This window comes from Eumetopias jubatus, unplaced genomic scaffold, assembly GCF_037043125.1.
Source record: "Eumetopias jubatus isolate StellerSeaLion01/CBP00866 unplaced genomic scaffold, mEumJub1_p1.0 scaffold_11, whole genome shotgun sequence".
In the NCBI taxonomy this organism is placed as follows: domain Eukaryota; kingdom Metazoa; phylum Chordata; class Mammalia; order Carnivora; family Otariidae; genus Eumetopias; species Eumetopias jubatus.
Genome location: NW_028274817.1, coordinates 110932570 through 111220927, shown reverse-complemented (window position 1 = coordinate 111220927; position 288358 = coordinate 110932570). Strand labels below are relative to the sequence as shown.

The window sequence follows — 288358 nt, the reverse complement described above, 5'->3', positions numbered from 1 at the left end:
GACATCACTCCTGTGGCCTCTGTATGACCTGACCCACTTATTTAAACTTGAGAAGCGTCAATTTCCCATACTTAAAAGGGATATGGAATGCTAGCTCTGGGAACTCACCCTCTTATAATACATCCCCACGCTATGACAAGGCCAAGTTAAACAGCAGGTCTCAGGGAAGGCTCCAACCAGCAGAGCCAAAAGCTACCACCAACCGCAGCCTCTGAGTGTGCCGTCTCGGCCCTCCAGCTGCCCCTCAGTAAAGATATCAAGTGAGAACCACCCAATCAACCCCAGGCAACACACAGAACCCTGAGAAAAAAGGCAACATTATAAACTGCTCAGTCTTGGTGTAGTTTGTTTCACAGCAATATAACCAGAAAACCAGTCCACCAATCAACCAAAAGCAAACAAGCAACTGTTTCTGATCACTCAGCCTATGGGACCCAGATTATGCACCACCCTAGACTCCTCAGCCTCATGGGCTCACCAACCCTGGACCTCAGCCACCTGTCACGCTTCTCAGGCAGAATTTAGTGACGGCCCATGTAGTTCCCTCACTCAACATGCCTGGAAGCAGCTCCTGCCACTGACTCCGACAGAAGAGCCCCCATACACGGAATCAGCTGAAAAGGAAGAACACTAGCGCCTTGACATTGACTAGGCCAATCCTGCAGAGGCCAGGAAACACGACCCAGAAGACAAAGCGGTTAAGGCCCTGTGGCATGCACTCTGAATGAGACAGGAAGGCAACAATGGATGAATTGTTTGCCCTTGTTTCTACCAGCGACTGCTCTGAGTCACTGGGATTCATAACCTCCCTGGACATGGCCTGTGGATCCAAGCATCACAAGCTGTGTTTGGTTGCAAGGCCTTGGTCAGCTTGATGATGCATCACCTTTTATTTCCTTTCCTTCCTTCCCTAGATCACATACCTTTCCCCTCACTCTTAGTTCCCAGGGAGCAGACCCCTCAATAAAGTGCTGGTAAGTATAAAAGAGGAGGAGAAACTGTACATGAATGTTCATAGCAGGATTATTCATAATAGCCACAAAGTATAAACAACCCAAATGTCCATCAACTATTGAATGGATAAATAAAACATGGTATGTCCATATAATGAAATATTATTCAGTCATAAAAAAAGGAATGAAAGGAATGATGGGCTGTTAATGGGTACAGGATTTCTTTTAGGGGTGATGGAAATAAATGTTCTGATGTAATGATGGTTGTACAACACTGTGAATGTACTAAAACCCACCAAAGTTTACACTTCAAAATGGTAACTGTTATGTGAATTATATTGCAATAATACAATTTTGCAGAAAGAAAATAAAACCATCTTATGGAGGGCTCCACAATGAGATTTAAAATCTACAACCGGGGCGCCTGGGTGGCTCAGTTGGTTAAGCATCTGCCTTCGGCTCAGGTCATGATTCCAGGGTCCTGGGATTGAGCCCCGCATCGGGCTCTCCACTCAGCAGGGAGTCTGCTTCTCTCTCTCCCTCTGCCCCTACCACCGCTCGTGCCCTTTCTCTCAAAATAAATAAAATCTTTAAAAAAAATAAAATAAAATCCAGAGCCTAATTAATCTCACCTGTGGCCTTCATCCAAGTCTCCCAAGTTACTGCTTTTACTTTTTCCTCTCAAATATCCAAACGATATATTTGGTTCCAACAAGCATTTTCCATACAATGAGAATAAATGTAGTTCATCTATGTAAAAATCATACGTATGTATATATGTATATATATATGTATATATACACACACATCTTTGTGAAGTATCTGCCACACAATCTCAAGATCTTTATTATATTTTATAAAACTGGGGAACAAAAACGAATGTTTGTAAGTTGAAAGAAAATGAAATATATCTGCTATTTGTTCAAAAAGGAAGAGGTGATGAAAAAATACCAATAAATGGTAAATGTGTTATGATCAACAGTTATGATTATATGAAGTGATGTATATGAAGAATTTTCCATTATGACAAATGCTCATTAAATACTAGTGGCTATTATTTTTACGGGAGGTTATATTTTGAGATTAAAGAAATGGAGACTCAAAAAGTCAAGTGACACACCCAATGTCATATTAAGTGGGAAGATTCTCATTACCTCTCTGACCCTCAATCCACTGTGATTTTTTCCTAGACTCTGCTGTAGGATCAGATTCAGATCAATGAAGGGCAGGAAGGTGAAAGTTCCAGGAAGGGGTAATGGTGTATGCAAAAATATGCTAGAAAATAATAGTTAAATCCTCAAATCTCATTGAACTTCAATCCTACCTGTCTAAACTGAAAATCAATTGATAGAATCTAGAACCTTTTTCATCTTTGCATGAGGGTATTGTTTTTGTCCAGAAAGCATGACATATTCCTGCCTTATATTTTTTCAATTAAAATCTCAAAAACAATTACAATCCCATATGGTCACTAAACTTTCTATTTAAATTTCTTTCAATATGGAACTAAATCTCAATTCTCAATAGGTCTTGTCAGCATCCATCCATACTTCAGGATGACTGCTTTAATGCAGTGGACTGTAATGAAAACCAACAGCACTAAGAGTTGAAGATTCTTGTCTGGCAACCTGAATTTTCTCCAAAATGAAATTCATATCCATTAAAGGCACTCTGAGAATAATAAATCAACCCTTACACTGTTAAAATCAGGGCTTAATCATACCAGTGTACAATGCACAAAAAAATCCCCGAAAAGTAAATTTAATAATGTACGATCGGCACTTTCAAGATCCCAAATCATGGAATTTCGGGTGAAAGAGCTCTCAGGGGCCCAATTCAACCCTCTACTTGCTGTGAGTGAATGAGCGAGCAAGCGGCAGAGATGAGGGGGTTTGGTCCCTTTCCTCCACCAGAAAAAGAACTATCTTTATCCTCCTTGCTTCCTTCATCTGCCCATCGGATATGCTGGATGAATTCTTGGGCTTTTGTTATACAAATGGATAATGCAGGTAAAAAGGGTTTCAGGACTGTAAGAAGTGAATCAGCTTTGATTAACAGACACTGGAAAGGGAAGCAAACCTTTTGTATGAGGGAACAAAAGAGAAAAAGAAGAGGTGGACATGGGAGTCAGAAGCCATGTTAAGGCTGCCTCTGGGTACAATTCTGCCTGGGAGCTGAACACAGGAAGGGTTTCAAGAAACTCCTGGAAGGTATGGTATGTATGTGTGTAATACCGGGAGCCAGAGGAATAGGCAAAGAGCTGCAGGTTAGAATTTAATCCTCTGACACTTTGCTAATCTCCTGTAAAGATCTGAATTGTTTTTAATCTCTTTTGGTTACTGAGTTCTATTTCTTTGGTTATCACATGAGCTTCTGATATTTATTTGGGATATTTATTTTAGAAACAAATACCTAGGGAGGAGCTAACCTCAGGAGAATCAAAGGTTACAGAGACCCTTTGGTGGCCATTAATTCCATTTTCTGTCTCTAATAAGAGCAGAACTGGGTGGCTTCAACTGCAATTTGTGTCTTAGAAAGATACCACTTCTCCCCATACCTTAATAACTTGCCGGAGAATTTTGGGGCAAACACTAATCCAGTGATTCTCAAGCTTTAGCACACATCAGAAGAATCCCCTAGAAGGCTTGTGAAAAACAAATTGTTGGGCCCCACCTCCAGAGCTTCTGATTCAGTAGGGCTGGCAGGGCCTGGGAATCTGCAGTTCTAACAAGTTCCCAGGTGATGCTAATGCTACTGGTTTGGGGACCTCACTTTAAGAACCACTGATCCAATCCATTTCTCAAATGCTACAATCTTCTGAACTGGTTTAAATTCTATTTTCAACGGTGAGAAAAAGTCACTATTACCACCCAGGTCACTGCTTTCAACATGTCTCTTTTTCAAGGATGATGTCATAATTTATACTTTTGAAGGAGGCAGGGCTGGAACTAGCTTTTATGTTCAACAGCCACTGACTTACTAGGATGAAGGTATAAACATCCAGGTATCAAAATAAATTTTTTAAAAATGCAGATACTAAAACATCCTTGAAAAGAAAGAAGTAGAGAAATAGGGAACGACATAAGAATGTACACAAATCTATGCTGTTATGTTTTTATAAAATACGCTCACTAAATTCCTATAGGTTTCCTTTAAAATAGCTAAATGAATTACATTTTCCAGAAAAATGCAGATGTGATAAGAGTATTCCCTAAATGATTCTTTTTTTTTTAAAGATTTTATTTATGAGAGAGAGAGAGAGAGAGAGAGAGAGAGAGAGCATGAGCAGGGGTGGGGGATGAGCAGAGGGAGAAGAAGCAAACTCCCTGCTGAGCAGGGAGCCCAAAATGGGGCTCAATCCCAGGACCCCGACTTCATGACCTGAGCTGAAGGCAGAGGCTTAACCAACTGAGCCACCCAAGTGCCCTTCTTAAATGATTTTCTTAAACAAGAATTGCACAACAGAGAGAATGAACAGTTGTGTTTTTTTAAGTGTAGAACTGGGTGAAGTTCAAACAAACATAAAGAGCAGAGCACTTTGACATTAAGGTTGAATGATGAGAATGAATCTCCTCCTCATCCTGGAGCCTGGCACATAGTCATCACCAATATGCCACAAAATTCTCTGCAGAGGGTTACTGGAAGAAGGCAGAAGGGTGAAGTCCTGTAGCAAGTGCTTTCAGATCCCTCTTCTAAACAATGGTGATAACAGTAGTCCCTATCTTACTCATAATGAGGGTTAAAGGGAAGATCACAGGCACTGCTTCACTGTGCCCAGCACATAGTGGGAGCTCAACAAATTGAACTATTCCTTGTTAGCCATTCCAGCCAGCCTGTTCCTGTTCAGTGCTCTTCTTTTTCCACTACTGAAGTCTTCTGAAAACCAATCCTGCTATCTTTCCTAATGGGGCAATTAGATAGAGTGCGTGCATGCAATAGCACCAGGCTAAAACCAGGGCAAGCTTTCTTCTTCCTTAAAAATTATAATATATATATAGATAGACAGATAGATAGATAGATAGATTTCTCATCTTCTGCCAAGAGTATTAGTTACCAATCATCATTTGTATCTACACACGTAGACACATGCCCCTTCTGGTAAATAAGTAGAAATGAGATCCTGTCTTTAGCAGCATAAGTAATTTCTTACCAGAAAAAGAATACGTAGACGATATCTCACAAACATTAATTGTGAAGTCTGTATGATGCTGACGCTGTTCTTCACTACTTCAACAGTAAATTTCCTAATTATATTCACATATACATAATCAGCTGTCCCAAGAATACCCACTCCAGCAACTCCAGTAAGCTCCCCAGAATCAAGTGAAAATGTGTCACATTATAAAATGCAACTGTGCCCAGTTTCGTGAACTGTACACATATTCATGAGCCAGACTGTTTTTTTCTAAAGGTACCGTTTATTAAGCACCTATTTCCTATCAGGCATTATACTCTCCAAATGTTATTTAATGCTCACAATAATCCTAGGAGGTGGAAGGTACCTTTATTTCACGGATGAAGAAACAGACTCAAAGTTAAGAAATCTGTCCAAAGTCACAGGTGCTATGTTGCAAAGCCTGGATTTGAGGCCAGTCCGGCTGACTCCCAAGCTGACAGGCACCAACTCAGGACTGACAGAAAAGGAAGGCCACCTGAAGGAAAGAATAGTGCCCTAGGAATCTAGATGTCCAGAAACTGGGAGCTATTCTTATTGGGATGCACAAAGGAGCATAAGAAAATGGGCTCACTCAAATCCCTGCTCAGCACACACTGACAGTGTGACTACTAAGGAAGCGTCTAAGCCTTAGTTTCCCCATCTGTTAAACAGGGATAATAGTACCTGTGTTGCAGAGTAATGTGAAGTCTGAAGTAGAATATATGTAAAGCTCTTAGCACATATTAAAAGCACATAATAAATATTAGCTAATGAGATCACCATCATCATCATTATTAGTTTAGATGTGGTCTTTAAATAAGAATGTAAATACAAGTACTTAGGACATATTAAGCTCTCAGACTGCATTCATATTCATCAATATCAATCATTATTATCACCCTTACCACCGCCACAATAGCTACTACTACTATAGTCTACAACTAGCCCCTGATCCCCCCCTCCTCATCTTTAAACCCTGCTTTCAAATCAGCGATGTCTTCAGCTCGCACCAGGCCTCCAATGGCCAACCCACCGGGCACCTCAGGAACTCTCGCCCCTGCCTGCCAAGGCCCTGACTGTTGGAGGATTACTATGCTAATGAGGGGGGCTTGGGTGAAGGCAATGTACACACTTGTCAAAAAAAATCACCTGATGGTACACTTCAAATGTATGCATTTTGTGTATGATACCTATTTGTTTTTCTTAAAAGATTTTATTTATTTGACAGAGACACAGTGAGAGAGAGAACACAAGCAGGGGGAGTGGGAGAGGGAGAAGTGGGCTTCCCGTGGAGCAGGGAGCCCGATGCGGGGCTTGATCCCAGGACCCTGGGATCATGACCTGAGCCGAAGGCAGACGCTTAACGACTGAGCCACCCAGGCGCCCCTGTACGATACCTATTTGTAACACTACAACAACTATGATAACAAACGGACAAGGCAAAATTTAGTGCTGGGTGACCTGCCATATGTCGTTAGTGCTCCCAGGCTGCCATGACTAACCCTGAATATCCCAGGCAACTACATTCTCACTGTGACCCTGTGAAGAAGTGTGCGGACTCAGACTCTTAAGGGCAGCATGGGAGACAAGAGGTACGCCTCACCAGGGCCAGTGTGGAAACGGAAGTCACTTGCAAAGGCTCAGGGAGGGTGACTCAAGCTGCAGGGCTCTTCAAAAATGCCTCATGATTCAGGAGATAAGGAGGTCTAACAAGCCAGCTCCTTGGTTCTGAACCCTGCCTTGAAAATCATCCTCTTTCAGGTTCATTATTAACCTTTACCTGTTTCCACACACACCAGATCCCAGCTACCAATGTCCAAATGGCCTGGCTCTTTTCTACAGCCACCAGGAACACTGTCTCTGTTGATCACTTCCCTATTCTTGTGTAAAGCCTGGCCCCGGGGGCTTCTTGGTTCCATCCATGCGGCCTGCCCAAAAGTACCCCAGTCAAAGGACCTTGAGTAAAATCTCCTCATATCTCAGAGCTTCCAGCTGCTCTTCTAAAAGCAGGAACATCACTACCTACTTCAGGGTTATGTAGGCTCTTGTGAAAACACCTGGCAGCAGGAGTAGTCACAGTTGGCCCCATTCCTCTGGTGATATATGAGAACACAGACCAAACAAGTTGTGGCAGACGCTCGCTGGGCCCAAGCCTGGGCCATGTAATCATAACCTCCACATTTCAGTCTTCCCAAGAGCCCCACAAAATTCCCCCAGGAAACCCCCACAACTTCCTAAGAAGTCACAGTTTCCATTCTAAGACTTGTTCTGCCTTGCTGATAATTCACTTAGAAAGTGAGAGGAACAAATTCAAAGGTTCCTAAAAGAAGACAGCAAACAGCTAAAAAATTCAACTTGATTAATTACGGAGCACTGTGATGCACAAACTTATCTCCCACCCTGGCTCTTGATCTGGGAGGCAGGAGTTATCTGGATTCCTGTGTTTCCACAATAAATTTAATATAAATATATATCATTTCAAAAGGACCCAATATGCACAGCATACTCTAGTCACAACATGATTTGCTAGTTAAATGAAACCTATATAATTTTCCCTCTACCATCCTGAGTTCTTGGCTGGGACCCCCTCTAATACAAAGAGAAGTTTAAAAACCATCTTCAGCTATAGACAAAAGAAAGATGTTGTTGGGGGGATGCAATTCATGGAAGGTGAGAGGAGGAAATATTAAACAAAAGTTGCCCTGCTGTGCAAGTATGTCTCTCAGGTGAAAAAGTTTGCTCTGGTAATAGCTCTCTTCCTGGTATAGGCCCCCTTTCTACTGCAAAAAATTTTTTAGATTTATTTATTTATTTTAGAGGGGGGAGGGGCAGAGGGAGATAATCTTCAAGCAGACTCCCTGCTGATGCAGGGCTCTAACCCACAACTCATGAGATCATGACCTGAGCCAAAACCAAGAGTCAGTTGCTCAACCAACTGAGCCACCCAGGCGCCCCCTCTTGCAAAAAAAAATTTGTTAATAAACATAGACTTCCCTTACAAAATAATCCTTATGTAAAAGAGGCATATTTTGGGTGGCATATTCTGCCACCCTTCAACAGCTAAGTACAAGGCTCACCAAGCAACTGGGTTGGTTCCATGCTGAAATCCACCTTCCCGGCCTTCTGTGCCATGTGGTGGCCAGACAATCACCTCTCGTCCACATCCATGCCCACTCCCCCATGTGTGTCTCTAGTTATCACAGAACTGTTTGCAGTCACAAGAATTTGGACTCCACCCATCCTGTCAAGCGTGATCACAAAAAAACAGAGAATTGGGAGCTGGCACCAGAAAAGGGAGTGAACATGGAAAGCAGAGCAAATATAGAGGTTTCTACCATGGACAGGGCACACAAGGCCAGGTGTCTGAAGTTGGCCTCAAGGTCCTTTACAGGTGGGGAGGCTCTGACACATGGGGCTTTGGTTTGAGTATCCAGAGGCTCACTTGATGCAGGGATCCAAGCAAGGGGTAAGCCTCTGATTTGCAGACCGAACGACCCTTGAATAGCCTTCCCATCCCCAGAAAGTATGGAGAAGGCAGCTGGCTACAGTGTCTGGGAGCAAGAGCTCAGGAGCCAGGTGGGCCTGGTTCCAAACCCACTGAGATCAAGGAGCATCAATGGAGAGGGAGAGGGAGGAGGAGAGGGGGAGGGGGAAAGAGGGAGGGAGAGAAGAAGAGGTGGGGAGGCTTTGAGTGAGTGAATAAATGTGTGTGTGCACGCATGTGTGTACTGCTCAGATAAATGTTAGGCATCGATATTTCTAAGCCTAAACCACCCAGGACTGTCCTTCAGGGGTGTGGCAGGGGCAGAGTTTGGGGTTGCACACCAGGACAAGTGGTTGTTTACAGTGAGGGTTATGTGTGAAAATGCAAGCCCCCAGCTCACCATCATCCTAGATAAGATTCAGAAAGGCCTTGAACATCTGTTAAAAGGGCTAAATACAGGGGAAAAGGATGATTCTTACTTGCTTTTTCAGCAACAAAGTATAAGAGATTTACAAATGTCTCTTTGAAACTGTGGACAGAATCCAGCAGGTAATAGCTAGTAAAGAGACATTAACTGTGACATTCCATTATTAGTACTGTCATTTGATGTTCTCTTCAGGGTGGTGTGTATGTTTGATGACCATGAAAGTGAAAGATGTGTCAAGGATCCCAGAGCATCACTGGAGGTCTTTCCGGCCAATCTTCATGCCACTCCCAACCTAGCTGCTCATAAGTCCCAGAGTCCCCATGGTGGGAAGAGCTCATGCCGTTGAGCATGAGCTAGGCAGGCCAGAGAGCTTCTTGTCCTGAGCCCCTTATTTTGTCCTTGTTTCCTCAGTGTTTCCACACAATGACATGCTCATAGGTACTTAAGGTCCCTCCATCCTCACATTACAGAGTTGGCAGGAGCCTTCAGACACTCTCCCTGTAGACAGCCCCTTGTTCCTAGACTGCCTGCTCCCCCTCTGCTGTCTCACTGGGCACTAGACCTGAACTTCGACCACAGCTGTACACTTCAACCATTCAAAGTGAACCCTCCCTGCTCCAAGCCCCTCTATTCCCAGTTTCAGTTCATGGTAATGCAACCCCACATCAGAGAAATCCCCAGTTACACCAGCACTTTGAGGGACCGCTGACAGGGCTTCGGAAACCCAATCCAAGTCATCAGTGTGGTTGTCAGACCTGCAGTTCGAAGAAGATTCCTGAATTTTAAAACAAAATACAAAGGGGAAATAAAGAGGCTAGGGAAAAGACTGTGTATTACAAAACCTTTGTATTACAAACAATTTAGAGACATATTAAAAATTTTCAAAGTCGGGGAGCTTGGGTGGTACAGTCAATTAAGTGTCTGACTCTTGGTTTTGGTTCAGGTCATGATCTCAGAGTCGTGAGACTGAGCCCCACAACGGGCTCTGTGCTCAGTGTGAAGTCTGCTTGTGACTCTCTCTCCTTCTCCCTCTGCCCTACTCTCCCCTTCAAATGAATAAATCTTCAAAAAAAAAAAAAGATTTTTCAAAGTTATAACCCCCTGTTCCTTTATTCCCTAAAAAGCACACCCAGGGGCTCCTGGGTGGCTCAGTCGGTTAAGCGTCTGCCCTCAGCTCAGGTCATGATCCCAGGGTCCTGGGATCGAGCCCCACATTGGGCTCCCTGCTCAGCGGGGAGCCTGCTTCTCCCTCTCCCTGCTGCGTCCCCGTTTGTGCTCTCTGACAAATAAATCTTTAAAAATAAATAAATAAGCAAGCAAGCAAATAAGGTTTCCTTTAAAAAAATAAAAAATAAAATAAAAAGCACACCCAACAGGGTTGCTCCACCCCCATCCCAATATACAAGCCTGGCATCTGACATTCACAGCTCAGCCACAATAGAATTCTTAAACAAGGACAGTTTTCAAGGACATTTTGAGACCTTGAGGCAGAAACAGCTTCCTGGCTCAAATAGATTGTTCTTAAACCACAGGAGCAGAGCAGAATGTGTGCCCTCACTCAGCGTCATTCCGAGCAATCTGATTTGTCTTTTTAAACAGGCTTGCAGGTATCTCCAGCTTGTTGGTTAAATTTACCCTACAGGGCGCCTGGGTGGCTCAGTCGTTAAGCGTGTGCCTTCAGCTCAGGTCATGATCCCAGGGTCCCGGGATCGAGCCCCACATCGGGCTCCCTGCTCTGCGGGACGCCTGCTTCTCCCTCTCCCACTCCCCCTGCTTGTGTTCCTTCTCTCGCTGTGTCTCTCTCTGTCAAATAAATAAATAAAATATTTAAAAAAATAAAAATAAAAAAGTAAATTTACCCTACACCTCATCCCCCTCCAACTGCCCCCCAATACCTCCTTGGAAAAACAAAAGGCACATGAATCTGAAAGTTCTACTTATTGCTGCCAGTGGTCAAAAGCTTTTTTTTTTTTTTTAAAGATTTTATTTATTTATTTATTTGACAAAGAGAGGGAGAGCGAGAGAGGGAACACAAGCAGGGGGAGTGGAAGAGGGAGAAGCAGGCTTCCCACTGACCAGGGAGCCTGATGCGGGATTCAATCCCAGGACGCTGAGATCATGACCTGAGCCGAAGGCAGACAGATGCTTAACGACTGAGCCACCCAGGCGCCCCAAAAGCTTATTTTGAAGACAGCCACATGCAGAAGAATGAAACTGGACCATTTCCTTACACCACACAAAAAAAAAGACTCAAAATGGATGAAAGACCTAAATGTGAGACAGGAGTCCATCAAAATCCTAAAGGAGAACACAGGCAGCAACCTCTTCGACTTCAGCCGCAGAAACTTCTTCCTAGAAACATCTCCAAAGGCAAGGGAAGCAAGGGCAAAAATCAACTATTGGGACTTCATCAAGATAAAAAGCTTTTGCACAGCAAAGGAAACAGTCAACAAAACCAAGACAACTGACAGAATGGGAGAAAATATTTGCAAATGACATATCAGATAAAGGGCTAGTATCCAATATCTATAAAGAACTTATCAAACTCAACACCCAAAGAACAAATAATCCAATCAAGAAATGGGCAGAAGACATGAACAGACATTTTTCCAAAGAAGACATCCAAATGGCCAACAGACACATGAAAAGATGCTCAACATCGCTCAGCATCAGGGAAATCCAAATCAAAAACATCAATGAGATACCACCTCACACCAGTCAGAATGTCTAAAATTAACAAGTCAGGAAATGACAGATGTTGTCTGGGATGTGGAGAAAGGGGAACCCTGCTACACTGTTGGTGGGAATGCAAGCTGGTGTAGCCACTCTGGCAAACAGTATGGAGGTTCCTCAAACAGTTGAAAATAGAGCTACCGCACGACCCAGCAATCGCACTACTGGGTATTTATCCCAAAGATACAAATGTAGGGATCCGAAGGGGTATGTGCACCCCAGTGTTTATAGCAGCAATGTCCACAATAGCCAAACTGTGGAAAGAGCCAAAATGTCCATCAATAGATGAATGGATAAAGAAGATGTGGTATATATATATATATATATATATATATACACACACACACACACACACACACACACACACAATGGAATATTATGCAGCCATCAAAAAAAAACTCCGAAATCTTGCCATTTGCAACAACGTGGATGGAACTAGAGGGTATTATGCTAAGCGAAATAAGTCAATCAGAGAAAGACATGTATCATATGATCTCAATGATATGAGGAATTCTTAATCTCAGGAAACAAACTGAGGGTTGCTGGAGTGGTGGGGGGGTGGGAGGGATGGGGTAGCTGGGTGATGGACATTGGGGAGGGTATGTGCTATGGTGAGCGCTGTGAATTGTGTAAGACTGATGAACCACAAACCGGTACCTCTGAAACAAATAATACATTACATGTTTAAAAAAAAAAAGAAGAAGAAGATAGTAGGAAGGGAAAAATGAAGGCGGGGAATCAGAGGGGGAGATGAACCATGAGAGACGATGGACTCTGAGAAACAAACTGAAGGTTCTAGAGGGGAGGGGCTGGGGGGATGGGTTAGCCTGGTGATGGGTATTAAAGAGGGCACGTATTGAATGGAGCACTGGGTGTTATACGCAAACAATGAATCATGGAACACTACATCAAAAACTAATGATGCAATGTATGGTGATTAACATAACAATGAAATAAAATTAAAAAATAAATAATATAAATAAATCTTAAAAAAAGAAAATAGATAACAGATGTGATAGTGACAAGAGAAAAAGTAAAATGTAAATCTTGGTATTTGTTTCTGGGCAAGATTTTTTTTAAAGATTTTATGTATTTGACAAAGACACAGCGAGAGAGGGAACAGAAGCAGGGGGAGTGGGGGAAGGAGAAGCAGTCTTCCCACGGAGCAGGGAGCCTGATGAGGGGCTGGATCGAGGACCCTGGGATCAGGACCTGAGCGGAAGTCAGACGCTTAACGACTGAGCCACCCAGGCGCCCCATGGGCAAGATTTCTGTGAAGTAAAACAAGGCCTTCAGAGAAGTGAAGTTACAAGGCATATGGACATGTAAAGGCTCCTCTTTGGCTGTTTCACAGAAAAAGCCCCTGCCATTCAAAACAACACATAAGAAACACCCTTTTGTGCACTACAGTTATATCGGAGCACAGCTGCCTTGCCTATGGTGGCTGTCACTGTTTCTTTCCTTTTCACTGCAGGAAGATAAAAACTGATGATGTACATATTTTAAAGATTTTATTTATTTGACGGAGAGAGACACAGTGAGAGAGGGAACACAAGCAGGGGGAGTGGGAGAGGGAGAAGCAGGCTTCCCGCCGAGCAGGGCGCCTGATGCGGGGCTCGATCCCAGGACCCTGGGGTCATGACCTGAGCCGAAGGCAGACATTTAACCGACTGAGCCACCCAGGCGCCCCTGTACATATTTTTAAATCGTGCATGTTGCCTTTCATCTGCAAAAACCGCAAACAGAGAACAACAATATACTGTTGCTATTTAAGCATGCTAACCCATCAGAGCAATCCAGTTTTGGATTCACCACGTTATTTTAAGTTAGCCAAAGTGTCACACTTAAAGGTCACTACACACATTTCTATTAAAGCTGACTCAAAACCAATGCTTAAATGACCACTGCTTTTAAAAACAGTATGCTACACAAACCTTATACTCTAATACAGAGGTTCTCAACCAGAGGTAATTGTGCCCCCAAGCAACAGTTGGCAATGTCTGAAGACATTTGGGGTTGTCACAACTAGGGTGGAGGGGGATGCTACTGGCATCTAGTGGGTTGAGGCCAGGGATGCTAACATCTCACAGTGGACACAGGCCGCCCCCCCCACACACACAGTGAATCTTCCAACCCTAAAAGTCAATAGTACCAAGGTTGAGAAACCCTGCTCTAGAAAGCTGTGCTACATGTGACAAGGACAAAGTCTTCCTTTCCACACTGTAGACACCTTGGTTCACGCTACAACAATACAGAGCAGTAAGAACAAAGCTAGAAAATGATAAATACAGAATAAATATTATTGTCATTTGGACAGCTTTGTTAAAAGCTGTAGCAATCCGTAGTAGTTTTAAAAATTCTTCTTCAAAAATAGAGAATCAATAAAATTCTTATTGGTGTTTGACAGCATCAATAGGCACAATTCGTTTCCTTAGGCAGGACTGTGACTAAATGCATTAGTAGTACTGTTAAGGGTTTTATAACATCCTTTATGGAACAAACTGCCCCAATGCCACTTTCCTGGATGACAGTGCAGTGAAACCATGGTGCGAATCTGCAACAGAGGCAAAGATAATGCCTGGGGACCTGGAGTGAGAAAGCTTACTTGGCCAGGTCACCCCCTCAACAGGCCACTCCAGGGAAGGCATACATATTCCCCCTGCCTTTATGTGGCCTTCACAGGCCCTGCTGGGCAAACGAATTCCCTCCTAAGACCATTAGTACAAATTATACCCTTTATTACAATCCCTGCTGATGGAAACAGTTCATTCGTGTCTTGCAACAATTATCCTGGGGGCACCAGGGAAGAGGGTGAGAAGAAAGATGGATGGGAGCAGCTTTGGCCCCTGTAAAATCCAACAGCATTTAAAAATTGGATTTACTTGGGCGTTCGGGTGGCTCAGTTGTTAAGCGTCTGCCTTCAGCTCAGGTCATGATCCTGGGGTCCTGGGATCAAGCCCCGCATCAGGCTCCCTGTTTGGCAGGAAGCCTGCTTCTCCCTCTCCCACTTCCCCTGCTTGTGTTCCCTCTCTTGCTGTCTCTCTGTCAAATAAATGAATAAAATCTTTAAAAATGGATTTACTTGATTTGATTGCACTAACAGGAAGTTTTATGTTTTTGATCAGAGTTATTAAAAAATATAGCGTTTCCCTATGGGCACTTTTTTTTTTTTTAACCACAAAGAATCAGTAAAATGTAGGTTGCCTCATGACTGCAGTCACTGTGTTCCTTTTTACAGTAACAGGAAGGATGTCTGTGTTCCCAAGGCAACCTGAGGTTTCACTCATCAATACAGCACTGGGTTTTTTCATCAAGCATAGTATCAATCTTCTGAGGTTTCAAAATTGGAGTTCTCTGCTCAGGACAGGGCATGGCGGTCCTATACATACCATAGCTAACATGGTCACCAAATGTCAGAAACAAAGATAAAGAGCAGGTATTAGGGTAAAACACTTTCTGAAGTTTTTCTCCAGGTGATCATTCAAGCTGATAACGAACGATTTATTTGATCTAAGAACTTTGTGCAAAGAGATGTCCATGAAGAACATGAAAGCTAAAGGCAATTCAAATACGGGGCGGGGGGGGGAGGCCTCTGAGGTGTGGCTTGGTCCTCCTCACAGCTCTCTCTCTACTTTCCTTTTCCCTGTCCCTCACACTGCCGAGGCCCACCCTGCACCCCATCCTGTCCTCCCAGCCCACCCAGGTGGGTCCAGGACCTGGCCCACAGAAACCCTGTCCTCCTATGTCAGCTCCACAGTGAATGAATAATCCAGATGAGAGTTTGTGAGGATTTAAACTGGAATGGAATGGAAAGGAAAGGATAAATTCTAGCACAGAGAGGTAGATGCTACACAAACAGGCAACTGAGTGGAGGTGGAAAGGAGAGAACCAAAGGCAAGCTGAGGTTCTGGGCCTAGGCAGCCTGGAGAAGAGTGGCCGACATCATTTACAAAAATAAGGAGAACTTGGGGGGAAGGTGATGAGCAATGAGTTAAGTTTGGTTGTTAAGGAATTTGGGGAGCCTAGAAAATAGCTAAATGGGAGATTTTGCCAATAACTAGTTTAGAGAATAAAGATAATAACAACAATGATGATAACGATAACCAACATTGATCATGGCAGGCCCAGTCCTAAATGCTTGACATGTCTACACTCACTAAATTTTCCCAACAAATCTATGAGGTAAGTACTAATATTGTCTCCATTTTCCAGGTGGGAAAACTGAGAGGTTAAACACTTGCCTGAGGGCACACAACTGGTAAACAGCAGAAGCTACATACAAGCTACATACAAACTCAGGTGTTCTGACTCTAGAACAATAGACTGGCAGGCGGCAGGGTGGGAACAGTTGCCTAGAGATGAAAGACAAGGCCTTGCCTTAAAGTCATTGCTTACAAAGGAAAATGTATTACACACTGACAACAGAAATCTACAATATGTACTCAACTGTGGGCTTCTAAATCATTTAAGGACTGGAGTTTTAGAACCTGTCGTGGACAATAAAACTTCACAAATCAAGCCCTCTATATTTTTGGAAATTGTATTATTTCAGACACATGTGACTGGCTACTGCTGAACAAAACAGCTGAAATCATTTCATCTCTTTGCAAACTGTTAGTCTAACTCACAACCAAACAACTAGATTCAAAAATATGTAGACATATCAACTCAAGGGTTTTAGATGGTCAAGATTCTTTTAACTTATAGATTCAGCAACTAATTTCTACATGTTTAAGTTCTTGTAAATATATGATGCATTGTTATGTGACAGAAATATACTACAAATAACTTTCTGTGTAAAAGTAGTTCTGTGCTTGGAAGTCATGTCACAGGCCATTGGCCCAGTTCAGAACTACTTTTAGCCGAATCTGAGCCTATAGTGCAATCTGGAGTTGGACTAGCTGCTATTATAGAGCTAGTCCAACTCCAGTCTAGGACTCTTTGCAAACTGTAGGTAGCTACCAGTATTTTAAATAAATAGTGTAGGATTGATTGTAAAAAGTCAGAAGGTAAAGTTTTGGGATGATGGAAGCATTCTAGAATTTGGCTGTGGAGTTAGCTGCACAGCTATATAAATTGAAACTGTTCACTGAGAATGGGTGAACTTTATAGTTTAACAGGAAGGAATAGGAAGGGAAGGAGGGAGGAATATGGTAGAAGAGAGGAAAGAAAAGGCAATAGAAAAGAAAGCAGAAATAAAGGAAGGGTAGTCACTGTTTTGTAAAAATCTGTTTCAGCTACATCGATAGGCACATCGTACTATGTGTTTCTAATTGTGGAGTTATTCATGATCCAAAAAGCTAGAAAGCTCTGTTTCAGGGGAATTACATCTAGGAGAGTGCTGTGCAACCCTGATGGGAATCAGCTGGGGATCTCATTATGAGTGCAAGTTCTAGTCACTAAGTCTGGGGAGAGGTGAGAATCTGCATTCTGAACAAGCTCCTGGATACCGCACTTTAAGCACCAAGGAGTTGGGGTACAAACTGAAGCTGAGCTGGCAGGAATACAGAGACTTAAGATTGTCATTATTGGAAGGATCCTTAGAAAACTCTAGTACAGTGTTTCCCAAATGGACATGATCATGAGAACCTTCTAGGAGTACTTACTAAAAATACAGATTCCTATAATCAAGATAGTATGGTATTGGTATAAAAACAGACACACAGAACAAGAGGACACAATGAAGAGTCCAGAAATGTAGCCACACATATATGAGCAGCTGACTCAACAAGGTGTCAAGGTAATGCAATGGGGAAAGAATGGTGCTGGAACAAGTGGCTATACATATGCAAAAAAAATGAACTTCAATCCGTACTTTGCATCATATATAAAAACTAACTCAAAACAGACCTATAAAACTTCTAGAAGAAAACCTAAGAGAACATCTTCATGACCTTGGAGTAGGCAAGGATTTCTTAGAACACAAGAAGCTCAAACTATAAAAGAAAAAACTGAAAAAAAATTGATAAGTCTCACTTCAACAAAATTTAAATCTTCTGCTCTTCAAAAAGGCATCAAGAAAATAAAAAGGCAAACCAGACAAGTAGAAAATATTCACAATACTGATGTCTGACAAAGAACTTGCATCCAGAATATAATAAAAACTTATAAAAGAAAAACACTTGAACCTAACATAAAAAAACTATTGACCAATCTTACCTGTGAATAAAGATGTAAAATTCTGAAATACAAGCAAATAAAAAATTCTTTCAGCTAAATAAGCAAACTCATTAAAAGAAAGGGCAAAATATGTGGACACTTCACATGCCAAGAAGCACCTGAAAAGATGCTCAGTATCTTTAATCATCAAGAAAATGGAAAGTAAAACCACAATGAGATTCCATTATACAACCACTAGAAAGAGAAAAAAAATTTTAAATCCCATAAAAATCTGACCATACTGAGTGCTGGAAAGGATACAAAGCAACTAGATCTCTCCTGAACTGCAGGTGAGAATGTAAGCTGGCACAACCACTTGGGAAAAGAGTTTGGCTGTTCCTTTCCCAGGTAAAGCATACATTTATCATGACCCAGCAGCCCCACTCTGAGGGATTTGCCCCAGAGAAATGCAAATGTATGTCCACAAAGCGGTTTTGCACGTGAGTGCTCGCAGTATCTATTGCCCCAAACTGGAAACAATCCAACTATCAGCAAGAGAATGGTTAAAACAGTAATGCAGCAGAAACACTGTCGTATATTCGTAGTACTCCTCAGCAAAAGGAATACACACACACAAACACACACACACACACACACACACAAAACATATGAATCTCAAACACAAGCCAGGAAAAAAGCCAGAGAGAAAAGGGTACATTCTGTAAGATTCCATTTATAGGAAATGTTAAAAATGGCAAAGTTGATCTATGGTAACAGAAAGCAGATCAATAATTGCCTAGGGCTGGGGGTGGGGAGTGTCTGCAAGGTGTTTGGACCGACTGGTCTGTATTTTGATTGTGGGAGTGATTTCTGGAATGTATACATTTGTCAGAGCACATCTATTGGTACATTTAAGATGGGTGCATTTTCAGGGCGCCTGGGTGGCTTAGTTGGTTGAGTGTCCGACTCTTGGTTTCGGCTCAGGTTGTGATCTCAGTCAGGGTCGTGGCATCAAGCCCGGCGTTGGGATCCACACTAGGTGTGGAGGCTACTTGAGATTTTTTCTCCCTCCCCCTGTGCTCCTTCCCCTGCTTGCTCTCTCTCGCTCTCTCTCAAATACTTAAAAAAAATAAAGTGGGTACATTTTTTGTATGTAAATTATATATACAAAAGTATGCCTGTACATAAATTATATACACACACACACACCCACCATAAAGTTAATTTAAAATGTACAAATTCCCAAACTTCTCAGACCTGGTGAAATGGCATCTCCCAAGAGGAGGCAGAGAATCTGAATTTCCAACAAGCAGACCAGATAGTTCTTAGGATAAGACAAGCGAGGGTAATACTATTTTAGTCCACTTCAAAGGAGCAGAAAAGGGAGGCCTAATGAGATGAAGTGGCTTTATGAAGGTCCCAAATAAACAGCAAGTGCCCCTGTTCACAGGAATGAGTACATATCATTATTTTACTCAACAGCAAAACGTAGAGGGAACAGGGCAGCACAGGAGGTGAGATCAAGGCAGTGTCCATGACATGCCTGTTTTGCCCAAGCAGCATTTAGCGGGCCTTAATAAAAAGCAGTAAATAAATTATTTCCATTTAAGACAATGAGAGCCCAGTTCACATTAATAAATCATTTAAATATCATTCTGTCTACATCTGAACCTGCTTCTCAGATGCATCCCTAGGTCTGAGAGCTTAAACAGAACCATTTCCCAGGGGACTCTGCCCTCCTGGCACACTAAGCTCTTGTCCCTTCTCTGAAGAAGCCAGAGTCTCTCTTACCTCTAGGCCTCTGCACAAGATGCAGCCCCTGCCTGAACACCCCAACCTGTACCCCAACACATATACTTTGAATACTCTTGGATAAGCAGCTACTTCCTCCCGGAAACATTCCATGCTCTACTTTGGTATCCCAGGAGGGAGCATTCTGTGTGTACCCACAGTCCCTATCTGTCCTCACCACTGCAGTTGTGATACTCGAGTTCCACCATGTCCTTTTACCTTGTCTCCCACTGTTCTCTCTGCACTCAGTCCAGAGTCCAGCCCTGAGTAGGTCCTCAGCAAGTATTTGCTGTCTGAACACCTCAGATATCTGTGAGACTTTTTAAGTCTGGTGTCTCCTCCATCACCCTCTACTTACTGGAGAATTCTTTTCCACAGGGGAAACAAATATCTATACCTGTCATATTCAAAGGACTTCTAGAGCTCCACTGGGAATGGCAGGATATGGGGGCTTAAGCTGGGCTCAGACAGGGGCTTGCAGACCCAGACACTGACACCCCCAAACCCAGGCAGGTTTGACTGGGGCCCCCTGGGAAAAGCATCATCAAACCAATTGAGCCAACAGATCCGCGTCACAGCCACTGGGGTAACTTGGCTGCCAGTGTTGACAAACCTGGTCCTCATCTTTACATAGAGAACTGATGGGTGAATGGCAGCTTTTTTCTTATCGACCCTGACGGCACCAATTTTAGGAAAGCTACAATGGCTTAAACAAGGCCCTGAAACTTGATTTTGCATCAGAATCACCTGGAAGGGTTGTAAAAGTACACTGCTGAGCTGGACAGCACAAAATTCTGATTCAGAAGGGCTGGGACAGAACCCATGAATTTCCATTTCTGACAGGTGCCCAGGTGACAATCATGATGCGAGGCTCTGAATCACACTTGGAGAAGCCCAGGACAAAGACATTTGTGATCTCATTCATCAAGAGGCATTTAGAAAAAGAGTCTTGGGGTTCCTTCAATGGTTGGAAGATGAAGGACTCAAGATCTGTTTGTTTTTCTACTCAGCCATCCTTCAGTGTATCTCCCCCTCATGACCACGAGATGGCTACCACAGCTCCAATATCATATTCTCACAGGAGACCAGATGAAGTGCAATGAAGAGGGTAGGCGCCAAAACAGGAAGGAAGGGGCTCTCTCCTCATGCTCATTTCTCTTTGATCCCAGAAAGACCTCTAGTCGTCTTCTCCTTAAGTCTTCTTGGCAGGTATTAGGTCACATGGCTATAAGGGAGACCAGGAGAGTGAATACATGTAAAGGAGAATGCAACCACCAAGAATGACTTGGGCTTGAAGTGACTCAGAGCATGGCCCCACTGCTGTCTACCCCAATACCTGAGCTCTGTAGGAAGGGAAGGATGGTTGTGAGGTAGGCAGTCAGTAGCCTGCCCCACCATTCATGCTCCTGTGTGGATGCCCCACTGCCAGCCAGTAAGAGGGTGTTCCTAAGCAAGGCCTTCACCAGCATGCTGCCAAAAAGCAATCTGGCTCCATGCAGTAGCTGTTTAACAAATCAACAGTTCTTTGAGTCTCCTTTCGCCCTGTAAAAGGAGGTTAGTTCTGCCTTTGCCCAGGGTGGAGGGGAGAACTAAACAAGAGAATAAATTTGTCCACTTTCTATCTTTACCAGATTGAGCTCTGGAAAGCTAAGGACTGTGCTGACTCTATCATGTAACACAGGTTGGCACATGTCAGGCACTCAATAAACATTTTCGGAATGGACCAAGCTTCATTTAAGTACCTGTCCTTAGACTCTGTCAAGGCTGTTAATAGAAATGTCTTCTGGACATTTTCATGCTAAAGGAGATGTTGCTGAAATAGAAGCTAGAAAGAAATGAGGACTAACAGAGATGACAAGCAGAAAAGACTAGCTGCTGTGGAAAAAGCAGAGAGTGTTACAGGGTTGTGATTCAGCCAGGCTCATGTTTAGACAGGATGTTCAAGAGACACTGCCATGGAAGAGTGGGGGTGCAGGTCAGCACCCTCACCCATACTACATGCTACAGGGGTGACAACCAGCCTGCGTCTCTCCTGCTGACCTTGACTGCCTGGCAGTGGCTCCCTGGAGCATGGTGTCAGAAGCATGTTGAGGCCACTTCCAGGTGATGACTTGAGTCTAGCATGGGATGGATGGGATAAAGGAGTGTCAATGTGTGTCACACACTTTTTGCTCCCCCTGGATAAAATAACTATTTTGTTTGTTTGTTTAAGTAGGTTCCACATGGACCTTGAACTCACAACTCGAAGGCCAAGACCTGAGCTGAGATTGAGTTGGATGCTCAACAGACTGAGCCACCCCGGCGCCCACTGAGGGATGTTTAATTGACCAAAAGAAACTGATTGGCCTGGTCTCTGTGCTCATTTGAAGGTGCCACAAAGCAAACTCACCATTCTTTTCCAAGCCTAGAAAGACTACTCAACAGGTCTAACCCCTGAAAGGCAGCATGCTGTGTGCTTTAGATGTATTTTTTCTAATCTTTAATACAACTGCAGGAAGTAATATCATTTTACTGATGGGAAAGTGAAGTCCTAAAAGATTTTTTTCCCAAGACAACACTGAGTTAAGGGGCTGAGGCTCTATCTAAAGATGCCTCTGGGAGACACTCTAATGCCCAGCCCCTGGCGCTATCCTCCTGTAGGTCAGAAGGCTTAGCCTGCACCAGACTGCAGCTGACTCTGACCATCTACAACCAGGTCAAACATGGTTCTCTCATGCTAAAACTGATACAGGACTTCTACCATTAGAATGCTCACCATTTTGTGTTTTAAGAAATAAAAACCCCAAAGTTCCTCCCCAAACAGAAGTTTATTCTATTTCTCTCAACCAAAGTAGACTCTGGAACACAAGAAAAGGCAGGACAGATCTTGTTCTAAGACTACACTGTGCTTCTCTCTCACGTGGCTCAGAAAATTCCACAGAAACAGCCTGCTGATACTCGTTCTGACAGCAGCAATACGGAGATGGAATAGAATAAGAGACATGTATACAGAGCATGCCTGGGAATGAACACTACTGATGTCTTTTTAACACAAAAAAAATTAGGATATTCATTAAGTAGGATCATGACTAAACCCAAGTTTGTTTGTTTTGACAAACATGGTTTGCTTTGATTATGGCTACCAGTGGCCAACAGTAAATGATAAAATGTTTTAATTTGCCCACAAGAAACGACAATATCTACCATTCCCAGGACAAACCTAACCTCAGCCGAATCTTCCCTGTGTTGATGTTTATAATCAACACTGTGTTTTATGAAAATTATTTAATAAAATTTATAGTTCTAATGAGACAAGTAAAATGTGGATGCCACCTAGCCTCTGCTTCCCCAGCATTAACCATCAAGCTCCAAGCACAACTATAACACCAAGAGGGCTTGAATTCCATTCATGAGACCCTGGTTTATTTCTTGTAGAACCCAACCTGGCACCTTGTATACAGCAGACATATAATAAATATGGCTCCTTAATACCAGCTAACATTTATTCAACTCTTACTCTCAGCCAGGCACTGTATTAAGTGCTTTGCTTGTATTATCCTATTTAAATCTCACAACAACCTCATGCAGTCAGATTTATTATTCTACCCTTCAGAGAGGAGAGGAGTCTTCCAAAAAGGTGAAGTGACTTGCTCAAGGTCACCTAGCTAAGAAAAGGAGCAGAACCAGGATTTAATCCCAGGGCATCTGACTACAAAAGTGAGAAAAACACTATACTAAATGAATAAACTATTTATGCTCAAGTGCACCAATCTTTTCTCATTGCCAGTAATAGTGACTGGCATGGTACAGACAGATACTTGCAGATTCTGAAGCTCCTCTACCATTAATGACTATTAAATATTGTTCCTGTTACAGAAGAAGTTACTGAATTTACACATTTGGAAACTGTGTATTTGATTTTGTCCTGGAACTTACATGGGATCAGGGATCAATCCCAGGGCAGCTTCTGGCCCAGCGGCCCTCACTGGCTTAGCTCTCAAGGTCCTGGCAGCCCACCCAGTGAAAAGAAAGCAGGCTTCAAAGTACAGAATAAAGGCAGGTGCCTTAAAAGGGTGTTCCAGGGCTCAGCAGAGGCTACCTGTCCATCCTTGCTGTTTTAGGATGAATTCCTGCAGCTGTGCCCCATCCACTTTGAAGGATTTATAGCTAACCTACTACTATCACAAGAGTTTAAAAAAAAAAAAAAACAGGCAAATGGCAAGAATGCAACAGGGAGGGAAAGATGGGTGGGTGGCTTATAGTACAATTTAGGGGAGAAAAAAATCACTGTTAAGGATGCAAAACAGCTTGCCCCAAACCTATAGAGACAGAGTAGATTAGTGACTGGGTTTCCTAGGGCTGGGTGTTGGGAGGAAAGCGGGAGTGACTGCTAAAGGGTATGAGATTTCTTTTTGAGGTGAAGAAAATTTTCTAGAATTGATTGTGGTAATGGTTGTACATTGCACAACTCTGAATATGCTAAAAACCACTTAATTATATACTCTGAGTGGGGGAACTATACTGTATAAAAAAAATGTAAAGAGGGGCGCCTGGGTGACTCAGTTAGTTAAGCATCCGACTCTTGGTCTCGGCTCAGATTATGATCTCATGGGTCATGAGACCAAGCCCTGCATCAGGCTCTGCGCTCAGCATGGAGTCTGAAGATTCTCTCCCTCTGCCCCTCCCCCCACTCACATGCACGCATGCTCTTTCTCTCTCAAATAAATGAATAAGTCTTTCAAAAAAAACAAAGTAAAGAAAGCTGGCCAATTATCAGAAGACCACATTAAAACCATCCCCAAACCATAAAATATTAAAACCACAACTACATGACAAGAACAAGCAAAAATCAGAGCACCCTGGTAATGTATGAATGGCATATACAGTTGGCCCTTGAACAACACAGGTTTGAACATGGGTTTAAATTATGTGGGTTCACATACATGAGGATTTTTTCTCAATAAAGTACACTACTGTAAATATATTTTCTCTTCCTAATGATTTTCTTAACACTTTCCTTTTCCTAGCTTACTCTATTGTAAGAATACAGTACATAATCCATATAACACAAAATATGTGTTAAGCGACTTCATATGTTATCAGTAAGGTTTCTGGTCAAGAGTAGGTTATCAGTAAATTATGGAGGAGTCAAAAATTATATACAGGTTTTCAACTGCACAGGGGGGTCAGGACCCCTAATCCCCGAGTTGTTCAATAACAAAAGTTATTATTAAAAGTTTTATTTGCTTCAAAGCAGAGCAATCTGAAATCTAAAAATCAATATTGAAGGTATTTTTTTAAAGATTTTTATTTATTTATTGAGAGAGAGAGAGAATGGTAGAGAGAGAGCATGAGAGGGAAGAAGGTCAGAGGGAGAGGCAGACTCCCTGCTGAGCAGGGAGCCCGATGCAGGACTCAATCCCGGGACTCCAGGATCATGACCTGAGCCGAAGGCAGTCGCTTAACCGACTGAGCCACCCAGGCACCCAATATTGAAGGTATTTACTGTAAACAATCTGACGTTTGGAAACCAAGTAGTTGCAGAATTTGGGATCAGCACCAGAGAAAGAATAGAATCACTTTCAAGCCAGGGAAGAATATCTGACAAAGCAAACACAGGGGGTGCAGTAAAGAAAGAAGCCACAGCTTCCAGAGCATTCCTGAGCAGTCTGACCCATTTGTGAGGTTATTCAACATCCCGTTCCATAAAACAAGGCCTCATAAGTAGCTGAAAATATGTCAGGTAGCAGGGGAGCCTTTCTGAATTTCAGTCTAAAAGCCTCACAGTGAGCAGAGTATTCTTGCTAAACAATGCAGAGCGTTCCAAGTATTTGGTAGAAATATCTTTTTTTTTTTAAAGTAATCTCTACCCCCAGCATGGGCCTTGAACTCATGACCCAAGATCAAGAGTCGCATGCTCCACCAACTGAGCCAGGCAGGTGACCCACAAATTACTTTTTTAAAGAGTCTTATACTAATCTTGAAAGCTCCCTTCCTTCCACTTAAGCTGCCTTCAAGATTGTCTCTCTCCCCAACTCTGGTTTCTAAGAGGCTATAAAACAAGTGGGGGTGATTGTAGAACCTTGTGAATATACTAAAAACCACTGAACTGTATACTTCACAAGGGTGACATTTATGTTATATGAATTATAGCTCAATAATAATTTTTAAACTGTTTCCAAAAAATCAGAGCCAAAGATAGAATTATCATATTACCCAGCAATTCCACTTCTGTGTATATATCCTAAAGAATTGGAAGCAGGGACTCCAACAGATACTTGGACACCCATGTACATAGCAGCACTGTTCACAAGAGCCAAAAGGTGGAAGCAACCCAATTGTTCGTCAACAGATGAATGGATAAACAAATGTGGTCTATCCATACAATGTAATATTATTCAGCCCTAAAAAGAAATGAAATTCTCATATATGCCACAACATGGACGAACCCTGAGGACATTATGCTAAGTGAAATAAGCCAGTCACAAAAGGATAAATGTTGTATGATTCCACTTATATGAGGTACCTAGAAGAAAGAGAAAATAGAATATTGGTTACCAGGGATTAGGGGGAGGGCATAATGCAGAGTTACTGTTTAATGGGTATAGTTTTTGTTTGAGATGATATAAAGTTCTGGAAAAGGATAGTGGTGAGGGTCACGTAACACTGTGAATGCACTTAATGCCACTGAATTGTACACTTTAAAATGGTTAAAATGATAAAGCTTATGTTATATATAATTTACAATAAAAAAGCAATTAAAAAAATCAGGGCTCTCTCATCTAAGAATCCACACTTGATAGCTGCTTCAGGGTAACATGGCAGTACAAAAAAGACTTCAGAAAGTGATTATCGTTTTTGCACTACACATTTGAAGTCAAAATACTTTACATGCATTAGTCAAGGTTCAGTTGATTAGGCAGTTACATTTAATGCTTATACATCCAACTCGGATCATTTGGAAGAAGGATCAAAACCATCACAGCATGGATAAACATCTATGTCTTCCTCTCTCTATTAAACAGCTTACAACTGTTAAGATAACCCTCTAAACCAGTGCTGTCCCATGGAACTTTATGCAATGAAAGGAATGTTCTGTATCTATGCTGTCCAATACAGTAGCCATTAGCCACATGGGACTACTGAGTACTTAAAATGTGACTAGTGCAACTGAGGAGCTAAATTTTGAATTTTATTTAATTTTAATTAATTTAAATAGCCACATGTGGCAACTGGCTACCATACTGGCCAGCACAGAGTCTAAAATTCTAAACTTACAGCACACCACTCAACTCTCTTATCTTGCCAAAAGCCATGACAGTTTCCACAGTTCCAGAAAGTTGAATGATGTCTTGATCTCCAGGCCAATTTATGGAGCAAAACATCTAGCAGTGGGTGTCAAAGAGGGATAGAGGACAAAAAAATAAGAATTTTCCTCTATTCTCCTGTGTCCCTTGTGGAAAAATGCTAACTACACAAAGTGAGAAGAGTAAGTTCACCTAGGACAATGAGAAACTGGACATAGGACAAGTCTCTGACATACTTACAGGAAGAGGAAAAGGAATGCCACTGGCTGAACAGGCTCCTGAATGGGGTACAACTGTATCCTTCAAGAATTTCAATATATAAATTGAGCCTGAGTGGGAGAAAAAGAACCACCATTCCTATGTAGAAAGTGGAGAGTCTGGCCAAAGACAGGCCTCCAGTAACAATTCGCTGAGTACTTGGCAGTGTTGTCCTGCTAACCACAGGACACTTAATGTAAGTGACTGGGAAGACTCACACATGCACAGACTGTCCCTGGGTCCTCTGCCAGAATTAACTGTGCTCATCTATGGCCTCATGGTCCATTTTTGTATTTCCATTTATGGTACTTTTCAGTGTTAGACTTGGATTATATTAAACTAGAGAAAGTTTATCTCACTAGGTCATTAGTTCCTTGGAAGGCAAAGCCAGGATACAAATATATCAATATAAGTACATTGATATAAATGTATGCTATATACAAATATATATGTATATATAGATTTTATAGATTTTATTTTTAAGTAATCTCTACCCCCAACATGGGGCTCGAACTTGAGATCAAGAGACATATGCTGTATGGACTAAGCCAGCCAGGCACCCTCAAAATATTTTTTATATTCATAGACATAAGGTCTGGGGTCTTAAACTCGATGCATAGATGATGATGGCCATACCACCTACCTCATGGAGCACCTATGTGCCAGACACTGTACTAAATACTTTACATGCATTACCTCATATCCTCCAGTCAATCCTGTGAGGAATTTCTGTTATTTCCCCATTTTATAAGTAAAGAAACTGAAGCTAAGAACAGACCAAGGAACTAGCCCACATCCTCATAGCTACTTTGTGGCTAAGATGGTAACTGATCAGATTAAAGTCTTAAATGGTAAATTCTTCTTAAATTTTTTGTATTTTTTTTTATTTTATTGTGGTAAGAACACTTAACATGATATCTACATTCTTTTTTTTTTTTTTTTTAAAGACTTTTATTTAGGGGCACCTGGGAGGCTCAGTCAGTTAAGCATCTGCCTTCGGCTTAGATCATGATGCCGGCGTCCTGGGATCGAGCCCCATGTTGGGCTCCCTGCTCAGCGGGGAGCCTGCTTCTCCTTCTCCCTCTGCAGCTTCCCCTGCTTGTACTCTCTCTATCACACTCAAAGTAAATATTTTTATTTATTTAGAGAGGGAGAGAGAGCGAGTGGGGAGAAGGGGAGAGGGAGGGAGAGAATCTCAAGCAGACTCCACATTGAGCACAGAGCCCGATGTGGGAATTGATCTCACGACTCTGAGATCGTGACCTGAGCCGAAATCAATGGCGGGACGCTTAACCGACTGAGACACCCAGGTGCCCCGAGAGATCTACATTCTTAATAAACTTATATTTTAAAGATTTTATTTGTGTGTGTGTGTGTGTGTGTGTGTGAGAGAGAGAGAGAGAGAGAGAGAGAAAGAGAGTACACAAGCAGGGGGAGTGGGAGAGGGAGAAGCAGGCTTCCCGCGGAGCAGGGAGCCTGATATGAGACTCGATCCCAAGACCCCAGGATCATGACCTGAGCCGAAGGCAGATGCTTAACTGACTGAGCCACCCAGGTGTCCCTCTTAATAAACTTTTAAACATACAATATTGTTGACTCCAGGTACAATGCCGTACAGCAGATCTCTAGAACTTACTCATCTTGTTTAACTGCAACTTTATGTCTTTTGATTAGTAACTCCCCATTCCCTGCTGCCCCTACCCCCTGGAAACCACCAATCTACTCTTTGATTCTGTGAATTTGTCTATTTTAGATGTTTCATATATGTGGAATATATGCATATAGTATTTGTCTTTCTATGACTGGCTTATTTCATAATGTCATCAAAGGTCCATCCATGCTGTCACATATTGCAGAATTTTCTTCCTTTTTAAGGCTAGATAATATTCCATTATATGTATATACCACATTTTCTTTATCCATTCATTTGTACATAGACATTTGTTAGGTTATTTCCACACGTTAGCCGTTGTGAACAGTGTTAATATCCCTGAGATCCTGATTTTAATTCTTTTGGATGTATACTCAGAAGTCGGATTGCTGGATCATATGGTATAATTCTATTTTTACGTGTTTTTTTTTTTTTTTTGAGGAAACTTCATACTGTTTTCCACAGCAGCTGCACCAGTTTGCATTCTCACTAACAGTGCACAAGGGTTCCAATTTCTCCACATCCTCACCAGCACTTGTTGTCTTTCATTTTTTGATAACAGCCATCCTAACAGATATGAGGTGATATCTCATCAGTAAATTCTTTTTTTAAAAAAGATTTTATTTATTTGAGAGAGAATGAGAGAGAGAGAGAGAGAGAGAGAGAGAGAGAGAGAGAGAGCGCGCGCGCACATGAGAGGGGGGAGGGTCAGAGGGAGAAGCAGACTCCCTGCCGAGCAGGAAGCCTGATGCGGGACTCGATCCAGGGACTCCAGGATCATGACCTGAGCCGGAGGCAGTTGCTTAACCAACTGAGCCACCCAGGCGCCCTCATCAGTAAATTCCTAACTGAAGAAAGAGGTAAAAAGGCTACACAATGGGTAATATGTGCAAAAAGTTAGATAAGGGAGACACCAATGTTACAGAAGTAAACACCAAACAAAAGTCATGTAAGGAAGGTTTAGGGAACTGGGCCCCACAGAAGGCCCCGGGTTTCTTATGGAGACTGGGAAGTTTTGTCAAAAGGATTCTGAGTGGTTGTTCTGCCTGTTCACAGAGGGCAAAGCAAGAGGAGAGGCATTTAGAGGAGAGATGTCTATATGAATATAAAAGACATCTTGACCTAGGAGGTAAGGGGTGCCCCTCCAGCCTCAGAGAATGTGAAGCAAAGATCCACTGTCTTGGAAAAAGTTAACATGCACCTGCTTACAGGGGCAGTACCCCATGTTTTCTCTCAAGATCCCCTCCAGACCTGGTGTCAACCGAGGGTAACTCCAAAAGACCAGGCCCTTGGTCAGAGTGTAGGAAGGTCAGTTCTCAGCAGGAATGCAGCCACATGACTTTTCCACAACTCAAATACACCAGGCAGAGAGGAGAGGACATCCAGGAAGTCACTGGGACTCCATAAACATAGCCATGGCTCTGTTCAGCCTATCCCAATCCTCCTGGTGTATGTGTCAGCCACATGACCCAAGGCCCAGGCATGCCTCCATTCTGGCATGGCTGGCTTGTTTGTAGATCATCCTGTGAATCACATGTGTACTTATTCAATATGTCTCAACTGGGACTAATAACCGCAGCATAGGCCCAACAAAGTAACTCCTACCCTGAGCTAGTATTTTTCTCAAAAGGCCAGCTCCTTTATGATCTAAATACTGACCAGTCAGGTCTTGTCAGTGACAGAGAGGTTTTCTGATGAGCGCCAAAGAAGTCCTATGCCACATCAGTGGCAACATTTCTCTCACACATGCCACACCCCACAGGGTCAAAGTAATGCCAGGCTGCAGGACCGCTGCCAACATGTCAGTGGCCTGGAAAGATGAGACTGAGGCCCTGAAACCTTATAGCCCTCATGAAACCAGGGGTGTGCCCAGCAAAGTAAACTGGGAACAAACAAGAACAAGAGAGTATTTACTCATATTAGAATCTTCCCAAAGGAAGCCACAATCTGGTCTACCTTTTGTCTAATACTAATTCTTCCTGCCAGGTTTATCTCCGTAGTGTCAAGACATTTGCACCCACCACTCTGTGTCCAGGGGCATAAGAAATTCTTTTCTACTCTGGCTTCACCTTCACCTCAGAAATTCCAGCCTCAAGTCTTCAAGGTGGTTTTAAGTCTACACACACTACATTCCTTGAGATCAAGAAACCCCACTCACCTTCCAGTCCTTCCTTCTGCAAGCCAGAGGCTGAAGTGTGTTGCTATACTGGAGCAGAATCCAGGAAAAAGGAAAACTTCAGACACTGCTAAGGTCCAAGATCAGACTCCCCAGAAGACTGCCTGCTGGAACTGTATTCCCCTTTCATTTACATATAAGGTGAAGTCATTTCCAACCAACGCCCTCAGGAGTTGAGGCCCACATCTCCTTCTACAGCATTACTCACTTACAGATTAACTATCTTGGGAAAGACAACAGCATGCAAAAGCTAGAAACCAGGTTCTTTGCTCTGGTCCTACTTTTTATTTGGGAGAAACCCTACTTCAAGCCAGAGATGGGACTGTAAGCACATGCTTTCATTTACATTTTTAGCTCTGCTCACTTCTCCATTAAAAAATGCCCTCAGTCATTACTTACCATCCAAGGAGCATTTACTGAACCAGCTACAACCTGCTCCATGAAGGATATATGGTTTGGCCAAGACAAAAGCATGTAAACAAATATTTCTAATACTGGTAAGTTGCAATAAAGCTGTATCAGAGCAAAGGAAGACATACTGTCTGGAGGTGGTAGCTGCAGATGTACCCCCACATTCCCATCAGAATGGCTAAAATTAAAAAGACTGACAATACCAACTGCTGACAAAGATGTGGAGGAACTGAAACTCTGATGCTTTCCTGATGGGAATGCAAAATGGTACAGCCAGGTGGTAGGTAGAATAATGTCCTCCCCTTCATCCCTGCCGAGATGTCCATGTCCTAATCCCTGGAATCTGTGAAAATGTTACCTTTTGTGACAAAAAGGCTTTTGCAGATGTGACTAAGTTAAAGTTGTTGAGATGGGAAGATTATCCAGGATTTCCCAAGTGGGCCCAATGCAATCACAGGGGAGGCAGGAGAGTGAGGGTGAGAGAGGAGACATGACAATGGAACCAGAAGTTGGAGAGAGAGATACTGGAAGATACTGCTATGCTGCCGGCCTTGACAACAGAGGAAGGAGTCATGAGCCAAAGAATGCAGGCAGCCTCTAGAAGCTGGATGGAGAAGTCAAGGAAATGGGTTCTCGCCTTGCAGCCTCCAGAAAGGTTCTACTGACACGTATTTTAGGACTTCTGACTTCCAGAATTATAAGATAATAAATTCATGTTGCTACAAGCCATTAAATTTGCAGTAATTTCTTATAACCACAATAGGAAACTGCTTCCAACTGTTTGGAAAACAGTTTGGCACTATCTGCTAAAGCTGAACATGTGCCTACCTTATGACCCAGCAATTCCACTTCGAGGCATATAAGCAATAGAGATGCATTTGTATGGGCACCAAGAGATGTGTACAAGCATGTTCATAGCAGTTTTAGTCAAAAGAATAAGAAGCTGGAAATAACCCATGTGTCCATTAGCAAAAGAATGGATGAAACAAACTATAGTAATAGTCACACAATGTAATACTGTTCAGAAATAAAAATAAGTGAACTACTGATATATACAACATGGGTGAATCTTACAGACATAATACTGAGTGAAAAAGTATATACTTGGGATGCCTGGGTGGCTCAGTTGGTGAGCATCTGCCTTTAGTTTGGGTCATGGTCCCAGGGTCCTGGGATAGAGCCCCGCATTGGGTTCCTTCTCAGTGGGGAGCCTACTTCTCCCTCTGCCCCTCCCCCTGCTGGTGTTCTCTCACTCTCTCTCAAATGAATGAATAAAATCTTTAAAAAACAAATGTATATACTCGATGAAAAAGTTCTGGAGATGGATGGCAGTGATGGATGCACAACAATGTGAATGTCCTTAATGCCACTGAACTTAAAAAACTGCTAAAATAGTTTTAGATTATGTATATTATACCATAATAAAAATGGGCATGCTATATGAATCCATTTTAATGAAGTTTAAAAACAAGCAAAACTAAACACAGTGAAAAGAGGTGGGGGGGCACCTGAGTGGCTCTGTCGGTTAAGCGTCCGACTCGTGATACTCATGATTTCGGCTCAGGTCATGACCTCCTGGGTGGTGAGATCAAGCCCTGCGTAGCACTGCGTGCTCAGCACCGAGTCCGCTTGAGTTTCTCTCTCCCTCTGCTCCTCCCCACCACACACATGTTCTCTCTCTCTCAAATAAATAAATCTTTAAAAAAAGAGGTGAGAACAATGGTTCCCTTTGGGGGCCACTGTCTAGGAGGGGGCATGAGGAAGCTTTCTAGGTGCTGGAAATGTTGGTTTTTGATCTGGGTGTTGGTTATATAGGTGTATAAATACACATTCATCACACTATATCCTTAAGATCTGTGTACTTTAGTTTCCAAATGCCAACCCCAAGTTTATTTGCACATGATCTGATTTACCTGCATTAACATTATCAACACCATAATGGAAATGGGGGAGAAAAGAAAAATCCACCAAAAGTGTATGGTCGGGGAAGGCTTTAGGGAAGAGGTGAGATGTGAGACTAGTACTAAAGGACGAACATGGCAGATACAGAGAGGAAGGGAATTCTGGGCACAGGGAAGAGCATGCCCACAAGCAGTGAGGTGTAAGCGGGTGCAGAGTGTGCGGGATGCTACAAGCTTCAAGGGGTCACTGGCCAGAGAGAGGGGGCTGGAAGGGTAAGTGGGAGCCCCATTTCAACACACCTGCCCTATCAGCAGTTTAGACTACACTCATGCTAGGCAAATGTCAGAGGTGGTTAGGTAAGCGAGTGATAAGATGGATCCATGACAGGAGGGTGACGTGGATGGAGGGACAGAAACCTCTAAGGCTCTTGTAATAATGGTCAGGCCCCAGATGACAGGTCTAACCCAGGCAAGAGGGATGGGGTCATAAAAGATAAAGGAGAAAGCAGAAGTCCCTGCTTGGTCGTAATGGGGGAGGTTAAGGGGAAAGTTGGTAAGTCTGTTGGCTCCAAGACTACTTGGCTGTGATCCCCGTAATAAAAGGGTGAAGAAAAACCCACCCTTTCCCTTGCCTCCTGAGCTGGCAGTGGAGGATCACAGTATCTCAAGAGTTGAAAAGCACCAGTCAGATTTCCTAGTGTACCATCTTACAGACAAGCAACTGAGTTCTTCTCATGGGCCAACACCTGTGGCCACAGTTTGTAAGGAACAAGCTGGAACAAGAGAGCTGAGGCTTATCTACTTAGGTGAGTACGTCCTAGAGAAGAGGGAACATGACTCATTCAGCTGTGCTGCCCAATGCCCCCAGATGCCCTCACCAACCTCACCTTCCACCATAGGGTTCTCTGGCCTAGGCCTATGGTCTCAGTCCCTGCCAGTCTTTCACTAGAAAAGTTCTCCCCACAGGCCATCCAAACCCTGTACAGCTCATGGTTTCATCTAATAATTTGGTAATGCCTTGTAAGTCAATCCAATTTATCCTCCAGCCAATTTGTAGAGCCAAAAATGAGGCAGGGACAGAAAGGAGTTGGCTGACCATGGGCACCCCAGGGCCACCAGGAGCCAGAAATAAGTCTTGGGTACTAGATTCCATCATGGCCCTACAGATCTGATATGAACCACAGGAGGTAACTTCTGGGTTCTGTACTTGATGGCCTGTGCACATGTGAGAATGGCTGAATAGATGAGTTTGAAGTAACTTGTTTAAGGCCTGAAACTTATTCATTTCAGATCCTCATCTGGCAAGGTTAGTCAACATTTAGTTAACTGCACAGTCCAATTCAGGAGCCACTACCACATGTGGCTATTTTAATTTAAATTATCTAAAATCAAATACAATTAAAAATTCAGTTCTTGGGGCGCCTAGGTGGCTCAGTCGGTTAGTGTCTGCCTTCGGCTCGGGTCATGATCCCAGGGTCCTGGAATCGAGTCCCGTGTTGGGCTCCCTGCTCAGTGGGGAGCCTGCTTCTCCCTCTCCCACTCCCCCTGCTTGTGTCCCCTCTCTCGCTGTGTCTCTCTCTGTCAAATAAATAAATCTTTAAAAATAAAATAAAATAAAATAAAATAAAATAAAAAACTCAGTTCTTCAGTGCTCCATAGCCACACGGTGGCTGGTGGCTACCATGTGGAACATAGAACATCTGCATCCTCACGGAAAGTTCTATTGGGCAGCCCGGATCCTTGCATGTGGTATCTCCTGCTTGAACTGGCCTGATTATAAGAGGCATTCACTCTAGAGGCGTCTGGGTGGCACAAGTGGTTAAGCACCTGACTCTTGGTTTTGGCTTGGGTTGTAATCTTGTGGTCGTGAGACTAAGCCTTGCGTCGGGCTCTCTCTCCCTCCCCCTCTGCCCCTCTCCCCCCAGCTCTCTCTAAGTAAATAAATCTTTAAAAGATTTCACTCTGAAATCTTCTTTACACACCAAAGTGGCAAGAATCCTTTTAATTTTTTAAGTTATTTTTTTAAAGATTTTATTCATTTATCAGAGAGAGTGAGCACACAAGCAGGGGGAGCCCAATGTGGGGCTTGGTCCCTGGACCCTGGGATCATGACCCGAGCCGAAGGCAGACGCCTAACCCACTGAGCCACCCAGGCGTCCCAAGGATCCTTTTAGTTTTTAACTAATAAAGATGAAATTATGTACCACAAAGGACATTCAGTACTCCTTAATAGAAAGGCCCAAAGTCTTTTGGGGTCCCTTAGTCAAAACTGAGAGAAAGTAAAAGACAACTAAGAGAAATTAAAGCTAACAGGGTAGAGTGAAACGGTCCACATTCTGCTTTCTTGACCGTTCTACTATAAAAAGAGCTAATCTCATCCCAGAAGATAAGGGATATGTTGAAACTAATGGACCATTAATAAGAAGCAATTATTCTTTAGAAATAATTTATGACTGACAAAAACAAAATCAAGTTAAGTGGAAATTTAGGTGGGTGAGGAGGGGAAAAAAGGGAAGCAGAAACACGTTTTGCAGTAAGAAAACTACAATTAGAATTAGTAATTTCTAAAAGAGAGCTTATAGTCTGAAGATGTAACTAAAACAGCTTAAATAATATTGGTTACCTAGCTAATGAAAATGATCACTTAAATTTTGTTCATAACATACATCTCCACTGGGGGAAAAGTTATCCAAGTGAAAGGAAAGCTTCCACTGAAGGCTATCATAGTATTTCACCACCAACTGTCACCCTTGACGAGTGCTCCAGAGAACCCAACACACACAATTAAGGTAGAAAAGAACAAAAACTCCTAAGAGGCAACACCACTCCCATGCACAAGGAGGGTTCCTTCTCTGGTAAGTGGAGAGCACACCCAGGTGCTCAGGGAAGGGGAAAGGAATCTTGCGGGGGGGGGGGGGGGGAGGGTGGTTAAAAAATAAGCTCAGCAGAATCCCCCATTTTGTCCAGTTTACAATTCAGATAGTTATTTCAAGTTAAGAGGACATTAAGGTGGTGTTTTGAAACAAGGACACAAAGCACTGTTTAATTAAGGGCTTTAGGTGCCTGGTAGGTAAAACACTAAAGCTACAGGGGCATTTCCTGCTCTGTATTTATTCATTTCAGGCATTCATTTATGCCCTCCTTCTGCTTATATAAAATAGAACAGAAATAAATAGAAAAATAGAGCTAAGGGGTGCCTGGGTGGCTCAGTCAGTTAAGTGTCTGCCTTCGGCTTAGGTCATGATCCCAGGGTCCTAGGATCGAGCCCCACATCGGGCTCAGTGGGGAGTCTGCTTCTCCCTCTGCCCCCCCATGCTCTCTCTCTCTCTAATAAATAAAATCTTTAAAAAAATAGAGCTAAGGGGCGCCTAGGTGGCTCAGATGGTTAAGTGTCTGCCTTCGGCTTGGGTCATGATCCCAGGGTCCTGGGATTGAGCCCCATGACCAGCTCCTGGCTCAGCAGGGAGCCTGCTTCTGCTTCTCCCTCTCCCTCTCCCCCGTTCATGCTCTCTCTCTGTATCTCAAATGAATAAAGAAATCTTTAAAAAAAATAAAAATTTAAAAAATTTAAAAAATAGAGCTAAGAAGGAAGTTAAGCCAAGATACCTATCACACTAACCCAGGTTCCACACTGGTGGAATTGTTAAGCCAATAGTTAATTCTTTTTTTTTTTAAGACTTATTTATTTATTAGAGAGGGAGAGGGATAGAGAATGAGAATGAAAGTGGGGGAAGGGGCAGAGGGAGAGAGAGAATCCTCAAGCAGACTTCCCACTGAGCAGGGAGCCTGATTCGGGGCTCGACCCCAGGACCCTGAGATCATGACCCGAGCCGAAATCCAGAGTAGGCCACTTAACTGACTGAGCCACCCAGACTCTCCAACCAGTAGTTAATTTCTAAGACTTAGGTGTCAAAGAGAGAGAAAGAGCAATGGCTCAGGAGGAAGACAACTTGGTCTGGGCAGGGACTTGTCCTGCAGGCCCTGAAAGTGAGTGCTGGCTAACCGGCCCTGCCCAACTAAGTCCCTTTCTAGCCAGTGCCAGCTCTCTCACATAATCAAACCCAGGACATGGGGGTGGGACCAGCCTGTGAATTCACTGGAACTGCCCAGTAATGTGGTCCCCAGAGTTTGTCCTGTCAACCAATAGGAACCTGCTGATCATAATGAGCAAGTAGCTTCTGTAAACAGGTACTAGGAAGACACAGTACCAACTCTGGGGGGAAATGACGAGACCTGACCTAACAGAGCCCATCCTAACCCAGAGGACTCCCCACAGGACCCTGACACTAAACTTGGGAGATCCTGAGCTGGTTAATACTGCTGTCTCCTCCCATCTTTCTATCAGTATTATACCATGCTTTCCACTGATAACAGCTTAACAATTACCACAAAGTCAAGCTTACCCTCTTTCCACAGCGTGTCAGGTCACCAAGACATTTTGTGTGAGGACCTTACCACTTGGCCATGCTGGAGAAAGCAAATGCTGCTTCTTCCTTCAAGCGCCTGGGGATTAAACCTGTTTTGCCTTATTGTAGGGGAGACCATTTTATCAAAGCATCTTTCCATTTCCATTATGCCTACCCACGTTGGACTGAATACCACAGCACACATTCATACCACTCTCGACAGCACTCAAAACCATTGTGCCCTATGTGACCATGGTGTCATTCCTACAGCAAAAGAACTTTCTGCCATGATAGAAATGGTCTAGATCAGTGAGTCCTGTCTAATATGATAGCCACTAGTCACAGTTGGCTCCTGAGCACTTGAAACGTGACCAGCCCAAATGGAGACATGCTAAAAGCATAAAATAGATACTGGTTTTGGAAGACTTAGTGCAAAGAATACATTGTGAGATCTCTTATTAATAATTCTTTATATTAATTACATGATGAAATGATAGTATTTTGGGTATACTGGGTTAAATAAATTTTTTAAAAGATTTTATTTATTTGACAGAGAGAGACAGCGAGAGAGGGAACACAAGCAGGCGGAGTGGGAGAGGGAGAAGCAGGCTTCCCGCCGAGCAGGGAGCCTGGTGCAGGGCTCGATCCCAGGACCCTGGGATCATGACCTGAGCCGAAGGCAGACGCTTAACCGACTGAGCCACCCTGATCATCCCTGAATAAATTGTATTATAATGACTTCACCTTTTTCTTTTTTACTTTTTCAAATGTAGCTGCTAGAAAATTTAGGATTATATATATGGCTAGCATTCTATGTGTATTATCCAGCACCAGCCTATACTATTATTATTTTTTCTTTAAACTGAGTTCTTTTCATTTTCTACTCATTCTGAAAATATTCATGAAATTACAGTTTGATGTTGTATTTTTATAATACAATTTAAAAATCCCACAACTATTCACCTAAAATTGAAAAGATAAATCTGTCCATATGTAACCTAAAACGCTCTTGTGTACCACACCCTTTGGGAAATGTTAGCCCAGGGCAGAGCTACTCAAGAGTGTGGCCCATCAATGGGTGCCAGTCTCCTTACTGTTCGTTATCACTCACAATAAGGACATAAATTGAGAGCATGCATTTAGAAACATTTATAGCAATTTGACAGACAATCTAATATCCACTGATGCCCTGGAATCTACTATCTAATATTTAAAAATCAGGAGTTATATTTTCCATGTCCTTTACATTTTATTTTTCTAGTAAGTCTTTTTTATTCTATTTTGCCAAGATACTGGTCAACAACAGATTAGAAATTAGAAACAAGAAACAAAAACCAAACTGGTCACCAGAATTAGTTTGAGACACACTGGCCTACAGTATAAGAGAATCTTCCATGGGCCTTCTGGAGTGATAACCCAAGAACTGCAATCCTTAGTCATACCCAACGGTGTCCTAAGACATAAAAGTGTACTAAGGAGATCTTCCAGAGACCAACAAGAAAGGCTGGCACAGAGAGAGCAGGAAGTTAATTCCTGGCAAACCAGAAATCCTGTTAAATGGAAATTTTCTTCCTCGAAGCATTTTAATTTATAAAATTTTTACTGTTATTCTAAGAAACGGGGTCCTCATTACCTTTGGGGAGAAAAACCGTATACTAAGGAAAAGGCACACAAAATCCTTATAAAATGTGGACCTAGAGTACTGAGCTAGATCTTGACAGGGGTACAGTTGTGTCAGCTGGAGTCGCAGTAAGCTGGGAGCTCACTTGGTGTGTGAGAGGAGTTTTTATAATCTATCTAGGAAGGCACATGTGGCATGAAGGTTAAAAATACTTAACTCTGGAGTCAAACACACTGGCTTGCCAGTTACTATATGACCTTGAGCAAATTATTTAACCTCTTTTAAATTCAACATACCTGTTGCAATAGAGAATCTCCAAAAAAGGAGATTCCTCCTCTACCCGTAGGTGCTTGCCACTCCTCACATCAGGAGGTAGAATCTAGCTCCCTCCCCTTGAATCTGGGCGGGCCTCGTGACTTGCTTTAGCCACTGAATGCAGGAAAAGTGACATTCTGGGACTTCCAAGCCCAGGCATTAAGAGAACTGGCAACTTCTGCTTCCTCACTCTTGAAGAACAGCTGCTATGCTGTAAGAAGTCCAGGACTGACTCCCTGTGATTAGATACCTGGCCCATGACAGGCCATGTTGGACATTACAAACCCAAGTGAGCTCCCAGCTGACTGCGACTCCAGCTGACACCACATGGAACAGAAAAACCAATCAACTGAGCCCAACGAACCCCCAGAATCGTGAGAAAGAGTAAGTTATGGTTTGCTACACAGCAATAGAGAATTGAAACATCTCTAAAATGAGGATAAAAACAGAAAAAAAAACAGTATAAAGAGTGGTTGTAAGGAATAAAGTAAAATAATGTATGACAAGTGCTTATAATGATGCTTGGCACATAAGTGCTCACAATTGGCAGCTGTTACCATTTGAGGAGCTAAAATGAACACATGTGCAGTGTGTAACTGCAGGCTGTCTGGGAGAGAGATTACATTCAGGGTCTGCTGCCTTGCAGGCGCTGAGCACCAGAAGGCACAGAAGGTGGCAAGGCAAGGCTTTGTGGTGAAACAAGTATTGCACCTGAAAGATGGAGACTGCAGAATGATGGTTTCTAAACCTCTGATACAAGGAGACCCACCCATGGACTGCTGGGCAAGAACAACATGTGTCTGCACCAAAGGCTGAGGACCGCCCGGCAGAACCCCAGAGGTCTCTACAGAGTAGATGGGTGGCTGCCTGCACCTGGGGGGGGAGGGTGGCGAGGGGGAATGGGGAATGACTGCTAATGGGTATGGGGTTTCTCTGGGAGTGATGAAAATGTTCTAAAACTGGTTGTGGTGATGGCTGTACAACTCTGTGAAAATACTGAAAATCATTGAATTGTGCAATTTAAAAGGGTGAAATGTATTGTATATAAAAAATGTCTCACTAAAGTTATTACTACACAGTAAAGAGAGTAAAAATGAAGAGGGTGGAGATGACAAAGGAGCAAGAAGCATTCCATAGGGTTGTTTGGGGCTAACAGATGCCAGCCTATTTGGCATCAGGAGGAAAAGCAGGTATTTTCAGATAGTGAATGAACCCAGTGCCAGCCAGGAGCTGCATACCCTGGAGAAACACCGTACTAGTCCCAAGGATCACGGGAATTTTGCATGATTATTTGACGGCTGTGTAGCTCACTCATACCTGTCTTCCTTTTGCTTAAGCCACAACCTGAACTCTGCTAATCACATGGCTTTTAAAAAGAGGAAAACTTCCTAGTCAAAAAGATAGCAAAAATGCTTCCTGATAGAAAAGCAGATAAAGGCCTACATTCAGACAGACCTCAGAGGTGGATGAGGGGGATTCCGAAGCTTAGCCTACCCCAGAGCCCCAGATGCCAACTCCACATTTGAAGGAGGTCACCTGAGATGTGAGATGGGCAGTGGGCAATCTCTTCCAGGCCACAGTCCCCCAAAAGCAGCTACCCCCAACCACAGCCACTTCCTGGGAAAGTTTTCAAATCCTTGGACTGCTGCCAGAGCCAATGCAGCACACCAATAGTCCCCCCAAACCAGGCAGTATCATCAGCAGCAGCATCCTGGGAGCTGAGTGCATTCCGAGTTATATCCTGTTAAATCCTCCCAACAAGGCCCACCAGACTGTACACGAACAACCCCAGAAATCCCCATCTCTTCCTGCTCAAATCAACCCTGCAAATCCTTGTTTTATAAGTCAATCCATATAAGAGGCTGGATGGTTAATGTAACAGGCAAAATAAGAGTGTTTTGCTGAAGGTGCCTCAGGCACAGACAGTAAGAAGTTCCTTAATTCTGACTGAGAGGAGCCTAGAGGAAGTGAACCCTGGAAAAGGAAAAGGGAAGAAGGGGGCATTTCAGGCTGAGGAGAGCACAGGATCTGTGTGACACTGAGGCAGTCTGACAGCTGACATCCGGTGATTCTATCTGCTGGCTAAAGGTATTTAAGCAGATCCAAGCAACAAGGGTTTGCTAGTCATTAGTTAAATGATGCATACAACAAAGCACTAGAAAGAACAGTAAATTTGCTAATTTCCATCCTGGGGGTAAATAAAAGGAAAGAAAAAAAGGACCACTGGTGGGTAATGGGAACGTGCACAGGATTTCAATATTGGAAGAACCTGTTGTTAAAGGAACCACCTGAGGTATTCCCTAGTCACCTCCTACAACAGTTCCTAGGAAAACCACTCACCAACTCACATCCCCCAGATGTGCAGGTTGAATCTCATTACGAATGGATCCCAAATAAGGCCTCTGGGCAACCAAGAAAAATCAGCATCCAGAATGGACTATAATAAAACCTCAATAATTCCTCAATAATAAAACCTCAATAAAACCTCAATAATTCAGATTTTACTGAGGATATTATTTTTCTAAGTATCTGGCCTCACTAGCCCTCAAAAGAACAAACCATGGTACTACCAGACCCCTAAATTGAACACTCCCGATTTCTCCACACCAACTGTAACGCATGTAAATGTAATATTTTAAACCTTCACCAAGCGTTTCTATGGTTCCAGTTTCAAATAAAGGAAAACAGCTTTAAGCTAATCTTAATATAAGTAGAGAATGCATTAAATGGCTCTACAATAAAGTTTCCTACTAGGGTTTAATAAGAATGCCCCCTTCTTAAGTTCCTTCAAAGAAATTTAAATTCCACAGATAAATTGCAAGCCCAACCAAAAATCCCCTCCCTGTCCTTAAAACGTGGAAATAACCTATTATTTAAACTCCCAAATAAAACTGCAAACTTCAACAACCTTTCCAATATTTTCTTCTGCTAGGTTTCCCTCCCCCAAAGCTGATTCTGACGGCTCGGTGGGTTGGTGGGTTCTGGGTTCTTCCCTAGCAGACACATCTGAGTTTCTCAAATTAAGCAAAAGAATGAAAATAGAAGTATACATATTTATAGTATTTATATCACTAACCTGTGGTATTTGTTAAATTCTGCCTTTAAAATGCATGATGAAAAAAACCAATGATGTAATGTATGGTGATTAACATAATAAAAAATTTAAAGAAAAAAATGCATGATGCAAAACGCAAATTGGTAAAGACTTAAGCCACCTCCTCCTATGAACGATGCAAATGAAGGCCCAATCAGAAAATACCTCCCACCCACCACGAAAAGCATGTTTTAAGTGACTAAAGAACATTTCCCTTGATTTCTTTCTCTTCCTTGGTTCACCTCATATAAAATACTCGTATCTTCACTGTGTGATAATCCTTCGAATCATATACTTAAGATCTGTGCGCTTTTGTGGTATGCACGTTATACTACAGTAAAAAATGTTTTAAAAATACGTCACATTAACTTAAAAAAAAATGTTGCCAGGAAAAACAGCAGGAAATCAGTTTCCTCGCTGCTTGCTCCCCCGCACTACCTGCAACCACTTTACAGAACGTCGAAGACATGAGACCTGCTTATCTAAAATTCTGCCATATGTCCTCAAAATCTCCCCCTGCTTCGCTCATTTTTGGGCAGCCCATTGGGGCACCAGCCCTCCATAGCTCCTAGCAGTTGCAGCCTCGCGGGCTGGGAGACGCAGTGGTCGCGCTGCCACTCGAGCGGGCCTGCGGCCCCGCCAGACCCCTAGGCAACACACCCGAGGCCTGTGGGAGCGCCTGCGGGTTGGCGGGGGAAGCCGGCCAGGGGCTCGCGCCCGGCCGCCCAGGCGGCACTCTGTCCCTGTCAATAGGTGATGTGCCGGATCTGCCCCCCAGGATGCCGCGAAGCATGAAGCCGGGCCACCTTCAGGGCCGGCTGCAGCTGCCGCTCGCGCGCATTTCCCAAGACGCAGAGTAGGCGAGCGCGCAGGCCCCGGCGACCCCCCGGAGCCCACTCAGCTTTCCCCAGTGCCCCCCACGCCGGCTGCTCCCTGAGAGGGGGCCGGTCCCCCGGGATCCCTGGGGCACCCAGCGTGGGCCCAGATTCCCCACACCAAACATACTTGCCACCCACCCTAAGCCACCCCCAACTGCACCCACTCAGGCCACCTGAGAGGGGCCCCTGCCACCGGCACCGCGAGCGTCACCACCCTGGATACCGCGCCCAGTCGACCGCGGGCCGGCAGAAGGGCATTTGGCCCAGCACCGCGCTGCGTCCCCGCCCCGCGCGCTCCAGAGCCGCTGCCCTGCGCGGCCCACGGTGGGTCCGCCCCGCCCCCCGGGGGGACCCGAAGCCCCCACGCGCCCGCCGCACCCCGGGGGCTCTACCTGAAGGTCGATGGTTGGGCGGGGAGGTCCGCACCGCGCCTGACTCGGCCATCTTCCCGGGGAGCGGGGGTCCCCGCGCAGCCCCCTCCGTCCCGCTTCCAGCCCCGCAACCGCCGCCGCGTTCCATCGGGGCGCGCGGGCCGCACAGGCGCACTGCCGGAGCCGCCGCGCCGCACCGGACCGGCGCGCACCCGCACGCGCACGCGTCCTCCTCACACAGCGTGCGCACAGGGCGTGCACGTGCGAAGTGCGCACCGGTTCTCACGCCGCGCACGCGCACCGCGTGCACATGCGGGGGGCACACCGGCCCTCACAGGGCGCATGCACGCGGCGGGTACGTGCAGCGTTAGCACTAGTTCTCACAGAACGCGCACAAACCCGCGCACTTTCGATGTGCACACTGGTCCTCACACAGCGCGCAAGCATACACGGCGTGTACATGGTTCCTCAGACACTGCTTACACGTAGTGTGTACACACCAGTGTAAACGCACCTCCCCGCAGGGTGCGCACACTCAAACCGTTGTACACATAAGATGCAGTTTCTGACATTATGCGCGCATCCTCACAGAGTTGTGAACACAGTGCACACATACCACGTGCACACGTGCTCACCCAGCATGCACGTGTTCTCACACACCGTGGACACACGTCCTCACACAGCATGCATACGTTCACACCCACTAGGCGTCTACACACATACATACTCAGTACTGCTGCTCTGGAAACAGTTCCTGGCTAGGGCCTCAGGCAGGTGCCACTGGTGCGGATGCCCGACGGACCCTCCCGCCAAGCGCATTAGGTTCCAGTTCTCAAGCTGGATGGGTGGCCTGTGCTAGGTTTTCCCTCAGCCCAGCCAAGACGTGCGGCGACCCAGGACAGGACTACAGTAAGCTCGCTGGTCAACCCTCAAGGCAGGGCGGGGGCATGTAGTCGTAGGGACCTACGCCCTCCAACCTGCCGCCTTCCAACCATGCCCTCACTCCCTGGCAGATTCCACCGACAGCTACTCTATGGTTCCTTTTTTCCGGGGGAGAAAATAATGCCTAGTCGAGAAATCTCTGCGAGGACGACACACAAGAAACTGTTAAACGTGTAGTAGCCTCAGGAGTAGAGGTCAGGGAAGGGTGTGTGTGTGTGTAGTGGTGATGATGGGGTTCTCCTGGACATCCTTTTCCCCCTATCATTTTTTCAAAAACATACATACTGAAAAAGATATCTTTGCATAGCACCAGTTCAAGCTTCCATGTGTTTACCCAGGTATATAGCCTGCCAAGTGATAACTGATCTCAGTGGGGCCCCAGGCTGCACATTTCTCTGTTGGACAGTGACCAGCCCTCTGAGGTTTTAACTCCCACCCTGGGGGAGAGATAAATGCCTGATTAAAAAACGGAATTAAGCTGAATAAGAGTACAAGATTTCTACTGGGGATGATAAAAAAACATTCTAGAATTTGATTATGTGACGTTTGGCTCCATAAGTATACTAAAAGCCATTGAATTGTACATTTTAAATGGGTGAACTTTATAGTATGTAAAGTATACGAATTTTTAAAAACCCACCAAACTCAAACCCTCAGGAAACGGCATCTGAATTAGTAGTGAAAAGCTTGGAGAGTCCCTTTGTGGCAGAAAAACATGATGAACGTGTTGGTGGCACTCCCAAAGGTGCACCGGGAATAGGGCGTGACCGTGGTGAGAAAGCCAGAAGGGGACTTTAGACACAAATGAGCAAGAAAGCGGGCAAGTGGGAGCTGGTCCCTTGGCTATAAAGAAAACAGCTTCTAACCCAAGAAAGATTGGGCCAAGTTAATTACGGCATGGGAGCCATCTTCACTCCCCCCACCCTCGTTTTTTCTTACAGACTTTGGGTAGTAGTTCATAATTCATCCAACTCTTGAGCTCTTGTCTTGCTGACATGCCAGAATAGCACCCCATCCTACTTTTATTCTATTTTTTCCCTATTTTTACTTTCTATTCCACTTCCATTCCTCCAGTCATAGGCACCTCACTATTTTATTTTTGTAGCTCCATTTTCCAAATATATAGTGTCGTGAAGATGTGCATGGTTTTAATTTATATAAATGATATTGCACAATAGCTATCACTGTTTTTCCTTGCTTGGAATCGTCAACATCTATTCATTGCAGCTGTATACAAATCAGAAATAGATCAGTCATTCATTCTGGTTTACTCTCTTTTTTTTTAAGATTTATTTATGAGAGAGAGAGAGAGAGAGAGCGCGAGCACGAGCGGGGGGAGGGGCAAACGGAGAGGGAGAGTCCTCAAGCTGACTCCCGGGGGAGGACGAGCCTGATGTGGGGCTCGATCGCAGGACCCTGAGATCATGACTTGAACCAAAATCCAGAGTAGGCAGCTTAACTGACTGAGCCACCCAAGTGCCCCTTGGTTTATTCTTCTTAAATTGCCTACTCAATCCTTGCCCATCTTTTTATTAGTCTACTTGTCTTTTTCCTGTTGATTTCCAGGAGTTTTTTTTAAGATTTTATTTATTTGACAGAGAGAGAGAGAGAGAGAGAGAGAGAGTGAGCGAGCACAAGCAGAGGGAGTGGCAGGCAGAGGGAGAGGGGAAAGCAGGCTCCCCGCAGAGTAGGGGGAGCCCGATGTGGGACTCCATCCCAGGACCCCGGGATCATGACCAGAGCCAAAGGCAGTTGCTTAACCAACTGAGCCATCCAGCCTCCCAATTTCCAGGAGTTTCTTGTATTCTAGATAATTCCTTGTAGGTTTAAATGTTGCAAATTCACGCTAGTCGATTAACCTTTTATTTTTTTAAAGATTTTATTTATTCATTTTGAGAGAGAGAGCACAAGCAGAGGGAGAGGGAGAAGCAGGCTTCCCGCTGAGCAGGGAGCCCGATGCAGGGCTCAATCCCAGGACCCTGGGATCATGACCTGAGCCGAAGGCAGCCACTTAATCAACTCAGAAGGCTGAGCCACCCAGGCGCCCCAACCTTTTCTAAGATTAGCAAAATTCCTTAATTTTTATGCCCAAATCCATCCATTTATAAAGCTTCTTATATGAAAATAACGTCAAACTTACAGAAATGTTGTCAGTTTACAAAGAACACTCATATACTAACTCGGATTCACCTATTGTTAACATTTTACCCCATTTATCATGTGATTTATCTTTTTATCCTCAACTGGTTTTGAGAGTAAATTGCATACATATGTATGGTCCTTTACCCCTTATTACTTCAAAGTGTATTGCCTAATAAGAATATTCTCTTATACAACCATACTAGTTGTCAACCTCAGTAAATATAACATGGATACAATAATTTTACCTAATTGGCTGCCACTTTAACCACTGTAGAGGTACTAATACGCAATCTGTGGAGAGGCACTGTAAAGCCATGCAAATATCCTAGTCCTTGTCAAAACTACCGCCTTTGGCTCAGGTCATGATCCCGGGGTCCTGGGATCGAGCCCTGCGTCGGGCTCCCTGCTCCGCGGGAGGCCCGCTTCTCCCTCTCCCACTCCCCCTGCTTGTGTTCCCTCTCTCGCTGTGTCTCTGTCAAATAAATAAAATCTTAAAAAAAACCAAAACTTCCTCCTAAGATTTAGCATCCATCCATAATTCTTGATCCTTGTCTTTCCCATCGTTAAAAAAAATTAATCAACTTTTCACCTTATGGTTTGTACTTTGAGGTATTTTTTTAAACGCAGTTATAAAAGGCCAAATTGTGGGATGTTTATTGCAGCCCTTCAATCCCAGCGGAGATGGGAGTCAAGGGGGAAAGGGATAAATTCAAACTGCAGTCCTCACATAGTTAGAAGGAAGTAACAAAGATCAAAGAGGTATTGTTTTATATTTCCCTGGCCCCGAGATATCTATACCTCTACTCTAAAGCAATTTACTTTCAGTCTATGGTGTGATAGGGATCTTTATTTACTTCTCTCTGTAAAGTGTAGTAGCTTCTCAGCACCATCCATTAAATAATCTATCCTTTTCCCCGTATTTTTTAAAAATTTTTTAAAGATTTTATTTATTCATTCGAGAGAGAGAGGATGAGAGATAGAGAGCACGAGAGGGGGGAGGGTCAGAGGGAGAAGCAGACTCCCTGCTGAAGCAGGGAGCCCGATGTGGGACTCGATCCCGGGACTCCAAGATCATGACCTGAGCCAAAGGCAGCCGCCCAACCAACTGAGCCACCCAGGCGCCCCTTTTCCCCGTATTTCAAAACCACTTTTATCATATATCAAATTATCATATATACACGGACTTGGTTCTGAGCTCTCTGTTGTTTTTGTTACTGCATCTATTTGTCACTATGGGGTGACTTGTTATTTGACCAAGAGGTCCTCTTTCCCATTTTTAGAATTCTTAGAAATTCACAACTTCCATATGAACTTATTTTAGAAACCGTTTTTTTTCTTTAAGATTTTATTTATTTATTTGACAGAGACAGAGACAGTGAGAGAGGGAACACAAGCAGGGGGAGTGGGAGAGGGAGAAGCAGGCTTCCCGCCGAGCAGGGAGCCCGATGCGGGGCTCGACCCCAGGACCCCGGGATCATGACCTGAGCCGAAGGCTGGCGCCCAACGACTGAGCCACCCAGGAGCCCCAAGAATCCGTTTTTCTACAACACACCCCCCATCATGATGGAATCTTAATCGGAATTATGTTGAAATCAGAGCTGCAGTTGGGTGACTCAATTGGTTAAGTGCCTGACTTCTGCTCAGGTCATGATCTCAGGGTCCTGGGATTGAGCCACGTGTCGGGCTCCTTGTTCGGCGGGGAGTCTGCTTCTGCCTCTGCCTCTGCCCCCCGCTCATGCTTGTTTTCTCTCTCCAATAAAGATCTTAAAAAGAAAGAAATCATAGATTACTTTGGGGAGAATTGGCATTTTTTTTTCAAAGAAAAATTTTTAATTAACATGTAATGTATTGTTTCAGGGGTACAGGTCTGTGATTCAACAGTCTTACACGGTTCACAGTGCTCACCACAACACATACCCTCCCTAGTGTCTATCACCCAGCCACCCCATCCCTCCCACCCCCCTCCACTTCCGCAACCCTGTTTGTTTCCTGAGATTGAGTCTCTTATGGTTTGTCTCCCTCTCTGATTTCGTCTTTTTTCCCTCCCTCCCCCTATGATCTCTGTCTTGTTTCTCAAATTCCTCATATCAGTGAAATCATATACTTGTCTTTCTCTGATCGACTTATTTCGTTTAGCATAATACCCTCTAGTTCCATCCACGTCATTGCAAATGGCAAGATTTCACTTTTGATAGCTGCATAATATTCCATTGTATATATATACCACATCTTCTTTATCCATCTGTTGATGGACATCTAGGCTCTTTCCATAGTTTGGCTATTGTGGACATTGCTGCTATAAACATTGGGGTGCACGTGCCCCTTCGGATCACTACATTTGTATCTTCGGGGTAAATACCCAGTAGTGCAATTGCTGGGTCGTACGGCAGCTCTATTTTCAACTTTTTGAGGAAACTCCATACTGTTTTCCAGAGTGGCTGCACCAGCTTGCATTCCCACCAACAGTGTAGGAGGGTTCCCCTTTCTCCGTATCCTCGCCAACACCTGTTGTTTCCTGACTTGTTCATTTTAGCCATTCTGACTGGTGTGAGGTGGTATCTCATCGAGGTTTTGATTTGGATTTCCCTGATGCCGAGTGATGTCGAGCACTTCTTCATGTGTCTGTTGGCCATTTGGATGTCTTCTTTGCAGAAATGTCTGTTCATGTCTTCTGCCCATTTCTTGATTGGATTATTTGCTCTTTGGGTGTTGAGTTTAAAGTTCTTTATAGATTTTGGATACTAGCCCTTTATCTGATATGTCATTTGCAAATACCTTCTCCCATTCTGTCAGTTGTATTTGGTTCTGTTTCCTTTGCTGTGCAAAAGCTTTTTATCTTGATGAAGTCCCAATAGTTCATTTTTGCCCTTGCTTCCCTTGCCTTTGGGCCATTTTTAAAAAAAAGATTTTATTTGAGAGAGGCAAAGATCACAAGCAGGGGGAGTGGCAGAGGGAGAGGGAGAGGCAGGGAGCCCGATGTGGGGCTCCATCCCAGGACCCTGGGATCATGACCTGAGCCAAAGGCAGCCACTTAAGCAAGCCACCCAGGCGCCCCAGAATTGGCATTTTTTATATTATGTCATATCATCTATGAATACAAAGACTTTCTATTTAAGCCATTATGTTAAAAGTATTAGTGTGCTGGGCTTTTTCCATTAGATTATCTTCCTAAAAATCTAGCTATACTTGAATGGTTATCTTCAAATCTATTATACCATCTAGGGGTACCTGGGTGGCTCAGTCGTTAAGCGTCTGCCTTTGGCTCAGGTCATCATCCCAGAGTCCTGGGATCGAGCCCCGCATCGGGCTCCCTGCTCGGCGGGAAGCCTGCTTCTCCCTCTCCCACTCCCCCTGCTTGTGTTCCCTCTCTCCCTCTCTGTCAAATAAATAAAAACCTTTAACAACAAAAAAAATCTCTTATACCATCTAGTTGTTAGTCTAGTGCAGTTCTCACATTTTTTGTCTGAGACCCTTACCAGCAGAGGTTGGCAAGCTATAGCCCATGCATGAATGAAATGTAGCCTGCCACCTATTTCTGTTCACATTTTATTGGAATATAGACACACTCATGTGTGTTGCTATAGCCGTTTTTGTGATACAATGGCAGAACTGAGTAGTTGTTATAGAGACCATACGGCCTACAAAACCTAAAATACTATCTGGTCCTTTAGAGAAGTTTGCCAACCCCTACCCTTACACCTAAAATGGAGACTCCCGAAGAACTTTTCTATCTGCTAATAGTGGTGGATGTTGTTTTCCAAAACTTTTAAAAAAGTAACCCAACCTGGGGCTTGAACTCATGACCCCAAGATCGAGTGGCATGCTCTACCGAGCCAGCCAGGCACCCCAAATTTTCCAAAACTTAAAATGTGTTAATCACATCATTAGTTTTTGATGCAGCATTCCATGATCCATTGCTTGCGTATAACACCCAGTGCTCCATGCAGAACATGCCCTCCTTAATACCCATCACCAGGCTAACCCATCCCCCCCACCCCCCCAAAACCTTAAATTTTTACTTGATAGTGCAAATGTAATATTGGCAACACACAGTTTTCTTTGAAAGGACAAGTTCACTTGTGAGTTATATCCATGAATATTGATGTATTAGAAATTTAAAATAATATTAATTCACTAAACCTGATGCTTTAATATAAAGTAACATACTTCTGGGGCACCTGGGTGGCTGTTGGTTAAGCGACTGCCTTCGGCTCGGGTCATGATCCCAAGGTCCTGGGATCAAGCCCCGCATCGGGCTCCCTGCTCGGTGGTAAGCCTGCTTCTCCCTCTCCCACTCCCTCTGCTTGTGTTCCCTCTCTTGCTGTCTGTCAAATAAAATCTTTGAAAAATAAATAAAAATAACATACTTCTAGTGAAAAGTATCCCCCCCCCAAAATAATATTAAGAGTGGCATTTTCACATTTTTGCAAATCTCTTTTCAGTTTGGCTTAATAGTAGAGTCTCAGATCTGCTTTTGTATTTAATGTGTTGTCATACGTTCTTTTGGTTAAAGCAATTAAGAAAATCTGGCCTCAGAGGCATGTAGTTGGAAAAGGGAAAAACATTCTTATAGCCCCTTCAGGTAACTGTGTTTTGATACTACACCCAATCTTGACTAATGGTAATTTCTTCAAGGTTAGCTGCAATGTGGAATCTAACACTGAATCAGTGACCTTTCCATCCTATTACATTAAAATCCATTCATCATTTAGAAAATACTGGTTGATTCAGCTATGAAGATCTTCCAAATGTCAACATTCAACAAAAAGTCACATTCATTAATACCATCACTAATTCCTTAAGTTTTTACTGTGAAGTTGTAAAAGTGATAGTTTTTCCAAACCTGTAATTTTTGCTTGAAAAACTTAAATCCTGTCAACACCAACAAATGCTGCCAGTTGTTTTCCTTGGGGCAACAGCCTCATCTCATTCATTTTTGAGAAAATGTTAACCACAAACCCAGGTTTGTCAATTCTAAGTAAAAAATAAGTGTTCCATGAAAAACAGTGGCCAATTCAGCTTGCAACTCAATCACACAAGGGTTTTTTCTCGAGACAACTGTTACTACTCACAGTATGCAGAAGTGCTTTATGTGGCACTTCCTACTTTGTCACATTCAATATTAAAAAGGTGTGAACTCAAGGGCTGGGTTTAATGAGATTAATAATTTTTATTGTTACTGAGGGGCATTCTTAAGTAAAATTGACCTAAAAAAAGATTTGAGAGCGCATACAAGCAAGCATGAGTGGGAGGGGCAGAGAGAGAGAGAGAGAATCTGAAGCAGATTCCTCACTGACTCCGGAGCCCAAAGGGGGGCTCGGGCTAACGACCCTGAGATCATGACCGGAGCCAATACCAAGATTCGGACATTTAACCAACTGTGCCACCCAGGCGCCCTGTAAAATTGGCTTTTTAAGATTGTTTCTGTATTTGCTTCTGATAGATAACTTTTTAAGTTAACAAAATTCCAATTATTCTTAGATTTCTAAGGTATTTAAAATCATAAATATGCATTGATTTTTATTAAATTTGCAAAAATCCAACTAATTCTATACCTGATACTCCAGCGGATCAAACCAGCAACGGAGTATCAGGTATAGGGGACTTAAAGTCAGATTCTGTCCCTACTTTTTGATCTGCTCATCATTAAGTTGTGAACTGAACAAAGCCCGGATTCAAACAGAAGAGATGTCTTTATTTATTTATTTGAGAGAGAGAGCATGAGCAGGGGGAGGCGCAAGGGGAGAGGGAGAAGCAGGCTCCTCACTGATCAGGGAGCCCCATGCAGGGCTCGATCCCAGGACCCCGGGATCATGACCTGAGCTGAAGGCAGACACTTAACTGAGCCACCCAGGCATCCTGAGAAGACGTTTTTAAAAAGTGAGCAGGTTGGGGGGGGGAAAAAAAAGGTAAGCAAGTTGGCCAGAGGATATCTGCTTCATCCATGGGTCTCTGCAGAGCACAAAATACGGTCCATTGAATGTGATTTGGGCAATTTGAGGTCATTATGGAGAACTGATCTACCATTAGGAAACGTCTTCTGCACAGGTTTGTAACAAACTCACTCACTCACAAAATGCAACCCCATATTTGGAGTCTGAATGTATTCATTCAAATCAAACAACCAAAAACACAAAAATAAAACACAAAGTATACATTTCCCCTCAATCACGACTGGTTTTCAGAAAAGAATCTTCATGAAGTTTAAATAGTTTAAAAAAAAAGTCAAACAGTGCAAAAAGAATCAACTGCATACGGTTAGAAGTTATTTCATATTTTATTTTCTAATTGTAATAGTTTGCATCCATTTTTTTTACATAAGTCCAAATCTTCAAATCAGTCAATACTAATTAGCTGTCATGAATCTATATAGTAAAAGGACTCATTAGACTTAAGAATGAAACATGACCAGAGCTATCAATATTAATAACTATAAACTTTCTCTAAAGAAATATAGCTGGTATTTTGCAAAACATCCATCTTTAAGCAATTTAGAGATTTGTTAGTCTTATGCTGAATTAAATGAGGGTGGTAACAATTATTTTATATATTGTGTCAACATGAATATATGAATATATATATTCTACAAGTTTCTTTCATTATAGGAACCAAAGACTGCAAGTGAAAGAAATGGTAAATAGAGAATATAAAAGATGCGCATATTTGATCTTACACAGTCCTGGATACCAAGTGAAAAGCGGCAGACACCGCTCTAGGTGCAATACACCTATGGAGACATAATTAATCCTCCTACCAATTCTGCAGGTACTATTCTCATCACCCCCATTCTTACAGGTAAGGAGCCTGAAACTCACACAAGTGAGAGAAGGTGCCCATGGTCACCTGGAGGTTAAGGGCAGAGTGGGGGTTGGGGCACAGGCCTCCTGACCCCAGGGCCCATGCTCCCTTCACTCTCTATCACACTGCCTCCTAAGTTCCCAGCAGCTGGGGGGAAGAGGATCCACTCCAATACTCTCCAAATTCCTTGGTTCACTCTGTACCTGAGAAGTTAAGTGTCTAAATACGGCTGTAGTAATAAGACTTATGATTTTGTTCTTTTCTGAGTAGGAAGAAATAAGCAAGGATAAAAAGAATGATAGTTTAAGGTAAATCAAAAACACAAAAGTAGTGTGTACAAGTTCATGGGAGTCCAAACAGTATAAATGAAACTTCCTCTGGCTAAGCAGGACAAAGATCTAAACATCTACCAATATGAATCTTAATTGTTACGACATAAAGAACTGCACTTTCATTCTGATACTTTAAGCATCAAGCTACAGTTAATACTGGATACTTTAAAATCTGTAAACAATACAAATAAAGTATAAATCCAGCTAGGTATTTTTATTTCAAACATGCTTTTACCTATTTGATTACTCTGTTGTTCTGAAGTCATTACTGACAGCAATTTATATGTACTAAAGATGTTATTCACCATCCTATAATTTAATATTTACACAAGATAGAGGAGATTAAGTTAAACTACAAGTCACAAGGAGTTTTGTAACCAACTATATTTACAGCCATGATTCTGTAGATGTGGTGAGTAAACCAATGGCCATTCCTTAATAAAATACACGAACTGTCATCATGCATAGTTTACAGGATCCTTAAGAGGATCTCTTAAGAGGTTGGATGTTCAAAAAAGATTCAACAGTCAAGCAATTAAATCTTGGCAAGTCTTTTTTCACAAAAATGCTTGGTTTGGTTCTTGAGCCACCTTAGTAATACAATTTATTTATACTCTAACTGGAAGTAGAATCAACACTGCATGAAAAATGCAAGCCCATCAAATTCATTAGTAATAATTATTATACCCGCTTAGCAGGAAGAACCATTATTGTTGGATTTCAAACATTTTATTTTCTCTCGGGGCATACCTTATAGCTCTGTTATGGGAATCAAAGAGTATAATCAAACAAATCCCAAAATCAAAACCAAAAAAACAAACAAAAAAATACCATACAAACCAAAAACCAACCAAAGAAACTCAACAAAACACCACACATACACACACCAAAAAAACAAAACAAAAAACACCAAGAACCACTTCCATTTCTCATTTAAAATATAATCAATAAAACTATACAAATTTCACATTAAATTTAATAAAACAATCCCTCCAAGTAGTGTTGCGTATGACCTAGACCTTTACCATTTTATAATCATTATGATTTGAGATTTTCCAGGATGCAATGGCACTAGATTGAGCTGTTACTACATAGGCAAGGAAAAAAAAATATCACTAACACACACATGAATGGGGACCATAGTTATAATTTAAGAATCTTTAGACGAACCATATTTGTTAGAGGAGGTAAGTAGAAAAGCTAATGTGTGAGTTGTACCATCCCTACCATGAACTGTACCACAGATGCAGAGTTACAACATTCTTGGTAAAACAACATGGAAAAAGGATCTATATATACACCACAAATTTAGCAAAACACTTTTTGTACAGAAGCCTAAATATCTTAAGTTTAGATTTTGATGAAGATAATCACTAGGTTAATTCTTCAAGGCTAGTTTCTTACAAGTCTTAAAAAAACCAGCTTATGGTCTTGGATGCATTCCATCTAGGGTAAGTGTTCAGAACTCCAGAGAATTAAGAAACATGAATTCCAACTGTCTACTCATTTCTATTCTTTGATTTAATAATGTTTTATAGTACCTCAGATTCTGATTCCAGAGTTTGCACACTTAGGAATAAGCAATGAGATTAGAGAAGATTTGCTTATTTTTTGAAGCCACATGAAGGTTTATTTCCCTTTGTAGTACTTTTCATCATTGAAAACACCCCTGGAGACCGGTAGAATAAAAGCTTCATTACCTTAATGATGGACCTCTTCTTTTAAAGTTGCATAAGATTTCAATGTGGCTAGTGAGGTCTAAATAGCCCAGCCATTAATTTCATCTTTGTAGAGTTGAAAACAAATACAAGCAAAACAAATCTTTACACACAATAAAATACATCCTAAACACAAAGTCAAGGTATAATATACTCTGCAGATGACATTGTCTTTATTATATTTCTCAGCTGTAGCTCTCCCATTTTAAAATGAGAAACCATCTTTTCAGTAAATTGTTATTCCCCTCCTCTTTTCCCAGCTTAGGGATAGTTTGAAAAAGGCTTAGTTTGTACAGTTGTTAGGAAATTAAGTTTTCATTTATACATAATTCAGGTGTTTATAAAGCACTCAAAATTATAGCTTATAGGTATATGACTTCTGAAATAAAATGACACTTTTAACAATATTTTTGTTCTTTAAAAATATTCTACATACATGCACATGATCAAAACAATCTTTTCTTGTTTGGGAAATTTCCTATGCACAGTAAGAAAAAAAATTGACAACTACAGCAACGTTTCAATGTTAAGATGACTGGGTGCCACCTACTGTTCAATTCCTGTAACTACTAACCTTACAAATTAAAAATTGCTATTAAAACCCAGGTTCTAAAACCTGCATTTTGGAAATACTTTTTTGCTGATAACATTTATAGTGGCAAAATAAGATCATGAAAAGAATGTATATGATATCAAAATTAGTACAAAAATAGCCACATGGTACTTAAATATGAAAAACAGACCTAATTATTTTTTACTTCAAATGCAGAGTTCTGCCTCCTTTAAACTGTATCAAAATCTCAAGGGAACATCAAAGTAACTGGAATATACAGTCAACAGGCTAGTCAAAGGTAGGGCTTACTCATAATCCATAATGAGTGCAGGGCAAATGGTTTATTCAGAACATTCATTTACTTACGGGAAGGGGTCAAAGTAGGAAAGGCAGTAATGCATTTCTCCCCTCTTTTTAAAAATAGTAGATGTGGTCTTTTACCCATAAGCTCCAATACATCAAAAGAACAAAGGGGGTTTAACTTTTCACTTAAGAGAATTCAGGATTACCAGTTTTTAAAGAAATACCTTAGAAACAAATCAGTCTGCTTTAACAAATTGCACTCATGCTAATGAAATTTTAATCTTCTTTAACAGGTCACAGCCAAAATCCAAATTGTTGGAACAATCCTCAGAGAAATTGGAATGTAAAATGTTGAATTCAATTTAGATCTGGAAGGGAAAAGAACATCAGATCAAATGAAAGAATTCTTATATTCCAGCAGTCTACCACATAAGGGAGGCTTGCACACCCTAAGGCTGTCTTTGAAGAGGAAATTCTATACACAGGGTTTTTCTCAATTACAGTTTGTTGCCAGTAAATCTTTACAACCTCTTTCAGAATGTCATGCTATGCAGAATATTCTTAATAAAGTTTACTGTCTCCCCCCTTTTGTGTTAGTGATGAGAGATTTTTTATTCTGGGGTGGGAGCAGACACAGGAGTATTATCTGAGAAAGGGACAAATCTGACAGTAACCAAATTCTCCTCTCAACCTGGGTACAGGAAAAAAGGCTAGCATACCTATAAACCATCTGGAGAAATGTCTTGGAAAAGTAGGGTTCTCTGGTGGTAACAAGGCAACCCTTGCAAAACGTTCAAGATAACTCAAATTCCTTTAGTATCCACCATCTTTTACCATCTCTTTCCCTGCCAGCTTACTGGGTCCAATTCCAAGGCATCACTGGCATAGATTTCAGAAGTTTTTTCCTTAGAAAATCTTAACCCTGTCTAGATCCTCAATTAGGAAAATAATACATTTTCCTAAACAAATACACCTCAGTGTATTCAAATTCATATTCAAAAGTGTTCTCTGATTAGGTTCTTAATTTCCAAAAGAGACCTACCCCAGCTCTAAAAATGTTTGGATTGCCCTTAATTTACAACACAATTCCATGTCAGGTTCTGGTCACAGAATATAATCAATAAATCTACTGTCAAAGTATCATTAACAATTCAGTCACAAGAATTCTGTGGCTCAGGGTCTCTAAATGGAAGTACATTAAAAAAAAGAATGATATATTTATGTAAAAATTTATAAACGCATATACACATGGAGGATATATACTCAAATCCTTAATTCACCCTGAGTATTCTAAATGGTCTGAAGATGCATCAAAATATAAGATGGATTGATGGATGAATAAAGATAGTTAGATATATATGATAAATCAGGTATAAAAATATTAATTATAGAATCCTGGTAGTGGGTTATCACTTCTGATGCCTAACTCAGACTTCCCGAAGATGAGCCTTAGTATTTCTGAAAGGCTCTGGTAATTGTGTTGCACAGTCTTAGGAACAACTGCCCCAGGTACACTAAAATTTCATCTTTGAATCAAACCAAACAAACATAAGCATAATTATTTTTAGATTTATATACACATGTGGGTTCTGAACTACATTTTTACTTTAAGAAGTTGAAAAAGAGCCCACACTGGAGTTAGGAATAACTTATAATACTACTACAATTATTTATATTGCCAGAAACTAAGTATGAATTTCATTTGAATACTGTTAACAGCAAAAGGGCATTTGCTCTTGTGAGCATCACTGCTTTACCTTTCAGAAAAATAATACATTTTCCTAAAACACACCAACTCCAAACCAAGAGTTTGGCAACAGGGCATATCCAACAGACTGTCATAAGTAATTGGCAAAAGGTCTCAACTTTTTAAAGATTTATTTATTTATTTTAGAAAGAGATCACACATTTGGGGGAGGGGCAGAGGGAGAGAGGCGCCCCTGGAATTACAACATATGTTAAAAGTCTTGTTAAATTTGAGACCTTTTGGGGTGTGTGGGTGGCTCAGCTGGTCAAGCGTCTGACTCTTGGTTTTGGCTCAGGCCATGATCTCAGGGTTGTGGGACAGAGCCCTGCGTTGGGATCCATGATCAGGGCAGAGTCTGCTCGGGATTCTCTCTCTCCCTCTGCCCACCTCCCATGTGCTCTCTCTAAAACAACTGAATAAAATCTTCTAAAAAAAAATGTTGTAATTCCAATGCTTCATATCAAGCTGTACAAACAAGATTCTTCTTTTAACATACTAGTATCTCTTTAGACACTTTTAAACAAGTTATGATTCCAATGCCTAGCATTCATATCGCCAAAACAAATACTCATCTTTTCTGGAAGAAATGTTGAAAAGATTTTTTTTTTAAAGATTTATTTATTTGACAGAGAGAGACATAGTGAGAGAGGGAACACAAGCAGGAGGAGTGGGAGAGGGAGAAGCAGGCTTCCCGCCGAGCAGCGAGCCCGACGTGGGGCTCGATCCCAACCTGAGCCGAAGGCAGATGCTTAGCGACTGAGCCACCCAGGCGCCCGAAATATTGAAAAGATTTTAAGAATTTTCAAAGTTTAACAGTTTGACTAGCTGTCTTCTTTCTATATTATACTATTTTAATTCATGGACAAGTCTTGAAATATACCCTAATTTAACTATTCAACATTTTTAGTTTAAAAGATAGGAGAAAAGGCTGGTTTCTCTGCGGATAATTCAGAAACAAAAGTTGGAAAATGCAAGATGCATCTACTCACATCATCGATGTCTTCATCATCATCTCCAATGTCATCAAACTGAATTTCATCATCATCTCCAGGACCAAATGTATCAGTTTCATTGATTTTAGCTAAAGAAACAATAAACACACTCATATAACCAAGATGATATTAAAATGAGTAACTGTGCACTAAAAGTGGTCTGATACTAAATGTTGAAGTATAAAGACTCTTGAGTCAAACATACCAATTCAAGTATAGTTGACATATATATTAATTTCAAGTGCACAACATAGTTGATTTGACAATTATATACACTACAATATGTTCACCAGAATAAACATAGTTACCATCTGTCACCAAAGTTATTACAATATTATTGACTATATTCCCCATGCTGCACTTTTCATCCCTGTGACTTATTTTAGTACTGGTAGTTTGTAACTTTTAATCCCCTTCACCGATTTCACCTACCCCCCCCAACCCCCCAGCAACCACTGGTTTATCTCCTCTAGATTTATGAGTCTATTTCTCTCTTTGCTGTTTGTTCATTTTTTTGTTTTTTTAGATTCCACATGTCTAACTGAAATCATATGGTATTTGTCTCTCTGATTTATTTCACCTGGCATAATACCCTCAAGGTCCAACCATGTTATTACAAATGGCAAGATTTCATTTGTTTTTATGTCTGAGTAATACTCCAGTGTATGTGTGTGTCAACCATATGTTCTTTATCCATTTATCTATCAGTGGACACTTGAGTTGCTTCCGTATCTTGGCTATTGTAAATAATGCTGCAATAAACACAAGGGTACACACATTTTTCCAAGTAAGTGCTTTCGTTTTCTGTGGGTAAATATCCAGTAGTGGAATTACTGAATTGAATGGTATTTTTATGTTTAACTTTTTGAGGAACCTCCATACTGTTTTCCACAGTAGCTGCACCAGTTTTCATTCCCACCAATGGTGCACGAGGGTTCCTTTTTCTCCCCATCTTCACCAACACTTGTTATTTGTCTTTTTGATACCAGATATTCTGACTGGGGCGAGGGGATGGTTTTGATTTGCATTTCCCTGATGATTAGTGATGCTAAGCTCTTTTCACAGGCCTATTGGCCTTCCTACGTCTTCTGTGTAAAGTGTCTATTCAGGTCCTCTGCCCACTTTTAACTGGATTATTTGGGAGGATTTTTAGGCATTCAGTTGTAGTTTTTTTTTTTTTTTTTTTAAAGATTTTATTTGGGGCATCTGGGTGGCTCAGTGATCTCCCCTCTGTGACCTCTCACTTTTGCTCTCAAATAAATAAAATCTTTTTTAATTTGAGCGAGCACGCACGCATGAGCAGGGGGAGGGGCAGAGGGAGAGGCAGACTCCCCTGCTGAGCAGGGAGCCCGATGTGGGGTTCGATCCCAGAACCCTGGGATAATGACCTGAGCCTAAGGCAGACGCTTAATCAACTGAGCCACCCAGGCGCCCCAAGTTGTAGGAGTTCTTTACATATTTTGGATATAAACCATTTATTAGATACATCATTTGCCAAGTATCTTCTCCTATTCAATAGGTTGCCACTTTGTTTTGTTGGTTTCTTTCACTGTGCAAAAGCTTTTTAGGGTGATGTAGTCCCAACTATTTCACAAAGATATTTTTAGTAAGGCAGGCTCCAGTTACACAAATTCTGAAACTATTACAACTTCCAGCTATGCCTAAAAAAATGGTTAGAGCACATGCTAACAACTTACCTACCCATCACCAGACAGACTCATCAATCAGAAACTTTAGTCAAATCATGATTACCCCTAAGCAATGAAAATGAACTGGGAGGTGCTGGTCCTAGTCCCCAATATACTAGCATTTCCTAGACTGAAAATGTCATGGAAATAATTTCAGTAGGCTTTTCATGCTTAAGTAAAATATTGTTTTCATAATAATATGCAAGAGAACCAAAACAAACAAAAAACACTACAAAACAAAAACATCAAATGAAAAAGGTAGGCTTACAAAGTAGTATGTAAAGGACATTTCCCCTTTGGTGAGGTTATGAGGGACTTATTTTTGTTTTATTTAAGTTTTCCGCATAACAATGCATAACTTTTGGGGTGCCTAGGTGGCTCAGTCAGTTAAGTGTCTGCCTTTGGCTCAGGTCATGATCCCAGACTCCTGGGATGGATCCCTTTATCAGGCTCTCTGCTCAGCAGGGAGTCTGCTTCTCCCCCTCCCCCTCCTCCCCCAACTCATGCTTGCTTGCGCTCTCTCTCTCTCACCCTCCCTCTCTGAAATGAATAAAATCTTAAAAAAAAAAAAGAATGCATAACTTTTGTATTGGTAACAGAGAAACAAAGAATGTTGGTTTTAAAAAATCCTATGGGATCTTATGATACTAGGGTAAGAACTGAAAACTTTATAAAAATCAACAAGAGTAACTACTATCCTTGCTTTACTTTTTTTTTTTTTTTTTTTGAGACGGAGAGAATGAGAGAGAGAGAGAGAGACAGAGAGCACATGAGAGGGGGGAGGGTCAGAGGGAGAAGCAGACTCTCTGCCGAGCAGGGAGCCCGATGTGGGACTCGATCCAGGGACTCCTGGATCATGACCTGAGCCGAAGGCAGTCGCTTAACCAACTGAGCCACCCAGGCGCCCTCCTTGCTTTACATTTAAAGTAGATGAACACTGACAATCTCTTGAGAAAGTTACTGTGAAATAAATACTGTAACGAAAGTATTCCTTTGATTGGTATTAGGCAGAAGTTCAGAGTTTATAAAGTGTAACTCCACACCAAAGAGTGTATTTATTAAGGACAGAATCCCAGTTACTTTTTTAAGGTATCCAGTATTATGAAGTATAAGCAGGCATACTTAAAATGAACCATGTAAGCACAAAAGTAAATATGCAAAATTCTACCAAAATTCCTTCACCTAAATAACACCAAGTACTAACACCATATGACAGGTCAATAAAATAACTTAGACATTACCATGCTCTGGAAGCTCGCCATATGCCTTCAGACTCCTAGCTTCATCTGCATTGTATTTTAAAATTACATCGGCTTTATTATCCTGAAAAAGACAATTAACTTTTAGAACAGATTATGCCAAAATATTATCCATTATTATCCCAAATCATTTTCAAACTGGATAAAAAAATTAAAAACGGTCGTTACAATCTTTTTTCACATTTTAAAGTTTTCTCCTACCCAGTGCACTTGCTGTCATGAGCACTGGGTCACTTTCCATATACACTATAATTTCCGTAATGTTGAATGACTATATTGTTAATTATACCAGAATTAAAGTTAAAAAAAATAAGTATTATGGGCACCTGGGTGGCTCAGTCGGTTAAGCATCTGATTTCAGCTTGGGTCATGATCTCGGGGTCCTGGGATGGGGCCCCTGCATCAGGCTCCCTGCTCAGCAGGGAGTCTGCTTGTTCCTCTCCTTCCCCATTTGCCTCTCACCCTGCTTGTGCTCTCTCTCTCTCAAAAGCTTAAAAAAAGAGAAGTATCGAAACAAACAACTTAAAAAATAAAGTTTTCTCCTATCTTCTAAAAAACATCCTTAGGATTATATAGTATGAAGCTGCTTACATGCATAAATGAATGACGATCAACAAGCTTAAGGAAGATATTTACAGATCTCACTTTAAAAAGAGCAGAACTGTGCAAACCCAATCTTTTCTAAGTTATTTACTATTATCCTTTGATTAGAAGTCTTTTTTTAAAGATTTTTATTTATTTGACAGAGAGAGACACAGCGAGAGAAGGAACACAAGCAGGGGGAGTGGAAGGGAGAAGCAGGCTTCTTGCCAAGCAGGGAGCCCGACATGGGGCTCGATCCCAGGACCCTGGGATCATGACCTAAGCCCAAGGCAGACGCTTAATGACTGAGCCACCCAGGCACCCTATAAGTCTTTTGAAATACAAAAATTCCCTGGGACCGTAATTTACAGGATTAAACAGTCTAAAAAATTGAGACTGCGTAATCACCTAAGGAAATTAATTTACCTTTCCATGAATCAGTGGTTCTTAGAATATGAACTGACTGGAATCTCCAGTGGAGCTTATTTCCTGAAGATAGATTAGTAGAGATGGAGTGAAGCTCATGAATCTGTATTTTTAAAAGCTCTTTTAAGTGGTTCTGATGCAAACGTCCCACTGAAAATTACTGCCATAGAATGTTCACACTTTCCCATTTGAAAAGAATCCAACTCAGTTAAGAGAAAGTATTGAAGTTGATTGTTTCAACTTCAAAAAGTTCTTTGGATCTAAAAGCAGGTCCTGATGGCTACAAAGAGGAACAGTGATGCAAAGGCAGTGTGATTCAAACCAGTACATCTTGAACTGTAATGTTTATAGAAGCTCAAAGGTAAATTGTTAAAATGCATATTCCAATTTAGGAGGACTGGGGTGGGGTCCAAAAACCTGCATTTCTGACAAGTTCCCAAAAGCCAGTGATGCCACTGGTCCCTGGATCACCCTTTAAGTGGCAAGGGTAGAGAAGGTGGTTTGTGGGAGATTTAAGAATCAGAAAGTTGATCTTGTCTGTCATTTTAGAGTCAGAATGGTACATGTTTTTGGGGCGCCTGGGTGGCTCAGTCGTTTGGCATCTGCCTTCAGCTCAGATCATGGTCCCAGGGTCCTGGGATTGAGCCCCGCATCAGGCTCCCTGCTCAGTGGGAAGCCTGCTTCTTCCTCTCCCACTCCCCATGCTTGTGTTCCGTCTCTCGCTGTGTCTCTGTCAAATAAATAAATCAAATCTTTAAAAAAAAAAAAAAAAAGAATGGTACCTGTTTTCACACCTTGGTTTCCTTATCTGTCAAACAGAACTAATTATCCTTCCTACTTCTGGGGCTATTTTTAAGATCAAAAGAAGAAATTGGACATCAGAATGGTATTTTGTTTGTTTTGTTAGAGAGAGAGTGCACCCCTGTCGGGGGTTGGGGGGCAGGGCAGGACGGACACAGGAGAGTGAGAATTTTTTTTTTTTTTAATTTTATTTATTTATTCATGAGAGACAGAGAGAGGCAGGCAGAGGGAGAAACAGGCTCCCAAGGAGCAGAGAGCCTGATGCAGGACTCGATCCCAGGACCCTGGGATCATGACCTGAGCCGAAGGCAGACGCTTAACCATCCGAGCCACCCAGGCGCCTGAGAATCTTAAGCAAGCTCCACACCCAGCAAGGAGCCCAATGCAGGGCTTGATCTCATGACCCTGGGATCACGCATGACCTGAGCTGAAATCAAGAGTCGGATGCTTACCTGAGCCACCCAGGCAACCCAAAATGGTATTAATTAAAGCAGGCTTTTTTTGCATTGTTCACATTTTGGGCTGGGTAATTCTTTGCTGTAGGGACTGTCCTGTGCAATGTAGGATATTTGGCATCACCCCTGGTCACTTTCCATTATATGCCAACAACACTGCCTCCCCCAGTTGTGACAACCAGAAATGTCTCCAGGCACTGCCAAATGGTCCCTGGAGGAAAAAATTCACTCATGGTTGAGAACCACTAATTTAAAATGAAGATTTTAATTCTTTATTCTGGAATATATATCTTAAAAAATCAAAGCAGGATCAAGGTTATAAAAACAGAAATGTCACTCACGATGTGATTAAACATATGGTGATGAGTTCCAATAGGTAGAAACCAAACGGACTACAGAGACCCACAATGAGTAGTCTCCAGGTTGAGATCATGAAGGGGAAGTACCATTTTTTCCTCTAAGTGCTCAAATTCTATCATGGTTTGTACTGTAATTACTTGTGTGCCTGTCTTATTTTTTTCACTACCAGGCCATAAACACTTTCTGGGATGGGAGCTTGACTCATTCAGGTGTATCCACTACAGTAAGTTTCCAGATTTTGATTTCAACACGTATAAATTAAAAAGAAAAGAAAAATTGCCATGGGAGGTCCAACGTAAGATTAAATTTTTATTTTAACAAATAAGAACACGAACAAAACCACCACTATATAACATCACTCATTCCAAAAAAGGAAACTTTTTAAATATCAAAAAAGGGGAAAAAAAGGCCATTTAGCTTTATGAAAAATTCACATTGCCTGTTATTTTTTCCACAGCGAAAATGTAGACTCCACAGAATGACCATTTGGGAACCACGATGCCTAGGGTACCTAGCACAATACCTAAAAAACTTAACTGGCCCTTACGAAATGTTTGTTGACACAGTGGTGAGCAGCATGCTGGGGTGAAACCAGTCAAATACAGTCATGACGAAAGTTCTAAGCATTAATGGCTCACAAAATTCAACCAAGTGAACGATGAGAAAAAAAAATACACACACACACACACACACACACTTTTACCTGATAGTCTCGGAGACCAACCAATATAATGTCTGAAGTATTTATCCAAACCTATGAAAGAAAGTCACTGCATGTCATATTTAAAAATAAAGAATCAAAGCAACATTGAGTCAGTCTTTCCATAAAATACTATTCACCCAACTGTGGGTGAAGTACCTATACTTGGTAACAGGATTAAAAAATACCCATATAAAAATCAGAGTTGGAGGGATTTTTACCCAATTAATATATCTGCCTCAACACCCACTATGATAGGAAATTAATCATTCCTTTTCAAGGCAGCCCATTCAGGAAATTTATTATCACCATAATACTTAATGTAATTCATATTCAAATTATTTTAACACTCTTTACAACTACTGCCCCCACCCTCAAACCAGAATCCAAACATAGGCCACCTACCCCATTTAACCATTAGGTTTCTTTCATCTCCATTCAACTGGAATAGTTCCCCCCGCCCCCTTTAAGATCATTAACATTGTATTAAGAGCCAGGCCATTTGTTTTGCAGGTCTCCCTCAATTTGGATTTGTTGATAGTTTCTTCATGATTAGATTCAGGCTAAACATTTTGAGTAGAAAAAACAAAGGTGATGCAAATGTGTCTTTAAATAGAATCCATATAAAATTACCATCAAGGAGTTGGCTGTTTTATTATAGGTAAATCACTGTTCTACTGAAATCTTTGGGGAACTTCCAAAAATGAGATCCTAGACTCATAAAAACTATAGAGCCATTTTCCCCTCTTAATCACAATTTTAAAGTAAAACAAATTTCCACACCTACCTTTTTTCTCAATTTCCCTCTGATGTGACATAACCTCTTTACACCATCAAAACACATCGCTTCTAATCGTCCATTTCCCAACATTTTGATTACTTGAGCATACTCTGGGGGAGGGAAAACAAAAGTGTACAGGAATAGTGTTCAACTTTTCGTAACAGACAACTTAAAAGTCCACACAAAACTGACTAGAACAGGGGAGCCTGGGTGGCACAGTTCAACTCTTAGTTTTGGCTCAGGTCATGATCTCAGGATTCTGGGATCAAGCCCCACATCGGGCTCCATGCTCAGCACAGAGTTTGCTTCAGATTCTCTCTCCCTCTCCCTCCGCCCTAAGATAAATACATAAATCTAAAACAAAACAAAACAGACTAGAACACATAGGTATATTGACCAGGAATAAATATGTGTAAAATAAATACTAGGGATTAATAAACACTAAGCTAGTTAATGGCAGAGCCATAATCTAGACTCCATGATGTCATTTCTATAACAAGCTATCTCTGCTATCGGAAATGCTTTAATTATCTACTCATTTGAATAAGCAGAAGGACTACTATCTTCATAACTGTATGCTTAATTTTGGAGACCAAGGCAGCATGCCTGAAAACGTACATTACACCTCATCAATCTCTCACATTTGGAACGTCTCCCAAACTTGGATCTCCTTTCCCTCAGATCCTTCAGAGGCTAATCTCAACACAATTTTTGGTACATTTGGCAAATACAAGTAGCTTAATGCTAGTAATGTCTGTTTTTTTTTTTTTTTTAAAGATTTTATTTGAGAGATAGAGAGAGAATGAGCGCGAGAGTGAGAGAGAGCATGAGTGGGGGGAGGGTCAGAGGGAGAGGGAGAAGCAGGCTTCCAGGTGAGCAGGGAGCCCGATGTGGGGCTCGATTCCAGGACCCTGGAATCATGACCTGAGCTGAAGGCAGACACTTAACTGACTGAGCCACCCAGGCGCCCCAGTAATGTCTTTGTTATATTAGAAAAGTCATTATTCTAAAGTTTTTGTAGAGCCAGAAAGATGTTCTCAGGCAAAATGCCCAATTTTTAATCAAAATCTTTCCAAAAGGAAACCCAGGAATCCACCTGGTTTTACTGCCATTTGGAAAACTGAGATGATGAGCATTAGCTTGCACATGGGCCTGTCTGTTCTGCTCTTGTCATTAAATGACAGAAGACCTGGGGCGGAGGCGGGCACTGCTTCAGAACCTTTAGCTTACTCAACTTGTACATAAGACTGACCCCCAAAGGGAATATCCACTGATTTTAAGTATAGTGAGACCTAACTTTGAAAGGCTCAACTGTGGGGTTAGCATGCTGAAGTGACTTGCTCAGAATATACTGAACCTAGAGCCACAACGTGGTGGGCCAATTCAAAGGCAGCCTCTCTCACTCCCCCTGCTTGTGTTCCCTCTCTCGCTGTGTCTCTGTCAAATAAATAAAATCTTAAAAAAAAAAAAAAAAGTGAGGAAAAAATACGAAAAAAGTAGTGGTGGTCATAATGAAGTCAACTGCTAATGGAGGCAAGCCTGACTAAGGCTAAGAAACAAAAAGGTCTTTTAGCCACAAAACACGCTTCATTTTTAGTGGCTTATATAAACACAGCCATGAACAAAATCCACTGAAGTTCTATAAAAAGACAATCAAAAAAAGTTCTTTGTTAAAATATGCTGGAAATTATTGGGATAACTGGAAACTTCAAAAACAGATTATATACTAGATATATAATATATTCATGTTAAATTATCTGAGTGTGATTTAATTCTATTGTGATTATGTAAGAGAATATCCTTAAGAAACATAATGCAGCAGGTAAGGTAAAAGTATGATGTCTGCAACCTGCAAGCTTTAAAATGGTTCAAGAAACACACACACACACAGTGAAGGGTTTAAGGGAGTTCACTGTATTAATACTGCAACTTTCCCAAAGGTTTGAAATTGCTCAAAAATACAGGAAACTAGTGTTATGCATCTTAGTTTGGAAAAGTCAATTGTTCAGTTTCACTGTATTCTATGTCCTGAAATTATATGCTAATGGCATTGAGAAGTGAGGGAAAGGCCTCTAATTCATCCCTCAAAAATCCATGGTCTAATAAAAATACTACGAAGCACCATTTACTATCAAAAACGGTCTACTAAATCATGCCAATTGTTAACCTCAGCTTTTGAGGCTTAATTCCCTCTGAACTGTACAATTCATTCTTGAGTGTTCATGCACAAAACAATGAAATCCAGACATTTACAGAAATGCCTCCAATCCTCATTGCACACAGGATACCAGGGAATGATTAGAGGCACTCTAGAGAGGCGTGGAGGGCTGAGGAACAGAGAAGGGCAAAGAGGGGCATAGGATGTCATTGCTCAGGGTTATGAATAGTTCTGTCTTTCATGTTTAGACATTGAAATTCCATATTAAAAAAAAGAAAACTGTTACTAAAAAAAAAACCCTCACAGAAATGCTTACCTTGTCCGTCTTCTTTGAACACCAGCTCTCTTTTTTCAGATTCATTCTCATTCTTACCTCTGCGTCGATTTTTACCTCCTTTACCTGATGGTTTTAAAGATAAAGACGTTATCTGTACAATAGTATTAAAGAAATAAATGACTCACAACATGCCTTTAAAAAATCATTTAAATTTAAAAATTCACCTAATGTGGTCACCCAATCATATTAAATTTACAATTTCCAATGATATCAAACACATCACTCCCCTACCCTTCTTAGAAATTCCTTTTGGGGGGTGCCTGGGTGGCTCAGATGGTTGGGCATCTGCCTTCGGCTCAGGTCATGATCCCGGAGTCCTGGGATTGAGTCCCGCATCGGGCTCCCTGCTCCTTGGGAGCCTGCTTCTCCCTCTGCCTCTCTCTCTCTCTCTCCCTCCCTCTCTCTGTCTCTCATGAATAAATAAATATAATCTTAAAAAAAAAATTCCTTTTGGGTTATTTCTGACATAAAATACAAATAAACCAGAAGAAGGTATTACATAAAATTATATAGATCCCTGAGAACATCTGCGTTCAGTGACCAAAGTTCCTGGACCATAATGACCACTTGGTTGAGCACATTTCTCAGTGAACCCCTCCTACAGTGACCCACAAGGGCCAGGGTGGGAGATATAACGGGTTACCCATAAATTTCTATATAAATAAGCTCCCTCTTTTACAGGACCTCCCCATGAAAAGTCTGAGTTCAATCAAGTAGGATGACTTGGGGTGGGGGCTGGGGGTCAAGTTATAGCTCCTGGAATAGGATACATTGATTTTGTGGTAGAGGGAAAACAACTCTGGCTGCTTTGAGAGTTTTATCTTATACCGGGTAGGAAAGATTCACTGAGCAAAGTATTTGAAGTTAAAAACACAAGGCACTAATTTGTGAACTTGGAAACAACGAAGATGTCCTTCAGTAGGTGAATAAACAAACTGTGGTTCATTGACACAATGGAGCAATAAAAAGAAATGAGCTATCGAGTTCCCGAAAGACATTAAAGAACCTTAAATGCAAACTGTTAAGGGAAAGAAGGAACCCGTAAAGGCTGAATAGTATGATTACAACATTTTGGAAAAGGCAAAACTATAGACACAGTAAAAAAAATAAAATAAAATAAAAAAATCAGTAGTTGACATGAGTTGGGGAGAGGGCTGATGAATATGTGGAACACAGAGGACTTTCAGGGCAGTTAAATTACTATTCTGTATGATACTGTGATGGTGGATACATGTCATTATACATTCGTCAAAACCCACACAATGTACAACATAAAGAATGAACCTTAATGTAACCTATGGACTTGTTAGTAATAATGTATCTATACTGGCTCATGTAAGATGTTAACAACATGCTGGGGTAATATGAGAATTCTAGTTTCTGCTCATTTCCCTACAAATGTAACTAATCTAAAAAAAAAACAAAGTCCAGGGGCACCTGGGTGGCTCAGTCAGTATGCTTTGGGCTCAGTTCATGATCTCCAGGTCCTGGGATAGAGCCCCACGTGGGCCCCCCAGCCCCCCTCATGTGTACTCTCTTCAAATAAATAAAATCTTAAAAAAAAAAATAACAAAGTCCAATAAAAAACAATAAAAAGCAGCTACTCTACGGCCCAGCAATTGCACTACTGGGTATTTACCCCAAAGATACAAATACAGTGATCCGAAGGGGCAAATGCACCCCAGTGTTTATAGCACCAATGTCCACAATAGCCAAACTATGAAAGAGCCCAGATGTCCATCGACAGATGAATGGATAAAGATGTGGTATATATACACAATGGAATATTATGCAGCCATCAAAAAAAATATGAAATCTTGCCATTTGCAATGACGTGGATGGAACTAGAGGGTATTATGCTAAGCGAAACAAGTCAATCGGAGAAAGACAATTATATGATCTCACTGATATGTGGAATTTGAGAAACAAGGCAGAGGATCATAGGGGAAGAAAGGAAAAAAATAAAACAAGACGGGAGAGACAAACCATAAGAGACAATCTCAGGAAACAAACTGAGGGTTGCTGGAGCGGAGGGGGTGGGCGGATGGGGTGGCTGGGTGATGAACACTGGGGAGGGTATGTGTTGTGGTGAGTGCTGGGTGTTGTGTAAGACTGATAAACCACAGACCTGTACCCCTGAAACAAATAATACATTATATGTTAATAATAATAAACAAACAGTGGGATGTAGGAAAAAAAACAATAAAAAGCAAGATGCAAATAGGATGCAATCAGCAAAATCCAGACTGCGGGAGCAGGGTTGGGCCTGGTTAGCACTTCGATGGGAGACAATTTGTTTTCAAAAGAAAGCAAGCAAGCTGCATATTCATATTTGCTTATATATACATAAAATACCTCTGGAAAGGCATGTACAAAAAAGGTTAACAATGACTGCCTGTGAGGAGGAGAACTGGTTTACAATGGGACATGTTTAGGAAAGAGATTTCACTTTTCATACTTTTTGAAATTTGAATGGTAAATATACTTACTACCCAAAAAGAAAAAAAACTTCAACGAAAACTGTACAGTGAAGCAGGCCTAGCCTAGCCACGAAGAGGAAGAGAAAAACAGGAGGGATATTTCTGAGATGGAAACAAGAGAATGATGACCAGATGTAGAGGGAGGGAGAAGTAAAGGATGAAAGGGGCTTTCACAAAAACCTCTCAGGATCTCAGCTACAGACTATGTAAAATGAAGGAGTTAGAACAGAAGATCCAAGTACCTCTACATTCCTACATTCCTTCTACCATTTAGGATTCTAGAATTCTATCTACTGCTGTCCTTAAGAAACTGTAATTCTCCCCCTCCCCTTGTTTTACACACTTTAAATGACACTAATGATCATTTCCCCCAACTCTTCTTTTTCTGACTTTTAAAGGGCCACTTGCACTATTGACTTTTACCAGCCACCACCCCCCCAATTATGCCTATTCCTCTGGAGCTTCATTAATTCCAAATTCCCACTGTCAACCCACTCTCTAAGGAAATTAATTTTTCTCACCTATCACTTCTATGCTAATAATTTTACATCTAAGCCCACTATTTTCAACCAAGCATTGGTCTCATATTTCTAATGGCTCCAGTGAATGGTACTGTCCTCTCAGGCTCGATTTTATTCAAAACTCTATTTTTATTTTTTACAAAGCTGGTCCTAAATCAATACCCTTGTTTCTGTCAGTGACAACATGATCACCTTAAAGAATATATATATATCTCTCAACCTACGAACCACACCAATCTACCTCTTAACTCTTAATACTTCTCTTCCACTATCTTATGCTTTAATCCAAGTAGATTTTTCACTGTCCCAGTAACTTACCCTTAACAAGCCTATGCCTATGAGATAGGTACCATTTTCTCTTCATTTCCCAAGAGATAACAGTCTTTGAAAGGTTAAGTGACTTATCCAAGGCTCTATGATAAGACGTGAGATCCAGGATTTGAAGTGAGGAATAAGACCCCACCCCAGTTAACTATACTCTTAACCACTATACACTTAAGCCACCCATTTTACTTGTCAGAATCACCCTATGAATAGGTCATTTATCCCCAGTTTATCACAGAGTTCACCGAAGCTCAGAGAATTAACTCACTTTACATATTTCAGTGTGTGGGGGTGAAGAGATTCAAACCTAATCTTTTTTGTTGTTGTTCCTGGCCCTCACATTAGGGTACCTCTCCACAGCATTTTGTTCCCATTCCAGAATCTAAAACCACACTAGTGGCCTTTTTCAAAAGGTGGGAGAAAGGCTGTAAGTGGTAGTGATATTAAAGAACTCATGGGAAGAACCTGGAAGCAGCAAAAGGTTCACAGCCCAAACAGAATCAAGAATGTGCACGCGGCCACTGCAAAGACAGACACATAACTTCTAGAACCAAGTACATGTTACCTGTCCTGGGGGAAGTCTCACAATGCTCTGTACTATTGTCAGGTGGGCCTCTACAATTTCCTGACCCACCCAGTGTCCTTAGAGTTCAGTATGTGAGGCATTCTTAGGGGACATGAAAACGGATTTCCTAGAAAAAGTATCTTCTGCTCCATGCCATTCATGCCAAATCTTCAAACCAGAGTGAGAGCTCCATTAGGGCAAGGATCCTACCAGCTTTGTTTACTGAGTTATACACCCAAGTTGGGCAATTCTTTGAATCAGTCCAGAGTAGTCCATACATTCCTAAAGGAGTGGCGATTTTAAAAGCAAAGGTAGTAACTTACTCAAAGTGTGGGAGCGCCTTACCTCAAATAGTCTTCTTGAGTGGACCAAAAGATACCCTTTTTCCTGAGGTAATAAGCTAAAAGTATCTAGAGGATTCTAGAGGAAATAAGCTGGTAAGAATCAGTCCAAAGCAAAAGTCATTCAACACAGTTTGTGGTAATTTATATTTTTGTGAAACCATCACCAAAATTATATTCACAAGGCTTCTGGCTTTTCCAATGAAGAAAAAAATAAACATGAATTTAATTCTACATTAGTAAACCTCATCTCATAATATTCAAGGGTCTTGGAAAGCATTAACATAAGAGATTGGTTTTACAAGTACTGAAATGATAAACAAATTGAGAATGGTGACTACCTCCAAAAACAGAGGAAGACAGGAGGAGGGGACTGGAGAGGGGGACACAAAGGGCTTTAAATGATTAATTTTCAAGTTCAGAGTAACAGACTCACAGGTGTTCATTGTATTATATTTTTTGTATGCTTCAAATATTATTTAAAGAATGCTCCATTGCTTGTCAATTTATCAGAATTAACCATACCCCGATCACTTGCCTCTCTCTTTTACTGCCATGTAATGGAATATAACCTTCAAAGAGGCTAGTGAACTAGATGTGATTTAATGTATAAGTCCTGTTCCCTGGGAACCAAAGGGGAACCTATTATTCATCTGAGCGTAGAGTCAACCAAAAAGGTGACTTAACCCAACAAATATTTATTGAGCCATCTACTAAGTGCCAATTCAATGTGATTAAAAGACAGATACTATTACTGCCCATCAGAGCTTAGAGTTAGTGAGGGAATTGGAAATCTCATCACTAGAAATAAAGGTGAGAATAAGATACTTACTGAGGTGATCCAATTACCATCTAAAAGGAAATAAAGGATTGGACAAGTTACAAGAAAACTGACTTTTTAGAACTCTGTTTCACCCAGAATAATTAGCAATAAAATGCTCCAAAAAGGACCTGCAAGTTAGATTTCTGAAGACAATGGAGTGCCCTAAGGGAACTGCACCAAATCTTGCAAAGAACCCCAACCAAATACCCCAGGGGATAGAATCCCTGGAGCCAGCTGTGAAGTAGAAAAGAGAACAGAAGTAGGCCTGGGTCAGGGCAGGGGTCTCAAGGATGAATAACCAAAGGAAACTTCTTGTGGTTTGTGTAATATGCTCCTCTCCTGAAGGAAATACAAGTTTCCTTGTTTCTATTGACACATTACCTTAAGCAATATTTATAAAGACACAATTTCCTTGGGAAATTATAAAGATACTTAAAAGACAGAAAACCCTTTAAGTCTAAAAAAAAAAAGGATAATTTCTTTAGGACTCCTCTGCTTTTAGGTATATTAGACCTTCCATTTTGGAAATTCCAAATAAATTTATCTTCGAGACGAGTAATTTGTGGACGTTTAGCCTCAGAATGGAGGGAACTTAAAAAATTAAAAGCTCTTTACTCCCAACACATATATACAACATATGAGACAAAAATAGAAAACTTGGATAAACATGGAACAAGTGTTCTGGGGGTTAAAAAAAAAAAGTTAAACCCCATAAAGGGATGGGGAATAGTAAATCTCTAGAAATGAACCTTAAATAAGTAAATATACATCAAGGTTTCGTCCACTGTTTACACGGGAGAGGGAGTAGTCTCAACAATACTCAACTATCCATAAAGAAACCCATACACAGAGTACCTGGTCACTAAAGCAGGCATTACCCTTTTAAAGTTAAGAACTGCTTTCAGGGCTTAACTCCTTGCCCAGGAAGCCAAAGGCACTCATTTGCGAAACCCTGGCCGCCTCAGGGAGGTCTCCCCCACAGGTCCACAAAGCGCCGCGGTCAGTCTGGCGCGAATCGGGAGCAAAAGCCCACATTCTCCCGCAGGAGGCCCTACAAAAATGGCGTCGGCTCCACCCCAATGTGACCAAACTGGAAGACAGTAGTAACTTCCCAGCTTCTCTCCCAAGCCCCAAATCGCGTCCGTATCGTGCAGCCGTGTGGAGGCACAGCGGAGAGGAAGGTCACTGCGGCCTGGGCAATCCGGGGCAGGGCCGGAGAGACCGGGTGGAGCGGAGTCGTGGTCCCGGGGTCCAGGCAGCATTACCTTTATTCTTGGGCATGGCGGTGACGGAAGCCTCCCGGCGTTTCCGACTTTTATCCTGGGCTTGGCTGCGGCGGCGGGAGCGGCGACTCCTCGGAGGGGCCCCAGGGGCGACGCGTGGGACCTCGCGGTACCAAGCAGGTAAGACAGGCCGGCTCGCGTGCGCGGGAGAGTCTCGCGACCGAGTTCTTCCGAGATCCGCCTGCGCCCACGCTCAGCTGCAGCAAATGGCGTCGCGGCTGCTTGCGTCGCTTTTCCCCGCCTCCCAACGCCGGCTGGCCCGCCCCCCCCGGCCCTACGGCGCAGGCGTGGCCGACTGACCACCCTCCCCCTTACCCCTCTCCCCTCCAACCCCCCCCCTATTCTTAGAGAGGATGGTGACGCGCTTTTGAAGCGTTCACGGTAGTTCGCAGGAACACGCGGGGGGCGGGACCGTGAGCCGGGAGGAGAAGGAGTCAGGGAGGGAGTGGGCGGGGCCCAGGCGTCATAATAAAGGGCGGATTCAGGTGGCGCCCGCTGCTGGCTGACATCAGACTTCTCTGCTGCTTTGTGACAAGCCCGCGTCTCGGGGTTTGAGCTGCTGACTCATTAACGAATCTCACAGCTAGTTTTAACTAGGCCCTTTCGCCCACCCAACCTGGTCGGGAGCCTGAGGGGAAGGGCAAGGCTCTCCGGTCATCTCCATTACCAAGGCATAATATTTGCATGACATTTGTTATTACTTCATAAAAGACTTACATCTGTTGCTTACTATTACCATCAGCAGAATGTCTGGCATATATATAGTAGGTGCTCAATATACATCAGAAGGGAGGGAGGGGAGAAGACATAAACTCAGGGTTACGGGCTGAACTGTGCCCTCCCAAAATTCATATGTTGAATTCTTAACCCCTAACATCTCAGAATGTGACTGTATTTAGAAATAGGGTCTTTAGGGGCACCTGGGTAGCTCAGTCAGTTAAGCGTCTGCCTTTGGCTCTGGTCTTGATCCCGGGGTCCCGGGATGGAGCCCTGTTTAGGGCTCCCTGCTCAGCGGGGGTCTGTTTCTCTCTCTCCCCCCGCCCCACTCCTGCGCGTGTGCTCTCTCTCAAATAAAGAAGTCCTTTAAGAATTAAAAAAAAAGTAGGGTCTTTAAAGAGGTAATTAAGTTGAAATGAGTTCATTATGGGTGGGAATGCAATATTGACTGGTGTCTTTATAAGAAGAGGAGATTAGGACACAGGCACAGAGGGGAACACCGTGGGAACAAGAAGGTGGCTGTCTACAAGCCAAGGAGAGAATCCTCATAAGAACCCAACACTGCAGACCTCTTGATCTGATTTCTAGCTTCTAACACTGTGAGAAAATAAATTTTTGCTGTTTAAGCCACTCAGTTTGTGGTATTTTGTTATAGTAATCTCTGCCAACTTACACAGCTGACTATACAGAACATATAACTTCACTTTTAAGTAAACTTATTTTATTTTTTTAAAAGATTTTATTTATTTGAGAGAGCACAAGCAGGAGGAGCGGCAGGCAGAGGGAGAGGGAGAAGCAGACTCCCCACTGAGCAAGGAGCCCGACACGGGGCTGGATCCCAGGACCCCGAGATCATGACCTGAGCTGAAGGCAGATGCTTAACCAACTGAGCCACCCAGGTGCCCCAGTAAACTTATTTTTAAATAAATCACTTTTCTGAAAACATTAGGGTGTCAGCATTATCTTTCCAGGGAAATGGACATACCTAAATGACAGAGAAGTACAGTACAATTGTTGAAAACAGTGGTTTTATACCAGAGACATCTGACAGTCTCTGGAGATATTTCTAGTTGTCACAACTGGGAAGAAGGATGATGCTGCTGGCTCCTAGTGGACAGAGGCCAGGGATGCTAGTAAACATCCTACAGTGCACAGTACAAACCCCCCACTCCCAAACAGAGCATTATCCAGACCAAAACACTAATAGAGCTGAGGATGAGAAATCAATGACATGCATTTCTTAGAGGGAAATTGAAAGACAATGGGGGACTTAAAGTTCTGGGTTTCTCTTTCCATTTGCAATAATTTGCAATATTCACAATTGAGGATGAAGGATATCTATGAGATTTATTTAAATTTTGCTTTGAGGCCAAATGATTATGAACTTGGGCTTTGAAGTTAGAGAGAGCTGGGTTCAAATTCAGCTCTGCAGCAACTTATTACTCTATGACTATGGACAAGTTACTTAACCTATTTATAAGTCTTAGTTACCTCAGCTGTAAATTGGGTATAGGAATAATACTTACCATATTGGGTTATTGTGGGAATTAAATTAATACAATGCACTCAGTGTGTAGCAGTTGTGCCTAGCACCTGACAAGTAATCAGTCAGACTCCAAGTGTCTGGAAGTTCAAATATGTAAAAACCAAAAGTCTCTGCCAATTACTCAGTATAAAACCCCAAAGGAGAAAAAAATCAGGCTTTATTTGTCTATCATACGATGGTTCCCACATTTGACTGATCATCAGAATCATTTGGAAAGAGGTGAGTCATGGGGCCATCTGAGGGAAATGACTACTGGGCAGAGGACAAAGACCCGGAGTGGGAGCATGCTTAGTGTGATGTGAAATGTTGGGGTTCAGGAGCGAATGGTCAAGGAAAAATTCTTGCGGTGTCTTCGGTGCAAAAATTAAAGCATGGGGACAGGACCTGTGGGTAGAAAGAGCTGCACTGGGGTTGTGAGGAATGGCTGATTATACACTTTTGAGTTGGGAGGGGGTTAAGGATGGCATAAGTCTCTAAGGAATTTGAAAGCAAGGTTTCCAGGACCTTGAGGGGCTAGCTGTTGTTAGGAAAAGGTCGTTTACCACTATCTAGTAAAATCTTAAGTCATGAGACCCTTCAGAGGTATATCAGTGGGCCATATGTTTGGAGGACGATTGCTAACACATATCTTGGTGGGGGGCGGGTAGAGAAAAAGGAAGTTTCCAAAGGGATTTTTGGAAGGATCCTAGAGGTCTGGTTAATGTCAAGCTAAGGTTGCCTTTTGCCTTTAGCAAAGTATTAACATTGAGGCAGTTGAGTTCCTGAAGGAAGGTCACTCTGCCCGTCTCAAGTATGTGTCAATGGGCTGTAAGTTTGAAGGAAGCTTAATTTTTTTTTATTTGCCTTTGTTCTCCACATCAGGCATATTCAAGAAATAGCAAGAAGGCCAATGTGGCTAGAACGCAGTAAGCCAGGGGGAGTTGGGGCAGATAAAATCAGAGAGGTAAAGGGGACCAAATCACTTGTTATAATCCTTGGTAGGTTTTGAACAGATCATTTCAGCTTCTGTATTAAGAATAGATTGTAGGGGGGCGCCTGGGTGGCTCAGTCGTTAAGCGTCTGCCTTCGGCTCAGGTCGTGATCCCAGGGTCCTGGGGTCGAGCCCCGCATCCGGCTTCCTGCCTGCTTCTCCCTCTCCCACTCCCCCTGCTTGTGTTCCCTCTCTCACTGTGTCTCTCTCTGTCAAATAAATAAAATCTTAAAAAAAAAAAAAAAGAATAGATTGTAGGGCACCTGAGTGGCTCAGTTGTTAAGCGTCTGCCTTTGGCTCAGGTCATGATTCTGGGGTCCTGGGATCGAGTCCCGCATCGGGCTCCCTGCTCCGTGGGAAGCCTGCTTCTCCCTCCCCCACTCCCCCCTGCTTGTGTTCCCTCTGTCTCTATCAAATAAATAAAATTCAAATAAAATAAATAAAAATCAAATAAATAAAAAAAAAATCTTAAAAAAATAAAGAATAGATTGTAGAGGGGCAAGGGAGGAAACACACCATGCAAGACGCTACTGCAATTGTCCAAGCAAGAGACAGTGGTGACTTGGAGTAGGATGTAAGGTTTCTTTGTGACATGATGACAACGTTCTAAAATTAGATTGTGATAATGGTTACACAACTCTGTAAATATACTAAAAAACAATGACTTATAGTCTTTAAATGGGTGAACCTTATCTATGTAAATTATATCAATAAAGCTGTTAAAAAAAGACTGGGAAAATGGATGACCAAGGAAAAATGAAAGAATTGACTGACATGGTACTGAGAGCTTAGCTGAGATTAGAAAACATAAACTTGCAGTGGTAGCAATTTGCATAATTGTATGTTTTTTTTTTCCAACATATCAGTTACTGCTCGGTGGGTACACTATAGAGGCATGGATGTAAGGAATTTCAGGGTGCTTCTGAGGTAGAAGTTCAGGTGATTAACTATAGGGCCATAAGGTTCAGACTGGTAGCAGAGGAGCTAAAAAATGAGGATCGCCAGGGCATCTGGGTGTCTCAGTTGGTTAAGCATCCAACTCTTGATTTTGGCTTGGGTCATGATTTCAGGGTTGTGAGATTAAGCCCTGTGTCGAGCCCCGCGTCGGGCGTGGAGCCTGCTTAAGATTCTCTCTCTCCCTCTGCAGCCACCCTCGTCTAAATATAAATAAAAATAAATAAATAAATAAATAAATAAATAAATAAATAAGTAAATGGTCACCAGGAAAAAAAAAAAAAGAATGAGGATTGGGGGTGAAAGGGTGGGGAGAAACCAAAGGAATAAAATTCAAATTCCTTAATATGACTTATTATTTCTGATGGTCTGACCCCTCTCTCTTGAACCTCATGTCTTGCTTCTTATGTTTTAAATTCCATTCAGACAGAACTTTTTATTTTCTTGAGTGCCTCTAACTCTCTCTGTACATTCTATTCTACCCTTCCTTCCCCTTTTAGGTTGCAGCATAATCATTGTTTTCTTAGAAGGCCTGCCCTGCCCTACCCTGACCCTTAGGCAACTGTTATATATTCCTATAGCATCCTACACTTCCTTTACCTAGCTTTGCTAGTGTCAGTCAATTCTATCAATTTAGGGTGGGTTAACAAAATTTAATATCTGGATCTACAAAGCTGCAGAAGAATGACCATGGCAAAAATTGCTGCTTCACATTGGCTCGTCTGAGGAGCCGGATGTTTTTCTAGATAACCACAGTAGGCTGGTTAATGGACCCCAAAATTTTTCCATGTCCTAATCCCTGGACATGGCAAAGGGAATTAGGATTGCAGGTGCAATTGATGTTGCTAGTCAGTTGACCTTGAGATGGGGAGATTATCCTGGATTACCTGAGTGGGCCAATCACATGAGTCCTTAAGAGTGGAAGACAAGGTGGAAGAAAGGAGTGAGATTCATGTGAAGAGGATTCTACCCACCATTGCTAGTTTTGAAGATGGAGGAAGGGGGCCATGAGGCAAGGAATGCAACTAGCCTTCAGAAACTGGAAAAGGCAAGCAAACAATTCTCTCCTAGAGCTTCCAGAAAGCAATTCAGCCTGTTCAACACCTTGGCCTTAGCCCAGTGAGACCCATATTGGACTTCTCACCTACAGAACTGTGAGACAATAAAATTGTGTGGTTTTAAGTCTCAAAGTTTGTGGTGATTTGTTACAGCAGCAGAAAACAAGTACATTAACAACCCTATGTTGCCTCTGTATAATACCAAGTAGATCTTGAAGCTCTCCATCTTAACCTGGATACCCAAATTAATTCAAGTGAATAGTCCCTAAACTATTTTGGGCTGAATTGTGTTTTCCTCCAAATTCGTATGTTGAAGCCTTTACCCCTAATACCCTGGAGTTAAAGTCTTTAAGGAGGTAACAGAGTTAAAATGAGGCTGTTAAGGGTGAGGCCCTAATGCAATATGACTGGTATCTCTGTAAGAGGAAGAGACAGCAGGGGTGGAATGACCACATGAAGAGGCAGCAAGAGGGTGGCCATCTGCAAGCCAAGGAGAGAGGCCTCAGAAGAACCTAACCCTGCTAGCACCTTGATCTTGACTTCCAGACTCCAGAACTCTGAGAAGACAAATTTCTGTTGTTGAAGCCACCCAGTCTGTGGTATTTTGTTATGGCAGCCTGAGACGAATAAATACACCATCATGATGTAAAACGCAAAATGTCAACGGGGAAGAAAAGGGCTAACTGTAGGCCTATAACCCATTCCCTCTCTACCAGGAATCAATGACCTCAATCAAATTTCCTTAAATGTGGCAAGGATATTTACTGACTAGCAGAAAGAAAACAAAAAGTCCTTATCTCTAAAATGCTTTTAGCAAGATACATTTTGTCTATAGAGATGGCTTATTGTAAAACATGGAATTTATGGATTGATGAAGCATGGTTGGCTGGAGAATGTGGATTCATCATTTGTGTAATTAATGAGGTATAAAAAAGGGATGTTGCAGAACCAAATGACTCCCTTTGTTTAAGCAATGTCTCCACATTGCTCAGAAGGAAACTTGTCCTTTAATTCTGAGTCCAAAATGTACCATAATGAGGAAGAGCAAGGGTATTTTGGAGCTAAGTCTGATAATTTTGGATGTCTCCAAGAAAAGATTATTTCACCTATGCCTGGTGATCACTCTGTATCCTTTGAATCATTAATCACATTTGGTATTGGGTTAAGATCTATGACTCATGTGAGTCTGTTGTGACACTCTTTGGGCTAACCAAGACTTTGCATACAAAAATTATCTTGCACTTCTTATTAACTCAGAAATGTTCCTGTTTTAAGTTCTATCAATCCAGTTTGATAAATTTATAATTTGGATAGAATTGGACATTATGAAGGATTATCATATAATTGAAATAACCTGATAAATGACATACATGCATTTATTTGAAACTTTATTATATAAATTTTCATTTCTTTTAAAGATTACAAAACCTGTTCTGTGACAGGAATACAAGCAATATTGTTCCAGGATTATTCATGGATACATCTGAAAGAGCTTAGATTACACATTAATAGTATGACTTGAAAACTTCCCAGATTAAACTCTTAAGTAAAACAATTTAAAGTATTCAGTGATAATTAATCCTTTACAAGCATTTCATAATTATGGCAGCAGTGCCAAGCATCTGATGCAATTTAACCACCAATAAAAGGTACAATACATAGGAACTCATGATATGGTACTTTGGGCTTCTGGCATGCCTTACTAGAGAGAAACTAGTATAAAGTAAGATCATGTATAATAGTAGAAAAATATTTGTGATTTTTTTTCTTTTTTAAAAACTGTTTAAGTAGTTGCCCACCCCATTCCCACCCAAGGCCAAAAATGCAAAATAATTACATGCCTTAGGTGTATACCTTCCCTTTTGCTTAGGGTAAGAGTTAAGATAAACCTAATACATGTATACAATTTTAAGAATTAAAAACTCATCACCCATAATTATTAAGGATGCTAAGGAATGGCAATTAAAAAAAAAAAAGCTTTAGATGATAAACTACACTTAGAGAAACACAAACCAAAACCTTTATCCTTATGCCCTTGCTTTGAATTTAAAAGTTCTACTTTACACACTTGTTTGAAAAACTCAGTATACAGTTCATTCAGTACTATAGTAATACTAGGAGTAAAGATTTTCTCTTTAATTAGATATTGAACTAATCTACTTAGAGACTCTCCTCTCACATACGTTTACACATATTGTACTCAAATGGTATGTGCTCTAAAAGAGGTTTTCTTGAGGTTTGCATCTCTGAACCTAGTCTCTAAATTTTCCTTTCCACTAATCTCTATTCAATGTCATATACTTTGCTAGTTGCTCTGGGAGAAGTCATGGACATTTAAACAGCTTATCATGCACTTCAAGGTTATATGGCAAAATAATGAGGAAAGTGCCGTAAGAGGTAGGAAGTAGACTCTCATCCCAACCCTTGGTATGCCCTGTTATGAACAGTTAAAAGACTAGAATCAAAGTGGTAAATGTGAGACTGATAGTAATACAAGGCTTAAGAAAATTAAGTCGACTTAATTTACTAGAATTCTTTGAGAACACTCAGTCACATTGGAACCAGTTACAAGTCACTTGACCACACAAAATACAGCAGTGTCAGAAGTACATAAAGCACACTGTAGATACAAATTCTTCTTGGCCATCCATATTTAGGTATTATCATTCTGTAGATTCTTCACTAGAAAAAGTGGTTAAGCGTAGCTCTGCAGAATACCACAGTCCCAAGAAAGCAAATTTCATTCCTTCATTAATTGGTCTCCACCAATGGTCACTTGGGGAAACCAGCAAAATGTAAGCAATCTGGAGGTGAAAAGAGGACTATTTTCACTGAAATATAAATACTGAGTTAAGTCAACTTATCTGTGAATTAAATAAAACTCAATGTATACATCTAGTGTGAGTCACATGGAGCTGGACCTTTCAGAGGGACAGAACTCTAGGACTAGATCGGAACCTCTTGGTTTAAGCACCAAGGGTCAACCATGGAACCCATCGTATTTCTTAAACACAGAAAACAGACCTTTTCTAACTCTTTACATTCCTGAGATACCTGTCCTAATGCCTTCACAAATCTCACAAATGCTTGATACCACCATGAGAATTTTCTCTATAAAATATGGTAAAGCAAGCTGAAAAATTTTCTGTCATTTATAAAGGCCAGGAAGTAGAGAATATCAAAGCCGTGTTGAGATATGTATTGCTGACTTCCATGGTGATTAAGTACATCTGTATCAAGGCTCCCAAATCTTAAATGTTTCTCTGCTCTCATCCCAGGCTGGACCTACCCCAGTTCCTTTCCAACCCAATCCATTCTGCTTACTCATGAAGCCTTTTCACCCCTCTCCCTCTTCAAATCTTTGCTGGGCTGAGGGTGCAGGGCACAGCAAACAGGCCAGCCCCACCTCTCATAATGCCCCTGGCCCCAAAAGCAGCCACTTCTTAAAATTAGGTGGGAAATGGTTGATCCAAACCCATATGTTGCAGCCTACCACATGTGAAATGTGAATCTCTACTGCATACACACCACACCCCCTCCAGACACTAAGTGACTTTTCCTCACACATTAGCCTTGCAGCATCTTGATTTTGTGCCTTGTCAAAATCATTACATTTTTGCATTTTGGGGGTTGCTTGTGAATAAATGAATCCGTATTAAATCTGTTAAAGGTCTACTGTACTTAGAAAAAAAGACATCTCTATAAATTAGGATCTGAAATGACTTACATAAAAAATTAAAAGGACAAAAACTTACCTTAACATCATCACTTGAAAGGGAAGATACAAAACACGTGGTAGTGTAATCCGTATTTTTCAGCATGTGCTTGGAAAAGTTAAATGCAATCTACCATTCTAGATATTATTTTGGATTATAGGCTAAGAGGAGGTTTGTAAAAGTGGCCTGATGGTTTAGTTCCTTCTTTCACATTGAAATAATCTTTAAGACTGAACTAAAACCTTCTGGGAGAAGCCCTGGTAACTAGGGGAACTAAATGGTGAAGGGCCCGGTGGAGCTGGACTCAGTAATTAATGGAAAGGTAAACCCAGGGCAAGCATTACACAATTGTTGGCCAAGTTTGTCTGCCGTAAGTCAAAGGCAATAGGAACACCAGGACCACAGATGAAATAAATTAAGCTCACAAACTGCATTTTAGGCAAAAGCCTTCAGTTTTGTGAACATACGACTTGCTTTTCTCCAATAAAATTGGCAGCTGGAGTAGGCAAAGAAGGCAGTATCTTTGAAAGCAATAAACTTGCCATTCATCTACCAGTAGAGTATTATCCTAAGAAATATGTATTTTTTTTGAACAACTCTGCTCCTGGTTGGGTATTAATATGAAGGGAAGGCAGTGTGGTGTTATGAGGGAAAAAAACTGAATGGGAAGTTAAGGATTCTAGTCTTTGCTTTGGGTCTTAGGTACTTTACATGCAATATGAGAGTTATTTAGATAATTTATTATCTAAACTAGATAAGTTATTTAGATAATAAATTATATAGATAATTTATAGGATTTACACATTTACTTCTGGTTCTAAGACTCTGATGGACAAAACACCTAAGCATCAGCGTCCAAAATTTGAAAATATGTCTTTTTTTTTTTTGCCCAGAGTTACATTAACATTTTATTTTATTTTATTTTATTTTTTTAAAGATTTTATTTATTTATTTGAGAGAGAGAATGAGAGAGAGCACGAGAGGGAAGAGGGTCAGAGGGAGAAGCAGACTCCCTGCCGAGCAGGGAGCCCGATGCGGGACTCGATCCCGGGACTCCAGGATCATGACCTGAGCCGAAGGCAGTTGCTCAACCAACTGAGCCACCCAGGCGCCCTACATTAACATTTTAAAAGTGACAAGAATTTGTGATGGTCATGGTTTGAAATGGTTTCAAATTCATGGTTTGAATAGAGGAGAGAGAGAAAGAAAAAATATTTTCTTTATAGGCAATGGGAAGCAGTTTTTGATAGTTAGCATTCATATACTCAAGAATTTTAATAAAACTTTCTCCATCCAGATCTTCTGCATCCTTCTTCCTATACATTTTATTTAGAAGATGAACTTACATTTGATTTCTATGCAATAATCATTTTGTGTCACTTAAGCAAAATGAAATGTTATAGATTTTCCTTTTCTCTTTAGTTGCATGGAGGAGAAATTAAGGAATAACAAGTGGCTTCTAAGACATTTAACTAAAGCACGCTTTCTTGGCTTTGTACTCTCAAAGAAAGATTTAAAGCTTCGGGCAGGTAAAGAGACTTCTGATGTAAATGGCTCAGTACATGGCTAAGAGATCTGCTGGGCACATTGTTGATGAGGTTAAGTTAAATTGCTTTTTCCTTGTTCATGTTTTTCATATTACATATCGATGTATACTAGGTAGCTCGACTAAAATACAGGTAATAATGGATACAAAAGTTTCTTTAATCAAAGAGAATTGTGGAAACTACCCAAATCAGATGTAAGTAATGAATACTGTAATCTAAGCAGACCCAGTGACCACCACTATGAAAGCTGATCATTTCTGAAGTTAAAGGAAGTGTTATATGGCTATAAATCATCAGAAGGAATTCAGAAAACACTCAATGGTGAACATTCACTTAGGCTACTTGAGCTATGATTTCAGGTGAGAACAGATACTGTTTGATCAAGAATGTTTTATTCCCTCGAATAAGAAAGTTTAAATCCAATTTCATAGTGAGGCTGGTGGCCTTTATTACATTCAAATTAGTGTTTAATATAGAGCATTGTAATGGGATAGAACTCATTATGATTTACCTTTTTTCCAAAAAAGCATACTTTTCTTGCAGGTATACAAGAACAGGTATCCTGTTATTCATACGCTAAATTCTGCAATTTGATCTATTTAAACATGAAAGATCTAATGGGACTTGAATGACCTGTTGTTAAATTTTCCTTCGCTAATATCTTCACCATAACTCTTAAAGGCCTTTGATGTATATTGGCAAAATCCCAAATTATATGCCAAATACTAAGTATGGATACTATTCAAGATCAAAAGTGCAAGAACTACTTCCTTAATTAAGGAAAAAAGAACCCTAAAGAGTTGCAACGTATATGGACTAACTTCATAGGTGTACTCTTGATGTCATGCCACACACACGTGATAACTTTCTCTACCATAACAGCTCTCTAAGTTAGTCTGACAAAGCACCTGACTTTAAGAAACAAACAAATGAACGAACCAGTGAAACAGACATGGGGAAAGATATATACATTTTGGAAGTATTACATTCAACAGCTGTTCCACAATCTGGCCATTTTTAGGGCTGTCCAACAATACTGTTAATCCAGGTGAACTATTTAACCCGATTTAATAGTCAATTGATTAATAATAATAGATTCCAAGTTAAACAAAGCATGTATACATTAAAGAAAGCAGTACAGAAATGTACTGTGTATGAACTGTTTACAAAAACATACAAAATGTTGGATGGCACAAGGGATACAGTGCTAATAGAAACGGATTGTTTAAGCTAAGTGCTTAACATAAACTGTCCATCCCTATAACTAACAAAGAATATTTCAGGGACATGAAATATTTCCTATAAAAATAATGCTATATGGTGTAGAGTACTTTATTCAGTGTATTTTTAGGTGGTATTCATATGTTCATTATTCTTGTTGATTCAGTGAATATGTCTTCATCATGTTTCCATTTTCATTTCACCCGAAGCTCCAGGAAAATCTAACTTGCTAACAATCATTTAAAGCGAGAAGAGATGGAAGCAGGAGCAGCAGCAGGAGCAGCAGCATTATGGGTACCAGCTGGGACAGTGTGTGCTTGCAGGTGTCTCTCAGATATGTGCTACCTGTCGCCAGAACTTGTGCTATCAGCTTACACCATGGTACCAAATAGCTCACTGAGGTCACTTCACAGGGCTGTGGAGGTGATTTTTTTAATACCTCTCCGCTGAGCAAGAGTAGAGCGGCCTACTGGTTCCAAAACTGGCGACTGATTACGGTTTAAAGCAGAATATGTAGCTGCCATAGCACCCTGAAAACAGGAAAGAGAGGTCACAACACAAATGACAATGGCTAGTCCCAAGGACACAGAATATGAAATGAAGACCTTTTCCCCCCTAGATAATTTCTTCATATCTAAATGCATATACATTTAACTGGGCTTATAATGAAAATAACCATACTGGTCAAACCCTCTGATTTAACTAAAATTAAAGAGGCAAACGTGGGAGGCTGAACTTGTGGATGAGAAAGGACGGTGATGGGCTTATAACAAGCAGTCCTCACTTTACTCAGGACTATTCAACTTTTTGTTTCTTTGCAGTGCTTTAGCACGAGACGCAGTAAAGCATGCTCTTTTGGAACGTGTTTTGCCACTGCTGACAACCTCAAAGAGTTTGCTCTGGGTTTTGCGTAAGAAAGCAAAGTATAAACAAAAGTTAGGAAATCCATAAGCCTACGTGATTGATAAATTCAGAAGTCATTCTTAAACTAGTTTTATTATATTTTGGTGTGCTTTGACTTTTTCTTTTCTAAAAACTGCTCATTGTAAGAGACTGTCACTTGAGGAAATGGATGCTGGCTGAGCGAAAGGGAAAAAGGTGCTGCGGGCATGGAGAGGGAGGCTCACAGTGTTCTGGAGGGCATGCAGAAAACAGTGCCTGAATGGGGCAGCTCACCTTGACTAGATGGGGTGCGTCCTGTCTGTTTAGTTGGTATTGTGGCAGTTGGTCCCAGTGGACGATCCAAGGATGTCTGAGTACAAGGGCAGCAGTCAGTCTCTGATGAGGATCCACATGAAGCATCTTTGACACCAGGTCCTGTAAAGGGAAGAAGAAGAATAATAAAACAAGCTTAAACTTCTGTTTGTTTTTCTATAGCACTTGATACTGGTCAGCATTCTTCCTTAGCTTTTATGACACTATTTTTTCCTAGTACCAAACCTTGAGGTTCAAAGCAATTTGGTCAACATGACAATTTTTCTTTTTTTTAAAGATTTATTTTAGAGACAGTGAGAGAGAGAGACAGAAAGAACTGCAAGTGAGCATGAGTAGGGGGAGAGGCAGTGGGGGGGGGGGAGAGAATCTCAAGTACACTCCCTGACATGGGGCTCAATCCCACGACTCTGAGATCATGACCTGAGGTGAAATGAAGAGTTGGATGCTTAACTGACTGAGCCACCTCGGTGCCCCCAACATGGCAATTTCTTTGCGGGGCGGGAAAAAAAAAGGCAAAAACCTAAGTCTTTGTTTTCTCCTCCCTGAGTAACAGTAATTTAGGTGCATTACAAAGAGTAAATTTACCACATTTATGTATCTTTAAGTACTTTGGCTCTTTTTTCACTGAGATATTCTGATTTTTCTACACTTTTGTAGGTTTATTTCTAAGTAATTTTTTGTGCTGCTGGTAATAATGAAAAGCAGAACATAACTGTCCAATAATAGGAATTTAATTGGAGAGCTCCAAATGCCCCCTCCAAAAGATCAGAGTTCTTTTTTTTTTTTTTTTAAGGTAGGCTCCATGCCCAATGTGGGGCTTGAACTCACAACCTCAAGGTCAAGAGTCACATGCTCTACAGACTGAGCCAGCCAGGCGCCCCAGATTTTTATTTTTTCCACTTCATGGGCATCGCACAGGCATTATTTAAAAAAAAAAAATCAGAAATACAGAGAAGCAAAAAGAACATGAAGAACTCCCAGAATCCCATTCTTCCAAAAAAGTGCTTTCTATCGATCCAAATGCTTTCCTATGCATGGAATATAGATCCATATAATTGCTAGATAGTTTTATACTCTCTAAAATAACAACAGTTGTGACTTATAAAAGCCACCTACCACTTGTTTAATTTTTCATTCAAAATATAGCTATTGAGTATCTATTAAAGGCCAGGTATTCTGCTAGGCATTGGGTATTTAGCAGTGAACAAGATAGAAATGAACTCTGACCTCGTGAAGCTTTCAGCCCAGTGAAGGAGAAACAAAGAATCAATTACAAAGCAAACAGTAAGTTCTTTGATGGGATGAATAAAGAGGTATAGCTAGAGGAACACAAAGAGACAGTGACCTGAACAGGATGGGGTGGCTTAGAAGTGACTTCTTTAGAGGAATGTTAGATCTGAAGGATGAGCAGTAGATGGATTAGAGAAGGGGAGGAGGAAACAGAGCAATTCAAGGAGATAGAGCAGAGTGTGTTTAGAGGAAAGCCTTCAGGGACGAGAACATGCCATAATTAAGGAACTAAAAGGAGTGCAGTGAGGCTGTAACAAAAAATGCCAAGTAGAACATGGCAGCAGATAAGTGAGAAAGGCGAGAAGGGACCAGACCATGAAGGCCCTGGTAAGCTACATTAGCAAATCTGGACTTTGTCTGCAGGTAAGAAATTATTCAAAGCAAAGGAGTGATACAGTCAGGTTTGTACTTTAGAGAGCTTACGCTCACTAAGTGTGGAGGAAAATGGATCAGAGGGTGCAAGCCTGAAGACTCCAACTTGAGACTGGCGAGAGATGATGGCTTCAGGGCAGTATAAGAGATGGAGAAATATGGATGGTATTGAGGTACTTAAGAGAAAGAACCAACAGAACCTGGTTGCTGACTGGTACTGGGAATTGAGGAGATGTTATTCCAAGTATTCCTCTGGTATTATTTACAGTTTCTTATTTTTAGTTATCATTAACAGCTAAGAACAGGAACAAGCTACGGAACAGAATTAGAAATAAAAAGTGAAACAATTAGGAACTCCCCTTCCAAATTCTTAAAGTGGGAAGATGTGCTTCAAGTATATAAGGGGTTGCAAAACTGCCCAGGGGCATAACAAAACGCTATTCCTTCCATAGGTCTCATCACTCTGCTCAGATAAGCTCATTCGTGCTCATGGCTTTAGCTACTACAGATGATGACAACTCCTAACTCCACTGTCCACCCGAGACTTCTCTCCTAAGATCTGCATCCATATAGCCAGTTGCCTAATGGACATACCTCTCTTAATTATTTTGTATTCCACATCTTGGCGAAGGACACCATTACCTACTCATTTGCCTGAGGTGGAAATGTGGAATACATGCTTACTATCTGCTTCTCCCTTGCTTCTTTTTTCTTCAAAGATTTATTTTGAGAGAGAGACAGAGAGAGAGAGAGAGAATCTCAAGCAGACTCCGTGCTCAGCACGGAGCCCAATGTGGGCCCTGAGATCATGACCTGAGCCGAAACCAAGAGTTGGGCACTTAACAAACTATGCCACTCAGGTGCCCCTCCTTTGCTTCTTATGTCCATGTAACCACTGAGTCTATTTTGCCCCCTAAATTTCTCTTTCATTTGCCTCAAATCCTGCTACAACTGCTCTAGTTTAGGTCTTCATCATTTGTGACCTGAAATATTGTAAAACCTTACAAGTAAAACTACCCTTAATATTAGGTCAGTGAGGACTGAATGAAATAATATAGGTATGTGTTAGCACAGTCCTTGGCACATAAGTGCCCAGTGAATTGTAGTGATGGTACTGTTCTTCTCAAAGCCACGTATGACACATATGGCCCATATGACTGATGACATTCACATGTGCCACTTGCTCTTGAGGCAACACATCAGACTGATAGAACCCTCCCTCCCAGTTTTGTGGGTATTCACTGTACCATATAATGCTTGTAATCTTAAGTCTTAACTCAACAAATTAGCAAAAGTTATCAGTAATAATGTGATATTTATAAGAAAGGCTGTGAGTTAGATCCAATTTTTTTGTACTCTATTTTCATCTCATCCTCACCCGTCTTTCTCTTTCATTCAAAAAAGCATACTGGAATGCAAGTCAATGAGAACCAAATTATCAAAATTAAAGCAAGTTAAGGTTATCTCTATAATTTATTTAAAAAGGAGGCAATGGGTAAGCTCTGATACTTTACATGGTGACATTACTTAATATGTCTCACAAATGATCATGACAATTTCTAGCAGACTCCAGAGATAAGAATTACTGCTCTACAGAACAAACTTGAAAAAGGAAAATCTGATCACTATAATGCTTAATATTTTTCAACAGTTCTCCAATACCTAGAATAAACCTGAAATCCTGAGAATAATCTACAAAGCCTTTTATAATTTGGGTTCATCAGCTACCTTCTCATGTGTACCCTGTATTAGTCACAACAAACTGTGCGCAGCAACCTGGAGGCATTCTGCCATTTTCAGGCTGTCCTGACCACAAAGAGCATGTACTGCTCCCTCAGCCTGGGATGGAATACATCCTTCTGCTCCCTAAACCTGCCAGGAAAATCCCTTCACTGCTTCTGGAAAGCTTTCCTGGAAATCTTTCTGACCGAGCACCATCTGTGAACTTAACACAGAAAATGTACCACTGTAACAGCACACGTGACACTGTACTGTATACTTCTGGCCATCTCCCAACTAGACTATGAGCTTCCTGAGATCAGGAATTCTATCTCAGTCACATCTTTGATCCCTGGACCTTCACATATTAAGCACGTTGTAAGTGCTTAATACATGGATTAAAAAGAAGTCCCAGAAAAAAAATCAATCATCTGGTTTAAGAAATATTGTTAAAAAAGGGGGAAAGGCTAACATTTCATTTTAAATCAGTTACAAAGCCAAATATCATCTATGCAGACATTAAATTAGTTAACAGAGGCTTCATGTCTATGCCAAAAGTATCAACCTACATTTTTGACATACCCTGTTTACTTATGCAATCATCTCAACTTGGGCTTCCATCTCTAAGAGAAATCAGCAAGCACTTTTACCAGTATGTAGCTTCTCTATCTCCTCTATGTTTTTCCTTATTCAGAAGTGAAAAACTTTGCTCTTCTTTTTCTAATTTTTAAAATTTTCACTCTTGTTTTTACAAGAGCATCTTCTACGAATAAAGTAAAACTAGAGCAGAGTTGGAAAGCAAGTCTGCCAGAGGATGGCAGATCTTCCAGTGAGAAACGCTTTTCAAATGGATTTCAAGCAGACACTATAAAATGATACTACCATTTACTGTGAAAAAGATAAGACCCTTTTCTACATAATACGGACCAAAAATAGAACATGGTGCAGTTATTCTAGGGAATAAGGGCTTTGGAACCAACGGCTTAGTTTGAAGCACCACATGCTCCCTGTATGTAACCATGGACAAATTCACACAAAAATTCTGGCCTTGGTTTCCTTCTGTGAAATGGGGATACTACCACCTATTTTACAGGGTTTGGAAGAGGATTAAATCTTTTAAAAATTTTTTTTAAATTTATTATTTACTTGACAGAGAGAGAGAGACAGCAAGAGAGGGAACACAAGCAGGGGGAGTGGGAGAGGAAGAACCAGGCTTCCCACTGAGCAGGGAGCCCGATGCGGGGCTCGATCCCAGGACCCCGGGATCATGACCCAAGCCGAAGGCAGACGCTTAACAACTGAGCCACCCAGGCGCCCCTGGAAGAGGATTAAATGGGATGATTTAGGTGAGGTGCAGTGTGAGGCACAGAACACATAAATCATGAAGATTATCACCATTATTATTATTATTATTATTGTTAACAGATTTATATATTTTTTCTTCCAAATTTTTATTTAAATTCTAGTTAGTTAACATATAGTGTAATATTGGTTTCAGGAGAATTTAGTGATTCATCACTTACATATAACATCCAGTGCTTATCACAACAAATGCCATCCTTAACACCCATCACCCATCTAGCCCATCCCCCACCCATCCCTCCATCAACCCTGAGTTTGTTCTCTCTCGTTAAGAGTCTCTCTCTCTCTTTTTTTTAAAAGATTTTATTTATTTGTTTGAGAGAGAGAGAATGAGAGATAGAGAGCACGAGAGGGAAGAGGGTCAGAGGGAGAAGCAGACTCCCTGCTGAGCAGGGAGCCCAATGCGGGACTCGATCCTGGGACTCCAGGATCATGACCTGAGCCGAAGGCAGTCGCTTAACCAACTGAGCCACCCAGGCGCCCTCGTTAAGAGTCTCTTATACCACCATTATTATTCATCATGTTTGTGAGTAAGTAGTTTTAGATGTATAGGTAATAAAGCCAAACCAATACCTTCTGGGAAACAAAATAATTGGTCCATTTTTGAGTTCAAGTTATTTGGTAACATCACTTCAAAGTAATACTTTATAAACAAAAGTTTGTAACTATTTTTTTTTCTCACCAGGGATTATGAAAAATTATTTTCTCAAAAGCTTATAATAGGAAGCCATACTTACCTTTGCTGTGTCCGAAACAGAATTCCAGTAACCACCACTGAGTGAGAATTTTCCGCTGCCTATCCGTGCCAATATTTCCTCTGGTGTATCATCAGGGCCATTTGCAAATGGAGTGTAACTAATTTATAATGAAATTAAAATGTCAATGAATAAAATTTCTTTTTTGGTTGGTAATCTTCACATTTATTTACAGTGTTCAAGAGTACTCTGGGTAATTAAATTAATATAATACTTTACTGAAATCTCCTAAAGTGAAAAATATCAACATCATGAAGCTCCATTAAGCACCAGGTCAAGGTACAAGCTGTGAAATAATTAGACTTAGTATATATACTATAAATATTTTAAGATATGACACATAAGAATAGAATATTTAAAAACAGTGTATGTTTACAACATAAAGAGTACAAAAGAGATATGGAAAAAATCAAGTCAACACCTTAAGACATTAACAAATGGTACATTAAAGAAAATCAGTAATGATACAGTTATAAAAATGTGGTATACATATATGAGACAGAGAGAGAGAGATACACACACAGGACTACATTATCAGATAACATGGGAAAACATGAAAAGAAAGATATTACAACACAGAGATTAAAAAAAATAAAAAAAAATTGATGAATAAATGCTTACAACATATGGTCCACTCACCCAGTAAGCATTGTATAGAGAAGGACACCAAGACTCCATATATCACAAGCAGCATCATAGCCTTGTCGTTTTAAAACCTAGAAAAAGTAAAAATTAGTATTAACACACTACTGTTTAGAGATTTGAATAGGCTGTGAACTGCACTATCTTCTAAATCAATGTATTTAAGAAAAACTCAACAGAACATGGTTAACAAACAAGGCAATATATTAATCCTATTCTATAACATTCTACAACCCATAATTCATATATATATGTATATACACATAAATTTGATTTTGGTATTTGAATTAGCATTTATCGAGTGATGCCATGGCAGACAGAGGACTATAAAATAAAATGAAGGTAAGTTTCTTTTTCTCCCCCACTGCTTCCCTCTAAGTTTCTTATTTAAATGAATTTATATTAATTTTGTCTGAGACTACAGAAGTGGTTACATAAAACAGTACTTTTAGGAACACATAAAAGTACAAACAATATAATGCAAAATTACACTTTTGCATATATAAAATATGATTCACTTGAGCATTTAGTAATCAACTACTATCGAGCATGAACAGTGATAAATACAAAACGCTCTTGTTTCCTTAAGAAAATTAGACTATGGCAGGGGAAATAAACATATAGTTAATAAAGCAACATATTATAACAAAATTATGCCTAAAGTGCTATAGGTATAAAGATGAGGAAACTATTCATTTTTGTTATTAAAGATTTATTTATTTTAGAGAGAGCAAGAGTGAGTGGGGAGGCGGGGGAGAGGGAGAGAGAATCTCGAGAAGACTCCCCGCTGAGCATGGAGCCTGACATGGGACTCGATCCTATGACCCTGAGATAATGTCCTGAGCTGAAGTCAACAGTTGGACGCTTAACCGACTGAGCGACCCAGGTGCCTCAAAACAATTCATTCTTGATCTGGAGAGAGAAGGAAGGCTACAGGGCAGCCTGCTTGTACTGGGCCTGTAAGTAAGAATTCAGGAGGCAAAGGGAGGAGGTGGAAGAGAGTAGAGGACACTCCAAGAGCAGAGGCAAGAGAGCAGAGCATGCTTAAGGACAGGCAAGGATTCAGTGTGGCCAGATGTCCAGGTAAGGGATACCAGAGAGAACAAAGAAGGGCTTTTATAAATATCTTGTTAAGGATAGGCAATCTGTGGTCACTGAAGCATTAAACAGGGAAATAAAATAAGTAGATGGGTATACCAAAAGGATAACTCAAGGTATAGAGGAAATGCTGGCAAGAAGACAGACTGGAAACAAGGCCATCTGATAGGAGGCAATTTGTAGCAAACTAAGTGAAAGGCTATGAGGAACCACACTAAGGCAGGACATGGAGAGAAAAAGACGTAATGATAAAATAGGAAGGACTTAGTAGAGCTGGGATGTATAGGATAAGGGAAAAGGGGTCTAAAATATTCAGGAATCAGAATGGAAAGGGTTTGGTGACTGACCAGATGTAGAGAAATGATGGAGAAGGAGGCTTTCAGGAGGACTTCCAAGTTTTAACTTGAACAACTAAGTGGTGAATCTGAGACAAAGAGTTAAAAGGTCAAGTCTAAGGAGATTTTATTCATGGAAGATTTCCTGAAGAATATGAATTTAGAGGCTTTGAAGCAAAAAAGGTTTTGAAGCAAAAAACATTAGGTTTTGAAGCAAAAAACATTCCAACATGCCAAGGCAAAAGAGCTACATGGCGATTTCCAGAAGCAGATTGCTTGTCTGAAGCAGGAAACACTCATGAGGAAAAATGAGATGGCTAGATGAAGTGCCCATGCTTGGACACCAATATGTGTCAGAAGCTGTGGCTATATGGACAAACAAGCAAAAAGTCTGTCCCTCATTAGTTCTAGTCCCACCAGGCGAATAGGTGCAAGTAGTCTTTTTTAAAAGTATTATTTTATATCTCAAAAGTAACAAAATTACAAAAAATTTGGAAAATGGGGAAAATCCAGCTCTACAATCCAATTGTCCTAGCATTACCAACTGTTATCATTTTTTGGTGAAATATCTAATGGTAAAAGCAGAGACTTTGCAGCCATATTACCTGGGCTCAAATCTCAATCTGACCTCAAATTACATAACCTCTCACCATGCACCTGGTTTCCTGTAAAACTTGAAGAGTAAAAGGTCTCACTTCACATAGTTATAAGAGAAAAAATTATTATATGTCAACTCTATTTGTGAGGATGAAATCAGCTAATACATTTGACTGGCACATAAGCTTGATATTAGGGTTAACTATTATTTATTACATAGTTCACAGTTACATTTTTTTTTAACACAGTGATAATAAAAAGGCAAGAAATCTTGAAAGCAAAGCAGTGGACTTTAGATTTGCTACAATGGGGAACCAAAATTTCTTAGGAAAAGAAGCAACTTGATCACAGCAGTGCTTGAAGACTTCAGTAAGTCGACAGCTCTTCTGTGGAATGATCACAGAACCAGAGAGGGAGCAAGGTGCAGCTAGGCTGTGGCAGTCATTTGGGCTGTGGTGAAGGAAGCAGCGGCTAGGATGGCAGTTCTGTGAAAAGAAGAACCTCAGACTGGTTTTAGGGGATAACAGAGATGGTACCTAGTTACGTAGCTAAAGACAAGAAGAGACCATGATGCTTTAGCCTCAGAAATACAGGAAGATGTTGACAAAATCAGGAAATTAGAAGGATATTAGGAAAGGATGAGAATAAACTAGTTTCCATTTAATTCCATGTGCTCACAGCACAAAAGTGTCAGTGATAGCGGACCGCTACAGATGTGTGATTATGTAGAAAGACAGAAGGTAGAGCAAGAAAGGACTGTAGTGGACTAAGTAGTAGGGGGCTGAGGACAGGATGAATTACCATCAGAAGAAGGGCTGACGTTTTATTTTAATTATTTGTTCAGTAAGTCTTCAATGGAAAAACTATTAACTATTCTATATTAAACACAGCAAATGAATTTTTAAATATACTGAAATACTGGAAGCAAACAATTTCACAATTACCTCCGGTGCAACAAAATTTGCAGTATAACAAGGAGTCATGAGAAGACCGTTTTCTGCTCTTAGCTGTTTGGCAAAGCCAAAATCACAAATTCGAATAGATTCTGGATTGCCAGATTCATCCACATAAAGAATGTTGCTAGGTTTCAAGTCTCTGTGGACCACCTAATTGAAATACAAATTGAAGAGGTACATTAACAATACATTTCAATTACGGAAAACTCTTTATTCACAAACTGTCAAGCAACGTACTTAACAAGACGATGAGTGCTGATCTTTAAATTATCTCATTTTAAAATGCTGATAATGTAAGTATAACTCTCTAACAAAGAACTGGGGCAAGGAGAGAAGGAAGAAAAAAATAGTATGTACATCCCTCTTCTTTGTCCAATTGAGTAAGTGGGTTAAGGTAAAATGCAAATAGCAATAATATCTGTCTCTAGGTTATTTATTCATTCAACAAATATTTACTGAATGCCTATCATGTGTCAGGGTATTATATAAGGAGCTCTAGATACTATGCTCAACAAGACCCATAAGATCTTTGCCTTTCCATGCTAGGAGCTTACACAGTAGTGGGGGAGGTAGAGAATAAACAGGTGAGAGATGGGTCTCTACAGGAGGTAACATCTGATCCAAGACCTGAAGAACAGAATGAAGAAGCCAGAACAGTGGGGGATGGTCATTCTAAGTAGAGGGAACAGCATGTATGAAGGATGTATACAATAAACATATGCCCACAGGCTCAATGGAATAGGCATGGGGTTCAGGAGTAAAAAAGGAAAAAAAAAATCCAGACTTTAAGTATTGCCTATTTGATATCTAAGTGACAATGTCACACATACAAAAAGATATCGTTTCCTTTAGAGTTTTGTATTATTTTCCCCCTTTAGTTACCTACTTGAATAGTTCTCATACATAAGCCTTCTGACATTCCTTATTAGACTTATATGTTTCTTCTACCGTGAAATTCTGAATCTAGAGTGTAATCAATCATCTCAGTTTTAGTTCCTAACATTGAGAACATTACTTCTCCAGACCATCTGAATAACTAATTACTGCTGAGGCAATAGGAAAAGAACAGAGAAGACTCAGATGACTGCAAAGTCATCAATTCTTCAGTGAATACAGAGTCCCACTAATTTTGAGCTAGTGTACCAGGCGAATCTTGACCAGCTAGAAGTCAAGAAGCTCTAGGATGAAATTAACACATTGCACTTGTTAGCTTCTATGAGCAAAGACAAAATAATGAATTGAAAAGAAACTCCTTAAGAAGTAAGCTCTTAATTTCCTTTTATTTATTTTTTTTAAAAAGATTTTATTTATTTATTTGACAGAGAGACATAGCAAGAGAGGGAACACAAGCAGGGGGAGTGGGAGAGGGAGAAGGAGGCTTCCTGCGGAGCAGGGAGCCTGATGTAGGGCTCAATCCCAGGACCCCGGGAATATGACCTGAGCTGAAGGCAGACGCTTAATGACTGAGCCACTCAGGCGCCCCTTATTTTATTTTTTTAAAAAGATTTTATTTATTTATTTGACAGAGACACACAGAGAGAGGGAACACAAGCAGGGGAAATGGGAAAGGGAGAAGCAGGCTTCCCGCAGAGCGGGGAGCCCAATGCAGGACTCGATCCCAGAGCCCTGGGATCATGACCTGAGCTGAAGACAGACGCTTAACGACTGAGCCACCCAGGCGCCCCTCTCTGGTTCTGCTTCTAAACTTGCAATGGACCCAGTTCTCAGGAGTACAGAGTGGCCTAGCAAAAAAGGTGATAGGTCTTCCAGGTCAGAGGACCTCACTTACTTTTTCTTGGGAAGCATAAGTATTTAATATAAACAAGTTAGGATTTCAAAGTATCACTTCAAGCTCGGTGGGAAAAGTTTACATAGAGGAAGAACAGCAGAATAAGGTAATAACAGTTACTTTCCATTAATGCATAAAGTAACTTCTTTTTTTTTTTTAAAGATTTTATTTATTTATTTGAGGGAGAGAGAATGAGAGATAGCACGAGAGGGAAGAGGGTCAGAGGGAGAAGCAGACTCCCCGCTGAGCAGGGAGCCCGATGTGGGACTTGATCCCGGGACTCCAGGATCATGACCTGAGCCGAAGGCAGTCGCTTAACCAACTGAGCCACCCAGGTGCCTGCATAAAGTAACTTCTACCTTTGTAATTTTAGTTTAAACATTAAGGGAAAAAAGGTAAAAAAAAAAAAAAAAGGTAAAGGTATGTGTGTGTATGTATACATATGTGTGTGCGCGTGTGTGTGTATGTATATATACAATGTTAAAAAGACTTACCCCTTGTGCATGAAGATATTCAACAGTTTTGGTTATAGTAAACAGGACAGCACTGGCCTCTCTTTCAGAGAAAAATTTCTGTCTAAGAATTTTATCCAGCAATTCACCCCCTTTCATAAGTTCTGTCACTACATACACATATTTTCCATCATCATATACCTGTAAAATTCAACATCAAAATGTAAAAAATTATTTGAAGCTTTATATGTACTCAGAACAAAGTTTAGCATATTCAAGAGAAAATTAAAACTCATTTTATAGTCAAGGAAAATTTTACTTATCACAACCAATAGAGGGTATAAAATCTGCAAACCATTATATACATATAAGAATATTAAAATACAAATTGATTAGATTGAATGTCAGAAAAATAAACTGTAATTTCCTTCTATGAAACATAAGTCATGGCAACCAAAGTAACTATGGGCAGCGTATATCAAGGGGCACTGAACTTTTGCTCTCAGGGTTTATTTTTCTTGATCTTTCTATCTACCGATGACAGCAGGGACTGGTATAAAGACACATGCCTGTAATTTTCCTGGAACTTCTACAATTGCAGAACTGTATTTACAAACGCAGTATAATGAATTATCCTGGTTTTGATTAAACTGAAAGACAAGTTGTGGCAAGAATTAAGCAGGAAGATTAAGTAGCAAAAAGAAATTCCATCTAACCCCACAGAAGCATGCCAGTTTACTCCTAATGTAGAAATAGAAAGCTCATTGTAATTTTGGATTTGTACTCCAGGCAATCCCGAACTGAAATAACCCCTTTATTAAACCAGTTCCTTTTATTCCCCCTCACCACAGGGCTACTACACACTTTTTATTTAGTTCCATAAGAGGTACCATGTACTAGGGCCCCCAAAATGGAGAAAACAAGGTACCCATCCTCGATGTTTTTATTCTAGTAGAGAGAAACAGACATAAAAACAAGAGTTAAAAAAATGTTGGAGATGCTGTAATAAAAGTAGGGAAAATTTTAAAGACTTTGGAATTTGAAATGAAGGAAGGAGGAAAGACGTGAAAAACAGTGACAGCTTAGGGAGTTTATAAGGCAAGGATGAGAGAGAATATTTTCCATACCTCCTTTTTGATTTACTTCGTTGGATTCTTGGAGATTATATCAGAGTCACTTAAGTTACACAGCTTCACATTTAATGGCACTAAGCTAACATTCTCCTTCTAACAATGAGCAGCGATAAATTAATCTGAGGAAATTAGGAGTTTTGGTTATCAAGAAGGGAGAGTAAACTTTGGAATTCACGAAATCTCAGAGGTGAAAGGCGAAAGGCACCTTAGAAGTCCTGTGGCTTAGTTGGCTACAGGACATATCAGATCTACAACCCAGACACAGTCTTTGAGGCTCTGTGAGCACCATCAGCAAGAGAAGATTTAATGCTGTCTGGGGAGTTCACACCCTTTGCCAACAGCTCTGTTATGATAAAAAACAGAGGTAGCAAGGAGAGGATACTTTACTTGTTTGGGGTGTGGTGATGTGCAGGACAGGCCTCCTGGAGGAAGTAATGTTTTAGCAAAGTTTTACATGCACAGTAGTTAGCCAGGCAAAGAAGGGAAGTGGTAGTATTAATTGAGGAAACCATAAATTCAAAGACAGAATGGCATGAGAAAAGGAGGAAAGTTTAAAGATGAGCACATAGTGGAGCATGGTTGGAGCATGGGGTTGGAGAGGAAGTGTGAAAACCAGTGCAGACAGAGGAAGGTAAGGACTGCAGGTGAGGGGGGTAGGAAATGTAGGCTGAGGGGTAACGTGGTTCCATGCGAGTGTTTGCTCTCTCTGGCAGTACTGTGGAAGACAGTCTGGGGAGTCCATGAAGCATGAGACTAGTCAATCCCCAATCCTAATTAGTACACACGTTCCAACAAGGATATCAAAAGCAATAATGTCAGCAACACTTTTCTTCTTAAAGCAAAAGTACAAAAATTAACTATATCAACAGGTTTTGTTTTTCTTTATAACTGAAATTATGCTATATATGTTGTCCTTCAATTTTTTAAAAACTTACTCTTATTAAGTTCTTTGTCCACCACATGATATTTGAAAACATTCCAAATGTGAGCTGGACAACTGATTCAAATGATCAGAGTTCAAGAATCTACTACTTACGTCCTTTAGAGTAATGATGTTTGGATGCTGTCCATAACGAAGAAGAATTTCAATTTCTTCTGTTGGGTCTCTCTTGCTTTTATCAATGATCTAAAAGGCAAATATTTATCATAAAATCTCATGAACTATTAAGGTCACAAACCTTAAGAATTTACAGCTACAGACTTTAGGTATTATCTTACATAAATACTGGACATATGAGCCATTTATCAACCAGTTTTATTCAAGTACCTGACCAGACTGTCTAATCAAAATTTGAAAGCCAGTCTAAGTTTAGGACTTTCTAAACGCTCAAAAGCCTCAAGAAAAGGTACCAAGAACATATCTTTCTTCCATCCTTGAATGTCTTAAAACCTTGGAAACTCAGTCAACTTCTAACCCCTATCAATACAGATAATTAAGAACAAGACGTATCTATAATACCACCACTAACATCTGTTTATTGAGTTAACTTTACTTCCTTTAATAAAAGGTTTCAATGGAATAACCAATTAGTTGTAAGCTACTTATAAAAAATTAATTCACAGCTAAGTAGAACAAGCTTATTTTTGAAGCTAGGCAGAAAGCTAAGCAGAAAACCACACCTAGAATTTTACTTGGCTAGTGTTAAGTTTATTATTATAATAAAGCCCTTTAAAGTACTAATGTAGCTTTCCAACCCTTTTATGTCAGCTGCTTCTTAAAAATACACCTCTTAATGTTTTAATCTGTTAAAGTAATATTATATTTTTAAAAGGACAAGTTTGGCTTTCATTTTGTCCAGAGGGTAGTCTGAAACAAATTTTGTGACCTTCATACTTTCAATTTCAAAAAAGCTTAGTAATTGATGTACACAATAAATACTCAAATGCTCCAGCAGTCAAGGAAAGAGCTTGCAACTCACAGTATGAGCCAAATCTGCTATCTGAAATGGATTTAGTTGTAAAACAGTTCTGTATGTGGAGAACAGGGAATACAAACATTAGGTGTACACCGTAATCAAATGCAAATGACAGTGTGGAATTAGGCAAATGGATGATTAAGACGAAAGGTATATGAAATAGACATCCTAATTCAGGGGATATGATCCGGGACTAGTCTTTTGAAAACTAGAACACACTGGGAGGTGTTATTCCCAGCAACATTCTCTTTGATCTGCTAATCTGAGCAGAGTTTACGTCACATTCATACTTGTGTTTGTAGATCTTAGATTTGTAGTAATTTCAGTAGAATGAAATTGTGCTAGGATTGGTTTTATGAATCAAATTTAAGTCACACGAATCCACAAATAGCTTGAAGATATTCTCAAGGTTTTGGTATACAGCTTCTGGTTTCTGTAATGCAAAGGGGGCCTCAGGGCACTTTTGCCTTTTTTCTGGTGTGTTTATGGAGGCAAGATACATCCTTAAACTGCCCATCATGTACATTACTCACCTTCTCTCCTTTCATGTAAGCAATCTGAAAATTCCTATGTACCCCAGATTTCACTATGAGCAATGAGTAGGAGAAGAGCAAATTAACATGCATTTCTATGGTTCATCCTACATCCAACAGAAAGTCGGACACTGATGATTTTTAAAACAATTACATCTAAGTTTAGAATAGTAATTACAATTTTTTTGTGTATGTGTGTGTCTTCCCAGATATTTGCTATGCATATATAAAACACATTTATTTTTACAGAGTGAAATCATATTAGATGATAGACGGATGGATGTATGGAAATAATAATAAATGCCCCTCTCCTACTAACTAAACATGAGCTACCCACACTTATAGACCAGTTCTAAGGTCCAAAATAAGTTGAAAGCTTTAGATATTACTTAAATTGCTTGTACTGGGAGAGTAGTGACTACCATCTCAGGAAATGAAAAGGCAGAGACTTGAATATAGTAATTTTTCACTTACAGCTACAGGTTTGTAACTCAAACTTTTTTATTTTTATTTTTTTAAAGATTTTATTTATTTATTTGAGAGAGAGAATGAGATAGAGAGCGTGAGAGGGGGGCGGGTCAGAGGGAGAAGCAGACTCCCCGTTGAGCAGGGAGCCCAATGTGGGACTCGATCCCGGGACTCCAGGATCATGACCTGAGCCGAAGGCAGTCGCTTAACCCACTGCGCCACCCAGGCGCCCTGTAACTCAAACTTTATCATAGAGCCATGTGATTTGGTTTTTGGCTTAGAAAATTCTTACTGTCTTGACACCTGCTGAAATTAAAACAGCTAATGATAATAAATTTTATAACAGTAGTGGTTCACTTTTATTGGTTTACAGATCCTTTTATATGTAAAGAACAGTATGAACATTTTTGCCAGAAAAATGGAAACACAAAATTTGGCATACAATCTTGAGGAATTCCCTGATACTTAGACCACAAAATGGGGGACTTTTTAGAGTAAAAGGATGTTACTAAAAACCAGGCCAGGTGTGAACTGTACTAATGCCTTGAGCAAACTGGAGGTATGCTACCTTGCCTTTAGTTTACAGGTGAATCCGTGGTTCCAGATTAAGATCCCTAAGGGTTGCTAGGCAAACATTTAAATTTACCTTAGCTTTTTTAAAAAACAAAACAAAACAAAAGGCACATTTACCAAAGAAGAAGTATTTAACTGGTACTGACACATGTGAATAATAACTGTTAAGAGTTGCATTTTATATTTTATTTTAATTTTTTTAAAGATTTTATTTATTTATTTGAGAGAGAGAATGAGATAGAGATAGAGAGAGAGAGTGAGAGAGAGCACGAGATCCAAGAGGGTCAGAGGGAGAAGCAGACTCCCTGCCGAGCAGGGAGCCCGATGCGGGACTCGATCCCGGGACTCCAGGATCATGACCTGAGCCGAAGGCAGTCGCTTAACCAACTGAGCCACCCAGGCGCCCTTTTATTTTAAATTTTTTTAAGTAGGTTCCATGCTGGGCATGGAGCTCAACGTGGGGTTTGAACTCATGACCCTGAGTTCAAGACCTGAGCTGAGATCAGGAGTCAGATGCTCAACTGACTGAGCCACTCAGACGCCCCAGAGTTGCATTTTAAATCTAAAAATATTTACCTTCACTGCAAACTCCATGTTTGTAGCTTTATGTATGCATCTCTTGCAAACAGAGTAGGAGCCAACTCCAATATCTTCTTTTACTTCATATCCATCAGTAAACTGAATACTGTTTCTGTGCAACTGCTACAAAGACAATTACAAATTGACAAAGCGTTTTGTAATGACTATGGTACAATCCATAATAGGGGAATATGTTACCCATTATGCATTGTTGATGTTAACAATAAATATAAATGAATATAAGCAAAAATAAAAATGAATCTTTACAGCATTTATTCTTCTACAGCTATGTATTTTAGAGGTATCTACCATAAAACGTACAGCAAGAAATAGGCTTTCAATTTTTTTTAAGAAGTTTTTTTTTTTTAAAGATTTTATTAATTTATTTGACAGAGACAGAGATAGCGAGGGATGGAACACAAGGAGGGGCAGGGGGAGAAGGAGAAGCAGGCTCTCTGCTGAGCAGGGAGCCTGATGCGGGGCTTGATCCAGGACCCTGGGATCATGACCTGAGTGAAGGCAGTCGCTTAACGACTGAGCCACCCAGGCGCCCCAAGAAATAGGCTTTTTAAAAAGCTTATGTTAAGAAGAAAAAATTGAGTATGTACAAGAGAAAATGCAGAGTTACTTGATAAGGGGTTGAAAGCCCTGCCTGCGACTGAGCCCTATTCCACTCCCCAACTGGTGTTAGGCCTTTGAAGTACTTTTGCAAATAGGGAGAAGTTTGAAGCTTCTGGTATAGAAGAAAAGATTTAGGAGGATTCAGAATTAGAATATCTGGATTCTTGTCTCAGATGCCCCTCTGGCAGACTGCAACCCTGAACATGTGTTTTCTCAGAGGGTAATGGTGAGGATTAAATAAAAATAACATATTTGAAGGTGATACCTATTATCATCATTGTGGACTATCAGTAGCCATGCCCTCCATTTCCACCCTCAAGTCAAAGTTTCAATACAACTTCTGCTAGAGAAGCTGTTAAAGGGTTAAAGACTAGTAACACATGGTAGGATGATGGCTAGCAGCATATTAGCAGTTCCATAAGCAGGCTGAGGGAAGTTGTGCTGTCCTTGGCTATATTGAAAGGAGACCCCCAACCCCCAATGCCTATGAACTGTGTATAGGTTAACATTTGAATTCTGTAGAATATATGTTTGTGATTTCTATGGTAGGTACAGAAGTTATAACTTAAAAACTTGCCATACGTCACATGCTTGCTATAGTAAAAGGAACAAACTACTTCAACCATGAACTTTATTTAAAAACCAGTGTTTAAATTGGTTTTCTAGAAAGTGGAAAGCAACTTAACTCAGGAAAAAAACTTTAGAGCAAAAGCAACTTCATCATCAAGTAAATTCAAGCACTAATTGGTGCCCTAAAAACAATCAGTGCTTCAAAAGATATATCTATTCCCTCTATGATTCGGAAGATGAATTAAATTTCCCTTTCCATGATACTAGGATGGGATGCAATAAATCTAATGGTTTTTACTACTTGTGTTCCTCTAATAACATTTACTAGTTCCAGTCTCCTGTTACAAACACACAGACATCTGGAAACGTGCTTCTGTTGTTTCTACCTTATGCTCCAACTCTGAGACACAGATGGGATAATGAGGTGGGGGACACCCTAAGATTGTACCTACAACCATTTCTTTTAAATAGCAATGGGGGCTCCAAAAGAACAAGGACACAAAACTTGGAAAACATTAAGACTGAAGTTCACTTTTATTTCTTACACATTTCTACGGCAGAAGTTGGCGAAGTATATAGCCTGTGGGCCAAATCTGTTTCGTTACTAGCTTTTGTAAATAAAATTTTATTGGCACACAGCCACGCTCATTTATTTAGCTGTAGTCCATGGCTACTTTTGTGCTACAATGGCAGAGCTGAGTAGTTGTAATGGAGATCATATAGCCTACAAAGCCTCAAATATTTATTATCTGGCCCTTTACAGGACAAGTCTGCTGAGCCCTGTTCCAAGCCATCAGGGAACCAGGAGAACTCAGTTCATCATAACTGACCTGACAGAGGCAGAAGATGAAACAAATTAGGCCAGATAAACATTATGAGGCATAGGAGAGGGTATAGATAAGATGGTGATATGTATCTCAACTCTCTTAGAATTCCCCCTTTTTTTTAAGATTTTATTTCTTTGAGAGAGAGTGCAGAGTGAGGGAGAGCACAAGCAGGGGGAGGGGCAGAGGGAGAGGGAGAAGCAGACTCCCCACTGAGCAGGCAGCCTGACGTGGGGCTCGATCCCAGGACCCCAGGATCATGACCTGAGCCGAAGGCAGAGGCTTAACCGACTGAGCCACCCAGGCGCCCCTCCCCTTTCAAGTCAGATAGGTATCCAGGACTCTGGTGCATGCAATCTTTTTTTTTTTTTTTTTTTTTAAAGATTCATTATTTATTTATTTTAGAGAAAGAAAGAGCACGCATGGGCGTGTGCAAGCAGGGGCAGGTGGGAGGCAGAGGGAGAATCTCAAGCTGACTCCGCACTGAGTGCACAGCCCCGCCGGTGGCCTGATCCCACCACCAGATCACGACCTGAGCTGAAATCAAGAGTTGGATGCTTAACCAACTGAGCCACCCAGGCACCCTATCTTTTTAAAGGCATATGAAAGGAACTCCTAAGAGTAACATCAATGATATAAAATGTATTATTTTAAACTGCCCACTTAAAATCAGCAGTTAAATCTAATTATTCACACAGTGAACTATATTTTACAACATTTCAAATTTTAAATTATTCATACATTCACTCACCTGCACAATTGAATGCACACCAACTGTCTGCATAGCTTGGCTTTCATCATCTGAGGTGATAGCAACAAAACTAAACCCCCGAAAAAGCTGATGTGCATTAGCACTAGGTGGAATACCCGGTGAATCTGAAAAGAGTAATACATTACTAAGAAGGTAATACTCTGAAAGATAATTAAGGGAAGAACTATTGACAGTATGACCTTTCTCACTTATTCTGGAATTCCACTTCTTAGGCATCCAGGGCTTCTAGGATAACTCAGTGAAACGCTCTATCAGCTTTGTCCCGATGGCTTATTGGCATCACAACTCTAACATCCTAGTTCCTCTGAGCCCAGAAAATAGCTAACTCATTGAAGAATATAATAAATCAACGAATTACTAGGCTAATGTTATTCTAAATTAGCACTGTCGCACAGAATTTCCTATAGTGATGGAAATTTTCTTTATCTGTGCTGTCCAATATGGTAGCCACTGGCCACATGCAGCTCCTGGGCATCTGAAATGTGGTTAGTGTGACTGAGAAGCAACATTTTAAATTGTAATTAATTTAAATTGAAATAACCACACGTGACTACTGGCTACCATATTAAACAGTGCAACCCTACATGATAACCTAACAGTGCTACGGCTCCTGGTGAGGGGAAGATACAAGTTTCACCTACAGATAATTTAGGAGAAAGGGATTTAGTCTGGTAGTCTCAATATATAATATCAGAATCTGGAAATGTAAACAAGTTAAAAATTACTACATTTATATATATAAGGAACAAAAGTAATTTCTTTTTTTAAAGATTTTATTTATTTATTTGACAGAGAGAGAGAGAGAGAGCACAAGTAGGCAGAGTGGCAGGCAGAGGGAGAGGGAGAAGCAGGCTCCCCGCTGAGCATGGAGCCCGATGTGGGGCTCCATCCCAGGACCCCAGGATCATGACCTGAGCCGAAGGCAGACGCTTAACCAACTGAGCCACCCAGGTGCCCCAGGAACAAAAGTAATTTCTGAGACAATCATGGTATGCTGTCCTTAAAATATATTTTATGACATGACATGTATGGTTACTCAAATTATTTGTGTGGAATCTACTGGCATTAACAAAAATAGAAAAATACTTTTTTAAAAAAATATAATTAAACTTGTAGTTCACAACAAAAACAAACAATAAAAGCAGAACAAATGTGCTATTCATAAATATAAAGACACAATTAAGCATACTAATATTTATAATCATACTATAAAGGCTAAGGGCAAGCAAAAACCAAACAGGCAAATATACTTAAACATCAACTCCACATAAAGTTCTTTTTTAACATCAGCTTGACATTCTCAGCAACAAAGACTGTTTAGTGCATTTTAAACCAAAGTGACAGTATTATACTGAAGAACTCTGCTAAGAGAACCATACTGAAGAACTCTTCTAAGAGAACCAATTTGGGCAGAATATAATATATAACGGCTCTCTTTTGAGATTTTTCCTCTATCAGGCCAAATTGTAATGAGAAAGCAAAGTAAAACATTACCATATATCATCAATTCTATGCATACCACTGTTCATATATTTGATAAAATTTTGTTCATGTATTCATCAAAATTTCTAAGACTGTCTTATAAAAGTAATAAATATCCACCAGTGTTTAACATAATTTATGAGGTTATTGACCGGAAAGCTTTATAGTGAGGTTTAAATGATGTACTCTATAGAAAATATATGCAAATATACTTTTTATTTATTTGCTTGTCAATGATAAACCTGGGGTCTGGTACACCTAAATGAGAGAGTATTAGAGTGCAGAACACACCATTACATGCATACACACACTAATTTAATGAAATACAGATTACCATTTCAAAGATAATTTCTCTAATCATAGTCACTGTTTACGCAATTCTAGGATAAAGCATGACACAGGATATGAATCATTTTGAAATTATCACACCTCATACAAAGTTTATGTTTTGGATTTGAACTTGACAAGTACTTCCAGAATACTACCTAATATCAGAGTTTTAAAGAGTACTATCTATACTGAAGAGTATTTCATGTAAAAACAGCTACAGGTAAATAAATGCACAACCAAAGAATTTTTTCACATAAATAGTATCAAAGTTTAAGGCACAACCTAATTTGCTAAAAGATTTAACAAGGATCTTAACTGCTATAAAATGCTATAAAGGATTTATTAATTATCTAGTTATTGCAGCAGGGATATGGTATGATGGGGAGATATGAGGATAGCATTAAGAGTCATACATATATACGTTACATTTAGGTTTTCACATTTTCTCCTTACCTTTGGGAGTTTTTGCAGTAAACTCAGGATCAAAATAGAATGTATCTTCAGGCCTGCCAGTTGCAGGTTTAAAAGGTGGATGAATTTCTCTTCTGTACAGTTTCTGGTGGGGAAAAAGAGAGACTTAGACATGCATTAATTATAAAAAAAATTCAAACAAATTTTTATTTTATACTCACATTCCAGTCTATTGTCGAGAAAAATGAATGTCTTTTAATTTCCTCAACTCCATCGGGTCCTGCACCTATCAAAAATCAAACGGTTTAAAATTTTTGATTAAAGGGCAATTTTATTTCAAGGAGGAATATATAATTTATTTAGTCTTTGCTTTTAATGTTTGTCCTACTATGTCATAATTCCGCAACAAAAACAAATATCCACCTCCCCCCATCAAAAAAATCCCAAGACCAACAAACACACAAAAGAAACAAATTAATTATAAATTTTACCTAATCTGTTTGCAGGATTTCGTTTGAAAAGCATTCGTAAAAGACTCTGGGCTTCAGGACTCAAAAACTGTGGCATCCCAAGTTTGGCTCTAAATAATAAATCCACATAATAACATTTTATTTTTTGGACGTATTTGTATTTTATTTTAAAAAATTTAATCTTTTTTTATTTTGAGATAATTGTGGATTTATACTAAGTTGTAAGAAATAATACAGATAGATCCTGTGTACCTTTTACCCAGTTTTCCCCAATGGTCATATCTTAAAAAACTATAGTACACTATCACAACCAGAATACTGACATTGATACAATCCACTGATCTCCTTCAGATGTCTCCAGTTTTAACTGCACTCATTGTGTGTTTAAATTTAGATCTATGCCATTTTACCATATGTATAGGTTTCTGTATCCACCACCACAGTAAAGATACTGAACAGTTCATTACCACCAGCATACCTCACGTTGTCCCTTTATAACCACACCTGCCTCCTTCCCTCTCCAATTCCTAACCTCTGGCAATCACAAATCTATTCTACATTTCTATAATTCTGTCATTTTAAGAATGTTATGTAAGTATAATCATAAAGTGCGCAATCTTTTTTTACTCAGCATAAATTCCCTTGAGATTCATCCAAGTTGTTGATTAGTATTCCATGGTGTGGATGTACCACGGTTTATCTACTTACCTGTTGAAGGGCATCTGGATTGTGTCCAATTTTGGGTTACTACAAATAAAGATGCTATGAACATTTGTGTATAGTTTTTTTGTGTGAACACTTAATAGAATTTTAGTCCATAATTTTTTTTTTTAAGATTTTATTTATTTATTTAACTGACAGAGAAAGACAGAGAGAGACAGCGTGAGAGGGAACACAAGCAGGGGGAGTGGGAGAGGGAGAAGCAGGCTTCTGGCTGAGCAGGGAGCCTGATGTGGGGCTCGATCCCAGGACTCTGGGATCATGACCTGAGCCAAAGGCAGTTGCTTAACCAACTGAGCCACCCAGGTGCCCAGTCCATAATTTTTTTTAAAGATTCTATTTATTTATTTGACAGAGAGAGAGAGAGTGACAGACTATAAGCAGGGAGAGGGGTAGAGGGATAGGGAGAAGCAGACTACCTGCTGAGCAGAGAGCCCGATGTGGGGCTCGATCCCAGGACCCCAGGATCAGTACCTGAGCTGAAGACAGACACTTAACCGACTGAGCCACCCAGGCACCCCTAGTCCATAATCTTCTAACAAACTCTTCCGTTTTTATAAATTTTGCAACAAGCACTGTTGTGAGAGTAAGATCATCTGAGTTTTAGTTCTGGCACTGTTACTAAGAACTTTGTGACCTTGGGAAAAGACAATTCCCTTTGGTCTGTTACCAGTTCTTTATAAGCAAGGGGACTAACCGTCAGATCAATGGCTCCCAAACTGTAGCCTTGGAACCTTTTTTCAAAAGAAATTTAAGAAATCCACTATTTAGGGCACCTGGGTGGCTCAGTCGTTAAGCGTCTGCCTTTGGCTTGGGTCATGATCCCAGAGTCCTGGGATGGGGTCCCACATCGGGCTCCCTGCTCAGTGGGAAGCCTGCTTCTCCCTCTCCCACTCCCCCTGCTTGTGTTCCCTCCCTCACTGTGTCTCTCTCTGTCAAATAAATAAATAAAATCTAAAAAAAAAAAAAGAAATCCACTATTTAAAACTGCTAAAAGAACATGTGCTACATATGCCTATGTTTTCCTCCCATTCCCTTGAATAGTCCTACAAGGAAGAGGAGCTGGTGGGAAAAGGGTCTGTGGAACATCTAAGAGTCTACAGCACACAGTCTGAAACCCACCAGCTTGAATGAGCTTGAAGGTCAGTTTCAGCTCTAATATATAATTTTATTCTTTTTTTTCTAACTTATAAACTAAGAAAACTAATGATCCTCTAAGTATGAAAATAATAACAGAGCTGGAGAAATGGCTAGCAGAGAAATTTCTACTTCAGAAATAGATCCATTTATTATTCAGTAAGTTGTTACTGAGCTACTACGTGCCAGATACTCCTTAGTGCTGAGGATATAGAGATAAAGATAGCCCCCCACAGTTAGTGGGGAAGACAGAGATGGATAACCCGAGGATAACCCTAGTATGTGAAGAGGCAAATTCAGAAGGACATATGGAAAGACTGCTAAGGGAACAGCAGGGGATCATCTAATTTAACATGAGACTGAAAGGCCTTAAATGCAGTTTAAAGGTTGAGAATTTATTCACTTGGCCAGTGTCCCCCCAACATTTTACTAAATAACTTTAAATTCTCTACACACTCAGCAACAACAACAAAATACTTCATGATCTAATAAATTTGTGGAATGTATCTATTATACCCCCTGTTGGGAGACACAGAATAAAATACACTGCATATAAAAGGCTGAGAAATCTAAAGTAATCAGTATTTTTCTAAACATTTGCTTCCAGTACCTCTTTTTCAGAGAATACCTATTCACATCTTGTAGAATTAGGGTTCTGTTGAACAAATCTGGGAAAATACAGCCATATTAGGTAATAAGGATATAGCAGAGGTCTTTAAACAGTGGACTAACATGACCAAATTTATTTTCAACAAGGTTAACTCCAGAGGTAGTATAGATTGATCTGGAGTGGGAAGTGGTGGTAGTTGTAGGCATTCTACTTAGGAGCTTGACTCAGTAGTGTAGGTAGGAAACTACCATGGTCTAAGAACTATAAGCAGTGCAATGTAAAGGAAAGCCTGGGACAGTGAAATATTTCTGAGAGCAAATTTGGTCAATACCTGCATGTGCAAGAGAGGGGAAGAAATCAAGAATGATTTTTAGGTTTCTGGCTTGGGAAATAGGGTGCTTAGAAATGAGGCTAATTGAAAATACAACAAGAAAAAAGAACAGCAAAAAGATGAATTTAGTTTAAAAATGTTAAAGTCATACATATCACGTTTTCAGAGAGCCATGCAGGTGAGTAAATGCAAATATAGATCTGATGCCTGGTTAAGTTAAAGAAAGAGTAATTTGAGAGTAATTAAAATGCTGACAGTAGTTATAGGAAAGACTGAAGTCAGCCAGGAAAATGAGCACAGAAGGGAAGAAAAGCATATCGGAGATGAAACCCTGGGGTACAAGAACATTTAAAGAGTGGTCAGAAAAAGAACAATTTGAGCATTAAAAATAATGAATGCAACTGTTTGTAAATGCTGAATCACACTGATTATTAAATCCCATAGACTCATTATAATAAAATAAGAAAAAGAAAAAACTAACATAAAACCCAACTCACTGGACACCATCCCCACTGGAGGTAATCAGGGCTCTGGCAATTGGAAATAATTAAGAATCAAATATTTATTCTGCCTTTCTTGTTTGAGCCTTATTTCAAGGTAACTAAAGAGCCCTAGTTGATTAAAGAAAGTTCAGTGTTTTGGAAAATACCAGCTAATAAATAAAGAAGGAATAAAAGTAATAGAAAATCACAATTTTTGAATCCCTAATAAAATAACTGTTTCAAGTAATGATTACCAATGGTTGAAACCACTAGATGAAAGCCTGCCAGGCAACTTCCTAATAGAGGGATCAGCTGTAACTATAGAACTCATCACTTAAAGTGGGACAACCAGGTGTTCTATGCCTTCTGATGTGATGCAACAGGGTGCATCATGAGCTATGAAATAATCTTGCCCAAAAAAGCTTAACCAGAAATGCGATAAAGGAACAAGTTAAACAATATTACAAGGAGAATAAAACAATTTCAACACTCCTAGGAAAAGACTAATTGTGTAACCATGTTAACAAGAGAGCCACAAGAACTGGCTTTAAACTCATTCAATTGATCAAAAACAACTTGCCTAGGGCGCCTGGGTGGCTCAGATGGTTAAGCGTCTGCCTTCGGCTCAGGTCATGATCCCAGAGTCCTGGGATCGAGTCCCGTATCGGGCTCCCTGCTCCTTGGGAGCCTGCTTCTCCCTCTGCCTCTCTCTCGCTCTCTCTCTCTCTGTGTCTCTCATGAATAAATAAATAAAATCTTTAAAAAAAAAAACAACTTGCCTAGGTAAACACTGTTTGTTTTTGTTTTTTTCCAAACCAACCAATCAGTAACTGCTCTTCATCTGTGAAAATCAGCCAAACAAGAGTGGACTGACTCCAGCAACCACACCTGAGTGCCAAGTGATCAACAACAGTCCCACCCAAGTAACCACTCTTATTAGAGATGATGTCAACCCACTTATGGCCCTGAAAATCTGCCAATTCTTGAACTCCACCCTTCCCCCCAACCTTATGTTAAGAACAGTGGTCTATGCTGCTTAGACACTATTAGATCAGCATCACTCTTCCTTACTATAGTAAGCAATAGGATCGGCTTTATGCTTTTTGTTTCATATACTGAGAGGTTGTCTTTTTGACAAGATAAATTCTGAAAGTGGAATTCCATAAAACTATCTTGGTTTCTTCTACGAGTAAATGGTAGGGAAAAACAAGGTAGAGTGTTCTGGAAAAACAGAAGCTTGAGAAATACAACCAAATGAAATGTTCAGATGTGATTTGGGACTATAAAGACACAGTTCTGGAGAAAATCTGAAAAGTCTGGTTAAGAATTGGTATTAGTGGATACCTTAGCAGTGTCTTGTTAGGTGTGGTTATGTAAGAAAACATCCGTATTTTCTAGCGATGCAAACTGCAGTAGGTGAGAAATGGCATGTCTGGAATGCTTAAAATATTTCAGTGAAGAAAGAGATGAAGCAAATGTGGCAAAATCTTGATGTCTGTTGAATCTGAATGATATATGTGTTCATTGTATTCTATTTTTGTGAATTACATTAGAAATTTTTCATAATTAAACAGAGAAAAGCAGGCAGAGAAGGAATGGTTAAGCAGGAGATCAAAAGAGGAACTGTTAGGGAAGCAGGAGAAGCAGATGCGAGGAGGAAGATCTAAATGGAGAGAAAGTGGCCAACAGAGTCAAATACTCCCAGAAACACCTTTCTTAACTGTCTCCTCTAAAATGGCTTCTGCCCCTGCCCCTTCCCCCACACTTCAAGAATAATCTGGTTTATTATGCCCATTGCTCCTATTACTACCTGAAATTATTATATATATTTTTTTGATTTTTTATTTATTTGAGAGAGAGAGAATGAGAGAGAGCGAGCATGAGAGGATCAGAGGGAGAAGCAGACCCCCCGCTGAGCAGGGAGCCCGATGTGAGACTCGATCCCGGGACTCCAGGATCATGACCTGAGCCGAAGGCAGTTGCCCAACCAACTGAGCCACCCAGGCGCCCTATATTCATTTGTTTAAATGTTAATTCCTTGTCTCCCCGACTAGAATGCAAGCTCTGTGAGACCAGAGAAGATCCTGTCCATCTTGTTCACACTGCATCCTACATAAATGTAGGAAGACCCTCAATCATCTGTTGAATGAATTGTGTGAACAAATGGTGCGGAGAGTCACCTTTCTAACAACCTGTCACTGGTTTAGGCAACCAGATCACTGCTGACCATAATAAGGGGAGTTTCAGGAGAGTGGTGGGAATGAACGATCAACAGGCTGTGGAATAAAAGCAGCCAAGAAATGGTAACAGAAAGCAGACTATTCTTTAAAGAGGCTTTGTGGGGCGCCTGGGTGGCTCAGTTGGTTAAGCAACTGCCTTCGGCTCAGGTCATGATCCTGGAGTCCCGGGATCGAGTCCCGCATCGGGCTCCCTGCTCGGCGAGGAGCCTGCTTCTCCCTCTAACCCTCCCCTCTCATGTACTCTCTCTCTCTCATTCTCACTCTCTCAAAAATAAATAAATAAACCTTAAAAAAAAAAAAAATAAAGAGGCTTTGTGATGAAAGGATGCAGAAAGATGGGCAGAAAGTCGAAAGGAAGCCAGGTCAAAGAAAGGGTTGTTTTTTTTTTTTTTTTTTCCCCCGACACTAGAGTGTATTTGTTAGCTGAAAGGAAGGGGCCAGGATCGATGGAGTAATGAAGGTTTAGGGACATTAATTTATATAGCAAATATTTTTTTACCTTTTTTATTGTGGAGAATAACATAAAGTGCAAAACAAACCAACCCTGCACAACCCCAACATCACCAAAGTATACAGTTCACTGACTTACCACAAAGTGAACAGTCATGTGGCCAAGAAATGTAACACTGTAACCCCTCATTCAACATAACCACTTTTCTTATTTTGCCTTGGCTGTTGCCATCTAAATACGGACCTTAAAAACTGTGCTTTAGTTTGTCTGCTTTAAAACTTTATAAATAGAGGGGCGCCTGGGTGGCTCAGTTGGTTAAGCATCTGCCTTCGGCTCAGGTCATGATCCTGGGTCCCTGGGATCGAGCCCCGCACAGAGCCCTGCATCGGGCTCCCAGCTCTGCAGGGAGCCTGCTTCTCCCTCTCCTTGCCCCCGGCTCATGCTCTCTCTCACTCTCTCTTAAGTAAAATAAGTAAAATCTTTGGAAAGAAAAAACAAAAAAACTTTATAAATAGAATCATATAGTTATTTATTCTTTTGTATCTGTCTGCTCAGCATTCTTACGTGATTTACCCAAGTACCTGCATGTAACTGTGGTTTGTTCATTGTCTTTGCTGTATGGCACACTGTACCCCTGGGCCAAAGGCCTCAGTCTCTTTTTGTATGGCTTCCGAGCTAAGAATGGTTTTTACATTTTTTTAAGTATTTTGTTTGAGAGAGAGAGTGAGTGCAAGTGGCAGAGAAGAACAAAGGGAGGGACAAGCAGACTCTGTGCTGAGGGCGGAGTCCAACATGGGCTTGATCCCATGACCCTGAGAGCATGACCTGAGCTGAAATCGAGAGTTGGAGGTTTAACTGACTGAGCCACCCAGGCGCCCAGGTTTTTACATTTTTAAAGCGTTGGAAACAAACAATAAACAATAAGAATATGTGACAGACACAGTGTGTATTGGCTTGCAAAGCCTAAAATATTTACAGATCGTTTGTCAACCCCTGCTGTATCTCATGAATGAATAACATAATTTATGAATCTACTGCTAGTAATTCATTTTCCACTTTTTGGCTATTACAAATAATGCTGCTATGAACATCTTTGTTCTAGTTTCTTGATGTGCAAGTGCCTTCATGCATGTAAACTGAGTGCATGCCTACGAATGGGATTATTGGATGAGGGTATACATATATTTGGCTTTAGAAGATAATGTCAAAAACTGCTTTCCAAAGTGGTTATAAGAGTATTTATATTCCTTCCAGCTATGGATAAAAGTTGCCACTGCTCCACATCCTATCAGCACTTTATATTGTCAGTCTTTTTACTGGTTGCCATTCTGGTGGGTATGCAGTTGTAACTCATTGTATTTTCTGACTAGCGAGGGTGAGCAACTATTTATTGGCCATTAAATATCCTCTTTCGTGAAGTCCCTGCATCTCTTACCCATGTTTCTATTGAGCTGTCTTTTTCTTATTGATTGACTGGAGTTCTTGACATATTCTGGATACAAGCCCTTTGCTGGTTACGTGTCTCAAATGTTTTCTTCTACTCTCTCAATGGAATCTTTTGATGAGGAGTTAATCAGTTTTATGTAATAATAATTGATCAGTATTTTCTTTTATGGCTAGTGCTTTTTGTGTCTGAAGACTATTTTTCCACCCAAAGATCATGAAAATAACCTCCTATACTTTTTTTTTTTAAGATTTTATTTATTTATTCAGAAGAGACAGAGAGAGACAGGCAGAGGGAGAAAAGCAGGCTCCCTGCTGAACAGGGAGCCTGATGTGGGACTCGATCCCAGGACTCTGGGATCATGACCTGAGCCGAAGGCAGACGCTTAACGACTGAGCCACCCAGGCGCCCAACCTCCTATACTCTTATAGCTTTTTTTTTTGCCTTTTTACATATATTTTACCTATTTTTGCCTATTTACATATATATGTAAATATATATATATTTGTATGCTTACTTTGGCAGCACATATACTAAACTATATGTATATCTGTAATATACTTGGAAATGATTTTTGTGTGTGGCATGAGGTAGGGATTGTTTTATCTTTTTATATATGATTTTTCTAGCATGATTTGTTTAAAAAGGCTGTTACTTCCCTACTGTTCTGCAATTTCCAATGGTCATAAATCAAATGTCTATATATATATATAGTTCTGTTACCTGGCTCTCTATTCTATTGCACAAGTATATTTTCTATACTTCTTTCAATGACATTTTGTCTTAATTAAATTTAGAGTAAGACTGGATACTTGGTAAAGCAATTCTTCCTATCTTGATTTCTTTGGGAGCATTTTAGCTATTCTTGGTCCTTTGTACTATATATTATATTAGAATCAGTTTATCAAGTTTCATACAAAAAACTTCTTAAAATTTAAATTCCATCTGCATTAAGGCTATAGTTATGCTGTCCAATATGGTAGCCACTAGCAACAAACAGCCCCCAAGCACTTGATACATGGTTAGCCCAAATTGTAAGTGTAAAATGCACCCTGGAAAAAATATAAAATGCACACTGAGTTTCAAATAAGTATGAAAAAAATGTATCATATCTCATGAATCATTTTCTAATGTTGATTATATGTTGAAATGATAATATCTTGTATATACTGAGTTAAATAAAATATATTACAATTAATATTTTTTTTTTACTTTTTAAATGTTGCTACTAAAAAATTTAAAATTAAGTATGTGGCTCACATCACATTTCTATTGGAAAATGCTCATCTATACAAACCCACATCTTTACAATACTGTGTCATAATGTGAATGTGGTACAACAAACAAAATAACCTTCCAAGTTATTTTGGCCTTTTAAATTTTCTTTAAATAAAATTTCCTAGTTTTCTGCATAGAGTTTTTGCATAACTTTTGCTAGATTTATCCATAGTTATTTGAGTTTTTTATACTATTGTAAAGACTATCTTTTTAAAAAATTCCATTTTCTGTTGTTAGTATATAGATATGAAATAGATTTTATTTATTGACCTTTGATCCAACAACTTTGCTAAACTCTTATTAATTCCAAGAATGTATATGAAGATTTAGATTTTCTATGGACACGATCTTGTTATATAATAATGACAATTTTACTTCTTTCTTTTTAAACCTTAAACCTTCTTTTCCTGGCCTTACTGTACTTGCTAGTATCTCCAGGACAATGTGAATGGAAGTGGAATAATGGATGTCCCTGTCATATTCCAAATCTCAAAGGTGAAGCTTTCAATATTTTAACATTAACATGAGGATTATATGAGTACTCCTTTAGAGATGTAACCCAGAGCCCTGGACCCCTGGGTGTTTCTGCTTGGGGCAGGGGCCTTGTCTCTGGCTGTACTTGGTGGGGGGCATGAATAAAGGCCAAAGGCTCCAACATTTGTGTGGCCAGAAAAAAAAATAACATGAGTACTCTAAATCTACGGGGCTTGTTCATATTTGAAACACATTAATATTAACATCATAATATCGATGAATAAAATTTCATATTTTAGTTTGAATCATTTATTTTTAAATCTCATCAAAACATATCCATTAGGGAGTACTTACTTAAGAATCATAGTCATTGTTTCTTTTCGATCTTTTCCTTGGAAAGGTAGTGTACCAGTAAGCATTTCAAACTACAAAAAAGGCAGTATCATCAGAGGTATTAGTCAATAAGTACAAAATCTCAAGGCCAGAAAGTAAAAAGCATCATCTTAATTCAAATCTTGTAAAATTGCTATATAGTAACAAGTGATTTATAGTTCTACCATATTACTGAACTCAAAAAACACCCCAATCCTTACCATTAACACACCAAAAGACCACCAGTCTGCACTCTGAGTATGACCTCGACGATTAACTACTTCGGGAGCCATGTATTCCACAGTTCCACAGAAAGAATATGCCTTCTTTTCATGGTCAATAGACTCTTTACTTAGGCCAAAATCTGCCAAAATAAATATAAAATTCATAAATATCCTACAATAATTTCCACATTTAAAGTTTAAGCTTTGAGTTCTAATATTGACATTTATTATTAAAAAATTCTAATCCTAGTTTTCAAGGCAATATGTTACTCAATATTTGTACAATAAACCTTAAAAGAAATTATATAGAGTAGAAGAGAATATTTTAATAAAATGAGGATTTTTTACCTGTTAACTTGATGTGACCTTCTTCATCAAGAAGTATGCTGAAAGAAAACAAAGTCAGAAAATCTTTTCAAACCACTAGATATTTATAGAACCTGGAACTGAAACTATGGTGTTAAGCACCAGATCACCACATTTGTTCTAAAATATTGTTTTAGACTGTGAATAGGGGAAAGGTAAAAAAGGAGAAAAATGTTTTGGACACACACATATAACAAAACCCAAAGGCAAAGCCTTAAAATATTGTTTTAGACTGTGAATAAGGGAAAGGTAAAAAAGGAGAAAAATGTTTTGGACACACATACATAACAAAACCCGAAGGCAAAGGCTTATAAACGTGTATTAAGGGCACCTGAAAACTATTAGGAAAAGAACCAAAACCTATACTCTAATTTCTAGTTGCTCTTTCCAATGCCTTTCTCCAGAGTTGGCCTAACTAAAATCCCTAGTGCTTACACAATAGACAGAGGGTCCACATATTTAAGTCAATTGCATAAAAGTTGTCATTTTCTTGGTCATTTTTTTTGGCATCTGACTCAATCATTCTTTCCTAGTTTCTCCATCCAATCCTCTTTTTCTTTTTTTTTTAGAGCAGGGGACAGGGAGAGGGAAAGGGAGAGAGAATCTTAAGTAGGCTCAATGCTGGACACGGGGCTTGATCTCACAACCCTGAGATCATGACCTGAGCTGAAATCAATAGTCGGACACTTAACCAACTGAGCCACACAGGCGCCCCCTATCCAATCCTTTTTTTTTTTTTTTTAAGATTTTATTTATTTATTTGAGACAGAGACAGAGAGAGTGAGAGAGAGAGCACAAGAGAGGGTAGGGTCAGAGGGAGAAGCAGACTCCCTGCTGAGCAGGGAGCCCGATGCGGGACTCGATCCCAGGACTCCAGGATCATGACCTGAGCCGAAGGCAGTCGCTTAACCAACTGAGCCACCCAGGCGCCCTCCAATCCTCTTCTTTTTAAAGATTTTTTTTTTTTTAATTCATTTGAGACACAGAGATACAGAGAGAGAGAGAGAGAGAGCATGAGCAGGGAGAGAGGCAGAGGGAGAGGGAGAAGCAGGTTCCTCGCTGAGCCAGGAGCCCGATGTGGGGCTCGATCCCAGGACCCTGGGATCATGACCTGAGCCGAAGACAGACGCTTAACCATCTGAGCCACCCAGGCGCCCCCCTCCAATCCTCTTCTTAACACAACTTCCTTATACTCCTTGTTTTTCACTGACCCATCCCTTCACTGTATACATTCTCCAATGTTTTCTCTCTTTCTCAGTAAACTCTGAGCTTCTAGGTTTGACCTTATTCATCTTGTAGCTTAGTGCCTGGCAGAGTAGAGACAAATAAGAAACGTATGTTGAATGCATGGGGCCAGTCTACAAAAAGCCAATAAGGCATTCCAAATAGTTTGGGCTTCTTCTCAAGGGCACTGAAGATCATAAAAAGTTTATATGCATGAAAGGTAGAGATCATCAGATCTACATTTTCATAAAACAGTTTAGAGGGGAAACCCGAACTCTTAGATATGGATCATGATAAAGAACAAATGGAGAAGATACTCAGGTTTCTGGCTTTAGGAGATACTTGAGTGGAGAATAATGTCATTAATTAACAAGTTATAGGAAGGGGTAAGTACTAGGCTGTAGGCCAATAATTCTATTTCTGGATAGGTATTTTAGTATACTGACTTGAAAGGCCAAATAATAAACTGTTTCACTTATATTCAAAGCCATTCCATAACATAGGCATTTCCTTACTTTTAATTCTAACTAAAAAAAATGTGAAAGCCAAATTTTGCTACAATAAAATTTTACTATGTCAGAAATACTACCAACCTTTCTACATCAATTCAAATAGGATTACAATAAAGTTTACCACTGAGGATAATTCAGTAGGGACTTATTTTTCATGTCTTCTTCATAAGGGACTTAAGAAAAAAATACAAATCTTAATTAAGCTTGATTACAAAGCAGACCAACCATTTACAGAATATAAAGGGAATTATTAGGTATGGTGGAAATCATCCTCCCTTTTGTCTAATAAATACATGAAAAGACAATTCTAAAACTTCAAATTACTCTTTGTAATTCTGAGGAAAAAAGAGAACATAGCTAAAAGAACATTACTTATGCCTTCTATAGCAAATGGACTTAAGATAATCATGCCCATCCTTTATCTCTGAAAGAAAAAGCCAACTGTATTACTTTCAATAGGCAAAGTTCCCTTTCAACTACTAATAATCATTTTCAGCCATATTTATTATAACAGAGTTCTGGTTCAAAAGAATGTGGAAAACCCCTTACAGTACGTAAAACAACTGGTCTAAAAATTGAAATTTCTTCCAAGTTCTATATGATGGTATATACTTGAATTATTTAAGAGCTAAATGTTATTTTTTTTTTAAAGATTTTATTTATTTATTTGAGAGAGAGAGAATGAGAGATAGAGAGCACGAGAGGGAGGAGGGTCAGAGGGAGAAGCAGACTCCCTGCTGAGCAGGGAGCCCAATGTGGGACTCGATCCCGGGACTCCAGGATCATGACCTGAGCCGAAGGCAGTTGCTTAACCAAATGAGCCACCCAGGCGCCCGAACTAAATGTTATTTCAATTAATAGCATCATCTAGGCATCTTTGTGAAAAATCTCACTTCTTACTTACATTTGATCTTATTTGACTCTTAAGAAGGGTCCATGCTGTATACATACTTTTATGACCAATGCTAATCCAAAGGTTTACAATAAATACATTCAACTAAATGACATAAAACACTAACACAGATTTTTATTATGAATGTTTAAGCTTATGTTTATAGTAATTTTTTTCTTCTAAGGACTATATGCTTGAATATTCTCATCAGGAATTATATTTTGTGTCTTGACAGTTAGAAATCAGGAAAATGATGAGAAAAACTTAATAATTATCTGGGGAATAACAACGGAGCCGTATGAAACTTATCCAAAACCAAAATGTATGAAAAACAAAAGTAAAATGTGAAAGTATAATTTCTAAATGATCATGTAATAGGATTCCAAAGGATCATTTCCTGTTTCCTGTTGTAATATATAATTTAAATTTTGCATGTAACATTTTATTTTTTTATTATTTTTTGAAGATTTTATTTATTTATTTGACAGAGAGAGAGTGCGAGCACAAGCAAGGGGAACGCAGGCAGAGGGAGAGGGAGAGGGAGAAGTAGGTTCCCCACTGAGCAGGGAGAGCCCTATGCAGGGCTTGATCCCAGGACCCTGGGAACATGACCCGAGCCAAAGGCTGACGCTTAACCGAATGAGCCACCCAGGCGCCCCATATGTAACATTTTATTTTATTTTTTATTTTTTTTAAGATTTTATTTATTTATTTGAGAGAGCGAGAATGAGAGAGAGAGAGAGCACATGAGAGGGGGGAGGGTCAGAGGGAGAAGCAGACTCCCTGCTGAGCAGGGAGCCCGATGTGGGACTCAATCCCGGGACTCCAGGATCATGACCTGAGCCGAGGGCAGTCGCTCAACCAACTGAGCCACCCAGGCACCCTGTAACATTTTAATGTAAGTAATACCCAAATTCTTTTTTTAAAAGATTTATTTATTTATTTGAGAGAGACAGAGAGACAGCGTGTGAGCGTGAGTGGGGGGAGGGGCAGAGGAGAAGGAAAGAGAAAATCTTAAGCAGGCTACATGCCCAGCACAGAGCCTGATAAAGGGCTCCATGTCACAACCTTGAGATCATGACCTGAGCCGAAATCAAGAGTTGAACACTTAACCAACTGAGCTGCCCAGGAGCCTCAAATATTAGCTTCTTGATACTTGCTACTACAAAAACAATGGAAAATTTGCTCAACGCACACTAAAAATTTGAGATGATGTGGAGAAGAAAATTTTCAGGGGCTCATGTCATGACCTCAGGGTTGCGAGACTGAGTCCCACATCAGGCTCCATGCTGGATGTGGAGCCTGCTTAAGATTCTCTCTCCCTCTCCCTCTGCCCTGCTTATGCATGCTCTCTCTCTCTCCCCCTCTCTAAAAAAAAAAAAAAATTCAATAAATGGTATTTGAAGGAAAGCATTAGCTCTATGCCATCCTTCGTATCAAAAAATTTCCAGATGGAGTTAAAAGTAAAAAAAGAAACCATAAAATAAGAAGAAAAGTATCTGATTATGGGATTGAAAAAGTCTTTTAAGAATAAAAGTCATGGAAGAGATCACAAAATATTGGTATATCTGACTGCGAAAAAAATACTTGTGTAGGTAAAAATAGAATAAGTTAAAAATTTTTTTAAAAGATTTTATTTATTTATTTATTTGAGAGAGAGTGAGAATGAGAGAGAGAGAGAGAAAGAGCACATGAGAGGGGGGTCAGAGGGAGAAGCAGACTCCCTGCTGAGCAGGGAGCCCAATGCAGGACTCGATCCTGGGACTCCAGGATCATGATCCGAGCTGAAGGCAGTCGCTTAACCGACTGAGCCACCCAGGTGCCCCAGAATAAGTTAAAATTAAAAGACAAACTAAAAAAGCTATTTGCAAATATGTCAAATGGTTAAATTCTTAATTTCTAAAGGTCTCTAACAAAACAATGGGAAAAAAATATTCCAAGATAAATGAAGGCCATGAACAGAAAATTCACAAAAATACAAATTGCCAATAAACATATGAACATGGATTTCAACCTCATTAAAAATAAAAAAATGCAAATGAAGACAAGGTAACAATAACAGATATTACGATTGGCAGATTTTTAAAAGTATGAGATTACATAGTGTTAGCAGAAATGTGAAGCACGGGCACTCTAATGTAATTCTTGTGGTAGTTCTACAAAGTAATTTTATTTTTTATTACCTCCTAAATAATTATATAACATTGTATTCAGCTTAGTAGCATGATTCCTTACTTTTCCGGTTTTAAGTCTCTATAGATTATTCCCAGGCTATGTAGATGGTCTAAAGCAAGTGCAAGTTCAGCCAAGTAGAATTTGACATCTTCTTCTGTGAACATCACCTAAAATAAAATAATAATTTTTCTGTCTTATTTTCTTTCTGTGTCTGTAGTTTTTATTTAAAATGCCATCCTAGAGTTTAAATATCCAAAAAGTTATAAATATGCTAATCACATGTAGTTTTATCCACAATTTACTAATGAAAGGAATTTGCAAAAATGACCAAATCAGTCAACTAATCACTTTCTAAATGCTAAATGTGCACTGTGGGGGAAATAATTTTACATATTGTTAAGTAACATCTATATTCAGATTGTGCCATTGCTGCCCTACCACAGTAACATCTTAAAAATGAAAAATGATCTTTTAAATGCATACTGAATTTCCACTACTAATTGTTTAAGGATATCTTGATGTATTATTGCTCCTGAAAAACTGTAACTAAAAGAAGCAGGACAAAAGACAAAGAGTTTATCAATTTAAAGTCCTACTTTCAGAATAACTTCAAAAGGCAGGAAAAGAACTCTTTTTGGCTCTAATTCTCTAATGTGAGACTCTTGTGCCACTACAGAAGATACAATAAACATAATTTTGAAATATAACAAAGCTTTAGTTAAAACAGGATGCATATAGATAGATTAAAAATAGAGATTAATTACATACCTCTTTGGATAAGCGTGTAAACAAATCTCCTCCCCTGAGAAAATCCAAAATAAGATACAACTTCCCTTCAGTTTGAAAAGCTGAATGAAGAGATGAAAATTTCTGTTTAACCCACCAGAGTTTATTTTTTTGGCTTACATTAGGTCAACTCATTCACAAATGAATATTATTTTTAAGCAAATTAATGATCATGTCATAGATCTAAACTGATTTTTACTGAGAAGATAACCATTGATTGCTCTTAGTTTCCATGTGGAAATGTTAAAGGCAGTGTTTCTTATGGAACCACTAGGACATTTGTTGCATTTTCTTCAGGCAACAGTCTCCCAGGAATATAGCAGTTTTAAAACATGTGATCAATAAGAAAAACTCCCAACATGGTTACTTAACCAGGAAACAAAATACAAGAACCATGTCACTAGCTTTAATTACACGTATGAAGAATTACCACAACTTTACCCACTGAGAAAAAGTACATACACCTTTGGGGAAAAGAAAGGTTATAAAAGCTTCAGGATGTTGACATTAGGGTTCTGTCTTGTTTTTAGGAAAAGCTGGGCTAACACATATGGACTATAAAATGCTGGTACACTGTTATTAATTACCATAATAAAAAACAATTATGATTTATTATGAATTATTATGAAAACAATGATTATTACCTATTCCTATGGCTACTACTCAGAAACATAAGTATAAATGCAATAAAGGCTTCTAAAGTTTAAGAAGTAATGGCTTAATTTCCATGACTTTATCTGTTAAACACATATAAATATACACAAGTAAATATTTATATACATTAATATATCTGAATGCACTCAGGGAGTGGGGGATCAGGTGGAGGGATGAGGCTGCAATTGGCTCATAACTTACCATAATGCAACTTGACAATAAAAGGATGATTAACTTCTACCAAGATATCACGCTCCATTTTTGTCCGAACACGATCTCGAACTACAAAATATTGTACATATGGCTGTACTACAATAGCTTTCAGAGACAATCTTTAAAACAAAATCGCTTTGGTGCCTATTTTAAATAAAATTATGCTAAAATGTGAATTCATATTTTTATACATACCAATAAAATTATTTATATGTACAAATAAAACTATTACTCTTGAATTTTCAAAATTAATATTTTTTTACTAAATTATACAAATTTTGTTTATATTTATAAAATCTGTGCTTTAGGTTAAAAAAATACAGAGAACATATCAGATGTTGAATCAGATGTTGGTTTTGACATCAAATTTACAAGTATTTTATTTTTTTAAAAGATTTTTTATTTATTTATTTGAGAGAGAGAGACACAGCAAGAGAGGGAACACAAGCAGGGGGAGTGGGAGAGGGAGAAGCAGGCTTCCTGGGGAGCAGGGAGCCTGATGTGGGGCTCAATCCCAGGACCCTGGGATCATGACCTGAGCCAAAAGCAGACACTTAACGACTGAGCCACCCAGGTGCCCCAAATTTACAAGTATTTTAATCAAAGTTATGAAAAATGACCAAAAAAGAGTAACTCTTTTTTTCTAAGATTTTATTTATTTATCTGTCAGAGAGAGAGAGGGAACACAAGCAGGGGGAGTGAGAGAGGGAGAAGCAGGCTCCCCACCGAACAGGGAGCCCAATGTGGGACTCGATCCCAGGACCCCGGGATCATGACCTGAGCTGAAGGCAAGATGCTCAACTGACTGAGCCACCCAGGCGTCCCAAGAGTAACTTTTTAAAAATGAGGCATCCCAGTGAAATATTAAAACACGCACAAAAGAAAATGGAATAGGTTTCACTACCCCTACCAACCCTATCAACTCATTTCAACAAGCATTCATTAAGCATCTGTAAAGCGTAACAGACATGGTGAAGGATGGGTGTACCCAAAAAGGTCTATTTTGGGGGAAGGAGGAAAGGGAGAGGAAGAAGAAATAATGTGGTGCAGCTGAAAGAGCAAAGGCTTTATAGAGTTAAAAAAATCGGATTCAGATCTGTGTAATCTGGGGTGCCTGGGTGGCTCAGTTGTTAGGCATCTGCCTTTGGCTCAGGTCATGATCCCAGGGTCCTGGGATCAAGCCCCAGATTGGGGTCCCTGCTCAGCGGGAAGCCTGCTTCTCCCTCTCCCACTCCCCCTGCTTGAGCTCCTGCTCTTGCTGTGTCTCTCTCTGTCAAATAAAACAAATAAAATCTTAAAAAAAAAAGATCTGTGTAATCTTAAGCAAGTTACCTACTTAAACTCTTTGAGCCTCTGTTACCCCTCATCTATAAAATAGAGATAAGACCACTGTACCTTTGTGTACGGTGTGACCATTTGAGATAAGGTCTGTACATCCCAGAGCCTGGTATATAGGAGATATTCAATTAAATGGTAGCTATAGCACCATGAATATGATAAAGGGATAAAATGACTTATAACTAGCAATAAGTAGTACAGAAATTCAGAGAAGGCAAAGATGAGTTTTACTTGCATGGGAAAGCAAGAAGGAAGAGGTGGAGTTAGGAACTTTTGGAGTGGAATTTAGATGGATGGGAAGGATCAGGCCTAAAGAAGAAAAGTCCAGGTATGGAATACCAGCGCAAGCAAGGACATGGAGGCATGTATGAGGAAGAGAAAGGAACCAAATCAGTATGGAAACTGGGGAGGTGAAACTGGGAAGACCCAGATTCTTGACAATTTGTAATGGCAGATAAATTTACGTTTGATCCTGTAGATAAAGCTCTCTTTTACCAACCAATGATTTCCTGAGCAAATTCTACGTACCAGGTACTGTGAGATACAAATACAAACAAAATAGGGCGCCTGGGTGGCTCAGTCGTTAAGCGTCTGCCTTCAGCTCAGGTCATGATCCCAGTGTCCTGGGATCGAGTCCCACATCGGGCTTCCTGCTCCTTGGGAGCCTGCTTCTCCCTCTGCTTCTCTCTCTCTCCCTCTGTCTCTCAAGAATAAATAAATAAAATCTTTAAAAAAGATACAAACAAAATAATCTTCAAGGAGCTCATAATCTGGTGGGAATGACAGACAACCAACTAAATAGAATACATTCTGATAAGTATTCTGTGTTGGTAGCTCAATGGATTTAAGAGGTGAAAATGACCATTCATTAAAATTTTATTATTTTTTCTGTTGCGTAATAAGGATAAATCATAAATGACTTGCATTCTTCAGGCTAGAGTGACTGAATGGTTATGTCAAAGATTAAGCAGCAAGAACAGGGAAGAGAGTCTTCTGTGGGGGGAGGGTAGGGACAGAGAGAAAGATGAACTGGTATTCTTTTCAGTATAAAGTGACCAGATATTTAAAACACAGAAATAAGACCCCTGGAAAAAAGAAACAATATAAAAAAGATCCAATGTTTCCCATTCTATCAGTTTTCCACTTCCAATTAAGAGATTTCGGTGCCAGTGACTGAAAATGGGCAAACCAGATATAGAAATCATTTTGCTTTTCAGATCTATAAAGCTCTGTCTTTTAAATGACTTGTCCAGCAAGTATATCAATTTCATTATCCTAATTCTATCACAATAACTCTGGTGTGTTCTATCCAACAGGCCCCTTCTATTATTTCTATGAATAAGGTTCATCACCTAGGTCTGCTGATAATTCTGTTCCAGTCTAGGCCACATCTGTGCTTTTTCTACTGCTACCCATATGATCTTGGATTCAGTTTCTATTACCTTAAAGCTGGATTCCAAATTTCTATCTCTTTCAATAATTATACAAAGATTACAAAGCTTATCATTTAGAACTTAACTCTCTGCTCAGTGAGCAGCAAAAATACCCAACAATGTATTTACTGTATATCTTTCATCTATTATTCTATCACAATGAAAAGAACAATTATTTGGGAGTCAAGAACTACAGGTTTCAGTGGCCTTGCTAGTAACTAGATGAATTACCTGGTCAAATTCTTAACACTGCTCAGGGACTTCTAGCTTTCTTCTCTATAAAATGAGAGGCTAGAACAAGATGATTTTTTTCTATTATGATTATCCTGTGAGGTGGTTTCCTTACATGTAACACTGATGAGAACTTGTTTAGTTGAAAATGAGTAGCGAGATTTACTTACTCAAGAATTCCTTCATTTTGTCTGAGGCAGGACTGTGTAATAATAATTCTAATCTGGTTTCTTTTACTCATGTAAAGTCCTACATCATGCTACAATCAGGAATTTTGATTAGGATATACTGGTTTAGAAGAAGGCATGTTTTATATTGGTTAAACTCTAAACCCTAAAATAGAATTTATTAATAATGACTCATGCTGGCAAAGCAACTACATTCCTCTGAAATAATTTTTCTCATATAGTAGTTATTAGATTTTAAATCCTCCTTGACTTGAACCTAAGAGTGAACAAGAAGAAATGCTGTTTATGTTTCTAGGGTTATGTATTTTTTTTTAAAAGATTTTATTTATTTATTTGACAGAGACACAGTGAGAGAGGGAACACAAGCAGGGGGATTGGGAGAGGGAGAAGCAGGCTTCCCGCCGAGCAGGGAGCCTGATGCGGGGCTTGATCCCAGGACCCTGGGATCATAACCTGAGCCGAAGGCAGATGCTTAATGACTGAGCCACCCAGGCGCCCCTCTAGTGTTATATATTAAGAAACTTTAAGGCCCACAGACTATTGTATTAGGACAAAAGTCCCTACAAACTCAACTTAACACTACTGACTTCTATTTGACCCCATTTATTGTATTAATAGGAACTCTGAAATAGAAAGAGACCTCTGGTTAAACATAAATGTTTTACTTTCTACTTTCTTCCAAAGCCCCACTGAAATCACTATAATGGAAAAATGATGCATAAACTCACAAGGACAAAGAACAGGAGAGGAAGCAAGAGCAGATGAGTAAGTGGTAACTTACACAGTAGATAAGAGAAAGCTAAAAGCTAAGCCTAAGGGAATAAAGTCAATGAGAAATAAGGAAATTCTTGCCATAGAACTCTTTCCAATTGGCTATTTGGTACCTTACTCTTTTTTTTTTTTTAAGATTTATTTATTTATTTGAGAGAGAAAGAGAGGAGAAGGGCAGAGGGAGGGGGGACAATATCAAGCGGACTCCCCACTGAGCATGGAGCCCAAAGCAGGGCTTGATCTCACGACCCTGAGATCATGACCTGAGCCGAAACCAAGAGTTGGGACACTCAACCAACTGAGCCACCCAGGTGCCCTGTTGCCTCACTCTTAAATGTGAAAAAGTTAGCAAAGGATCCCCATGCATTTGAGGAAAGGCTCTAAAGAGGAAAAAGTTATCAAAATAAGCAGAAAAAAGGGAATAAAGGGAAATAGAGATAATGTAAAGAGGAGGGGAAAACCTAACAATCAACCTTGTAATTTAAATACCCCAACAGAGCAAAAACCATACAGCACCCATGAAACAAGAAGCTTTAAAAGGGGCAGGCGTGAAGGAACCAGTATCTTCAACAAATAAACTACAAAGAAAAAAAATGGAGACAGAGTTCATGGATTAAAAGACCTAAAGAGAAATCAACCAACTACAAAATAGACCTCTTCTATAGATCTCGATTCAAACAAATTGCAAAAAGAGAGATGAATTACAACAACAGGCACAAATGGAAATTCAAACATTTAGATACCTGTATATTAATTTTTTAGGTATAGTGATAGAGTTGTATTATTTCTTTTAAGAATCTTTATCTTTTAGAGATACATACTAAAATATTTACAGAAGAAATTGTACAATGTTTAGGATATGCTTCATAGTATCAAGAGAGGGGAAAAGACACAGATGCAAAAAAACTGACCATGAGTTGAGAAATGGTGAAGCAGCAAGGAGGGTATACGGGGCTTCTCTATATTCTTTTGTTTCTTTCTGTAAATGTTTGACACTTTTCATAATAAAAAGTTTTTAAAAATAGAAAGAGAACAAGGAAAATCTAGGAAATTAAAAATGATGGTAGAAACAAAAACGTCAATAGAAAGTTTGAAAGGTAATTGGTAATATTTCCTAGAAAATAGAAAAAAAAGGCAAAACTGGAAAACAAAGGAAAAAAATTAAGAAATGATCCAGGAAGTCCAACATATTCAAAGAGCAGGAGTTACAAAATGGGGAAGAAAAGACAAAATACTTTGCCAAAATTGAAGAAATGAGTTTCTAGACTGGAAGAGACCACCCCATACCTGGTATGGTGAATTTTAAAAGTTCACACTAAAGAAATACCACTGTACAAATTCGAGAACACCAGGGATAAAGAATAGAGTGGTTCTAGACTTCCAAAGAGGAAAAGCAGCTTACGTACAAAGGAATGGAAGTCAGTATTGCAATAAACCTCATAACTGCAACACAGGAAACTGGAAGACAATGGAAACAATGCCTTCAAATATCTGAGGGAAAATTATTTCTCACCTAGAATTTTACACTCAGCCAAATTATAAATTGACTGAGGGGTAGAATAAAGGCATTTTAAGACATTCAAAGTCACAAAAATTTTACCATCCATTCACCCTTTCTGAGGTAGCTACTAGGAGATGTGTTCTACCTAGACTGGTGAGTTAACTGAGAAAGAGGTAGACACAGAATTTAGAAAATGAGATCTAATACAGCAAAGATGTGAAGGTAATGGGATTCCAGTATACTATTCGGCTTACTTAGGAACAGTTCTTATAAAGCTATAATAATGTGGGCACACGGGTGGCTCAGTTGGTTAAGTGTCTGCCTTCGTCTCTGGTCCATGATCCCAGGGTCCTGGGATCGAGTCCCGCATTGGGCTCCTTGCTCAGCGGGGAGCCTGCTTCTCCCTCTGCCTGCTGTTCCCCCTGCTTGTGCTCGCGCACTCTCTCTCTCTGGCAAATAAATAAAATCTTTTTAAAAAAAGAAAGCAAGCTGTAATAATGAAAACATTACTGGGCAGACATGAAAGGTGGAATTATGTATGGGTGGTAGTATGAAAGAACTAAATCTTAATCTGCCATGTTAGGAAGTCAATAAATTATGTCACCAAATGAAAACAATCAAAGAATTGCAAAAAAGAGTATTGAGTATGGAGGTAAATGACAGAAATAGCAGTTAAGGAGATGAAAGTCATTGTCTCTGAGGGTCGAGAATTGGAATAGGGAGGAGGGTTGGTAAGGCAATGCTATTTTGTAAGATTCTATATACATATTACTTTGAAAGAAATTAAAATTGAATTTAAGAATGCATTAAAGTTATCTGACAGCTTACAATTCCAGTATGTCAAATATTTTCATTTTCCAGGGTTTCTTTTATAGCTTATATCCATATAATTTTACATACTTGTGGTAGCCAAATTTGTTATAACTGTCCACTTACATATTTTCATTAGTTCATTTTGGGGATTATATTTGAAATATTTCTTTTAAATAATATTCTATTAAATGGTATACTATAATTTTTAAACATTCCTCTATTTTCAATATTTGTGTGATTTCTAAATTCTCAGCATTATAAATTAATGTTGCTGTAAGAATTTTCAAGTGCATGAATTCTTTCTTTGAGATTATTTTCTCAGGTTAATTTAGCAGCAATAATGGCTCTCTGTATGTATTGCAAAACCACTTTCCAATTTATGTTGCCATTATATGAAATAACATTATTTTACATGTATTTCTTTATCATCAAAATGGAACATTTTTCCAAACATTATTTTATCCCCCTTCATAAAATTTATTCTGAAATCCTTTGGGTAGAGGTTGTAATGATACTTTTCAGGACCTCCTAACTCAATTATTCCTTTTACATTTATTAGTTGGAATTCTACTATAAGGAAGAGCTTTCCTTTGCTCCACATTACTTAATTTATGGATCAATCCATGGATTTTTTTTTTAAAGATTTATTTATTTGAGAGAGAGAGAATGAGAGAAAGCACATGAGATGGGGGGAGGGTCAGAGGGAGAAGCAGACTCCCTGCCGAGCAGGGAGCCCGATGCGGGACTCAATCCAGGGACTCCAGGATCATGACCTGAGCCGAAGGCAGTCGCTTAACCAACTGAGCCACCCAGGTGCCCTGGATTTTTGTTTTATTCAGTGGTTTGTAATCTAGCACTATCATTAATTATTGCCAATTTTCAAATTGTCCTAGATTTGGCCCATAGGAGCCCTGTACTCATTCCTTGTATTATTATTTTCTAATATTTGAGGCAAATAATTTCATAATTTCTTACTTATACTACTTTTCATTATGTGAAAGGCTAAAATTTTTGCAGTGTCAATCTGTTTATAACATCTGTTCACAAGTTTCCTAGATGTGTTAAGTTGTAATATTCAGTTAGACTGTTTGATTAGATTGTTAGATTTTTTTTTTTATGGCATAGGGTTTAAGAGAAGACTAATTTTTTTTTCCAGGTTGCTCAGGAGTATTTCAAACAAAATTTGTGAAACCATTATTTCTCATTGTTCTGTATACTTAGTTTGCCATATAGCACAGCACATATTCTCTTTGATGTGTATGCTTTTCAAATGAAATTTTAAATATTTAAAGGAAAATTCAATTGGAATCTTGATGATATAGAGCTAATTGGATGGCTAGATGAATACTGAGATTCTTAACAACAGTTAGCCTTCTCTAAAAGGAATTAGGCATTTATTTCCTTTCCTGATATCTTTTAGGTTTTTCAGTTTCATAGTTTCTTTTACGTACATTATGCACAACACAGATCCTGTTAAATATATGAAACCTACTCTTGTTGTTTTTGTGAATGACCTCTTTTGTGTAAGTTCCACCAATGTAGTTTTATAACTTGGGAGTAGGTATAAAGTTATACAAGTAGTGATATAAAGTAGGGCAGTGAGGATATAATTTCACTCCCTGGTCCTAGCAAGAATCAAGTAAGTAGTGTGCCAGTTGCAGAGACTAGATAGGAAAGAAAATACATTCAGGAAGGGAACAAGAGAAAGGAAGCAAAGGATGGTGTTTATAGAGAATGGTGGAATTTCTTGGAATGAGGATATCCAGGGTAGGTGACTAACTGGAAAGAATAACACCAGAAATAATAAATGATCATCACAAATATTCCTTCCTGAATATTTTATTATTTTTTATTTTTTAAAAGATTTTGTTTATTTATTTGCCAGAGACAGACACAGAGAGAGAGGGAACACAAGCAGGGGGAGTGGGAGAGGGAGAAGCAGGCTTCCCGCCGAGCAGGGAGCCCGATGTGGGGCTCGATCCCAGGACGCTGGGATCATGACCTGAGCCGAAGGCAGATGCTTAACGACTGAGCCACCCAGACGTGCACCCCCGTTTCTGAACATTTTTAAAAGCTTTAAAATTACATGTAAATTGAAGAGGAAAAAAATGATGCTGGGAATCAATACATTAACAACTAGAGCTTATGTGGTAAAATAACCAAAACTACTAAATAAAAGATTTAAGTATTTTTAAAACTATGTATAATTTCTTCTAAATGACTATTTACCTAAAAGAGTCAAATCCTATATAAGATTGTTCAAAATCAGAGGTTTAGAATAAAAACTTACTTGGAGACCAGAAGTCAAGATGATAAAGTCCTTAAGATAAAAGCTATTTTGCATTGGGTAAATCAGTAGGTTTTCAAAACATTAAAATAATTACAGTGATTTGAAGATGAATCAAACCCAGTTTGAATTTTCTAAACCTCTACTTGCATAAGCCCAAGATGAATTTATAATATTTTTTTTTTTAGATTTTATTTATCGGACAGAGAGAGACACAGCTAGAGAGGGAACACAAGCAGGGGGAGTGGGAGAGGGAGAAGCAAGCTTCCTGCCGAGCAGGGAGCCCGAGGCGGGGCTCGATCCCAGGACCCCGGGATCATGACCTGAGCCAAGGCAGACGCTTAACGACTGAGCCACCCAGGCGCCCCTATAATACTTCTTTTATAACATGGCAACTCCTATTCTCACTAGTCATAGGATTCCTAGCCCAGTAGGAAAAATTCACTAAAAGAAAGTCTAAATTTAATGGCAGTAACAGGAACAGATTCAGAATGTAAGTAACTGGCCTAGGAGTCACTGGAGATCTGTTGAGACCTTTCAGTTTGCTTAGACTATGCAAACAGCATAAACAGTTGCAGCACTTACCTTTCAGTGTGGCCTTCTTCAATACTTTCATGGCGTAAAGCTGTCTAGCATCAGAGCCTGAGATTTTTTTGACTAAGAAAACCTGTATTTAAATGAGGGAAAATAAGTTTTACAAAGTATCACAAACTATGCCATTGTTAAAAATAAGACCCTTTCGAGACTCTGATACACTGTAGATGCTTATTTTTCTTATGTATCAATTATAAATACAATGAGTTGTAAACAGTGGTAATCACTTGGGGTGTCAACATAAATGAATACATTTTTTTTTCTTTTTGTTGTCTGCCAATTCCCAGAGCATGTAATATATAAGTCACAAAAATCTTTAAACTGTGTAATTAAAGTCTAACATGTTTAAAGTATAACACAAGTGGTCATTGCTTTTAACAAAACAAAAATTCTTCCGATTTGACAGAAATTGTCACACAGGAGTTCCCCTTGACCACCATTTTCCGCTGATACAATTATTCACTGATAATTGGTCTTGTCTGTGTATGAAAACTGTACATAAATTTCTCATCGCTGGGAAGAACAATTAAAACACACTGAAGAAGCCTATTCACAAATATTTAATGTGACTTAAGACAGAACCCTACCTTTCAACCTTTTAAAAATCAAATTATCACATATACCTAAAATATGAAGAACACAGTTCTTAGGTATGTTACTGAGCCTCTTGATTTTCCAAGTTATTTTTATCTGCTTTCAAAATATAGTGTGAAATTTATGCAAAAAGAATAAAGTCTGCTCTAAATAATTCACAGTCATGCTATAACATGGCTAATACAAAACTATAAATCTTTTCTGTTCATTATGAACATTAAGTTTGTGATCTTTTTTTAAAGTTTTTATTTAAATTCCAGTCAGTTAACATACAGTGTAATATTAGTTTCAGGTATACAATATAGTGATTCATGATCTTTTTCATTCAATCTTTAAACATATTTGCTAAATGGACCTGAATTTCAACTTTTTTCTTCTGTCTATTCTTTCCTAGCAGTTGCTATTGAGTTGCCACAGATGGGAAGAGAAGCAATTATAATTGAGAATTAACTTTCAGGTCAGCTCTCAATGATCTGCACTAGCATGCCAGGCTATTAGCAAAAATAAAAAAATGCTACATTCAACTGATTCTAGGGCGAGGCAGAGTTCCTCACTTTGAGAAACTGTGCCAAAGGTGACTGGCAATGACCTCAAAAGTTTAGTGAAGAGCACCACAACTTGCACAGAAACCCTGATGCATTGTGTGTTCCTCTCCCCAAATCACTCCCTCTTGTCCCTTCCATGATGCCCCACCCTTTAGTTCTTTTTAGCCAGTTAGTAGTGAGCCCAACGAGGGAGAAAAAAGCATTCTTAATCAGGTTCCTAAGAGGGAATGATGTTCAAATGTTAAAGATAATCAGAGATTATTAATATTTTTGAACAGAAAAAATTTCTAATTAGGTAGAGATAATTAGGATTTATCTGGTATTTATTCTTAAGATTCCCTAAATCCAGCTTCTTTGTGCCATTCCACAAGAAAAATTCTTATGGATTCCAAACTTTTTTCACCCTTCTTTGAAAGTACCTTAACACTTTTCAGCACTTCTTAGTTTACAAAGGACCTTCACAAGCATTTGTAATACATCATCATGATAATTTTGGGAGGCAGGCGGACTAAGGAATGCCTATTTATAGCTGCCCAAGCTAGGGCTTAGAGAGGTTAAATAATTTGACTAGTGTCACAGTGGAGGTATTGGAACAAGGACCAGGCCAGCCACCCAGTTCTGTGCTCTTGCTCAGGCGCTCTTAATCTGTTCCCTTTGGCAGGTCACCAGTTAAGTGTAGCAGGAGCAGCAGTGGTCCCAGATGCCATCAGATCTTCCCCAGCCAGAGCATTCATGACCTTTCGAACTCCCCCATGAAGCTATTCTAAGCTCTGACAGGTCATCCCTGTTTCCTTGGCTTACATGGGCTTTTTAGGATGAGTAAGAAAGGAGACGCCCTGTTTTTAATGTTTGCTATTTATAGTAAGGTATTTAACTTACTTTTAAAGAAATAAAGGGAGATGCATGCTAACTACTGGCAACTTAAATATTGTGTTCCCTGAAAATCTAATGTATGGAAAGAAACCAATCTATTTGGGTTTGTCCATAATATGACTGCATGATAATACAATTTCATAGCAGATATTATGTGCTTGGCCTTTTATCATTTAATTCTCACTACTAACCTATGAGGTCAGGACTATTATTTTATCATTACTTCTTTCCAGAATTATATGCTAGGCACTGTGCTACTAGCTCAATGCTGAGACATGGTACAAAGCATGTCCCTTGTACTCATGGAAAGAACACATAGTCTAGGGGAGGAGATAGGCAATAAACAATTACACAAATGAAAAACTAAAATTGTGGTGAGTGCTGTGAAGAGGTATATAATGTTCTGACAGGGTAAAATAGAGAAATATGACTTAGAATGGCAGAGAAGACTTCTTTGAGATCATAAGCATGAGAGGTGCTAATAAAATGAGGAAAAGGTTGTGGCGGGGTGTTTCACCCAGAGGGAAGCGCACGTGCAAAGGGTTTCTAGTGGGATGGAGCCAGGGGCTTAAGGCCAATGTAGCCAGAACACAGACAGTGAAAAATATATGAAGTGATGTTGTTCAGGTAGCTAGGCACCAGAACAAGGGGCTTCTCAGCCGTCTTAAGACTATGTCTTTATCCTAAAGGCTAAAGGAAGCTACTGAAGTATAAGATTAGCTCTTGTTGGCTGTTATGTAAATAGTGGCTTGAGGAAGGAATAAATTTGGGAGTCCCAGTTATGAGCCTCCTTCAATAGGCCAAGGAGAAATGGGGGTGGCATAGGGTGGAGGAGTGGTAGTGGAGAAGGAGAGGACAGGCATGATTTGAGAAATCTTTACTAAATCAATAGGACTTGCCGATAGTTCAGATTGGTGGGGAGAGGCAAGCAGAAAAGGTGGGCAGTAGAAGGATATGTAAAAAATGCCTCCCAAGTTTCTATTTGCTTAACTGGATGCCATTCACAGTTGCAGAGAAAAATGAAACAGGACAGGTTGGGGGGGGCAGGGGAAAATCATGACTTTGGTTGTAGACATGTTGAGTTTAAACTGCCTTTGAATCATGTGAGAACAAAATATGCAGCTGGACATAAGAGTTCAGAGCTTAGAGGCACGATCTAGATTGGAGAGAGAAATCTGTCAGGACAGCTGTATGTGGGTTATAATTAAGATAGTGGGCATAGAGAAAATAATTAGTAGTGAGTATAAAGTGAGGAAAAGGCAGCCTAGAATGGAACCTTGAGGAATTTCAATACTTAATGACTGGCTGGAAGAGGAAAATGGGGCTTGAAGAGGTTAAGTAACTTGTTCAAGCACATGTAACAAGTAGGAGAAAAAAAAAATCAAATCCATGTCTGGCTGACCTAGAGCCCAAAGTTGCAGCCATTATATTCTACTGCCTCCTTAACCAATATTTGAAATAAAAGCATCACTTTGGGTTTAAAGGAGGTTAACAGCTGTAATAAATTACCTATATTAGCCAAGAATTGCTAAACAGGCCCCCTAAAATACACAAGGGAGCTAAAGTGGTGTTGTTTTGAAGCTTGCAAACCATATTATCTTCAGATGTTTCCTCACAGGGAGGTGGTAAGCAAGCATTGCAATGTGAAAGTTGAATGCAATCTCAGAATCTTCCTCTTACTGAGAAATGGAACAGTTAGATCAAATAATAGTAATCATAATGCTGTACTTCTCAAAATGAAGGACAGAAAGTGCTCCTGAGGTATGCAGCAGGGGAACAAGGAATATTTGAAGAAAAATGATGAAGATGTTGCATCTCCAGGAGCAATTTTAGTTGGTGGCTTTGGGAAACATTTTTGATATTAAATACAAACATGGATATCATTGACTAGAATCTAACCTTTGCATTCTTATTTATTTATTTTTAAAAATATTTGTCAGAGAGAGAGAGAGAGAGAGAGAGTGAGAATGTATGTGGGAGCACAAGCAGGGGGAGTGGCAGGCAGAGGAAGAAGTAGGCTCTCCGTTGAGCAATGAGCTCGACCTGGGACTTGATCCCAGGATCCTGGGATCATGATCTCAGCTGAAGGCAGAGGCTTAACCGACTGAGCCACCCAGGCATCCCCTTTATATTCATTTTAAAGATGAGTTGTTAAGTCTCCAAAATTTTATACTTAGTGGTAATCCACCCCCCCCCATTCCTTTGGAGTAGGCATTCACTTCCTGCTGGTATTAGGGATATTATGAAGGAAAGATTGAGATATACTGTTATAATGTATCCGGCAACATCACCTTCCAAATCTACATGAGGACTCAAAAAGTATATCAGGGGAATATTTTTTCTTATTTTGAATCATTTGCAAAGTGCAATTAAGAGAAGTCACATGGTCTTGAAGATAAAATAAATATGAAGTAATTATTGTCAATTTATGAAAATTTCCAGTGTACTTTTGAATGACTTTATTCACTTTCTCAGGCTACTTATAGTGAGAAATATAAGAACAGAGAAACACTGCTTGTACGGAGATTGGTAGTATTTCATTAAATATTTCCATTCTCCATCTGTATGAAATACACACAAATTCCAAGAAACAACTTTTTAAAAACACAAACTCATGACTTACCTTTCCAAATGATCCCTGCCCTAATACTTTTAAAAGTTCAAATTGGGAAGGATCTGCCTTTTCATGTCCTTCCTTTACATGATGTGTGATTGCAATTTCTTTGATACTGCCTTCTTCCTGTTGAAGCAAATATAAAGGGAGAAAAGAGAGTTAGAGATACTTTCTCCAGCTATAAATCAAGAAATATAAATTTAGCATATATTAGAAATCCTCAAATTATTATTTATTTTCTTAAACTCTATGTCCAACTTGAACTCGTGACCCCCAAGATCAAGAGCTGCATGCTCTACCAACTGAGCCAGCCACGTGACCCCAGGAATATACTTTCAAGTTAAATGTCAGAGAGAATGATACCAGCCCACTGCATAGACCAATTTAACCTCTACTTAACATTAGCACTGAGTATTTCCAAGTCTTCATTCTTCCTATTGGAGATAATTAGAATAGTTTCATGGGGTGAGGGCAGAGGGTGTAAAGAAGTCTGAAAACACAACAGAGTAATCTGCTGTGCTCTGACATGTGCTTGTATTAAGTAAAACTAATGCTACACACACACACACATCCCGTATTTATTGGGGAGTGGGGTTGAAAAATATTCCAAGGCAAACATGGAGATTTCTACCCTCAGCAAGGCCATTTGGATCAGTATGCTGAAGTTTATTCTGTTGGAAATATGTAAGTTACTTTGTTTCTAGGACTACTTGAGATCTAAGGGAGAAAGATACAACTCTAAAACACAAAATCAAAAAAGACTTAAACATTTGAAATGGAGGATTAGACACAAGAAAAAAGTTACTACCCAGCATAATGGAACAGTGGAAGGTCTTAGGGTTAAGGGAAGGATTGTTAGACAGTGGATGCTTCAGTATATCTGAGGGAAGGCGTCAGAAAGGGAGAAAGGTTGAAAATATATGTATGTATACACAGACTTTCAATTACTTATTCACTCTGAGATTAGCAGATAAAGTACACCTTATTTAATCAAGACATGTACTATGTTACAGCCAAAAACTACAATAAAACAAAACCCAACAGAACCAGAAATATAAGCCTGTCAAAGACTATTTTTCTTTTTTTGCCTATAATGTTTTTTCCTAGTGCCTAAGTATTATTAATAGAATCGAAATGTGTTGTACACAAATAATTGTTTTTATTATTGTTGTGTTCCATATGCATGTTTGAGCTCAATTAGCATTTTCTGAGATAGAATGTTGGCTATATATGGAATTACAAAGATTTCTCAAAAAGATATACTGGTATACTAATGTGGCAGGTTTTGAAAATGAGCAGTAAAAGGAAGAAAAGCTCTTATAGGACAAGAAAGGAATCTAGGCCCATTATTTTACTCTGTAAGACAGAAGTTTGTAGACTGTGCTAATACTTAGGTAGCTTCATCATTTTGGATGCTTTCAGAACTGTGGCAACAATAAAACAATCCCCTAATATGGTTTAGTCCTTTATTTTGTAATTTCACATGCACTATCTCCTTTATTTTTCACAACCATCCTGTGCAGTAGGTATTAGGGTAGAATCAAGCATTACCTGACTCTGAGACTCTATCCCCCCTTTCTGTGCACCCCTTCTCTGCAAATGAGACCGGTGTACAGGGGCTCAAGAGTGATAGCTATTTGTAGCTATATTAGGAAAGGCAGGAAGCAAATTACCAAATTCTTCTAAGAAAATTTTCAAAGAACAATGTATGTATGGAACTGATTAAAACCCAGCAAATATTTACTAAGCACCTACCATGTACCAAGCCTGGTTAGGTGCTTTTTCACCTTTTATCTTATATTTATTGCTTCATAACAAATCTTTCACTACATATCAATGTTAGAGAGGGCTGATAACAACAGGGCGGAGTATACCTCAGAGCAAGCAAAAACATCTCAGAATACTCTACAGACTCCCCCATTCATTACTAGAAATTTGACAGATCTTTTAAAGGCCAAATGGTTTGAATACAGATTGAAGTTTAAAGAGATTAAGTAAAGATCACAAGCGAATAACTGGCAGACTTATGGATCAATTCCAGGTTCTGACTTCTAATGACTTCTAAAACAAGGCTCATAGCATTACACCATACTGAGACTGTCATAGGCTTCTGTGGTTCCCCACCCAAGATCAATGACAGGAACATACACACTTATTCCCTTGATCCTTGTAACTGGTCTGTTTCTCTTGGGTCAGTGAGCTACAGTGATTAGAGAAATGTCTCTGAACTTTTGGTAGCATATCCTCATCAGTTAAAAAAAAACCTATGTTTTGTGTATTTGTACACTTATTGGCTTAAAAATTATATATACTTTTTGTATTACTAAATTATATACATTATACATGGAAATGAAATTATAAAGAAGTTCTCCTCTTTCTTTTCTGTAACCCAAAGTGCTGTCACATCACAATTTAAAGACCAGTAGATTACAGATTTAAACTCAAAAAAAAAGCCAAGGGTTGGATTCTAGCATGTGCCAGTCAGCCTACTATGGAAAAAACTATCTGTTCAAGAGCCTAACTGGAATCTAACAGCCATTTATGCCTTTAAATTATGAGGCTGTGAAGAACTATACTCTATAATATTCCAAATGTCTTATCAGTTTTCTTTCCTGGGTAAGTGGGATGTAATTCTAGGCTGCAATATTGTTTCATCTTCTATTTCATAAAAATACTATAATTATGTGTCACAAGGATGCAACACAGGCAGGGAAGGATCACTGAATTATAAATGTTTTGCATTTTGCAGCAGGCATATAGGATCAAGTCTTACTCTCATAATGAGAGCTACAATCAGGTCATGGGTCTGAAAATAAACAAGTAACTATTCAAGAAAGATTTCATCTTGGATGACTACCCTTCCTTTCCTCTCATGTCAAACAAGTTACCAAAAAACAGAGAATCTCCCTTTGATCCCTTCATTCAACAAACATACACTAAAACATCTACTGTGTATCAAACAAGGAAATGGGAATACCCTTCTTTCTACCCCCCCTCATTTCCAAAAGCATCACCCAGGTACAATTCTTCATTACCTTTCCTGTGGAAAACTGAAACGAGCTTGGCTACTCATAATGCCCCTTTGTGCCACCGCCAGTCCACTTCATCCTCCCAACAAATTCATTTTTTTTTAAGATCTTATTTATTTATTTGACAGAGAGAGCAAGAGTGAGCACAAGCAGGGGGAGTGGCAGGCAGAGGGAGAGGGAGAAGCAGGCTCCCCGCTGGGCAGGGAGCTGGAAGTGGGACTCGATCCCAGAACCCTGGCATGACCTGAGCCTCAGGCAGACGCTTAACGACTGAGCCGCCCAGATGCTCAACAAATTCATTTTCTGAAAGGAGATAGCTCCAGTCATATGACGAGACTGCCCAAAAACTCCTCTAAGTTTTCCTAAATTAAATTTCCTAAATTAAATTCACCTTGGCATATAAGGCCCTCTACAATATGGCTGCACTTAGTTTTATGGTATCATCTCCCAACATTGCCTTACATGTAATCTTTTGTCAACCTGGGTTATTTCCTGTTCCTTAAACTTTTTGTTTTTAAAATTAAATTATGTGCACATGGATGACAAATCAAATAGTGACAAAATACCCTATGATGAAACACAAGTCTCCTCTCACCCCCATACCTAGGCTTTTAAAAAAAGTTAGTTCCTTTTGCACTTACATTGGTAATTTCTTGGTTTATTAAGACAATGCCTGCTGATTTAAAAATAAGATGAAGGATTCACTCATACCCCTTTCATCATCTTCTTCCCCACTATTTGATAATTATACTACTTTTACATAAATTTCTCATCTTTTCTATTAGTTTTGGATAGAATCCTAACTCCTCACTTAGTTTTGTTTTTTTCAAGATTTATTTATTTGAGAAACAGGGAGAGTGTGCAAGGGGGGAAGGGCAGAGGGAGAGAGAGAATCTCAAGCAGACTCCCCACCCCCGACCCCAGCACAGAGCCCAATGCGAGGCTTGATCTCATGACCCTGAGATCATGACCTGAGCTGAAACCAAGAGTTGGAAACAACCTATTGAGCCACTCAGGCACCCCCTAACTCCTCACTTTATGAAAGGAGGTTAATAGTGCCTATACTGGGACGCCTGGGTGGCTCAGTCAGTTAAGTGTCTCTGCCTTTAGTTCTGGTCATGATCCTGGGTCTTGGGATCGAGTACCGTTATCAGGCTCCTTGCTCAGCGAGGAGGCTGCTTCTCCCTCTGCCTGCTGCTCCCCCTGCTTGTGCTCTCTTGCTGTCTGACAAATAAACGAGTAAAAAAAAAAAATCTTAAAAAAAAAATAGTGCCTGTACGTTTTTTCTCTGAAACTTCCCTAACCTGCTAGCTATATATATATATATTTTTTAAAAGATTTTATTTATTTATTTGACAGAGAGAGAGACAGCGAGAGAGGGAACACAAGCAGGGGGAGTGGGAGAGGGAGAGGCAGGCTTCCCGCCGAGCAGGGAGCCCGATGTAGGGCTCGATGCCAGGACCCTGGGAACATGACCTGAGCTGAAGGCAGACACTTAACAACTGAGCCACCCAGGCGCCCCTATATTTTTACGTTTTTATTAATATTGAGAAAATTAACATTCTCTCCTGTAACCACAACCAAACCCTTCATACTGTCTCCACAGCCTGATTTTAAAAGCAAAAGGCCCATACACCAGCATTAACATTTTTATGACAATACATTGTTTAAATGCAGGCTAGAAAGTACATTATATTTCCTTTTATATGGGCCCATAGCAGTGACTTCCAAGACAATCCGAAGGGACTTAAAAAAACCAAACCAAAACAATACTTCATCAAATGCTTAAATTCATGATACATTTTACTTTGAGCTCTATTGGGACCATGAAGTTTTTACATGTTTTTTTTTTTTTTTCCTGTTTCTAACAGCCCCATCATTCCTGGGGGGAGGGAAAGGTTAATCTGACCATTAGTCTTAATTTTTCCTTAACCCCTTACCATACTTCCCATTCTTCTGCGAGCCCTCTCTTAACCCTCCCATCAGGAATGATTGGTCTCTAGGCCTTGCTGCACAGCTATTACCTCCAGATATCTCTTCAGGGCTTTCCTGGTTGAACCCACTATTCTCAGCTTCCCATATCATTCTCTTTCTTAGATTACTCCCTTGTAACTTCCTAAGAAAGGTAATGTTGAAAAAAAATTTCTGAACCTTGCACATCCGAAGATGTCTATTTTGTCTTCACATTTGTATAGTTTGGCTTGGTACAAATTATAGAATAAAAACAATCTGGCCTCAGGGGCGCCTGGGTGGCTCAGTTGTTAAGCGTCTGCCTTCGGCTCAGGTCATGATCTCAGGGTCCTAGGATCGATTCCCACATCGGGCTCCTTGATCAGCAGGGAGTCTGCTTCTCCCTCTCCCACTCCCCCCGCTTGTGTTTCTTCTCTCGCTGTGTCTCTCTCTATCAAATAAATAAAATCTTAAAAAATAAAAAAAAAAACACAAAAACCATCTGGCCTTGAACATTGACGCTAATGGTCCATTGCCCTCTAGCAGCCAGGACTGCTACTGAGATGGGTGATGCTAGCCTGATACACATTTTTGGGAAGGTGAACTGTTTTCTTTCCAGAAGCTTTAAGAATTTTCTCTATCCTTGTACTTCTGAAATTCCACACTAGTGACATAAATATGGGTCTTCTTTCCTTTAGAATGCTAGATGGTTGGTGAGCCTTTATAATTTAAAGATCTGAATTCTTTGCCTCTGGGGGAATTCTAACATTTCTTTTTTGATAAATTTCCTTCCATCAATTTTTCAGGGTTTGTCTTTGTGCAACTCCTCTATTAGTTAGGTATTGTGTGTCTGGAATTGAATCCTGTATGTCACTTAATCTTTTTTCTCCTATTTTCTGAGAGACTTCCTTGGTTTTATTTTCCCACCGTCATACTGAATTTCTTATTCTGGCAAATCTTATTTTAAAATAAATTTGCAAGTGCTCCTTTTGTCAATGTTTCTTTAAAAAAAAAAATAGCAACTTCCTCCATTCCCTACCCTCTTACCCCAAGATGGATGTAATCATGCGAAACCTCTTTAAGATATAAACTAGAATTTCAAAAGTCTTTTTCTACATTGGGGCTCAGAAAGTGCAAAACAGTGTGCTTGGGGGTGGAGAGAAAAGATCGAGGCCTATGGCCCAAGTTCTAAAGACCTGTCACGGTTTTATCTTCAACACATTTTTTTGTTCCTTCCAAGTTCAAATTTTTACTAGTCACATTAGCAACTACCTTCTATCTACTTTTATGTTATACAGCCATAGCGGTATAATAGGCAAAATATCCTTGGTTGGTATCTCAATGCCCAGAATGTGCTTAATGTCACCAGTTTTTCCAAGTTATGGGACCATGGGTATTTTAGAAATGAATCTGAGGTTCAACTAGGACATAATACTAATGCTTGGGCAATCTTGGACAACAGGTAGAAAAGCAACAATGTGCTCTTGTAGCTCATACCTAGAATCTCATGAGATGGATGCAAAGAGGAATATCAAATTTCCAAAGGCACTGATAATCCAAGGACAGACATTTGCATGTGACAAACATATCATGTGAATAAATCACCTGTAACTGAAATAAATCTGTCACATGGAAACACAGAACTACAGTTTGACCATTTGTAAAATTGTGTTTTTGCCTTAAGCACACAGTAAAGCAACTATAATTTTATGGAAAAAGAATTTTGTCAATGAAGTTGAGCACAGATTTAAGTTATATCCATTATTCCCCTGTGAGGTTCACGTATTTTTACATTCTCTGGTACAAGTATATTTTAAATTATACATGGATAGCTTCCCATTCATCATCATGAAAAACTTACACTGTGTATTTCTAAAACTTATGGTAAATTCTGTATTTTATTTTTACAAAGTCTATGTTTATTTGATAAGTAAAGTTCTAGCTATAGGTAAAATTGTGAGGCTGGCGGCTGGTCTCCATCACAACCCTGTATCATCTGTCTACAACCCCATCACTTTCAGGTATTTCCCACCCCCAGCCTAGATGTTCAATACCCTCAAGCTATATATGGGAATTCATTCATTCATCCATTTAAACATTTATTTATTGAGTACCTAATACATGCCAAGCACTCTTCTAGATGCCTGAGATATATAATAAATGAAATAGACCTAAAATCTCTGGCGTTTTGGGGAGAAAAATAATAATAGGTATATTCATGTTAGAACAAGATAAAATACCATGCGAAAAAGATACTAAGTCAGGTAAGAGGGATCAGAAGTGCAGGGATGAAAAGGAGAGCTTACAATTTTAAATAAAACCATCACTGCAGGTTTTACTGAAAACGTGCTATTTGAGTAAAGACCAGAAAGACGCGATGGAGTCAACCATTTGGGGGAAGAGCACTTCAAGCAGAGAAAAGCCAGTGCAAAGGCCAGTGTGGGAGCACACATGGAGACCAGTGTTTGGATCAGAGAGGAAGAGAAGAACAGGTTCAAGAGGGGACTAAAACTCAGGAGACTCTGGTGCTTCTGCTTCTTCCTAACTGCCTGGTCCTAATGGAAATGTTTCTGATCTGTAACATATTCTCAGGCCCATTCCTTTTTGTTAGAAGGCATTTGAGATTATGAACCAGGTAGTGTGCTAGGTATTAGAGATACTAAGATAAAGAAGAGTATCTGTCCTCTAAGAATTTACTTAGGGTTTCAAAGATTTATTACTGGATAAATACTTGTTGAGATGTGACCCATGATAGAAAAAACAAGGTCAATTCAGTTAACAAATATAGAATTTTAGGAATTCTGTAAAGGATGTCATTTTAGACATCACAGAAAAATGGCAGAAGGAAATTCATGGGCAGGTGGATCTTTTGGTGTTCATCCAGTCACACAGAAAGCCACCTCATTTGCTTCCCAAGCCACCTCATTTGCTTCCCAGGACCACCAAGAGGTCTGTAGGTCCCTTCTTAAATGGTCCTTAAGGTTCGCCCTTTAATGGAAAAAAAAAATTAATGTTTCCTTTTTAAGTTGAGAGGAAAAAGATTCAGTTTTGTTCTTAAAATGCAAAAGGATTAAAGAAAAGGAACAGAAAGTGATGCTGTCTATTTGAGACAGAAAACCTAATATTGTAACACAATACCATTAAGTAAACAAACTGCGTGATATTAATTGATTTTAAAGAATGATTCAACTTTTGGCATTATGCCCTGACTTGTATACATAATTTCCTTTTTCCTGCCCTCCCTTGGGTCAGGAAGTGTGTTCTTAAGGCATTTGTATTTTCTAAATTGTTTTGAATGTCAGAAAATACAGATGAAACTTGGAAGTAAATTATTTAAATGTTCCTTGGTAAAAACTAGTAAATCTTTTCTAACCATGGATATGTAACTATTTTTTGGCCTAACATAAAGAAGACCTTACAAATGAAAAATGTATACTTCATCTGCCTCTTGAATGTAATTCAAAATTCAAGTATTAATCTCTATACAGAAACCTAAGGTTCTATAACATACAGTTTTTAATTTTAAAAAGAGATGTTAAATTTTAGATGATCAAGATACATAAAAATTTGGCTGTGATACATAATTAGGCTGGTTATTCAAGCCATGCTGGAAAAAACAACATTTTAAGGTATTCTAGATTACAATTTGACCAAATCCAATTTACTTATTTGCCAATGGATGATAAATATGCTCAGCATTTTTCATTTAACCAAGTTCTCTAAGCGTATTCCAAGCCAGCTTCTTCTATGTTTGAGAAAATAGCATTGCTGTTCTCCAGACTAACATTCCTAATCACTGCTACAGAGAGCACAGTTTTCTCCTAATCGGGAATCCCAATCAAAAAATTAAATTCTCTTTAAAGAACAGCAGGATAGCACAATTCTCATGGCAAAATATCGAGTTAATTTGGCAGAATTTTAGATGAAACAAAATGCAAATTATCATTTGCTAAGCACTTTTTAACAAAGTAATGCTTTGAAAACTGTGCCTGTTCTAAGATAAAATTTCTTAAAGTTACTTAAATACGGTTGGTTAAAAACGTCAAACTTTGAAAGGAATCAATTTCAACAAAAGTCTGACTTTAAGGTCTTGACTGTTTAAAACAATACATTCTCCAACCCATCAAAATATTGCTTACATTATAGTAATCTCCTAACTATCAATAAGTTCACAATTTTGTTCATGCCTGGTTTAATCCTGAAAGTTACTGTCATCTGTTTTATTATACAAAATTACAAACACAAGCAAAATAAAAACTACTCTACCACTAAAAGCCAATATAAAAATAAATTTACAAAATATACAATTGAAATGAATAATACACATAGGTGGCTTACTTTTAGCAAAGAGAAATACTATCCCTTAAAAGTTCTTTAAAAACTGGTTTTGAATTTTGAAAAGCTTCTTAAAAGAACATATAAAATGAAGTAATTGTTTAATTAGTATAATTATACTGAGCTCCAACTAAAATATTTTAGTTTTTACAGAAGTTGAACAACGCTTACCTGTATAGAGCGAACACGAAAAGACAAAAATTTAAACATGGCTACGAAACCATGATGGTGATAAAAGAATTTCTGACTGTAAAACTTAGGTTGGAAAGGGAAGGCCAAGCCCCTGCAAAGTTTTCTCCTACCAGCTGTTCCGGCAATTAGAAAATTTCCTGTCAGGCGGGTCCTGAAATGCTAGAAAAAGAGTCCTGACAATTTTCCTGTGGTAAAAGAAAGGAGAAACGTAATGGCGAGGGCACTATGTAGCTGATAGGTAGGGAGGCCAGAACAGGAAACCAAAACAGATTTGCTGATAGCAAAATCCTGTTGAAATGTTCTTAACTCCTGGTTCCCAGGAACCTAGACAATTTTCACAGCTAGTGAAATGAACATTATTTTTAGAATCCTGAGAAATGCCAGTATTTCTTAACTATACGACTCTTTAAAAGCAAATGAAACTAGTCAGCACTATTAAAATAAAAAGTCACTGATGCATATGTGAAATTTTACCCTTTGTAATGTTTACACACACACTCTAAAAGATAGTCAAGACTATTTTAAGATTATATATAGAGAAGTCATGGGTGTTCCCTGTCAATGAGGCATTGTTTCATAACTATGGGAAGAAAATGACCACATGCAAGAAACTTTTTGATTGTGATATAAGGACAAATTCTTCCTGTCTTAAATGGAAGTAAATTATATTTAAATTCACATTGGTTATAGACATCAATTATCGGCCAGGTTAAAGACTTCAAGGTCTATAGCTAAAAATCCTAGTTGATAAAATCTAAGTTAAAAGAAAGACCAACCCCTGGGTTATTAGTGAGCAAAAGGAACACTTACTGATATAAGCCAAACTGGAAATAGAGAGGTTAAGTTACCAGACAATCCCTTACTCCATTTCATTCTCTAATAGCCTCTAGAAGTTCTTCTAAGGTATTTTTATTTTGGAAAATGTTTTTAAAATATGCCAATAATCAAAATATGATCACAGAAATAGTGGCATTTAAACAAAACCCAAGGGCAGAAACACTGAGAGCTGTGGGAAAATGCTCTACTTGATGTGCATTTAACCTATGTGGAACCAACAAACACATCAATCATTAATATATATAACCTATACCAATTTAATGAAATAACTGAATTTTCAAAACCTGAAGACAATTTATCATATGATTTCACTCATATGTGGAATTTAAGAAACAACAGATGAACACAGGGGAAGGGAGGAAAAAATAAAAAAAGACAAAATCAGAGAGGGAGACAAACCATAAGAGACTCTTAACTATAGGAAACAAACTGAGGGTTGCTGGAGGGGAGGTGGGTGGGGGATGGGGTAACTGGGTGATGGGCATTAAGGAGGGCACTAGATGTAATGAGCACTGGGTATTATATGCAATTGATGAATCACTAAACTCCACCTCTGAAACTAATAATACACTATATGTTAATTGATTAAAAAAACAAAATAAAACACAAAACCTTAAGAGTCTTCAGAAAACACCAGAAATGATTAGCTAGTTTTCTGGATGAAGGAACCATGGTCAAGGCAGGCACATATTCAATGATGCAGCTATCTATAATGAGAGCTCAGTTCAGCACTACTTTACTGAGCAAATGTTAAGAGTGTCCATTAGGTGCTACACATGCCATATGAAAGGCCAGGGCTTTTCCTGCTGTATCAAATTTTTGCAGCTATGTTCTATAATGTGCTATATATGTTCCTGCTGCATTTACCTTTTATGGCAATATTTTATAAATGACCTAACAGAAGCTGAAGAATAAAAAAACTGCTCAATTTAAAAAATTACCTTACTTAACCAGGCACATTAGAATCAACTGGGACCTAAATAAATGTCCAAGATAAAATTTTGAATTCTGCTAGGGAATTGTGCAGTCCTTTTGATTAAAAATGCATGCCTCAATTTTTCAGCAGAAAGCACTTAAGAAAACTTCCATTAGAACATCAACCCGTTCATCTCCCAGAAGGAATTATTTAAGTCTCCTTATAATGCTGCAAAAGGGCAGCATGGTTAGGACAACCACCTAACATAAAATTGCAGTCTGAACATGAGATGACTTTTAAGACTGTCAAGAAGCAGCAAACAGCAATGGTTACTGCGCAACTGATTAAGACGTACAAAACAAAATAGGATTGTCTCTGTATACAGCACTCATCAACTTTATTCAAGTAATACTTAAGAAGCAACCAAATAACCTTTTTTGAATTTAAAGGATTAGTTTGAATTGGCTTTAATGACTACTGATGCTCAGGTTAACAGTCACATTTTGTTGTGTGCTGTGCTTTTTAATATTAACACTAAGAAAATGAAGCAGTATTTCAGACATCAAAACCTAAAATAAGTCTGAGCTGAAATGATACCTAAATTAAAACAGTGTAGTACTGCTGTATAAAAGATAAACAGAGCGTCAGAAAAGAATAAAAGAATAAATGTGACACTTTACATCTGACGGAATGTTAGGACATTTGGCTACCTGTCTGGGAAATGCAGAAGCCATAAAGGAAAATATTGGTATAGATGTGATTATAAAATTCAACAACTTCTCTATATCAAAAGGTACCATAAATAAAGTTTAAAAGACTAGTTCACATGATTGGAATCCCTTATAATCATATTACAACTCAGCACTAAGCAACAGCTTTATCTGGGTGTTAGTTATGTCCTAACCAAAAATGAAAGCGCTTAAGGCCCTTTGGTACATTGCTTAAGACACTGATCACTGTTTAAGCACATGCCACTGCCCCTACCAGATTAATCTTCAGAACAGGCACCATACTTATCTTTGTATCCCCACAGCAAAGAGCATATAGTAGGAATTCAAATAATGGCTGCCTGAGTAAGAAGTAGCATATGCTGAAATCTGAAATGGATACTACTTGTGTGGCTGTGTGCATGAAACAAGGTATTATTGTTTATATTTTTCCTGCTTCTTTTGACTTTCTTTAAATTTATCTTATTAAAATTTCAGGTAATTCTTCTTTATTCTTGTATCTTACTGGTTTTAATGTTTATCTTATTCAAAAAGTAAATTTTATTACAAAAAGTATACATGTCCATTATAGAAAACTTGAACAATAAACAAGGAGAAAAACAAAGGAAAAAATCACTATTTTGGTGCTTATCTTTCTAGTCTTTTTCTGTATACACACACGTCCACACTTGAACCATACTATACATATTATCACTTTTTTCAGTAAAGGGCCAGACAGTAAATGTTTTTGGCTTTGCAGGCCATATGGTCTGTGTCAACTCTGCTACTGCAGTGGGAAAAGGAATGGGTGAGGCTTAATATATAGCCAGAATAATCTTAAAACAGAAATCAGACTGGGTCATGCCCCTACCTCAAATTCTTCAATGGTTTCCTGTCACAGAACAAAACCCAAATTTCTCAGTCTGTGGACCATAAAGCAGGCACTAATAAACACTACTTGATGATGACTTGGGAATATACTCACTAAATCATTCAGATACAATGTCAATATTTGGTTTTAGACATTATTTTATCATGTTAAGGTCAGATTATTCCTCTTTACTAAAAGAGGAATGAATAGTCAATTTTATAAAATGTCTTATTATCTATTAATATAGTCAATTTATCTCCTTTCACCTATTGATTTGATAATGTAGATCAACAGATGTCCTGATATGCTTGTATTTCTGGGAAAAATCCATTGTTTTAATATATGTATTTGATTGGTAATCTTCTAAAAGGATTTTTGCATCTATATTCAGAAGTTAAACTGGCAGTTTCCTTTTGTGCGTTAACTTTCATTTTCAGGGCTATGCTAACTTTATAAAACAAACTAGAAGGCAATGTAAATTTTTTTCCTACGCTTTGGGACAATTTAAAGACTACAGGAATGATCTAGTTCTTGAAAGTTTCAAAGATTTCTCCATGAAGTCATAGGGGCCTGGCACCGTAGTTGGAAGACGGAGAGTTTAACACCTTAAATTTCTCCCTTGTTATTGGTATATTCAGTTTTTCTATCCCTTCCTAAATAATATCTTTAGATTTTCCTAGAAAACCACATTTCAGCAAGACTTTTATGTTAGTATACAGTTACACTTGTATTCTATGTTTTTAAACTTGAACTTAAGGAACATGTCAAGCATATCTAAAGTAGACAGATGAGTATAACAAACACTCATGTACCTATCACTCACCTTTAACGATTACCAGCTCACGGCCAGTCTTGCTTCATACACTCACTTCCCCCCATAACTAATTATTCCCATAATTAATTATTTTGAAGCAAATCCCAGATATTATATCATTTCACCTATAAATATTTCTGTTGTTAAGATGTTTTAAACTCTTTCCTATCTGTGGCTGTATCGCATTTTGCTTTCTGAACATTGTATATTTGCTTCCCCACCACCCGTTTTCTCATTCACTGATTTTGGAATTTGTATTTAATTCCTTCTTCTTGCTCTCTAGAAGCTTTGTAGTTCTTTTTCTAGCATCTTTCACTGAATCCTTAGTTCCTTTATTTGAATTCTCATTCATTAATAAATTTTTCTTTCTTTCAAGTGTAATTCTAACAATATCATTTAACATACTATATTCTAAGCACTGTGCTTACATGAAATTATTTCAGTTAAATCTCACTACACTGAGATAAGTACTATTATTCATACTACAGATGCAGAAACTGAGGGGTAAAGAGAAGTTAAGGAACTTGTTGCTCAAGTTCATACTTTCTTGAAAGTCGGAATGGCTGTGATGTTGGTGGGAGCATAATCAGGCAAGTCTATCTGGGGAAGGAGTGTGTATTATGTATGGCCAGTGGCTGACTTAAGTCAGAGACCAGGAAGTGCTAAAACTTGTGATAAAACCCAGAAGACAGTAGAGGGTCCACAGCAGAGTTCCTGAACACTTTTCTATAGCATACATTATATTTGTCTGGCAAAACCCCAACCCTGGTCAAACCCAATTATCAACCATTTTCTTAAGTCCACGAAAGCAGAACCATGCTGGAGAAAAGTCAACCCCTAGGATAGAAACTTAGAATGAACATGTTTTCTGAAATGAGTCCTTTGGATATGATTTTTTGTATGGATCACTTTTTCAGGTACTGAAGGGTTTAATATCTAAGGGTTTCCATTTAAGTACAGAAGAATTACTCTCTAGCACACGTCCATCAGTAGATAATGTTGCAAAGTGCTCTAGTTCTATGGTTTTAAATCAGAGATAGGAAATATCACCAACCTTAAGCAAATGGTAGTGGCTTCCTAGAGCACTGAGATGGGTTCCTTCTAAGGTCCTTTCTCAATGACCCCTTGCAACATTTCCCACGAGCATGGAGAGAGGGCAAGGGGGTAGCTGTACCAATGCCCCAGGCAGGAATACTGCAGTAAGCAGTAATACATCCTAGGTAGTATTGCTTGTCAATCTAGCCACACTTTTTTTCCCCCTCATGTAAGTAAAGAGGTTACAACTTTCAATATATGACAGTATTTCAGATTGACTCAATAAACCAGTCATACTTGAACAGAACTTAATCAAATCAGTTTGCTCTCTTTCCATTTGTGTATCAGATCACTCAAACTGAAAAAAATGTGTAGACTGCAGCAGAGGAGGGGCAATTTTGGATCAGAGGCACCACATGAGGTAGGCAAGCCATGAAAAAAAGGGGGGGAGATTTTATTTTTTTTAAAGCTCTTATGCGTGGATGAAAGGGACACTAGGAAGTGAAAAAATAGCTCTGAAAGAGAGCCAAAAATGTAGCAAAGGGAAACCTTACATGTTTGGAAAATTTGCCAATTATACACATACTCGATTTAATGCCACCATGCAGTGCTAATTATAATGCTATTTATCTCAGGAATATTTTCCTAAGTGGTATATACTTACATGTACTAGACTATATTTTTCCCATGCTCTGAGTGTTAAAATATACTCTCAGCCAATGAGAGAACAACAGACAATACTCTACACAATTAATCAGTAAGTGCTGTCAATGCACCACTCCACAAATGTTCCCTGCCAATGAGCACTCTATTGTATTTTGCTGTGTTGAGTGGGTTTTTCACTGTCTATTGTCTACTACGCTAGGGCTTCTCCTATAGTTTATTATGTGTTGAATCCACGATGACTGCAAGAGGTGTGCAAGTATGTGCGGGACTCATGGCTATGAGTATCACTTTGGATGTTCAAATGCAAGGTTTAAAGCAGCCTGAAGGAACCTTCAAGGAAATGGAAGAAATCAGTGGACAACTGGGAACTGGTGAAATTCCCTGGATACTGTGAAGGCCATCATACACATTACTGCAGCCTTAGAGTTACTATATGAACAATTGCTAGAGTAACGGCATGTGTGCAAGTGGAAGAAATTACTATTAAAGGCCTATCATGACTTCAGGGGATTTGTAAAGAATGCGGGCACTGTCAGTGTACTACCTGTGTCCTTCATGGGGTGCTGCTCCTTAACCTGGCATTTAAGGTCATCTATGAACTATCTTCATTATACCTTTATAAGCCATTTTTATCACTATTACTTTTAACAAGCTTTCTCGAATTCTTGACAATCACGCATGTGACCATGATACAAGAGCTACAAAAACTGTGTCGATAAATAGTGTTTAATAAGACTGTAGTCAGGAGCTCCTGGGTGGCTCAGTCGGTTAAGCTGCTGCCTTCGGCTCAGGTCATGATCCTGGGGTCTTGGGATCGAGCCCCACATCTGGCTCCCTGCTCAGCAGAGAGCCTGCTTCTCCCTCTCCATCTGCCTGCCACTCTGCTTACTTGTGCTCTCTCTCTCTCTCTGTCAAATAAATAAATAAAATCTTTTTTAAAAAAAAGACTGTAGTCGTGTAATATTTACGAAGTTGATGTCATAAATAACTGATGTATGTATGGTCACCAGAAATAAATAATAAGAGAAACAGAAGGGTCAAAGGACCAAGTTAAGAGAAAATTAACTCATTTCACAATTTTGTCTGAGGCCAGGCCTATTGTCAGCCACAAAATTACTGGATACCACCATAGTTCCTAAGAGGCATACTTTATCCCTGGTGAATAGTCTGAAAGAATAGGATCAGACTTTGGAAGAAAGGGGACAGGAAAATGAACACTTTTTGGGTTCTTACTTTGTGCTAGGTACTTATTTATCTCCTTTAATTCTGAAGCCTCAGAAGAACCTTTGCCTGGTACTGTACGAACCACTAAGAGAATTATTTCCCAACTAAGCAAGAAATAGCTTTAATGATGGTTCTTGGATGACTACAGAGATGTAAATAGTCAAGACTCCCTAATAGCTAAACTATGGAAAGAGCCTAGACGTCCATCAACAGATGAATGGATAAAGAAGAGATGGTATATACACATATATGTGTGTACACACACACACTGGAATATTATGCAGCCATCAAAAAAGTGAAATCTTGCCATTTGCAATGACGTGGATGGAACTAGAGGGTATTATGCTAAGGGAAGTAAGTCAATCAGAGAAAGTATCATATGATCTCACTGATATGAGGATTTTGAGAAACAAGACAGAGCATCATAGGGGAAGGGAGGGAAAAATGAAACAAGATGAAACCAGAGAAGGAGATACACCATAAGAGACTCTTAATCTCAGGAAACAAACTGAGGGTTGCTGGAGTGGAGGGGGGTGGGAGGGATGGGGTGGGTGGGTGATGGACATTGGGGAGGGTATGTACTATGGTGAGTGCTGTGAATTGTGTAAGACTGATGAATCACAGATCTGTACCCCTGAAACAAATAATTCTATGTTAATTAAAAAAAAAAAAAGACTCCCTATTTCTTCAGCATGGATCATGCAGAACATGGAGTCCTCTAGCCAACTGAGAAAAGGGAAATTCCAGAGTCTAGGAAGATATCTTGGCTTAAGGTACTATATAGCACTCTTCTGCTATGAAGATAGTCTCTCCCCAGCTCCACCAGAATAAAGGCTAAAAATAATCAAGTCTCTCCAGCAGGGGAGGGAGAACAAACAACACCAGCTAGAACAAGTTAACTGGTGAAAAATTCAATGAATTATACATAAAATATGGATTAATATATGCAAACATCCCTGGGGGAGGGAGATAAAGGAAAGTGATGACTACTTGTTATATTCTGGTATGAATCAATTTAATTGGATAAAGTTCTTATATTTTATGAGATACATGGAGAATATAAAAATTTTTACTTCAGGTGAGTAAAGACAAGAAAGAATTGAACTTTTAAAAATCCAGAATAAAGGAAAAGAGTATTAAAATTTCAGGAGATGGAAGAGAAGTGGATCTAGGATCTGGGAAGAAGGCAGATTGCAGGTCAAAGAACAAAGGGAAGCGAGAAGAGATGAGGTGTGAAGGAGGAAACAATCCAGCCAGAATGAAATGACTCTGCTACAAACAGAAACCAGGGGACATGTTCAAGATACAACACAGAGGCAGCTCCGTATGTCAAGAAGATCTGAGTGAAAGTATTTTATGTTTAGGAGAAATTTGCCTTTCCTTTATGATTATCATTTTAGTCAAACTGATTTAGCTACCTCTCACATTTTTCCCCCTTTGGCTTTTGTTTACACCACTGTCCCATGAGAATACCTTCACCCAAATATTGACATTTACTTCTAAAAACCTATACCAAAATTTTATGTCTTCTGTGAATTTTTACTTGATTATACCAGTTATAACTAGTTTTACTTTAAATTCTAGTTAACTTAAATTTTTATCAATGGTTAGATGGTCAGATATTGCTGTAAGGCTTATATGACCAAAAAGCAGCAGTACCTAGTGCTCCTGGTACCCTTTCAGCTCTTTTCATTGCTCCCTCTGGTATTTATCTCTAATCAACACAAGAAACAACAGGTGTTGGCGAGGATGTGGCGAAAGGGGAACCTTCATGTGCTGCTGGTGGGAATGCAAACTGGTTCAGTCACTCTGGAGAACAGTATGGAGGTTCCTCAAAAAGTTAAAAATAGAACTATCCTATGGTCCAGCAATCGCAATACTAGGTATTTATCCAAAGAATAAAAAAATTCAATTCAAAGGGATTCACACACCCCGATGTTTACAGCAGCATTATCTACAACAGCCAAATTATGGAAACAGACCAAGTGTCTGTCAACTGACAAACGGATAAAGAAGTGGTACATATATACCATGGAATATTACTGAGCCATCAAAAAGAATGGAATCTTGCCATTTGCAACGACATGGATGGAGCTAGAGAGTAATTATGCTAAGTGAAATAAGTCCATTAGAGAAAGATGAAAACCATATGATTTCACTCATATGTGGAATTTAAGGAACAAAACAAACGAGCAAAGGAGCAAAAAAGAGAGGGGCCCACCATTGTTCTTAATTATAGGGAACAAACGAATGGTTACAAGAGGGGAGGTGGGGGGGGAATGGGTTAAACAGGTGGTGGGGATTAAGGAGCGCACCTGTCCTGATGAGCACCACGTTGATGTACTGACGTGCTGAATCACTACAGTATACCTGAAACTAATATTACACTGTATGTTAACTGGAATTTAAATAAAAACTTAAAAAAGGAAAAAGAATAACCTTATACTACTTCCTCTTGACTCATCAATTTCAGATATTATCTTTAGACATCCTATTAGAGATGACTTAAAACTCATATCACAAATTTTGGTTAAATTAGTATTTAGTTTTTATATATTATTATGCAAACACTGTTCACTGCCAAGGTAAGGAATATACTCTAGTTACATTTCTTGTGTACAACTTCTGTTTTCTTCTTAAGTTTGCAGTTGGTTTTAAAATTTGCTTTCTTTTTGCCTACAAATTCTTCTCACTCTGCCTCTTAAGTGAATTTTCAGTACTCCAACCTATTGGATAATTCATCACTTCTATTTTTTTCCCTTGGAGACAGCTTTCCTGGAATCATCTGTCTGCTTCAATCTGGACTGAGTACTCTCTAAGCCTACTGAATGAACTAGTCTTCTGAAGCACCCTTTATTCATCACAATGTGAAGGAACTTTCTTCATTGTGCTTATAAATGTTGGATCCTTTGTTGCCTGAATCTCATGTCTTTTTCTTGTTAACAACCATCTCATGTTGGCAGAGCCCACTTTCCAGCAACTTCCTAAAAATAGGTATATGTCTGAAAATATCTTGGTTGAAAATCATTTTCACTAAGCACTTCAAAGGCATTGTTCCTTGTCTTCTAACTTCCAATGTTGAAATGTTTGATATTATTTTTACACCCCGTCCTTTATATATTTTAAAAATCTCTTAAAAGCTTATCTCAGCCCACTTGGGCTGCTATAACAGAATACCATACACTAAGTCATTTATGATAAACAGTAGAAATTTATTTGTCAGAGTTCTGGAGGCTAGGAAGTCCAAATCCAAATCACCAGCAGATTTGGTGTCTGGTGAGAATCTGTTTCCTGGTTCATAGACAGCTATCTTCTAGCTGTGTCTTCACATGGCAGAAGGGGCAAGGAAGCTCTCTTGGGTCTCTTTTATAAGGGCACTAATCCTATTTATGAGGCATCTGCCCTCATGACCTAACTACCTCCCAAAGGCCCTACCTCCAAACACCATTACATCAGGGATTAGGCTCCAACGTATAAATTTTGCGGGGAGACACATTCAGTCCAATAAAACTTCTAGGGTTTTGTATCACTGGTGTTTGATAATTCACAATAATGATTCTTCTTGAGAGTAGGTGTTTTGTTTGTTTGTTTTCATTAGCAGGCTTTCAGTAGGCCATTTTAATCTAGCAACTCACAGTCATATTAGGGAAAATTTTTTTTTGGTATTTTAGTACTCCATCTAATCTAAGAGCATGATTATCACTGTACCATTATAGTAGAAAATGCAGCCAATTAAAATGTGTCACATCATTGGCTTTAACAAACATTTCGATTTCAGAAATATTAAGATGTGGGAAAAAACAAATGTGGTATTTCTTTCCTAGTTTCTTCCTTTCCATTTCCCTGTTGTCTCTGGAATTTCTATTAAGTAGATGTTAGATTGCTTCTTTCTTTTTCTCTCCTATTTTCCATCTCTTTCTCTTACTCTGTTTTTTTTTGAGATTTCCTTAACATTAGCTTTTAAATATTCTACTAAAATGTAAAACATTCCTATCTCATTTTTAATTTTCTGATTAAAAACATAGCATCCTACTCTTATTTTAGCACATCAATTTTGTCTTTTAACACTCAGAAGGTAATAATTTAACTTTTCTTTTTCCTTTTTACTGCATTGTCTGTTCCTTCAAGAGCTTATTCTTTCGTTTGGAAGCCTTTCTCAAATGTCCAGTGATATTTGGCTTTTCAGTCATACTTAAGAGTGAGACACTAAGAAGTAGACCACATGTTCTGGAGCTTGTCAACTGTTAGGCTTTTTTGGTAGGTTAATCGGCCAAATAGCCTTTACACTGAAGATCTCCTAAATGTCTGTTTCTAAAGGTCTTTTATCAGGGATCATTCAATTTCTTCATGAAAGAAGGGTTTACTTTCCTGCCGGGAAGATATGGTCCTGGTTGTTGTAATGGGCTTTCACTTGATCTCCTTGTTTCTAGCCCAGTGCCTCACACCACTTCCTACTATATCTGGGGTTCCCCAAGTCTGGAGCTATTCTGGTTCATTTTTCTCTAAAAAATACCCCCTGTCTCTTCCAGGGGTAGGAGAGAGGAGAGAGTGGAGGCTGTTTATACTGACATTCAACCACTCTCTGTTTTCAGCCCCATGCCATTCCTCCACTTTCCACGGTACCTGGTGACCTCATTCTTGAGCTCTTCCGGAGCTGTGAGGGCAATAAATAAGGCATGCTTCCTGCTGCTATACCCCTCTAAAAGCACTTAGGTCCTTTAACTTCCTCCTGTTATGACTCTTTTATCTACTTTTCACATTTCTGTGTTGTGGTTCAAATTACACAAGTCAGAATTCTAATTTAAAGATCACGTTTCTGTTTCTTATTCTCCTTGATGTTTTGGGTGATTATTTACCAGAAGAGAAGAAGACAAAAACAACTTTATTTTGTCATTTAAAGACTGCAAGTTTCCCTCATATGCTTTTGTATCTCCAACAACCTAGCAGAGTTCTTGGCACCTAATAGAAATTCATTAAGTGCCTGGTTAATGAATGATTAGCTGTAGTCAGAGTTCAGACTAAGCTGCTGAAACAAAAAGACCCCAAAATGTAATGGCTCAAACAAGATAAGTGCCTTTTTTTTTTCTCACGGAGCAGTCCATAGGTAAGAGGGTAAATCAGGGTGAAGAGGTAGCACACGATCATTAGGTCAATAAAGGACCCAGGCGTCTTCTCTCCTGTTACTCTCCATCCATCCTACAGTCTTGTTGTGGTCAAAACTGGCTATTCAGCATACCCTGTGTTCTAGCCCATTAAAAAGGGGCCAATCAACCTACAAGAAAGCCTACTAGTTGACAAGCTCCATACATACAACTATCATCTCACAGTTTCTATGGGCCAAGAGTCTGGGCTAACAAACGTGTGAGCTTGGAAGAAGAACCTTTTTCCATCAAGGTTCGGATGAGAACCTAGCCCTAGCCAACTCCTTCACTGCAGTGAGAGACCCTGAATCAAAGGATCCCATTAAGCTGTGCCCAGATTAATGACCCACAGAAACTGTGAGATAAGAAATGTATGTTGTAGACGAACCATGAGAGACGATGGACTCTGAAAAAACAAACTGAGGGTTCTAGAGGGGAGGGGGGTGGGGGGATGGGTTAGCCTGGTAATGGGTATTAAAGAGGGCACGTATTGAATGGAGCACTGGGTGTTATGAACAAACAATGAATCATGGAACACTACATCAAAAACTAATGATGTAATGTATGGTGATTAACGTAACAATAAAAAAGAAATGTATGTTGTTTTAAGCTACTAAGTCTGAGGTAATTTGATATGCATCAAATAGATAACTAATGCAACATCTCAACTTTTGTTATTTAAATTATCAGTAATTGACAAAATGAAAACTTTTAGTTGTACATTAAAGGCAAGTACAATTTAAAAGTATAAGGCTAATAGATATTTTGACAATCTTTTGGATTTAATACCATCAATGAAATAGTAAATATTAGGCTTTTTATACTCAATCCTAATTCCTATAATCTGGAATGATCTGCTCAACAACTTCACCCATATTGCTAGTAATACCGTAGTCCTGTACCTTTTTTTTTGCTTTTCTTTTCTTTTCTTTTTTTTTTTTTTGGAGAGAGCGTGAGCTAATGAGTGAGTGTGGGTGGGGGAGGGAGGGAGAGAGGAAGGGGGACAGCTCCCAGTGTGGAGCTCGATATAGGGCTCGATATCACAACCCTGTCCTGCACCTTTTCAACCTGGTTATAAAATGCAATTTTCTTCCAGATGTAATGTTACTGATGTCATGAGTACTCTGAGGGAAAGTATGAGCCATATAATATCACAATGGAAAATGTTTCTAGGATACAGAGAGAATAAAAAATTTGAAGGTTTTCCTTCCAAAGAAATTGTTACCTAAGAAAAACAGGTAACTGGTGGCAGAAAAACTCAGTATTAATGCTTACTGTTTGCTTAAATGCTAATAAATATATACTCCAGATGAATGAAACAGAATGCCTCAAATGGCCTGGGACGTACAGAAATCTAGACTAAATGTGAAGGTAACCTCAGGCACAGGTCCCATGCTTGGGCCCCATTACGCATTCATTTAATTAACAAGCACTTATTGAATACCTACCGGATACTAGATATAAAACAAGGAATAAGTCAGACATGGTCAAGCTCACAGTTTAGTAGGGAATAAGTAAATAAGTAATGGAATCTAATGTGGTATTCCCATTTAGGGTTCTCATAAGCTGCTATGGCAGCACAAAGGAAAAACGCTTAACTCAAAGCCGAAATGGAACTCATAGTTGTGCCAGGAAGATATCTCAGTTGAAGTGATATCAAACTTGGATCTGAATGATGATTGGGAGTTAACTGGAAGGGGTACTAGGGGAAAAGAATTCTGAGAGAGGGAGTATTACCTATGAAGACCTAGGAACAAAAGAAAATCTGATGCATTGGAGTGACCACACTCTCAGGAGGGGGCAGAGGAGTACAGCTGGGAAGGATACAGAGAAGTACACAAAGACCTTATTATAAAGGGCCTGATAGGTCACACTGCAGTGTTTGGGCTTCATTTAAAGGAAGCACAAAACTACTGAAGGATTTGAAGAAGATTATAATGATCTCACTCTTCCATAACTGACAAAATGTTCATGACAAATTGATTTCTGAAAACTTTCCAAATATGTTAAAAAGCATATAGAAACATTTAACATTTTTTAAAGATTACTTATTTGATCTTTATTTATTTGAGAGAGAGAGAGAGAGTGCTCACACGAGCAGGGGGAGGGGCAGAGGGAGAGGGAGAAGGAGAAGCAGACTCCCCGCTGAGCAGGGAGACCGATATGGGTCTTAATCCCAGGACCCTGGGATTATGACCTGAGCCAAAGGCAGATGCTTAACTGAGTGAGCCACCCAGGCGCCCCAACATTTAACATTTTTATGTATTAGCAATAATCAGATAGAAGACAGCAGAAAAGAAATCCCATTGCATTATAACAAAAACTATAAAATACCCATGAATTTATCTTTTTTTCTTTTTAAAGATTTTATTTTATTTATCTGAGAGTGAGAGAGAGAGCACAAGAGGGGGTAGGGTCAGAAGGAGAAGCAGACTCCCTGCTTAGCAGGGAGCCCAATGCGGGACTCGATCCGGGGACTCCGGGATCATGACCTGAGCCAAAGGCAGTCACTTAACCAACTGAGCCACCCAGGTGCCCCCACCATGAATTATCTTAATAAATTAATGTACGAAGCTATATGTAAGAAACCATAAAATTTTGATAAAGGATATAAAAGAATGTCAATAAATGTTTTGGGAATGTGAAGACTCAACATTATTAAAATAATTTTCTTCATGTTAATTAGCAAATTTAACGGAATTTTTATAAAATCCCAATAACTTTTTCAGAAGTACTTGATAAATTGATTGTAAAGTTTATCTGGAAGATGTGAAGACCACAATTTTGAAAAAAAAAAGGTGGGAGGGCTTGCCTTGCTACATATAAAAAACATATAATAAAAGCACAGTAATTGAAAATATATGTGAAGTCAAGACATTCAGGGATGCTATGGGTTGAAACTGTGTCTTCCAAAAAGGTACGTTCAATTTGTAATCCCAGTACCTGGGAGTGTGATCTTTTTTGAACACACGGTCTTTGTAGATTCAGTAATACTAAAATGAGGTCATACAGGAGTAAGGTGGGCCATAATCCAGTAACTGGTATCCTTATGTGAAGAAGGAAATTTGGACATGGAGACACATAAGGAAAATGCCATGTGACAACAGAGGTAAAGAATGGAGTGATGTGGCCAAGGAATGCCAAGGACTGCTGGCAGCTACCAGAAGCTGGAAAAAGCAAGGAAAGATCCCCTCCCAGGGCCTTCAAAGAGCATGGCTCTGTGGACACAGATTTTGGTGTCCTCCTGACTGTGAGATAATAAATTTCTGTTATTTTAAGCCACCCAGTTCATAGTATTTTGTTAGGGCAGCCCTAGGAAACTAACACCAGGAGAATACGGCAAATTTATATATGATAAAAGAGAAATCTCAAATAAGTTGAATAGGTTTTATTTGTTCAGTAAGTAGAGATTAGGACAACAAGCAATTTGGAAAAAGTTAGATTTCTATGTCATAATGGATACTACAATTCCAAGTAGACCACAGATCTAAATGTAAAACACAAAACTATAGAGGTGGTAGATGAAAATTTAAGAGGTTTATTTTTATAACCTTGGTGCAGGAAAGGATCTTCTAACCCAAAACACAAAGCCCAGAAGCCAGATCTGACCATTTAAAAATGAAAACTTCTGTATACAAACAATGAAAGACCACATAATCAATGTTACAAAATAGGGAGAAAATATTTGCAAGATACATTAAAGACATGGAGTTAATATCCAGAAAATATATGAACACACAGACCCCAAGGAGATAAGCAACCAACAACACAAAGGCCAGTAATACATGGATACTCAACTTCATTAATAATCAAATGAGATGAAACTGAAATGAGAAAGTATTATTTATTTAGAGTGGCTCAAATGAAAAATAGTTTCTAATAATATCCAGTGTTGAATAGGGTATGGTTGAACAGGTACTTTCATACGGTAACATTTTTACAAGCTTTTTGGTTTGGACAGCAATCTGGCAATGTCTACTGAAATTAATTTAAAAAAAATTTATTTAAGTAATCTCTATACCCAATGTGAGGCTCGAACTCACGATCCTGAGATTAAGAGTTGCATGCTCTTCCGACTGAGCCAACCAGGTGCTCCTATGTCTATTGAGATTTAATGTTCATACCCTTTGTTATAGCACATTCTTCTCTAAAACTATATCCTACTGAAACACAAGTTCACAAAAATAAATAGAGGGAAATTCCATTAAGTGTAGGACATGCATAAAATAGAGTATCATGCAACAGGGGTGCCTGGATGGCTCAGTCGGTTAAGTGTCCGACTCTTGGTTTCCGCTCAGCTCATGACCTCAAGGTCCTGAGATGGAGCCCCATGTGGGGCTCTGTGCTCAGCACGGAGTCTGCCTGTCCCTCTCCCTCTGCTCTTCCCCACTGCCTTCCCCTGCTCTCTCTCTCTCAAATAAACAAATAAAATCTAAAAAAATAGGAATATCATGCAACAATTTCAAAAGAAGATCTACATGTACTGTCATAAAAAGATGTTCTAGACTTTAAGTGAAAAGAGCAAGTTGGAGAATATACATATTTTGTAAATACCAGTAATAACTATCTTACGTACAGAATAAAATGAAGATACTAACTGTGCTAACAATGGATATCTTAAAGGTAGGAAAATTTATTAATTCATTTATGTAATATTTAATGAGTGTCTATTATGTGCCAGTCACTGGTCTAGGTGCTGGGGACTTAGAAGTGAATAAAACAAGATGAGGAAATGGTGAACATTCATCTTCTATGTTAATACTTCTATAAAGTATCACCTTTATATTTTTGTCTCTAATAAATCTTTGTTTAGTTTGATTTTTTAAAAAAATAACCTTTAAGGGGGTACCTAGGTGGCTCAGTTCGTTAAGCATCTGTCTTTGGCTCAGGTCATGATCCCAGAGTCCTGGGATGGAGCTCCTCATGGGGCTCCCTGCTCAGTGGGGAGTCTACTTGTCCCTCTCCCTCCCCAACCCCTGCTCGTGCTCTCTCTCAAATAAATCAATAAAATCTTTAAAAATAAGCTTTAATGTACTAATGAAAAACTTTCAACAATATAAAGCAATTTGTCTTGTCATTCTCTTAAAATCAGTCTTATTAAACAGTTTTTAAAAATGGCACAGCATATTCAAGACTATATTTTGGTAAAGTTAATGTGAAAGCATCAACAAGTTTCTAATACCATAAGATCATTACTGTGCTCAGTTTAAAAATAAGAATCCTTAAATTCTATGGTATCTGATTTATCTACAACCCTTATGATACAGTATTTTACTTACAGTTTGTGGATTAATCTCCTCCTCTCCCATAGGTTCATCCATAATTTGCTGTCCATTCTGTGAAAAGCACAGCAAGTAGAAAGTTACCAACACAGATTTCACATCCGTTAAAGTTAAATGAAGGCAGACAAAACAAAATCACATAGGAATATTTTCACCCCTACAGGGTTCTAATGAAATACCAAACCACCATATAAGTATGTAGTTGCCAATATGCAACAGGTTGTGCTTTAAAAGTTAACTATAAAAACATTTTCCATGGAAATGATATAATAAATGATGATTACCTTTCCAGGTGAGCCCTTGAGGTTATTTTAATAGTTAAATGCATTACAAATGGTGTTATTTAAACCTCACTGAACATCATTTACAATACTTTCTTTGGCAAAACACACTCTAAATTCCAACTCCACTGATTAATCAGGGGAACTGATTATTTTGGGGGAAAATAAACTAGATCTCCATATCAAAATCAATTCCAGGTGCATAAAACATTTAAATGTCAAAAATCAAATTATAGAAGTATTAGAAGAAAATATAGGTAAATAATATTTATGGGGTAAGGGGGGTGGAAATCATAAAGGAAAAAAATAACATTTGAATCGATAAAAGTTTAAAATGTCATCTATCAGACACAAAAAAGATAAAAGACAAATTTATTACAAAAAAAGCAACATATGACAAAGGGTTGGTATCCTCAATACATAAAGAACTTTGTTTTACAAACCTGTAAGAAAAAATGATGAACCTCAACAGAAATGAGCAATAAGGGAAAAAAGAGTTCAGCCTTAGTACTAATCAAATAAATGCATTTAACCGAAAGATACCTTTGCCTTTCAAACTGGTAATGATTAACAGAAAAAATAACACCCAGCACTAATATGAGTATAGGGAAAAGAGCACTCAGGATATACTGCTGGAGAAAGTATAAATCAGCACAACCTTTTAGGAAGGTAGTCTAAGTCTGTATTAAAACAAGTGTGCAAAGATGTACATACAAGAATGCTCACCATAACTTTTTCCAAAAAGAACTCCAAATTGGAAACCTAAATTCTTAACAATAGAGAACTAGTTAAATATATGATGGTACATTCATATAATGGAATACTATACAGTCATTAAAAATGATAATAAAGATGTAAATTTATTGACATGGAAAGACAGTCACATGTAATAAGTGAAAAAGCAGTTTACAAAAAAATATGGATTGTAATGATCCCATTTTAAATAAATATATACATATTTCAATGTATATATTTGTATGGGAAAAACTCTGTAAGGATATACACCAAAATGTTAACAGTGGCTATTTCTGGATGGTAGAATTTTAGACAATGTAAAATATGTTTGTTTTTGCATATCTGAATTTTCTAATGTGTCTACAATGAATATGTATTATTTGTGTAATTAATAACAAAACCAAACCAAACCAGAAGTCAAGAACACAGGGTCTTCTCTAGTTACTTCAATGGAAAAAGGAGTAAATGTCCTTGACCACTTGTCTATTCAACAAATGTAGAAGGATCTAAGCTAACCATCTTTGGAGCATTACCAACTGAAAAATAAAAGGCAGCCCACCCATTACCCTACATCCCACATGAGGCAGATGCTCTGAATTTGAACTCTCTCTACTCTCCAAATCCCTATTTATCCATCCATTCATCCACCCATTTCATTTCATTCATGCTATGTTCTAGGCACCAAGCCATAGATGAAAGGTTAATAAAACATGGCCCCCAACCTAGAGGATCTCACAGGTCTACTGACTTGTAAAAAGAGCACCTTTCATTTTCAAACACTCACAGAGTATGTTCCTAGGTTAGGGAATGCCTATACAATATTACAAAGCACAGAAATGGTGCTAAAATGCAGAAAAGGGGAGGCAGTTATAAAATCTTTATTATCCTAGGCCACCTTCAGAGACTATAGTATTGCCCACTTCTATGGCAAGGACTCAAATAACTCCAGGAGACATCTTTCTCCCAAAAGCCACAACCATTTATTCAACTGAATACTGATCATTTTTATCCAAACATCACAGACGAACCTTAAACTAGCTCTTAAGAACACTAGTTTTAGAGTCAGACAACTGGACTCAAATTTCTGCTCTTTAGCTAAGTATGAAGCCTTGGACAAGTTATTGAAACTAAGCTGTAGTTTCTTCGTATGAGAAGTAGAGACTTAAAAGTCTCATCTTCAGAGAGTTGTGGTAAAGACTAAGTGAGATAAGTGATATAAAACCCCAAGCACAGTGCCTGACACTTAGTAAACAATCAATGGTAGCCATTTTAATTATATCCAAAATTCAGTCACCCCTTTTATGGCTCACCAATCTGCTACTTCTCCTATATTTGCTATCTTTGTGAATGGTACCATCATTCATCTAGTAGTACAAACTAGATTTTCTCATTAATTGGTAGGCAGAGTTCTCCTTCTATAATACAAATCTGAATGGCTCCCAGTTATTTGACTTTTAGAACCCTTCATCTAACTGAGCTACAATTACACTTTCCATGGGAATATAATTTGAGAACCATCTGCTTCTTGCAATTTTCAATGTAATACAAAGCAAGAATTACAACTAATAACTTACTTTTAAGGTCAACTGGTATAGTAGAAACAGCACTAAACTTGGAATGGTAGACCAGGGATAGAGTCCTAGGTCTGCCACTTATAAGCTTTATTATTTTGGGCAATTCAGACTGTCTCCTACCTAGCCTATTATCTTATCTTTTCAAAATGAAGATACTTGCCTTGTCTATCCAAAGGGTTATGTTAGACTCAAAACTGAGATAACTTAAAAGAAGTACTTTAAATCATAAAGCGCTGTACCAACGCAAATTACTATTATTAAGGTGAGGTAGCTTCATGAGGATAAAATAATACTCCATAAAGTCCTTTTAATCTTGGAATCAAAACATTTAGGATTGGTAAGGGATCTTGAAAGTCTTTCGTTCCAAATAAACATCATATGCTTCAATTCTTTTTTTGCCATTCTCACCTAGATTTGAACACTATCAGGACATGAATGTACTACCTCACCAGGCAGCCTAGATAAAATTCTTCATTATATAGTAATTTTCCTCAGCTACAAACTCCCTTTAGTAGGATTACTAATATATGATGACTAACTTGCCTGTATTCTATCTGTAAAATAACTGGAAGTAAATCTACACCTATGACAGTAAACCATCTTGAGTCTGTTCTTTACTAGCCAACTCAAGTTCATTTAAACATTCCTTTCAGATAGATAAGACCACCTTCTTTTCTGAGCATGCACCCAATTCATCTTAAAGGCAGTATACAGAACTGCATTCAATTAATATTCTAGCCTTGATATGACCAATGAAGAGTAAAGAGCATATCACCTCCCTTGTCCGAGATAATAAACTTATATTAATGCAGTTCACATATGCATTATTTTTGATATGCCCAAAACACACTCCTGAGTCATACTAAATTTTCTGTTGATTAAATCCTTGCCTTCTTTATACTGCGACTAAGCCCTGCATACTTGTTGGTACACTTACTCTCATGAATAAAGCCTTAAATTTTAAGTTTTTGATTCATCTTTTTCTAGTTCTGATCCTCTATAGGATTGCTACAGCCTCTATAAAAAAGATTCTGAATCTGCTAATCAGTCTCTTCGCTATTTTCATCTTCATGTAATCCATAAATCTTATATTTCTTTTCTAAACAATTCACCCAGCCAATTAACAGTAATATACTAACAAAGCAATCTGAAAAAAAATTAAGTGAAACATGATCTAAAGGTAGTTTACGCTCTACCTTTTGCAAAAATATCTACTTCCTTTCTGAGTTTAGGAAAGACTGAAAATTTTTAACAATTTAATTTTAAGGAAGGAAAATATAAAAGCCAACATTATCCTACATATGGTGAAGCTTTACAAAAATTTACTTTAAAAAGCACTTTTACTTCAATCCTTTCATCAAAACAAGGATTCAAATATTACCTACTAGAAATGAGCATAATTACTCATGCAGCTAGTAAGTTTCCTTTTTGAAAAATGACTCCTGGCTTCACTAGAGATTAGGTTACATGGGCCATCAGTCTGACTTGATACTGCAATTTCTATAGTTCCAAAAGTTCAAGGAATAGTACCTATTAAATAAGAAAACTTATTTAATTTTAAGAAACAGAAAAAACATATGGTCTGCGTCTCACTAGTACCAGGTTTAAATCCCAGCTCTGTCACTTACTGCTATAGTTACGTGGCCTTGGGCAGGTTACTCAACATTCTGAGCCTCAGTCTCTTCATCTGTAAGATGCATATAATATCTACCTCACAGGGATGTTGTACTTAAATGGATCCACCAAAGGATAGTAGATGCTCAGTAAATGCTACTTTCTGTTCCCTCTCTTTTGCCTGAATTGTGTAATATATACATTTCTACAGTTAACTTCTAAAGACATAATGCAATGAAGAAGTACAGGAGAGTGCTGAGATACTTGTTTTGCTACTTAATACAGCCAATTTCCCACCAACCAGGGTGAAAGAGATCATTCATAAGTGTAGTATATTTTCATACAATGTGGCCAAAGAATGAGTACAGACAAAAAAGAATAGTTTAAAAGTGAGGCAAATGTATTTATCCTCTCTCATCCCACCATTATGCCTTCTAGCCAAAAAACTGCAGAGCTTGGCAGATTGTACATATGCAAATATTATGTGAAATACTAGAAAAGGTTAGGAAATGCTAATCATGCTTTACTCTGTTAGTCTGAAATGTGTAAAAGTCAAAAATAAGAATAACGTACAATATGGGTCTCATCAGAACAAACCAGACAAAGGAGACTGTTAGCTTGCATTTCAGCAGGAATTGTTTTCAAAATAACTTCTAAGGTTGTGGTATGAAATTATCACTAAAATCATCTTTCTGGTTTAAAAAGGATGAACAATTAAAAAAAAAAATCAAACCAGTAATTCTGAACCAAGGTTTCAGGACTTCTAGAGTATTCCCAAGTATTTTAAGGAAAATTCTCAAATGTTATAAATAAGAATATTTTACTAAATAAAAATTTTGTTTTAAGCAACTTTATTAAACAGATTGTTTTGTTGTAATGGTATGTTACAACAATGCACATTTCCAGGTTGCTGTTTGATACCTTTGAAGAAAATATAAAATACATTAAAAAAATGCTTTGAGTCCAGCAGATCATCATGTACAAGTATACTAGAACTAAAAAAATTATCTGTGACTGACAATATGCTACCTTGAGATTACTAGGAAATATCATCTACTGACATCCTCCTACATAGAAATGAAATATACATATGAACACTGGGAGAAAAGAATTCTTCACAGAGAATAAAAGCCTGAAATAATAGGAAAGGAGGAGGAAAAGAAAGGGTCCAGAGGCCTGGTGTACTAATTTGGAGACCAGGTTGTGGGAATGAACAAGGACCGTATTTTTTTTAACCACCCTCAGTTCCCACAAGTATATTTGCCTTCCAAACTCCCTGAAATCAGCAGTGGCTCTCCTGCCCAAAGCATATGCAACAGGAGTCCCATGAAGCTGCTGAGGATGAGGCATGAGAAACCTCTCTTGAATTTCAGTTCAGATACCATCAAATTGTTCAGAATCCAAAGAATCTTCTATGCAATCACATTGAAACAATAAGAAACAAGCATTTTATATTCTTAATAAGGAATGTATATAATCCTTACCAATATGACAGGATTAAGAATCAGCTCCTCATTTATCCTAAGGAAATATCAGAGATGTGCATAAAGACTTATGTACAGTGATATTCATCATACTCATTATACTGAAAAATAGAAAACAATCTAAATGACCAACAGGGGACTGGTTAAATAAATCATAACACATCTATTCATATGTAGGAATACTATGCAATGGTTAAAATAAGGGCCTCAAAAAATTAATGATGCAAAAATATGCTTGTAATATATTAAATTAAAAAGGATACAAAACTATACAGCATGACCCAATTTTGTGCCCCCCCCAACATGTGTGTAACTGGAAAAACATATATCAAATCTTATCAGTAGTTACCTGGGTCATAGGATTTTCTTCTTGTACTGTATTTTCAAAATTATATGCATTTATTATTTATTATTTTTATGATGAGGAAAAAACACAATCAATATAATTGGAAAAATCCATTATTTCTAGTTAAGTTGCCCTTATGGGTTGCTTTGCTATTCCTCATGCAACTGAAGGCCTGCTAGTACTCAAGACTGTTCTATTTTCTAGACTAGGGTAGAAATGACCTCTGGTTATATCTATGTTTTTAAGCTTTAGAGGACCCTTTCAGAAGCCTTTTTTTTTTCTGTATGGTCCTGTTGTTGTGGCCTCAGAAAATAGATACACTTTAGGCCTGAATCCACCTTATGTTTTTTGGAGTGTACCCCTAAGGGGAATTCTGCTTATGAAACAGGAGTATGTTGAGGTAAGAATAAAGAAATGAAAACACAGTAGCCAAAATTAAATCTGCATTGTGAATAGCAAATATTAGAATCGACACTGCAGAAAACGGAATCCATGCCACAGAGGACAAACTTGAATAAATGAAAAAATATGAAAGAAAAGATTAAAAAACTATGGAGGACAGACATAGAAATAATCTATGAATAACAGATGTTCCTAAAGAAAAAAAAACAGAGCATTTTAATCAATCAAAAGTATAAGAAAACTTTCCAGTTCTGAAAAAAAAAAAATACCTGAGACTGGAGACTGAGAAGGTTCAACAGAGATCATCAACACCAAGACATATCCTGGCAAATGTTTTTAAATTTCAAGGATAAAGATATAATCCTACAAGCATACAAGCAGAAAAAAATAGGTTATTTTCAAAGAAACTAAAATCAGAATGACCTCAGATTTTTCCTCTGCAACAATAAAATGCCAGAGACAATGAAGTAATGACTTACAGAGAGTTGAAAGGGAAAAGTTATGATCTAAGAATTGTATACCTTGTCCTAGTTTGTCATGTACAAAGGTCACAGGAAATTATTCTTAGATCAGCAAAGTCTTATAAAATTTCACCATCCTGGTAGTATCTTTTTTCATAAATTGTTCAAAGGTATATCCTAGACCATTGAAAGAGAATCAAAATAAGAACTTAAGAACACTGAGGTAGGGAAGAACTGGTGAAGTATACTGACATCAACTTAGTATCTAGAAACAAATGAATAAAATAATTAACCCCACTAAAGGAGAAAGGGTCAGTAATGAAGAGTAAATAGTTGATATAAGTATATAAACAATATAAAACTTAGAAAGTTAAAGGTAAGATTTGTAATCTCAAGCTAAATTAATGTAGACTCAAATAAAAGAGGTAGTGGAAGAAGGGAGAAAAAGGTTCTCAGTTCTCTCTGTCCTAAAAGGATTATTTAAAAACCACTATTTTTAGTAGTTAGCTAATAAATATAAATTTTGGAATGTTTTAAGAAACCATATGATAACCAAAAATTGTATTTCTTTATTACAGTCCAAATCACTAGAGAAGATAATAACTGGCAAAGACTGTAAAAACTACTTTATGAAAGCATCACATTCAACCCTAAGAACATAAGGTAGGTATAATCACCCCTATTTTACAGATGAGGAAACCAAGGCTCAGCAAAGTTAGTGAATGGCAAGAGGAGGACTCAAACCCAGGTCTTTCTAGCTCTATAATTCTTTCTTCAGTATTTCATAACCTCCTCAAATAAAAACAATCCATATGTCAGAAGAAGAAAAAAACAAACCACAAAGAAAGAATAAAAAACTTAAGATGATAGAAATCATTTCAAAAGAAATAATGTTAGAAATGTAAAGTTTAAAGTGTCTAATTTAAAGAAAGTGTCTTACTGGAATTTGATGCTATTACAGAATTACTGACATTTTCATGAGGGATGATGTTATGGTGGTTATGTGTTTTTAAAAGTCTTCATCTTTTAAGAGATATAAATGAAATATTTACATCTGAATATATGTATCTAGGATTTGCTTCAAAATAATCCACTGGAGCCAGGGAGGGGAAGAGAGAATGTGTGTGTGGGCATGAGGAGAGTACAGATAAAATAAGATTGGCCATGAGTTGACAATCTTGGAGGCTGGGTAATGGGAATATGGTAGTTCATTATACTATTCTCTCTATACTATTCTATACTATGTGTTTGAAATACTTGATAATAAAAACTTTAAGAGTGACAGGTTATATTTAAAAGGTTAAAAAGCCCATACAGTTATTTACTGCTTTAAAGAGAAACTCAAACAAAAGACGTAAGACTAGAAAAGCATAAAGAAAAAGAAAGAGTTTGTAATATGGAGGCCAAAAATAAAATGTGAGGCAAAAACCTATAGCCAATTAAAAAGATCATCTGATTTGGACTAAAAATGCAATTAGCATTTAATACATATAGCGATAATTATTGCTATCATTTACTGAGCAATTACCACACATCAGGCAAGTGTTAAGTACTATAGACCACCTTTGATGCTTCTAACAACTCTGTGAGGCATTATCACTAATTTACAAATGAGGAAATTAAGCCAAGATGGGTATGTCAATCTTTTTAAGCACTATATCCTCAGCCCCTAGCAAAAGGCCTGGCACAAAGTAGGTGCTCAATAAATATTTGTCAAATAAATAAAAAAGTCTAATATTGTGCCTAAGGCTAGTAAACAGGGCCTAAATTCAAACCCAAGTCTGAATCTAAAACCCCTGCTCTTAATCACATTTAAATCTTTTAATAATGATGTATCTTAGTAAGAGTAAAAATGTTTTTTTCCTTCTGTGTATGTTTCACTATTTTTCAGATCTTCTACAATTAACATGTTATTTTTTCAAACAAGTCATTAAAAACATTAAATCACAGACTAACCACAAAACACAAAAGATGTTTTGGGGACTATAACATGAAATGAACAAACACAAAACAGGAGGGGAAACTAGCACACTAGTATCTGCTAGAATAAATGAAATAAGGACAAAGCATTTGAAGTAATTTACATTAGATTAGGTAGATATTGAATTTTATAATGTAAAAAGAATATGGGTTCTTTTCAAGTATCTATGAAAAATTATAAAGAGTATGTCTAGACCATAAAGTAAATCCAAAAGTCTTCAAAGCAGGAATTGTACAGATCATATTTTCTGATTATGATAAAGAAAGTGAATAAAGAAATAAAGCAGTCATTCAGAAATTAATATTCTTATAAAAAACTACTGGCTCAAGGAATTAATAACCGTAGCCATCCCTTACACAATGCTCATTTTGTTCAAAATACAGTGTTAGCCATGTTACATATATTCTCTCATTTAATCCCAATTAATCATTAATAAACCATGAGGTGTGTTATTATGTATAGCAGAGAAGAAAAAACTGAGTAACTTTTCCAAGATCACAGAGCTATTAGGTTTGCAGATAAGATAACCGAACCGAAGTCTGAATCCAAAGCTCATACTCCTACACAGAAATGCTGTTAGAATTCATTAGACATCTACCTTTGCTCAGTTTTCTCTATAAAGTTTTTTAATCAAAAGTAGAGAAACCTAGAGTCCTCCATAACACATGTTCTTAAAGTGTCCATTTGTTAACTGTACTATTCTAAGAGGGTAATGGTTCAATTTTCGAACATATTCATGTTCAGACATAATATTTAAAATCATAATCTCCTAAAAGCAATCCCTTTGAATATATTCACACTCTCAATAGGGCATTTAAAGAAGGAAGAAACCGTAAAATTACATAAAACAAAGTAGGGAATATAAGGTAAACATGATTTGCCGTAAGTTTATTTCTAAAAAGCAGTGTGACTGTGGAAAAGTCACTATTTTTTGGTACTTATCTGCAATCCGTAAGAGTTAGATGGAACCTTGGCCAGCATGGATTTGAAAGTTTGCCACAGGACTGTGGGCAAGTCCTTAAGCCTCTCTTGAGTTGTGGTTTCTTCATGCATAAAATATGTGGTTATCTAAGAGCTCTTCCAGCTTGACAATGTTATAATCTTGTGACTTTAATCCTTAAACTTTAAGGATTAAAGTTATTAAAGATTTTCTAGGGTTTTCACCTGAGGAAATTACTGATTCTGTATTTAAAGCTGTTTTTATGTTATTTCTTTTCTTTTTTTTTTTTAGCGGGGAGAGAGAGAGAGAGAGAGAGAGAGCGCGCGCGCCCGTGTGCGCGTGTGCCCACACAAAGGGAGGGGGAGAGAGAATCTTAAGCAGGCTCCACGCCTCAGGACAGAGCCCGGGGATGCAGGGCTCCATCTCACAACCCTGAGATCATGACCTGAGCAGAAATCAAGAGTTGGGCACTTAACTGACTGAGCCACCCAGGCGCCCCTTTAAGTTATTTCTAAGTCTAATTTTATCTGCATCCAAAATACAGTTTTATTTATATCCTTCAGCGGTGCCTTTGTACCCAACTGTAAACAAGGATAATGTCAAAGAATGATTGTATAAATGTTGTCACCTGAAAGAGAAGTACTAAGAAAAAGAAAACATTGTTTTTCTGTGAAGAGTAAGGAACCTAAAGCAATTTTATAATTTCCACAATCCAATTTTACTATTTTTTTAAGATTTTATTTTTAAGTAATTTCTACATCCAACCCCAAACTTACAACCCCGAGATCAAGAGTTGCATGTGCCACTGACTGAGCCAGCCAGGTGCTCCCAATTTTACTATTCTTATTTCACTAGTGTTGAAAATTAAGTGTCACCTTGTTTTTTTAAGCTCCTCTATCTACTTCGAAGCCTATTCCTGCCTTCCTAATACCTTCAAGTCCCACCTCTTAGTACTCTAATGGAGTTGGGAGTATTTTCCAAACCTGTCTGATGATCAGAATCACCTAAGATTCCTGGTAATGATACATTACCTGGCCTTATCCGAAAATGAATCGGAAGTTCCAGAAGCCCCATGGTATTATTTCATTTTTTAAACAGCTACTTTAGATGATTCCTGTGATTAGACAAGTCTGGGAAATCACAGTGTAGAGAAAAGATCGTGGGCTTTGAAGTCTGACATATTAAGCTTCAAAACCTGACTTTGCCCTTTATTATAGGTGTGACTTTGGGCAAGTTACTTAACACGAGCTTCAGTTTTCTAGTCCACAAGATTTGGATACTAGTTATGTTGGAGGTTGTGGTAAAGCTCATTGTGTCTTGGGTGTTTAGTGTTAGCTTCTCTTTCTTCCTGCTCGCCTTGCCAGAGGAAATGACAAATACAAATATTTGAGGGGATTCTGATGAGTCTCTTATCCTAATGGGTCCACTTCCATTTTGAGGGCTAAAAATTTGAGTACTAGATAACTCTTTAATGCATTACTTGGGTTGGCTAATTTAAGAGTCTAACGAACAAGGCTAATGATTTCTTCTGGTTTCCAGAGGCTTACTGAAGCCCTCCTACCTAAAACAGATACACCATGATGATGGGCTTCAAAGCTCAAGCTTTTGTTATGTGACTATGGCAAAATGACCTGAATCTCTGTTTCCTCATTGATAAAACAAGTGGTGCTTGAAAGTCTGCTGAACTGAACCCAATATATGTTACTGATAATGTAATGGTTAATAATCACTTAAAATTATGTAGTCTTATAAAGACCCTTTTGAACAAAAAGAAGACAGCAATAATAGCCTGCAAGTAGTAAACTGAGACAGAATGGGATTTGTTCAAATACACAATAAATCAGAGCTTAACATCCAAGCAAAATTCCTATTTGTGTAGTATCAACTGTATCTTAACACAAAGTGTTTTAGACAAGTTTGGAGTTGAATTTACTTAGAAAATAACAATCCAAACTACTCACTCATTAAAAAAATGTGTATACATATTTAAAAATTACTAAAGGTATAAACACAACCTGGCAGCAAGGTTTATTTCTGAAAAAATAATCAAAGATAAAAGTTCCTAATTATAGCTCCATGATTAATTCTAGCTGTACATGTATTAAGCATAAACACTATTAATAAGTGCATTTTACTAAAAATTGTTAGCATTAATTGTTCAAACTACAAGATAACTAAAAGAAGCTTAAGAAATTTTTAAAAAACTAAAGATCTGGGGATGTTCATTCAAGACAGGAGGTTACCCTCAATTCTTAAATATAAATGATAAGAAAAAAAAAACCAAACCTTGAATCTTATTTGAACTAATTTAAAGAGCCATAGCTTTTCTCTCAATTTATTCAAATTATTCTTTAATGCAACTCAATTTTAAATTTAATTCCTGCCCTTTGCTTGTTAATTTCCAAAAATTTAATATTTTTACTATTTTGAATGAGATTTTTTCATTACCATTTTTTTTAAAGATTTTATTTCTTTATTTGACAGAGAGAGAGAGAGCGAGAGCAGGAACACAAGTAGGGGGAGTGGGAGAGGGAGAAGCAGGCTTTCCGCTGAGCAGGGAGCCCGATGCGGGGCTCAATCCCAGGACCCTGGGATCACGACCTGAGCCGAAGGCAGGCACTTAACGACTGAGCCACCCAGGCGCCCCTCATTACCATTTTTTTTTTAAGATTTTATTTATTTGAGAGAGAGAGAGAGAGAGAATGAGCAGGAGGAAGGGCAGAGGGAGAAGCAGACTCCCCGCTGAGCAGGGATCCTGATGCAATGCTCGATCCTGGGACTCTGGGATCATGACCCAAGCCAAAGGCAGACACTTAACCAACTGAGCCACCAGGTACCCCTACCCTTTTTAACTAGGAAAGCTATTTAATTTCTGAATATATATTTTGTGTAATACCACCTTATGAGACTATCATTAGTTTTTTTTCTTTAAAGATTTTATTATTTATTTATTTGAGAGAGAAAGCATGAGCACGCAGAAGGAGAGGGAGAAGCAGGCTCTCCGCCGAGCAGGGAGCCTGATGCGGGACTCAATCCCAGGACCGTGGGATCATGACCTGAGCCGAAGGCAGACGCTTAACCGACTGAGCCACCCAGGCGCCCCGAGACTATCATTAGTTTTTACAGAACCTTTTTAGTGGCTTCCTTACGTTATCTAAGTAGATAATTTTATCATCTATGAATAGTAATTCTTTACTATTCTTTTGAATACTCTGGTTTTCTTGTCTAATTGCATTAGCAAACTCTTTCTAGAGTATAAAATAGAGGTGAAAACAGCAGGCATAGTTTTAATGAGACTGACTTAAAATATGTCCCCATCAAGCATAATGCTGGCTATTGGTCTGAGACTGTTTTTTAGTTAACATTAAAGACACACCCTTTTATTCCTGTTTTACTAAGTTTTTAATTGAAATAGACATTGAATTTTATCTAGTGCTGACTTTTTTTAACTTTTAAATTAATGATTATAGATTCACAGGAAGTTGGAAAAATAAGAGCGGTCCCATATACCTTTAACCCAGTGGTTACATCTTACATAACTTCCTGTCAAAACCAGGAAATTTATACTAGTACAAAGCCCAGACCTTATTCAGATTTCACTAGTTTTACAGGTTCTTGTGTGTGTTCTACGCAACTTATCACATTATAGGTTCCTGTATCTACCACCACTATAAAGATACTGAACAGTTAGTTCACCAACACCAGGATCTTGTGTGCTGACCCCTTTATAACCACGCCCACCTCCCTCCTGCCCCTTTCTAACCCTTGCAACCACTGATCTTGTCTCCATTTCTACAATTTTGTCATTTCAAGAATGTTATGTTAATGGAATCATGCAGTATTTAACGTTATTCACGGAATATAAATTCCCTTGAGAGTCATCCAACTTGCGGCATGTATCAATAATCCATTCCTTTTAGTTGCTGAGTAGCATTCTAGTGTGGATGTATCACAGCTTGTTTAACCATTCATCCACTGAATGACATTTGGTTTCTAAGTTTTGGATATTACAAACAGAAATGCTATGAAAATTTGTGCACAGACTTCTGTGTGGATATTCGTTTTCATTTCTCTGGGATCAATGTCCAGGAGTATGACTGCTGGGTCATACAATAAGTTGATGTTTAGTTTTTAAAGAAACAGCCAAACTATTTTCCAGAAAGGTTTTATCATTTTACACTTCCACTAGCAATGCATGAGAGATCTAGTTTGTCCACATCCTCACCAAAATTCAATATTGCCACTATTTTTTATTTTGGCTGTTCTAATAGGTGTGTACTGATACCTCATTATGATTTTAATTTTAATTTCCCTGATAGCTAACCATGTTGACATCTTTTCATATGCTTATTGACTATCCACATATCCTCTTCAGTGAAATGCTGTTCATTTCTTGTCAGATTTCTAAATGGATTGTTGAGCTTAAGTTACTGTTAAGTTTAGAGAGTTCTTTATATATTTTAGATACAAGTCCTCTCAGATACAAGTTTCCAAATATTTTTACCCAATCTGTAACTTGTCTTTTCATTGCCCTAACAGGGTTGTTTTCATAGAGTAAATGTTTTGAATTTTAATGAAGTCTAATTTTTTTCCTTTTATGGATTGTGTTTTTGGTGTCTGGTCTAATCATTTAGCCCAAAGTCCTGAAAGGTTTCTTCTAGGCCTAAATTCTAAAAGTTTTATATTTTACATTTAAATCCATGCTACATTTTTTTTTCTGTTTGCGTTTTTTCCTTTTTGTGTGTCTTTTTATCAGACTTTTTTTTCCTATTTTTTATTTTAAACCCAGTATAGTTAATATAGTGTTATATTAGTTTCAGTTGTACAATACAGTGATTCAACAATTCTGTACATTACTCATTGGTCATCAAGGTAAGTGTACTCTTAATTCCCCCATGATACATTTTTGAATTAGTTTCTGTATAAGGTGTGATGTTGAGGTGCACTGTTTTACCCATGGATGTGTAACTGCTCCAAGCACCACTGTTGAAAAGGCCATCTATCCTTTTTTCATTGAACCGCTTTTGCATCTTTGATAAAAATCAACTGGCTGTACTTGTATGGGTCTATTTCTGCATTCTATATTGACGACCCTCAGAGATCAAGACCTGAGCTGAGATCGAGTCGGACACCCAACCTGACTGAGCCACCCAGATGCCCCTGTGTTTTATCCTTTTACCAATACCACAGAATTTTGATTGCTGAAGTGTCAATTTTGATTACTGAAGCTTAAAATTGGGTTGATCCTTCACTTTATTTTTATCTTGTATTAGATATTCGAGTTCCTTTACCTTTTGAATTTCCAGGACTAGGCTGAATAGGTGAGAATGGACATCCTTGTCTTTTACTTGATATTAAAGGAAAAGCATTCAGTCTTTCACCATTAAGTATGATGTTATCTGTGGGGTTTTTCTGTGTATTCTTTATCAAACTAAGTTCCCTTTTATTCTTAGTTTGATGAGTTTTTATTATGAATGTTTAATTCAGTTTAATGCATTTTCTGCACTATTAACATGATGTGATTTTTCTTCCTTTTTAATATGGTGGGCTATACTGAATGATTTTTGAATACCGAACCAGTTTTACATCCTTGGAATAAAAACCATTTGATCACAGCGTATAGCTCTTTTCATATATTGCTTGATTTCTTTTGCTAATATTTTGTTGAGGATTCCATGTTTATGTTCTTGAGGGATACTGGTCTAGAGCTTTCTTTTCTGTACTTTTTTTTTAAAGATTTTATTTATTTATTTGAGAGACAGAGAATGAGAGACAGAGAGCACAAGAGGGAAGAGGGTCAGAGGGAGAAGCAGACTCCCTGCTGAGCAGGGAGCCCGATGTGGGACTCGATCCCAGGACACCAGGATCATGACCTGCGCTGAAGGCAGTCGCTCAACCAACTGAGCCACCCAGGTGCCCTCTGTACTGTCTTTAGGTCTTGGTTTCAGGGTAATACTGGCCTCATAAAGTGAGTTACGAAGTGTTTTCTATTTTCTGGAAAAGACTATATAACTCATATTATTCCTTTATTCTTGATATTCTAGATCATTCTTTTAAAAGCGCTCAGTCATTTAGTGTCTGCCTTCAGCTCAGGTCATGATTCCAGGGTCCTGGGATTGAGCCCCGCATTGGGCTCCCTGCTTAGCGGGAAGCCTGCTTCTCCCTCTCCCACTCCCCCTGCTTGTGTTCCCTCTCGATGTGTCTCTCTGTCAAATAAATAAATAATATCTTTTAAAAAAATAAAGATACACCACCCTGGCTGAAGTGGAGCAGTGACTCTTGCTTTTTTGAATAGGAGTGGGATGGAAGTTCAGTTCCACTCCTGGTACCAGTGAAAGTGGGGAACCAACCTGCACCATCGCATTGCCTCTGAGTAGGGGTATAAGCTCATCTACCTGATGGATCACACTGCCAATAGGGAGACAGAAAGCAGAGGGCTGACTTGCACTGCTTTGTTGCTGTAAGGTAGAGTGGAAAGTTCAGCTTCCTTAAGGGCCCAACTAACAGGGGAGGGAAGAAGGGGAAGTGGAGTGCCAACCAGCCCTGCTATCCACCATTTTGTTCTGCCTTGTAGACGCCAGATGAGGGGCAGGGAGGCTCAGCTGCTCACTGGGCCCCACTGACATCAGGAAAGAGGGAAGCAGAATTGACTAGTCCACCTCCAACCATCTTATTCTGCCTTGTTAATTTTAGGTGAAGGTATAAGCTCAGCTCCTCATTGACACAGGGCAAGGGGAGGCTTAGTGGGGACTACCCCAGCCTCACACCACCTTGTTAAGTTTCACTGCTTCCAGATTGGGATGGAGGCTCAACTGGCTCCTGGACCCCACTGACACTACCTTAGTGAGAGCATCACCTCCTTCTATAGGTGGTGGCATGGGGGCGGGGGCAGTGAGGGAAGATCAGATCCCGGCTCACCCTGCCAAAACCACCCAGCAGGGGGAATCAAAGTGCTATCTGCTTTTGCTAGGCAGGGAATGGGAGATCAGGTCCTTGATCTGCACAGTCAACGTCACCGAGTGGAGGAATTCAAGCACTGCCACTTGCTTCTTTGGAGTAGGGTGGAATTTTTCTGGGGTGTTTGGCTACAGTAGGGTGTGTACTGTCAAAAAGATTTACTATTGTTAGGCTACCCTTTCCTCATTCACTTGGCTAAAGAGAACAGGCTTTTCTTGGAGTCCCTTTTGTCTGTGTCTATTGGTGGTTCAGGTTGGAGGCTTTTACAGGACCTGTCCAAGATATATGGGAGGCAATAAAAAAAAACCCAAGGAACTCACTATTTGTGTCATTCTTTGAGTCCCAAAGTCTGTAGGCAGTCTGCCTTCTTGTTTCCACCTTTCAGAGTGTTCCTGTACTTGTTTGATGTGTTATGTCTAAGGTGTTTTTGTTGTAAAAGAGGACCTAGGAGGAATAGGGCTTCTCCAACTTGGCAGAACCAGAAGTCTCCTCCAAGTGATTAATTTTTATGTTGAAAAAAAATTTGTTTTGTGTATGTATGTGTGTTTTAAAAGGAACTTTATTGGGTGTCAGGGGTAATAATATTTACTGTCTAATATTCCACATTATGCTTAAAAGTGCACTATGGAAAACTGCTATAACATTATAGACCATAATTTTCTTCTAAAGTTCCAATTATATTTGTTTGGAACATTCCTGGCTAATTTAGCTTGCTTCATGTTATTTAACTGCCTGTCCACCTCAGTACTTTTAAACTATAATATTCCAAAGGAAATAATCCTATTTCATTTGTCATCACCTAGTAATACACTTCACACTCAGAAGAGCCAGGGGGAAAAGTTCACTTTACAACTCATTTACAGGGGTGCCTGGGTGGCTCAGTCGGTTAAGCATCTGCCTTCAGCTCAGGTCATGATCCCAGGGTCTTGGGATGGAGCCCCATGTCAGGCTCCCTGCTCAGCAGAGAGCCTGCTTCTCCCTCTCCTCCTCCCCCCTCCCTGTGCTCTCTTTCTTGCACACTCTCTCATGTTCTCTCTCCCACTCTCTCCCTTAAATAAATAAAATCTTTAAAAAAAAAAAACCCTCATTTATGAGCTCTTTTTAATAATCCAAAGGAAATCTTTTTTTTTTTTTTTTAAAGCAGACTCCACACCCAATGTGGGGCCTGAACTCGTGACCTTGAGATCAAGAGTCACATGTTCCACTGACTGAGCCAGCCAGGTGCCCCAGGAAATCTTATTTTTAATTTGTCTGTGACATTTCTCTCTTTAAGTACCCCCCGCTTACTGCTTATACCAATAGCCAGCAGGAACTTGAAGGAAAGGAGGCAAACAGGCTTTGTTTTGCATTTTCCTACTTCTTTAAATGAAACACCTGTATATCTCAGTTAACCTAAGCAAGTATTTAATTTTTGAGTCTAGACATGTGGTTTTGATTGACCTTCAATTATTTCCTGTACTCTTGCTTTAAATAAGAAACTATAGAATAGTATAACAACACTGAGGAGACTGTAATGAAAAATATCACTGCTTCAATTTTTGCTTTCTTGCTATAATTTTCTATAATTAACATTTCTTTGTTGTATTCCTCTAGAAACTCTGCTCTGGCTGGGCAAAGGGGTGGTCCCGGTGATGAGGTAACATAAGGTATCTCCATAGATTGACCCAGTTGGAAAAATCCGTGTTCTAGGAAAAGCTTTGAATTTATCACATATAAAAATGAAAAAAAAAATCTTTTGAAAGCACAGACTGAAACTAAGTTTTCTGAAGAACTATGTACAGTCCCTGACTTATGATGGTTTGACTTATAATTTTCGACTTGACAATGGTGCGGAAATGATTATTTAATTTCATTCAGAAGAAACCACACTTTGAATTTTTATCTTTTCCAGGGCTAGCAATATGTGGTACGACACTCTCTCATGATGCTGGGCAGTGGCAAGGAATGGGAGCTCCCAGTCAGCCATGTGATCACAAGGATAAACAACCAATACACTTAAAGCCATTCTGTTTTTCACTTTCAGTACAGTATTCAATAAATTACATGAGATAACCAATACTTTGTTATAAAACAGACTTTGTGTTAGATGATTTTGCCCAACTCTAGGCTAATATAAGTGCTGAGCATGTTAAAGGTAAGCTAGGCTAAGCTGTGACATTAGTATGTTAGGTGTATTAAATGCATTTCCAACTTATGGTGGAACATAATCCTATTTAAGTCAAGGAAGATCTGTATACAATATAACATAGACAAGGATCTTCTATTAACAGCATTAATGCAAAAACTCCACTTAAGTCTCCAAATCAGTAAAAAATAAGCACAAGAATTAATTATGTATACAAGTAGACAATAAGCACATGAAAAGATCCTTAACAGGGGTGCCTGGATGGCTCAGTCGTTAAGCGTCTGCCTTCGGCTCGGGTCATGATCCCAGGGTCCTGGGATCGAGGCCCACATCGGGCTCCCTGCTCCGTGGGAAGCCTGTTTCTCTCTTTCCTACTCCCCCTGCTGTGTTCCCTCTCTCACTGTGTCTCTCTCTGTCAAATAAATAAATAAAATCTTAAAAAAAAAAAGATCCTTAACATCCTTAGTTATAAGGGAAATGCAAATCAAAACCACAATGAGATACCACTTCTTACACACTACAATGGCCATAATGAAAAAGACAATAACAAGTGTTGATGAGGATATGGAGAAACTGGAACCCTCATACACTGCTGGTAGGAATGTAAAATGGTTTAAGCAAGTTGGAAAACAATCTGTCGGTAATTCAAAATATTAAACATAGACTTACCATATGACACAGCAATTCCACGCCTAGGTGTATACCCAAGAAAATCGAAAACATATGTTCACATAAAAACTTGATACAAAATGTTCATAGCAGCATTATTCCCCATAGCAAAAAAGTGGAAACAACCCCAATGTCCATGAACTGACAAATGGATAAACAAAACGTGGTATATCCATACAGAATATTACCCAGCCATAAAAATGAAGCATTGATACATGCTATAACATGGATGAACTCTGAAAACATTGTTAAATGAATGATGTCAGACACAAAGGCCATATATATGATTCCATTAATATGAAATGTCCAGAATAGGCAAATATATAGAGAAAGTAGATTATTGGTTGCCAGGGGCTGGGGATAAGAAGGAAAAGGGACTGACTGCTAATGAGTATGAGATTTATTTTGGGGGTGATGAAAATGTTCTGGAATTAGATAGTGGTGATGGTTGCAGAACCTTGTGAATATACTAAAACCCACTGAATTGTGTACTTTACAAGAGCGAATTTTGTGGTAAGTCATATCTCAATTTTTAAAAAAAGATTCATTAGGGCTATTTAACCTAACAGGTAAAAAAAAAAAAAAGGAAATAACCCCACCAAGGATCATGTAAACTTTCTTTAAATTTCCTTTTCTTATACTATAGGAAGATAAATGGTAACTTTTTCAGGTTGAGTAAGATCCTATTTTCTGACACTTTGAGGGAGTGTCAAATAGATTTTTCTGAAGAGATGCAAATATAAAGAGGTAATGATTTAATAAGCGGCAATTCAAAAACAGAGCACAGTTACCCAAGCACACACCTAGGGACTTCTATATAAAGAACTGTTAACTAATATCTGGACATCACCCCCCCTTTTCCAAATACTGTAGTTTTTGTTTCAATTCTAAACAGCTGTTTAGAAATCCCAAAACATTTTCTCATACAATGTCACAAATGCTGTTTTTCAGGCTAGCTCACAAAAGCCTATTTAACCCACAATGTATTTGGAGAGTTGAACCTATTTCACTTTTCTAACTCTACCTATACGTTCCCATAAAAATATATTCTCATACAAACCACTGAGAACCTTTTTCCCCTGTTGATTTCATCTAGAATGAATCACCCACATGCTGTTCTCAACTCAAGCATGGCAGTCTAGCGGAAAGTCAATGGAATTTGCAATCTGAGACTTGGGTTTGAATCCTGCCTCCTCTACTAACTAGTGGTGCAACCATGAAGAACTTACTTAACCTTTCTAGGCTTCAGTTTCCTCATCTGTAAGCTGAGAATTATGTCTACCTCATTCAAGTTGATATAGACAGTATCTAGTCAGAGAGGGCATTCAGTAAATGTTAATCTACAAGATGTATCAATCCACTTTTCCAGTATTAATTAGCACAGTATAATTAACAAAATGCAACATTTTTTGATAGCTAATTTCCCCAGTGCTTGGTGTTATCACTTGAACGAGAAATGTCACTGTAAAACTAGCAAAACTATAAAAGTGCAGAATGGTGATTTGAAGGGCACATACCATGTAGTAGGGTTTATAAAAATCTTCGGGGTAGGTGAGGAACAAGACAAAGCTGATTAAACATAATTTGAAAAAGCATAGCAAGTATTTTTTCATTTAGAAAAAGCTTTAGCCTATTAACTTCAAAATACAAATAACAGAAGGCAGAGCTGAAAAACACCGGTATAGAAAAAAAAGTCCAATTTGTACTAATCCTGTAATCTTTAGAACTGTGCTGTTCAACGTGGTAGCCAATAGCCACAGGTGACTATTTAAATTAAATTAAATTAAAATTAAATTTGAAATTCAGTTCCTCAGCCACACTAGTCACATTTCAAGTGCTCCATGTAGCTAGTGGCTACTGAACAATGCCAATCTAGAAGTTATGGGGTTTTTTTTTTTTTTAAGTGAATCTTTCCTGTTATTTTATATTGTTTTCAGGCTCCTAAATGTAAAAAATTGAAATAGCATTCTGGGTAACTGAGGTTTTTAGTATAGGTTCTACAAGATTTCTGGAGAGAAGTTTTCTCCCAAAACACTGTATGTGAGACGCACCTCAATCTATTATGTCAAATTTATCTTTTGCTTCAGGCTATCATTTGACATCTGCTTCTAACACATATCAAATGACTGAATCAAGTTTCCTATAACAAGCTTTGTGGACCACAGGATTAGAGGCAAGGTCACAGGAATCTAGATGACCAGGTCAAGTTTGAAGATGAGATCATTATTATACAGAAGATTATAAAAATCAATTTACATGGTAGATTAAACATAACTAGTTTTTAAGGTATGTAAGATACCATGGGTATATTAGTTAAGGTCGGGAAATCTGATTTAAGTTATGCTACTACTGTAATTCTATTTATATTAATAGAAGAAAAGAATGTCAGGAGGTATAAAAGAGCTTTTGGATTTACACACAAATATAGTGTAGCTAATAGTCAGGAAACTAGCACTATTTCATGGGGGGAAAAAATCCCACCAAAAAACTCCAAAAGACAATGTGTAGACCTGACTCCAGGTGGGGCAGTAGGCTAGCTTTCTGTCTTGTAGCCATCTGTTCTTTAGATTATTCACATTCCTTTCTAGTTGACACCTTCCAGAAAGGAAGGTAAATATGCTGAGTAGGTAATGCCAGTTATTGAGCCATTTGGTCACTGTTATGTTGAAGCATAAAAAACTGCTTATTAGTAGGTAAGATGTCCAAATACCCCATGACCCCAGAGGTATGTGTATACGATGGGCAGAGATCACAAAAAGGGTGAGGATGCTATTTTGCATTATTTGGTAAGCTGCAAATGTAAACTGTTTTTTTAAGATGGAGTAACAAGGTTCCCAAGTTAAAAATGACTGCATCAAAGTATCACTAACCCTAGCTGTTTTCTAGTAACTGCAAGTTAGAAGCAATTAATTTAAAAAGGAGTGGGAGAGATAGATTGATGGCAGCATAAAGTTGCCAAATGTTAAAAGAGAGTTTGTAAGAATTATGAATTTGAGATGTAAGTTAAAGAGCAAGTCAATGCAGGGTCCACTTAATAGGGGCAATTAGCTTGATATTAAGGTAGAATATGACCACTAATTTTCAGAATATGGGATAAAAAAGTTTAAGTTATCTTAAACTTTCATTTAAATTATATTTAAGTGTTTAGTCCATTATAAGATGGAAAATCGTACAATTTAAAAGATTTCAATTCAAAATGAAACAAAAACTCCTGATATAGAAAAAAGCTTTGATACAGTCAATTAAACATAACAGCTCAATTGCAGGCAATACTGGATCATGTTACTATACTTATCAGATTGTTCAAACTGTTCTGCAAAGCACTTGTGTCCTTTGAGACTTCAATAGAAGGTTCATGAAAAAAGGGTTCTGACATCAAGTCTCAAATGCTGTGGGCTATATCCTTTTTGCAGATTCATCATGTACAATATCATCTTAAAAGTTCTATGAAGTTATGAGGTAAAGACATTGGTCAAATACTGTTTAACTCTATAATCCCCAAATTTATTCGATTATGTCACGCTCCTGTGTTTTGTTTTTGCACGGCAGAGATGGTTGCTGGGGCACAGATACACCTTTAACATTTCCAGAGATTTCTCAGTTAAAAATACTGTATATCCTATTTCAAATTCTTTAAATACAAATACCCATAAAAGACCAAATCCAAAGGATTCTATTTCTAGATAGGAAAACCCAGTTACTCGTGGCATATTCAAATAACCAAAACAAATGTGTTTAGAGTAATGGGGAGGGAGGTGTGCCATACTAAGTTCTGTCCCTAAAAGTGAAATTAATAGAACTGATCCTAAAATATAAAAAGGTGTGCACATTTTGTTTTGGTATGCTTTAGAAAGTAAGTTAAAGTTCTACTTCTTAACACTATATATTGACTTTATCCATTTCTTCAAGGACATACTTCCTTCAAGAAGTTGACATCCAGGATACACCAGGTTTCATCAATCATAAGACACTATCATGTATAAAATACACTATCTTATATATCACTAAGAGGAAAAAAACACTGCTAAACAATCACATGCCATGGATTGTGAGATGCCTTCCAAACTGACCAATGTTGAAATGTGAACACAACTTTCCTTTCTCCCTTCTTCCACACATATTCTTCAAATGTTCTTTATCTGTTTTCCCCCTTTAAAGATGATATTGAAGAGGGGAATAATACAAAAAGGGACAAGATTCAAGAGATCTGCATTCACCTTACCCTTACAATTATATTCAGATATAATGGCTCTGTTTAAACAGATCAATCAAATAATTTTTAATTGTTCTGCTTGATTCTAAAAAAATTACTCCAGAGGAAACACACAGAACTTCCTCAGACAATTCTGTCAGATGATTCATTATATTATTTATTAAACACTGAAACCATGCAGTGAACCACGTACTTTACATATAGTATCATTTCACTTAATTCTCACCACAACCCTATGAGGTAGATATTATTCATCCTTATTTTACAGATTAGAATGTTGAAGCATAGAGACACTATAACAACTTGCATAAGATTACTGTTATTAAGTGGCAGAGCCAGGACTCAAACCCAGGTCTTTATGGCTCCAAAGCTCATGTTCTTTAACACTTTGCCATACATCAGAATTATCTCAAAAAGTACCTTCTAAATTTTAAGGAGATAAGTAAAACTGAAATATTTAATTGCTAGTAACTAATGTATTTGCTTAAAATAGGCCAAATGTATAAAATAATAGTTATGTCTCATATAGATACATTTTATCCTGAATCTTCTTCAGAAAATGCATATATTTGTGTTTTTTTAACTCTACACATTTTACAACAATTATTTACGGCTGCTTTATCTTTGTTTTTATGTTATTTGGTATTAAACTGATAAACTGGAATATATGAGATCTGCTAATTGTTCCAGATTAATGATACAGGAAACTATATCAAATCTGAAGTGGAGTAGAGGAAGACATTTAATGCCAAGTATAAAAATGCAGTTGGTTGTTTTTATTTTCTATTATGTGAATTGGGGAATTGCATGTATAATATATAGATTTGCACAATTGCATTCCAATGCTTTAAAACTTGTTATCCACCAAAACACATAAACAACCGAGCTCTATCACACTCATGCATTATCAAGAGACCACCAAGATGTCACTGTTGTACACTGTAATCTGAACCACTGGGTCTAAAGCATCCAGTCTGCACTGGGAAACTGGTGCCCTTGACATCACCGAACATTCACAGCCTGGTATATCACATGTCCCTGAGTATGGGACTCTAGAGCAAATCTTGTCAATGATCACAATGGTATTAATGTTTTAGTGTGTGATAAATTTTTAAAAATATCTTTACAACAATTCTGCAATTCAGACTTCTGATAAATGATCTGCTATATTTTTGATCTATAATTTACTGATTATCACATCCTTGGTCAAGAATGCACATCCCAATTATGCCACTCTCCTTAAATAAAAATAGAATATACTCATTGTGATTTCCAGAAACATACTAAAGAAAAGGCAAGTCTGCCTATACTTGTTTCTTTAAGTTTATCCCTTTATCTTAAAATTTAAATGTACCAAAGAATTTCACATTTTAGACCAACCCAATTAGTACAGCGAGAGCTGCCAAAATAAAGCAAACTTTCCTTAATTTTAGTTTAACGAAAACTGACATCTTAGGGACGCCTGGGTGGCTCAGTCGGTTAAGCGTCTGCCTTTGGCTCAGGTCATGATCCCAGGGTCCTGGGATCGAGTCCCGCATCGGGCTGTCTGCTCCACAGGGAGCCTGCTTCTCCCTCTGCCTCTGTCTCTCATGAATAAATAAATAAAAAAAAAAAAAGAAAACTGACATCTTATAATCACTGAAAACAATGAAGTGTTCAGTAATGTGTCACAGTTACTATTGACAGTTGACATGTAACAATACCTGTCCTCTCCTCAGATCTTCACTTGGGGGAAAGAAAAAAACCTGAAAGGTGGTAGAAATGAAACAGGAAAAGGAAGAAACTTAATAAAACATTTTTTCAAAATCAATGATCATACTTTAATAGAATGTTTTTCCCTACAGACAAAAATAAGAAACCTAGTATCAATATAGTAGAAATAGTACAGAATCCAATACAATCTTTGAAAATAAAAATGGATGCATATCCACTGAAGATGGTTTCCAACACAAGGGTCTCATTTTTTATAAAGAAAATATATAGTTAATATTTTTAATGTATTATGGGTACTTGCTATTTAAAAGAATTCAAGGTGGCTATTTTTATACAGCACATTTCTATAAATTAAAAATAATCTTAATTTTAAGGTTAAATTAATTTAAATTGTTCTTATTTACATTTACTATCATTTATCCTTTATATAAAACTGAGAAAAAAGTGTCACTTTAGGTCAGGCTTATGATCCAGTAAATGTTATCCCTGACAGCAGTGGCAAGAAATTTACAGAGTAGTCACAATTCCTTGATACCTGTCTCCTAAACAGTCAGATACTCAAAAACATATTAGCATCTTTAAATAACTCATTAAAGAGTTGTGAATTCACCTGGACTATTTAGGACGCTATTTTGTTTTTAATTTTGTTCTAACCTTGACTGCTTACATAGTACTTCCTTTATTATCCAAATTTGCTTCTTTAAACATTTGGCCTAGTTCTAGCCTATCATGTTCTGACCCATGTTTGAGTTAACCACAAGGGTTTTTTTGTTTTGAGCACCATGAGACCCATGTGAGGTCTTAAAGCAGGAAGGCTATGTAAAGGAATGAAAAACTGCCTGTACTTTTGGTGAGGTACTCAGGTCTTTTAAGATTGCTCATATTTCAATGTAAGATTAAAATGATAAGAACAGAAATAACATTGATAATCACCCTATTCCTGACCATCATAATTCTTTCAGTGGACATCTATTGGGTCCCCAATATATATGTGCCAGGCACTGTGTTAAGTGCTGAGAATACAGAGAAAAAAAAGGCTCTGCTTTCAAGATTTCACAATCTACTAGGAATGAGACCACAAATGTAAATTCCTATAGAGACCAATTCTGAAATCTTTTAGCCTGGAGAGAAAAAATTTGATGTATTTACTCAAGTAAATGTCTTTCCAAAAAAATGATTTTACTCTGGTAAAATATAATTATTTTTTGATAAGGACTTACTGGGGAGGAGATGGCATAATAGCAGGCATAATAATAAGTCCAATATTAGACTTCTGAATGAAAATTCTCAACCTTCTCCTTACTGGCTTCAATTTCCAAAACTGTATCAGCAGTAATTTACTTGAAACAGATGAACCACCAAAGGCAACAAAATATCTAAAGGCAATTTAAAAAGATCTTTTTTAATTAATCCAGGCAACACTAGCTCCGTGTGACATATCTTATGCCAAAATACCAAGAAAATTCTTTGAAAATGGCAAGTTGTGGAATCCTATCTGCCAGGTTCTGGAAACCATGACAGTAACTGAAATAACTAGGCTTTAACAAGTGAGACCGCTTATAATACCATAACTGTTTCTGAAAAATACATGACCTCTAACTACTGGCTTATTTATTTATACCCTGAATTTTTCCACAAAGGATTTGAAACAGTTACCCTAATATAAAGCGAAGCACATGAATTATACCCACCCGGCTTTGAATTGTGGCTCTGCCATTTACTATTTATAATCTTTGTGCCCTTAACTTCGGAGATTCAGTTTCTTAATCTGTAATAATGAGGATCACAATCCTACTCTGTTGGGTCATAAGAAGGATAAAATGAAATAGCATGTACCACAGTATCTGGCATATAGTAAGTGCTAAATAAATATCAGTTTTGTGCCTTCCCTATCCAAATGTATGCTATGTAGAAAAAGGATAAGGTGGAATTTTAAATGATTTTTTAACACACTGATATGTGCCAAGCAGAAATGTGGACTGATTATGAGTTGCAAATGTTACGGTTTGCATGTAACAATCAGGCTCAAAGCAAATTCAGTATCTTTTCATAAGGTCAGCACTTTGAGAACATATTTTATAAACCTTTTAGCTATATTATTTAGTGCAAATAAAATCTGGAGAAAAAGATGAATGAAAAGAGCCCATTTGCATACTAATTTTCACACTATCCATTCAAAGGATGATTAAACAGTCTAAATTCAATTTTCTTATAAAACATCTATAGTATTAATCAGGCTAACATAATTTTAAATGTAATTCTGCTAGTCTTAAAAACGTGATTCCTTTTAAAAATATTTAGAAAACATCTATCAATATCTTTTCTATTGAAGAGCAGCGTTTAATCTAGATTTTTAAAATATGATCCAAGTCACAAAATACTAAGTACCAGCCGTAAGCACTATTACAACTCTGCTCACGTTAAGGAGAGCAAGTAAACATTTTATACAGCAGTAGAGGTGACTAGGAAAAAATTGAAAAGCTATTTGAACTGATCCCCCTCCCCCTCCATTATACCCGGGAATGCAAGTGTCCCGCATCTCAGATCAAACTGAGCCTCGGTCTTACTGACGTAACCAGTAACCCTATCCACCTCTCACACTGCGGAGGCCGGCAGGGCAGCGGCTGCCGCCAAGTACACCACTCATCAGAGCCTGCCCCATTCCACCCCCGCGTTTCAGTCATGCTTTCCAGAAATGGGGTCACTCACTAACTATTACACACACGCAGCCTATCATCCTGTAATCCCCCAAAGTCCGCTGCGGGGATAGAAGACAGCAAAAAGTCAAGAAGGGAGAATCACAGACATGCCACCATCAGGAATTGATTTTTCCACTCCGGAGAGGAGCGCTGATGCCCTGGAATGGGTCTTGTCTGGATTATTTTCGCAGACCCCGAGTTGGTTCTGGGACAGGGGCGGCTGCGAAAGCTCGATGCTGTGCCGTGTCCGGGGAAATTGTTTTGCCGTCTTTGGGTATATTGTTTTGGTTTTTGGCACTCGGTTAGGTGTCTCTGGGATGGTCACCGAATAGATCCTGGGGGAAGAAAACCTGAAAGCCCTTCAGGGCGGCTACTGATGGCCTTGAATATCACCCTCTCACCTCCAGGAACAGGAAACTCAAGTTAAAGCTCCTACGGACTGGGTCCTCGAGCTCAGCGACCTAAGAAATGGGGGAGGGGGGAGGACCTCAAGCTTCCACTTTCTCCCTTGCACCAGCAGAAACCGCTGCGGCAGACAAACTGTGGGGAGGCAAAAACCCTTGGCTGTCCTGCACCCCTTACCCGAAACCCCCACAGGTCGCCAGTCCTGCCTTGGGCCGTTCCAGCCCCCAGGCGCCCGACTCACAGCACCAACTCCCTCCCCTGGCCGGACTCGAGAGTCCCCGCTTCCCAGTGAACCTAATCCATACCCCTCCCTTACACCCCAAAGTCGCCAGGGTCCAGGGAAGCCCCCAACCAGGCAGGGCCAAACTTCCCAACTCCTCTCCGGCCCCCGCTCAGCTTCCCGCTCCCCCCACGCAAAGTTGATTAAAATCGGCTTCTTGCAAAGCCCCAGCGCCCACTCCAAACCCCACGCGCCACCACACCACAGCCCCCCGAGCGAGGGAGGGGAGGTGAGGGTGCGGGTGGACCAGAAGGGCAAACAGACCAACCCCAACTACCCAAACCGGAATCCCAGACAGAGGGGAGATGCGAGCAGCAGAGGAAGGGGCCAAGTGGCCAGCCCCAGGGAGGGGAGCTGGCCCGCGGGGGCGAGGGGAGGGGCGCGCCGGCCCCCGGCCGCCCGGCTTCACTCACCTCAGCGCTGTCGGACGGGCTCTCCACAGCCATCTTCTGCCACGGGTCCGCCAGCTGCGCCAGCGGCATCTTCCCCCCCGGCCCGCCGCCTTCACCGCCTCCTCCCTCCCCTCCCGCCCCACGGCCGGCCCCGCTCTGTCGCCGCCCGAGCCCCACGACAGCAGCAGCGGCGGCGGCAGCAGCAGCAGCAGCGCCGGCTGCCCGGGAGAGGGCTCGGCGCCGACACCGACCCTCGAACGCCGCGCGCCTGGCTGGAGATGTCCGCGCGCGGAGCGAGAGCCTCGCGCCGCTGCCGGGCACCCGGTCTCGCCCCTTTCTTCCTCTCCTCCTTCCGCCGCCGGGACTACAGCTCCGCCCCCCCTGCCGGTTCCCGCGCCCGCTCCCAGTAGAACAGCGACGGCCGCGCGCTCCCCCACTTCCGCTCACAACATGGCGCCTAAGCGATACCTGTCTCTCAGAGCGAGGCTCTGCCGCCGCCGCCACCGCCGCGCGCACCCGGGGGCGGGGCTTGGAAAGACACGCCCCCGGCCGCCGCGCTTCGCTCCTCCCTCCTTCCTCGCCCCAGCCTCAGCTTCTGGGCCTCGCCTACTTTCAGGAAGGGCGAGCCCAAGAGATCTGGGGGCGTCGGCGGGCGGCTGGCGGTGGGGGAAAGAAGAGGGGAAGGGTAAGAGGAGCTAAAGGCTGGGAGCCTTGAACTGCTAAGGGTCCGAGCAGGTCGGAGGCTACTTAAGGATGTAGAGAACAGTGGTCCCCGCTTAGCTGGGGGAGGGAGATGGGCGAGGCGCAGTGGGCACAGTCCGGTGCCAAAGACCCGGGGAGTGAGCGTGGAGTGTCTTTTCGGTCTCACTCCTTGGTGGGTGTTTGTGGGCGCGTCGTGTCTATGGGAACATCCTTTAATGGACCAGGACCCGCCCTATCCAGGCTCACACGCTGGGCATTCACCTGCCCCCCCCCCCCGTAAAGTCCCCCACGACGGGGACTCGTAAGGCTTTGTGCCCTGGAGCTCCCTGGAGGTTCAGCTCTCGGTTATGATTCAGGGCTCTCCAAATCGAGGCTCTGGTGTCATCTTTTTAATATTTGGAATTCATTTGTCCTGCTTGAGTCGTCCCCCACCCAAAGTCTGCAGAGCCCTCAGGCATCAGCCTCGACTCTCGAAGTCCCCCATTCCCTGCACGAAGAAGAAAATAAGAAGGTTCCTTGAGGTTGCCCCTCTCGGCAGAGGTTGGGGAATTGTTTTAAAATACCTTGTTGTCAGAAGCCTGGGGTTCCTGCTCCTCTGTTGACTTTAAATAAAAGATTAGATTAAAAAATCAGGCTGGCCGAGGGTGGAGGAGGGAAAGCGAGGGAGGGGTTCTAACTCCTCCTCCAGCCCAAGATAGGGAAGCCCTGGGTTAAGGAAACCCAATCCCCAGACGGCAACGGAATCCAAGAGGATGGAGAGTTTGTGGGGACAGGCCTGGGCGTCTGGACTGAGTCCCGCCGGGGGAGGGGCGGGGGTTCTACCTCGTGTTCCCAACGCCAGGTGCCTAGCGAGCTTAGTGCGCCTGGGCAAAATTGTGTAAAAGTCGCCGGGCTGAGTGGAAAGCTACTGCAGCCACTGGCCAACCCTCTCTACGAGGAGAAGGAAAAAAAGTAAAGGGAAATCTCCGGGACTGCCAGTGCCTTCATCCCCTCAGGCCTCGGCGCAGGCGTCCCGGTCCTCCCACGCCCGGCGGCCACACCGCGTCCCCAGCTGCGCTTCCGGTGCACGCCTTTTAACAGCTCGCTTTCATCATCCCGGGACCCAGACACCTGGAGAGCCCTTGGCTCCCTCCCTAACGCAGGTGTGAGGTTGAGATTAGAGCCCCACTCCTGGCCGGACAGGTCTGCGCGGGCGGTGCAAGGTTTCTCACTGGGCCCAAGAGAGGCAGGTGTCCAATTCTTTCTTCTACCTTAGCCTGCGCGCCCTCTGGCACAAGCTCGAGGCCCGGCAGCCTCGTGGCCACCAGAAAAGGCTCCATCTGTTTAGGGATCCCGAGGAGGTGGCCGGAAGTCCTCGCTGCGCGCCCTCTCTCGCAGCCTTGGACTCAGGGGGACAGCTCAGGGTTGAGCAACATCTGGGCAGGCACAGCGCGGTCTGTGCGGTGGGGGATGGGGAGGACTTAGCTCGTGATTTTGTCACCTTCCCCTGCAGGCTTGATTCTAGTGCTGCAAATCCAGTCTGGACCCAAACTCAACTAATTTGACAGCACCGTCTCCGTAATTCCTGACGGTAAAACCAGTTCACAGAAGTTTGAGGATAAGAAGTTGTGCATTGTTTTGCATTTATGTAGGAAGTGCCTAATTTATCTTTCATTTACATTGCAAAGCCACATTACCATTCCTTACAGCGAAAAGAAGTTGGTCAATTTGGTTAGTTTAAGGTAAATTAGTCCGCCCAACAGTGATCAATTATTCCAACTAACATTCTTGCTTTGGGAAAAAGATACCTTATATTTAAGGAGACAGTTATTATGTGTCCAACACTGCCCGGTGCGAATTACTCCATTGTAATAAATCAAGTTGTATACTGAAAAGTTGATTTCAGCATCAACTTTTATTTTTACCTTGAGGACTAGAACTTCAAAAACAAAGTTACTGTGAACAGTGGTCACATTGCAGGAATTAGGGATGAAATGAACTGTTAATAATGGGCTGTGTACCACTAGCACAGCTGTCTTGCACATAGGATCAACTTATAAGTATTTGTGAATTGATTTAGAAAAACACCATTCTTCCTTTTGTCCAAAGAGAAAAATGAATTTTTTCTTTTAGTTAACAATTTTTTTTTCATTTATTTCTTTTATAAATCCAAAAGCGGTGCAACCACTCTCTCTGGATGGCAGAATTTGAGAAAATGAGATGAGGCTGGGGGATGTTTCTTGTAGGCGGCTGCAAAAAGAGTTATTTGAACATAGAAACTGATATTACCCTGAACAGGATTACTTTTTTCTTTCCTGTTTAAGAAAGGAAAACTCTAAGTGTAGTTATTCAAAGAATAGCTGCCTCTAGAGATTACCCTGTGCAGGCTAATATGGTAGCTACTAGCCACACATGGCTCTTGAAATACTTAAAATAAGATTGGCTGATCGCAAATGAGATGTGCTGTAAGTGTGAAGTTCACACCAGATTTCAAAGACTTAGTACAAAAAAAGAATGTAAAGTAGCTCAGTAATAATTTTATATTGACTACATGTTGAAATAATGTTGAGTATATTGAGTTAAATAAAATACTTCATTAAAATTAATTTCACCTGTTTCTTTTTACATCTTCATATGGCTACTATAAAATGTATACTTATATATGGGGCTTACTTGTCAAGATTGGCATTATAGTTCTAGAGGACAGCACTGCTTTAGAACTTTCACATTGAGCCTTTTAATGTTAAGTGACATCCTCACATTCTACTGTCTTTTGGTCTCCTTGGTGCAAAACCAGCACAAAGGGCTGATTCTATGCCCCACCTCCTGCATAAATCTCCCAGTCAGAACCAAAATATTGGAAAGTTATTACTTGAAACTACAGCAGAGGGAAACAGCAAACCTCAGTCGAAAATCCGGACTTGATTTCCAAGAAATCATTCCTGATGTATGACAAGACAACCAAATTTAACTTCCTCTGTCCCCAACAATTTCCTGCTCTAATTATAACCTTTGTATAGAAGTTTAAATAGGCATTTACTTAACAAAATAACATTTGTTCAAAAAATGGAGTTCCATCAGTCTGGAAAAGTTACAAGATGACTAACTACGGCTCATGGCACAATCTCTACTTTACACATATCCCGAATTCACAGCTCTATTACGTATAGCTTTGTTACTACTATAGAAAACCCATAGAGTGTAATCATCATCTCTCTGAAAAGTCTTTTCCCTTTACATTACCTGAAGTATATTTATTTTTCACAAAAAAGAAAAAGTAATTGCTAGAGACTATTTCTTTAGAGAGAGAAAGAAAGATAAAACTTAGGCTCAAATTTTATTTCATGTAGGATAATAATCAAACAAAATACATGGTGACATATCTTCCATGTGTATGAATTTGGTGGGATTTTTTTAAGTTCCCAAATAAAAATTAAGAACATTTTCTTGATTGATACACATCTTAAGAGACAACAGGAATTTTTACATCTATTTGAACATTTTAGTTGAGAGAATTCAAATTTTGGAAATGTAAGGATCTTCTCCAGGTTCCATTCCAGATATAAATTCAATGATTCTCAAGTTGCCTATGATGAAAGATGGTAATAAAATCTATAAAGAACTAAGAGGAGGGCGCCTGGGTGGCTCAGATGGTTGAGCATCTGCCTTCAGCTCAGGTCATGATCTCCAGGTCCTGAGATCGAGCCCCACATCGGGCTCCCAGCTCAGCGGGGAGTCTGCTTCTCCCTCTCCCTCTGCCTCTCCCCTCTGCTCATGCTCTCTCTCACCCTCTCTCTGTATCTCTCTGTCTCAAATGAATGAATAAAAGTTTTTAAAAAAGAAAAGAACTAAGAGGAAGACATTCTGTGATACAAATACTTGAGTTATTTCTTGAACATTCTTCCCAGTAAGATGATATGGGATCATTGTAAGAGCTGAGACAGGCCTGTGCCCAAACTGAAGATTCCTTTATATGTCTCTAAGCTTCAACTTGATGGCCTAGAACAGGGTCTGGCACATTGTAGTTGCTCAATAAATATTTGTGGACTAAGCTTTGTTTTCCTCATTTGAAAATAAGGATAATAATACATACCTGGTAGGATTGATGGGAAGATTGAATGGAAACAACGTCTGTAATGCATTGAGCAGAGTGCCTGCCACGTAGGGAACCACTCAATAAATGGAGGTATTGTTATCAGCTTCAGAAAGGGAGTATTCCTGCATACATAATGTAATTCAAATACTTCACTCAAAAGTTATTGTTGAGTGAGCATTTTATTATGGCATAATCTATTTCTTTAGTGCACTCTTGGATCACAAAAAAATGATATGGTGAGTAACTTCCTGTGGAATTCAAATAAAAGAGCATGTAGGGTAACTTACTGCTCTGTTTTTCAAGCCACATGTGTTGAAATGCAAATGATTACAGGTCAGTTGCCTCATAGGCTATGATCAAAACTTTGTTTATGTAATGCTCAAAGGAAACTAACGAATGTGTGATTCAAAGTTAACATTACCTGACTCACGTAGGGAGGATGGGAGGAACAGTGAAGTATGGAAGAGAGGTCTGTGTCAGACATGCTTTAATGTTTTCTTTTATTGGTTTCCAAAATGCTTAATCCTTAGAGGTGTCGTTTTGTTTCAGAGTTGTTTGAAGGGAAAGAATTATGGGACTTTGAGACTTGACAAGGAACTGAGAAGCCATTCTTGGAGCTTTAATAAGCTACTGTTTTCCTTCAGTTTACATTTTACTAGAACAGAAAAAACCCACTAAATGTTCTTGTTTATGAACACTAATTCATAAGAGGGAGATAATACATTAAAATTTCATTTTCAAACTGATATTAAAAACGGCTACTTTAACATTAACCAAAAATTGCAGCATAAAGTATTCCTTCAGAGGATAAACATTCCCGTTTTATAACTATCAATTTAGTTTGGTTGGTCAGAGCAGTGGTTCTCAAATTTTTTCAGTCCACAAACCATTTTAAAGCAAAAACCCAAGGACCACCGGTTTGTACTCATCACTATGAAAAAACCCCCAAAACTTTATGGAACTGTTGTTTTGGATCATGGCTGTTATTGTGGTTACATTTTTTTAAAAAAGCTTATATTTGTGTTTTTGAATGTACATTTGAGTCTGCAACTAGAAAAGATACTTTAAAAAATATCCTGACTTTTTTAGTGACTTGGATGTAAGACTAGCCCCACAACAGCACCTCAACTGGGGAAGTGATGTGGAAGAAAGCTATGGAATTAAATGGAGCTCTATTCTGCGACCACCAACTGAACTCCAAACCATATGCTTGGGAAACCTGCAGCTTTAATCACAAAAATTGAATGAATGAAGGAATGTCAAATCAAGTCTGTTGCAGGAAAAACTGGCTGTAGATTAATAATGCCATACTTGTAGATGAAGTATATATATATTTTTAAAGATTTTATTCATTTATTTGAGACACAGAGACACAGAGATAGAGAGAGAGAGAGAGAGGGAGAGAGAGAGAGAGAGCATGAGCAGGGAGAGAGGCAGAGGGAGAGGGAGAAGCAGGCTCCCCACTGAGCCAGGTTCCCAATGTGGGGCTTGATCCCAGGACCCTGAGATCATGACCTGAGCCGATGGCAGACGCTTAACTATCTGAGCCACCCAGGCACCCTGATGAAGTGTATTTTTATCAAGCAACACACTGATTATGACTTCAGTAGATTATTTTTAAGTCATGTTCCTGTTAACCAGTAAATAAAATATATACTTTGGGGCATATAAATATTAAGGAATCCTTTTATTAAAAAAGATACTGGTACAATTTCAAAAAAATTAAATTTAAATAACTTACACTTGCCTACTAAATAAGGGATGAATTCTATAGATTAAATGCAATTTAAAGAAACTCTACCTAATGAAACTATATGAAAATGTTGAGTTCAAGTAGTGTTCACAGTTTTGGAGACTCTACTATCTTATATGTTTTTAAAGATTTATTTATTTTAGATAGAGAGAGAGAGTGCGAGAGTGAGCAGGGGGAAGGGCAGAGGGAGGAGAGAAAATCTCCAGCACATTCCCTGCTGAGCGCAGAGCAGGACTCTGGGACTCAGGACTTGGGGCTCAATCCCAGCACCCTGAGATCATGACCTGAGCCAAAATCAAGAGTCAGTTGCTCAACTGACTGAGCCGCCCAGAAGCCCGGACACTCTGCCATCTTATATGACAATGGTGATGTTGACAGTAAAGCTAGATATTTATTACATACATACTATGTGTCAGGCACTGTTATAAGTGTTTCACAGGTATTAACTTCTTTAATACTCATTGCAATTCTAAGAATACTAAATATATACTAATAGCAGTTAACAGCTATTAAGTACTTGCAAACCATTAAATTGTTACATACATTATCTTGTTTTGTTCTAACAATAGGTACTGTTAGCAAAAATTAGTGTATCAATTTGATAAAGAATGCATGTTTTGCACTATAAGTTTTTCAGAAAATGTTCAGGAAAAGGTTTGGGGAAAATGTGCCATAAAATGCAATTATATAACTACTTAAAAGGATCTTTATTAAATACATTTGCATGTCATATCACTTTCTTATTCTTTATTTTTTTCCACCTTGCTAGAGACAGCAAGGTTCTGTGAATGTCATTTTGAAAAAAATGAAACTAAGTTCCAGTTTCTCCAAAGGGCAATCAGTAAAATGCTTTTGAAATAATGCTAAAGGAAATAATTTTCAAATGAAAACTTTTCTTTCCATAATTCAGCATGGGTCTTTAGACCACTCTACTGGGTTGAATTATGTCCCCCCACAATGATATACTGAAGTCCTAACACCCAGTACCTCAGAATGTGACCTTATTTGGAAACAGGGTTGTTGTAGATATAGTTAGTTAAGATGAGGTCACGCTTGAGTACAGTGGGCTCTTAAGCAATATGAGTGGTGAATTTATAAGAAGATATCCATATGAAGACACAGACACGGAGAAAATGTCATGTAAAGACAGAGGATTGGAGTGCTGCATCTACAAGCCAAGGAACACCAAAGATTGCTGGTAAACCACTGGAAGCTAAGAAGAGGCAAGAAGCTAGAAAGAAGCAAGGAAGGATTCCCCTACAGCTTCCAGAGGAGCGTGGCCCTGCTGCCACCTTGATTTTGGACTTCTAGTCCCTAGAACTGTGGGCAATAAAGTTCTATCGTTTTAAGCACCTCCCCCCCCCCCCCAGTTTGTGGTACTTCATTATGGTAGCCCTAGCAAACTAATACAACCACTGAGAAGATTTTTGCTTATACATTGAATAACATTTTTCACTTCTGAAAACATTATATCTACTATTAAGGATTTCTTAAAATAGTAGGTACATCTTTGTAAGCAATAGGCAAAAAATGATAGGTTGGAATTTGGAACATGTTTAAAAATGGATTAGAGCCTGGAATTTAATTTCTTCAGGTTAAATACTTAATGCTAACAAAATAACCCCTGATTTTTATTTATAGATCTCTGGAATCCAGATGATTCTATATCAGCAATTTTCCCCGAGTATAGTATGGTATGCACTCACTCTTATTTGTTAGAGTCAAGTGAAAAGAATTATGCTGCAGCTTCATAAATCATTCCTTCTGTCTGGGAGGTCTGTGTTTGGGCTGATTTCATTTTTCATTTGGAAAGTAACTTCTCTCTACTTCTCTTCCTGTATTTCTCAAGGTGGTTTGTGGCATGACCAGCTACTTACTTAACCAAATTATAAATCTAGAGTTCATCCTGTCATCCTACCCTACTCCCTCTCGCCCCGCCCACCACATTATTTGACAGCTATATTTTGTTGATTCTGCTTTCTAATCTGGATTCTGCCAAACTCTCCTACTCTACCACACTTCCTAGAGTTCAGGTCCTCACCATCTCTGGCCTGTATTATGATGGCTCCCTCTAGAACCTGCCTGACTTTTAACCCATTCTCCACACTATGGCCAAAGGGTGCTTCCTGAAACGAAAATCTCATTTTGTTCATCCCCTTCTTAAAACTCGCAATGGCTTTCCATAGCTCAGGATAAAATCCCAGAAGCTTTGCATAGATGCAAGACACCTGCATTTCTCTCCAGCCATCAATGGCAATTGAGAGAAATAAGGATTTATCATGCCTTTTCTTGTATAAACTGTATTTCAGACCAACCATATAAAATTAGTCGATGAAAGTTCTTTATAGAAGAATTTCAGCTTATAAATGTAGACAGAGTGATAGACTTAGAAAAGCACTATTTTGAAACCCATAATGAAAGAACTGATTTAGGCAAAAATTGTAAGTGAATGAAGCCATTAGATAAAAAGTGGGTGGGTAATTTGAACTGGAAGGATCAGGCTATCACCACATGAACTCACTGATTGGTCTTAACACCAGAAAAGGAGGAAGAACCAAACACTCTAAGCCTCTTAAGTCATGCAACGGGAAGCATATAGTACTACCTATGAAGTATTCTTTTTTTTTTTAAAGATTTTATTTATTTATTTGAGAGAGAGAGAATGAGAGATAGAGAGCACGAGAGGGAAGAGGATCAGAGGGAGAAGCAGACTCCCTGCTGAGCAGGGAGCCCGATGCGGGACTCGATCCCGGGACTCCAGGATCATGACCTGAGCCGAAGGCAGTCGCTTAACCAACTGAGCCACCCAGGCGCCCCTGAAGTATTCTTTCTAAGAACTTGAAGTGGAATTCAATGAAGCATCTAGAGCTGTGCTGTCCATTATGGTAACCACTTGCCACATATGGCTATTTAAATTTAAGTAAAATAAAATAAAAATTTAAAATTCATCTCCTCAATCTCACTAAGTACGTTTCAAGTGTCAATTTTCACCTTTGGCTAGTGGCTATGGTATCAGTGCCCATCGTAAGACGGTTCCACTCTAGCAGAGAGTTCCAGTGAACTGTGTTGCTCTAGAGCTAACTTTTGTTTTCAGGAAAAGTGGGGCTAGAGAAAGAAATTAAACGATACTAGAAGCAAGAAAATAGACAAATATACAAAGCGATATTGAGAAAGAAGAACAAAGCTGGAAGTAGCACAATCCCAAATTTCGAGATACATTACAAAGCGGTAATAATTAAATCAGTATAGCACTAGCACAAAAATAGACACATAGACCAATAGAACAGAATAGAGAGGCCAGAAATAATCCCACATTTATATAGCCAATTAATCTATGATAAAGAAGGCAAGAATATACAATGGGGAAGAGGCAGTCATTTAAACGGTGCTGGGAAAACTGGACAGCCATATGCAAAAGACTGAAACCGGACCACTTTCTTACACCAAACAGAAAATAAACTCAGAATGGATTAACAGCTAATTGTGAGACCTGAGACCATGAAACTCCTAGAAGAAAACATAGGTAGTAATTTCTTTGACATGGGCCTTCTCAACACTTTTCTAGATATGTCTCCTAAGGCAAGGGAAACAAAAGCAAAAATAAACTATTGGGACTACACCAAACTAAAAAGTGTTTGCAGAGTGAAGGAAACCATCAACAAATGAAAAGGCAAGCTACTGAATGGGAGAGGATAATTGCCAATGATACAACCAATAAGGGGTTGATATCCAAAATATGTAAAGAACTAAGACAACTCAACACTTTTTTTAGTTAGTATGTATCCATACAAATAACCTGATTAAAAAGTGGACAGAGGACCTAGTAGACATTTTTCCACAGAAGACTAGAGGTGGCCAACAGACACATGAAAAGTTGCTAAACATCACTCATCATCAGGGAAATGCAAATCCAAACCACAATGAGATATCACCTCACACCAATCAGAATGGCTAGTATCAAAAACACAGAAATAACAAGTGTTAGTGAGGAAGTGGAAAAAAGGGAACTCCCAGCATTGGTGGGAATGTAAATTGGTGCAACCATTGTGGAAAATAGTTATGGAGATTTCTCAAAAAATTAAAAATATATATCCATATGACCCAATAATTCCACAACTGTATATTTACCCAAAGAAAACAAAAACTGATTCAGAAAGATATACCCACCCCCATGTTTACTGCAGCATTATTTACAACGGCCAAGGATGGCAGCAACTTAAGTGTCCATCGATAGGTGAATGGATAAAGAAGATGAGGTATGTATGTACAATGGAATATTACTCAGCCATAATAAAGAATGAGATCTTGCTATTGGCAATAACATGGATGAACCTAAAGGATATTATGCTAAGTAAAATAAGACAGACAGATAAAGACAAATACCAAATGATTTCACTTATATGTGGAATCTAAAAAACAAAGTCAAACAAACAAAAAAGCAGAAACAGACCCATAAATAATGGAGGACTGGTGGTTGCCAGAGGGGAGGGAGGCAGGGGGATGGGCAAAATAGGTGAAGGGGAGTGGAAGGCACAAGCTTTCAGTTACAGAATGAGTAAGTCACAGGGATAAAAGGCACAGCATAGTGAATATAATCAGTGGTGTTGTAACAGCACTGTATGGTAACAGATGGGAGCTACACTTGTGGTGAGCACAACGTCGTGTATAGGGTTGTCGAGTCACCATGTTGTATACCCGAAACTACTGTAACATTGTGTGTCAACTGTACTTCAATTAAAAAGTAAAGTATCACTATTAAATCATGAACTTTAACAAAAGAGAAAGTGGGCTAATGTAAAGAATGTGATATAGTCTTTAGGTTTAGTTGGTCAGGTTTCTGCAACAAGTCAATGGAAGGAATAAAAGAGGGCAGGGAGTAATGCTTTATACTAAAAGAAACAACCAGATGTAATGCGTGGACCTTGTCTGGATCTTGATTTGAACACACAAACTGTAAATATGTTTTTTTGGGACAATCATGACATTTTGATTATGAATAGAATTTTGGTGGTTTTAACATTTTTACTAAACCTTGGTGTCCCATTTGGCTGTTAGGATGGATGCCCACTTCCCTGATTTACCATCTGCAGCAGCTTCAAGCGCAAAGGAGGACTTCAGGTCTGACCACAAGACATCCTGACTGTAGTGAGTGAGCAAGCAGGGAACGAGGCAGAACCAAGCAAATATGTCCATCTGGGATAGCAAAAGAGTTGTCCCTTCTGTGTCAGCAAAACAACAGCCCAGGACAATCAAATCCCTGAGTGCAGCAGAACCTCAGAACCATTCTAAGGTGTGTACCACTCTCCCAGAGATGTCTGCTCCCTGGGAGCAAGATGGGGGCTGTTGTTCTGGGAAGCACTGGAGGCCGACTGTATCGTTAACAGGGAATAATCAATTGGATGTGACGCCAAGAGACCAGAATTGAGGTCCAGGACTAGGAGATGGGGCTGGCAGGAATGAGAAAAGAAGGTGGATCTGGGGTTGGAATTTCCATCATGAAATTATAAGCCTGGATGATTGGAGAAATCACGTAAACTCTAGAATCCTGGAGAGAAGAGGCCCAGATGAGCAGATTGCTTTCCCCTTTCCTTTACTGAGGAAAGGCTCAATTCCAGAATCCTTTATCTTACAGGGGTCCTTCAAGACAGAAGAGTAGAGAACCATTTTCAAATCCCACGTGCTAGATTGGTTTCCACTAGTTCCAGACTGGGCAAAATTTGTGTCCTTTGGTTCTTTTTTTCCTCCTCTCCCCCAAATATGGGTCATATCCAAAGTTCTATCTTTTAACAGATATTTTATTTTAACTGTGATAACAAACACATCATGTAAAATTTACCAACTTATCCACCTAAGGGTATAGGTTAGTAGTGTTAAGTATATTTACACTATTGTGCAACTGATCTCCAAAACTTTTTCATCTTGCAAAACTGAAACTCTGTACTCATTAAACGACTTCCATTTCCCCTTCTCCTCTCTGGCCACCACCATTCTACTTTCTGTTTCTATGAATTTCACTATTTTAAATGCCTCATATAAGTGGATTATATTTTTGGTGACTGGCTTATTTCACTTAGCATAATGTCCGCAAGGCCCATCCATGTGTAGCGCGTGCGCATTTCCTTCCTTTTTAAGGCTGAATAATATTCCACTGCATGTATATACCATGATTTGTTTACCCATTCTTCTGTCGATGGACACTTAGGGTTCCTTCCACCTCTTGGCTATTGAGAATAATGCTTTTGTGAACATGGGTGTGCAAATTCAAAGTCCTCTGACTACTTTGGTAGATTGCAAAATGGCCATAAATTATTCCCCTTTCTGTATCCATGCCCATTTGTGATGTGACTTTGCAGTTTCTCCTGTCCAAGTGTGGAGTTTACTTCCCTACTACTTGAATCTGGGACAGCCTGATGACTAGCTTTGGCCAGCAGAATGAGATGGAAGCAGTGTGTTGCTGGTTCCAAGTCTGAACCTTAAAAGGTTTTGCACACTTCTGCTTGCTCTCTTGGAATTCATGTGAGCAAGGCCAGGTTAGACTACAAGAGGATGAGAGAGCATATGGGGCAGAGATGAACCATCTCAGATGAGGTCTGAAAGATGTGTATCCTACATAATGGATAGGTAGCAATTATGGAGTCATACTCATAAAGTTTGAATGGTGAGTTTTATCGATATCCATTTCAACCTAATTCCAACACTGTCAGCAAAGCTGACCTGGCATCTGCTGGTGGATACATGAGTGAGCCTGCAAGAGACCAGTATAAATGTCCAGTTGAACCCAACTTAAATTGCTAACCCACAGAATTATGAGCTAAATAAATGGTCATTGTTTTAAGTATTCTTGATTTGCTATGCAGCAATAGATAAATACTACATGTTATTTATCTCTTAACTATATGCATTCTTCCTTGAAAATTTAATCCAACTTTTTAGGGACTTCAATGATCACTTCCATATTAAATGACCCTAAATCACTCTTCCTGGCCTTGACTCTGACCTTTTGCACAGCTTTATCTTGAATTTGGAACTCTTTGTTGCATACTCCATCTGGATATCTTGTTAACACTTCAAACTCAATGCTTTGAAAGTTGAATTTGTCATCTAATACCCAAGCTTTATATCCTCTATTGATGTTTCTATTTCTGCCAGTGGTGCTATCATTCTTTCAGTCAGCCATACTTGAAACCTCAGTGTCGTCTTTGATTCCTCTCACTTCTTCCCATAGTCAGATGATATTTTTCAAAGTAATTTTTTTTGCCATCTTTCCTATCTTTATATCCATAGAACTGCTCACTCATCAAAGCTTCCTTACTGTTCTCCCATCTCTGGCCTCTGCATCCTCAAATTAATCTCATACACTGATTTAAGTTCTCTTTTTCTAAGATACAGAGGGATGAATTCACTCCTCAGCTTTATTCATTACAAGCATATTTTTTTTATGTCTGCTTATTTCATCTGGGTCATCTCCATTGATTTTCTCCACTGCTTGTTTTTTCTCTTGAGTATCGGTCATGTTTTTCTATTTCTTCATACGTCTAATAATTTTGAATACTATCCTGGATATTGTAAATGACATGTTTTAGAGATCCTGGATTCTGCTCTGTTCCTCCAAAGGAACTTTTTGTTTGTTTTTGCAGGCGGTTAACTTGGCTGAGCTTAAATTCCAAACTGTCTCCCCCACGGTGGGCAGCAGCTAAAATCTGTGTTATTTATTTATTTTTTTTAACCTTACCTGGACTTTTTGGAGTCTGCCCTCTATATGTGTACTTCCAGGATCAGCCAGAGATTAGGCAAAGTTTCTCACCACAGACCTGAAGTACTCCCTTCCTGAGGATGCCTAGCTGGCCCAGTTGGAGAAGTGTGCGACTTTTGATCTCGGGGTGGTGAGTTTGAGCCCCATGTTGGGTGTAGAGATTATTTAAATAAATGAAACTTAAGAAAAAACGCACTCCCTTTCTGCCTGTCTCCGTTCAGATTTCTATCTCCTCCCCCACCTCCGTCTAAACTCTGTCCTTGGGTTTGTCAAACCAAGAAAACAGGGTTTAGCTGCCCTGCCAGGTGAAGAGTGGGACTTGCCTTCAGGCAAGAGGCTGTAAAATAAATATGGGAAACTCACAAAGAGCTGATGCTGTTCTTCAAGTGTTGACCCCTCCAGTATCTGCCTGCTTTTGTTTGGCTCTCCAGTTGTCTTCAGGCAGGATTTAAAAAACAATCTTGTCAAGGGTTTCTAGTTGTTATCTAGAGAAGGGTGGTCACAAAGAAGTTACTCTGACTTTATCAGGGGCAGAATCACTCCACTGATTTAAAACCTTCCAGGATTTCCCATTAAAGTCCAGACCAAATCTAGGACTTGGTATCTATTATAGACTCTCCCTAAATGGATTAGCCATGTTCCGCAACTTCTGCTCAGCACTTTGCTGTCCCTGAGCTTTTGTTCACTTTGTTCCTTCCTATTAAATGCCTTTCTGATCTCTGCCTATCAGAATATTAGCCTTCTCTCAAGTGCCCCAGGGCTTGGTCCTAGGTCTCTGTCCTAGTCTATCAACACTTTCTCCCTGCTGATCTTATCCAGGTCCATGGCTTTAAAGACCATCTATATGCTAATGATTCACAAATCTATATCCTCAGCCCTTTTGTCTCCACTGATCTCCAGATTTGTATGTGTAACTGCCTATTTATCTCCATGTGGATGTCCAAAAGGTATCTCAAAGTAGCCTGGTTAAATTAGGATTTTTGTTGACCTCTTCACTCTAAGTCCTGCTGCAGGCCTTCTCGACTTCAGTAAATGTCATCACCATTTATGAGCCGAAATCCTAAGTCACCTTTAATTCTTCTACTTCCTTTACACTTCACAGGGCTCCAGCAGGAAGTCTTTGGGCTCTATCTTCACGGATCTTGAATCTAGCCACTTCATTCTCTGGTTACCAGTGGAATTTAGGTCACCATGATCTCTCACCTGTACTTTTTCATTTACTTACTCAGAGTTGTTCCTGCTCCCACTCTTAGTTCCCTACAATCCTTTCTCCAGCCTGCAACCACAGGGATCTTTTATTTATTATTATTTTTTAATATTTTATTTATTTATTTGTTAGAGAGAGAGAGAGAGAGAGAGATCGCACAAGCAGAGAGAGAAGCAGGCTCCCTGCTGAGGAAGGAGCCCGATGCGGGACTCGATCCCAAGACCCTGGGATTATGACATGAGCTGAAGGCAGACGCTTAACCGACTGAGCCACTCAGGCGTCCCACCACAGGGATCTTTTGAAAAATGCAAACCAGATCATGTTACCTTCCTGCTCAACCCTTGAGTGGCTTCCCAAAGCACTTAGAGTAAAATCCAAACTCCCTCCTATAGCCTACATGGTCTTCCATGTTTTGAACCCCACCTACCCCTTTGACTTCATGTCCTATCACTCTCCCCTTTCCTTATTACACTCTGCCCACACTGGCCCTATTTCTTTTTCTTTCTTTCTTCTTTTTTTTTTAAGAGAGCGAGCACAAGTGTGTACACAAGCGGGTGGGGGAGGGGCAGAGCGAGCGAGAGAGAGAGAGAGAGAGAGAGAGAGAGAATCTTAAGTAGGCTCCAAGATCAGCATGGAGCCCGATGTGGGGCTCCATCTCACGACCCACGATCCAGAGATAACAACCTGAGCCAAAATCAAGAGTTGGATGCTTAACCGACTGAGCCACCCAGGTACCCCCTTATTTCTATTTCTTGATTTCACTAAACTCTTTCCCTTTCTCTGGAACACTCCACTCTCAAATCACTATCTTCTTGTCGGTTGTCTTCTCCATTGGGATTGTACTTTCTGTGAGGGCTGGGACCTTTCCAGTAAATTTTTCTTTAAAGAAGAAATGAATTCAGCATTGATGCACTTTCTCCACAAAGCCTTTCCTGTACCTCTCCGATGGCAATATTCTCTCACTGTTCTTGAATTTTATGTCTACATCTCCTTTAACATTTACTACTTCCTATCTCTTGTTATAGTTGTTTGTGTTTTATATTGTCAAATTAACTGTGATATCAGAATGAGCAGAATCCCTGTCCGATTCATCTAAATATTCCCCACTTGGCATACTACAGGGCTTTGCATGGAGCTATGATGATAAATGTTGAGTGAATAAATAAATAGCCAAGTCACTATTTATTTCTCTTGAAGGGGAGTATTATTAACATTAAAAACAGCACTAACAATTGTCTTAGGCTATTGCTAAATTCCTTTGAGATTAATGAAACAAATTCACTAAACCTAAAACCTATCTTATGAAATGTTTTAAGTGGTTTGTCATGTTTTAGTGCCGATTAGAAATGGCAAACAACTACTGAAGTATTCTGATTGAGGTACATTTGGACAACACTGCCTGAAATGTTCATGCAACCAATATATCTAAATGTTCTAAAAAAATACCAATGAGTCACGACTAATTCAGCCAACAGAATTCTGTGGGTACATTCTATATAATGGATAGGTAGCAATTAGGGGGTCATACTCATAAAGTTTGAACGATGAGTTTTATCAAAATCTATTTCAACATAATTCCAGTCCCTGAAATGGAACAATTTTCACTTTGATTATACAAATCTTAGAGCCGAATCTCAAATAGACTGCTTTTTTATGATCTCATCTTCTTCCTTGGCTCCATTTTACTTATTCTTTCTAGTTTTCCAGCCCTTGCTGCTGAACTGTGGTTTTCCCTGGTACTATTTCAAGCCCCTACTCAGCATCTAAACTCATTCACCAAGCCCATTCATGTCCTATCACCTTCACCTCAGGAAGAAATACTTTTAAATATATTTTTCGTCTCATAGAACTATTCACAAGTTTTACTGTCATTGGCTGTTGGTCATCTTCATCTCTTTTTACTTGCTTTATTAACTTTTTGTATAGCAAAACCAATGCTTTAGATTGTGGATTATTTATTTGGGGGTGATTGTTTACTTTCCCATATTCTCCACTTAGGCATTTTGCATGTATTCTGCTGTAGTTTGCTCGGGTTCAACAAAGAAGAGTTTTAATAAATTGAAAAGAGAAATTGAAGCACAGCCAACATGGGAAAATAGATAATTGAAAACTATGTGACCAAGGTAAATTAACTGCAAAGTTAAGATGCTTCTAATCTTGAACTGCAAAAGACATTGCTCATAAATGACACTGTGGAACAAAGTATTAAATAATTCAAGACCATTGATGTCATTGTTATCTGCACAAAAACATTTAACTGAAGATAGTCTTTCCTCCCTTCAAGTTATTTTGTATAAGAAATTTCCCCTTCATATACAAAGTTTTGATTCTACTCATCTTTTTATCCCAGAGGCTAAGCTTGTAGAGTAATGCACAAAAGTCTAGTTGACATGAAATGAAGCTAAAGTATTGCCCTTTTGTATTTATACCAGAAGTGGCTTATCAGTTAGGATGTTTTTGACTACAGAGAGCTGAAGACCCAACTGAAAGAAGCTTAAGGAATAAGGAAATTGTTATCTTATTTAACAAGAAAACTGAGGCTAGAATTGTTGCAAGGTTAATTAATTCAGAGGCTTGATAATATTATTAAAAGCCAGGGCTCTTTTCCCATTTTTTCTCTGCCATTCTCAGAGAATTGGTTTGGTCCTCAGGCTTGTCCCATCACGGCTGCAAGATGTTTATAACAGTTTCTGCTGTCATACGCAGACAACAGAAATTTATTCTCTTATAGTTCTGTTGGCTAGAAGTTCAAAATCGGGTGTCGCCAGAGTTGGTTCCTTCCGGAGGTTCTGAGGGAGAATCTGCTTCATGCTTCTCCCCTAGTTTTTGCTAGTTGCCAGCAGTCCTTGGCGTTCCTTGGCTTGTAGATGCATCCCTCCAATATAGGTCCCTGTCTTAACATGGCATTCTCCTCTGTGTGTCTCTGTGTCCTCACTTGGCCTTCTTATAAGGACACCAGTTACTGGTTTAGGGGCCTTCTTAATTCAGTATGATTTCATCTTAATTATATCTGTAAAGACCCTAATTCCAAGTAAAGTCACATTCTGAGGATCCAGGTGGACATGTATTTTGGGAGGATACTATTCAACCCAGGACAGTAGTGAAATGCTTTCTAGATCCTGTGACCCTTGACAACTTACTGGGAAAGAAAGAAAAATTTTTCCAAAGGAAAGTCAGTAGCCTGTCTGAAGGAAAATGATATGAAGAAAGTGTAATGAACTTCTCTCATTATTTAAAAATTATACTCCCATGCATAAATGTTTAACACATTCCTATACATACAACTCTGTAAAAACTATATTATTTTTGAAGGGCTCATTCTCTATTCTCTGAATACATTATAGGTATTGAGCAACCCTCTCTATAATGTTCATGCACAGTTATGAATACATGTGCAAGACTACATGAATACTATAGGTATCAGACAGCTTGCTTTGTAGTGAATGATTAATGGCATATATACATTTGATGAGTTTTCAAGAAAATTATATTAAAATAAAGCAAAAGCATAAACAACAAATCCTGACTGGATAGTATTTAACAAAGAAGGATTCTCAATATAATTTCCCCAAGTACATCCAATCAGTTGTTAAGTTCTTGATGCAATCTTTCCCAAGGTTTCTTCCTTCCATAAGTAGAAACTCAAGGAAACTCATTCTTAAATATCTCTGGCACTATTATTGCTCTACTCCTAGATGTTAAGGTGCACATAGATTTTAACATTCTGGACCCTCAGGGTAAAAACTGGCCAGGAATTTATCAGAGTACAATGGAAACTCAGTGAGCTCAGACCACTTAGCAGCATTGTTAGAAAGAGCAGGAAAGAAGACAGGAACTGGTGTCTTGGAAAACTTCCTTTTGGTTTTTGTGACAAATATGGGTAATAGATATCATGTTCTTCCCTTGTCCAGAGAGTCTAGAGGAATTGGTGGATAAATTGTCACAAATGTAAGAGCACCCCATTCTTTCTCTTATGTAACAATTATCACACTTATTATTACTTAGTTCTGATTGTCCCTATTCTAATATAAGCCCCATGAGAAAAAGGCCTAAGCCTGTCTTATTTATTTTTGTGTCCCTAGGGTTTGCTTGGCACAGTGACTAGCAAAAGGAAACAATGAAATATTTGTTGAAGTAAGTTGAAATAGAAATGGGCTTAACTCCTTATGGATATGGATAACTCTACTGCTAAATATTGAATGAGATGTCCTGGTACCCTATTAGAAGTATTGATTTTTTAGTGTCACCTTGGCTGACCCTGCAAGGTGCTCCCCAGTAACCATTCTTTTCATCTTTAGTTGGGAACATGAAGACTACAAATGAAGACTACAAATGAAGGCTACATTTCCCAGTTTCCCTTGAAACTCGGTGTGGCCAATGGGATATTAGCAGAAATGATGTGTGGCAGTTTCCAAGAACCTTCCTTAAAAGATGGCTGATGTGTGCTCTTTGTTTCTAATCTTATTTTCCCTTTTTTCATCTTGTTGTCCAAGGTATGATGACTGGAGCTCCAAGGTATGATGATTGGAGCTCCAGCTACTATTTTAGACCACAAAGATGAGGGCCACACCCTAGGGTTGTAAGGAGCTTGGGTTCTTGAGGACTTTGTGAAGCAGGGCTGCTATACCAGCCCTGGATTGCTTACTTCTTTAGTGTTGTCTCCCCCACCACAAGGTTTTTTTTGTGAGAGAAAAATAAATTTGTACCTATTTAAGACACGGTTATTTGGGGTCTTTGCTATTTGCAACCAAATCTAACCCAAGTGATAGATGGAAATAAGATTTTAGGATGCTACAGCTGGAAGATGGCTTGGTTGGAGCTCACAACTCTCATTTGACAGTTGATGACCAAAGAGGTTAAATCATACACTCAGGTCACAAAACTAGAATGGAGGTAAAGCCAGGTCTAAAATCCAGTTCACTTCAGATCACTTTTTCCTACTCTGTGTTGCCTATTTGATGAAACACATCTGTCAAAAATAGTCTGTAACTACATTCTTATTTTTTCCATTGACTTTAGTTACAATATTATAGGTACTACCAGTCACAAGTAAATAATCTTTCAGTGAATTGACTTGAACATTTGGTGGAAAAGGTGGTGTTTCTTCCATATCTACTGATCCCTCAGCTATCTGCTTGAAAATCTCAGGATTTTGTCTCTGTTTTTGAGGACATTAAATTAGGCTAATACAGCTGGATTATAAGATAATGCTCCACAGTTGGTGTAACCATGTACAACATGATCTACCTGAACTTGAATATTCTTTGGACATAATTTTAGCTTGATACAAAAAAAAATGCCTAGTTATTTTACCAAGTCTTTATGCCATGTTTATCAATAAGACATACTTTATTGTGGACAGTATAATAAAAGTTGAATAAAGAGATTATGAAAGTTAATGCAGTTTCCAGAAGTTATTGCCTTGCAAAGAAGCTTAGGTATTGGGGGAAATCCTTAGCTATAAAATATATTAAAAGTAACCAAGGACAGAGGCAGGGACTTCTCTGCCTGAGCTCTGGTTCTCAGTCTTGAATAGTTCATTCTCCATTTCTTTCTAGTATAAATCTTGAAACTATCATTGCCAGACAATCAGAGATCACATATACAATGATTTTTTTCTAAGCAAAGACATGATTGGTGCCTCCCATTAACAGTAAACTGAGCAATAACATATAACTTGAAAAACAACCAAACATTGCCAGGAGATTGACTGTGGAACCTGTCTTTGGCATGATAAAGTTGTTAGTTTGATTCCAATAATTTAGAATTTGTAGGAATTTTATTGTATTTACTTTGTACAATCCTTAAAAAAGTTTTTTAAATTTAATTTTATTATGTTAATCACCATACATTTCATCATTAGTTCTTGATGTAGTGTTCCATGATTCATTGTTTGCATATAACACCCAGTGCTCCATTCGATATGTGCCCTCTTTAATACCCATCACCAGGCTAACCCATCCCCCCATCCTCCTCACCTCTAGAACCCTCAGTTTGTTTCTCAGAGTCCATAGTCTCTCATGGTTAAAAAAGTTTTAAGTAGTAATGTAATACAGAAACATTGATGGGAGTATATGTTTATCTGCCCTAGTTTGAGAGAATGTTAAAGGACTTAAGTTGCACTAAGGCAGAAGTTCATAAATATTTTGAGGTCATAATCCCTTGAGAATTTGATGAAATTTATGGATCTATCCCAAGAAAATACCTATACTCAGGGTAGCAGACTTAATTGGGATTATCTCCCTAGCACTTTTCTTCAGGAAACTGCCTTTCCATCCACTTAGTTATCATAGGAGATCCAACGCTGGTACAAGATGAGCTCACCCCTGGCTATATTTCACTGGTCAGTAGATGATCACCTGACCCAAGTCAAGCCAATCAGAGTCTGAGCCCAAGACATTAGACTGAAAAAGGAGAAAGATGGCCAGTCTGTCATCAGATACTTTAAAAAGTGAGATTTAAAGTTCTTAAGTATTTGTTAGTCATGTTTTCCATCACCTGGAAAAAGTCAGTTTGCACTAAGGGAGAATAAAGCCAGTGAGCAGAGAGAAGTATGATAGAGTTCATCAACTGTGTCTCTTAGTCTAGTGGTTTTGAAGGCTCAGCCAATCATACTTATGACTTGGGATTCTGTGAGAAATCTTTATCCTAACTTCCTCTTTCTTCTGGAACAAGTTTAGTTTGAGTATTTTTCACTTGCAAAAGAGAGAGTACTACCTACAGCATACAGATGTACATAAAACCATCCCTTCCGTATTAGGGGATTTGCCAGGGGCTAAGAACTCCTTGGTATTAGTGTGATTGCTCACAATCAAACGGATTTTGCTAATTAAACATGAGTCATCTATTAAATAAATTCAACATGTCTTATATTTATAAAAGGCTGTTTGCAGTTTAGGTTATTGTACATATGTATGAAACAAATTTTGTTTCATTAGCAGTGTCCTACAATTTATATTTTCCCCTATTTCAGACTTCTGCATCCATACTCTCAAGATTTTAAAAAAGTTTTAAGTGCTTTGAGCACTGGGTGTTATGCACAATGAATCATGGAACACTACATCACAAACTAATGATGTAATGTATGGTGATTAACATAATAAAAAATTTTAAGAAAAAAGTTTTAAGTGCTTTTAACAAGATCATATTGATTTTCCTTTTGAATATAAAATGAGAGAAAAGAAACAACAGCTTGCCACTTTATTTTCACCTGCTCTAGGAAGCAATCGAGACCCAGCAAACCATAAAATAAAATTTACAGGAGTTGAGTTTGTGAACCAGAATGAAAATTTTACTAGTTTATATACGGGTGTAGACTTTCCTAGTGATTTGAACCACAGAGTCTTTTCTCCAAGGTACCCCCTTCATTATACACCTAGAAACCATCTTATTTATCAGAAGGTCATGCTGAGGAAGATGGAATTGCAGAGAGAAGAAATCAGATGATAAGAGATATAGTATCCAGGCTTTACCCAATCCTAATGAACTACTCTTCTCAAAAACAGAATTGTAGTCAATTGGAAAGTTATAGATATCCTTCTCATTGCACTGACAATTATTTTTTGGCGTCTGTTCTGCTGGATGGATCCTGGATATCTTCTTGAATTTTTAAAATTTTCATCAGAGACATTACCTTCTCTCTGACTTTTGACTGATTCACTATTCGTGTAGCTCCTGGCTTTTGCCTTTACTTCCTGGACCAGGAGCTCTTTATTATTACCAGGTCTGGCAGATTTGACCAGGAGAAGGTCCATAGAAAGTTGGCTTACTGAGAGCAATTCCACTTCTAATCATAAGAATAAACTTAATAAAACTCAAAGAAAAAGATGGAACAACAACTTATGCAAATTATAGGGTCACAGCTTGAGAATAAACTTGTAACATAATTCTGAAAGGAGAGACTAAGCTTTTGGAGGATGGAATAATTCTCTTCAGCTAAGTCTGCTCCCATTTCATTTACATGAGGCCTCCCCTTTTATAAATAGGTAGATGTAATAGAGTCTCCATGATGAGAGATATTGCCTTTTATTATGTCTGTAATAGAGTAGGAGCTACACACAGTATTTCATCAAAGAGAGTGTCAAAATCTAGAGGCTCTCCGTATTTCCTGCTTTAAAATATTCATGCTTCCTTCCTTATGTCCTTTTGATCTCATAAATGCTATTGTGTTGCCAAAAGAGAACACTTACAGGCTTTAGAAATGTACACAGGTTGTGACGTTTGCAGCCAGGATCTGACATTTAGACGGGTTCATATTCAAAACACATCTTTCAAAATTAGCATACAAGACAGGGAAATATAATCAGAGAAAAGTGACTATGCACACACTTCAGGGTTTTACTTTAGGTATTAAGTAGGAATTGAACTGATTGAAATAAAAAAATGTCTGCAGCAGGGTTCTTGTGAGTAACCATCTTAGAAGTGGATCTTCCAACCCCAGTCAAGCCTTCAGATGACTGTAACCCTGATGAACAGCTTGACTGCAACCTCAAAAGAGGCCAGGAGTTAGGACCTCCTGGCTAAATGACTGACAAATCCCTGACTCACAGAGATTGTAAGATAATAAATGTTTATTGTTGCTTTAAGTTGCTAATTTTGAGGTCATTTGTTATAAAGCAATAACTGATAAAGCCTATAAGGTACTATGTAATCTTGCCCAAGGCTATTTCTCTGACTCCATCTTCTACCACTCTTCCTATTGTCCACTGCATCCAACTATAGTGATTGTTTTACTCTGTACTGACTCATTAAGCATGTCCGGGTCTCAGAGTTTGTGTTCTTACTGTTGCTCCTACTTGGAGTGCTATTTCCACATCTCTGTACATAATTCACTCCTTCAAATCACTCATGTGGAAATAAGAAGATATATATTTTTTAAATCAATAGTTTTTCTCTTTTCTAGCAATAAATGCCTAGAAAAGGAAATTGAAAAAATCTATTCCATTCATAATATTGGAAAAAAAAAAACACATGAGATTCATAAAAGAAGCTAATAAGAAAGGTTCAGAACTGGCAAGAAAAGGCTTATAAACTCGAATTGAAGGTTATAAAACAAAATCTTACCAAATGGAAAGACATTTCCAATCTTGGAGAAGGAGACAATATAAAAAACTTGATTCTTTCCAAATTAATATATTAATCCAATTAATTCTAATTAGAATGCCAATAGGTGAATTTTTGTATTATTTATTTACTTATTTTTAAAGATTTTATTTATTCATTTGAGAGAGAGAGAGAGAGAGTGCACTAGCAGGGGGACCAGCAGGCAGAGGGAGAGGGAGGAGCAGGCTTCCTCACTGAGCAAGGAGCCCAATGCAGGACTCGATCCCAGAACCCTGGGATCATGACCTGAGTCAAAGGCAGATACTTAACCGACTGAGCCACCCAGGCACCCCGAATTTTTGTATCTTTAAAAAAAACTTAATAAAATATTCTTTTTTTTATCAGGTGAAAAAATAAAGGTCTGAGAGGAGTCAGGCATTTTTTTCTTTTGAAGTATTAAAACAGCAGGAGCAATATTTTCCAAATGAAAGAACATATTATAAGGCCTGATCAATATAGTAACAGGTAAGAATAAACAAATAGTTCAATGGGAAAACATGGAGTCCAGAAAAAGCTTTCAACATATATAAGAATTTAGTAATGACAAATAATTGTGAGAGAGAGAGGAGAATTGTGGGAGAGAACTGAGAATTGTAAGAGAAACAAAAATTATGTGAGAAAGACTTTTGAGAACAGAGAATTATGGAAGAGAAAGGGAATTGTGGGAGATAGGGAATTGTGGGAGAGGACATAGAAGTGAGGAGAGACAAGGAATTGTGGCAAAATTGTGAAAGCAACAAAAACTGTGGGAGATATAGGGAATTTGGAAGAGACAAAAAATTGTGGGAAAAACTAGAGTATCATGGGAGCAAATGGAGAAATGTGGGAGAGATAGGGATTTATGGGAGCGAATGGAGAATTGCAGGAGAGAATGGGAAATTGTGGGAATGAACAGGGGACTGTGAAAGAATTGTAGGAGAGACAAAATTGTGGGAGAAAATGGAGAAATGTGGGAGCCACAGGGAACTGTGAGAGAGAATGGGGAATTGTGGGAGAGAATGGAGAATTGTGGGAGAAATAAGGAACTGTGTGAGAATTGTGGAGAGGGAAAGAATGTGGGCCACATAAAGAATTGTGAGAGAGACAAAGAATTGTGGGAGAAACCAGAGATTCATGGGAGAAAATGGAGAAATGTGGGAGAGACAAGGGAATTGTCAGAGAGAATGGGGAATTGTGGGAAATACAAAGAATTTGGGGAGACATAAGTAATTGTGGGAGAATTGTGGAGAAACAAAGAATTGTGGAAGACCTAATGAATTGTGGGAACAATAAAGAACTGTGGTTGAAATAAAAAATTCATGGAGTAAACTGAGATACATGGGAGAGAATGGAGAACTGTGGGCAAAAAAGAATTGTGAGAGAGACAAAGAATTGTGGGAAATATAAGGAATTATGAGAGAACTGTGGAGAGATAAAGAATGTGAGAAACATAAGAAATTGTGGGAGGGAAGGGGAATTGGGGGAAGAATGGAGAATTGTGAGAGAGAATGAAGAACTGTAGGAGACAGAAATTGTGGGAGAAACCACAGAAGTGGGAGACAATTGAATTGGTGGAGAGATAATGAGTTATGGAAGAGAATGGGGAATTGTAAAAGACAGAGAATTGTGGTAGAAAAGGGGGGAATTGTGGCAATGACAGTTTTAAGAAACAGAGAGCTAATTATGTAAGAGAGAAGGAGCTATATGAATGTAATGGACAATTGTAGAAGACACAAATAATTATGGAAGAAATTGGAGAATTGGAGGAAAGAGAAGGAATTATGGGAGAAACCAGAGACTTGTGGGAGAGACAAAGAATTGTTAAAAGACAAGGAATTGTGGGAGAGAATGGGGAATTTTGGGAGAGACAAAGGATTGTGGAAAAAGGCAGGGAAGTGTGGAAGACAGTAGAGAATTTTAGCAATGACAGAAAGTTGTAAGAGAGACAGACAGAATTGTGCCAGAGAAAAGAAGTCATGAATGAAAATGAGAATTGTGGGAAACAGTAGGAATTGTGGAAAAGACAAGGAATTGTGGAATAAACTAGAAAATTGAGGAAGAAAATGGAAAATTATGGGAAATATGGGGACTTGTGGGATAGAATGGAAAATTGTGGGAGAACCGTGGAGAAATAGAATTCTGGGAGACATAAGGAATTGTGGGAGGGACAGGAAATTATAAGAGAGAATGAGAAATTGTGGAAGAAACCAGAGAAATGTGGGAGACATTGGAAATTGTGGTGGTAACAGAAAATTGTAAGAGAGACAGAGAGACAGACTTGTGTGAGAGCTAAGGAGTTGTGTGTGAAAAGAATTGTAGGAGAGACAAGGAATTGTGGAAGAAATCTGAGAACTGGGGGACAAATAAGGAATTATGGAAGAAACCAGAGAATTGTGGGAAAGGCAAGGAATTGGGGGAGAAAATGGAGAATTATGGGAGATAATGGAAATTTGGGGGAAACATAAGGAATTGTGGGAGAGAGGTAACTGTGGTATAGAATGGGAAATTGTGGGAGACATAAGGAATTGTAAGAGAAACCAGGGAAATGTAGGGGACACTTGAAAATTATGGCAAAGACAGAAAGTTCTAAGAGAGATGGAGAGGCAGAATTGTGTGAGAGACGAGGAATTGTGAGTGAGAATGAAAATTGTAGGAGAGACAAGGAATTGTGGAATAAATCAGAGAATTGGGGGAGAAATAAGGAATTGCGGGAGAAGCCAGAGAATTGTGTTAACAACTAGAGAATTTTGGGAGATACAGGGAATTGTGGGAGAGAAGGAAGAATTGTAAGAGAAGGGAGAAGTGTGGGATAAAGATGGACTATTTATTTTTTATTTCATTTATTTTTATAAGATTTTATTTATTTACTTGACACACACACACAGAGAGAGAGAGAGAGAGAGAGAGAGAGAGAGAGAGAGCACAAGTAGAGGGAGCAGATGTGAGGCTCGATCCCAGGACCCTGGGATCATGACCTGAGCCAAGGGCAGATGCTTAATGATGGAGCCACCCAGGAACCCCACGATGGACTATTTAATGCATAGGGCAGGCATAACTAATTTGGGCATCTGGAAGAAAACAAAATTGGACCTTATACATACAAATAAATTTTAGATGGATTAAACACTTAAACGTTAAAAATGAAATAATAAGCCTCCTGTTAGAAAATCCAGGAAACTACACATAGCAGGTGGAATAAATTGGACTTTTGTAACCAAAACTGGGCCCAGGTACATTTGACTTTATAAAATTATTAAAGTGTCCATAACTTTAATCATCGACAAACAATATACTTGGAAAAACTTAAGCAACAGCAGGCAGACATTATATATTTAATAAAAAAGAACTTTTTAACTCAAGATAAAAATGGGCAAAAGATTTAAAAAGGCAATTATCTCAAAACTCACTCTTGAAAATATTTTTCAATCAAGTTCTTGAGGGAGAACACATTTTTGTCGAACAACTGAAAAACATTTGAAAATCTAGATCAGGGGGCACCTGGGTGGCTCAGTCATTTAAACATCGGACTCTTGGTTTCTGCTCCGGTCATGATCTCAGGGTGTGGGATCGAGTCCTGAGTCAGGCTCCACCCTCAGTGCGGAGTCTGCTTGAGATTCTTTTCCCTTCTCCCTTCCCCTCTGTTCTTCCCCTCTGCTCCTCCCCATGCTCGCACTCTCTCACTCTCTCTAAAATACATAAATAAATAATTTTAAAAAATGGTCTTTTTTTTTTAAAGATTTTATTTATTTGACAGAGAGAGAGCACAAGCAGGCAGAGTGGCAGGCAGAGGCAGAGGGAGAGGGAGAAGCAGACTCTCTGCTGAGCAGGGAGCCTGATGTGAGACTCGATCCCAAGACGCTGGGATCATGACCTGAGCTGAAGGCAGACGCTTAACCGACAGACACCCAGGCGCCCCCCAAAAATAAATGGTCTTAATAAGCTTCCTACATTTCTTTTTCATACATATAATTTCTCTGCCAATAGAAAAAAACAGGCCAAAATGAAATCCAGATGGTCAACAACACGTGAAAAGATGCTCTTAGCAAAGGGAAATACAAATTAAGGTAAGAGTAAGACATTGCCCAAGAAACAGGTACAAAATGTAAAAGGATCTGTAACTTACTGCTGGTTGGATGTAGGGCAAAGCGTACTCTCATTCATTGCTGGATAACATCTGACCTGCTACAGCTTTTTGCATGACAACCTGGCAACACCTATTAAAACTAAAAATCTCCAGACCACTTGACCCAGTTATCCCTTTTCAGGGTATCCAAGTCTTAGAAATTAAAAACAACAATTATGAACACACACACACACACACACACACACACACACACACACACACACACTGCTTGTACTGGCAGAAGATGATTATCAAAGTAAATGCCTATCAATAGGGAATAGTTAAATTATGATATACCAGTTTACTTGGAAATTTCTAAATGGTATTTCTTTTTTTCTTAAGATTTTATTTATTTATTTGTCAGAGAGAGAGAGCAAGCACAAGCAGGGGGAGTGCAGCAGGCAGACGCAGAGGGGGAAGCAGGCTTCCCGCTGAGCAAGGAGCCTGATGCGGGGCTCGATCCCAGGACCCTGGGATCATGACCTGAGCCGAAGGCAGACGCTTAACCGACTGAGCCACCCAGTGTTCCTCTAAATGGTATTTCTTATTGAGAAAAGTAAGGTGCAAAAAAGTATGTATAGTATAATCCTATCTTTCTAAAACAAGACCAAAATAACCCCTTAACTGTATATGTACAGAGGTGTGTGTGTGTGTGTGTGTGTGTGTGTGTGTACAAAATATGAGCTTGGAGAAAGTATGTATGAATAGAGATGAAATTGCTGTCATGGATTGTTTGGAAGGGGGATATATGCCAGAGAGGGAGGCAAGAAGGGGAGAGGGAAGCCAAGCTCAACAGGAAGAGAATTAAAAAAGACTGTACCCAAACTCTAAATGTGTATGATATGATCACATTTATGCATTTTTGTAAAATTATATTTGTGAGTAGAAATGTAAAAAGGAAAAAATTTTGAATGTGAATACCAGATTTTTTTTTTTTAAAGAAAAGTAAGTGCTCTGAGCCCAGGGCATAATTTGAAAACATTTTTGTAAGGTGAATTCTTGCCATGAAATTCTTTTCATTTTTCTCCTTTCCTTTTTCTTTTTCACTATGAGCCAAAGACCAGAAAAGAAGTGGTAATGCAAAAGTTCTAATTGAGTTCTGGTTATCATAAATTTTCCCTAAGGAGAGAGAATTACGTTTGCTAGTATGCCCCCAAATTTTCCATGGAGATGCACTTTAGCAGAAAACAATAAATTTATATTTCGCATTTTTCTCTTTAATATATCCATGCTTGTGATAATATAAAAATATTTAAATACCTTAGTCAAAGTATTTAACATCTTGTCTATCAGGTAGAGCCTTTCCTGGAAACAGAGGGCACACTCAAACAGGGTACCTGAAGAGTGTTTGAGGGAGGGACTACTTACAAAAGCACCAGCAGGGGTCAGGGGATCAGGAAGGGAGAGTGCATTACCCTGGAAGTAGTAATATTGAGAAGCTGTTGCCATGTCTGGGCCTGCAGGAGCAAGGGGAGGGAGTGGCTATGGGAACCCAGCTGTGTGGAGTGGGCTGTCTGAGAGTAGCTGTGGCCTTCAACAGAGGGATGTGGCCAGCCTGTAGATCCTGTGGAGACAGAACTGAGGGAATCAATATCCCAACCTCCTGCTCTTCCCACCCTCTGACCTGTTGATGCTCCTCATTCTTCATACACAACTGGAGGCTGGAAGACAAGGGAGCTTTGTCCAAAGAGCTCAGCCTCCAGGAGCACAGAACTGGGTAGAGGGGGTTGGAGAGTGGATCCGAAGGGGCAAAGATTTCATCACTCTTTTTCACAACTAGTTTCTTTAGAGAACTTGACGGTTGGTAAAGATCAATCATAATACTTAATCCATGGCTTCAGTTATCCCATGAACTTGGCCTTATACTAATGGGAGCCCATACTTGAAAAGCTTAGCATGAAGCCATATGACACTAGCTATCATGTGACATAATTAAAGGAGTTAGATGCCACCCAAAACACAGAAGAGAAATTTCTGAATTTAAGACCCAGAACAAGTAAACTCTCATGGGAGTTGGAAAGAAGAATAGGGAATGAAAAACTTAAGTTTTCTCAAGGGGAAAGGAAAATCTCAGGACATAGGGGATGAGGTTCAGAAAATAAATTTCACTAATGTAACCATTTTGTCTGAAGTTGGTTATGTTCAGATGTATGTACCCTACATGTAGATCAAAGATCATTTGTCTAGGAGTTAGGATATCTGGGTTTGGATATCGGCTACTGCTTGGTTCTGGCATTTTGGGTAAATCGTTTCTCCTCTCTGAGCTTGTTTCATTCTCCACATGAAAGGGTAGGGCTAAAGATCTAAGCTTCCATTCAGTTCTATGCTGTATGATGCTATTATTTCACTCAAACAGAAATTTTCGTAAAGGTTTTTTATTTAAGTAATCTCCACATCCAACATGGGGCTCATACTCACAACCCTGAGATCAAGAGTTGCACACTCCACTGACTGAGCCGGCCAGATGCCCCTCAAACAGAAATCTTAAGAATGACTTGATTAAAAGCTTAAAGTTGAGTTAGAAAAATAGTTCAGAGCATTTAGAACAAGAGTCTAATTAAAATTATGATTTCAAGCAACTTCTAATTTTCCCCTTAGTATACCTCACTGTAGAATTCAACAGGTCACTAAAAGACAATAAACCCCCCTGTTCGATGAACACCCAGTTCAAAGCATTATATCCATAAGCAACACTATTATTAGGTAATGACAATAGAGTACTTTAGGAAGAGACAGTAAAAAGCAGGAGATAATCTGGTTTTAGTAGATTGTATTATAGCTGAAAACCACTGAAGAATCTACAGTCTACTTCTTGTAGTATCACACAGAAATCTCAGAAAAACAACACTGGTATAAGAATGTAAACGAAGTGGAAAAAAATACAAAGAAGGAATCATGGTATACTATGGCCTTTTGTACCCCTTTCTATTTAGCAAAGGGAGTACTTATCTCAAGGCTACTTCTGAATTGCATGAATGGGTATGAAAACAGTCACATTGCTGTGGTATGCCAAGAAAGTGGCAATGGAAGTCGCAGTTTGACTCTTTCTTTCTTTACTCCTTATTTTTGTATGTATCAAATGTTCTTGGATCATTTCTATAAATTGATTCTCTCTCACTGTCATGACTGGAGGACAAAAACACTGATATCTATAAATAATTTTTTGATGATGGTACTTGCTATCAGAGTCTCTCTTAATTTTAGAGCAACATTGGTTTAGGTATACTTGATTAACTCATAATAACAATAAAAAAAGGAGAGCGTCCCTCAAACACTAGAAAGCCAACATTCTATGATAGTCAATGTTGCCTAGAGGAAGACGTTCTATGATAGAATATGGTGTAGACCATTAGTCAATGTTGTATGGGGAAAGATCAAGTAAGGTTAGGGCCCGGGATGTGGCCCATCTTCCAGGGTCAGGGCAGTGGGTGTTGGGAAAAGAGGGATTGAGTTTAGCAGATGCTGTAAAGTACAGCATCCGTAGGGAGGTGGTAAAAACCCGAATTTCAGGTAAATAACACGCACAAGGTGTTTTAAGAGGTCCTGGGAGTTCTAATGAATAGGTTGAATGCATTTTGAAGGAAGCTGGGGAGGGGAGAAATGGATGAATCCAGGTAGACAGGCAGGGTAAACAGGTGGTATAGCAGCCTGCTGTAAGAGCAGGACTCTACTAGTTTGCTAGGGCTGCCATAACAAAGCACCACAAACTGGGTGGCTTAAATAACAGAGACTTACTGTTTCACAGTTCTGGAGGCTAAAAGTCCAAGATGAAGGTGGCAGCAGGGTTCCCTCTGAGGGAAACATTGGTTCAGGCTTCTCTCTGAGACTTGTAGATGGTTGTCATCTTCCTGTGTCTTCATATCATCTTCCCTCTATGGGTGTCTCTGTGCCCAAATTTCCCCTTTTCATAAGGACACCAGTCAGACTTGAGTAGGGCCTGCTCTAATGACCTTATTTACCTTGATTATCTGTAAAGACCTATGTCCCAAATAAGGTCATATTCTGAGGTACTGAGGGTCAGGATTTCAACATGATTTTTTTAAAAGATTTATTTATTTATTTTAGAGAAGGAGAGAGAGAGAGAGAGAGAGAAAGAGAACACGAGAGCATGAGTTGGGGGGGAGGGCAGAAGGAGAGGGAGAGACAGAATCCTGGAGCAGACACCCTGCTCAGTGTGGAGCCGTGGCGGGTGGGGGGGGGAGCGGGCTCTATCTCACGAGGCCGAGATCATGACCTGAGCCAAAATCAAGAGTCGAACTCAACTGATTGAGCCACCCAGATGCCCTTCAATGTGTATTTTTGAGGGTGTGGGGGGGGGCGACAAAATTCAACCCATAAGGATTGATGAACACAAGATGAAGCCCTAGTGTTGTGAGGGGATTGGGGGACGAGACCAATTACCAAGACAGGAATTAAACACAGAGACCAAGACAGAACTTGGATTATTCGAACTGGGGTACACGGTGGGCCAAGCCTTGGAAATGAGATAATCGCTAGAATTGGAGTCTGGAACCAAGCCTGATGGATGCTCAGTTACCTGAATTGAAGTACAAGAACTGTTTGAAAGCTGGGCTAGAAATAACTGTCTAAGCTTGGGTGCATGGTCAAGAGGAGGTCTCAACTTCTGGGAGACAGAGGCCAGCAAAGACTGAGACTCCATGGGACTCCATGATGAATTGGAAAATTCCACATGAAACGGAAAATCGAAGTGGGAGGCACTGACTCAGTAGGCTCCTTGGTGAAGCCTGTACAGAAAAGTTCTGCCAAGATTGCCTGCTCCTGCCCCCTGCCCAGAGGGGTATAGCCAGAAGCCAATTATCACTCCCGGTCTCCTCAAAATGGGAGGGCCACAACCCTAGGTTCTTAAAAGCATGTCAGGGACAGGTGCTTGGAGCCACCAGATAAATATAGTCCATATTCCTAGAGCATCACTTTCACGTGGAGATTAGAATGGAATGAGATGCAAAGTTTGTGAATTTTTACGATAAATTACGAGACTTGGAGAAATTTCACTGCTTGTAGAGTTCGGTCGACTGTTTGGGTCCCACCCATGTCCCCTTGACACTCATCATTCATGTATAAGCCAGTTGGTGTCTTACTGCAAACACCTGCAGCTTTCTGCCTGAAGGCTTTCTATTGGTTTGAGGAGTAGACAACTAATAATCCAGGGATTCGTCCTCAGTCAATGAGAGCCGGAATTGAAATACCCCAGCTTCCTTGACCTTGGGTGGGGGTGCGGGAGTGGGGAGGAAACTTTGATTTATGTTCCATAGTGTCTCCCAAAAGTCCCCAGTGGGATTGAGCCCCATGGCCACAGAGGTAACCTGTTCATTGATGCACCATGGATTGACTTCCTTACCTTTTTTTTTTTTAAAAAAGATTTTATTTATTTATTTGAGAGAGAGAATGAGAGAGAGAGAGAGAGAGAGAGAGAGCAAGAGCGGGGGGGGAGGGGCAGAGCGAGAGGAAGAGAGACAAGCAGCCTCTCTACTGAGCATGGAGCCTGATGCAGGACTCAATGCTAGGACCCTGAGATCATGACCTGAGCTAAAGGTAGACGCTTAACTGACTGAGCCACCCAGGCGCCCCTGACTTCCTTACCTTTTTGGCTCACTTCCCCCACTCTCCCATGGGTGCTTCTTGGGATTGCCTCCCAAATAAACCACTCAAATCCTAGTCTCTAGGTCTGCTCTGTGGGGACAACTTGGCCAAGCCCCTGAGTCTGGTCTGAACCAAGCCCCCAGACTCTAGGATAGGTGGGATGATGGTGGAACTTTAGTTTATATCCTCTGCCTTTAAAGTAACTTTGTTGGTCAATTAGGAAACACTGGTTTAAGAGACTGAATCATATTGCACTTGCAGCTGCTGAACTGGTAGACCTCCGCCTTTTCCTCCCCTCACTTATCTCTGAGGTACTGCGTGTTATCTTCAATGATTCAGGGGAAGTCTGACAAAAACCCTTCAGGTTATCCTCTCTTTATTACCCTCCAAATACAGAAACCTAAAAAGTAGCAAGGACCCAAAGCAACACACCAGCTCACACTGAAGCTCAGGGCCCTAGGAACGCACCATAGATTGTGGAGGCATCACCATGATTCCCCCAGAATTAGCTTCCTTCCCTTGAGTGTGATTTACCTTTTATGCAAAAGACGCATATATTTAAAAAGCGCTAGTGGATTTCTCTGTTGTTAGAAATGCTTCTTTTTCTTTGGCTCTTATTTAAAAATGAGAATTACAAGACAATCTCCCAGGACTCTTTATTGTTGCTTAATAAAACACGTTTAGTAGCAGTGATGTCCCTTGACTTGAGCTCCAACAACACAAAGTGGTAAGTGTGAATGATTCCATCATCCTTCATCCTGCTCAGGCTTTATTACTTAATAATGCCGCTTTGCATGGAGCGTCAGCAGGCAGCCTGAGAAATGATTACAGTATCATGCTAAACACGTAGTACATTCAGCTGCTGTGGCTTCTACAAACATTGCTCCATGATCTAGGCACTTAATTTTTATTTCAGTCTTTTGTCATTATTTCTGTAAACAAATTTTGGTAGCAAATAAAGGAACACAATAAATTAAAACAATGAACAACTTGCTCTTGGGGTAAACTGAATGCTAGTAAAGGCATGCTATCATTGATAATTTAACTAAAATGTTTATAGTTTACCATCATTCTTTATTAAAAAGCACAGGGTTATTAAACTGTACCAATTTAGTCTTCTTGCCCTTCTCAGGATTCCTTGAGATAACAAGCAGGTATGTTGGAAAAGGATTTTAAATAACAGAAGCAGAATTGCTAAGAAAGATATATCCAAAGTGAATCTACTGGGATGCTGGAATGTTCTCTATTTAATTTTGTTTGCTTTTACTCACATTTCCATGCAAGAATGTGGAATGATAATTAAGGTATTTCTAAGGAAATAAGCACAATTATTGAATTGCAATGTTATTTATGGAGAAGCCACTAGCAAGATTCATTTATGCCTAAGGTTTACTTTTGTCCCGATTAGAAAGTAACCTCATGAAATGTATGCTGTTATAAATGGACTATTCACCTCACTTTGTTTACTGAAACACTGAGCTGTTTGTGGATCTGGACCTGAAAGCAATGGTGGGGCCCTTTCCTCATTTTTCTCCAAGTTTAGAGACTTATTCCAGTTTTAAAGGTATTTTATTTCCCTGCAAGAAGTGAGTCTCTTGGCCCTGTGCTTCCATTTTTGTCCTTGGAAAAGCAATATGTATATATTATGAGGTAATTTTAGTAATACATTTATTATTTATAATCTTTACAATATAGTTGTCTTTTCATGAAGGTTTATAGTGATTTCCTCTTGCAACTTGATCCACACTCTGGGGTCATGCAAAATAGCTCAAATTCTCTGTATTCCAGGATTACAAAAATGGCTCGTCAGACATTTGTAATAAGTAGGATGCATGTGACATTAAAGCCACAGGATTATATTTGTCCTACTACGGCCACTTAGATTTATGTAGAATATTTATTAAAGGTCAGACAGATGGCTACTTCTAGGTGTCAATGGAACCAATGCTGGCTTGAAATTTGAAAGAAATTTGAATGTTGCAATGATATTCTATCCTCTCTGCAGTTAAATTGGCGTTCTCTCCTTCCCCACTACCCTGTCCTCAATGTTGATTGTAAAAACAAAATTATAAAATCTAAAAGTATCAAGAGAAAAGAAACAAAATTTCTAGTAGGACTAGTACATTTTTATTTGTTGCCTTCTATTCTTTGCCCATAGGCATTTATATTTTTAAACATAGTAGCAATCATATATGTGCACGATATTGTATTCTGCTTTTTTATTGTCAACTCTTTTGAAGAGAGATCTGGAATTTCAGAAGGAGATTGCAAAATAGGAAGCTATGCCACTCTAGCTGAAAAAAAAAAAAAAAGAGGGTAACGTGTTGATTGTATGAGTTTCAAGCTTTTTAAAAGTGGTGTAACATTTACCTTAGATTTTCTTAACCAGAGCTTTGAACCCAATCATCTTGGGTTGGAAAAGGGTATGGAATGTAATCAAACTCAAATTTGTGAATGAAAGTAGAGCAGCATTTGCTTTCTGCCAGATTGCTAATTAAATGCCATGGAAGACTTTGCGTATTTAATTTTAGTCATGTAAAGAATGTGCAATAGTTGGTAGGCAAGAGTTTTGGCCAGGAAAGAAATGGCTGTATTTTTAGATCATTTTGCTACCTCTATAAATTTATTATCCTTTGATGTAGCCGAAGTGTAGAAATGGAAAAGATCCTTCATTTGATCCAGAATTAGGGTTTTGCCGGGTTAAAGGGCAAGGTACTTGAGGATATCAGCAAAAGAATGGTTGAAATGATGTGCCATGAATTCTAGACAGAAGAGGCAAGGAGACAGAGACAGGGGAAAGCTGACAGATGAAGACAGAGTAGGAATATGGAGGGGCTGGAGATCTCTGTAATAAGAACAGACATAATGGTAAAAATAGAGCAAGAGAACTGGAAGAATGGAGGGTTGTGTTGAGCAGGTTTATTAAAACTGAAATAAAACTGAAATAAAATCTGAAATGCAAGTGAGTTGGCCTATTTAAAAAGTTCTTCTTTGTGTTGTTTTGGTTTTTATCTTGTAAAATATTAAGCCCAGAACAGAGAACAATGCATGGGAACTGAAATCTGGTCATTAACTCATTCACACCTTAATTCAACAAATACCTTGCTAAGCCCCTCATATGTGCCAGGCACTATTTTAGGGGCTGGGAATACAGTAGTGAATGAGGCAGAAAGTTTTAAAAAAGATTTTCTTTAAAGAAGATGTGGCCCGATGAGAGACGATGGACTCTGAAAAACAAACTGAGGGTTCTAGAGGGGAGGGGGGTGGGGGGATGGGTTAGCCCGGTGATGGGTATTAAGGAGGGCACGTACTGCATGGAGCACTGGGTGTTATATGAAAACAAGGAATCATGGACCACTACATCAAAAACTAATGGTGACTAACATAACATAATCAAATAAAATTAAATTAAAAATAAATAAAGAAAGAAAATCTTAAAAAAAAGATTTTCTTTATTTATTTGTCAGGGAGAGAGAGAGCGTGCACAAGCAGGGGAGTGAGTCAGAAAAAATTTTGATGGTTTGGAGTTTATACTCTCATGGAGTCAGACACCTGAATGAATAAAATATCAAATTGTGGTAAGATATAAATTACAGCAAGGGCATAGAAGCACAAGGGGTGGGGGACTATTTCAAAGATGACGGTCAGAGAAGTGAAGAGGGGGGATGGGAGGGGGAATGTGAAAGAAATGAAGGAGGAAGCCAAGCAGATAGCTGGGGGAAAGATGTTCTAAGCATAAGAACAGCAGGTGTGAAGGCAGGCCTGTCCCTAACATTTGTACAGTCCAGGGCAAAAGTACAAATGGGGCCCATGAACTTTATGTTTAGACGGCAAAAGTTATAAAACATACTCTGCCATCCAAACTTGAGTAATATATCTCAATATTGGCCTAGCAGGTCAGGTTTAGATTTAGTACTCTTGGACTGCTCAGGGTTTTGCAGTAGAACCTGGGGACTACAATGGGATCTGGTCCCAGCCAGAGGTCAATCGCCTTTCTCTTCCCACCCCATGATCCTCTCATCACGAGGGGTCTTGCACAGCGTGAGTGGCCACCGCTGCCCCGCATGTCTAAGTTCTGTCCACACTGCCCCAGACAGCTACCCTCTGAGGGCTCTTTGAATGAGGGATGTGCACACTTGCGGCACAGTCAGCTCTTGGGAAGATGAACCAGGGAAGGGGCCCATGTTGGCCCTGGAAACCAGCTCTTGGTCCCCCAGGCAGTGTATTCCAGGGTTCTGAACCCAGAATGTGGTCTAGATGGGGCACGGGCTCTGGATGGGCACCGCGCCTTGACCTCACTGACTCTGCCCTGTGGGGAAGGGTGAGGCTAGGGGAGGGTCAGAGGAAATCGGGGGGCCCAGGGCAGTGGTCTGTTTTGCCAGGACTTGAGGGTGGTATGTACCTTGACTTGTCGTGCTTGTGGAAGAACAAGGAGGCTATTCCCTATAGACTCAGGGTTTGAACTGTGATGATGGAGGAGAGATAACATTTCTTTTCTGTGGACTGTCTATAAAAAGTAAAGGAAGGAAGAAAAGGAATCCTTGAAGGGAAAAGTTATGAAGTTCTTGGCAGTTTCGCTGGTGTGAACTGTAGAGCTACTATGACCCTCCCATCTTACAGATAAGGAAACTGAGTTACACACCGGTTGTGAGGTGGTAAGCTTTCACAGCTAAAGAATGCCAGACCAGTACCCAAACCAGGCTTTCTGCTGTCCACTCTAGAATTCTCTTGACAGCACCATGCAGTTTCCATGCCCCTGAAGGAGATCAAAGGTGAAGGAAGAAACAAGAAAAATGTGATGTGCAGGCAGGAGGAAGGAAAAACTTCATAAAACAAGACAAAAATGTGATATTTTAAGGAAGAGGTTTGCCCTTCATATGAATGATTCTTGGATTTTGGTGTATATTTTTGGTAGCAGTATGCGGTGAGTCACTAACAAAGAGCTTAAGACAGATGAGTTAACATAAATGGACCAAAATAAGCTGTGGTCTCTAGGCTGAGCAGCTGTTGGACAAACCTGCCAATATTTTATTTCCCAGAGACACTTGCAGCAGATTAAAGTGAGCAGGCGGTGAGTGCCACATTAGAAAATTGCATACCGTTCAGAGTTTCCTGTGCCTGAGGTGTGGCTCTCTAGGGGAAAGGGGAATTCCCCCCGCCCCCCCGCCCCCCCCATTTGTTGAAGCTCCACTTTGTGGAAGAGGGTAGGCAGGGCTGCAGGCTGCAGCAGGGTGACTAAGTGAAAGGATAGTGCAGAGGCACGGGCATCAGAACATCCTGGGGTTTTGGCCCTGATTGTGCCACTAGCTGTGTAACCAAGGGGGGCTCTGTCAGCTTCTCTGTGGCTCTGTTTTCATCTTCTGAAAGGGGGTGCTTGGATTGAATGACATCCTAAGTACGTTCCAGTTTCAAAATGTAGAGTCCACATTCATCAAGCATTTACCTTGTGGCAGGCACCTCGAGGAGGGCTTGACATGTGGATTTTCTCCTCTTTCCGATCTTCAAGGTGATTGCAACAATAGACCCATTTTGCAGATTAAGAAACTGAGGCTGGAAGATGCTAAGAGACCTGCCTCAAGTCCTACAGTGAGCGATGGCAGAGCCTGGACTCAGATCAGAGGCTGTCTCAGAAACCCGGCTCGGGCGCCTGGGTGGCTCAGTTGGTTAAGCGTCTGCCTTCAGCTCAGGTCATGATCCTGGGGTCCCGGAATCGAGCCCCACATCGGGCTCCCTGCTCAGCAGAGAGCCTGCTTCTCCCTCTGCCCCTCACCCTGCTCGTGCTCTCTTGCTCTCTCACTCTCTTGCTCTTTCTCTCAAATAAATAAAATAAAATCTTTTTTAAAAAAAAAGAAAAGGAAAAAAAGAAACCTAGCTTCTTAACCACCACTCCTCCTTGTCCCTTCTCCCTAAGCAGGAAGCTGGGATCACATCCTTTCCGTCTCCACAGCTATGTATCTGTTTCAATCGTTATGCTTCCATTGCACTGTACTGGATTTTCAGACCCTAACTGGAGCCCTTCACGGCATCTATACACTACACTGTGGGAGAATGGCGTTCAAGATAGTAAATCAAATTCAGGACACACACCTCACACAGGACAGAAATGGTGTCAAGCAGGGCACAGCAGGGCCATTTGATTCACAGAATCACTGGCGTCTTGAATATTTTGTATGTCTCTCCAGTGAACACTCTGTACTTCATGTTCCCGCTGATGTCACTGGCAGAGATGTCTCATGAGGAGACACCCTGTTTGAAAAGCCAATTCAGTAACCTCCCCTCTCCTGATTTAATATGATATGACCATGGCAACGGCGGTAATAGTGGTGGCTCCTTTGTTCCTTTTCATAAATTACACACAGTTTAAGCACCTTCTTGTCCTGCCTCTCTTCTAGTGAAGACATTAGACATAGGAGGAGCATCCCTCTCTCCGAAACAAAATAAAATAAGCTGTAAGATTGCAGGTGATTTATCTAACTTCTGCTCAGGATTGATCTTTAGTTGGTGACTGATAATCCTGTTTTTAAAGTCTATAGGGATATTTATGACTGAAATCACACTTGGTGTAGTTCTTTCTCTGATGGTTACATATATAGAAATGGAGAACTGAAGCAATATCTAATAATTCCAACCAAAAAAGCACTGCTGCTTATATTTATTTGGATGTCTTAAGACACAGTGACAAGAAAGAAAGGGAAAGAAATAGACACTCGACCTTCTAGGTCAAAAGGCAAATAGTAAAATATGGTGGATTACATTAATGACCTTGATTCTTTACCTCTTCCTATAGCCACATCCTTTACCACGTGACTTTGGGATTTCTTTCACTAAGGAGTCAGAGTTTATTTTCACTCCCCTTGAACTTGGCTTGGCCTTGTAACTTTTGGCCAGTAGAATGTGATGGAAGTGATGGTGGGTCAGTTCCAAGTCTAGGCTTCAAGGAATCTTGAGTGTTTTCATTTGCCTGCTCTTCTTCTGTGTTTGCCAGGAGAACATGCCCTGGTTATCCTGCTGGCAGATGTGATGTGAGGAACAGAGCTGAGTCTCCCCGTCATCGCAGCCGAGTTTATCCTAGCTCAGCTGAGCTGCATGCAGCTGACTGAAAGACCCCTTAGTGAGTCCAAGTGAGATCAGAAGCACTATCCAGTCTAAATTGCCAACCCACAGGTTTATGAACTAAATAAATGCTTATTGTTTAAAGACATTGAGCCTTGGGGTGTTTTGTTACCCAGTAGTATGTGGCAAGTGATAGCTGATACAGAAAATGAGACTTTAGTTGTCAGGAAAACACCCAGGAAGTACCAAGAATCAAACTGAGATTTAGCATAAATTTGAAGTCCTTCCAAATCAGCATGGTTTTGGATTCTCCCCACTCCCCAAATAGTTATTCCATACACAAATACTGAGTCTATTATTAGTGAGACCCTATGCTAAATGGAATGCCCAGTGACCGGGAGCCTAAGAAAAGCATAAATAAACGATAAACATGATCCGGAGAGGTGGCCGTGGGAATGAAGTTGGTCAAATGGCTGATAATATTTAGGGTGGTAGAGAAGGGTGAATTCAAGGAACTGGCTGTGGGGCCAAGGGTCAAAGAGAAAAGAAATGACAACAGGATGAAGTTAAAAGCCGAGATAAAGAGGAAGGTATCGAATGTCAGTAATGAGGGAAATACCTATATTAGAGGTGTCTATGTGTGATTAAGTATTTAAATAGAAAATAGGTCAAATTAACATAAGAAAGCACAGCAAAGCCATCAGTACACTCCCCACCCCGCCACTATCCAGTCTAATGGGTTCTGGACAATTTTCAGCTGCCACTATCTGTCTGCTTCCCTGTATCCAAAGACTTTTTCCAAAATTGTGGAAGCTCACTTTACAGGCCAGAAATGCTGGGTAACTAATATCTATGCTCCCCCAGCAACATGTCAGCAGCAATCCTCAGCCAATGACTATGGCAGTTGGTACATAAATCCCCCGGCTCTCTCGGCTCTTGGGTGGGATAGTTTGAAAACTATCATTTGCCCACAGAACTAAGCTTCAGTCACCCTATTGTGGCAGCTGGCTTAACAACATGCCCTTTATTGGCTGCTTTCCCGTCCCCTCCCTGTCTCACTTCCCCACTCACTCCAAGGCCACTAGCCTCCCTTCTACTCCCTTTCCTGCCCCAAAGCCCTTGCGGTTGGGGCTCTCTCTGCCTGAACTACTCCTCCCCTGACGTGTGCACGACTGATGGCTTCTTGTCCTGCAGGTCTCAGGCTAAATCTCACCTTGTTGAGGAAGCCTTGCCTGGCCAGCAGATCAGACGGAGCTTCATCATCTGATGTTAATTCTCAATGTCACTTCTTTTACTGTTAGATGCTTTTCTTACCTATTTGTGTGTTTGTTTTCATATGTTTTTCGGTGAAAGTGTAAGTTGGTAAAACCCTTTTAGGAAGGTCGTTCAGCAACTGCATTCCTAGGTATGTGTCTCAGGAGGATGAATGCTTATGTCCACCAAAACATTTATCACAGCTGGATTCATGACAGCCCCAAGCTGAAACCCAACCAAATGTTCCTCAATAGGAGAATGGATAAATAAATTGTGAGACAGTTAACGGAATGTTCTACAGTGGAATACTACACAGCAATAAAAAGAACAAGCTGCTCCTACATATACTGCATGGATGAATTTCATAGAAATCACAATGAACAAAAGAAGCCAGGCACAAAAAAGAACATACCATATGACTCCATTTCTATGACATTCATGAACAGGCGAAACTAATCTATGGGGGTAGGAGCTGAAATAGTGCTTCCCTCTAGGTGGGAGGGTATTGACTGGGAGGGAGCCTGAGGTGCCGTAAATATTCTCTATCTTGATGTGTGTGGTAGTTACATGGGTATGTCCATACGTAAAAGGTCAGTGAGGTGCATACTTAAGATTTGTACACACTCTATGTATGTCATACGTGAAGGAAATGAAAAATTAAAAAATAGTTTCCACGACAGCAAGGACCTTTTTTTTTTTTGACTTACACACTACTGCATATGAAAACAAACAAACAAATAAGTAAGAAAAACATCTGATAGTAAAAGAAGTGACATTGAGAATTAACATTAGGTGATGAAGCTCCATTCGATCTGCTGGCCAGACAAAGACGCAGGAGGCTAGCAGTAAGTACTTCTTGACTGAGCAAGGGAATGAATGTGGATTTGCCTTTTTAAAAAAACTTTAAACCAAAAGTTAGGTCAAGTCTTATTGAGTATCTATTCTACGTGCCGTAGATAGTAGAGGAATCAAAGATGAGTCGGCCAAATGAGAAATACACAACTGATTATATAAAATGGCAGCATATAATAAATGCTATAAAAACAGATGCCAAACAAAGTGTTAGCAGGGCTAGAAAGAGAGAAGAATTTCAATTGCAGCTTTGGGGAAATGAGATTTGATCTGGCCCTGGAAATGTTCCTGCAGGTAGGGCTGAGTGGGAGAGGAAACAAAGAAGGGGGTGGGTATGAGTGGCAGGGAACAAAGACTCAGAGACAGGAAGCCCAGGGAAATGGTGAAACCTGAGGTGGCTGCAATCAGGGGTGGAGTGTCATGGGGGAGGGAAAGATGAACATCTGTCCAAGCTGCTTGGGGCCCGCTCAGAAAGGGCCTGGACTACTTTGCAAGGAGTCTGGCTTTTACTCCATTCATAGGGATAAAGTTTCAAAGGTTCTAAATCAAAAGAGTGATTTTGAAGGGAGAATTGTTATCCTCCCTAAATTAATATTAAAAAATATGTTCACTTACAGAAGAATCTGAAAAGCCAGTTCAACGCAAAAGACACAAATCTGATAGAATCACTGTTGTTGCTTTCACATGGCAACTCTGAGAGACTTGAAAAAAAATTGAGATATGATTCACATACCATAAGATTTACCATTTTGAAGTGTACAATTCAGTGGATTTTAGTATATTCATGAAGTTGTGCCACCATCACCACTAATTCCAGAATATTTTCATCACCCCAAAAAGAAATCCCCAAACTCATTGTACTCATTCTATTTCCCCCTTTCCCCAACTCCTGGCCACCACTTAGTCTATGTTCTGTCTCTGTGGATTTTCCCAGAGATATTTTTCTATTGTATATGTGCAAATATATATATATATATTTTTTTTTTTTTTTGCTTCTCCCCTCATTCACACAAATGAGTTTGTACATACTGCAAAGTAAGCTGTGTTGACTCTCGAATATACATCTTGACTCTTGACTTTTGACCACATCAGATCTGTTTGTAATAGATTCTGGGTGGCAGGGCAAGGATGGATGGGAAAAACAGGTTGGGGACACTGAGAGCACGTAGCAATGCTTGCAGTACAGAGGGGGTGAGATGTTCTGTCGTTGAGAATCTGGACGCCAGCAATCTCGTGGATGCTGGGGTGTGCTTCCAAGATCCCCGCTCATTAGCCCAGCCGGAGGAAATGCTGATGGCCAAGGGACCTTGGCTGAGTCTCCCACGCCTTGCCTAGCCCAAGATCACACTCTTTCTCTCGGGCAGCTTACGTGCAAAGATTGGTCGATGCTGGGGGGCGGGGGCTGTTATAAAGGGCCAGACACCTTCCCCAGTTTGAAAAATCTCTGAAGGGCTATCCCAGCTCCAGAGCTCCCTAAAAGCTGAGGCTTTTATTGTGACACTCTATTGCCGTCCATTTCTTCCCACTGCCCCAACCTGCTCCCTTCACTCCTCCACAGGTACCGTTCCTAACAAACTTCCTGCGCTCACATCTCCGTCTCAGAGTCCGTTTCCCAGGAGACCCGGCTTGTTGCAAACAGTGAGGATGGAAATGGAGCTGGCGTATGTCCATGTCTTTGTGGAGCAATTGAGTGGACAGAACTTGGTGATCACTTTGAGATGTGGCGTGGGAAGGGTGGGAGAGTTAAAGAGAAGGAGCAAAACAAACATTTATATATTTATATATAATTTATACATTAAAATTATATAGACATTCACACACATTGTTTCTATATATGTAACACATAAGACAGCCTCAGGCACTGACTCAGTGTCTAGATGGTACCAGAAACAGTTCTGGAAGCTGAAGGTGCAAGATGAATTAGATCTGGCGCTTTTGTTCATTGAATCCACAGTGTTTTGGGTCAGACAGAGAACAAACAACGAATTCTAATACAATTTGTTGCAAACCATGGTAAGTGGCAGGGAAAAGTGATGAGGGAATGTAATGGGAATGAAGATGCTGCCAAGGTTGAAGCCGAGGTGTCCTGAAAGGTGGTAAAGTCATCGTGTGACATGCAGAATGGAGATGAGAGAGTTTGCAAATAGAACATCCTCGAAAGAGTTAGAAATAGGGGTTTGGAACTCCTGTGAGAGGTGTCATGGATGGAAATCTATGTTTCGGTGGCGTCTTATAGAAATGATAGTTAATGCTTTGGGAGTAGATGAGATTGTCAAGGGAGATCATGTAAGATGGGAACTTGAGAAAGATCTGCACAGAGCTGACTCATTTCTGAACCTAGTCTGCTACTCCCTATGCCAACACCCATGGCAGACATAGCTAACTGAACATACGGCCTCAAAATTCTTAACACATGGCTTCAGGCAGCCATTACCAATAAATCCACTTACCATTCTTGGTTTCTTCTCAAAGTCCAGGCGTGGTGACCATGAACAACTGTGGGCCTCAAAGGAAGCGTGAACTGCTCTGATGCCCAGGTGCAGGGGGAGCCCCCAAGAAGGTGGGAGTAGTAGCTAGGGAGTGGCGGTGTGGGGTCCCAGAAGGAAGAAGAGGGTTTCAGGAAGGAACTAAATAGCATTTGTCAAATGACTGAGTAAGTTGAGGACTTGAGGAGACAATGGGACTTGAGTGGGAGGCCGATGGTGACCCTACAGAGAATGCTTTCACTGGTGGTTCACAAGAGTAGTGAGATGAAGGAAGTCTGTGTATAGAATGGGAGGTCTTTCCAAGTGCTATAAATGGCTTGCCTCGGACCCCTCTGGGGAGCTGGTTGAAAATGCATTTCTAGGACTCACTGGAGAGCCATTGCCTCCGGCTATACTCTGGCCTCCCAGGAGCACTTCTCAGGGTTTTCTGGGTGGCTGAGAGAGGCTAGAAGCTACGGGTAGGTGCTCACTGTGGCAGATGCTATTGATGTCCCTTTCACATGCATTAGGCCTTCCCACTCAGTAGACACTGTTGGTGTCATACCCAAGCATATGGGACTCTCTGCCCGAGGACTTTCTCTGGCCACTGGAGCATGCTTGCCTGCTTGCCAGAAATGCCAAGAAGTTCACTTCCCAGCGAGCAGCTCTCAACCAATGAAGGACAGAGGTCGGTTGATAAATATTTCAGCTTCCTCGCCTCTCAGGGGGGAACAGCAGGGGGCTTGTTTTATACAGTCTCTCAGTAGTCCCCAGTAGGATTGAGTCTGAGGTGCCCAGAGCATGCTCATTAACATACTCTGCATTGGGCTTCCTTCCCTTTCTATCTCACTTCCTGACTTTTCTATTGGTAATCCAAGCTCACCTTTCACCTAAACTATTAGTACCCATTTTCTTGTCTCAGAGTTGGCTCCTGGAGAAGCCCAAAGCTGGCCATCTCATTTCATCTTCGTGGGCACACAGAACAACTTCCAGTGGCCCTTGCAGTCTGTTTGAGCCCATGTGACTAGGCTCTGACCCATGGGCAGAAGTGGTACACATTACCTCCAGGCCTGGCCACAAAACTCCTGGTTGGTCATCCCTCTCAATCTTTCGTTCCATGGTGACTTCAGAGGCCATGCATTTAAGATGGCAGCACCACAAGCTGGAAGTGACCTGGATTCCTGAGTCATCATCAGTTGGAGGGAACATGTTAAGGAGAGCTGTCCCACCTGTACCACGCTGTGACATGAATGAAAGAGAAATAGAACTGCACTATGTTCAATCGCTGAGATTTGTTTGTTACAACAGCTAGCATTAATTACCCTGACTCACATACCTGCCCTCTCAGTCTTGCCTTACTCAATTCTCCAAAATGACTGCTGTCCACCCTCCCTTAAAAATGCCCATTCCCTCAGTGTGGTTGACAGCATAGCTGAAAACTGCCATGTGTTAAAGTACACGCAATTATGAGCAATAAGAACCAAATTAGCTACTGAAAGATAGTTCTGTTTTCAAATGAATTCCTATTTGGTAGGGTCTACAAGGGTGATTTTCCTACATATCGCAGGTCCTCTTGATGTCTTTGTATAATCATTGGCACAGCCCCCTCCCAGGTCTATCGGTGTTGTTCAGAAGAAAGAGGGACCAACCACTTCTAAGAGATTGCTGGTCTCTGACCCCTGGGATAAAGTCCAGACTCGTTAATCTGGCATTTCCAGGTGTCCCAAGTGACCCTAACCTACATTCCTCCCCTGATCTTTGCCCTCCTGCCTATGAAACCTCTCAAATCATACTATTCGTGACAGGGCGGGCTTTCCCACCTGTGCACCTTGGCTCCACTCTACCCTCTGCTTGGAGTGTCATTTCCTCTCCTCTGCTCCTTTCCAGCCCCAGCCCCAACTCACAGGCCTGACTCAAATTTTGTCTCCTCTTTGGAGCCCTGAAATCCCATTTTGCCTTCCCTTCCCACTATTCATTCGGCCCTCAGCATTTGCTGCTTATTATTATTTCTATCTTTTCATGTGTTTATGTCCTCTCTTCTGAACTCCAAACCAACCATTTAAAAGACAAATTATGCCTATTTCTCTCTTTTTTTTAAAAGATTTTATTTATTTATTTGAGAGAGAGAGAATGAGAGAGAGAGAGCACATCAGAGGGGATAGGGTCAGAGGGAGAAGCAGACTCCCTGCAGAGCAGGGAGTCCGATGCGGGACTCGATCCTGGGACTCCAGGATCATGACCTGAGCCGAAGGCAGTCGCTTAACCAACTGAGCCACCCAGGCGCCCCCTATTTCTCTTTTTAATCCCTATAGCTATTAACATAGTGTCAGGGACAGGATTACTGAAGATAGACAGATAGATAGCAAATTGAACTTCGTAAATATCACAAATGCAAAGTCTTGTTCACACACAATTTTTTTTTAAGATTTTATTTATTTATTTGACAGACAGAGACACAGCGAGAGAAGGGAACACAAGCAGGGGGAGTGGGAGAGGGAGAAGCAGGCTTCCCGCGGAGCGGGGAGCCCGATGCGGGGCTCGATCCCAGGACCCTGGGACCACGACCTGAGCCGAAGGCAGACGCCCAACGACTGAGCTACCCAGGCGCCCCCACACAATTTTTTTTTTGAGAGACAGAGAGGGAGAGTGGGAGAGAGGGAGAGCGTGCACACAAGCAAGGGGAGGGGCAGGGAAAGAGGGAGAGAGAGAGAATCCCAAGCACACTCCACATTCAGCACGGGGCTCGCCCCCACGACCCTGAGATCACGACCTGAGCCAAAATCAAGAGTTTGACGCTTAACCGACTGAGCCACCCCGGGGCCCCTTGTTCACAGGTAATTTTTAAAAACCTATTCAGGGGCCCCTGGCTGGCTCAGCTGGTAGAGCATGCAACTCTTGATCTCGGGGTTATGAGTTCCAGCCCCACATTGGGTGTAGAGATTACTTAAAAATAAAATCTTAAAAAAAAAACCCAAAAATCTTATTCAGAAATAATTTTGAACCTACAGAAAAGTTGTAGGAATAAAAATAGTATAAATAATATCTGTAAATGCTTTGCCTAGATTCACTTGTTCACTTCCTATTAATATTTTACCTTATTTCGTTTATATTTCCCTATCTATCTATCATCTATCTATCTATCTTTTATGATTTTCTCTTTATGCACACACACACACACACACAAACACACACACACACTATGATTTCCTGAGTCATTTGAAGGTAGCTTACGTACACCATGAGCCTTTACCCTCAAACACTTCAGTGTGTGTTTCCTAAGAATAGAGATAGTCTGTTACCCAACCACAAAAAAGTGATCAACTTCCGCCAACTTAATACTGATACAACACATTTGTACCAATAATTTGTTCTCATCCCACTTTTGTGAACTGACCCAATAATGTCCTTTATGGCATTTCCCCCTCCCCTACAGGGTCCAATATAGGGTTAGATCCTGCATTTAGTTGTCATGTCACCTTAGACTCCTTTAATCTGGGAACATCTCTGTAGCCTTTCTTTGTCTTTTAAGGCACTGTTGTTTTTCAAGTTAACCTTTTTCCCCCTTTTAAAAGAATGTCAGATTTTGAAAACATTTATGTCTTGCCAGCTATTCCAGATGCGTGTGTATGGATGGGTGGGGGCTTCCTGAGTAGTGCCAGAAATCACTTCCAGCAAGACTGCAGACTTGAGCCTTCTCTTCCTCTCATTTTGAACCCATAACCAATGGCAATATTTTTCATGCTGCTACACAGGAGCCTTTGACTTATTCTATTTACAATATCTTTCTCCTTACTTAAGTGGAGTTGGAGCAGAAGAGGAAACGGCAGATCTCTTTCTCCTCCAGCTTCTGCTGGCCTGCGGGCTGTTGGCGAGGAAAAGTCAATAGAGGAAGTGAGAGAGCGAACTGAGAAGTTGATTCTAAGTGGTGGGGTGCTGAGTCTCGCCTGTCGTGTATCTCTCCTCCGAAGTCAAAGCCTTTTTACAGACAGCATTCAACCATAGTTAAATAAAATCCCTATGCTGTAGAAAGGGAAGGCATTAGTAATTTCCGTCGTCTATGAGTAGAAACAGAGACACTGACAGGCACGATGGCTTTTCTACTTCTGAGAGGCAGTGAGGAATCATGGAAAGAGCTGATAAAGGAGTGAATCTGTTCGGGAGATTTAAATCTATTTATTACCATTGCTGCCAAGTAGTTATGGAGCTCAGCAAGTCATATCCTCCCTGAGCCTTGATATCATTATCCGTGAAATGAGGGTTTGGAGTGGACCCGACTGGTTCTAAGTTTCCTTCTGCGTGTCTAACACTCTGTGATGAGGAACTCCAGCATACCTCCCCGCACATCTACGCCGGGCCTACCGTGTGCCGGGCGTTGGCTGGGATGAATGAAGTGAGGGCAGTGCGGCTGGAGCGGTGGGGAGGCAGGGCCTGATCTCGGCCAGGCAGAGAGGAGTTGGAGGGGTGGGGTGGGACTCAAGGCAAGGTCATTGGAGAATCTCTTGCAGAAGATAAAGGATTGAGAGATGCAGGGGACACAAAGCAGCAGAGTGGTTGGAAGCATGTTTAGGAGAAAGATTGAGAAGGTTCACCGGCTGAGGGTGGGGCTGAGGGAGAGGGTAGGCTGTCACGGGACTCCGTGTTTCTGACTTGGGCAATGGACTGGACTGTTGGGGCTAAGTGCAGTTGCAAGTCCCGAAGGAGGAGCAGGTTTGGAGATGTATAATGAGATCAGGTTAGGATATGTTGGTCTGAAGGTGTGTGTGGGCCACCCAGGTGGAGGTTTCCAGCAGGCAGTTGTCTACATGGATCTGAAGCTCAGGAGAAGTCTGGGCTAGATAGCGGGCAAGTAATTTTGAATCTGTTTCTTCATTTTTTTAACAATGACCCCAATTTGTAGACTTATGGGAATTTGAGGTTTATAGAAACCCAGTCTACGAAACTCCTAAGAGGAGCAGGAAGGACGCCCCTGGAAACACTATCACACGTTTCCTACAGGTGTCAGGAGGAGCCATTTGCCAAGCTCCCCTCTCCCTTACTGCCTCACTTGCCACCGTAGTTGAATTTCTCTGAGCCTTGGCTCTGTCCTCTGCGAAACAGAGACAATAACAACTGTTCTGGTTATCTCAGAGAAGTCTTTTGAAAATCCAGTGAGATAAGGCTTGTATGAACACTGCCATATACATGTTAGTGATGATCAAAATGAACGGAACAAAGAGACATGACCAATTTGCCAACGTTTTCTTTCAGTATCAACAACTGAGGAATGTTCTAACCAGTCAGTGGCAGAACTGGAATAAAACTGAAAGTCTCTGACTCCTGGTCACAGATACGCTAACTACTGTGTGAGGCAGTTTTACTGACCTGGGATTTCCCCGGGGTTGTGGGGCAGGAAGGAGTAGAATTTGTGAGTCTACCGGGGTCTTGAGGTCTCTTGTGATTGCTACTTGTCTATTCTGCGGTGCCCCCAGTGAGGACGTGTAAAGATGAACTCTGCCCTTAACGGCATGATCACAGCTCCTCCTAGAACTTTCAATTCTCGACTCCATGTGGGAAAGAGAACCCCACTACACAAACAGAAGCATTACCGAAATAACACGTACAGCATGCCAGCACGCAGAAGGTTCTGGATGGATTAGTTTGCTGGGCAGGCCAGATTTTCGACACAGAAGACAGCAGGATTCACTGGGTAGGGCAATCCCAGGTCCAAACTAGTCCATGATTACAGAGGGCCTGGGCCAGATTCTGGTCCGGGTGGCAGGGATGGGCGAGCCTGACGACCTGAGCTCACGTCAAAGTTGCTTTAACTTGTTTTTTTCCCAAAGCAGCTAATAGGCCTTGCAAATGATATATACGAGATAAGAACGCAGGGATGTAGATGCAGTTCCCTGTCACTTGTCTTGCTTTTTTTAGTGATCCTGGAAGCTTGAAAACAGTGAGATGTCCCCTAGGCCAGAGGAGCCCAGAGTCGTGAGCCCATTGCTGTTTAAACTCCAGCCATGGAAGCATCCAGAAACTTGTACAGCCATATAAGGCAGCAGTCTGGTACTCAGCAAGCCCCTTCACTCAAGCCTAAAGCCTAGGTTTGGTCCCTGAAATTCTTGCTGGAGCACTGCAGAGGCAACTGCCTCTTACCCTCGCCTAGGAGTTTTTTACTGATGGTTCCTTCCAGGTTTTCTGTAGCAGGTCTGCCTGTGGCTTACATTACAGAGTTAAACTCTGTATCTTCTCTTTCCTTTCCTTTCCATTCCTTCCTTCCCTCCCTCCCTTCTTTCCCATTCTCTCTCTGTTTTTAATAGACTGTATGTTTTCAAACACTTTTTATTGAAGAAAAAGTGATCAGATAGTAGATACACATATCATTTCCACATACCTCCCCGGCCCCACTACCTTGCACAGTTTCCCCTATTATTAACATCTCATGTTAGCAACACACATTTGTTAGGATTCACGAACTAAAACTGATACATTTTTATTAACTAAAGCCCATATTTTCTTAAGATTTCCTTAGTTTCCCCCTAACGTCTCTTTTTCCAGGATCCCATCCAGGATACCACATGACATTTCGTTGTCACATCTCCTTAGGCTCCTCTTGGCTGTGACAGTTTCTCAGATTTTCCCTGTTTTTTTTTTTTTTTTGACGACCCTGACAGGCTTGAGGGGTACTGGCCAGGTGTTTTGTAGGTGTTTTAATCCCCACTACTGGGATTTGTCTGATGTTTTTTCTCACGGTTGAACTGGGGTTGTGGGTTTGGGGAGGTAGGCCACAGAGGCTAAGTGCCATTTTCATCACATATCAAGGGTACGCGCTATCGACATGACTGATGACTTCTGATGTTAATCTCGGTCATCTGGCTAAAGTACTGTTTGTCAGGTCTCTCCACTGCAAGGTTACTCTCCCCCCTTCCTGTACTCTCCTCTTTTGATGGAAGTCACTCTACGCAGCTTTCATTTCAAGCTCAGGAAACTATGGTCCATTTCCTTTAGGGTGGAGTGTCTACAAAATTTAATTTCAATTCTTCTGCATGGGAGATTTCTTTCTTCTTCCCTTTTATGAATTTATTCAATCATTCATTTGTGTCAGTATGAACTCGTGGATATTTATTTTCTATTTTGAGTTATAATACAAAACTATTTTACTTAACTGTGTTTTTCGCATTGTTCCAGCTTTGGCCACTGGAACCTCCTTCAGTTCCTTCCTTCCTTTCCTCTCTTCCTTCCTTCCTTCCTTCCTTCCTTCCTTCCTTCCTTCCTTCCTTCCTTCCTTCCTTTCTTTCTCTTTCTTTTCTTTTCTCTTCTCTTCTTTTGGCACTTCCTTACTTTCTGGCATTACTAGTCTCTTTTGAAAAATAATTCTTGTTCAGATGCTCACTCAACCAAAATGCAGTCTGAGCTTCCTGTATACCAGGCAGAGAGAATTCAAGGATGAGCAGATCATAGATCTGCCTTCCAGGAACTCTCAAGGGCGGGGTGGGGAAGTGGGCAGAAGGAAGGAGAAACAGGCAAGAAAAGGGAGCACAGCGAGCGCTTTGGCAGAGAGTGGAAACTCAGGATGCTTGCCCCAGTTATGTGTACTCACTTCGCTGCCTCTCCTGAGCATTTCTGGCTGATTCTCTTAGAAGAACCTTCAGCTCCACACCCTGGGCTAGTTTTTCTTTCTTCCCTTGGTCTCTGCTCAATTGCTGCACTTTTTAAGGCAGGGGAGTATGATAGCAAGAGCAGAGAGCCACCACAGATAAGTGTTAATGATAATCTACATTGATGTTTATCACACACAAAATGGCTCCTGACTGTAGCAAAGAAGGACTATGACAGCCCTCTATTAGCACTTTGCAACTCCCGTGGACATGGGGTGGCTTGTGATCATGGATAAAAGGGAAAGTGAGTGAGAACTTCAGGAGCAGGAATTTGGTTTTCTTCCCTCCTAACCTGCAGCCTTGTCGAAGATCGAAGATTGGTGTCCCGGCAACCTATTCTCTCAGTCCCTAGCTTCGCATTTCCCAAGTCCGGCTAATGGCCAATCCTTGTTAATCGACATCTGAGCAGTAATTATTTTTAGATTGCCGACTATATGTTCTGCCACTCAGTGTTATGTGAGCATGTAATGAAATCCATGCCCTAGTGCATTAACTAACCTTTTGAAAAAACCTTTCAACAGCATCTCCCCCTGCTTCCCCTTTCACAAAGGGCTGGCAAAAAGCCCCTGGACTTGAGTGCTAAATGTCGAACCATTAAAAACTCTGGTGAAAGCCATGAAGTCATCAAGTATTGACCTGAGAGAACATTTAGCACCATCTGATTTCTCCAGCCCGACATCAACATGAAACGGACGTTACATGCCAATGAATCACTTTCTCTATTTAAGTTCACAGGGTTTGTCTAAAATAGCTCCCTTGGTACAAAATGGAAATTCAGCCCAGGGATTATAATGGTGAGTGGTAGATTCAAGTTTTGTGCTTTCATCATAAGAGAAGGAAAAGGAAGACTTACTAAAATTAGATTTTTTTTTTTTTTTGCTGGGGGAGGGACAACAGGGTAGAAGTGTCTTTTTATTCACAGAAGCCATTAGGAAATTAGCAATCCAGTCCCACTTGTACATTTTCTTGATATCTTATGTTCTCCAAATGCAGCGTGAGGATCTTATTCAAGCTGTAGATTCTAGCATCCCACGCAGAAATGTTGATTAAGCTTGTGTAGCAGATGATGTCGGGTCCCTGTCCATTTCTTCAACCCTTACCATTTCAGTGCACCCCAGTGTGACCATCAACTCCTGGGACCTTCGTCTTTTTGCCAGAGGACTCTGATTTTGCCGGCCGGAAGTGTTAGGGAATTAATGCCAGGCAAGTGCAGCTTCAATCGGTGACTGAGGGGAAGTGGTGTCCAAACACAACTCCCTCTCTTGCTCAGTGGCTGAATTCTGAGATGCGTGTACTGTACTGTTTCCAAAGTTCCCCAGTGGGTTTAAGTTCGAGTTGCCCACAGTGGTAACTGACATGAGAGTGCACATTTTATTGGCTGTCTTCCCTTCCCTGTCTCACTTCCTCCCTCTCCCCTACTTGTGTTTCCTGGGACCACCTCCCAAATCAACTTTCTGCAATTGAATCCTCGTCTCAGGGTGTGCCTCTGGGGGAACTCAAACTAGGACAGTTGGTCTGGAGTTGAGCCCAGTAACCTGCATTTTTTTTTAAAGATTTTATTTATTTATTCATGAGAGACAGAGGAGGAGAGAGAGAGAGGGAGAGAGAGAGAGAGAAGCAGAGGGAGAAGCAGGCTCCCAAGGAGCAGGGAGCCCGATGCGGGACTCGATCCCAGGACCCTGGGATCATGACCTGAGCTGAAAGCAGATGCTTAACCATCTGAGCCACCCAGGCGCCCAGTAACCTGCATTTTTAACAAGCACCCTAGGATGATCTGGTGCACATGGCATAACATCCAACATTTTGAGAAGTTCTGTTCTGAGAATCTTATGATAATTAAATGTAAGGTTATTAGCATTCTTTATTATTATTATTATTCTACCATTTTCTAGAGACTTTCCATTGCCCTCAAGTCTTGGGGAGAGAGATGGAGAACGAGAGGGAGGTTTTATCTGCTTGAACTCTTTCCTCCAGGGTCCAGCTGGGAAGCCAGATGGTGTCCACCTAGGTCTCCCTTGGAAGTCAGGGTGGTATGAAGGGGACTTGGAGGTGTTGAAGGGGCCTATTCCTGAAAAAGCTGTCTCAAGAGAGTACCATGAGTGGAGAAATAAAAGTCAAGGAATGAAATAGGATCAGTGAGTGTTGGAGCCGCAGAGTTGTTGGGTCACCAACTGTAAGTGTGGAACCAAAATAGAGTCAGAGAGGTGAAGGAACAGGCCCAGGGCATGATGAGAGGGGGTAATGAGACTGAAGGCCAGTTAGGGGTTAATCGCATGAATGCCAGTGGTTCATGCCGGAGTTTTGATCACATGTCCTTGACATTCTCTGTGCAGCTGGGGACAGGTCAGTATATATGACCCCTGCAGCAGACTAAACATGAAATTATGGTGTGCATGCGTGTGCGTGCACACACACACACACACACACACTCATTTGAAGGAACTGGATATTGAGACAATTTTGAAGAAGAAATCATGGGTAAAGCAGAACTTTGTTCTTTTTAAAAAATTTTTTAAATTAACATATAATGTATTATTTGTTTCAGGGGTACAGATCTGTGATTCAACAGTCTTGTACAATTCACAGCGCTCACCATAGCACATACCCTCCCCAGTGTCTATCACCCAGCCACCCCATCCCTCCCACCCCCCACCACTCCAGCAACCCTCAGTTTGTTTCCTGAGATTAAGAGTTTCTTATGGTTTGTCTCCCTCTCTGGTTTCGTCTTGTTTCATTTTTCCTTCCCTTCCCCTATGATGCTCTGTCTTGTTTCTCAAAATCCTCATATCAGTGAGATCATATGATACTTGTCTTTCTCTGACTGACTTATTTCCCTTAGCATAATACCCTCTAGTTCCATCCACGTCATTGCAAATGGCAAGATTTCATTTTTTTGATGGCTGCATAATATTCCATTGTATATATATACCACATCTTCTTTATCCATTCGTCTGTTGATGGACATCTTGGCTCTTTCCACAGTTTGGCTATTGTGGACATTGCTGCTATGAACATTGGGGTGCATGTGCCCCTTCGGATTACTACATTTGTATCTTTGGGGTAAATACCCGGTAGTTCAATTGCTGGATCGTATGGTAGCTCTTTTTTCAACTGTTTGAGGAACCTCCATTCTGTTTTCCAGAGTGGCTGCACCAGCTTGCATTCCCACCAACAGTGTAGGAGGGTTCCCCTTGCTCCGCATCCCCGCCAACATCTGTCGTTTCCTGACTTAGAACTTTGTTTTTTATACTTATTTTTCACTTATACTTATTTTTCACTTTAGTGTTGTTTTTATTCTATATTACATGACTTTTCAGAGTATAGAGCCTGTAATGGTCTTAAATTGGAGTTGGAACACCCCCTTCAAAGAGCTCAGCAGGTAGCAGCCATATACCCATTAAACTGCCGCCCTTTGTTCTGAATCCAACCCAGAGTGTCCATTCCAGCTAGTTGTTGCTCCTACTACTAAAATTCCCAGGTGAAAACCAGCTCAATTGACTAAGACCCTACTCCTGCCAAGCCCTCACCAGACCCCCTTCCTTGAAGGTGTTGGACTTTGTCCCCTGTGCCTCCAACTCCTGGCTGAGATTGGTTTCCTCCTAGATCCCACTGAAATCAAGATGCTGCCACTGTTAGTTATCTTGCCCAGAGACTTTTGCTCTTGGGTCCCTGCCCACTAGATTATCAGATAACTGACTCTTGGAGCCAGCTGTACAGGCCCTGGAACACTGTAATATAGCTTGCTGGCCATGCTCCTTGGGACCAGCCTACTGGACCACTTAGAATATTTAGCCAAGCTCTACTGAACCCTGCTACGTTGCTCCTAGATCCCAGCATGCTTTGCAGCTGAACCTGCATGGTTAATTGAAAAGAAGCTTTAAAAAGTAACAATTACAAATGTAAGCTCCACCAACAATATCCATCTGTGTTTTCCAAGCCCTTTGAACAGCGCCCGGTGCAGGAGGCATTCAATCAAACTTTGGTGAATAGATGAATGATATGATGTTGACAAGGAAGAAAAGGCATATGGCATGTCACATAGAGAGCTTTTTAATTAGCTCAAATATGTATGTATTATAAGTGGAAAGGGGACTAGACAGAACTGTTTAATGAAGAGTTTCAACTCAGTAGGGATAGAAACATGAAAGTGTTTTATTTAGCTTTAATCTCTGCTTCCAACTGTGCTCTGTCTTATTGCCTTTCCTGTTTTCTTAATAACGTCTTGGGCAAAATCCATAACTTTCTGGTCACTTCTGATTATTAGAAGTCCAGTCCAGTTTAAAATTTCAATCTCAACTTTGATCTCAATCTCATTTCCTCTTGATGCCCAAGCCTAAGTTTTAGCTGTGTTGGAGTGGCCTGGTCTAGCTCTAAAATCTATCCTCCCCTCTCTCCAAGGCCTAGCTCACCAAATATGTTGGCTGAGGGGTGGTGGGAGAGGAAAGGGAAGCAAGGATCTCTTTACTAAATGGGCTGTGATTGTTGCTCTCTTTCGGTTGCTGTGGCTTCTTTGGTACCCACTGCCAGGTCTCTGTACCCTCTGGTGGCCGCCTTCCAAATGCTGACATTTTATGGGACACATGGTGAGTTCCTTAGGGCAGTGGTTCTCAGAGACCCTTTCTTTGGTCTGCAAGATCAAAACTGTTTTCATACGAATACTGAGATGTAATTTGTCTTTTTCACTGTGTTGGTATTTACAATGATAGTGCACGAGCAATTGTGGGTAAAACTGCCTGTGCCTTAGCATGGACAAAAACAATGACACCAAACTACTAAGAGCCATGTTTTTTTTTTTTTAAGATTTTATTTATTTATTTTTCCGTGCACATGCACACAAGAAAGAGCACGCACGCACATGAGTGGGGAGGGGAGGGGCAGAGGGAGAAGCGGACTCCCCACCGAGCTGGGAGTTTGATGTGGGACTCGATCCCAGGACCCTGGGATCTTGACCTGAGCCGAAGGCAGACACTTGACTGAGCCACCCAGGCATCCCAGCCACGGTATTCTTCATTGCTGTCACTTTTGGTAACAAAACAAAATGGAATCCAATCTAAGATTGGCCTTGATGGGGCAGTAAAATTACTAATTATGTTAAGTCTAGACCTTTGAGTATATGCCTTTTTATTATTCCGTGTGATAAAATGGTAAGTATGCATAAAGCACTTCTGCTGCACACCGAAATATGATGGTTGTTTTGAGAAAAATTATGTGTATGAGTTGCGAGCTGAACTAGCCATGGAAAATTTTCATGGAAAATCATTTTCACTTGGAATAATAGCACCATTTTCTTGTGAATGACTCAAGTAAGCCTGCCATTACAATTGCTACAAAAACAAAACAAAACAGAACAAAAAACAAACAACTGTTGTCAATGATAAAATTTGAGGTTGCAAGCAAAAATTAAAATTTTGTAAAACTTGTATTCACCATTGTGAGCACGAAAGCTTCTGAGTCTTTGAAAACTTTTCTGGTGAGCTGACTGATGAGATCAATGGTGATATTAACAGATGTGACTTTTTGAAATTATACAAAATGTGTGAACACTTGGAACATCTGCATAATTTGGTGAACCAATACATTGGAATTGTCAACGCATGCTTTTACAACATTATGTATAGGTAAAAGATCCATTAAAAGTGCAAGGTGGACCGATGGGTTTTAATGTAACAGAATATGAAAATTTCATTGTTATGATTTGAGATTTCACGTTGTGACTAACCTTTAAGAAAGTATCAAGTTTTAGTGTAGTATCAAAGAAAAGCATTTATAATTACCTGAAAAGGTCATTAAGAAACTCATCCTTTAAAAAAAATTTTTTTTTATTTTAAAATTTTAAATTTTTTATTTAAATTCAATTTAGTTAACATATAGTGTATTATTAGTTTCAGGGGTAGAATTTAGTGATTCATCAGTTGTGTGTAACACCCAGTGCTCATTACATCATGTGCCCTCCTTAATGTCCATCCCCCAGTTACCCCATTCCCTCACCCCCCTCCCCTCCAGCAACCCTGTTTGTTTCCTATAGCAGCAATTGCACTACTAGGTATTTATGCAAAGGATATAAAAACTCATCCCCTTTCTAACTACACATCTGCATGAGGCAACAAAGTGAATGCAGAAGCAGATATGAGGACCCAGCTGTCTTCTGTTAAGTCAGAGATTTGCAAAAATGAAAAACAATTCCACTCACTATTTTTGTTGTTGTTTTGGAAGGTAGAGCTATTTTCATAAAAAATGTGTTATTTACGCTAACATATAATGAGCTTTAATGTTACCTTAAAATGAATCCATAAACAAATATAAAAAATTCTCAGTTTCAAATTTGAGTACAGTAAATCTCAATAGCTATAACTCATATGAACAAAAGCTCTTTGGGATCTCAATAATTTTTAAGAGTGAGAAAGGATCCGGAGACCAAAGAATCTGAGAACTAGTGATTTAGAGCTTTGGCACTCTAAGTTGGTCCACAACCAACATAATCCAGACCACCAGGGATCCTGTTAGAAATGCAGAGCCCCCTTGGGATGGCTGGGTGGCTCAGTCGGTTAAGCATCTGTCTTCAGCTCAGGTCATGATCTCATGGTCCTGGGATCAGGTCCCACATTGGGCTCCTTGCTCAGCAGGGAGCCTGCTTTTCCCTCTGCCTGCCGCTCCCCCTGCTTGTGCTCTCTCTCTTGCTCTCTCTCTCTGTCTGACAAATAAATCAATAAAATCTTTAAAAAAAAAAAAGACAAAGAAATGCAGAGGTCTATCTCAGACTCACTGAATCAGAACTTGCCTACTAACAACATGCCCAGATGACCCATAGGGTCAGCACAGTGAGGGCTGAGAAGTGTTGTTGTAGAGAGCCCCGGAGACCTCCCCACTATATAGGTCCCTGATGGAGGAGATCTGGCTCAGCTTCTTTTCCCTCCCTGTCCTTCGTCTGCTACTTAGGTGCATGCCCCACACCTCCTGCTGCTGGGGGTTCTCTATGTCTAGCGGGCAGCCCTCCGGAGTGGGATGCTGGCACGGTTGCTTAAGTCCAGATACCTTCTTCCTCCGTGTCTCCCTGGCCTGTAGGAAATATACACATTCTTGCCTTGCCAGACTGAAGTGCGCAGGCCCGTCCGCCGCAGGCCGCTTCACGGCGCGTTCTAGGCGTGCTGCGCAGCATGAAGCTTGCCCCACCCCTTTCTACCCGGCCAGGCTAGAAGCAGGCACCCGCTGTCGTGTTCACAGAAGCCTCCAAGTCCCACCCATGCCTCACCGTGCTCTGATGTGTGCGCTAGGATGGGTCTGCAGATTCTGCCCTTTAGCGAGTATCCAGCTGGAGAAGTGGGGGGGTGATTCAAGCCTCCTCCTCCTTTTCGTCTTCTTTTTTGGTAACAGCTTTACTGAGATACCATACAGTTCTCTCATTTAAAGTGTACAATTGAGTGGCTTTTAATATGTTCACAGACTTGGGCAACCATTACCACACTCAATTTTAGAACATTTTCATCACCCTAAAAAGAAACCCTGTACTGCTTAGCCATCATCCCTCCAGCCTCTGGCAACCACAGATCTGTTTTCTGTCTTTATGGAGTTGCCTTTGCTGGCCATTTCATATCAGTGTAATCACACAACATGTGATCCTTCGTGTCTGGCTTCTTTCACTTAGCGTCATGTTTTCAGGGTTTATCCGTGTTGTAGCCTGTGTCAGCACTTCATGCCTTCTTATGGCCGAACAGTATTCCGTTGCATGGATATACCACGTTGTATTTATCCATTCATCTGCTGATGGACATTTGGTTTCTTTCTACTTTTTGGCTGCTATGATAATGCTGCCATGAGCATTCGTGTACAAGTTTGGTGTGAGCGCGTGTTTTCATTTCTCTTGGGTATACACCCGGGAGAGGAATTGCTGAGTCATGGGGTTAATTCTGTGTTTAACCTTTGAGGAACTGCCAGGTTGTTTTCCATTTTCCATTCCCACCAGCGGTGTATGAAGGTTCCAGTTGCTTCATTCCTTGTCAACACTTGTCATTGTGTCCTTTTGATTATAGCCGTCCCTTGGGACACGGTGTCTCATCGTGGTTTTGTAGTCTGTGCTTCTTGCAGGCACTGCTTCGCCTTGCCCAGCCAGAAGTGATAGAGAACCCGCTAATCACTCTGTGATCCCTCACAGGCTGATTACCCTGTAACTTTTGTAGCTCGTTCTTAGTACTCAACTTACAGAGGCTGGAGGGACTTGTGCCACGGGAGTGGGGCCCATTCGGTGGGCTGACTGGTCTCAGTAGTTCACAGCTCTCTTCAGAATGTGGAGCTACTTACTACTTCTCCGTCCTCAGCTTTAGGCCCAAAGTTCTTTTTCTTTTTTTTTAAGATTTTATTCATTCATTTGAAAGAGAAAGACACGGTGAGAGAGGGAACACAAGCAGGGGGAGCGGGAGAGGGAGAAGCAGGCTTCCCGCAGAGCAGGGAGCCCGATGTGGGGCTCGATCCCAGGACCCTGGGATCATGACCTGAGCTGAAGGCAGACGCCCAACGACCGAGCCACCCAGGCGCCCCTAGGCCCAAAGTTCTATCCAAAATTCTCTAGTTTATAAAAGAACAAATACAAACCTGTAAAATTATCAGAACTAGTTCAACCCCAGATGAATCCAGGTGTGGCCAAGAAAAGCTAACTCTTTTGGGGGTTGGTCTTTCAGCTTATCCTTGGCTCACCACCAAGAATGCAAATGGGATTAGCCTGGCTGCCTGGGTCTGATGCGGTCCTGTTGGTGGGCGATAGACAGAACGCAGAAAGGTTGGAACACATTTGGTTAAGAGGAATTGGAGGCAAAGCTAAGTGAGGAGATCATCAGAGAGCCACAAGCTGCTATAAATGGATTTATGTCTTCTGACACAGAAAGACGACGATCTGAGAGGGTTTAGACGAATGCAGACGAAATCGCTGAGCCACACCGCTGGTGATTCTGAAGAATTGTGGGAAGAGGAGAGCTCAAAGACTGGAAAAGTGAAAATGTCCGAATTTCCCAAAAACTCTCACCTCAAACTGGAAATTGAATTCACGCAAACATTCTAGAATGAATTATTAAATCGAGTGGTTTCTGGGTACTTAGGGAAGAAGGGTTGGCTAGCAATCAGTGTGGAGTCACTGAGTCCTGCCCCGTGAGAGCCCTGGCAGATTAGGGCTGTGCTCCGGCATGGAGACTCTACAACTGGGTTTTCCTCCTGTTTGTCACAGTGCTTTACAAAACTCCATTCCTGGTAAGACGGGGAGTCACGAACTGGATGAAAACCAGTTGGGGATGGCGTGCACATGGAACTGGTTGAACAGCTCTCCTCAGAGAGTGCTAATTAATGTTAAAATCAAAAGCAGATCACTAGTAATAATACTAGCAATTCTAACAATGATGATGGAAACAGTAGCTGTTACTTCCTGAGTTCTTACTACGTGCCAGGCATTGCTAGCAATGCTTTATTTATGTTAACCGATTAACCTCACAGTCACTCCATGAGATGGGAGCCGTTACTAGGGCTGGGTTTACAGATGTGGAAAGTGAGGCTTTGAGCCATTAAATTATTTGTCTAAGGCCACGCAGTAAGTGATGGAGCTGGCCCTTGAACCCAGAGCCCGTCCTCTCAGCAAGCATGCTCAGTCCTGCAGAGGATGAGGGTATGTGTTAGAAGATAGACTCAAGATTCTGCTGTAGAAATCCTGGCTCCAGGAAGTAGTATTTTATTTTTTCCCTACTAGGTCGCTGTTTTGGGGCATGTGATTCAAAAGGGATTGGGGTGTGAGTTGGCAGGTACATGATGTAGCCACTTCAGGCCCAACCCCTGGTCCCTAATGCTCAGGCACTTCAGTTCATCCCTATTTGCCCAGCATGAGCCCTTCTTGCCCCGTGGGAAGATAAGCCTAGGGGTTGGGGAAAAACCTGGTGTATGAAGTCAGGATAAGCAGGTTTGTGTGTGAATTGAGTCAGTGCCCTCCCTTTCCCAGGAGCTGTCTTTTCTTAAAACTTAACTCTGATTGTGGAGTGAAATGGTATGACCCATGTTGAAGATACCTATCTGCAAATGGCTGTATTTTGGGGGTCTTTCTCTGAGCCCGCTGAATTCCCTCCAGAAAAACCCCATCACTGATGTCCAGGTGGAACTATTTTTCTTCAGCCTTTTATATCAGTGCTTCTCAGACTTTATATTTTAAAAAGACTTATTTATTTATTTTGAGAGAGAGAGAGAGAGAGAGAGAGAGAGAGAACATGCACGAGCAGGAGGAGGGGATTGGGGAGAGGCAGAGGGAGAGAATCTCTCAAGCAGAATCCCTGCTGAGCGAGCAGCCTGATGCAGGGCTTGATCCTACAGCCCATGTGACCTGAGCCAAAAACAAGAGCCAAAACCAGGCACGCTTAACCGACTGAGTCACCCAGCACCCCAGTGCTTCTCAGACTTTAATGTGAATGGGAATTTCCTGGGGATCTTCTTAAAATTCAGATTCTGATTCAGTAGGCCGGGGGCGGGGGGCTGACTCTGCATTTCTAACGAGCACCACCTCTGGTATCAGCATCCACCTCTGGTTAGTGGGTGCACTTCAAGTAGCAAGATTCCACATAACTCTTCAGAGCTCTGAGCCTATTAGCAGCTCAAAAATGCTTAGTAACTTGTAACTTGATCTGGACATGTCTCTAATTTAAGAACATTAGTCATCAGTTACCAGGTTATGGAAAGCACTGTAAAATAGAAGATGGATTTTTGTGGGGGGGGGCTGGGGGAAAAGAATACTTTATTTGCAATTCAGAATGAGATTTAACTGACCTTCTGACTTTAGTCATTTGAGGGTTCAGAGATGCCTGGGCTCACTCGAAGAATCAAAACCTTACTATTACATAGTTGGCCAACACAGGGCTTAATACTCATGACAAAGATGGAAAGACAAGCATGGCAGAAATTTACTATTCACATGATGAGTCAGTGGTGAGGGAAATCCACAGGGATGATGTCATCAACTCTTCTCAATTTATATTTACTATAGAATCTATAGTTTTTTTCCTCCCCAATACTATCTTCTATCTTAAAAAAAATGAACCTCTTATCAAGACTTTCCTTCCCTCTTTGTCACTCTGGAGGTTATGAAAAATGTTCTTGCTTTTTAGCTAAAACTCTTTACAATATGAGATCTAAATTTGGTTTTTCAGATTTTTTTCTTTAGAAAAGTTATAAATATTCTCATTTTCTACATTTTGCACAACATTCTTATCCCTTCTAAAATTAGTCAGTCTACCTCTCTACCCCCCCTTAAAGTAAGAAAAATGACATGAGCCATGTCAACATTCTAAAGCCTGGGGGAAACATGCCAGAAATGAAGGTCTGCAGAGACTGATGGAAAAGAAAAATGCACAGAGACAACACCCAGAGCAAGTCCATTCTCCATTTTTAGATTTTTTTTTTTAAAGCAAACCCATTTTAGGGTGAGGGTAAGAGGGGGAATTAATGTATAGCCAACGATTATGTTTGAGGCTCTCTCTGGCTGATTTTTTTTGGTATGATATTTTTATTTTTATGTTTGGACACTATGTGTAGTGTGCCAAGAGGGTTATTGATGTATGTCTAGGTTTTCATTGACCTCACTGACTTGTGTTTCCTATCAGTGGCTCTAATGAGTTCCCATTTGAATGTTAATTATAATTTTTGGAAGGCAGGAACATCCACAAGCAGCAAAATTCTAGACCTGGATGCAATAGTCCATCCCCGACAAGCTCTGTTATTTAATATCCCTTTGCCTTATGAGATCAAATTTCTGCTCTGGTGTAGAGATTTCTGTAAAAGGTCAGTTCTGATATTGGAAGGGAACATTTAATCAAAAATAGTATGTAAAAAGATAATGCAGAGATTATATCAAATAATAACCTTTATTCTCTCTGACATAAACCAGCCATTACCAAGAATACTGAAACTCAAAGCTGCTGTGTGTTGAGTCATATTTAGAGAATTAATATTGGCTATAAAGTAGCTATTACAGAGAATACTACAATGCAAAACCATTATGTTATATTTATAGAATTAGTATCATCCATGGAAAAAATAACTTTTTATATTATTAAAGTTAGCAGATGCTCTTGTTTCATTCAAGGCAATGCATCATTTAGTTATTATTCATACTGTTGGTAAAACTGTCACTGAATTTTTAAATATATCTCATTTAGGTTCGGCTGCATTATGTTTTTATTTTAGAAGAAAAAAAGAAACACAAGTACAGTAAACATTTTGTTTTAAATGATAAAATGCTCAAGTATTGTTAATGTAAAACCATGCAAAAATTAGTTGTCTATGCTTGCTTTTCAACAACTTATTAGGAAATAGAGAATTAATAATCTAGAACGTACAGCAAAATTCAAGGAATAATAATGATTTTAGTCAGAACTAATAGGCACCAGTGTTGTGTGTTGTCTTGGGAATTTTGGTATTTTGCAGGATGCTAGTTGGGTAATTCACACTCGAGTATGTTGTTGTCGTGCACAAGAGAATCTATGGCAGTCCATCCCCAACCCCACCCCACGCTTCCTCCCTATAGTTAACTGCCCCAAGACCCCTCCTGCCTCGGCTTTTCCAATCAGCCCTCTTTCTTTGTACACTCCTGTCTGGTCCTTCCCCATCCAGGTGCAGCAGCCTCCTTGAATCTCACATTAGCCAGAGTGGTTACCTGCATGTGCTTTGATGGTGGACTACCCTGGGTTCAAATCCCAGCTCTGCCATGTTCCAGATGTGTTCTCTACACCTGAGCTAATAGTACCTCATTGTCAGGGTGGTTGTGCGAATCAAATTAGATAAGGTATGGAGAGTGCTTGTGGGTGTGCCGTATGCCACTTTTTCGTGCTACTTCCTGTTGCTCTTCTCCTTTCTTCTCACTCGCCGGGGTCATGTATATTCTCCCCATCTGGTACTGGCCCCATCTTCTGCCCCCTCTGGGTTTCACAGCAGTTTCCATCAGTGGGTGCAGTGTAATCAGGGCCTTGAAATGGCCTCTACATGGCCTCTACAGAATCCTGCAATCAGGCCTGTAGTGGGACATGTGGGTGGTTCAAGGGGTTGCAAGTTCTGGAAGCTTCACAGTGAGTTCTACCAGAGAAGGGGCCATGTATTCTTCATCCCCAACACAATCCCTGTGCCTGGAACGTAGCAAGCAGGTACTGAATAAATGTTGGTGGAATAAATTCACTGCTGCCTCCTGCCATCAGGGGTTCCAGACTGGGCTGGAGGAGGAAATAGAGGAGGACATTCAATTGTGTAAATGAGGACTTCTAGGGTAATTTACCTCAGACTCAAAATATTTCACAAGCTAATCATCTCCACAGTTTACATTGTACTTTCACATTCATTACCTGATTTAAGATAAGATTTTACTCCAATCTACTCTCCACAGAGCCTTCAGAGTAATTTTTATTAAGATGAGCCTGAACTTGGCATTTTCCTGCTTGAAATCTTTTAGGGCTGACTGGCTGACTACAGATAGAATTTCAACTTCTTCACAGGGCAGGCTCAGTCCTTTTTTTTAAAAAAAAAAAAAACAAAAAAGATTTGTTTATTTTTTTGACAGAGAGAGAGTGGGGGGAGGGGCAGAGGGAGGGAATCCTCAAGCAGACTCCCCACTGAGTGCAGAGCCTCCTGACCCTGAGATCATGACCTGAGCCGAAATCAAGAGTCCTACGCTTAACCGGCTGAGCCACCCAGGCGCCCCAGGCTCAGTCCTTCTACACATAATTTCTGCTCCTCCTTTTGTTATCCCCTGCCCTCCCTTCTCCTTAGACATAGGGAACTCTCTAGACATATAGACCCCCTTGCTAGTCCCACTTTCACATAGGCATCTCTGCCTTCTGTTTATGTTGTTCCCTCTGCCTGTCCCTCTCCCATCTATGTGGGCCACAACATCCATCTATCAGTCAAACTCAGAATAATTTATGAGGCTATGGTGTTGGTGACAGAGGCGTGAGGCCCAGCTGGCCGAAGCTATAGGGACAGGAGATGTGTTTAGAGCATCTGTATCCAGGATATGGGGAAGTCATGGAAATGGTTGGACTTAGGGTCAATTAGGAACTTGGTGGAATTAGTCAAGGTGGAAGCAGAATGTTTGAGGCCTGGGGAATGTTGTTGTTTTTTTTCTTTTCTTTTTTAAAAAAATATTTATTTATTTGAGAGAGAGAGAGAGCTCGTGTGTGTGCGCGCGCGCGCGAGTGAGTAGAGGGAGGGGCAGAGAGAGTCTTAAGCAGACTCCACTGAGCTCAGAGCTGCTGAGATAATCCTTGCAGGGGCTCTTGCTGAGAGAGTCTTAAGCAGACTCCATTGAGCTCAGAGCTGCTGAGATAATCCTTGCAGGGGCTCTTGCTGAGTATATAATTGCTCCTGGTGTCAGCATGAACTGTCACAAAGGGAGAGTAAGAGGGTTGTCTCAGCATCTGGAGGTTGGCTGCCATTTTCACCAGGATGTCCAATATCATTTTCCTCAAGGGATCTTGATAATGGTATACTTTTTGGTGAACATTGTTTAATGGAAGGCATTCTGTGAGAGTCCTGCAAAATATAAAGGCTTGACTTGATGGTTCAGCTCATACACTGGGATTTTCCAAACGTGGGGCAATGGTACTGTTAAAAAAACCAGTGAATGAACTAATGAGGAAGGTTGTTGTCTGTGATGACAGAGAATGTAATAATACCATTTTATTGGAGTCAAGTAAGATAAAAATATCCTAATGGGTCTATCTGGGAAGCCCCTAATTCTGGGAACAGGAAGGACATAGCTAGTATTTTACAAATAATCTCTTTAAATAGAATTTCCCTCACTTCGGCAGATTTCTCCCTCGCCTTATGCAAAATTCTGTTATGCCTGACTTTCTGTTTGCCTATTATTTTTCCATCACTTACTAGTTTCCCCCGTTCCATTCCTGACTGGTAAATTACCACTGGCATTTGTATTATTTTCAGAGACAAGGAGAAGGTATTGGAGTTTGCCAAATGAGGATGCAGTAACTTACGCCAATCAAAAGTTGGAACTCTAGGTATCTACGCTGGGCTTATAAGTAAGAGCTTCCAAATGACAGGATTTTACTTGGCGAATACTAGCCTTTTCTGTTCTTTAGCACTGCCTATACGCCGCCCGGAGTGCAGGGAAGCAAGTCTGTGTTGATTTACACAGATTTCCTAAGTTCCTGTCAAGCAATTCTAGCTTATTTTAAGTGCTTTCCTCCTCTCATTTCACAGTTGGGTACCTATAGGAATGCCTGGGTTTAGCAAACCCACTTGGAACCTCTCCTCCCCGTCCTTCCCTAAATACACGGAAGGGCCCTCTACGGCGTCCTTTTATATGTTAGCTTAGGCGTTCCCTCACAAGGCCATAGAAGTTTCCTTGGAGGTTTCTTTTTCTTCACATTAAATAATATATCCTTACTTCACTTACCTTGGTCACGTACTCATCATTCGTTTCTGCGGCTTCTCTCTGAAGTTACATCAACTTCTCCAAGCCTTTCTTATTAATTTATTTGGCCAAGAAGCATAATCAGTAGTTTAGGAGGAATAATCACTATGGCTACGACAAGCGCATTAGGCGCCTCTCCCACCGCCCTCCCTGGGGGCCGGTGCGGTTGGAGTTTGCAGTCAGTAAAGCAAACCCTACCAGGCTTTGTCCCTTCCTCTCTCCCCAGTGTCTTCTGTTGCTCCAGTTCCCTTTGCTCTCTGTTCTCTAGCTTACTGAACCCTCTTCAGCGTCCTGAATTTGCCATACCTGTTTCAGTTCTGTTGCAAACAAGAGAACCCAACTGTATCATTAGGGAAACACTGGCTGTTAAAACAGATGAGCTCCAACATCTCAGCAGATTAACTAAGAGAAACCTCAGGGAGGCCAGGAAAGCAATGTGGGGCATGGGGACCTAACAGGAGAGTTCCGCGAATATAAGGAAGTTGTGCAAAAGATGCCAGGAAGAACATATGTCCACCACTCTCTTAGTTGGGGTTCCCTTAAAAGCAGACCCTGAACAATGGACTTGGGTCCAGGCAGCTTATTTAGGAGTTGGTCCTAGGAAGGAGGAAGAACCAGTTACATGGTTATCCCTGTGAGCAGGGGCCCAATGCCTCTGAGGACCCTTTGAAGAATGGTGGGGAATGCATCTCAGACATGTTTTCCCAGTGTTGGGGGGATGCTGGAACATTTATCTCCTCTCATTCCCCACTGGTTGGGAGTTTTTTGGAGGACAGTAACTGCATCCGCCCCACCCCAATTGTGCTTCTGGACTGCCCTTGGAGTCCTGGAAAAAGTTTGGAAAAAGTCCCGAGACAAAAAAAAAAAAACCCAGAAGCATGAGGCGCCTGGGTGGCTCAGTCGTTAAGTGTCTGCCTTCGGCTCAGGTCATGGTCCCAGGGTCCTGGGATTGAGCCCTGCATTGGGCTCCCTGCTCTGCAGGAAGCCTGCTTCTCCCTCTGCCCCTCCCCCCACTCGTGCTCTCTCTCTCTCTCTCTCTCTCTCTCTCAAAAATAAAATAAAATCTTAAAAAAAAAAAGCAGAGGGACATGGAAGGTCATGAGGTGACATGCCTGTAGCATGCATGGTAACTGTCCACACAGCTGAAGTGGAAGTCAGAGGTGGGTTGAGGAGACATGGAACAGAGCACAAAAAGTGTCTGCCACAGCCACCTCTTCTTGGCCTCTTGGTATTTGCATATTGTTGCCTGCTATGTACCAGACTCTGTGACAGGCCCTGGATACACAATAAAGAAAAAAGCTGTGTAGTCCTATATCTCTCATGAAACTGAGAGCCGCTGAAGGAGAGCAACGTTAAACATATACATAGCACATTTAATTACAAATTATGGTACTGCCACAAGGAAACTGAATGATGTGATGGGGAGTGAGGGCAAGATGACAAAGGGCAATCATGCAGGGCTTTGCAGAGAGTATTAAAATTTTTGCTTTTTCCCCCCTAAGCAGTACTGGCAATCGCTGGAAGAGCTTTAATCAGGGGAACGGCACGCGGTCCTCATTATTCATGGTTCCATGTTTTCTCATTCCAGTAGGGTCCACAATTTATTTGTAACCCCCAAAGCAATACTCTCAGCACTTCGTGGGTCCTTTTGCATATGCTCAGTGTGGAAAAGTGTGAGTTGCCTGCCATGTTCTCAGCTAAGGTCAAATAAGGCAACACTCTGCCTTCTTGTTCCAGCTCTCATACTGCAAACAAGTGACATTTTTGCAGTATATTCAGTGCCGTGTTTTTCACATTTTTGTGATTTTTTTTTTTTTTTTTTTTTGGTTGGTGATTTTGTTGTTTAAATAGCTCCCGAGCCAGTGCTGGGGTGTTGTCCAGTGTCCTTAAGTGCAAAAAAGCTGTGATATGCTTTATGACGAAAATACGTGTGTCAGATAAGCTTCATGCAGGCATGAGTTATAGTGCTGTTGGCTGTGAGATTAACGTGCATGAATGAACAATATTTATTAAATAAGATGCCTTCCAACATAAACACATATAAAACAAAGTTATCTATTGATTGGTTGGTGGAAATGTGACCAGAGGCTCACAGGAACCTAAGTCTGTATTTCCCCTAGGAACAATGCTTCAGTATTTGCCAACCCAGGGTTCACAGCAACTTTTAGAACATAACCACTGTGTGGGATGCCTGGGTGGCACAGTCGGTTAAGCACCCGACTCTTGATTTCGGCTCAGGTCATGATCCCAGGATTGTGGGATCGAGCCCCGAGTCGGGCTCTGCACTGGGCGTGGAGCCTGCTTAAGATTCTCTCTCTTCCTCTCCCTCTGCCCCTCTTCCCCCCACCTCTCTCCCTCTCTTAAAAAAAGATTCTCTCTCTCCCTCTCTGCTCTCTGTCATTCTCCCTAAAAAACAAACAAACAAACAAACAAAAAACCATAACTACCGTGAAGAACAAGAATCGACTGTATCTTATGCTTTAAAGGAGGTTCCTTTGGTTGCTCTGTGGAGAACAGATGGGAAACAAGCAAGAGTGTAAAAGTAGAGGAATTTGTAAGTTCACTGCAATCATGCAGGTGAAAGATGATGGTCGTGTGGGTCAAAATGGTGGCAGGGGAAATGGAGAAGAGTGAATTCTTTCTATGTACATCTTGAAGGTAGATGAGGTATGACTTGGTGCTGGACTGGATAGAGAAGGGGACAGGAAGTGGGCAGTGGTAAGGAGAGAGATGTGTTAGTTAAGAGTGACTTCCGGGTTTTCGGCTTGAGCCAGAAGCTTTTTGCTAATAGAGCAAAATTTGGGAAAGTTTGGAGTTACACTAGATTGGGGAGGGAAGAGTCAGGTGTCCTTTTTGGCCATGCCATGAACTTCTAGGCACTTAGAGTGGGAAGAGAAACTAAAATTTATGGAAGAGAGTATCAAATAAATCGATACTTCCAAGATAAGTGTTACAAGCTAACTTAGGGGAGTGCACAGGCATGTCTGACAGCAGAGAGAACCGGCACCTGATCCAGGCAGTGTTCAGAGATGGCTTCCTGGGTCATCTGGCATCTGAGCTGGTCTACATAATGTCACATGATCTCTAAGGTCCTTTTTGCCTTGGAGAGGCTATGATTTGCTCATGTTCTATAGCTAACGACTTTTTCAGTGGGGGATTTATTCTCCAGGGCGAGGCTATTACAAAAAATATGGACATCTTTCTTGGTTCATTTACTTCTCAATTTTATGCTACCAATTTTTGTTTCAAACTAGAATGGAAGGGCAGAATCCACATTTCTTCAGAGCAGCAGACTGTATTCACTTAATGTCTCCGTATTACGAGACAGCCAAAGGACTGTGTCAAAGATATTTAGTTGTTTTTACTCTCATAATTACACTGGTTTTAGTAAGATGGGTGTGATTTCTCAGGCACTCTATTACAGTTGGGAATATGAGACTCCCTTTCAAAATTGCTAAAAGCACCTCAGTGTATCTGCAATATGATAATACTAATCCTAGCTTGACATAAATGCTAGTTTTACGGCTGCATACTCTGTAAAAAGTGTATTTTAGCCTAAAGAAAATGCCACTGTTCAGATAGTTTTGACTTTATTTTGTCTCTCTTGGTCTGTAATAATCATGTTTAATTTTGACACATTTAGTTAGACATCTTGAAACCCTAAATGCTCTGTTACAGTAAAAGAACTTGGAGCTGAACTGAAATTTCCCCATAATTTGTTGAAGAACTGTGTAATCGATGGGGCAAAATTTAGTCCTATGCACACTGTCACTTAATTATATCAAAATGTAAAAATCACTGTCACATTTCTATTAGGCCTTCAGTGGAGGATGAAGTAACAGAATTATAAAATCTCTGATTTGGTAAGGATTGTTCATGTTCATCTTTTGCAGTGTTGCATTGAATTATTATTAGATTTTCTGTGAGAAAATGGTGGTTCTGAGGTCAAAGAAGTCTGAGGAATTCTACATTCTGTGTCTCTCTTGGGGGAATTCAAAGCGCACTGTTAATACCTTAAAGACACCAAGAAGTTTTATGGTAAAGAAAGCTATTTAACTTTGTAGTGTGCTTCTTAAATTTGATCATAAAATTTGTTTTTGTTTGCTTGTTTTTTACAAGAACATGTTGACATAATGAGATAATCAAAAGTTCCATACAGTTTGAGATGCCTGGGGTGGCTCAGTTGGTTAAGCGTCTGACTCTTGATTTCAGCTCACATTGTGATCTCAGCATTTTGAGATGGAGTCCCGAGTCAGGCTCCACACCCAGCACGGAGTCTGCTTGGGATTCTCTCTCTCCCTCTGCCCCTCCCCACCCTTGGCTCCTGTTCTATCTCTATTTTAAAAAAAGTTCCATAAAGTTTGGGAAACACATCTATCATAGCCTCCTACCCCATTTGTAACATTCTTGCCAGACATATGGTCATCCAGGTTTTGTCTGATGGTTACCTTGGCAAATTCAAAGAAAGCATTAAATAAATAGACCTTGGTATTGAGGTGAACACAGTGACTCCTTATTACATTGGGACCTTCAAAGAGAGAACTCACCTGAACTGTTAAGTCACAAAGGCATAATTGGATGAGCTAAAACATGAAGTTAGCAGTGTATCCATAAAACTTTTTTTTTCTATTTTTAAAAAAGATTTTATTCATTTATTTGAGAGAGGGAGGCAACACAAGCGGGGGGAGCAGGAGAGGGAGAAGCGGGCTCCCCGCTGAGCTGAGAGCCCGACGTGGGGCTCGATCCCAGGACGCCGGGATCATGACCTGAGCCGAAGGCAGACGCTCAACTGACTGAGCCACCCAGGTGCCCCACCCATATAATTTTCATCAGACTATCTGACAGTCAAACATTAGTATCAGACAGAGTGCCTTGAGACATCCTCTAGTATTGAGCACTGCCCTCAAACTGTCATCTCATGTTAGTTTGTTTGAACTTTCCATCCTTCTGGAATTACTGTTGCACTGCCCTTAGTTAGAGTTGATGCATATAAGTTACGTGTCACAAAACTGTGGTTCTAGTGCCAAAATAGAAAATTTCAGTATCAGTCAAGAGGCATTTTTACAGATTTGTAGCCACAGAGTGATGGTTGCCATCATCTGTCACATTTGGAAATGGAAGGTGTGGTGCTGCTGTATGGGTTTTGCGTTGCAGCCAGCCCCTCTCCCCCGTTCTGGGAAATGACTCAGGCCTGGCCAGTCAACCTCTGAACACAGTGATTGATCCAGCAATGAGCATGTGACTCAAGGCAAATCAATGAAACTCGATTCTGGAATTCTGTGTTGGGAGACAATTCTCCATAGGTCGTTCACTTTTCTGTACATCTTGCAAGCGAGGCACTGAATGCCCTTTATGCCTATCTTTTCAAGGAGTTTTCTTTTTTAAGTTTTTCTTTAAATTTCAGTAAGTCAACATATAGCATAGTATTAGTTTCAGGTGTACGATACAGTGATACAACACTTGCATACATCACCCGGTGCTCATCATGACAAGTACACTCCTTACCCCATCACACGTCTCCCCCATCCCGCACCCACCCCTTCTGGTAACCTTCAGTTTGTTCTCTAGAGTTAGGGTCTGTTTCTTGGTTTCCTCTCTCACTCGCTCTCCCCTGCCCCACTTTGCTCAACTGTTTTGTGTCCTAAATTCCATATATGAGTGAAATCATATGGTATTTGTCTTTCTCTGGCTGACTTATTTCATTTAGCATAATACTCTCTAGCTCCATCCATGTCATTGCAAATGGGAAGATTTCATTCTTTTTTATGACTGAGTGATATTACACACACACACACACACACACACACACACACACACACACACACACCACTTCTTCTTTATCCATTCATCAGTCGGTGGACACTTGGGCTGTTTCCATAATTTAGCTATTGTAGATAATGCTGCTATAAATATCAGGGGGCATGTATCCCTTTGAAGGAGTATTTTTGTATTCTTTGGGTAAATACCTAGTAGTATGATTGCTGGATAGGGTAGTTCTATTTTTAACTTTTGGAGGAATCTTCATACTGTTTTCCAGAGCGGCTGCACCAGTTTGCATTTCCACCAACAGTGCACGAGGGTTCGGGAGATTTATGTAGCCAACAATCTTGGAAGATTGAGATACTGTCTCCCTCCAGGGCAGAAGACAGGCATGCATACTGTCTACTACAGTAAAGATAACAGTTCTTTCCAGACCATTAAAAAAGATTCAGGTTCAAAAAGTTCAAGGTTCCTCTCCTGTAATGCAACTCCCTGCATGTACAGGTGTCCCCTGGCCCTCTTTGTATTGTCCCGTGGGACTTGGGTCTGGGGAACCAGAGCAAAAATGCTGATACTTTAGCTACTGCCATTGCTGTGAATAAGCTATCCTTCATCTCTGCCCTAGGAATCTTGTGCCTTCTCCCAGCATCCATGAAACTATGGCAGGCTAAATTGTTAGCGTGCAAGTAGGTTAAAATCTCAGACCCTTGACAATTCTTGATACTTTGGTTGTAACTCATAGCTGTCTTCCTGCTGAAGTTGCTGAGAAGATGGGGTGTACACTTGGGCCTGCTGGCAGCCATCTTGCCACCACAAGAGGTGAGCTTTTCTGCCTTGGAATGGAACCAACACAGAGGAAAGTAAAGCATAAAATGGGGGGAGGGTGGAGAGAACCATTATTATAGCCGCCGCTTATTAATCACCTACTATGTGCCAGGTGGTGTTAGGCACTGTTCGTACTTTCGTCATGAAATCCTTCTAGCAACCTTACGAAGTTGGTTTTTTATCCCCACTTTACAGAATAGGCAACCAAGTATTGGCAGTTAGGGTCTTCTTCAATGTGGGCAGTAAAGACAAATATCATTCTCTTTCCTTTTTGTTTAGGCCTTTCAAAGGAAAAAAATTAAATAGTATAAACATTAAGTGATTTTCCAGTAATTATTTTTTATATGCACTAAAGAGTAATTTTCAAAGAAGGACAAATCTTAGGTTCAAGTGGCACATTTTTGTAGTAGTAAACTGCAACAATTATCTGCTCCACCAAAACCTGTGCTTTCCCCTCACCTTAGAACTCTTAGGCTCAGAAGTTGCAAAGACCTTGGACAATCAATTTACCATTGTGTACTTTAGTTGCCTGACCAATACAGTGAGGATTGATAAGAGTATCCACCTCACAGGCTTGCGGTGACTGAATGAGTTGCTACATGGGAAGCGTTCAGGGCGTGGGAAGGGGTAAAGGGAGGAAGGAGGGCAAAGAAGAAGCAGAGCTAAGGATTTCAGAGAACCTTGTTCACTGGGAGAATATCCCTCCCACCTCCCAGCTTCCTTTGTTCTTTTTCTTACTCCCACTCAACAGAAAAACAAGCAGAAAATAACCTTATCCATCCTTTTGATAATTTCCCTCAGATCACACCGTCTTGGGTCCCAGGGCCTAGGTTTCTCTTTTCTATGTCATTAGTAGTCACAGTTTTGTTATGCTCTTCAGTTTTATTATCTATTCAGATACCAACTTTTTTTTTTTAAAGGAGGCTTTACCTCTCCTCCATTCCTGACTTCCAAGACTCACAAGAACAGAACAGTTTAAAATGTATTTACACATGGCTTCCTCCTGTATAATTCTGACTCTATAGTAAAAAACAAAAAAGAAGAAGAAAAAAAATCATACAAAGCTTAAACAACATGACACAGATACTTCTTTTGGCTTTTTTAAAAAAAGAATTGACGCCCTAAAATATGCAAGTACACATTTTACCACTCCTTATTTATTTCTTAATAGTTTATTTTAATACCAATCTTATTGGCAGCCACTGATTTGAATGCAAATCTTGCTCAAGTCAGTGTTCTCTTGGCATCATACCCCTTGGGTTTGGCTTTTTTTTTTTTTTTTTTGGTCTCAGCTTTGGACTCCTTTCCAAGAGGGTAGGTACAGGCTGAGGAAGAATAGGGCTAGGGGATGCGGATGCGAGGGGGGTTCCTGTGCTCATTCTCATTGCTCGCTGCTCCGCTTCCTGGTTCGTCTTGCTAATCTACCAGGGAGACAACAGAGCCCTTGTTCTCCTGTTCATGCCAGTTTCATTCTATGAGGGATTTGAGATGATTGTCTCCTTAATGCTGCCACAGACAAGCTGGGAACAATGGGAGAAATCTGGGCTGGAACCAGTCTTTCTTATCTAGTGATGGGTATATGTCAAACACAAGAATGAAAACAAAGGTGAGCAATGCTGTCATTAACACTTAATAACATAGCTTGGCAGTGCTCCAGCTTTTTCATCTCAGGACCCCTTCACACCTAAAAATAACTGGGGACCCCAAAGAGCTCTTGTTTTTGTGGGTTATAACTATCAATATTTACCATATAAAATGTTAAGACAGATCTTTAAAATTAATTAATTCATTCAAAGATAATATTAATAAACCGTTACACGTTATGACAAACGACATTTTTAAAAATAAAAATAACTATTTTCCAAAATAAAAAAAAACATTTCATGAGAAAGTAGCATCGTTTTTACAATTTTGCAAATCTCTTTCAGGTCTGGCTTAAGAGAAGATGCATGGATCATCATATCTGCTTCTGTGATATCAGACATCATGTAGCTTCTGGAAAACTCCACTCACATGTGGAGGGAATGAAAGTAGGAAAGATAATATCTTAGTAGTATTATGAAAATAGTTTTGACCTCACAGACCCCCTGAAAGGGTCTTGGGGACCCTCAGGGATCTCTGGGCTCCACCTTGAGAATGGCTGACATAGACGAACTCATTTTTAAAGTAAACCCAGGCAGTTAAAAGTCATAAAGGAACAAAAGGATGGTACTAAAGGCAAAACCAGGTTCTCTATGATCAAGGAGGAAATGAGTTTTTTCTAGGTGACTTTGAGAAATAAGATTTTGAGTAAGTCAAATATAGGGAAAGCTAGAGCAGCACGGTCCGATAGAACTTTCTGCAGTGATGGCAATTTTTGCACCTGTAGCCGCAGCTACAAGTGGCTAGAGAGCACTCGAAATGAGGTTCGTGCGATGGAGGAATGGAATTTTCAATGTTATTGTTCGATCTAAATTTAATCTGAAATAGCACTAGCGCACATGCCTAGTGGCGACCATACTGGACGGCGCAGTTCTAGACAAAGCAACTGCCTGGAGGAAGCCACTTCATCAAAGGAGCAAGAAATCTTCCTGTTGGAAAGAGACACCGTTTCCTTTGGGAAGAAAGAAGCCTCCACTCCCAAGTGACCCTAAGGGAAGGGTCGGCGAGATGAAAATGAGGCTACAGACGGCTTTTCCCGGTGGCGGTCACCACTCTGCTTTTTACAAGGGAGTTTGTAATTGTTAGAACAACAGGGAAATCTGTAACTATTATGGCACAACACTGTCACTTCCCAAGGTGCACTCTTCTGCCACAGTCGCAGGCACAGTGTCCCTGCAGATGATGTGACTCTCTCAGAGACACTAGGATCGCGGCATCTCCCCAGGGTGGTTGTTTCCAAGCTAAAGGTGGTGGTCCTGCCTGGGATTCAGCCCTTTTCCTGCTTCGTCCTAGTCCTGACATTGGCCTTGGTGAGATGATCCAGAGATACAACAGAGACTAGGCCCAGTGCATTGTCTTGAACATGCTAGGGGCTCAAGGAGCGTTAGCATTATTATTTCTTGGGGACGGGGAGAGGGGTGAGCAGGAGGAGGGGCTGGGGTTGGTGCACTGGCGGCTGTTGAAGTTCTTGGGCTGTGAAAGGCCCCCAGCTGCGGGCCTCATTCTGGATCCCAGAACAGGATGTTCCCAGGACAAGGGGGTCTGCAGCACGCTAAGGCATATGCCTGTGAGTGGGGCCTCTGTTTCCTCCTCTACAAAATGAAAGGCTTGGAGATCAGTGACCCACCCTCACCCAGGGGTGAAAGCTGTTCCTCCGCACCACTGTGGCACCACCCATGAAACCCACTGAACTAGATGATCTCTGTAAGTTCTTCTAGAAAAAAAAAACAGTTCGCATGGGGATCGTTGGCAAAGAGCTGCAGCAGTTCCTTCACTGTTTGAACACATGGCGAGCCTTCTCTGTTGCACTTGTGGGTGGTTAAAGTGAGCTGGATAATTACGCTGTGGTTTTAATCAGTGTAGACACAGCCAATGAAGGTAATTCACAAAATGACCTGCCCTTTTTTTGGCTAGGTAATAATTACCCTTAATCTAGGTCTTGATGGAATAAGGACCTGCACTGGAATGTCCGCAACGGGAATGGAGAGGAAGTACGTTGGAGAGGATTCAAAGGAAGTTAAGAGGGTACTGCGAGTGGCTATAGAGGAAAAGGAGAGGCAGGAGGCAAAGATGAGGTAGGGCCCTGGTTCTCAAAGCATGGTTCCTGGACGGGCAGCCAAGCATCACCCGGGAACTTGTGAGAAATCACTGGGCCCTTCTCTACTTACTGAATCAGAAACTCTAGGGCTGGGACACATGGAGCCACACGGCCCGAGAGGTTACAACCGCTCTGCCCCTGACCCCAGCGCCCAGAACCTGATATTACGGTACAAAAAGCTGGCCCTTTAATCTTGAGGAGGGACAATTTGGGGTGTGATTTCTGCTCTGACCTTTACCTGAGGCCCCCCATCTTTGCTTGTTTCCTTCCCTGCCCTATTGTGCCTCGGTCATTCCCTAACAGGCTTTTGCTTAGAGCCGGTGTTCACTCAACCACAAGCATCAGAATCCCTGCCTCAGGCTCTGCTTCTAGGCAAAGCAGATGGCTCTAATGTTGGGAAGCTGAGAAAAGGCTCCCATGATGGCAATGAATATGCAGAGAATACAGGACTTATAATCACCCAGTTCGATGTGGAGTTGAAAAAAAAGAATCATTTTTTCAAATAGTAATACATTTACACGTTCCAAAAATCAAAAGGTATAAAATGATGTGCGGTAAAAAGTCTCTCTTCCTAACCCATGCCCTGTCTGCCCATTCACAGGTCACCACATTGGTTAATCACTTCGGTATTATTCCAGGGACTTAAAAATGCATACACAAGCAAATACAGATTTATATTCTTTCCCCTGTCCCTTTGCCACAAAGGATAGATTTCTATATACGGTGCTCTGTGTCTTGCCTCCCTCCCCTTTACACTGTATTTTGAAGGACTTCCCCTATATGTACATAGAGAGCATCCTCATTCGGTTTTTACAGGATTCCGTTGTAGGGGCATAACATGGTTTTGGTAATCAGCACCCCTGTTCATAGCCACTCGGGTAATATTCAGTCTTTGGCTTCAGTCTGGCTTTTGAAAACTATTGAGCCACGTAAAGTTGCCTGTATAAGTGCGATTCTCCACAATGTGGGTGTCCTAGTGTTCAGGAGGGACAACACCCCTTTCCTAGGGAGCCATGTTAAAGGTATGAGGGGCGTATTATGGAGGAATTTCCCACTTACAAAAACTTGATATATGAAATGATATGGGAAAAAAGCACATAACTTCAGAGGTGATGATTTTCTTTTAAAAATGCTTCATTTAATAGGAGATTTACCCAAGTGTTCCTTTAGATGGAGAGTTGCTAAGTCTTAAAAATATGACTTAATCCTACAAAAACTTAAATTACCTTCATCTTTGCAGAAACACATCTACTGTATTAAATAAAGCAAACTGCTCCTGTATTATTCTATATTTATCACAGACTGTATATGGAATTCACAAGGACCATTTAGGCATTAATAATCCTGTACTGAAATTTTGTTACAGTGAATGGGTATTGGTTAGGGTTTGGCAATCCCACTGTTGAATAAACATTTTTGTCAAAATGGTACTTATTTTCATGAAATTCAATCTGAAATGATCCTTGGGGATCTTGAAAGATGTAGCTCACTTCTTAGAACCTAGCTTTGGAAAATATTTCGGCTTGGCATTGTGGATATTTTATCTTTAATCTGAAAAATCTTTTTAACTCTCTTTACCAGTTTTCTCCTTCATTTATTAGAATCATATAGCTAAGACAATAATTAACATTGTCTCCAAGAAAAAAGGAGGCATTCTGAATATTTACACAACTGATTTGCAGTGGTTGAGGAAAGCCTAATTAAATTAGAGCTACTCTTGTGACAAGTAGTTTTCTAAATGTTTTCTCTTTGTTTTGATATATCAGACCTATATGGCATAAATTACCATTTCATGTTCAAAATTTGTTGTTTTCATTCACTTAAAGTAACACTTTACTGTTAATTTCCACCAATGTTACACCTAAACAGATTGCAAATACAGAGAAGTGTTACCAATACTGTTTCCACAGAGCAGGGAAGTTGCAAAATGTTAATTGAATGGAAGAATTTGGTCTTTATACATTAGTGGGTCTTATCTCGGTTATCTCAAAAATTGGGATTTAAAAATCCTCAGCCCTGAGAATGCACTGTTATCCCCTGAAAATGCAAAATAAAAACAGTAGTTGTTGCCGCTTGGGTATATACAGGTAAGCAAGGCGAAGAGGAGGGAGAGCAAGGACAGAGAGAGAGAGAGGGAGAGAGAGAGAGAGAGAGAGGGCTCTCATTACACTGGGAAGGAATTTGAACTGAAAGGGCACTTTCTAAATTTCCGGATGAGCCCACAGAAATGACAGACAGTGAAGAGTCAAAGACATTTTTGAGCAGGGTTTTGTGGCAAAACATGGAAAACAGGGAAAGCATTTCATGTTTTATCCATGTGCTTGGTTGTGCCAATATTGGCTGAATGTTGCATAACAACACAGTAGCTGTGCTTACCGCAGCTGTCGTTTAGGGAATGTGGCAGATTTGCTTGACTTAAAAAATCTTCCAGCAAAAATTCCATTTTTACTTTAGGAATTTTACTTAGGAATCGGGGAGAAGGCTCAGAAGGATGCAGAGTGGGATGTTCGCTGCTACTTACTTGTCCCATCCGTCACCCCCCCATATTTGGGCTAGGGGAGGGCACAGCTGGGGGGGGAGCGCTAGGGGCTGGACAGGGGTGTGGGGGGTGTGGATTACTGTTGCACCCGGGGTTACAGTGTGTGAGGCCAAATGGGCAAATAGAATCAACTCTGTGGGAGTTGGGGAGGGAGGCACTCGCCCCAAAACAAGACGAAGAACAGAAACAAGGCCATCTGCCTAATAAGGACTTAGGAAGCCAGCCAGTGGCGGGGGGGGGGGGGGGGGGGGGGGGTGGGGGGGGTGGGGGGGTGGGGGGGGGGTGGGGGTGGGGGGGGTGGGGGGGTGGGGGTGGGGGTGGGGGGGTGGGGGGTGGGGGTGGGGGTGGGGGGTTGGGGGGTGGGGGGGGAGGTGGGAGTCAGCCTACAGGAATTTGGGAGCCTGAGCGCACATGCAGTCTCCTTGCAGGTTCTCTCCATTCTCTCCCTTTCTTCACGGCCCCCTTTCACCAGTTGACCTGGTGTGGAACTCTGAAAATCTAAGAGCTCACCCATCTGGAATGTTAAGAGGCAGCATCTAGATAAGAGGGTTTGGATTACATGAGAGAAACAGGGCTGCTTTTTCCTAATTTTTTTTTTTTTACCTTCTATCAACTTGGTTTTTAAAAAGAAATTGTAAAATATACATAATGTAAAGCTACCATTTTAACCATTTTTAAGTATATAGTTCTGTGGTTTTAAGAACATTTGCCTTGCTGTGTAAGCATCACCGCCACGCGTTTCCAGAACTTTTTCATCTTCCCAAACTGCAACTCTGTCCCCATTAAACACTAGCTCCCCATGCCCCCAGCCCCTGCCAGCCACCCTGTTCTTTCTGTCTCTAGGTGCTTCATGTAAGTGGCCGTTTTTTGAGAGCATCACAATCCTCCATGGCCCTATTTGCTGTGTATTTGCTGACTGGGGCCTTTCATTTGAATGTAGACACTACTGTCTACCACTACTGATGGGGACGGACGTGAAGGTGTCTGTCCAGTCAGGCAAATGCTCACTGAGGACTCATAGCACAAGGACAACATGCACACGTGCCCATGGGGACAGCCGAGGGGGGAGGTTGCGGAGGAAGCTGCCATTTTAGACTGGACTTTGGGAGGAGAGTCTCTGTATTTCAGTTACTCACTGGTAGACAGAGGAAGTTGAATTTTTAAAAGCTGTTTAATGAGGGAATGGTGAGGGCTGGGCAAACATGATTAGTCACAGAGCTCCGGGCCTAGGTTATTTATTCTCTGGAGAAGCCCAGTGCTTTTGAGTGGAATGGATTGCCGACTGGGAAGCTGAGTAAATTTGACCAAGAGGCCTAAACCGAGGGGGAGACTGGTCTCTTTCTGAGCTCTATTGACACTGAATAGAAACGTGGGCTTAATTCCAATTTGTTTCCTAGCAAAATAAATACACAAATATCAAGGGAACTTCCTTGTTTTCAGAAAGAGGAAAGAGTCGAAGTTATTATAAGTATGAAAGGCAAATGAAAAGGAGATGAGTGGTTTTGAGGATACGATAAAAATATCTTGGTAGGCAGTTCCATGTACGTGTAAAAGGATACTCTGAAATCTTTCCTGGCTGCAAGGGCAAGCAGCAGCGGATTACGTTCCCCAGAAAGGTGGGTGTGATTATATTCAGGGATATGCTGGGCTTGGACACCAGACCGAATCACAACGTAAACATTAGAAATAACGCCTTTGTTTTTGCAAAAATCACGACAAACTCGTCTCTCTTAAAATGCCAACATTATGTTAAAATCTAGATGCAAATATGCGTGTAAATACTTATGGAGTGGATGAGCGAACAATGTATATACTCGAGAACTATAAAGAGTTCCCAGTCTAAAGACACCCTATGCATTTTAAGGTGCAGCCACAAATCCCCTGGTCCCACACCGTTTCGCTCCTGGCCCTCACTGCTGCATTGGCTTTAATTAGGGCCTTGCGATGTGGACCCCTTCTTGTCAGGAGCTAAACTGTTATAACCAATGTTTTGCACTCTCAAGCAGATAACTGTCTGCCCACGGGCAGCGTTTATCTAGTTAGTCCATATAGTAAACCAAACGTTTAAAAGTGAACTGAAAACTCAAGGTGGGTCCCTTCAAACTTCCCGTTTCTTGTAGCTGTTTTGATCATTTAGTATTTATTTAACATTTTCATGTCTCGATTCTAAAAAATAACACATGCATATTGTAGAAATTGTAGGTATACAGATAGGTATAACAGAAAAAAATGAACATGACTGGTAATCCACGATTCAGAGATAAAATATTTTTCTATTCTGATGTATTTTCTCTAGTCCAGTTTGCTATATATGTCAAAAATGGAGGCGGGCAGTCTTTGATCTTCCTTGTTCATTTAACATTTCATCGTAAGCATTTCCCGCGGCCATTAGAGATCTTTCACACGTGGTTATGATAATGGCTGCATCATTTCATCCTGTGGCCATACTGTTCCCCTGGTGTCGGACATTTAGGTTAAAATGCTAAAAACTTGAAAGATCAAGCTTTCGTTATCAGAAATGGCTCTTTGATGAGCTTTTGTTTTCCACTGATCTTTGTTTGACCTTCTCCTCAGGTCAGAATCCCAAGGACAGGGAATGAAGAAGACTTTCTAAGCTTCTTGAAACATTGTACAACATTCCCTCCCCTTAGTTACACTCTAGCCTGCAGAGCAGGAGAGTGGCTGTTAGTTTTGTCTTTAACACAGAGTAAGCACAAGAATGTAAAAACAAATGCTTTTTGTTTTTTCCACTTTGGCAGGTGTAAAATGATTTTTCCACTTCGGCAGGTGTAAAATGATTATCTTAGGGTTGTTTGAATTTGCATTTCTTTGATTGCTAGTTAGCCTGAAACACTTCAATATGGTGATTGGTTATTTGTGGTTCTCCTGAAAATTGTCTGTTTGTGTCCTTTGCCCCCTTTTTTTTTCTATTTGTTTGTTTGCCTTATTTATGCCTGATAAGAGGTTTTTTTGATGCTAAAAATACAGTCCTTTGTCACCAGTAGAACCAAGAGAGAATTCCATAGGAAAACAGATGTTCATACTAGCAGTACAAATTAGAAAGCTCCTGGGAGGATTTTATGAAGGTAAAGTTTTAAACTTTGTTGAAGGATCCGAATACATGGAAAGCTTGCTACATTTACACTTAGGAGGCCTCAGTAGTCTATAGATGCAAATTCTCCCCACAGTAAGTTATAAATTCAGTATAATTAACAACAAAAATCTCCACAGGATTATTCTGGGAACTCAACAACGGGTTCTGAAATTAATATGAAACAATGACAGTCCACACAAATCATAAATAATTTTGAGGAGAACAAAAGATAGTGGGGCGCGGGAGGGAGAGGCCCATTTTACCAGATATCGAGACATATTTCAAATTTCCAACAATCTGACAACCGGACAGTACCAACAAATGGTATTCTGACACGGGAAGGGACAAACTAATACATGAAACAGAGGAGAGACTCCGCTTCCCACCTCAGAAAGAGTCAGTGATGTATAAAATGGCCTGCTTCACAAATCAACTGGGAAAAGACCATATTCAATAAACGGAGTTGAGACAATTGGCTCTCTATATGGAAAAATCTTAAAATTAGCTCCCTACATCATATCCCAAAATACATTTTGCTACATCGAAGTCCTAAAAGTTAAAACAACAGTAACAACAACAGAACAAACGTGCTTTGAAAGAGAAGAAAATACAAGAAGAGTGTCTCTATGACCTCAGTGCGTGCAGTTATTAGCTCTTGCCAGGACGCTGCGGTCCCTTCCAACTTGTCTCCCTGGTTTCCTTTCGGCCTCCCTCCACCTGTTCTCTGCACTGCAGAACACAGTGACCCTTCTAAATTGTAGCTAAGATCAGGTCTCTCCTGCCTCTCTGCAGTGGCCCACGGGTGGGCCCTCCCCTGCCTACCTCTCTCTCTTCATTTCCTACCTCTTGCCCCTGCTCACTGAACTCCGGTCCCACTGATCTGCTGACTGTTCCACAAACATTTCACACATCCTTACCACCCCAGAGCCTCCTCTCTGGCTTTTCCGTCAATCTGGAATGCTTTTGCCCCTGACACGTCCATAGCTTATTCCCTCACTCCTCCTGGGTCTCTGCTTAGAGCAGCATGCCCTGATGGCCCTAGGTAGAGTAGCTCCCTTGTCCCTCTCTATCTGCTTACCCTTGTTTACTTTTCTTCATGACCCCTTCGCTCCCTGACAGTAACTTCCATATTTACGTAAGCTCCACAAGGGCAGGGGTCTTGCCTGATTTATTACTATAAGTAATAATAGAACAAAGAACAAAGCAGAGATTCAATAAACATTTGTTCAATGAATGAACGAACGAATGATCTTAGGTTAGATTCTTTCCTTCCTTCCTTCTTTCTCTTCCTTCCTCCACTTTCCCTCCTTTCCTCCCTTCATCCCTGTCTTTCTCTCAACAAGACATAAAAAGCATGAATCACAAAGGAAGAGATTAATAAATTTGTGTAACAAATTGTAAACTTTTCTGGGTGGCTCAGTTGGTTAACGATTCAACTCTTGATTTTGGCTCAGGTCATGATCTCGGGGTCGTGGGATTGAGCCCCTGTTAGGCTCCGAGCTCAGCAAGGAGTCTGCTTGAGAGTCTCTCTCTTGCCCTGTCCCTCCTGCCCCTCAAAATAAATGAATAAATAAATAAATAAGTCTTCAAAATGTGAAGTATCTGTTTGGCACATGATATCACAAAAATGTTAAAAGCCATATGATGAACAATAGTAGGCATTCAAAACAGAATAGAAAGCCCAGAAATAAACCCATGATTATATGGTCAATTAATCTTCAACAAAGCAGGAAAGAATATACAATGGGGAAAAGATAGCTTCTTCAACAAATGGCACTGGGAAAACTGGACAGCTCCATGCAAAAGAAGGAAACTGGACCACTTTCTTACACCACACTCAAAAATAAATTAAAAATGGATTAAGGACCTAAATGAGAGACCTGAAACCATAAAAATCCTGGAAGAGAGCACAGGCAGGAATTTTTCTGACATGGGCTGTAGCAACATCTTTCTAGATCTGTCTCCTGAAGCAAGGGAAACAAGAGCAAAAATAAACTACTGGGACTACAGCAAAATAAAAAGCTTCTGCATGGCAAAGGGAACAATCTACAAAACTAAAAGACAAACTACTGAATGGGAGAAGATATTTGCAAATGGCATATCTGATAAAGGGTTAGTATCCAAAATATATAAATAACTTATACAGCTCAATACCAAAAAACCCCCAAATAATCCAATTAAAAATGGGCACAAGACACGAACAGACATTTCTCCAAAGAAGACATCCAGATGGCCAACAGACACATGAAAAGATCCTCAACATCACTCATCATCAGGGAAATGCAAATCAAAACCATAATGAGATATTACCTCACACCTGCCAGAATGGCTAAAATAAAAAAACACAAGAAATGACAAGTGTTGACAAGGATGTGGAGAAAAAGGAACCCTCGCACACTGTTGGTGGGAATGCAAGCTGGTGCAGCCACCATGGGAAACAGTATGGAGTTTCCTCAAAAAGTTGAAAATAGAGCTACCATATGATCTAGTTGGGTATTTACCCAAGGAATATGAAAACACTAATTTGAAGGGAGATATATATATGATATGATGTATATATGAGCCCCAATATGATACATATATATATCACTTCTTCTTTATCTATTCATCTATCAATGTATAATATATATATATTCCATATATAATGGAATATTACTCAGTCATAAAAAAGAATGAAATGTTGCCATTTGCAACAACATGGATGGATCTAGAGAGTGTAATGCTAAGCGGAATAAGCCAGTCAGAGAAAGACAGATACCATATGACCTCACTCATATGTGGAATTTAAAAACAAAGCAAACAAACAAAGGAAAAAAAAAAAAAAGGAGATAAGCCAAAAAAAGACTCTTGACTATAGAGAACAAACAGATGTTTACCGGAAGGAAGGTGGGTGGGGACATGGGTGCAACAGGTGAAAGGGGATTACGAGTGCACTTATCTTGGCGAGCACTGAGTAATATATGGAATCATTGAATCGCTCTATCGTACACCTGAAATTAATAGAACTCTGCATGTGAACGACACTGGAATTAAAATTTAAAAAAGCAAAATGACAAAGGTTAGTACCCAGAATATACAAAGAGCTCCTATGAGTCAATAAGAAAAAGACAAATAATGCAATAATAATGAATAACAAATATGGCTAGGCAATTTACAGAGGAGGAAACACTGAGGACTGCCACCCCCAAGGATGAAAAAACAAAAGGAAAAGGTTGGAGTATTAAAACTGAATGTTTTGGAGAAGAGACCCCATGCAGCTTGGACTTATACTTCTGAGGAGGTGGGAGCTTATTATAGGCTGATACTGGTGTTTTTGAGCTCAAAGGGAGCCTGCTACTCTTGCTCTGGGAGTGTTGGAAAAATCGCAAGCTGGAATCTACTACTAGTACTGGCATGCATCACCACTGCTGGGGTGAAGAAGCACTAGATTGATGCTGACAGGTACAGGATGTAAATAGGAAGAAGCGTTGACTTTTCCTTCTTCCCCAGACTTCTAGTTTTCTTCTAGAGTCCTCTACCGGCAGGGTCAATATAGGGAGCAGCTGGCCAAGGAGAAACTTGGTTTACAGAGTCTCAGCCTCCACATCATAAAGTGGCTCACAGGAGACAGGGCTTGAGGCTGAGAACAAAACAGCTTAATAACTGACACTCCCCAGCTTTGCGAGTCTTTTTGGAAGACGGGGTCTTGCGTCTACAAGGGCGTCAGCTATATCCTCTCTCCTCAACCCTGGCAGCTGGAGTGTGACCCAGGCCATTTGAATGGGCTATGAATCTTGAGGGAGTGACATCAAGACTGAGTAAGAGTTGAATAATTACTCAGGGTTGAATCTGCCATAGAGGGAGTCCAGAGCTGGGGGTGCCTGATGGGCTGAAGTGGTAGGACCAGCGGCGGCACCGAGTAAGACTGTTTTTGTGCCATAACTTGGCTGTGTTCCCTCCTGTCTGGTTGCCCTTATTCTTGCCTATCTTATGAGACTGTCTCCAGACATTCTTTCTACACTTTACTGACCCAATTACCGAGATATCCTTTTTCTGCTTACTTGCATTCAAGTACTCAAACTTATAAAAACATCATGCACGTGAATTTTTAACAAATGACTGGAAGCAAACAGAAAATATCAAGAATCATTCCTTCTGATATTATGCAGCCATCAAAAGGAATGAGATCTTGCCATTTGCAATGACGTGGATGGAACTGGAGGGTGTTATGCTTAGTGAAATAAGTCAATCAGAGAAAGACATGTATCACATGACCTCACTGATATGAGGAATTCTTAATCTCAGGAAACAAACTGAGTGTTACTGGAGTGGTCGGGGGTGGGAGGGATGCGGTGGCTGGGTGATAGACATTGGGGAGGGTATGTGCTACGGTGAGCGCTGTGAATTGTGCAAGACTGTTGAATCACAGATCTGTACCTCTGAAACAAATAATGCAACATATTTTAAGAAAAAAGAAAAAGAAGAAGATAGCAGGAGAGGAAGAGTGAAGGGGAGTAAGTCAGAGGGGGAGACGAACCAGGAGAGATGATGGACTCTGAAAAACAAACTGAGGGTTCTAGAGGGGAGGAGGGGGGGGGATGGGTTAGCCTGGTGATGGGTATTAAAGAGGGCACGTTCTGCATGGAGCACTGGGTGTTATGAACAAACAATGAATCATGGAACACTACACCAAAACAAATGATGTAATATATGGTGATTAACATAACAATAAAAAATTTAAAAAAAAAGAATCATTCCTTCTGGGTGATGGGGCTATAGGAATTTGTCATAGTTTTATTTGTATTTTTGTAACTTCTAAGTTTCTCAAAAATATACAAAATTAAAATTTGAAAATCATGTGAAAATTACCTTAAAAATTCATTAGAAGGCAGAATATGGCTAGTCACCCATATATTTTCCTATATTTAAAAAAGATGCATTTAACTCTCAAATGTATCTGAATATTAACTGGTAGATATAGGAAGTGAAGCCTATATCTGAAAATTTTTTTCCAAATTGTCAGTTTTCCTAGTTCCTACTTTCCGAGGCCCATTTGCCAAGTAATATTAATTTGAGTTAATTTTTTAAAATCTTAATACATTTTAGGGGTTATTTTCTGGTGTTCTAGAATTCTTTTAGTAATAAATTTGGACAAGCTGTATTAGTATCAGCCAGAGCTAATCACCATTTTAAACTCTGAATTCCAACTATTCATTTTTTTCCCCCCATGCTTTCCTGTTGTAGCTTGGGTTGTCCGGGAAGCAGGCTCTGAGACAGAATTTAGTGGGCAGGATGTTTATTAAGTGTGTCCTTGGAGTGAACACCTGTGGAAGGGAAGGGAAGGAAGCAAGAGTGGACAGAGGGAGAAGTTGACCTGCGAAGCAGGCCCAGTGACAGTTTAGGGCAACCCAGCAGGTTGCTGTATGACTAAAATGGCCCATCAAATTTGTCCTGTGTTGGGCTCAAATGGCCAGGCCTTTATACCCCCAGGCTTTCCAGGGTGTGGATCTCTGCAGCTGAGGTACTCCCTGGGAGGGGGGGGTGCGACAGCACTCCCTGAAGTGGGGGCCACCAGCCCTTCACTGAAGGGGGCTCTGGGCAGTGCAGCTCCATGTCCACCACAGACTTTGACATTGGAGAAGCACTTTCTACGCGTTGGGCCTGGGCTGGGGTGTATTTGCGTTTGTTATGTCACATAATTCTTACAGCACTCTGAAGTACAGGTTGTGTTTTACATTTTACACATGAGGAAACTTGGCCTGTGTTTGTTTTTCCTGATGAAAACCCAGCATGGGGCAATGTTTTACAGGTGGCCAGCCACTCGGAGCAGCCTGCCTGCTTACAGGGAGAAAGCAAGCCAGCTCTTTATGGGGGAGTGTCCAAAGTTTGGGCTTGACGTTCTGCTCTTAACTTCCTTTTATACTCTCAGGTAACCACTCTTCTCTCCTTGCTCTCATTCCCTCTTTCGTTTTAGTTTATAATTTTGTAAAGATGTGTAAGTTGAAACAAGACTGGTGAGAGCTAGATGCAATTCTCATTTCTCTTTTCCTGTTAAGGTGTTTGCAGTGGGGTGGGTTGTGTTGACCTGATTCTTCGGTACAAGCACGATTGTACCAAAGACTCGGTGTCTTCTCCTCTGACTCGTTGCCCCAAATTGCTTCCCTGCCCTTCACTGAATTTCTCATTAGTCAGCAACTGGATGTCCCAGCCACATGGAACACAGAGGTGACTCAATTTGTTATCTGATGATCTGGAAAGTTAACACCAGCAGGGCGGTGCTTTAGTATCATTAAGAGAAGCAAATCTGTACCTATGAGAACTTTGGAAGGCATTTCTGCTCGGGAAATGGCGAACACAGATTTCTATGTGAGCACGTTGACA

At 40.1% G+C, this 288358-nt stretch overlaps 2 protein-coding genes across 6 annotated transcripts; both read right to left on the bottom strand.

Annotated features, from left to right (window-relative positions):
• Window positions 1-56081: 56081 nt before the first annotated feature.
• EIF1AX (eukaryotic translation initiation factor 1A X-linked) lies at window positions 56082-75634 on the bottom strand. Its single transcript, XM_028122632.2, has 7 exons — window positions 75405-75634; window positions 69065-69148; window positions 66597-66700; window positions 65813-65863; window positions 62468-62549; window positions 59536-59627; window positions 56082-57167 (listed from the first exon to the last, which is right to left on the bottom strand). The coding sequence occupies exons 1-7, from the start codon at window positions 75418-75420 to the stop codon at window positions 57162-57164; spliced, it is 435 nt and encodes a 144-aa protein (XP_027978433.1). The 5' UTR covers window positions 75421-75634; the 3' UTR covers window positions 56082-57161.
• A 6404-nt stretch (window positions 75635-82038) lies between these two features.
• On the bottom strand, window positions 82039-197172 carry RPS6KA3 (ribosomal protein S6 kinase A3). Of its 5 annotated transcripts, none has more exons than XM_028122556.2 (23): window positions 197074-197160; window positions 193267-193308; window positions 167779-167835; window positions 140792-140908; window positions 136148-136229; window positions 126989-127069; window positions 126116-126195; window positions 125408-125514; window positions 120527-120564; window positions 120176-120318; window positions 119937-120007; window positions 110437-110525; window positions 110167-110231; window positions 109988-110090; window positions 107702-107826; window positions 104933-105058; window positions 101903-101992; window positions 99776-99934; window positions 97481-97642; window positions 94504-94580; window positions 93847-93964; window positions 88328-88468; window positions 82039-87681 (listed from the first exon to the last, which is right to left on the bottom strand). In XM_028122556.2, exons 1-23 carry the CDS (start codon window positions 197140-197142, stop codon window positions 87559-87561), a joined length of 2265 nt encoding a protein of 754 aa, XP_027978357.1. In that variant the 5' UTR covers window positions 197143-197160; the 3' UTR covers window positions 82039-87558. The 5 variants fall into 5 exon arrangements, with proteins under 5 accessions (XP_027978357.1, XP_027978361.1, XP_027978358.1 ...); XM_028122560.2 differs by lacking the exon at window positions 193267-193308 and adding an exon at window positions 173470-173506 and having other exon boundaries at window positions 197074-197157; XM_028122557.2 differs by lacking the exons at window positions 193267-193308; window positions 197074-197160 and adding exons at window positions 173470-173506; window positions 174487-174523.
• Window positions 197173-288358: the final 91186 nt, after the last annotated feature.

Excerpts from the sequence above, each read along its gene's own strand:
- EIF1AX (XM_028122632.2), bottom strand. Across the intron at positions 66,701-69,064 it reads GTTCAAAGAAGACGGACAAG|AGTATGCTCAAGTAATCAAA; the intron begins GTAAGCATTTCT and ends TCCCTCCCCCAG. Across the intron at positions 62,550-65,812 it reads TTGGTCTCCGAGACTATCAG|GATAATAAAGCCGATGTAAT; the intron begins GTAAAAGTGTGT and ends TGTCTTTTTCAG.
- RPS6KA3 (XM_028122556.2), bottom strand. The coding sequence starts at position 197,142 with ATGCCGCTGGCGCAGCTGGCGGACCCGTGGCAGAAGATGGCTGTGGAG. Across the intron at positions 140,909-167,778 it reads AGGAGATTAATCCACAAACT|GAAGAAGGCAGTATCAAAGA; the intron begins GTAAGTAAAATA and ends TTGCTTCAACAG. Across the intron at positions 105,059-107,701 it reads GTGTGCATTCAATTGTGCAG|CAGTTGCACAGAAACAGTAT; the intron begins GTGAGTGAATGT and ends TTGTCTTTGTAG.